This window comes from Hippoglossus stenolepis, chromosome 5 (assembly GCF_022539355.2).
Source record: "Hippoglossus stenolepis isolate QCI-W04-F060 chromosome 5, HSTE1.2, whole genome shotgun sequence".
Taxonomy (NCBI): Eukaryota; Metazoa; Chordata; class Actinopteri; order Pleuronectiformes; family Pleuronectidae; genus Hippoglossus; species Hippoglossus stenolepis.
The window spans coordinates 14,253,077-14,536,550 of record NC_061487.1 but is presented as its reverse complement, the minus strand read 5'-3'; the positions used below and the strand labels follow the sequence as shown (position 1 = coordinate 14,536,550).

Below are 283,474 nucleotides of genomic sequence, written 5' to 3'. Positions count from 1 at the left end.
TTCAGGAAAGTTGAACATATCGTCCAATCATAGACTTGATTAAGGAGATAACCATAGTCTTAAACTCAAAAGACAATACAACAGTTCAACATAGTACACACACATGAAAATCCAAATAGGTTTCAAGCAAACTTCAATAACATATTTTGCAACATTCATTCAAGTAGTGACCATCAATTCCGCCCTTCAGGAATCTGAGTGTCCTTGTTCTTTTCTTTGGACAATAGGTCATTTAAAATGGGAAACGATATGCATCATATTGCTCAAAAATGTTCCACTGTGTATGTGCCAGTGCGTCCTGATTATGTGATAAAACACCTTCTTGGCTAGCATCTTTTCTCAAAGCCATTCTGTGATGCAGGAGTCATTCCTGACTCCTAGATAGTGGGAGAAAGAGTTGGAAACCCAGCCCCCTCTAAAGATGTTGTCTTTCCATCTCCATAGCAAACTCATCTGTTTGTGTGTGTTTCTTCACAGTGCTCCCCCTGGGGCAAGTCCTCAAAACCTTTCATCTGGAACCTTACTCACACTGTGGAACCTCTCATCTATTGATTGCACAATGAGTTGAATCTGTAGAGTGAGCTTGGGTCTCTGATATTTTCCTTGGTCTCAAACCATGCATTCTCCAGGCTTTGTCAGTTCATGGAAGTCGAACATGAGTTCTCCTTTTTGTTCTGACTTTGATGCTCAGGTATATTTCGTGTTTTCTTCCTGCCAGGTTTCACATGCCATATTATTGGTGGCAGGGCGGCCCGATGGCGGTGTTCATGAACAGGAAACCATCTTTTCCTCGAACTGCATCCCAGTCGTCCCAACAGGTGTCGTTGTTTTTATCAGGCAGCTGTGTATCAGCAGTGCCCCTCGCCAACCCCCCTCTTCAAAGTGTTGCCTCTTCTTGAGATTAGAGACTTGTGGCCCCTAATCATTTTCCACACCTCTCCTTGCTTGCAAACACGAAAAACAATTGAAGGCTGAAGGCTCGCACACTGACACAACGCACGCTCCGTCCTGCTGAATCCACTCGTGGCTCAAATCCTCCTTCAATGGCTTGCATGTCTCCAGGTTGACCTTCACTTCCGTCTGTGTGAGTGAGAGGCACTTGGTTTGCACTCGTTCCATCTCGACGTGCTCTCCTGGTTCCTTCTCACGTCCTTCACCACAATCCAGTCTCCTGGTCTCAGATCATCAGTTTCCCTGTCTAGTTCGGTAGAGTCCTTCACCTGCCTGTGGATTTTAAGTACAGGGGACAGAGTTTACACAATATCTACCAGTTCGTTTTTCACTGTGCTGTTGTCTCCTTCCACTGTTTGTTTCTTTCACTGCGCCGCCACTGGCGAGATGATGGGCACGATGTTGCCTCATTAATAGATACCATACTCACCAGCATCCTTAAGCTGTGCTTACAAATGGGGTGCCATTGTCAGTGGACATCTTTTTTTGGGAGATTTCCCAATGTGGAATGAGTTCTCGAGCAGTGTCTGCGCCACTGCTGAAGAATCCTGTTTAGATGTGAAAGCTTCTGCTTGCATAGCATACATGTCAGCAAGAACAAGACAGTATTTATTTATTTATCTAACTTACTCGAATTCAATTTAATCTTTATCAAATCCCTCTATAAATGATCAAACTGTTTGTTTGGTGGTGGATTGTTCACTTTGTGGAATGGGATTTCTTTACCTATTTTGTTTGTAATTCAATTACACATTCAGATAAAAAAGTTTTATTGGTATTGTTTAGAGTGTTGTTTTTGTACACCCAATACATCTATATCTATATTCCTCCCTTTTATTTTTTATTACAGTCATGTGTCAATTCAAACTTAATGAAGAAACATACATAGGTTAAACAATATCATCCATGTGACCCGCATCAAAAGTCTGTCACCAAACAAATTGTTATCCACCAAACAGTTTACTCCTTAAACTTAGTAAAATTAAATCTGTATTCTTTAAGAATTATTTAGTGCGATTGACCCTGGTTTATAGCTCCTATAACCTACATTAAGTTAATCATTAAAAATCTTTAATATGCTCTCCTCATTTGCAGACTGCATACAGTTTGCATGATAACTTACAGCATCTAGCAGCACACAGATGAAAGTGTAGTGAAATAGAGTTCATGAATCTCCTATTCAGTCAACTACGCCAAAATGCATACCACCCCCATGCAAACCTGCTATTAGTGTTGATGTGACACTCTTGTCACTAGCGTATTTGCATTTCAGTCCAGACAACTCACGTTTGAATGTTTATTCAACAGTAAGTGAGTTTAGTGTTTGGCGTCTAGGCTCCGACTTAATCACTCCCCCATATGATACACAGGAATGATGGGAGTGATGAGCTAATACTGTAACCCCTGTCGGGCCTCTTTGGTGGATGCTGGGGTGGTGGAGGGGCTGAGACAATTGTCTGTGATACTGCGTAGTAGTTAGGAAGCAGAGCGGGGATGGGAATTCCCTCTGCTTAAATGAGCCGCCTAATGAGGTGGATGAAATTGCCTGTAGATGGTAGTGGCAGTGAAGTGTCACATGATGTATGTCACATGATGTATGTCACATGAGATCTGTCACATGATGTATGTCACATGAAGTGTGTCACATGATGAGTGTCACGGTTGAAACGCGCAGCTCGAGTTGCCTGCCAGAACTAGCTGCAGCGTCGCTCATTTTCAGTCAGACAACTCACCGTTTGAATGTTTATTCAACAGTAGAACAGGTTTAGTGTTTGGCGTCTAGGCTCCGACTTAATCCTCCCCATATGATACACAGGAATGATGGGAGTGATGAGCTATGCTGTAACCCCCAAACTGCGCAAGTCGGAGCTGACGGTTGGATGGTATCTGCTATGTGTGTGCCATTGCGCATGGCGTGGCCATTCTCGATTGGCGCATTGGCCTGCAGAATACTACCTGCGTGAAAAACTGTTATGTGCGCCATTCACCGCACGGTGTGGCCATTCCTCGTGGCGCATTGGCCTGCGGGAGAATATACTACCTAGTGACAACCCAACTGTTATGTGCGCCATTCACCGCCCGCAGTGTGGCCATTCTCCGTAGGCACGCATTGGCCTGCAGGAGAATATACTACCTAGTGAAAACTGTTATGTGCGCCATTCACCGCGCGGTGTAGCCATTCTCCGTTAGCGCATTGGCCTGCGGGAGAATATACTACCTAGTGACAACTGTGTGTCATGCATTCACCACCGCGGTGTAGCCATTCTCCGTGGCGCATTGGCCTGCGGGAGAATGTACTACCTAGTGAAACTGTTATGTGTAGCCATTCACCGCAGCGGTGTGGCCATTCTCGTAAGCGCATTGACTCTTGGGGAGAATATACTACCTAGTAGAAAACTATTATGTGCGCCATTCACACGCCGCCGTCAGCCCATTCTCCGTGGCGCATTGGCCTGGGAGAATATACTACCTAGTGAAACTGTTATGTGCGCCATTCACCGCCGCGGTGGCCATTCTCCGTTGGCGCATTGGCCTGCGGGAGAATATACTACCTAGTGAAAACTGTTATGTGCCATTCACCGCCGCGGTGTGGCCATTCTCGATTGGCGCATTGTCTGTGGGGAGAATATTCTACCTAGTAGAGACTGATATGTCGCCATTCGCGCCGCCGGCGTGTGTGCATTCCTCCCGTTAGCGCATTGCCCTGCGGAAAGAATATTCTACCTAGTGAACTGATGTGTGCGCCATTCACCACCGCGGTGTGGCTATTCTCCGTGGCGCATTGCCCGGCAGGAGAATATACTACCTAGTGGCTTGTTATGTGCGCCATTCTACCGCGCGGTGTGGCCCATTCTCCGTAGGCACATTGGCCGGCAAGGAGAATATACTAGTGAGACTGATATATGTGCCATTCGCCTTGGCATGGCCATTCTCCTTTGGCGCGTTGGCCTGCGGAATATACTACTTAGTGACACTGCATAAGGTTAGGGAATGTACTACCATGTGAATGTGGATCCTCGGAAGCATGTAACAGTGAATAACCAGCGGATCGAATACTCCTAAACCCCGCAACCACAGATTTGCAATGAATAAATTTTATCGAACAAATACCCACTTCATTCAGGCTCAAGGGGGCGGGAACTCATGATCTTTTGGGCATGCAGAATGTCCTCATATAGAACCTGACGTAGCGTTGGTATGCAGAGGATGACCAGCGGCCCAGGGATTTAAGAGTGGCAGCAGGCAGATGTAGAGCTGCGGTCGTCGCTGCACCAATTCTTAATGAGTGAGGGAGTAATGTTCGAATTGGTAGGCCGCAACTCGGACCAGATCATGAAGCATAGTAGAAAACCAGGATCTGCGTCATGGGTTTTGCGGCCATCGATGGTGAAGAGTGCCAATCGATGGGTTTGGAAGCGGTGATGCAGAAATTTTGTCATGGAAGAAGGGGGCAGAAAGAAGTATTATTTTTGCAATGTAAATTGAGTGCCTTGACTAAATCTATCCGTTTGAGTGTTTTTGGCCCTTATTGATGATTTCTACGTTGCTGCATTGTCACAGAATACGGTAATTTGTTTCCTAGCCCAACTTTTTTCCCCATAGGTACAAGCTACGGACGATGAGTAGAAACTCATAAAAAGGGCTGTGGATTTGGATTCGTCATTGAGGCAATGGATTTCCAGTTGGCCAGACATCTGCGAACCATTCGTTATTATAAAATCCCCCAAAAAACCAACAGAAGGGGCGCATCGGTAAAGAACTGGATGGAATCTGAAGATTCCACAAAGTCATTATAAAGAGATAAATACCATTCCATTCTTCGCATAACGAGACCAGAAGCGCAGATCTGTGACAGCCTTCATCACAGAACCACAGATCATTTAGATTTGGAGCCAGAATAAGCCAATTCTATTAGGCGGGATATGAGCGAGCCATGTGGAATTGTGCGCATCGCGAGAACCGGTGGCCTAACAGAGATAAAAGATCTCTTTTAGTGATAATGGCATTAGTCGGCCGAATTTAATAGCTGCTCTGATCATGAGACAATTTTTTCTTGTGGCAGAGAGATGCCTGCACATGAGTAAACTGTCAAGGGTTATGCCGAGAAAATCAGGTGGGTGGAGCGGGCCTATTGTTTTCTCTTCAGAGAGGAACACCTAACTATTGAAAAGGTTCTAATTGCAGAGATGTTGCGAGCTGGTGGTGATGAGGGAAAGTCTATGACTAGGAAATTGTCGAAAGATGTAGGGCCGAGCGGGAGTTTGTGCGAGTTGTAAAGAATCCAGCATAGTGCTTCTGAGAGAGTGTTAAAAATGGAGAGGCTACTGCGGCAGCAGATATCAATTTGGCGGAATAATAAAAACTTGCCCAGTTACATTTAATACAAAAGGTGCCATTGAGAGGGTGAAGTGGAAGGACTTTGAAGGCATCATTAATGTCGGCCTTTCTAGCCATGCACCGACACCTGCTAACTTAATCATCTGTATTGCGTTGTTGATGAACGTAGAATAAAGAAAGGGTTCTTTGGGAATTAGGCTATTTTATACTGAAATTGTAGGGTGTGAGGGCTGGGGAGGTCGTATTGAGACGTTTTTCTGAAATAATGGCTAAATAGGTATCAAGTTCCTCTCTGCGTATTGGATAAGCCTCGCATATAGTGTCTCTGAAAGGTACCGAAGGCAACGTTGAATTCAGCCAAGGTTAGTGTTTTTGACAGTCTGGGGTCGCTGTCTTTTAAAACAGAAAACTCCATAATCGCATTATCTCTTATCAGCAGTTTCGAACCTAGCTAATATTATCTTCACAAGATTAACATCATGGCCTGCAAAACAAACAACAAAATGGGAGTAGCATCATTTACTCACTAGTGTACCCCTTTTATTTATTTGTTTATTTAATTCTTCCTCTCCTCCTGTTTATAAGTGTATGCAGAATGATGTGAGCAGATTACCTGTTAGAATGTGGTTCCTGAGGGGAATCAGAAATTGCTGCTGCTGGAGGGGAGAAGAGCCTGGTGCCACGGTTGGGGCTGGAACTGCAGTTCCCAATGTCCTTTGAGGTGTGACGTCAGTCGGAAATGCACATACGCTTGCTGCGGCCAGGAAGTAGCGAGGGATGGTCGGGATTATTTGCATTGCCCATGGGGAAAGCGGCGTTTACTTCTAAATTTTGAATTCTTGTATTTATAACGTTTAGAGAGACGATTTCATTTCTCATAGAGTGGACAGGATGGATGCTTGACGGATGGACCGTGTTCTGGTGTCTTCTGCTTTTGATGGTATATTGTCTGCGGTTTAAGAGAGGATGGTGGGCACCGCGCTTCTTTGCTGGAGCTTTGCCTTTACCTTTTGGAGGAGCGTGACTGGATTCTCGGCGTTTGAGCTGCGGTGTCTCGTCATCGGTCGGATTATCCTGAGTCAAGGTAATCGAAGAGTTTCTACGTGGTTGAGCCAGCTGGAACTGAAATCTTACGAACACCAATTCTTCAAAATCGGTGGGAATGAGCCACCAGCGGGGCATTTTCGCAGGTGACGGGAGCTTCAGCGCTGACGTTGGGTGTCAGAATCGTTCTCAGGTTGAACCTTGACGGAGGGAACCTGGGTTTTCCGGTTGAGTCAAACGTCTTCACTCTGAGGACTGAGCCTCAAACTCCAGAATCAGAGATGGCAAAGAGACATAGCGATCGACAGAACCAGGAGGTAGGATAACAATCTCATAAGTAAGTATGCTGGAACGCTGAGACAATTGTCTGTGATACTGCGTAGTAGTTAGGAAACAGAGCGAGGATGGGAATTCCCTCTGCTTAAATAGACCGCCTAATGAGGTGGATGAGTACTGTAGTGGTAGTGGCGAGTGAAGTATGTCACATGATGTATGTCACATGATGTATGTCACATGAAGTGTGTCACATGATGAGTGTCACCTGATTGAAACAGCATAGCTTCGATTGCCTGCCAGAACTTAGCTCGCCGCGTCATCCATTCTTCAGTCAATGCACAATAGTGTGATGGGAGTGGTTTAGGCCTCTATTGTATCACACAGTCGTAAACCCACTTGGTTATCTCAGTTGCTGCATCCTTTGATGCTGAACTTATCGCAAACAACTATCTTCTACATAATCAGCTGTTTATCTTTTAAATCTAATCTAAACTAGGAGAAAAAAACTTTTTTTCTTTAGTTAGAAAACACTACGCAATCATGTGGCTATCCCCTACTGATGTGGGGAAGAGAGTACTTTATAGTTAAAAACATTGCATCTCTAAATAGTGATGTCTATCATCTAAGGCAATACTGTCCCATATCTGAGCCACCTGGTTGTTAAAAGGTGGGAGGTATTTTGCGCAAGCAAAATCATCGTATCAGCATATTGGTACCAAATCAAATCATATATCTGGCGTCACATATCACACATCAAATATCACAGCTCTCTCAACAGTTGTGAAACTCTAAAACATTGTTTGAAGCTCTGCTTCCCTTTGTTTTCCTTACAGGAAAAAAAAGTAGTGTGTTAACAGACGATCTTTGCATATTCCATACGAGGATTCAGATATTCTTTTCTATTTGGGTCTTATCCTTGATCAGACTAGAAACATGTTATGCCAGTCCACAAACATGGCGGTACCTGTTTCAACAGAATATCATTAATGTTCACACCAAAACTAAAATCTTAATACATTTTATCCAAAGATTTACCACATTCAGAATGAGTTCAACACTCTAATTTCATTAATCACTATGGAAAATCGTTTGCGATTAACCTTTAACCCTCTTTTTAAAATATTTTGTGGTATTAAATATCTTTTCCCCTCCAGTAGTATTTTAATCAAAAAGTTGATATTTTAACAAATCTTTAGCCAATGGGTTCATCAAAACTACTAAGACAACACAGTGTTTACTATCTCAATACAACCAACTTACTTTATCCTTCTTTGTAGCATCCTCTATAACAGCTATTGAAACTTGTTAAAACTAGTTTGCTCTTACTTAACAGTTCCTTCTCTGAGTAAATAACATCTATGATTCACATTTGTCCTGATCTCTCTGCCTCTGCCTTCGCAAGAGGTGTTACTTCAGAGGAGTAGAAAAGAGTCTAGACCTCCCATTGATATGCTAGTGTCAAATCCCCTTTCTCTATCTAACAAATGCAGATGTTATTTAGAAGCTCAGACACCTCTAATGCCTGCGGTGTTTAAAATTTAACATACCACCCAATGAACACATCAAATCTTTACCCATAAAATTTATCAGGCAGTGTGGTAACAACAAAAATGAATCTTAAAAATCCCCTTCAACCACATCACTGTTGTACTGGTTGATCCTGCCGACAATGCCAAAATTGTGGTGGCAGTTTCTGTTTAATAATGATACTCTATTGTATAATAATACACCGCAGTAACATTGTCTCTCGGAAAGTTCAACTAAAACACCTGCAGGTGGGCTCACCCCAGCCACCTAGTGTAGCTGTGTATAGGAATGAGCACAGAGCACAGGAGAATCCACTTCACTTATACAATCAGAAGCCCTCCCTGCGAGGAGCCAAAGGTATTCTTCAGTCTCTTGATCTGACCAGGTTGGGCAGGTTCCTGTCTCAGATCTCCGTCCCAGGCCCCTGGTGTAGAGACAATCTGTCTCCGAGATCCTTATCTAGATTTACAACATCAAAGACCCCAGTCTGTATACCACAATGTAGAGTTCCCCTCACCCATCTCTATCAGACACACTATTAACACCCCTGCAGTGAAGCATTTGCTAAGACACACATGTAAGGGGCGCAAACACTTATAGTCCCCTCTGCAACTTTTGTAAGTCACAGAAACACATTTTGTTATCTACTTCTTCCCTAAATACATATCTGTTCTTCTATTAAACATTACACAAATGCAAAATCTGTATTCACAATTCCCCCTTTGAGCCTAAAGGCTCAATATCCTTTATACATCTTTATACCATCTCATCATCCTGGAAGGAAGCATCCAGGATAGATGAGTTTCAGAAGTTGAACATATCATTCCAATCATAGACTTGATTAAGGAAATAACCATAGTCTTAAACTCCAAAGACAATACAACAGTTCAACAACACTAGTACACACATAGAAAATCAAATAAGTTTCAACAAACTTCAATAACATATTTTGCAATCATTCAAAAGTAAACATTGACCATCAATTCCGCCCTTCAGGAATCTAGTGTCCTTGTTCTTTCTCTGGACAATGGGTCATTTAAAATTTGGCTTGATATGCATCATATTGTCAAAAATGTTCACTGTGTATGTGCCACAATTCGTCCTGATTATGTGACAAAACACCTTCTTGGCTAGCATCTTTTCTCAAAGCCATTCTGTGATGCAAGTCATTTCTGACTCTAGATAGTGGGAGAAAGAGTTGGAAACCCAGCCCCCTCTAAGATGTTAATCTTCCATATCTCTGCAAAACTCATCTGTTTGTGTGTGTTCTTCACAGTGCCCCCTGGAACGAGTCCTCAAAACCTTTCATCTGGAGACACTCACACTGTGGAACTCTCATCTGGCTTGATTGCACACAATGAGTTGAATCTATGGAAATGAGCTTGGGTCTCTGATGTTTTCATGGTCTCAAACCATGCATTCTCCAGGCTTTGTCAGTTCATCAAGGAAGTCAGACATGGGTTCTCCTTTTGTTCTGACTTTGATGCTCAGGTTATATTTCGTGTTTTTCTTCCTGCCAAGGTTTCACCAGCCACCATATTATTGGTGGCAGGACGACGATGACGAAGGTGTTCATGAACAGAGAGCCATCTTTTCCCTCGAACTGCACATCAGTCGTCCCAACAGGTGTGAATTGTTTTTGCTCCAGCTATTGTATCAGCAGTGCCCTCGCCAACCCCCTCTTCAAAGTGTTGCCTCTTCTTGAGATTAGAGACATGGCCTAATCATTTCCCACACCTCTCTTGCTTGCAAACACGAAACAATTGAAGGCTGAAGGCTACTTTTACTGACACTTATCACGCTCCGTCCTGTAGAATCCACTCATTGGCTCGGAAATCCTCCTTCAATGACACATGTCTCAGGTTGACCTTCACTTCCCGTCTGTGTAGTGAGAGGCACTTAGTTACACTCGTTCCATCGACGTACTCTCTGGTTTCCTTCTCACGTCCTTCACCACAATCCCAGTCTCCTGGTCTCAGATCATGCAGTTTCCCTGTCTGGATTTGGTGGGGAGTCCTTCACCTGCCTGTGGATTTTTAAGTACAGGGACAGGGATTTACACAATATCTACCAGTTCGTTTTCAATGTGCTGTTGTCTCCTTCCACTGTTTGTTTCTTTCCACTGCGCCCGCCACTGGCGGAGATATTAGGCTCACGATGTTGCCTGATGTCGATACCCATACTCACCAGCATCCTTAAAGCTGTGCTTACAAATAAATTTTCATTATCAGTGGACATCTTTGGAATTTCCCAATGTGGAGTAAGGTTCTCCGAGCAGTGTCTACGCCTGCTGAAAGAAGTCACTGTTTAGATGTGGGGAAAGCTTCTACTTGCATAGCATGCATGTCAACAAGAACAGAACAGTATTTATTTATTTATCTAACTTACTCAATTCAATTTTAATCTTTATCAAATCCCTCTATAAATGATCAAACTGTTTGTTTGGTGGTGGATTGTTCACTTTGTGGAATCAGGATTTCTTTACCTATTTTATTTATCAATTCAATTACACGCTCAGATAAAAAAGTTTTATTGAGTATTGTTTTAGAGTGTTGTTTGTACACCCCAATACATCTATATCTATATTCCTCCTTTTGACACACTGACTACAGTCATGTGTCAATTCCAAACATGGAAACATACATAGGTTAAACAATATCATCCATGTGACCCACATCAAAGTCTGTCAGCCACCAAACAAGTTATTTATCCACCAAACAGTTTACTCCTTAAACTTAGTAAATTAAATCTGTATTCTTTAAAGAATTATTTAATTGCGATTGACCCTGGTTCTGCTCTACTAACCTACATTAAGTTAATCATTCAAAATCTTTAATATGCTCTCCTCATTTTGCAGACTGCATACCCAGTTTGCATGATAACACAACATCTATCAGCACACAGATGAAAGTGTGAAGTGAAATAGGTTCATGAATCTCCTATTCAGTCAACTCGGCCAAAATCACATACCACCCCCATACAAACCACTATTAAGTGTTGATCTTGGCCTCTTGTCACTAAGCGTATTTGCTTCAGTCAATGCACAATAGTGTGATGGGAGTGGTTTAGCCTCTATTGTATCACACAGTCGTAAACCCACTTGGTTATCTCAGTTGCTGCATCCTTTGATGCTGAACTTATCACCAAACAACTATCACTTCTGCATAATCAGCTGTTTATCTTTTAAATCTAATCTAAACTAGGAGAAAAAAAACTTTTTTTTTTCTTTAGTTAAGAAAACTGCTACGCAATCATGTGGCTATCCCTACTGATGTAGGGAAGAGAGTCGCATAGTTAAAAACATTGCATCTCTAAATAGTGATGTCTATCATCTAAGGCAATACTGTCCCATATCTGAGCCACCTGGTTGTTAAAAGGTGGGAGGTATTTTGCGCAAGCAAAATCATCGTATCAGCATATTGGTACCAGTAAAGTCATATATCACAGCGTCACATATCACACATCAAATATCACAGCTCTCTCAACAGTTGTCGAAACTCTAAAACATTGTTTGAAGCTCTGCTTCCTTTGTTTTTCCTTACAGGAAAAAAAAGTAGTGTGTTAACAGACGATCTTTACATATTCCATACGAGGATTCAGATATTCTTTTCTATTTGGGTCTTATCCCTTGATCAGACCCAAAACATATTTGTGCCCGGTCCACAAACATGACGGTACCTGTTTCAACTCAGGAATATCATTAATGTTCACACCAAAACTAAAAATCTTAATACATTTTATCAAAAGATTTACCACATTCAGGAATGAGTTCAACACTCCTAATTTCATTAATCACTATGGAAAATCGTTTGCGATTAACCTTTAACCCTCTTTTAAAATATTTTATTGGTATTAAATGTCTTTTCCCCTCCAGTAGTATTTTAATCAAAAGTTGATATTTTAACAAATCTTTAGCCAATGAGTCTATCAAAACTACTAAGACAACACAGTGTTTACTATCTCAATACAACCAACTTACTTTATCCTTTCTTTACTTAACATCCTCTATAACCTTCTTAAACTTGTTAAACTAGTTTGCTCTTACTTAACAGTTCGCTTCTCTGAGTAAATAACATCTATGTTCACATTTGTCTGAAGTCTCTCTGCCTCTGCCTTTCGCAAGAGGGTGTTACTTCCAGAGAGTAGAAAAGAGTCTAGACCTCCCATTGATATGCTAGTGTCAAATCCCCCTTTCTCTATCTAACAAATGCAGATGTTATTTCGACTCCAGTTACCTCTAATGCCCTGCGGTGTTTAAAATTTAACATACCACCCAATGAACACATCAAATCTTTACCCATAAAATTTATCAGGCAGTGTGGTAACAACAAAAATGAATCTTAAAAAATCCCCTTCAACCACATCACTGTTGTACCTGGTTGATCCTGCCGACAATGCCAAAATTGTGGTGGCAGTTTCTGTTTAATAATGATACTCTATTGTATAATAATACACACGTAACATTGTCTCTCGGAAAGTTCAACTAAAACACCTGCAGGTGGGCTCACCCCACACAGCCACCTAGTGTGACGTGTATAGAATGAGCACAGAGCACAGGAGAATCACTTCACTTATACAATCAGAAGCCCCTCCCTGCGAGGAGCCAAAAGGTATTCTTCAGTCTCTTGATGTCTGACCAGGTTGGGCAGAGTTCCTGTCTCAGATCTCCGTCCCAGGCCCCTGGTGTGAGACAATCTGTCTCCGAGATCCCTTATCTAGATTTACAACATCAAAAGACCCCAGTCCTGTATACAATGTAGAGTTCCCCTCACCCATCTCTATCAGACACACTAAGTAACACCCCTGCAGTGAAGCATTTGCTAAGACACACATGTGGGGGCCATAAACACTTATAGTCCCCTCTGCAACTTTTGTAAGTCACAGAAACACATTTGTTATCTACTTCTTCTAAATACATATCTGTTCTTCTATTAAACATTACACAAATGCAAAATCTGCCATTACAATTCCCCCTTTGAGCCTAAAAGGCTCAATATCCTTTATACATCTTTATACCATCTCATCATCCTGGAAGGGAAGCATCCAGGATAGATGAGTTTCAGGAAGTTGAACATATCGTCCAATCATAGACTTGATTAAGGAAATAACCATAGTCTTAAACTCAAAAGACAATACAACAGTTCAACAACACTAGTACACACATGAAAATCCAAATAGGTTTCAACAAACTTCAATAACATATTTTGCAATCATTCAAAAGTAGGCGTGACCATCAATTCCGCCCTTCAGGAATCTGAGTGTCCTTGTTCTTTCTCTGGACAATAGGTCATTTAAAATTTGAAACGATATGCATCATATTGTCAAAAATGTTCACTGTGTATGTGCCACAATTCGTCCTGATTATGTGACAAAACACCTTCTTGGCTAGCATCTTTTCTCAAAGCCATTCTGTGATGCAGAGTCATTCCTGACTCTAGATAGTGGGAGAAAGAGTTGGAAACCCAGCCCCCCTCTAAAGATGTTAATCTTCCATCTCCAGAGCAAACTCATCTGTTTGTGTGTGTTCTTCACAGTGCTCCCCCCTGGGGCAAGTCCTCCAAAACCTTTCATCTGGAGACACTCACACTGTGGAACTCTCATCTATTGATTGCACACAATGAGTTGAATCTGTAAGTGAGCTTGGGTCTCTGATGTTTTCATGGTCTCAAACCATGCATTCTCCAGGCTTTGTCAGTTCATCAGGGAAGTCGAACATGAGTTCTCCTTTTGTTCTGACTTTGATGCTCAGGTTATATTTCGTGTTTTTCTTCCTGCCAAGGTTTCACATGCCATATTATTGGTGGCAGGACGACGATGACGGTGTTCATGAACAGGGAAACCATCTTTTCCCTCGAACTGCATCCCAGTCGTCCCAACAGGTGTCGTTGTTTTCCCCCTTCGGCGCTATTGTATCAGCAGTGCCCCTCGCCAACCCCCTCTTCAAAGTGTTGCCTCTTCTTGAGATTAGAGACGTGTGGCCCTAATCATTTCCACACCTCTCCTTGCTTGCAAACACGAAACAATTGAAGGCTGAAGGCTCGCACACTGACACAACGCACGCTCCGTCCTGTAGAATCCACTCGTGGCTCCGGAAATCCTCCTTCAATGGCTTGCATGTCTCCAGGTTGACCTTCACTTCCGTCTGTGTGGTGAGAGGCACTTGGTTTGCACTCGTTCCATCGACGTGCTCTCCTGGTTTCCTTCTCACGTCCTTCACCACAATCCAGTCTCCTGGTCTCAGATCATGCAGTTTCCCTGTCTATGGATTTCGGTAGGGAGTCCTTCACCTGCCTGTGGATTTTAAGTACAGGGGACAGGTTTACACAATATCTACCAGTTCGTTTTTCACTGTGCTGTTGTCTCCTTCCACTGTTTGTTTCTTTCCACTGCGCCGCCACTGGCGGGATGATAGGCACGATGTTGCCTCGTGTCGATACCCATACTCACCAGCATCCTTAAAGCTGTGCTTACAAATGGGGTACCATTATCAGTGGACATCTTTTTGGAATTTCCCAATGTGGAATGAGTTCTCCGAGCAGTGTCTGCGCCACTGCTGAAGAATCCTGTTTAGATGTGGGGAAAGCTTCTACTTGCATAGCATACATGTCAACAAGAACAAGACAGTATTTATTTATTTATCTAACTTACTCAATTCAATTTAATCTTTATCAAATCCCTCTATAAATGATCAAACTGTTTGTTTGGTGGTGGATTGTTCACTTTGTGGAATCAGGATTTCTTTACCTATTTTATTTGTAATTCAATTACACGACTCAGATAAAAAAAGTTTTATTGAGTATTGTTTAGAGTGTTGTTTTTGTACACCCAATACATCTATATCTATATTCCTCCCTTTTGACACACTGACTACAGTCATGTGTCAATTCAAACTAATGAAGAAACATACATAGGTTAAACAATATCATCCATGTGACCCACATCAAAAGTCTGTCAGCCACCAAACAAATTGTTATCCACCAAACAGTTTACTCCTTAAACTTAGTAAATTAAATCTGTATTCTTTAAAAAATTATTTAATTGCGATTGACCCTGGTTTATAGCTCCTATAACCTACATTAAGTTAATCATTAAAAATCTTTAATATGCTCTCCTCATTTGCAGACTGCATACAGTTTGCATGATAACACAGCATCTATCAGCACACAGATGAAAGTGTGAAGTGAAATAGGTTCATGAATCTCCTATTCAGTCAACTCGGCCAAAATCACATGCCACCCCCATGCAAACCTGCTATTAGTGTTGATCTTGACACTCTTGTCACTAGCGTATTTGCATTCTTCAGTCAATGCACAGTAGTGTGATGGGAGTGGTTTAGCCTCTATTGTATCACACAGTCGTAAACCCACTTGGTTATCTCAGTTGCTGCATCCTTTGATGCTGAACTTATCACCAAACAACTATCACTTCTGCATAATCAGCTGTTTATCTTTTAAATCTAATCTAAACTAGGAGAAAAAAAACTTTTTTTTTTCTTTAGTTAAGAAAACTGCTACGCAATCATGTGGCTATCCCTACTGATGTAGGGAAGAGAGTCGCATAGTTAAAAACATTGCATCTCTAAATAGTGATGTCTATCATCTAAGGCAATACTGTCCCATATCTGAGCCACCTGGTTGTTAAAAGGTGGGAGGTATTTTGCGCAAGCAAAATCATCGTATCAGCATATTGGTACCAGTAAAGTCATATATCACAGCGTCACATATCACACATCAAATATCACAGCTCTCTCAACAGTTGTCGAAACTCTAAAACATTGTTTGAAGCTCTGCTTCCTTTGTTTTTCCTTACAGGAAAAAAAAGTAGTGTGTTAACAGACGATCTTTACATATTCCATACGAGGATTCAGATATTCTTTTCTATTTGGGTCTTATCCCTTGATCAGACCCAAAACATATTTGTGCCCGGTCCACAAACATGACGGTACCTGTTTCAACTCAGGAATATCATTAATGTTCACACCAAAACTAAAAATCTTAATACATTTTATCAAAAGATTTACCACATTCAGGAATGAGTTCAACACTCCTAATTTCATTAATCACTATGGAAAATCGTTTGCGATTAACCTTTAACCCTCTTTTAAAATATTTTATTGGTATTAAATGTCTTTTCCCCTCCAGTAGTATTTTAATCAAAAGTTGATATTTTAACAAATCTTTAGCCAATGAGTCTATCAAAACTACTAAGACACAACAGTGTTTACTATCTCAATACAACCAACTTACTTTATCCTTTCTTTACTTAACATCCTCTATAACCTTCTTAAACTTGTTAAACTAGTTTGCTCTTACTTAACAGTTCGCTTCTCTGAGTAAATAACATCTATGTTCACATTTGTCTGAAGTCTCTCTGCCTCTGCCTTTCGCAAGAGGGTGTTACTTCCAGAGAGTAGAAAAGAGTCTAGACCTCCCATTGATATGCTAGTGTCAAATCCCCCTTTCTCTATCTAACAAATGCAGATGTTATTTAGGCTCCAGTTACCTCTAATGCCCTGCGGTTAAATTTAACATACCACCCAATGAACACATCAAATCTTTACCCATAAAATTTATCAGGCAGTGTGGTAACAACAAAAATGAATCTTAAAAAATCCCCTTCAACCACATCACTGTTGTACCTGGTTGATCCTGCCGACAACGCCAAAATTGTGGTGGCAGTTTCTGTTTAATAATGATACTCTATTGTATAATAATACACACATAACATTGTCTCTCGGAAAGTTCAACTAAAACACCTGCAGGTGGGCTCACCCCACACAGCCACCTAGTGTGACGTGTATAGAATGAGCACAGAGCACAGGAGAATCACTTCACTTATACAATCAGAAGCCCCTCCCTGCGAGGAGCCAAAAGGTATTCTTCAGTCTCTTGATGTCTGACCAGGTTGGGCAGAGTTCCTGTCTCAGATCTCCGTCCCAGGCCCCTGGTGTGAGACAATCTGTCTCCGAGATCCCTTATCTAGATTTACAACATCAAAAGACCCCAGTCCTGTATACAATGTAGAGTTCCCCTCACCCATCTCTATCAGACACACTAAGTAACACCCCTGCAGTGAAGCATTTGCTAAGACACACATGTGGGGGCCATAAACACTTATAGTCCCCTCTGCAACTTTTGTAAGTCACAGAAACACATTTGTTATCTACTTCTTCTAAATACATATCTGTTCTTCTATTAAACATTACACAAATGCAAAATCTGCCATTACAACATCATAGCACTGAGGACACAGGTGGTGACGTTGGAGACAGAAAACAGTCGGCTCCGCACTGATCTGTCTCTGCACCTGGACCTTGGCCGAGATCTGCTGGATGACGCAGACATCGCCGTCATGACCAAAGCTGAGATTGCTGACCGTATAGGTGAGGCACAACAGAACATGTAGGTAATTACTCAACCATTTTGTTTTCCATCCATTACCATTCCATGCAAAATAAATGATTCTGTTTCTGCTCTTCAATAGTTGAGATCTAATTTATAAAAATGCTCAGATTCAAAAATACCCGCAAAAAAGTTATACAGTTTTCTTCCCAGCCAGCGGATGCTAAAGCGTCCCTCTGTGTTGTTATGGTTTTAAAGGCATTTCATTGGCAGATGAAGTAATGGTGTGGAGGCTGGCCCACTTTGTGTTTGCTAATCCTTGTGAGTGTCTCTGCCCATGCAGAATGTGCCATTTTGTGATAAGGCAGCTCATTTAGGCCACAGACCCTGATAAGCTCCGCGGGTATACATCCCTTATCTCCTGAAGGACATTTTGTGACCCTCAGTGAAAACGACGCTCCTGAAGGTTTCTCTGCTGGCATCCGAGCAAAGGGACAACATTTAAGTCCATTCCAGAAGCGAAATCCTTTAGATTTCAAAGGACTTATCAATCTGTGTTTTGATTATTTATCGTTCAAATGTCCAAGCCTCAAACTTAACATGTTCATCATTCAAAAATATGAAATAGTTCCACTCTTTATACATCTAACGTTAACTCTCATCTTAGATTTGATTCATTGTCAACGTACTTTTCTCAAGTTAACACAATTCCGAAAACCAGTTCATTGAATCGGCACAAATCAGACGTAAGTGTATCTTCACACAGATTCATGCTTCAGAGTACGATTTGTCCTGCTATTCTTTTTGAAGCTTCTCTCAAATTCAAGCTGGCCAGTGAGACCAGTAAAGGGGCGACGCAGAGAGACAGAATCCAACAGCTACAGGATGAGCTGATCAAGGTTAGAAGATACAACAAACACTCATAATACAAATTCAATTAAAACAGTTTGTGTTGATGCATTTGTACTGTTTATGAAGTTTCCTACTTTCCCTTTTTTCCATATGTGTTGTGCAGAAGAACGACAGAGAGAAGGAGCTGATTAAACTCACCAGAGGTCAGCAGCAGCACCAGCACCAGCACCAGCACCAGCAGCAGGAGGATCTGCAGCATCAGAGTTACGCAGCAAAGATGGCCACATTGGAGACAACAGTGAAAAAACAGGAAAAGGTGAATAGTGAGCAACACTGTCTCTTCTGCACTGATTAATACTTATACAGTATTTTTCAATGGGGAACACTTCTGTCTGGATACATGTTTTATTTGTGCTATCCCAATTTTCCAGGTCATTGAGAAGATGGAGAAAGCATTAGAGAGTAAACTCAGAGAGAAGAACAGACCAAGTATTGACAAGGGGCCGGTGATTGAAAAGCACAGAGGTGAGTGTAAAGGTGAAAATATACACTCACAGAGCAGCTCAGTAGAAACACCACACAAATACTGGGTAGTGCCTCCCCTTGCAAACAAAAGAGTTTGTCTTGGTTCCTGGAATCTGCTCCATGTCATCAGGACTGACTCAATGATTTTTCCGCTGCACATAAAGGTTGTGAGTCTCTCGTTCTACGTCATCACGAAGGTGTTCTGTTGGACTCAGGTCTGATGACTGAAGTTCACCAAACACATTGTCATGCTCATGCTTCTTCTACTTTGTGACGTGGAACAATATCATACTGTGGCCGTAAAGGGTGCATATGGTCAGCAGCAATATTCAAGTAGGCTGTGGCATACAAACGTGGATTCATCGGTATACAGGATGCCATCAGACATACCATTACTCCATTACAACCACTTTGGACACAAGGCGGGCTGGTGTTTATCTCTGCCGTTTCAACCTGTGTGCCTCAGCAGAGATTCAGATTCATTAGACCAGGCTTCTCTAGTCTTTAGTCGTGATCTTCTGTTGATTTAGACCATTCGCCTCAAGGTGGATACGTTTATATTCTGTGATACTTTTCTTTTCAATACTGCTGTAAAGAATGGTAATCTGAGCTACTACAGTTGTTCTGTCAGCTCCAACCATTGTTTTTTGTCTGTCTTTCAGCAGGATTATGCAAAAACTAATTAGATTTTATTAAAAACTTAAAGGTTGAGGTTTGGGCCAAGGAAGAACCCATTAACCTTTCACAGATCTGGACAACGGATCAGAGCCAGGAATCTTTTTGAAATAATTTTCTTCAACATTGCGTTTCGTCCTCCCAGTTCTGAGAATATTTCATGGATCACGCTGAAAAAATAACCAGTCATGTTTAGGGGACTGACATTTATGAGTGTGTGCAATTTGATGCAGATCCAAATGAAAATCTGGATCTAGTGAATTTAAATTTTGTTTCATTGGGGGACTGTTGGGCCTTGGTGGAGCTATGCACTTTACTGAATGACTGTTTCAATGTTTTTTGTTTTTTGCACCATTCAGAGAAAGCTTGTGATTGGCTGAAGTGGATAATTCAATGATGAAGCAGGTGTACAGTTGGTGTATATTCACACTTGTCACATCTCTCTGTGCTGTAGGTTCGACTGACTGCAGAACAGAAGAGGTGCAGTCAGCCCTGGCAGCTGAAAACTCTCGTCTACATGAAGAGCTGGACAGGATTCGCAAGCAGCCCTTCCCCGTCATTACAGCACAGGTACAACCACGGAGTCAGAGTTCAAATACAGGCCTGACTTCAGCCCAGCATCAAGACTCCATGTCCTCTAGAATATATGACAATATCTTAATTTTGTCTTATATCTTATATATATGTACATCATGTATCCCTCAGACAAAAGAGGTTCTATCACTCAAGGAGAGACTGAGTTTAATAAATAAACTGGAGATGGCCGATGCAAGAGTCCAAACACTGGAGGCTCAGGTAAAAAGCGAGAAACTGTCAAACTAAATTATTAGTTAATCAATAATCACCTTTTCATTAATGGTTTATTGCGTGTTTCACCTTTTGTTTGCCTCTGTCACAGCTGGAGGAGAACTCTAAAGTGTGGGGGAAACAGAAACAGGAAATGTTGACTAAACTAAATGAGCACAGGCATGGCTTCATCGGAACATCATCCACCAAAATCCTTCATGATGCGTCTTCAGTCAGTTGAGTTTTACACATTGTGCTGAATTTTAAAAGCTATTTAACATGGAATTATTTCCCCCACTGTTTGCTACTGCTTACAGATGACTGTATCAGATTCTTACATCAGCAAAGCACACGGGAACCTGAAAAATGACCAGTAAATGAAATATAGGATGAAGGAATGGGTTAAGAAATTGAAATAATAATCAAATTAACAATAAATAATATTTATAATAAATACGGTTTATGAACTCTTTTATTCATTTGCGAATTTTTTGGGCATTTACACATGAAATAAAGGTGCATGTCATGTCATGTCATTGTACTGACTCTCACAGACTACACATTTCAATCATTACTAAGTAATGTAAGTACAATACATTTAATTGCTTATTCACCAGTTATCAAATTACTGAGGTAATTCGTACATGCACATTTATGCTGTTTTCTTTCCTAATGCTTAATTCTTGCTTTCTGTCAACATATCAGGTTGGAAGATTGTATTTAGTATTTATATTGTATTATATTATCAGGCCTTTACAATCATTTGTGATAAAGATCTACAAAAATGAACCTGACTTTATCACGCTCCAAAAATGTTAAGTAAGTAAGTTAAGTAACAAATACAGTGTTACCGACTCGTTTGCAGCGGTTTCAAAGTCAAAATAATCGGCTTCTCTGGTACGATAATGAGCTCGAAGGTACTCTGCACGTCCACGTGCCGCTGTTTCTCCACTCTGAAGTTCTCCAGCATCTGCAACAAAATAACGCAAACGGTCAATATGATGTGTAAACGTGCAACAAAACAGTGTGAAGCTGCTCTTCGTTCTCTGTGTGTCTCACATGGATGAGGAAGAGTTGCATCTCTGTCTCTGCTATTCTGCGTCCCAAACATTGACGGGAGCCAAAGCCGAAGCTGAGGCTTCTGAAGTAGTGAACCTCCGTCCTCAGCCAGCGGGACGGCTGATACTGCTCCGGACGAAGAAACACCTTGGGATCTCTTCCCATCGCATAAAGTCCCAACTGAACTAAAGTCTAAACACAAACCAAACAAGGACACCAAATATAAAACATGAAATACAGTGAAAACATGAGAAAAACATCAGAAAGATTATTTCTAATTCCCACTGTCTCTTACCCCGGCTGGAATGTGATAGTTTTGAAGGATGACATCTTCTGTGGTGTATCTTTGCAAGCTCACTGCGACTGGGTGTATCCTGAGGTATGAAAGTGAACATTTATTAACTTTGTGGCAGCGGATAACAGATGAAAAGTCAATATCAGAGCAACAACAGTATGTGGAAGTGGAAAATGTATTATTACAAATGTTAAATATTTATCCACTATCTTATTGGTGGGTCTTATATCCAATTATTTGTGACAAATGATGCTGTGATGTATTGTTGAATACATCCAAAACGAAATCAAAGTCTTCTAATGCATCTTAAATCCACTGCCCTCTATCTCTGCAGTATCACTGTTGTGCAACTATGTCAATCACCTCAGTGTTTCCTTCAGAGCTCCTTTAACCAGGGGAATCCGCTTCAGCATCCCCATCAAGTCTCCCTGGCTTTCAGCCCGAGCTGCGACCACCTCCGCCCTCAGCTCCTCCTGGAGGCTGGGGTGCCTGGCCAGTTCGTACAACGTCCACAGCAGCGTTATAGAAGTCTGAAATACACGGAAAGGGTTATGTGGTTTTAAGAAGTCGAAAAGAAGTCGCATTCTGGAAAGCGATGATCTGCTTCTTACCGTATCTACTCCCCCGGCCATCAGCTCAGTGACGCTGGCCTTGATGTCCTCGATGGAGAGCTTGTCCTGCATTAGAAGTCTGGCTAGGACCCCTGGGTATTTCTGCGGATTTCCAGTCTCCTGTTGCGACTGCCTGTAGATGTTTTGGATGCATCGGTCCGCTGAGGCAACAAAGGGATGTAATTGAAATGAAAAAATTGTGGTTTTCAAATGACCTAACTAAAAACACTATGACATCAAAGCTGTCTATATGAATGTTCATCCTGATTGTCCTCTGAGTCTAACCTTGGTTGAAGATCCCATCCCAAGCCTCCACGTGGTCCCGCCACACCTTGGCTCCAACCAGTCTCAGCAGACCGGGGGGCATGTACAGCATGGGTGAGGTAGTCTTGAACATGAGCGTGATGCAGTTAATGAAATGTTGAGCTTCAGGGTCAATGTAGTCCTGCATCAAACCCAGACGCTCGCCGTACAGCACCGAGCTCACCGCTGTGTGTGAGAGTGAGAGATGATGTGAGGAGAAAAATAGTGGCACCAGCCTTCACAACGAGAAAAATATATAAATATCAAGAAAGATTAAAAAATACCAGTCTTACATTCTAGTGCATATTTAAAGAGATCTTGAGAGAGGTCGGTTGTCCATTTGTTTTGGCCACTTCCCTTTATCTTCCTGTGAACTCTGGCCACAAAATCCTGTACCACTTCATCCAGCAAAGGTACAAAGTTTTCCATTATTTTGGGGGAGATCACCTCCTTGTTGAGAACCACTCGGTTTGATCTCCAGTCTTCTCCATTCCTGTGAAAAGACATGGGCGTTAACTAAAAACTAGCTGGGACAGTCTTATTGCATTTAATAAAACATGTGTCAAAATATCACAACAGCTGAAATTATACAGTTAGAAGGGGATAGTGATGATGCAACATACTTGAGTAAAACTCCATATTTGCGATTCCTGTAGTCTCTGTAGGCTGTCCACGCTTCCACTTTCAGCCTCTTTGGATAATGGCCTTCAGCTTTGAAGAGGGTGGCAGCGTCCTCAGGCTTGATGATATTTACACTTTCATAATGACCTATTTTTTCTCTGACATACACAAAGAGAAAAGAAGGGGTGAAAGTGGCATAGCAGCTGGTTGTCTTTAGAAAATGTGACCTTGCAGAGGATTGTTGGTCACAGATAATCTTCATGAATAAAAACTGGTGCATTTGGACTAGGAAAATTGCATACACTCACATTTTGGCCATTTAATATAGTTTCTTACTAATGACAGACAGTATATGAGAGCACTATGCAGTTATTTATACAAACGGCCTTGCTTTCTATACCTGTAGATGGGTCCAAACTTGTTGAAGTTTTGCACCATAATGCGGTGAAGGTTTCTGAAGCCATCTTGTTTCCAGAAATTGTACAAGTTGGCCAGTCCATTCTTCCACAGCCCAGGAATCTCACCGAAAGGCCTGACGACGCTGCCGCTCTCTGGGAACGCCTGTTTGATCACTGGCACACTGCTGCTGCAGCGCAGGCCTAATGTTGCCTGACCTTCTCTGCAGGACAGGGGCAGCGTCACAGTTCTGCGCCACACACTCCATCTGGCCATCTTCCCAACAGAAATGCTCACTCTGCTCTACCTTCAGCAGCTACTCCTGTTCTCCCAGGGACACAGGCTGGACAAGGAGGCTGATCTAAACACTCACACGCCCCCTTGCTGCTCCAATCAAGGGTTTTGTTTTGTTGATCACAAGGCAAGTTAGGGCCGGCCCTGGCAATGTTGGAGCCCTGGGGCGAGAAAATACATTTCAGTCAAACAACCCAGTAGAACAGGTTTAGTGTTTGGCGTCTAGGCTCCGACTTAATCACTCCCCCATATGATACACAGGAATGATGGGAGTGATGAGCTAATACTGTAACCCCCCAAAACTGTGCAAATTCGGAGCCTGACGGTTGGATCGGTATCTGCTATGTGTGTGCCATTCGCCGCTGCGGCGTGGCCATTCTCCGTTGGCGCATTGGCCTGCGGGAGAATATACTACCTAGTGAGACTGATATGTGCGCCATTCACCGCCGCGGTGTGGCCATTCTCCGTAGGCGCATTGGCCAGCAGGAGAATATACTACCTAGTGAAAACTGTTATGTGCGCCATTCACCGCCGCGGTGTGGCCATTCTCCGTAGGCGCATTGGCCGGCAGGAGAATATACTACCTAGTGACAACTGTTATGTGCGCCATTCACCGCCGCGGTGTGGCCATTCTCCGTAGGCGCATTGGCCGGCAGGAGAATATACTACCTAGTGAGACTGATATGTGCGCCATTCGCCGCCGCGGCGTGGCCATTCTCCTTTGGCGCATTGGCCTGCGGGAGAATATACTACTTAGTGACACTGCATAAGGTTAGAGGGGAATGTACTACCATGTGAATGTGGATCCTCGGAAGCATGTAACAGTGAATAACCAGCGGATCGAATGTTCTAAACCCAGCAACCACCAGATTTGCAATGAATAGGATTTTACATCGGAACAGATATACACATTATTCAGGCTCAAGGGGGCAGGAACTCATGATCTTTTGGAACCTGACGTAGCATTGGTATGCAGAGGATGACCAGCGGCCCAGGGATTTAAGAGTGGCGGCAGGCAGATGTAGAGCTGCAGTCGTCGCTGCACCAATTCTTAATGAGTGAGGAGAGTAATGTTCGGGTGGTAGGCCACAGCTCCGGACCAGATCATGAAGCATAGTAGAAAACCAGGATCTCGTCATGGGTTTGCGGCCATCGATGGTGAAGAGAGGTGCCAATCGATGGGTTTGGAAGCGGTGATGCAGAAATTTTGTCATGGAAGAGAAGGGGCAGAAAGAAGTATTATTTTTTGCAATGTAAATTAGAGTGCCTTGACTAAATCTATCCGTTTGAGCGGCCCTTATTGATGATTTCTACCGTTGCTGCATTGTCACAGAATACGGTAATTTGTTTCCTAGCCCAACTTTTTTCCCCATAGAGTGCAAGCCATGACGATGAGGTAGAGCTCATAAAGGGCTGTGGATTTGGATTCGTCATTGAGGCAATGGATTTCAGTTGGCCAGACATCTGCGAACCATTCGTTATTATAAAATCCCCCAAAACCAACAGAATGGGCGGCATCGGTAAAGAACTGGATGGAATCTGAAGATTCCACAAAGTCATTATAAAAGAATGAAATACCATTCCATTCTTCGCATAACAAGGACCAGAAGCGCAGATCTGCTTGACAACCTTCATCTAGAACCACCAGATCATTTAGATTTTGGACGGAATAAGCCAATTCAATTAGGCGGGATATGAACGAGCGACCATGTGGAATTATACGCATCGCGAAATTCGGGTGGCCTAACAGAGATAAAAGATCTCTCTTAGTGATAATGGCATTAGTCGACCGGAATTTAATAGCTGCTCTGATGCGAGACAATTTTTTCTTGTGGCAGAGATGCCTGCATGAATAAGCTGTCAAGGGTTATACCGAGAAAATCCAGGTGGGTGGACGGGCCTATTGTTTTCTCTTCTGAGAGAGGAACACCTAACTCGCTGAAAAGGTTCCTAATTGCAGAGATGTTGCGAGCTGGTGGTGATGAGGGAAAGTCTATGACTAGGAAATTGTCCAAAAGATGTAGGACGAACGGGAGTTTGTACGAGTTGTAAAGAATCCAGCATAGTGCTTCTGAGAGAGTGTTAAAAATGGAGGGCTACTGCGGAACCGAATGTCAATTTGACGGAATAATAAAACTTTGATTTCCATTTAATGCAAAAAAGGTGCCATTGAGAGGGGTGAAGTGGAAGGACTTTGAAGGCATCGGTAATGTCGGCCTTTCCTAGCCATGCACCGACACCTGCTAACTTAATCATCTGTATTGCGTTGTCGATGGAAGCGTAGAATAAAGAAAAGGGTTCTTTGGGAATTAGGCTGTTTATACTGGGAATTGTAGAATTGTGAGGAGCTGAGAGGTCGATGATGAGACGTTTTTCTGAAATAATGGCTAAATAGGTATCGAGTTCCTCTCTGCGTAGTGGATAAACCTCACATATAGTGTCTCTGAAGACACCGAAGGCAACGTTGAATTCAGCCAAGGTTAGTGTTTTTGACAGTCTGGGGTCGCTGTCTTTTAAAACAACGGAAAACTCCCCACAATCCACGTATCTCTTATCAGCAGTTTCCGAACCAGATAATATTATCTTCACAAGATTAACATCATGGCCTGCCAAAACAAACAACAAAATGGGAGTGGCATCATTTACTCACTGAGTGTACCCCTTTTATTTATTTGTTTATTTAATTCTTCTCTCCTCCCTGTTTATAAGTGTATGCAGAATTATGTGACAGATTACCTGTTAGAATGTGGTTCCTGAGGGAATCAGAAATTGCTGCTGCTGGAGGGAAGAACTTGGTGCCCACGGTTGGGGCTGGAACTGAGGTGTGACGTCAGTCGGAAGTACGCACGCTTGCGCCGGCCAGGAAGTAGCCGAGGATGGTCCAGGATTATTTGCATTGCCCATGGGGAAGGCGACGTTTACTTCTAAAGTTTGAATTCTTGTATTTATAACGTTTAGAGACGATTTCATTTCTCGTAGAGTGGACAGGATGGATGCTTCGGCGGATGGACCGTGTTCTGGTGTCTTCTGCTTTTTTGATGGTATATTGTCGGCGGTTTTAAAGGGGACATAGCATGCAAATTCCACTTTGTTAGTGCTTCTACAGGTTAATGTGGGTATCTGGCATGTCTACCAACCCAAAAACTCTGGGGAAAAAACCCTCGCACGTTTTGTTATAGTTCCTCTAAGTCAGAAACGTCATGCTTGAGCGACTCGATTGCGCTTCCTGGGTTTTGTGTCGTAACAAGGAACTGGAAGTCTCCCTACATGGTCTTTAACTCCAGGAGAACAGCGAGGAAATCAAAAGTATGGGACGCATATTTAATCATTTATATAATATATAATATATCACTTATATCATTTAATATCGATGTTAAATAAGCGGGTTGTCGGCCCCCACCACCAGTTAGTGGGCCATTAGGGTACTAATGACTCACAGAATAGCAGGGTGGGTCTACAACTTACAGGAATCAACAACTTTCACACCATGACTTAGAGGACCCCAACAGCCCAATGGTGGGGGTCAAAGACCTGCCTGTTCAAAATAATTCAAAACAACTATTTGTCCCTGGAGGACAATTCTAAGGCACATTGAGCAACATGGAAAACAACGATGACATCAGTGCAATGTGCACAGACAGCTAAAAATCTGTGCCGAATACTAAAATTACAAAGTAAGAGTAGTGTATATGAGTATATAGTGTGTATATAACAACTCTCAACACAGGTACAGACCCACAGAGGTTAATGAACTGAAACCTCCCATTAGTCAGTTAGAACTAAAAACACCTCTGGAAAGAGAGAGGAAAAGTCTTGGTGCAGTTGCCTATGTACATCATCTGAAGTTATCATGACCTGGATGACTGAAATATTTTCAATGATATTCAAAAGGTTATCTTCCTTGGAAAGTAGAAATAGAGATCTACACATGTATATGTTGTCATGTAGATGTGACATAGAAAAGCAGGATCTTCATCAGGATGCACATGGCAAGAAAATATCCAGAGAAAGAATGAAAACTTAAACAATTTACTTCTTCACTCTTCTGTTGATGTTTACCGCCTCACAGAATACACCACAGCACAATACGTCTATGTATCGTTGAGTTGTTATTCTGACCTTAAATTTTGCAACATGCTTAACTCATCTCTCTGTAAAAAGTGTGTTGAGACTATTCCAATAAAATTTTTCCTGAAGACCTTCAAAAATGTGTTGTTTCTGTAAACAAGCATTTGCTTTGATTTGGAAAGGAAGACAAGGCCGTCACAGAAATTCACTTTAAAACAAATATAATCAGTGCACACATGAAAAACATCTATTTTACAGTTAAGTTTTAATAAATACATGCAAGCTTTGCTAAGATCTCTGATTCTTCAGTAGATCAATGAGTTCCTCCAGCTTCATGGCTGTCGTAATGTCTCCCTGGATTTTAAGTCTGCCACTGGTGTATGCAGCATATGGTCGGAGTTCGCCGTGGAACATGGCCAAAAGGTCTCTGTCGCTCATACTCAGCGTCACATCTGGCTCTCGGCACAAGGACCCTGCTCCAACTGCACCACAGCCTACAGAGCACACACACAGAGTAACAAAGATATTTGATAATGTAAATAAAATGTTTGTTTGCTTGATACATTTACTTTACGTGGCTTGCATTCAATGACAGGATTTATCTCAATAAAAATGATTACTACATATTTACTACAACATATGAACCATTACCTTGGCTTAAATCCACAACGTAAGTCCGATGGTGTCCATCTCCCGAGCTGATGTCAAACTGGAAGCAGGCCCCAACTCGGCAAACCAAAGTTTCAGAAAGCAGGAGCTTTACCTGGCTGAGCAGCTCTTCAACACAACTTGGAGTGGACACAGCAGCCTGAGGGACATTGCTGAGCTCATCTGTAAATGTTATGCCGTCTTCTGAGGAGGTAAATTCATAGGTTTATTGTACACCATCATTATATGGGTACATGTTGTATAAAAGCAGTTCATATAAAGGCCAAACCTTGTTGAGGATGTGAACTCCCAGTGCGGCTCAGAAAGTGCATGGCCAACTGCTGGATGGGGCCAGTGAGGCCTTCCAGTCCAGGCACAGATGGAGGAATGATGAGGGATCCAGATCCAGAGGGGTTTTCTTCTGGGGCTTTCAGGAGAGAGCCTATAGTAAGCTCTACCCTGTCCACCTCCAACCCCCAGGGCTGAGTCATCTCATTAATGTCCATCTGCAGACACCAAGACAGGATTAAAGTCTGAGCTGAATCAGTGAAAAGCCAGCGCAGAGTAGCTTCGATGTCGTCTCACCCCAAGATATTCTCCCAGTTTAAGCCTCTGGGTCTGGATCTCCCGCACAGTCTTCTTGGCCAGACTTTGGGTCAGAGCGTTCTGCGCCGTCATCCTGGTCGAGGCATTCAGGTCCTGGACTGATACGACTGACAGGACAGGGTTCCAGATCCTGAACTGGATGTCTGCTCCCACTGACAACAAACCGTCATCTTGAGTGGTAACCTGCAACAGCAGAATCACATTTGTATCAAAATGACAGCAGCGTTTACTTTGACCTAATACTTTTAACATTTGCCACAATTTATGGAAAGAACCGACAAAACATTAATCACTGTTTAATACCAAATAAATTGTTTCAGAAAAATTAGGAACAAAGGGCTCAGAAGGAAAATCTTACCATTATCAAAAAAAGTGACATAAGCTTGACACGATGGGAAGTGAAGTATTTCATTGATGGAGCTGTTCTTGTGATATATTCTTATAAAAAACTAAATGTTGCCTTGATCCTGGCATTTGCATTGACTTGCATTGACAACTGGAAGGCTAAGCAATGTGAACATGAGAAAAAAGACATTGACATGCTGCTGTCATTAAAGCATTGTCACATTAATTACTGGCAGCATGATGATACAACTTGAAGTATCACAGTATCAGAGTTATCTCAGCATCTGTTTACTCTCTTCACCGTCATACTGAACAACATTGTACCCACGCTGCCATCTGTAGGACAAAGTAAAAAATACACAACCAACAGAAATAAACGTGTAAGTTGAATGAACACTAAGCATTTCACCTATTTGGTTTTCAGGAACATAAGTCATTTTGTCTGATTTCAACAAGTTGCTGAATCACAGCAGCTGACTAATGATGAATGGAGTTTGGTGGTTTACCATGCAAGGAGGGATGTTGAAAGCGCGGGTACGCAGGTCAACTTTCTGCCACTGGTCAATGAGAGGCAGCACGAGGACAATCCCAGGGCCCTTCGGAGGACAAACTCGCCCCAGACGAAACACTACCATCCTCTGGTAGTTAGACACCGTCTGCAGACAAAATCAGTCGCAGATGATTGGTTGCTTTTATCCTCAGAGAGCGATTGGACATGCTGTGGTGAGACTGATGATGGGATCATTTCAGCTTACTTTCAGTACAAACCATCCTGTGATAGGGAAGGTCACAAAGGTGCAGATGTAGATGAGAAAGATGACAATCATGTTGCAAGTCCAGGAAATCCATCCTTGGGAGTTATCTTAAAGAGAAGAAACAAACACTCAATCTAAAGTCACTGTTATTAAGGGTATATTCAGAAAACCAGTTGTGGAGAGAAATAAAAAATAGTTGTAAAATGCAATCTGTTGCTTTGAGGGCCTTGAGATAAATGACTCAAATTATATATACTATCTATTTATCAATATATACTTAAGTGATCTTGATTTGGAGAGTATCAAATTTTACTTGGTTTTCCAAGAAGAAAGGGTCTTGTAAAACATTACACTACCTACTCGTCTTCTGAACTGAATTTCAGGATATGACATTTTATTTAACCGTCTCATGTAAACATTCACAATCATATTAAGTACATTTAAATGTAGCTCGTGATGTGAATGTACATATTTGATGTATAACATATTTAATGTATTTTACTTTGTGATCGTGAGTTTTCCTTTAATGAAAGAAATGTGAAACTACAAACAAATACACGTATACAACGTATATACACACAAAAACACAAATATATATATTGGATAAATAATACGATTAATAATTTGATCTGTTTATTTGAGGCTGGGTGTGTTTGACGGTCATTACAGAACAATAACATGTTGTAGTTACCGGTGAAGTTGTTTTCAGACACATTGGGGATGTAGTCGTATGACAGTCCTCTGTGGGAGCTGCGCTGCGTGTCTCTGTGCACGTACAGACCCGGAGTCGTCACTGAGTCTCTCTGAGGCAGCGGCTTGTACTGACTGAACATTGTTCTGTCGAACTCACGCTGTTTCTAATGTTGAGTCTCTTCGTACTGTTGGCCAGCAGTGAATACGTCGTTATGGACGCTTTAGCGCGTAAGGCTAAGCTAAGCTACCGTGACGTTGTTCCGTGTTTTGTTGCAGCTCTTCTTCCCGTTGTTTACTGACTCACCAGTAAATCCGGTCACTACCACCACCTGCTGGTCATGTAGTTAACTGCAGTTTCCAGTTCAGGACCATAGACTGTATATAAAAGAGTTCAGGACGCAGCAGAGTTTAAAGGAATAGTTCACCCAAAAAAACGTCCGCTAGCTTAGCCACTTCTGGTAAACGTTTAGGCCTAAAACACGGTGGAAAGTATGAGTTGGTTTTTTTTACATCTGAATATAGGTCACTTATATCTTCCGTTGTATTCGAAACACCAGAAGTGTACTCAAACACTTCACCCACCCCTCTATGGGCAAAGTGGTGGTATATATAATATAATATATATTATATTATTGGCACTATCCTAATTCCAAATCACTGCACATTAGTACCGCTAAATATCAACTATACCAGTTTACGTTAAATGACCTAAACTATATTTTCTATGTTTTGTATAGTTTATATTCTTTGTTGCAGCTTTTTGTAATATGTGTTCAGTTGTATATTATGTTTTGTTTGTGTTGACCTAATAGATAAAAGAAGGAAAATACCCAAAATGCAACTTTCGAATAAAGCAAATACAAAATTTATTTAGGACAAATACATTGTATATTGTAATTTAAAAGAAAAGCATTTACATACATAAATGATTTGCTAAATCTGTGAATGAAAAATTTAAAAAACATTATGAAATTAAGTTTCTTACATCAGAATTTCAGAAACCTTTACATGTATTTCAAATGATATAAAAAGATGGTTGAGTTCCCAAGTGAGTCAATATGACAATGACAGACATTCTTCCATTTTAATTCATACACACCTGTGCCTTACCTACTGTCTTTTATGTTGAATTTAAAAATAAGTCAAAACCAGGTGTAATTTATACTCTGAGGAAACTTGGTTGAGTTGGTGTGTTGTGTTTTTCTAGTAGAGTTCAGCTTCTCTTGATGCTTGTTCAGTTTTTGAACATGTCACACAGCAGCTTCTCCATGGGCGTGCTGCCGATCGTCTTGTGAAAAAACAGCCGCTCTATTTTCTCTGAGCTCACGAAGCGAAGCGACGGTAGCAGAAGCAACATTTTCCCAAACCTTGATGGACAAAGAGCAAAGTAGCATGAACTTAATGTATCTATATTTCCATTTGCATGACAAAATTCACAGACTCCAGATGTTCTTATGATAGAAAATCTTTGCCTGCTGTCAGAGAACAGAAATACAGCAGGCTCACCTGGTGCTCTGGTCGGGGTAGATTGAATGAATATGCTGACCCAGCAACACCTGAGACTGATCCTGCAGATTCTCCACCTGCTCTGGGTCTTTGAGGCTACGTGTCTCTGCTCCAGGAAGTCAAAAACCACACATTAGTCACAATGTCCATTAAAAAAATGAAAATCTATCACTAGATGAACAACCCCTTACCTGGCTTGAATAGTACAATGGCCTTCAGGCAAGCAAACTCAGTGGGGTCAACAGCCAGGGCCTTGAAACGATTGAAGACCTCCTCCAGGGTGCTGAGGTCAGCGATGGGGAGGCCGATCCTGGTCTGTTGTGTCGGGGACAGATCAGGTAGAGACAGGAGAGGACAGCTGTCCATGGGTAGAGACCACTGGATGGCACACAGGAGGAACATCTCACTCCAAGCTTCTTCAAGAAGAATCACCTGACATGATCACAAAAAATGCCCCCTGTGTGGTAAGTCTTACCCCTTCAGTCACATGTCATTTGTTTCAGTAAACATATGGCAGTCAGTCTCACCTGGTCTCGAAATGGCAATTGAGCGAAAACCGGCAAATTTTTTGCCCACTTGACCGACATGAAGAGGAGTCGTGCCGAGGTCTCATACACACCCTCTGAACAGCTGGCAGTGTACGGGGACATACGGAAGTCAGAGGGAGTCTGATCTCTCTCTGAATCGTTTGTTGTCACATCGATATTCTCCTCCACTGCGCATTAGAAAAAGAGAGTCAATCAAATTTAGAGACAATACTTGTGCTAATACTAAGAGACCATAATGCTTTTTAAGGACTTGTCCCACGTTTGACTCCTTGTTTGACTCGTGTAATCGCTGTACCCGTATGATCTTACCATCCTCGGGTTCCAGTTTTGCACAGGTCTCAGCCGTCAGTAGGCTGACCATGAAGCGGTGGTTGTTGTTGGGGTTGCTGCAGGGCTGTATGGAGCCAGAGGTGGGGACGGACGAGGTGACCAGAGGTCTGCAGACGGCCGACAAGTAGGCAGCAGAGGAGGTGAGTTCACGTGTGGTGGCCAGGTGCTCCTTTTTACTGTCCACGTTTATGGAGTCAAGACTGACATGTGCTGTGCTTCTGGGCTGTCGCTCATTCTGCACAGCTGCCAAGGCGACAGGTAGATAACATGTTAGGATTTACTGTACATATTAAATAATAAATCATGTAAGTCAGCAGTCAAAAGTACAGGATTTATACTTTACAGTCAACTTGTTTTTCTCACCATCTTTGTTCATGCCGGCTTGGAGACATTTCTTTAGTCGACAAGCTTGGCACTGGTTCCGATGAGCCTTGTCAACAGGGCACCTGCCAGTTCCAGCCTGACACCTATGATTTAGACAAAAGTGTGATTTTAAAACACAAAAATGTAGATTTGTTTTTTATTTACACGAGCCCTCCTAAGATATACAGTTGTATGCATTAAGTCCAGCCTGCATCTCGCTCACCTGTATATGAGTCTACGTCTGACACTGCGCTTGAAGAAGCCACTGCAGCCGTTGCAGGCGTAGATGCCGTAGTGTTTACCACTGCTGGAATCTGAACACACTTGACAAAGCAGGCCTTGGCCAATGGCTTTATCTGGGAACGAAATTTCTTCTGTCAAGAACAAATACAAGCAATCAGTATTTTAATTTTCAGACAGAAAATAAAATATTAATTTAGTTCACGTTACTGAATATTTTGTTATGTTTTTTTTCCACCTCTTATGTTGCTGATTATCTATTTTGTGATTATAATTTTTTTATCTTCAAACTATCTAAACTAAAGTTAAGTCTTAATTTTACAGATTTTAAGGAAATCATATATACATTGTTATATCTTCATATTCTCGGTCTTCCTAAACAATACACAGTAAACACAAACATTATGGACAACATCATTCTAACAGAACAATTTGCTGTACAATGATAAACATATTACAACGATTGGCGGCTCACCTGAGTTCTGAGTTCCATCTGTGCAGTCATTGGAGATGTCCGAAGAGAACATGTTAATTCTGGTCATGTGATCCTCCATTTTGAGATGAGTTCTAATATCTGAACTTGATAATTAAAGGTTTAAGTTTCCTCTCCTGTACAAAGTGTATTTCTGTAGTTGCCTGGCTGGATCAAATCATTTTATCAAGTCATGTATTGACCCAATGCAACGCCCTAAAAAACAAACAAAATCTTATAGTTCAGATATAGTCTCTTCACAAGTCATCAGAGAGTAACCCTAAATTTACTCAGACGATCTTGATCTGGTGCTGACGTCCTCTCTCTGTGGTTTCTGATGTAATGTTGGGTCAACGGAGTTCCCAGTTCGTCTTGCTTCGTTCTCTCTTGTTAGAGTGAGTGTGTGAGCCTGAGTCGTATGGGGGCTTTCTGGAGGAAGACAAGGAGATTAGCAACATGCGCTGTGTAAGCAAATGCTGATTTGCCATCCTCTTAATCTTTACTGTCCATAAGGATGAATCAATCAGTCACACCCCTCACAAGTATGACCGTATTCCACAACAGGTGAACAATGGAAAAGCAAAATAATATATAGTTTCTTCTCGCCTTCACTGCCAATAAAAACAACTCCTAATGGAAAAGACTGCTGCACATTGATGGTCACCAGTGTCTCATGATTACAAGTATAGTCAACAAGTAATGTCACAAATTGTGTGTGACACAAAAAATATTTTGTATAAATGATTATTATCATGAACAAACCTGAGGAGAGATGTTTGCCTGTGTATAAATAAAGATGCTTTACATGTTATCTAGCTTATTTAAAATCTGATGATGCTGGTTGAAACCATCAGTGAGTCCACGACTGCATCAACTTATCACCTGTTGCTTAAAAAGCTGTTTATTCAACTATACAGTATTACTGCACAAAAAGATATGTCAATAGACTGCTTATTGATTATTTGTCTTTCTCCTTACACACATATGTTCCACACCATCCTATTAACAGTGTTACTCTACAGTCTGTGCCATATTGGCCCTGTCAATGACACTAATGGCCTCAGGAGCATCCACCCCAAATCAGCAAAGTAGCTTAACCTTCCATGAAACGTGCTCCTCCTCCTGTCGGGGGATCACATAAAGGGGGGGTGATGAGAAGAAAAACAATTAGTGCAGAGATTGAAAGACCAGCAAAGAGTTGACCCTTAATTCCATTCTTCGGCCATATGGTGGCTGCTCTCTGAGGCCTCAGTCGGGCTAATTACTGACCCGAGTACAATTTACTGTTAATAAGGATTTTCTCTCTTTCTTTTCTTACCTTAAGGTATTAAAACAGCAGGTCGCCACAAGGAAATGTCAGAAACATCAGCAGCTGAGCTTGCTCTTTTCTTTCCCCCTCTATCAAGCAACAGTCGTGTCTGAAATCATTACTGGAAGAAGGGGTTCAGCTCTTAAATCAGACTAACAACCAAGACGCTGAAGTGACTGTCTGCTCTGTCCTCTGCAGTTTGATTTCTATCACATCCGTAATCCCTATTAAGTCACACTTGATTTTAGGAGGACTGCTTAGTATGAAAACAGAGCTCTTTCTGTTGACTTAAACTGGTGTATAAAAGGATTACAGATCACAGGGGTGGAGCAGAGCCGCTTGAATTCAGAACATGTTGTCACAATCAAATGTTTTAAATGCGCCTTTAGCAGCTACTTGCAATTTGAATTTGCTTCTCAGCTAATTTTGTCTGTGGGAAACAGTGACAATCTGGAACTATTGCACATACCTCCAACCAAGGCCCAACAGTCTCCTTAAATTCAAGCTGCACCAAATTCCAAACGCTCATAGATATCAGTCCCCTTAATTAAAAAAAAAAAATCAAGATCCATGAATTATTCCCAGTGAAAACTGTGAAAATGTTGAAAAACGCAATGTCAAAGAAAATGAAAACCTGGATCCGTCCCCTGATCCTGATACACACCAAATTTTGATAATTTCTTTATCTGTATTCCTGCTTGCAAAGAAACATACTAACAGACCAATACACACAGACAGGGGTGGAGGTAAAAGGTAAAATGCACTTTTGCATTTGCATTTAGTTACACAGATTGGGATGAGAAATGTGACAGAATAGTGTTGTGAAGTTAATTCTTGACAGACAGCTGTAAGGTAAATTCTTTTACTTTATGACTTGGGTTGATTTGAGAAAGATTTAATGTGAAATGATCTTGCACACTTAATCACTTTCCTGTATCAACGTTTCTTTTTACCCTGTAAGTGTTTTCATTCATTATCACTCGTTATTTTTTATGTGCACTTGTTAATGCTTGTTTGATGGACCATGGGATCAATGGTTCAGCCCAGTATGTTATAGATGTCTGCTTTCTCTGTTTGCGTCTCACTCTGTCACTCAATACTGAGATCCATAACAAGAACAAACCGCAAGCAGGACCAGAGGTGGGTGGTAAAGAGGGGAGAGAAGAGAGAGAGTTTTACCTGAGCATTAAAAAGATTTTCTTCCACAAAACTGTCATTCACAGGAAAACACTTGCTGTTACATTAGACAGTCAATCTATATACCTTCCTGGTTCCTTCTCTCTGATAAGCCTGAAATACATTTTTATACTGACCTAAGCAACCCTGAGTATTGTAATCTGGAGAACCATGTCAGATTACATAACACGTATTACTCACATGTCAGAAGGAGCTGATTATCTTGATCTGCACGTTAGCAGACGAGATATTTACTTTAAGGTGTACGTATACTCACAGGTCAATTCTGAGAAAAACAATTGGATGGTTTCATATAGGGTAATTTGTCACTGATAATAACTTTACACTAATATAATATATGGGCTCTAAGAAAGTCACACATAGTGTAACGTAAGAGGTATCAATAATAGTGAAACCTGATGTAGACCTCCCTGTCTTTTTCTCTGATGTCTGACTGTCCAGGTGTCAGCACAGGTAAGATGCTGTCGCCATCAGAAAAATGCTGCATTAAGGTGGCAGGTGGATTAGTGTCATGTTTCTTTATGCCTCAGCCCTGTGTGTGTCCTACACATGCAGCCAATCTTTAGCAGCCCGCTGCCATCAGCCAACTGGATGATTATGGAATTAGCTGAAACATTTCTGATGACAGAGGCCTGCGGGCGATTGAACACACGTCACCGGTAAAACCCCAGCTCAGTTTCTTGGCAGATCAGAAAGATCTCCCGCTCACTCGTCTGAGAGCCGTTAGCCTTCTCGAGATTTCGCCTATGACAAACTTTTCACTGTAATCAATTGCAGCTCATAGATAGTTCATAGACAGTTTTATTGTCCTTCAGATGGTGTCCTTGAAAGCTAGTTCACATCAGTCTAAGCAGCTTTTTGATATAATCTCTTTGAATGTCAGCTTTTGTCAAAGAGTGAGATTAACTTTTAAAGTTGTCACTGTTCTTTTTAGACACAGGGATGGGTGCCTCAAGTAGCTAGTACATAACATATGTCATAGACAAGACTGTTTATAGTTTTGTACATTTTGGTCTAAAAAATGTAATTATTACTTATGACTTTTCATCACAATAAACTTATTGTTATTTTCTGTTTTTGCACAAAGTTCTAATTTAAAGTTAACCAAAATGAATAAAGGCGGTCAAATGTTTGAGCCGGATAATCTTCTTCCTGCCTTGTTATCAAGTCATGGCATAAGCTTCTATTACACTGCACTCAGCATGTCTATCTGATTCCAGGTCGCTGCAGAGAGTGGTTAACTGAGCTTTGTTAGGTTCACTTCAGCGTTTCCAGTGCCCCCTCCGCCAACCCCCCAAGTTAGATGAAGTAGAAGGATTGAGGTGTCAGCACTATGGCTACCAGGGATCGCCCCGCCTTGCCATCTGTTGCCACTACCCTAATCCACACATGGAGAAAAGCTCATGTCTCAGTCCATATCACAGTCATGTCACATCATTTCAACAGGTAAATTAACATCGCTGAGGCCCGCTGTAAGGAATCGCTGATGAAGGGGTCGGGAAGCTTATTTAGTTATGTCCTAGAAATAACAGCTCTTAATCTTTATAGAGATGATGTTCCAAATCATTTACCAGAAATCTAAAAGTTAACTAGAATTGTAAAAAGTAGAGCACATACTTCCACCAGGGCCTAACAGACTGCTTAAATTCAATCAAGCTGCACCAGGTTGCACGCACTCACAGATATCAGTCTGATTCTTTTCATCAAGATCCCTGAGTTACTCCCATATTGAAGAAAATGTGAAAAAACTAAACTTCCTTTAAAAGAATATTGGATCTTTGTCCAGATCCACCCAAAATATTAACTGAATATGTATTGACCCATGTCCCATCTTTACATTAAGTTTTGTGGTCAACTGTTCAGTACTTTTGTCGCAATCCTGCTGACAAACCAACCTAAAAACCAATGTACATGGGCAAAACACAACACAAAAGGTCAGGAAAGAACCCATTACACTTTGGTGAGGATTTGGAAAACATTTTCACTTCCTTTAACATCGCGAAATGAGGCATTTTTCAACATTTTCAACTATTTTCCCAAGGAATAATTCATTGATATCTTGATGAAAGAGATCAGACATGTTCAGGGGACTGATATCTATGAGTGTGTAAAAATTTGCAGCTTGGTTGAATTTAAGGGGACTGTTGGGCCTTGGCAGAGGTATGCGCTTTTTTCTGAGTGTCCTTCTGGCTTATAGAGGTAAAAGGAGGATGGGCATATATTGCCGATGGCGTACATGAAGCTTAAGGTAACCAGACATAAATTAAGATAAATTAGAATGTCAACTCTCTGGCCTTTGGGGCAATCGGTGGTCGTCTTATTACATCTGCCAGGGAAGCTATGTTTTCATCTGTGTTTCTTTGTCTGTCTGTTAGTTAGCAGGATTACGCAAAAACTACTGAAGGGATTACGATGAAAATTGATGGAAGGATGTGGAATGGATTCGGAAAGAACACATGAAATTTGAGTGCGGGGGCAGATTCTTTAGCATTGCGAGATAACCTGTGTTTTTCTCCGATTTCTCAGAGAATAATTCATTTATCTTGATTTAAAAAATCAGACATGTTCAGGGGACTAGGCTTGAAAATTCAGATCTAGTGAATTTAAATGTGTTTTTTTCCTAAGGGGACCGTTAGGCCTTGGTGGATGTATGGACTCTCCTGAATGCCATTCTAGTTAAAGCTGTTCTTGTGTTCATTAATGTTGTCGTTCCCAGGTTGGCCTCTAGAGAGAGACAGACGCCTTCTGACTGTATCACAACAGTGTGTTTACAGGCTCTTTGCAGCAGCTGCTGAGTCCGACATGCTGTTTGAGCCCGGAACATGTATAGGTTTACATATCACAGTACAATCCCGTAACCACATCTCCTGGGCCACATCCATGCTAATTTAAATCCACTTACATTACACTTGCATTTGCTCGATATATAAGCAGGTCAAAGCAAAATCAACATATCAGTTAAAAAAAAGACGAGAGCTTGAGGAGTTTGGAGAAAAGGAAAAGCTCTGACACATTTCTTGAAATTGATGAGGAAAACCCCTGACCACAGGTTCTTTTTATTTATACAGATAAATTCAAAGTGATTTCCTGTATATACAAAAATACAACCCTGTGAGATGTCAGAAATACTTTTATTTGGTCATTTTCAGTAAAACAGTCATTTAATATAAAATTGGGCCAACAAGAGCAAGCTTTCAGCCAGACAAGGTTGGCAGAATTTGTACACGTCATCAGGTGGATTCCTGAAAGTGATTCTGATGCTGCATAAGCATAAGGTTCAAATAAATTGCAGGCGATGGTGACACCCCTCCAGAAAACCTAAGAAAATATAAATTAAGTAACAAATAATTGAAAAACATGTTGCTGTGACACCGTGAGGTTTGCTTGACATGCATCACATCTACATCTTGCAAACTTGAGTGAATTACATTATTTATACAGTTTGAAAACAACGTGGAATGAGGACACTGAATGTCTGTAAAATGATTGCATTGACAGTCTTCAAGTTTTGCCTGTAAATTAAACTTAGAAATCACAGCAGTTAAACAATAGCCACAGCTCACATGTTTTTCTCTTACTTCTGAAGGACGGGGCCCTCTGATCAAAACCCAGAATTCCTGATTAAAAACACACCGAGGCATTTAAATGATCTGTTATGTTTGAGCCTATACCAGCAGGAAAAATCTGCCTCTTGCACTATTGTGTGGATATAGGAATCAGGAAACACTGATAACACTTCCTTAAATAGTCTCATCTAGTAGTGGATGGAGGCTTACAAGGAATTAGTTTGGCATTAAAGTTCCTGTAGGGGTTTCCCCTCTGTAGCAGAGCGTCAACAGGTCAGATTGCCCTGGTGGATGAATCGAAATCGATACAACTTTCAAAATTTGTAGGGACTGTTCAAAATTGAGTTTCTTGTATTGTGATATTGAGCTCAGAAATTTAATGCAGCTGACGTAGCCCTTTAGATAAGAAAGATCTGTAGATATAGTGCACCTTGTTACCATTTGTAGTTTAAGAAAATCAAAGCAAGAGCATTTTGTTGAAGATCAACCAGAGATTATATGAAAAAAACTGTCATCTTTAGTAAATGTGGTTCATTTGGGTTTTACATTTTTCCTTATCCTTGTGATTGTGCATGACTAGACAAATAAAACTGCAGGCAGGAACCTTATTCCCTTCAACCTGCCAAATGAGATCACCCTTCTCACATCTGACTGAGTAGATGTGAGTCATTGGAAAACCCCTTGAATTACAGCCAGAGGCCTTTGTTCAGGGTGGAAGCAACTTTTCATTGTTTTCCATCCGCATTAAGCCACTTGACGAAAACATTTAGGATATTAGAAAGCTGGGTTTCGTCTCATAAGATGCCGATAAAAATATTTGCAATAGAAATTATAGCACATGTGCAGACAACTCTTATTGTTCCTGATTATTTAACAGCTCACTTCATCTGGAGAGGTGCAGCTCTGACAAGGGCTGATCATCAACAATGTGCCAATGAAACACCTTGATCACTATTGGATGTGTGTGTGTGTGTGTGTGTGTGTGTGTGTGTGTGTGTGTGTGTGTGTGTGTGTGTGTGTGTGTGTGTGTGTGTGTGTGTGTGTGTGTGTGTGTGTGTGAGCTGAACTGAAACCGGGGGAAGACTTTTTTTGTTCACAAAAAAATGAGGAAAAGAAAAGAGAGGGAAAAATATTTGATTTAGTATATCCTGTCCAAACATTAATCAAGCTTTACAGGATGAGATTGTTTAATCAAAAGTAACAACTACAGAGGCCTCCACAGTTTGAGCATTTGGAAAATTCTGACTTACTGAGCCAAAATCATCCTGAGACAAAAGCTGACTGAAGGTTTCCAGACATCTGCTTATTCAATTTTAGAATTAAATCAACAAACCTTTGCATCTGCCTGAATAACAGAGAGATAATTAGGCCAGTTATTAAATACCCAGTAGCATAACAAATCCAGGGAAACTTGCTGAACAAGCTTTGAAAAAAACCGTCATGCAAGACCGACATTTTCCAGCTGATTGTTAACATGTTTATTTCTGGTATTTTTGATTACACGTGTTCTTAATTAGTTTATGCAATTTAAATTATTACACTCACTATAGTTATGATATGATTTGTTTTTTTATTTATAAATGCAGACACATCCTGTCTACTTTAGTTTTGACAATGTTAAGTCAAACTACCATTATGTGTTTCTCTGCTCTAGTGTCATTGTGGGTTTTAGTGAAGGTATAGGCCCACACACACTGACTAACTGACTGGTAAACCATTGTCTCTACAAAGCCCATTGATCCACTGTAAAAGCCAACATAACAAACACACCAGTCAAATCCAAGTGAGCACTTTGTTCTAGAATTGTGTACTTTCATAAAGTACATTCATAAATATCACCAGATGCAAACACTTCTAATGTTCATACTAGAATTTAAAAGATCCGGGTTTACACACACACACGCAGGTTTGTGCACATATCCTTATTAGGACTCAGTATTGACGTCTATTCAAACCTTAACCTTGACCAATTAATACCCAACCTTAACATAACCACAATTCACATCTCACCCTTAACCTTAACCAAGACCTCAGAAATTATGTTTTGCCTCATTAGGGCTGAGCTTTGATCCCCATGAGGTCCTCTGGTCCTGACAGTCAGTGTTTATGCTGGAAAAGGTCCTGAAGAGGTAAAAAAAAATAAAAGTACTGGTACATCATCACATGTTATATTAAGTATCACTGAAACACAAAGGTACCTTTGTAAATATTTACCATTTTGTAAATGACTGGATCTTTAACCTGCATCAAGGTGTACAATTGTAAAATTAGGAGCCTATGAACCAATAACAGTTTCCTTGTTGGTCCTAATTCCACCTCAGTTTATCACCTATACCAGGGTCTGAAATATTAAGAGAAAAATTAGCATCCAGAGCAGATCTAGAGAGCATTCTGAGAATTATGCAGCACTTTGTGCCTTCTTGTGGGCTGAAAAAAATGGATATGAGCATGTACAATAGCAAAACAATTGTGGGCCACCTTTGGCACCTTTGGTTGACATGCAGTGTTGCTATGGCTTACTTGTGGTTCAGATCTGGCCAACAGGGTCAGACCGGCCAGGTGCCATCATTCCACTTGATATGTGGGATGTAGGATGAAAGCCAAATCTGGGCCAAACTGTTTTTTTATGACACTAACTGTTTACCAAAGGAGAAAATCCCTGTGTTCACATCATATACTATCTATGCTATTAATTAATAGGCCTAATAGCAAAATAAACTTTAGTAAAGAGAACTAACTGCAAACGTGACTTGTCTTTTAACTTGATTATCTAATTATAGAGGCGCATTTTATTTTGTTCTTTACTTCCTACTTTATCAGTTTGAGGAATGAGAATATTTAGGAATCATTATATCACATGGGTTTATTCTATCTATCGTTATTCACAACAATCATTCTTCTAATAATTTCCACGACGTTACTTAGCTGTTGTGGACAATAAATATGTTATTATTATTATTGTTATTGTTATTATTAATTGCGTTTGAAATCGTTATGGAGGCGTGTCCGGGTGAAATGAAAAAGTTTTCCATGTAAATGTCCTTCATTTTTTTGGAGTCTGGTCTCGTACAGTCCGGCTGACGTAAGGCCGTCGTCAGCGGGTGACGCTTGTCTCTTTGTTGGCTTAGCAGCGGGGACGTTTTGTTGTTATTTCAGCGACAGCGAGCTCAAATCGTGGCAGCGGCAGCTCGTAGAGGGACTTCCGGTGGCAGCAGAAACTGCCACTGATTTGTAAAGGCAGCTGTCACAGTTACCACTGCTGTTTGGGGGCAGTTGCAACTGCTGCCGCCCTGTTTGAGGGCAACTACCGCTGTTTGTGACTCATTCAGGGAGATTTGGACTAGTTGTGAACTTGCTTGTTATTGTTCCGGGGCATTGATGGTTGAGACGCTGCGCATAGTTATGGTGTCATCCCTTCACATCTGTTTTATTCTTATATTTTCTGTGCTCGTATGTACTGTATTTTAACACGGCCGAATTCCCCCAAAAATATTTTCTCTACTAAATATCCAGATATATTGGTTTTCATCTGAATAAAAAAAATGTTTCAGGGGTTTAGTTAAACTTAAATAAGATTTATTAAGCATTTTATGGGTCCATGCCATGTTAATTCTTTTATTTTTGTCTACTGATCATTTATAAGATGTGCCCGTGCCACACTTCAGACTCCTTATGGCGACACAGAACAAATAAAATAATAATATTTCTTTCAAAGCCAAAGAAATCCAGTCTCCATGGAAAAAGAAGTTTACTAGTCAGCACATACTGTAGATGAGCACTTGGGCTATAGGTTTCCCTAAAGATTAAGGAGAACAAATATGTTCTTTTTTCTCTCTTAAGTATTATGTCCTCATATTGCTTAGTAATTGTTTTTTAACTGTATTCAAGTTATATTACTGTTGGATATGTGTAGGCTATATTACATGTACTGCTGTCAAAAAACTTTTGAGGACATCATTATTACTTTGCCCTGTAACAATGTGCAACAACAAGTGGACACTCACTGCATTACTATCTGTACATTCCGGTATTTACATGTGTATATTTATGTAGCCTATTGTGCATATCTTTATCATATTCAATATCATGTCTTTTTCTGCAGATATCTAAATGGATCGTTTTTTGAATGTATTGTTAGTTTCCATTTATCTCCAAAATTTGTAGAAAATGTCTTTCCTTCACTTGTCTTTAGTCTTGCATCTTTAGGTCGCGTGGTATAGACAATTTCAAGGTGTGTTAGCCTAGAGTGCTTTATATTACAAATACTAAGTCAGTTGTACTTTCCGATCCACACAACAATCTCGGGGCAAATCATGTCAAGGTGATGTAACCAGTTTCCGTTGACAACGGGAATGGTGTGTCTTTCTTTATCCAGGCCTCATTTTTAGATGTTGATAGAGAGTTGAGCTGCTGTTAAAACCATGTTGAACAATCTGGTACACACGAATGTGGTAGGACTTGGCAGTGGAACATGATGCTTCATGACTGAAACTGAAACACTGCTTTCTTTTCAATGAGTTACATGAAAAGACTCAAATTTGCTATGACTTTACTCCTCTGTCTGAATTGATGATGGTGAGAAGCAGTTATTAATGTATCATTAGCCATTTAATGTTTGTGCCTTGGAACTTCAAATATTTTTTAATATTAAAGTCACTTTAACCCAGTCTTTACTACAGTACCTTTGCGATCGTTGACAAATGTAAAACCTGCTGTTTGTGTTATTGCAGCTCTGTAGCCCTTTTTAAGATTCCATTATTAACATTTACCATCACTGACACAATATGTCATTGCAATAGACAATGCTATAATTTAATGATTTAATTTAGTTATTATGATCTGCATTTGCACAAATTACTCAAACATTAAAAAAACAGAAGGCGTTTATTTCCACATTATGAATGTCTATCTGTCATCAAAAGCAACATTTTTTGGATTTTTCAAGTTGTACTTGGTAACCTTGATGATGATGTACTTGAAATTACTGGTTAGCCAGAAAAGTATAAATAACAGTTTGCTTCAATATCAGTACATTTCACTTTATTTGAACAGGATAAGCCAGCCTGTATCAATATTGCTGTCCATGGAGTCATTGTCATTTAACTGAATTCATATAAATACTGAAGACACGAGAATAAAACTTGGTTAAAAAGTAGTAGGTCAGTAGCTGTTTGTTGTGTACAGCTTCATTTGTCATTTGTCTAGTATATGCATACATCTAGCTGATGCTTTTGCACCATAGAAGTTAATAACTCATAAAGAATATTTTGAAGTTGAAGGAGTAACAATAAGTCTATTTTAAATGTTCTTATGGATGTTAGTGTATTTAACTAAGAGTCCTTGGAGAATGCCTATGAGATCCTGTCATAAGGAAAATATTTGGGCCAAAGTCAACTCCTGATAGTAAATAAAACTGTAGACGGTTTATATGCAATTGGAAAGTAACATTGTGTGAGTCTCTCTTTGCTGTCTGGTAACACAAAAACACTGAATACATTTATTCAGCCTAGAGAGAATACATATAAAAAGGAGAGTGTGCCTGGTCCTACCATTCCGTTACCAAAACCTTTTTGGTATTTCCATCTACTTTGGTTCAATTGTAGTCAAATAAATTGCTACATGAGCAGTGGCATCTCTGTGCATCGTTGCTATCATGGAGTTATTCACCATCTTATGTAGAATTTAAGGCAAGGATAAAAATCTGCAGTTTTCCTTTGGTTTATCACAGTTTACACAGGCACAGTATCAGTCACACTGTAACTGGGAATACAGTCTTTGAGTTCTAACCTATCCATAGACACCAAGATCATGCATATGGGTCTGATAGAGGTGGAGCTTTTCTTGGTTTACTTTGAGTCCAACCCCCCGAGAGCTAACTAACTATCTAATAAACTTTCATAAACCATTATATATCTCATCTGCCTTAAAACAGTGTGGCATCCAAAGCAGCTGCCTTCACACAGTGTGGCAAGAAAGACAGCTGCCTTTAAACAGTGCGGGGCCCAAGGCAGCTGCCTTCACAAATCAGTGGCAGTTGGTGTTGACACCGGAAGTGCCTCTCGAGCTACCGCTGCCACGATTTGAGCTTGCCCTTACTGTGTTATTTTCGCTGCAGCTGAAAACAGGCTCGGATAATTTTTGGGTTTCTCGTATTGTTCCTCGGTCGACATCCCACACACCGTAGAGCCTCTGGTGTGCGTGTCGCGGGTTTGATAACCACCCCAGGAATGGACTCAGACGAGGGTTATAACTATGAATACGACGACGAGGAGGAGGAATGTAGCGAGGACAGCGCCGAAGAGGAGCCCGAGGACGACACCCTGGAGCTCGGAGAGGTGGAGTTGGTCGATCCCGTGGTGGCCGGTGGGGATCGAGACGAATGCGGCGAGACCGGCGGAGGCAGCCACGGTCCCGGCGAGGAGGAGGAGGAGGACTACCGCTTTGAGGTTTTGACCGCCGAGCAGATCCTCCAGCATATGGTGGAGTGTATCAAGGAGGTCAACGAGGTCATCCAGGTGGGTATTTTGTTGTGTCAGTGGTAGGAAAGACCGGGGTCCGGGCTTGGCTGAAGCGTAAACAGGCCGTGGACGTTAGCTTAGCCGTTAGCATGGCAGGAGTAGTTTACTTGCTGGAAGTTGGCAGCTTCAGTGACCCGATTTACAAAGGACAAAAATATATATTTTTTCCTAATATATCCCCCCGTTTGTGTGCGTATTCATTGAAACCAAGACGTGGACCACTTTAAATTTGCACATTAAAGCAACCATTTCTAAACGCATAGTGTTCCAGGAAGTAGTCTCATCCCTATTGAGAAGTTGGCAGTAACGGTTGCTAAGCTAATGATGGCTCGCAAGTTAGCTAGCTTGCTAACTAGCCAGCTGTAACGGTTTAAGTAGCACCTGGCTTTAAATGCATTACGTCTCCAATTAGGTCACTGCCAAGTCGTGCCGGATGACAACTGAGGTGTGTTAGTCGAGCAGATTTAAACTTAACCTTAAGAAATGTACAGAATCGAATGTCCGTGGACGTTATTCTAGTGTTGGACGAAAGGCTTGGTCATCGAGTTGGTTAGCAAGTTCCATGCTAGGTGACTTGCGTTTATGTTAACAAACTATTCCATGGCGACTCTTCTAGTAAAACGGCCGGATAGGTGGATCTTACGAACACATTGAAATCTGTTGACCATTAAAGATCAGATTTGAGGAAGGGGGGACTCAATGGAGTCCTTCAGGTTTGCGTTTACTTGATGCCTCCATTTCCTTTCCTTTAGCTTCACTTGGGAACAGAATAAAATGGAAAGTGCTCTTGATAAATCTGTCACTTTTTACCATTGCAAGAAATCACGTTGCCTTCAGCGTGTATTACATATATGTGAGTGTCCCCATTCACTAGGGAGAAGCCCATAGAAGTAGATTATATAAATTGTAAGTTCTGTGGAGACATTGCAGCCACATGGGAGTTATTTCTATAGCAGAAAGAACATACATCGTGATTCTGCTATAAATAGTATTTATGTGTAACTCCTTTTTATTTTCAGGTTTTTGCAACACTAACTAATAACTAAAATCAGATGTCTGTGTTCTAAATTAAAGTTGTGAGTGTGGAATATGTGACAAGATAGTTAACCTCACTTGAATGTTATTTTCTGGTCTCTTGTGACTGTGCATGTGAAGAGGTTTTGCCTTGTCTGAAAACGCTGTCGGGAAAGATAACTCAGTACAGATAAACATCACCACAAACTACAGCCCCTAAAAATGACTATGGAATTAAATCTGCACCTCACCAATTCACTACCAACACAAAATGTACATTATAACATTTATTTCAGTGCTGTCATATTGGATCAGTTTTAGCTTGGCGTTCCTAATAAACAGTCATTTTAGTATGCTGTCACACTGTCATACGTTATGGAGACATAGACACTAATGTCATTATTGTTTTTTTAATATCTTATTTAAACTCTAGATGTTTTTATTTCAGAAAAACTGAAGGCTCTATGAAGTGCTTTGAATTAGTATATTTCCTATTGACAGGTGCATAGTGAGAAAGTATTTGGTCATTTGAATTTATTTGAAGATTAGTTTTGATTATTTACAGGTTTACTGAGCTTCAACGCTAATAATCATTGGCAAATAACAGAAAACATTCAGCTGCAGCCTCACATTTTTAGCTGGCACTGATCATTGCTGTTGCTGCATTGGTTAAAATTAGAAACGTGCTGCTGGTTTGTTTTATCAGTTGTAACTAATCAACTCGATAACGGGCCTGAATTAAACTTGTCTGTTGTCAGTCTGTCTGCTCTCTGCACACAATTGTCTCTGCTTGTCAAAGAAGACACAACCACCAGACTGTTTTGTGGGTTCCAGCTATTCCAACAGAGTGACACATCTTTGCGTTTCACTTCATGTCACTGTCTGAGATGGCACTTTTCAAATATATATCATATCAACAAGTTAAGCTTGCAGACATACTATTTTCTGTGACAACACACAGAAGCTAGAACGTGTAGATGAGCATATGACAGCACTGACTCAGAACAATATAACATTTTTACAGAAATACAACTTGTTTTTCTCCTGATGATAATTTTTCAGCTTGAATGGATGCCACAGCGAAAACCACCAGCTCCACTCTCATCATTAGCCACACATGCAGGTCAAGAGTTAAACATAGAATTGAGTATTTGTGTTGCTCCTGAACTACGAAACTGGTGATAGGAGCACATATCTATTGTATCTCGGCAATATTATATGGACCTATAGAATATATGCTAAGGTACACCAATGCTCTTTTTGTGGTTCTTGTTGGCCAAGCACTTTACTAAGATACTTTATGTTGGGTTTTTCTTTTAATTTAAACTATCAGGAGAGAGTAGGTTTGTACAGTTAATGGTGTGGTCAATAACTAGTGGTGTGCATAGAGAATATGCAAATCCAGCACAAATCCACCAACTTCACTTTAAAATGTGCCACTTGCTAGCTGAAAATTTCCATTAGTGACTTTCAGCTGACTCCGGCTTCAGGTAGTAACTTCATTAATTCAGCAATATTCAGTATTCACTGCCTTCATTAGTGTTCACATAATAGAGCAATATGTTAAGCCACGTATGCACTGAAAATACGCTACGTACAGTGTAATGCAATTGTGTTTGTGACATTATCTTTATTTGCAGCATCACCAATATTTCAGGGCTGTACCGTATGGTGTGCTTCTGTAATGGTGAACCATCATATTAACATTGTAGAAACCATGCTACAAATACAAAATGATAATTCAAATGGAAATTTACTCAGGACTAGTTAATTTCAAACCAGAACTTGGGCAAAAATGGATCCGATGGAACCTTTTACATTAAATGTGTCCATTGACATGGTTCACTTTAGTTTTTTGTTGCACTTAGAGTTCAGAATTGCTTGACTTTCTATTAGGCTAATAGTACACTCCCAAAAAGTTATTTTTATGTATATTTCCAATAGACGCACGTACTAAGGCCTCAGTTTCTCGCTGTACTGTGAACAGAAAAAAGATATCTGAAACTCTACCCTGCAGGGAATACTTTTTGCGGATTCATTTAGAAAATGTCTTCAGATGGTATCAGGCGAGTAGATTGAACGTTATGTCACTTAAGAGGCTGTCGTTTGTGATGGTATAGCAATGTATTTTACTCTAATGAATGATGTTTTAGATGTTTGTTAAAGCCAAACATCATACATGGGTGAATCGTAATTTGAGAACTATTAAATCTACAACTATTATCGGGGATTTCATTGACTTCATTTATTGTAATGTTGGACCAATCTGGTCTAACATTAGTCTTAATCGATATCTGAATTTGAGAGAGAGAGATCATCATCATAGGTTCCTCTTTGGCAGTAGTTGAATGTAAATTTGGGTTTATTTCTGATCAATCATTTGTCTCTCCTTCAGAATCCTGCAACAATAACACGCATCCTTCTCAGTCACTTCAACTGGGATAAAGAAAAGCTTATGGAAAGGTATCAATCTCTGCATTAAAAAAATTTATTTGTTCCCATTGTTCTACTGTCTTAATGCTTTTTTTTAATTCTGGTTTGTTTTTTTCATTTATACAGGTATTTTGATGGTAACCTGGACAAGCTTTTCTCTGAGTGTCATGTCATTAACCCCAGTAAGAAGCCTCGGATCCGTCCTCCAATCAACACTAGATCATCGGCACAGGACATGCCATGTCAGATATGCTATCTGAACTTCCCCAACTCTGTGAGTCCTGTAATGACACTTGTATTACGCTGCAGGAGCTGAACGTGTGCTCAGTTGCAAGTTGTCGTTTTATGAGATTATGTTGAATTATTAGATCATTTATTTGTTTGTTTTTTTGGCACAATAGCACAAAGAGATTTGCTTTTAATTTGTTTAATTTAAAGAGTCCCCTAACTGGCGCATTGTCACAGACCTTTAATCTTATTTGGTTAGTTATGTGTTATTTAACCCATTATCTATTATGAAGAACCAGGATTATTGTCTTCTGACACCTGTGATATACAGATATCATGTAACTTAAAGGTAATTGATTTAACTCAGTATTCAATACTGTGGGTTAGATTTATAAACAGCACTGTGATTGATTTTAGTTTTCATGCTAAAAGTAAAGTATCAAAGTATTTTTTGGGCCTTTTTTTGACCTGCTTTTTCAGTCAGGGTTACAATTGAAAAATGTCAAGGCATGCCAGATGATAAAAATGCTTGAACAGTAAGTTGTTCCAATTGTAAGTAAAGATTGTTAATACAAAAACAATTCGGGAAAAACTGTGTTATAAGTGTTACATAACTGTTGGAAAGTTTAATGCTTCTATTTCCATCTCACTTGGAATTACTTGAACAGCTGTTTAGTAGCAATGCTATATGATTTCAGCAGGAAATAGCAAAGGATTGTGTTTCTACCAATCATAGCAAATGATTGGTAGAAATTATAAACTTTATTGAGCCAGCTCTTCTCCACTCTGTGCCACTCACTGCTACATCTTCCATGTACACTCAAAATTGGTTTAAAAAGTAATACAAGATTTTATGTGGACGTCGTCAAAAGTGCAGGGTGTCCATTATCCATGGGTACATGCAATACTGTAATGTATGAACAGGTGGAGGAAGTATAACTGTTGAAGAGGCATTCTGCTGGAAGTCACAGTTTTCATTAACATATCTATATTCATGTGCATCATGTTTTGAAGCACATGGTTCCCTCCAATGACGCACTCCTCCCTGGGAAACAATATTATTAAATCCTTTATCAGCAGAAGAAGCTTAAAGGTCAAGGTGAAAACAAATGTATGAGTGTATGGTTTCACTCATATAATACAGTGTATTATCTCAACAAATGATTCATTCATGAAGGAGCAGGTTTAGTGTATTAAATATTAAATTGTCAGAGAGAAAGCAGAAAATAATTATCCCACCCTTTATATTTTACTAAAATAGTTTTACATTGGAGTTTGTAGCACATAGAATTATCCATTTTTGTTGTAAAAACAGTTTGTGAAAACAAAGCTGTTTTGTTAACTCAAGATATTTTTTCTTTCAATAGCATCACTCTGACTATCCTGGTCACCAAAGTTCATATGCTTATAATCATGTGTCGCCTTGTTTGTCTTATCTGGAATCTCACTAGATGCTTCTCTCCTTCTCTCTTACAGTATTTCACCGGCCTGGAGTGTGGACACAAGTTCTGCATGCAGTGCTGGGGAGATTACCTGACCACCAAAATCATAGAAGAAGGAATGGGACAGGTACCCACTGAGATTTACTGAGATGTATTCAGTCATTTAAGTAAAAGCTGTCTGACTAATGATTTGCCTCCTTTGTTTTCTTCTCAGACCATTTCTTGCCCCGCTCATAGTTGTGACATTTTGGTTGATGACAACACAGTCATGTGAGTATCTGTTTTGTGCTTGTATTTGTTCCTATGTCTTTTTTTCATTTTGGTCAGCAATAATCAGCACGGGAACATTAATACGATTGTCCTTTAATCCGTCATGCTGTTTTACAGGAATATAAACTGTAAATTGGATTAATTTGAACCTGACATTTCTCTGTCTTCGATCAGGCCACTGCTTAACTGCTTCACAGTACTTATGTTCAGCCTGTTGTCCAAAGAAACGTACCTCCATATTGGAAGCATGGACACTAATCTCATGTACCAGCTTTTAAGCTGACAGTAATTGTCTTAGCCTACATTCTGATCTCACAAGCTAGCAAGAGACCTAAAAGTGTTTTCACTCATCAGTTAAGGGTGCAACATGCACTGACACACATGTTCCCCATGTCAACATATAATGTGCATGTTGTTCCAGAATAAGTAGCCTGCACCCAATCTCTTAGTTTAGTAATAATATAAAATGTGTTGTTGGTGCAATATTAACTCAAGGAAAAACGAAGCCCTAACAAAACTAACCCTAACCCCTTTTTTTTGTTTGTTGCATTGCTGTTAAGAAGGTGCAATGTGCATAAAAGGTTTTGATCAGTTATCCATTTTCTGTAATGAAGACTAATTGTAATTGATTTTACTTTTCTTATAGGCGCCTCATAACAGATTCAAAAGTGAAGTTGAAGTACCAGCATTTAATTACAAATAGTTTTGTAGAGGTAAGCTTTGATTTGTTTTTCCTCCTTGAAATGGATATGAAAACTAAATTTGTTTTTAATTATTTTGAGTCATCAGACTATCTGTATGCACAACTTGTAAAAACATAGCATCCATGAAACAGAGTTTATATACTGTCTCATCACTTCTTTCAAGTGCAATCGACTGTTAAAGTGGTGCCCTGCGCCAGACTGCCATCACGTTGTCAAAGTCCAGTACCCAGATGCCAAACCAGTGAGGTGCAAGTGTGGTCGTCAGTTCTGGTACGAGAGCTTGTTTTAAAACATTGTGTATTAAACTATTGTGAAATGACTAACGGTACTTGACTGTCGACCATTTAACAGTGATTTTTGAATTTGACTTATTTTTCTGATCTGTTGTTGCAGTTTCAACTGTGGAGAGAACTGGCACGATCCTGTTAAGTGTAAGGTAAGTCAGCAGAGATCTTAGCACCTTATCATCAGAAATATCTAAACTATCTCTTCATCTTGAGTTAAAATCAACATTTGCTGTTAACATGATTATTTCCTCTTTTCATTTTATTTATTTTGTAGTGGCTGAGAAAATGGATTAAGAAATGTGATGATGACAGTGAAACTTCAAACTGGATTGCAGCAAATACTAAGGTATGGAATCAACAAGGTCTGTTAGGTTTCCTCAGTTACTGGTTCATGATTGTAGAGAATCCATGCAATGGAATCAGAGAAATTTCAATTGTGGCAATACTGAAATGAACACTAAGGTGTTTTTAAAGGTTTTAAATCATGTATTACAGTCAAATGACTCGTTTGATTGAATAATGTTCCCAGTTCCAAGCTACTAGGCCTTCATTAATGTTTTGGTCAAAACGTCAGACTTAGCGTCTTTAAAAATAAACATCTACCGTCTTTTAAGTAATTTTTAAGCATTTCTCTTAAATTCCTCTTTGCTTTTAGTGTTGTATATGTTTTATTTTTCCAGTTTTTTGTGAAAAAGAAAAAAAAACTTGCTCTCATGCAGCGATTTACAAAAATCATGATCCCCTCTCCTGACAGGAGTGTCCAAAATGCCATGTGACCATTGAGAAAGATGGTGGCTGCAATCATATGGTTTGTCGGAACCAGAACTGCAAAGCTGAGTTCTGCTGGGTGTGCCTTGGTCCATGGGAACCCCACGGCTCAGCCTGGTAAGAACTGAGAGCTTAGAGAGCAAATTAGTAAATGACTCTTCCCATGTTGGATTATACTTCAAGAAAGTCTTGATGGTGGCATTGTCACTTAAATTAAGAGCTTTAACTTTTTTTAAGTATGTGGAAAATAGATGATCGTAGGATATGTATATCCTTCACAGGTATAAATGCAGATGGTCATGCAATTTTATATCTTAATACATAATACATAAATGTAAACCAAGGATATGGTAATCATTTTTTCTTCTCCATCATAATTTGCTGTCAGCCCACTGTGGTTGTGTAAAACATGCCAGGAGACTGCAGGCCTATTTAAGCATTTAAGGAAATATGGTCTGGCTGGACTTAAATGAATAGTCAGCCGCTTGGCCAGCAGCCACTGTTTATGGAAAGCTCTCAACAGTAGCAGTGTGTGTTATCCTGCAAAACATTTTTAATGGTCGTATTGTTTCAGGTACAACTGCAATCGCTACAATGAAGATGATGCCAAGGCAGCCAGGGATGCACAAGAGGTAATTAATGATCCTGAAAATAATATTGAAAACATTAGCATACTGTTTATCTTTGATGTATATTTGCTACATAATCACTTAATATCAGTGTGCAGCATTCAGTCTTATTAAAAACATGTAACTTCCATTTATAAACACAGATGCAGCAGCACGCTGCAAGTATTGTTTCCATCCTTCTGCACTGGCTCACACGTGCACATTCATACAAGAAATCCAGAAGAAATTTATACAATTTGATAAATTCCAAAACAATCTGTTTAAATTCATCAGCTCCTTTTGTACAAAACATTATTACAGTGAATGCTGCTGTGTTGGCCTGAAAATACATTGATGAGCCACAACATTAAATCCACCTGCTAAATATGTAGGTCTCGCCAAAGTACCTCTGAACTGTCAAAGAATTGAATGCACAAAATCTTTGAAGGTGTATCATAGTATCAGATTTGAATCTCGTGAATTTGGAAACCTATCCAATATCCAAGCCAACCATTCCTGAATAGTCTTTGCAGAGTGGCAGTGCAGGTTATCCTTGTTTAAGATGGATTTCCTTGCCATGAAGGGGTTTAATTAGTTTGAAACAATGTCAAGGTGGGTGGTACGTGTCAGGGTAACATCCACATGAATGCCACTACCCAAGGTTTCCCAGGTGAACATTGCTCAGAGCATCACGCCGTCTCCGTCGGCTTGATCTTTTTAGTTTTTTTTTTCCCATGGCGCATCCTGTTGCCATCTCTTCCTCAGGTAAATGATGCACCCCGACGATCCACATGATGTAAAAGAAAATATGACTCATCAGACCAGGCCACTGTCCTCCATTGCTCAATGGTCCAGCTCTGAGCGCAATGTGCCCATTGTGCACAATTTCGGTTGTGGACTGATTTGCGGCTACACAGTGAGCTGTGATGCTGTGTGTGTTCTGACTGCTTTCTATCATAACCAGCATTTCTGCTACAGAAGCATTTATGTGGGATTTGACCACACAGGCCAGCCTTCCCTCCCCATGCACAGCAATGAACCAAAGGCTCCCATGACCTTGTCACCAATTCAGCAGTTGTCCTTTCTTTGTAGTCACTTTTGGGAGGTACTGACTGCTGCGTACCAGAAACCTCACTCTACACCTGACAGTTTGGAGATGCTCTAACTCTCATCTCGTGATCACAATTTGGCCCTTGTCACAAGTTGTTCAGCTCCTTACTTGCCCATGTTAATGCTTCCAACACACTAACTATAAGAAATGACTATTTACTTGCTGCCTAATATGTCCCATAATCAATATTGGTCACTTACTGCTTCAGTGCTTTGTGTGTTGTGGCTGAAAGCATAAATGTATTTTACATCTTCAACAAACATGGTTAACTATCCCACACTGATAAATTATGTATTGCCTGAAATGTTTGCATTATAAAATCTAGATGTTTAATTATATATTGCTGGTTATCCAGTACCTGTGAGCTAGACTGGAGTAAAAGTTAAAATTTCGTTCCATACTGTTTGTGTGTGAGCAGCGATCCAGGGCAGCCTTGCAGAGGTACCTATTCTACTGCAACCGCTACATGAACCACATGCAGAGCCTGCGCTTCGAGCACAAGCTTTATGCTCAGGTCAAGCAGAAGATGGAGGAGATGCAGCAGCACAACATGTCCTGGATTGAGGTGCAGTTTCTGAAGAAGGCTGTGGATGTGCTTTGCCAGTGCCGCTCCACACTCATGTTCACTTACGTCTTTGCCTTCTACCTCAAGAAGAACAACCAGTCCATTATTTTTGAGGTATGAGCAATATAATATTTTTAAATTGATAAGATTTATTTTAAATCTGAACTAAGCCCTGATTTTATACCAAAGAATCTGACTCAAAACTTAACAAGGAAAGCAGAAGCTTACTCATGTACTTTAATGGGCTGGAGGAAGCATACAACGTTTGATGATGTAATCAGTGACATCACCACACAAGGTTTGAAGTTGAGTGGTTGTCGAGTGAATCACTAATTGCTTCCAGAGCTTTCTCTACTTATAGTTGGGCACAGTAATGAAAACTATTATATATATATGACGACACTCTTGCTTCAGTCTTTTGAGATATAATTTTTTCAATTTTGGTCTAGCTCCGATTACATTTTAATATAACAATTGTAAAACCACTTTTCATCACACAAAATGTAGAATTTTGCTACAAAGCACAACACTATTGCAACACATAACAGAAGATATCATCCTACATATTATTAGGTTATCTTGCCAACATTACCTTTCTTCTAGTCTTATTCACACACACACTCTTGACTCATTTGATCCAGTCCCAACATTTCTTTGTACAGTCATCATTTTTAGACGGATTATACCAGGATGTTCTGGTCACATTTCCATTCATGGTTCTGCTCTGGCAGCAGATCTACTCCACTGACAAAGACCAACACAGTCAGATGATTGTTGGGGGGGGGCAAAAGGGAAGAAATGGGCCCACGGTTCCTGTAGTCTAAGCTGGGCCTTATGCAGCACATCATGGATTACTGACATTTCTGGAGTCTGTGTTGGGACATAAACCAATATTGCTTGTCACTTTTTTTGTTTGAACAGAACAACCAGGCAGACCTGGAAAATGCCACTGAGGTGCTGTCTGGCTACCTAGAGCGGGACATATCCCAGGATTCCTTGCAGGATATCAAGCAGAAAGTACAAGATAAGTACAGGTCAGTGAAGGAGGAATGGTAATCCATGTCGTCCACTGTTTGTGCATTCTTGGACTAAAATGAGTGTCTCTTGTGTCTGTAGATACTGTGAGAGCAGGCGAAGAGTGCTGCTACAGCACGTGCATGAAGGCTATGAGAAGGACCTGTGGGAGTACATTGAGGATTGAGGACACATCCCAATGCAACGGACTCTTGAGTATCTTGACAAACTAGAGCGCTGATGCAATTTAACAGGGCAGCACTGGCCTTCTGCCGCCTTCCTTTGGCAAAACAACCACTTTTGCATCATTTTTCCTGGATTTGTTTAACAAAATCTTAAAAGTAAATTATATTTAAATAAAAGGTAGAGTAATAAAAAGAAAGTGTACTACAGTATTGTTAGCAACAGAGTGGAGTCTTGGGAAAGCAGAAAATCCATCTTAAACAAATACATCTTTTTGGCTTGTATTGTAACACCTGCCCTGAACTATCTTATTTTCCTCAGTTTTTTGCTTGTGAATCTTTTCTGTTTTGATTTTGACTTTTGTTTTCCCATTAGTGTGAAAATGTTTTCAACACAGCTTTAATTGTCCTGGCCATGTCTGCTATATGTGGTGAGATCCTTGTCTGGGTGGCTGAATGTTAAGAGGCTGATTGCAAAGGGGCAAAGACATTTCAGGGGGGTGAGGAGAAAAAAAAAATCATCAAAAGAACAAAATAGCAAGTCTGTATTTTTCAATTTGTAAATAGTCCATATGCATGGAAGTTAAAGAGCAAGAGTGGCACGTGTTTGCATAATTTTGAAATTTTGAAATATTTATTCTTTACCAATATTGATGAAGGTGTACTTGCCACGTAGGTTGAGTCTGTGTGATCCCTCCACAGTTTGGTCTTTGGCAATAAGGCATTCGCCCTATCATCCTCAGTCTCTTCAGAGCGGTGCACAAGTAACACCTTATCAGTGGATCTCAATGGGGACTGATGGAAAGGATTTCTCTTAGTTGCCAAGTGATCAGATAAAGGATTCCGTTTTACAGTACAAAGGAAAGGATGTACGCACCGGTTCCGTGCCCCTCTATTCTAACCGTTTGCTGTACCCTCTTAGTTGTTGTTAGAGGTGTTTAACATTTAAGATTACTAATTATTTGCAAGAGCCAAACTGAGTGACATTCACTCTTTTTTTTCTTTTCTTTTTTTCTTTGCTTCTTTCGTTTTCTCTCTTCCCAACATGGCTTGGAGTAGCCCTCTTAAAGCATAGCTTGCACCTTGGGGATTGAAGGAAGGTAATACGAATGTACTGACAGCACAGCTTTGTAGTGCGGCTAATTGGGCTGGATCACTGTCAAACAGGGTCAGGCATTTGCATTACTCTTGCAGGGAAGACTTGGACGGGACGGGGCTGACGATGGCCGCGCCTCTTTGAAGCGATCTCTAGCCTTGCAGTGAGACTGAACATTGCTTTAAACAGAGCTACACAGATGGACTTGCGTGATTCTTTGGCAGATGAGGAATATAGGGCAAACTTTCAAAGGTTGTAGGACTGTTTTATAACGCTGATATGCTTTTGCATTAAAGACTGTATTTTTTTTTTTCGCACATAGATTGAGGATTCAACATTGAAATGTCAGTGCCCCTCCAGATTTTGCATTGTTCTGTGTGGTGGTTGCTCTGGTTGTCAAGCTCTCTGCTTGTGGATGCTCGTCCATGTCTCTGGAATATGGCAGTCTTCACAAGATTGACTGGAGGGGACATGTATACACAGGCACTGATACAAGTCAGGAGATGACACCAAAGTGTCAGCCATCATTCAAACACATCCTTTACCCCAGTTTCCGATCTTTGGGGAATTCTCTCCCAAATGCTTCTTATGTGTTAAAACTCATTATTTTATCCTAGCAAATTATAAACTGTATTGTTTATTTGAATAAATGTCATGAGAAATCTCGTTTTTGGGAGTACTGTGTGAGTCATTAGAGTAGGTTTGGTCTCAATCATATTAAGAACTCAAACATCCATGATGCATTTCTGCGCTATGTATTTTGCGACTTAGTGTTCTACAGAACTAGATAGAGCTGTCTTCCAGAATAGCGTAAAAATTCAATTGGTAACTTATGGAATCATTCAGATTTTTAGGCTAAAATGTTTGCTTGTTTTGCACCACTTTTACTTTGCAGATTGTACCATAAACAATCAAGTGGTTGTTTGTTTGATGTCACTTTTTTGAATTTATTTTGTCTCAAGTCACAAACCAATGACACGAGCTGAATGGATGATATCCAGAAGATGGGCTCTTTTCACTAATCTGTCTTGCAGGTAACACAGCAGCTATCGCACCATCATTAGACTAATACGCTCTCCAGGGCTCGCTCTGTTTTCATTGTGTCTGCTAGTATATAATAAACATGTCATAATGATTGAAGTAACAGAAGAAGCAGCTACTTACATTAATCTGAGACATCCAAAAACTTTTAATACTTTTCTACATATCTTTTCTTTATGCTATCAAAGGTGTTTTATTTCCTATTAGTGTAAAAATGTGGGAGAAATTAGTTGTCTGTTTTGGAGAAAATATTAAAGTGCAAAATGTTGCAAACATTGTTCTGCCACAGGTGGTTGTTTGATGATGGACGCGATGCTTTTTGTTGTGGCAGCAGCCATTTTAATTAAATGAAGGAAAAAAAATCTTTCTCCACAATGAATATTTGAGTTTTTAATCTGTGTCACATGTACAAGCTCTCCCATTCCCTGCAAACGCAGCAGCACTTTTGATGGTTTTAAAAAGGTTTTTTTGCAACTCAAAACTTTGCCACTGGATGGGGACAAAGACACGGTTTCCTTAAACGGTAATGTTTACAGAAGGAACGGCTCTTCTTTAAAGTGCTTCGTCATTTACAGCATGACAGCCACACTGATGTGGCGGAAGAGATAAAATTGACAGTCGTTATCTGTTGCGTGACAAGTTCAATGTTTTTAGCTGTGTAAGACTTAGTAATCACACCACATTAACGGTTTGAGATAAGATCGTACGGTCAGTGGTAACATCTGTTCGCTGTATATTTGATTGAGAACATTTTAGAAATCCTGTGCAACATGGTTTAAAGAACTTATGTATATGAAACTATCAGAAATGTGTATTTGTGAGAAGCCGTTTCAGAGAGAAAACATGGAATCACTCCGTTTATTTATCACAACAGTGAAAGAAATATAACAATTCAGTCTGCACAAGTCTTATAAAATGATACAAAAATTCAAAATAAAATAAAGTGAAGACTTCAGGTTCACAGTGATTAAAAACACTGCGACATAACATCTCAGCAGCCTGCGTGTCGACAAAGACAACTTGAGCAGATCAGTACAGAATATGTGAAAGTCCGTCCAGCCTCAGTAACGCACATAACCACAATCATCAGGGTAAAACAACAAAGGCCCTCTGCTATCACGACATACAACACTGGCACTATTACTGTAAACCCATAAACACATGGCTCGCACTGTCTGACAGTGAATTTGCTGGTGTCTGTCGCACTAGCACAAAAGGGAGATACTATCTCCACTTCTTTTTTTATTTAAAGAGGTGGAGTTGGTATCTATGACTTAAGTCATATGCAAAACTTCACATATGCCTACTTTTTTATATACATTTTTTTTGAATAAGGGATGTATGTTTTTAGTTTTTTTCATTATGGCTGCTGCCATTTCTGTGACAAACTTATTAGTTAATAAACCAGAGACACCGGTCAATGATAAGAGTTTAGGAACATGATGCTACATACGTCTTTAAAGAAGAATGTGCCCTGTGGCTCAAAAGTGACAAAGCTGACATACCAAAAAAAAGAATCCAGTCCAACTTCATTATTCACGAAGCCAATAAGGAAGATAATTTAAGGCCCATCAGCGAACAAACCAATTTCAATCTGCACAATCACCAAAACAAAACTGGCACAGTGACATTTGTATGACAGAACTAGTCAATTTTTAACCAGCCTTTTTTATAGTCTATCAGCAGTTCTAAGTAGTACTTCCACTCTGGCTCGCTGTCATACCTGACCTCAAATATAGTCTTCAGAGGGTTCGTGTTGGCCTCATGGACACGCAGCACCTCTCCTCTATACCACACTTCGGATTTGTCGTCTTCTTCATACAGATGGCGGATTCTCTTTCCCACCAGGTCTGGGTAGTAGGCCCTCTGAGCCCTGTGCACGGCCGAACGCAGCACCCATCGCCTCCTGTGCTCAGCGCTGTGGCAGGCAGACAAGTAGGGACAGTATTTGATCTTCAAGAGGGATCTGTGTTTTCTTTTGGAAGAGCTGCGGAGGGGTCTTAAGGCGTGAGCGAAGCCACCAGTTCTCCTCGACTTGTGGGTCGCTTGGGGCGTCCTCTCGTCTCCCTCCAAACCCTTGTTTTTTGAGAGGGAAGGATTATCCAATGTCCCAGAGTCTGACACCGCTTGGTAGCGGGCCTTTTTTCTGTTGAGACCTTCGCTAAACATCCTTCTCAGTTTGAGAATCACACCTGAGCAAGTCTTAGATCTGACCTGAGCCTTGGCTGGAACTAAAGACTTATGAGCAGGCTGCAGAACGGAGTATTGCTCCGTTTCCGTGTCAGTGGGAGACATAGAAAGCTCGTCCAAGGTTAAAGGACACATCCATGAATTCTCAGACGGTGGACTCAGTGGAATTAGTGAAGAATCCGGCTCTGCAACCACAGCGTCACTTCCTCTGTCCTTACTCTCGTCAGACGGACTGGCTCTCAAGTGTTTCTTGCATTCTTCTATTCTTACATTCTCTACTGAGTCGCCTGCTTCTTCCTCATCTGAAAAGCTGTTGTCCAGAAACCTGCGCCTGGAGCTGCTCTTTACCCTGCTTTTTGCTGTGTTAGTGTTCAAATGTGGTTTCATTTCCACGTCCTTTGGGTTTCTCTGGGGGCGTGACTCTGGGGGTGAGACCGGTGAAGTGCTGATGTCTGAAAACACTGGGGCCTCCTCACTACCGTCGTCTTTCTCCCCGTTAGCAGGATCGTCCATATCTAATCCTGCAACACAGGGAATAAAGAGAAGTCAAAACATTACACAAATGTGCCACATGTTTAAAAAAAAAAAAGAATTTGCTGAGAAAACGGGAAGAGTTAAAGCTTGAATAGAATTTGGTTAGTGCGTATTTGGGCAGCAGGTCAGAGAAGGATGTTCACATGTTATTAATAAAAAAAAAAACATGGAGATAATCCCTAAAAAGCCAAGCTACCAACTACAAAATCCAACACCTCAGCACAGGTTGACAAATCGAGCTTATTCTGCACACGAGAACAAGGAGAAACCTGTTCTATTAATATCAGTAGATATGGTGACTGGATGGCAGAATCCCACACCATGAATCACCCTTTCTGCAGTGCGAGAGAGAGAGAGAGAGAGAGAGAGAGAGAGAGAGTGAGTGAGAGAATAGAAGTCTGCAGTGCGAGAGAGAGAGAGTGAGAGAATAGAAGTCTGCAGTGCGAGAGAGAGAGAGAGAGAATAGAAGTCTGTGGGAGGAAATGTGGAGGCTGGGGGGGGGGGAAACTCAGCTTCTACAAGGGATGCCATCAGTCGAGGATAAAAATAAAACAGCATTGAGTCGGGGGGAATGTTCAGGTACCACGGTCAAGAGCTCCCAAGCATAAAGTCAGCACTGAACAGAAACCTGATTAAACCCAATGCAGTTAGTTGCGATTCGCGTGTGCCAAATAAAATGAAAGCTGACAAAGGACATGAAGTAAAAAGGCTAAAAGATAAAGGACAAGTCTGGCGATGCTCTACATTTCTCCCTGGCGTCAAGGAAAGCACCAAAAGATTGAATTGATCCTTCTCACCAGTTTTGCCTGTGCAACCAAAGACAAACATAACAGAGGCGACTGAATTCTGGTCTGATCTGCCCCTTCCGACGATAGCGTGGGATGTTACTGATCTGAACAGATTATCTGGCTAAAGGATCCTGTACTGTGAGGGTTTAGAATCTTAATGTCAGCAACAGAATCGGCCTGATTCTAAATAGTAAACATGTTTGATATTTGCAAATCGAAAACAGGGAGGCCCAGCGGTAGGGCGAGTGAGCAGAAACCTCCCAATAGCCAATGAGAGTGAGCTGACCGGGAAGCGTCACCAACCACATGTTGCGTACTTGTGTTTAGAACCGAAAACATGGTGGCCAACAGTGTAAATACTTTTGGAATGGAATGATTGGTTTTATTACAGTCCTGCAAGGGCCACAGACAAGTTTTTTTTTTCCAGACGACTTGATTTATTATTGGCTATCAGGACATGAAAAGGACCTCGACAAATAACCAAATAATAATAACCAACCCTGCCTTGGAGATTTGAAATTTGTCTAGTTTGCAACAGGCATTATTTAACTGAGGATACTATACTGAGATAATTATGATCAGCATGGACTGTATTTTTTTTCTCCTGCAGCTTTAAATGCAAACTAACGTACCAAATATTAAACTGAAAATAGTTAAAACTAACTAAAGATTCAGACGTTTCATTTGATTTGACTGTAACGAAACAGAACACCACCAGTCGTGTCCTTTAAACTCAGCGCAGATGGTGAAACCATGAGCACAATCTTCTGAAAACACAAAAGGGCTCAGAAACGTGCCAGTGCTCAGTCCGATCCTCTGTGCTGCAGAATGTCACTTCCTTCCTCTTGGGCTATGACCCAACAGCTGGACCCACACTCTGCACCCCTTCCCTCCACCAATCTATAACAATGTAATCATGCAGCTTCTTGTGATTGGTCATTGGCAGTGAGCAGAAATTGTTTGTGCTTATAAAATCAGGAAAAAAAAAGCAAAGAACAGGAGATTGAGGGACAACATAAACAAAATTAATATACCTGGACTCTCTTTTGGACGTCAGGTGAAGTTGATTCTGTAAAAAATAAATGGATTTTATATTGAATATATATATGTATTGAATGAATATGTTGCTCTGTTCTTTACAAGAAATGGCCAGTAATGCAGAAAATATGACTAAAAGGCAGCTTGAAGGAAAACTAGATACAGCTTGCTGTCAAAATGTTTTATTCTAAAATCCAGGCAAATCTCTAAATCACACCCAAAGGGGATTTCCAAATATGTGCAGGGGAAGGCAGGACGCGCCGTAGTTTTGGCCGTCATGTTACACACAGTGCAACAAATGATCACACTAAAAGAAACACGTGTCAGGAAACAAGGATTTGTACGTGAAACAGCATCATATGAATCATTTCGATGTGTCTTGTGATCCATTATTAGCAACATTGAGAACAACAGACTGAACTTTTCACTCATGACTTCGATTTTTATGACTGCCAGACTAATAAACGGTACTTTACTGACAAAATCAGTTGCAGTCTCAACACTGAAAAGCAGGAGTAGTCAAATTGTAGTTAAAAAAAAGTTATTTGTGTCAGTTAAGTAAATGTTTATTCTCTTTTATTTCCTGGCTCCTTTACCAGCATTTGTTTGCTTCAGTGTGCGTCATTGGTGGTTGGTGTCCAGGACATCCCAGGAGGGGTAATTAACACAACTGTTGCTCGTTGTGTCTCCTGTGTGTGGCTTGACAGTACCAAGAGACTAAATGGCATTTTTACATCCCAGAGTGACATTAATATGGAAAATGGACAAATATATTTTTCAAAAAGACCATTCGAAACTGCCATTCCTTTTTTTTTTTTTTTGTTTAATAGGAAGAAATTCAGTAACTCTGAGATGCACTTACCCAGGTGTTTGCAGACACAAGCGTAATACAAGAGGTTGACCACGTCGGCATAGATGTCGGGCAAGTGTTTGAGGGACATCAGCCTCCTGAGGCGGGAGGAGCAGGCCCGTTTGTGAAGCTGGATGAGGATCTTCTCTTCGGACAGCGTCGTGGGCCGAAGAGCCACTTTGTGCTCGTGCATGACCTGGTCGATGAAGCTGACCTGGACCATCGGGAACAGCAGCTCCTTCATCACCAGCATGGGCAGGAACACCGCCCCCGTCCGCATGACGTGCGGAAAAGGACAGAGCTCCTGGGTGGTGTACTCCTTCAGCCTCTCCAGGACCTCGTGGAGAGCCGACTTCATCTCCTCGTTGAGCCACACCTCTCGGGCTCTCGCACCCAACAGACACGACACTTTCTGGACTTTGGTAGAAGTGGCTGCAGGCTCCGTCAGCGGCAACTGGGACAACCAGGTTCTGAGATCCTGTTCTGAAGAGGCTGACACAGATTTTGATATTAGCTTGCAGAGGGAGTGATGTAACTCAAAGAAACGCTTGCGGACCGGCACTTGGGGATCTTGTTTTGGAATCATTTCAGTTTCTGGCTGTGCAGGTGGTTTCTCAGGTGGTGGAGCAGGGATGGAATGTTTCATATCAGGGAGAATGATTCTGTAGCTGGAAAGTTTTAAACACTGGGGAGGAATGTTTTTGAAATTGAGCTTGCTCTCAGGTGGCTGAGGTGGAGTAGTGGATTTGGATTGAAGAGTGGACACCTGCTCCTTCAGCGTGCTTGCATCACCCTCAGAATACGATCTCGTCGGTCGACTCAACTCAACGGTTTTTGACTCATCTGAAGTCTTGTTTTCATCTGCAATCGAGGCTTCAATTTTGGGTTCACCTGGTTCACATTTCTTTATCACCAACATGTGCCCACAGTCAGAAGAAGAATCAGCCTCTTCAGGCTCTTGTTTGATTGTGAATTTGATGCAGTCCTTCTGACGAACAGGTAACTCTACTGTGTACGATGGATCGACTTGTTCCACTTTAATATCTTTCTGTTCAAAGGTTTCAACTACGGGCTTCCCTGTACGTGTATCTGGACAGATTTTTTTGGGAACGGGACAGACAACAGGCCGCTGTTCGTCTCCATCTGACTTTTTTGCTCTGAAGTCTGGCTTGGGCTCGGAGGACTGGACGCTTCTCACAGGAAATAGCACTTTAGAGACATGCAGGTACGCTTGGTACGGTGCCAGGCTGAAGACATTGTCAATGACAGGCATAGGAGGAGAGAACGTCTTATTTCCTGCTTGTACGTTCTCCATTTCCATCCTTTGTCGTTTCTTCATGAGTCCCACCTCACATAAATCCCTACCCTCTTCTTTTATTTTGACAGGTGGCGATGGATGAGATATGCTTCTCTTCAGGCAACCTTTAAGAACCGAGCTGCCTGAAGTAGACGTGTGGGCGTTGTCCTTATTTCCTGCTGCATTGGCAGGGGAATAAACAATTGTTCTGACATTGGCACTATTGGTTACAGCTGCTTGGATGCGATCAGCGCTGTGACTGGGAGACTGGGGCAGCCATGTCGCCGTGGAAATAGGATGCTGCGTCGCCTGGGCTTCGCACGAGGAATAGTCCATGAGTCTTTTCAAGCCACCAGGTGAAAGGAGGTGTGGGTCCATGTGCCAGCTGGAGAGCGGGGGGAAAGGTCTGTTCACATTTATCATGGGAAGCGAGAGGCCAAGTTGGCTCCGACACCTGGTGGGACTGGTTAGATCCACGCCACGGTACGGTGAGTGGATTTGTGACTGGGCAACATGCAGGCTGCTGTTGGGATTGTCCTTATGTGGGTTGGCTGCAGAGGTTAAGGGGTGATTCATATATTGTCTGGTTGGGGACAGATTTATGCCATTACTGTGAAAACTAGGCGATGCATGTGGCCTTTTTTGGGGCACTCTGATATGGCTTGCGTTTACATTAAATCTAGGGACTGCATAACACGGATATTCGAAGCCCTGCATGAAGGAATGATTTGGTAATGTTTCAGTGCTAGGCAAAGGAATTTCACCATTAAGTGACTGAGCCACGATGTAATGCTCCCTGGGGTTCGAGCTCGTGTGTTTGAGAATAACAGGGACATCTCTCTGCTTACTGCCCATGTTTTTACACCGTGTGCTGTTTTGTACCTCCTCATTTGTGTGGGGGTAGTAAAACACTGGGTGATGTGTTATCTGACCATATTTGGACATGGGAGAGCGTTCCTGATAAACCTCTGAGGTCATATGCTCGTATGGAGGATGGGAGGGGTATTGGCTGGGGTAGCCTCTAGGGGAAGACTGTAACCGTTGGCTCTGCTCGCTTAAAGAACCAAACAGAGTGCGAGTCGGGGTGCAGGGGTAACTGCTGTAGTTGGGGTCAATCACAGCAGGCAATGTCCTCCCTGCACTTGGACTGTACGTCTCCACACTGATCCTCTTCAGTGGTTCAGCACTGGGATCAAACTGTAAGCCTCTCTGCTGCAGCAGCACGTCTTGTGTCTTTCTCTGGACAGCTGGTCTTTCAGCGTAGTGAGCATCACTTTGCATCCAGTCGTGCTTGTATACAGGGTTTGGTATCCTCGGAGAGCCATGCTCCACGCTGTATCGGTGCCCTATCACGCAGCCCAGCTCGTTACAGCAGGGGGTATGTCTGTAAACTGGCTTCGGGATTGCGAGGTAAACAGAGTTTTCGGATGGAGGAGATGAATTCTCACCTCCGCTTTTTGGTTTCCTCACAACAGCTGTGGGGCTGCCCATCTCTGGACTTTTAGTGTATATGGTAAAGCCCTGTTTAACTGGGCTGTGGCACAGGGAGGAAGAATGAGAATGGCGTTCCTCTGGAGAACTGCTGTCTTGCCTGTAAAATATGCGGTTTTGTCCCTCCATGCCAGAGAGGTGACTCATAGGACTTCGGCCATCCAGCAGCGAGGTCTTTGAGCTGCTCCAAGGTGGAGTGAATCCTGCTCCGTCTTTTCCTCTGGGGTCATATGTTAAGTAAGCCCCGCTGTACTGCAGCGTCTGCTTATCCAGGAAGCCAGACATATTTTGCGGCTTTGACAGATCTGTGGCTGCTGTAGTCCCGTCGAATAAAGGCATCTTGCTTTGAAACGCTGGGCCGACGAGGGTATGTATGGCCTGGCTGTTCATCATGTTGCAACTTTGTTGTGATGGTGCACGGATGTGGCTCCAGATCTAAAAAACAGAAGAAAAAAAACAATTACACACGGGCATAATTATTTTTTTGTGTTTTGCTAGATTAGTTCAAGAGATCTGTCTCTTGCATTAGCTGGGATACACCCACGTCATTTCACATGAGGGCAGAATACATAACAGAAAAAAAAACACTCATTATTGAACTACTAGCTTGAGGCCTTTTCGCAACCTTGTGGCTTTGCATGTATCACACGTACGTCCTTATCAGTTCATACACACTGGTGGTGACATCCATCTATGTTCCCTTCATAGACACATACGGTCAGTGATGGTTTAGGGCAGAATGTTACCTAAAGGAAAGGGACGACCCATTGTCCCTTGGAAGACATTGGTTGGATTAAAGAAATACGTGGGTTTTTCCTGGGTTCAATTTACAATAGGTCATTAATGTCAGCTACATTCTTTACGATCAGCACCATATAATAACAAAGGTTATATTCAATACAGTGGATATACATTTTATAAGATATATTCAATTATGTTTGAAATAACTAATAATTCAATAACTAAGTGGAATCGCAACATAACAGAAAGCTTCTTCCTATAGACTCAGCAATTCAATAATGGAGATAGTGAGGCAAAAAATATGTAATCCTGAAATGTATGTTTCTCTGCCATATGTACACAAAACTGTGTCTATGTTATAAAGATATGACAATGACACTTACTTCAAATAGTTCTCATGTACATTTTTATGTTGCTACAATTTTGGTCCTATGAAAATGACTTGGAATTTGATATAAAATTCTTTTGACCAAGGTTCAATTTCACTTTGATCAGAAGCAGAACTTATCACCTGATCAGACATGTACTGGTCATCCTGTGCTGGTCCTGAGACTCAGCTCGACACTTCCTACTCTGCATTTTATTACCAAACAGTTCATTTTTAAACACACACCACTCTGCAAAGAAGTAACTATTGTTTTCTTTTTGAATTAATGTGCTGATTATTTTGTCGCTCAGAATTTTCCAGAACACACTGTGTTGTCTTCTGATGTTGGTTTGTCTGACAAACAGTCTGAAGCCTAAAAGTGGCTGGAACCAGTTAATAGTTGAAAAGGTTTTTGAAATGATGAATAACTGTTCAAAATAGCTGCTGATTAATTATCTACAGAGTTTTTTTTTCCATTGATTTTCTTTGGTACTTTGGTACTTTAAACAAATATCATACAATACCCACTACATTTACTATACAAATATTTTCAATATCTAGAAAGTAAAATAAAAACATAAAAAAGAAATGCAACTTCTCTGAGCTAAGATACAAACGTGAAACTTTTCCACGACTTTCATCTCAAGTTCTCTCTCTTGTTGTGCAGCTGAAGTTATTATTAAAATGACGCATGTGTTAAGTCCTGTTCATAGATGTTTGTGCTGCTGCTGGTCTCATATTAGTCTCTTGAAAAACTTATGGGAAATTAGTATATGTCAGACAGTATTCATTCATTCACAAAACTGATTATTTGTTAAGGGCTGCGTGGGGGCAGGAGTCCATTCGAGCTGACCCATGTGTATACACTGAAGTGGAAATAAATACATCTGTCCCTGACTGTGCCCCTTCTATCTATTGATTTCTGTGATGTTTTGAATGCCCTTGAACTGCACATTGAACCTACCTCTGTGTAGGAAATGTGCTTTATAAATTAAACCGACTTCTCCATGCTTATCTCCCAATTCTGGCTTTTCCCACGGGCACGTGAAGGCAGCGCACGTTATCTGACAGTGTGTCAGCTTGTAGGAGGAGAAAGCAAGATGACCTCATCACGTGATGAACTCATAACTCTGCCACACAAGAATCTGCAAGAACCGGCCAGGCAACCAGACTGCATACTGAATTTATGTATTGTTAATATATTGGCTCCTCTCCCTATCTCTCCCGAAACTAAAATCATGGCCTGTGAGAGGCACATTCAAAAGGATTGGCATGTGCCAATTTTAAATTTAGATCTAATTAACATGTGAGCAAAATACGTATGAACTGAAATAGTGATGATATCTGTGACACCTCTGGAGTTCGCCGCTCTGACAGAAACCCTCGTTAAGAGTGAATCCAGTGTGATGGTGAGAACGCAGCAGTCCTGCCAGATGTTATCAGCTCATCCTGTTGACACCTTTCAGAAGAGAGAGATGGCTCATCTGCGCACAGCGAAGACATCTGCGGCTTTTATGTCTGCGGAGGAAACTGCACGTAAAGGTGTTTGCAACCGACTATGTGTGTGCGCGCATGTGTGTGTGTGTGTGTGTGTGTGTGTGTGTGTGTGTGTGTGTGTGTGTGTGCGCGTGTGCTCCCAGATCTGTGGGGGCACGCTGGGCTGATGGAGACTTCCGAGAGCAAACCGTCCAAACGCACAAACCACGTGGGGGAAAGAGCGAGTGGGAAAAACTTCATTTCCCTGCAGCCTGTCTTTTAAAAACGTCCAAAGCATTAATCTGATTACAAATGAAGACGTCCAGGTCCAAGGAGGATGTCAACACGTTCTCATGAAATGGTGTCAAGATTGACTCAAAATAAAAAACGGAACTTCCAAAAACTTTCTTGTCAGCTTCTTTTGACAGACAGACAGGTTGTAGAAGACTGTATACGTGCTGACCAGGAGTAAAAACACATGACATGTACTTTCCTTAACAGTGTCAAAACAAATAAAAGGAAGACAAAGATATTAATGATTTAAAGTAGAAGAAGTCATTCCCGTACAAGCTGCGAAAGTGCCATTTCCACACGATTAGAACTGAAACCAGGCTGTGCGTAAAAACGCAACCTGGATACAAATGTTTGCCACGGACGCATTGACTTGTATATTGAATAGTTCCACAAGCTTTCCTGTTCGTTGCCCCCTTCTGCTCGTCCCCTCTTTCGCAATCTGCCGCAGGTTATCTGCCTCACATGAGCGGCTCTGAGCGGTAAATCAAACTTTTCTTACCTCGCTGCTGTGACGCCAAAAGGTGCCCTCCACAAAGACTCCATGAACCACAGCTGCTCAGGAGAAGAAGTGAAGGAAACAGTCCTACAGCCTATGGTCCGGTGTCTGTCTCTGCTCGCCACACAGTGGACTTGGGTCAGGCCCGGATGCGCCAGAAGAAGAAAAAAAGAATCGTCCCTGTATGAAGAGAGAGAGAGAGGGAGAGAGGGAGGCCTGGCACGGGGTGTGAGGCTGGAGCGGCGCGTCCTGCGTCCACGCTGCTGCAGGAGAAGTTAACAAACTGAGGAGAAGACAAAAGGGAGGAGGAGGAGGAGGAGGATGGTCTTTGATCAATAGGCGGAGTCACACCCTCTGTCTGTTTTCTACTCATGTGATGTTTTTCCTGCTGCTACACTTTCTCAACTGTATTGGCTCGATCCACTGCTGCTGACGCCAAAACAAAGGGTGACACATTAATGAGTCATGTTTATGATAATTCCTTGACATGTGAAACAAGGTGTGGGCTGTTGTTTTTACAGGATTTTCTGTTCCCAGACAAGAAACAGCCTTTTGCCCTTAAATCTTCAGGGTCATTGTTGTGATACATTTGTAAAACTGGACTTCTTCATAACCACTGATGGGATGTAACAAGGCACATTTATTTCAATCCTGTACTCAAGCACATTTTTCATGTATCCTTACTTCTCTTGAGTAGACTTCTGATGGGGAACGTTTTACTTTTACTCCATTACTTATATCAGCAAATTTCTGTACTTTCTATTCCTCTACATTTTTACAAAGCATTGTGTGAAACACCTAAAATGGATCAGGCCATCACCAAGACTCTTAATATGACAACACAAGTCATCTGCAGCGTTCTTAATACTATGATATGAGTCTTGAATTAAACAATATATAGTAGGCACAGTTAATTATGTAGTAGACCGTTGCATTAGCAAATAGGCTAGTAGTATTTATACTTTTAATACTTTCAATACTTTATATTTTAAAGCAAGTACTTACATATTTTTACTCAAGTAGAAAAGGTAATGTAAATCTTTACAGTTTTACTTGAGTAGATTTGTATCTATTTATTTGTTCTTATACTTAAGTAAAACGTTTGAGTACATGTCTCCGCCGAGGCCCAATAGTCCCTTCATGAAACCACACATAAATCCACTGGATCCAGATTTTACGATTTGAATTATTTACTGATAAATCAAGGAAAGCGTGGAAAAACATTTATGTCGCAATGTTTAAGAGATTGAAAAATAATTCCTGGATCTGCTCCCTGACTTGTATCTGCGCCCAAACTAAATGGGTTCTCTCCGGACCCACACTGCATCCTTCTGTCCAATAGTTTTTTTTACATAATCCAACTAACCAACAAACAAAAGGCCAGGGGTGAAAACATAACCTCCTTGGTGGAGGTAACTTTATATTATTACAACAGGAGGTCAATTAAAACACCATTAAGTATCACAATGTCATCAGTGAGTTCCATTAAGATACCATTAGGACAACAAGATACATGGAAATGCTTAATATAACATCAGTAAAATGACATTCAGAAATATGTGGATAATCATGATACCATTAGTTTGGACAATGAATGGGCAGACGCCATTTTAAAATGACATGATGGAAATGATTTTGAAAGGAGTAGGTGGAGATCTCTCGCAGTATAAAAGCGAATCCTCATTTCAGGTACCAGCTCAAGGTTTATTCGAGGAACCTAACAAACTCCACTGAGACAAACTCTGCAGTGAACTTCTTTGAGTCGTGTGGATACTGAAGGAGCAGGTTTCCGACACGGTGTTGGAGCAGGACTCCACTCTGAGATTCTGTGACCCAGCATCATCACACATATGAAATAATGTGATATCACCCTCATTCTTTCCCTCCATGGAGATGTAGTGGAAAAATAACTAAGTGTGGTTGAAACCTATTTTGTAGTTGAAAAGTAAGTTTTTGCAGACCTGTCTAAATACTTTTATGACCGGAACTGTTTATGATCTGAACTTTTATGACCTGAAACCTTTAGGACCTTTTTTATCACTTATTTATTCTCCAAAGCACTGAATTTATGTCTGCTTTATCTTCAAAGGAAACATGTAAATCAGTTTTCTTTGTTTTGATTCCAAACTGCGCCTACAGAACCAGTCTGAACATGCTCAGACAAACAGCCTTAGTTCTCCTATATAAGATCCTTGCATTTGACTGTTCTGCATCTTCACTCTGAGATCCCTGTGACTCTCTGTGTTGATCCTTTCTGCAGAAAGCCCCTATTCAAATACACAAAGACAAATTTGGTGTTCCAGCCTCTTGTCTTTTCAGATTTCCATCACAGAGATTATCATTGGAAATCAGGGTTTGCAGCAGGTTTTAGATACATCCCTTAATTTCTTCATCACATATCCACTAATTGTTTAGTTTAGGAACCTTGGACCTGAAGCTGCCTCATACTGCACTTACACAATGAGGTGAACTACACAATGAGGCAAGGAGAAAGTCAAGGATTAGTAGTACACACATCTGTTATGACTTCAGAGGGAGAAAATGAAAATGAAACTTTAATTTAAAAAAGGGAAGAAATAACGAATAGAGATAGTTTGTATAAATGTAATGGTGCTGAAGGCTCCACAGCAGCTCTAATAGAGATTCACCATTTGTTGGACCCAGACTAATATAGTTAATAATTGACTTCAGTGACCAAAGTTAAAATCAGGTCAGTCATTACCTCAGTAGGAATGTGTTTTTCCTATTTTCTTTCTTTTTTACCTCATGTCCCACATCTTAGTTAATCCATGAGCACTGACACACACATGTACAACACACTTCATTTTTACATTTTAATAGTACTGGTAAAGTAGTTTGATAAGATCATAAAGATGAGACATATTCAATCCTAAACCTAAATTCTTCCACTTGATTTATTCTCTGAATGAGTTCATCTCCTGTTGCACTTGCATCATTCCAGTCCCTCTTCACCTGTGAGCCGGAGTCTCATTTACGGGTCCCGGGGGGGCTGCAGTAGTTTGGTCTAGACAAGTTGGTGGCTTCCATCAGTCCCCGTGGCCTCGCAGGTAAAGAGATGCTCATCAGGGGGGTTTGACTGAGGAGGGGAGGCAGGGACTTTTCCCCACTGAGCACTCTCACATCTCCCCCATTTCCAGTTACCATGGCATTACAGCTTCAGGCGAACCAACACAGGGCGTCGAGGGGCTAACAATGTGCCATATGGGTACAACAACACAGGTCTTCAAACGTAGAATGGAAAAATCATGCTTTAAACTTGTCCAGTGTTATAGTCAGTTTTAGAATGATGTTTCACAACTGGAGAGGGAAATACACACAGGCAAACAATGCTGCGTTCAAAGACACAAAAGTGAAAAGCTGTAGCCAGGGGCAGAAAACCACAGGTTCTAGATATTTTATAGAAGCATACTGTATGCACAGTTAAATGTCGAGTACATAAGAACTCATAACATCCATTTAGCAGATAAAACAAGGTCAAAAAAATTCATTTAAAAAGGGTTTCCCGATTAGTGGGTTTATATCCTTGCTGTGGATGTGGAATAGCTGTGAATCAAAGATATATGACTTTAAAATAGTTTTGTAGTATCCATAACTAATGCAAATAATATGTAAACAATATGTAAATATGAGTACAATGTGTCATTTGTTCAAGACACAATGCAATTTATTCATTCCCTCTCGTTCCTGAGTTAAGCCACACAATGTTTACCACTTTTACGTCAATAAAGTGCGTGGTGGTCACACAAGGGGAGAAGCGGCCAGTCTCTGAAGAAGGAGTTTCTGATGAAACACTGGGGAACATTCCCAGAGGCCAGAAACTACACATCGAGCCTTGACACTGCTCAAGTTACATCAGTCACATCAGATGCACCTCAATGTGCACATATTGGCACAGAGAACAAGATAGCATACATGTAGTGGTTTGCACAGAAGCTAATGTTTAACCTAGGCCATACAGCAAAACAAATTTAAAAATGCATTATTATGCATTTTGTTTCTTAATCTTAAATTCTTAATCTGGTAAAAAAGTCATATTTTGTCTATATATATATATATATATATATGCGTGTGTGTGTTGTGTGGGTGTGTGTGCCTCAAATCTCTCATTTAAACCTTGTAACTATACAGTACACAATACAATAACCTCTGCTTAAAAGTACCCATATTTATACTGACTAACCCACACTTCCAGGTAACCAGGTGTGTCAGGTGTAATTTTTACTTCCTGCTATTGATTTTATTCATTATATTTCATAACCTGAGATGTGCTACTCTAACATTGTAATTAGAACAGCAATAAATGTCCCTTGTTCTCCGCTCCCCAGATAACCACCAGATGACCTGATGAAATAAAGTTAAAAACATTTGGAGGTAGTGAGTTATGTGTGAAGCATGAAGGCTGCTTTGTGATGAGTGGGCGCTGCAGGGTTAGTCTCTTCTTGTTTTTTTCATGTTGGGTCACATTCGACTTCATCTAGAATTCGAGGAATGCAGAACAACAACAAAAAGGTTTGATGGAGCTGGGTGCGATCATATTATCTGTGACAATGTTCAGAAAGGTCTCGCAATAAATATTGTTTTTTGATAAACAAGAATGGAAGTGGCAGGAGAGAGGAGCAACATGTTTTGTCTTAAAAAGCACAGCCACAGCCATATCTGCGGTTTTGGCGATTTGACTATAGTTGTGAGAACACAGTGTTTATTCCCATCATGCCCACCTTGCAGGCCACACACCCTCCCACAATGCTGTCAAGGCCACGGTGACACTCCCTCCCCTCATCCCCGTGGCTGACGTAACTTGCCTTTCTGGCCTCATTAGCAGAATCACACTTGCGGCAGCCAATCGCAGCAGGACAAATTATGGCTCAGGGTAGGATGCTTTTCGTTTTGCAGAGCCATTCACACGGCTCCATGTGCTGCAAGCTCCACAGCTCAACAATAGCAAAGCCCCACGGGGTTATTTGCAAACCAAATTTCTCCCCTGTTTACCTTGGAATTGGTGGCAACGGAGATACCAAGATAAAATATAAGAGCATAGAGAAAAAAACATAAGCGGAACAAAACTTTCAAGTTTATACTTAAAGCCCCCTTTTAGATTTTAGTGTTTGTGAATGAGACATTTTGCAGCTATGTTCTCGTCAACTGTTTTAGGTTTTATTGAGGATTAATATCTGGAGCTCTAGTCTAAAATGCATGTGATACTCGTCCTTCAAAGTAATAGGAGCATTCCTCCAATATAAGCACTTTCAAGGTTGAGCTCCTTGAAATGACACAGTCGTTACTCTGCTTTTTCTCACTGACACAATATAAACAAACCATTGTCTGGTTTGGTTCAACCTGCTCTCGTCTGTCTTCACGTGACACAGTCCAGACTGGTACGTTTCACTCTGTTAGGAGATGGAGCCTTTTCACATAGATAAACATGTCTAACGCTAATGTGAACCATTGGCTTCATCACTTTTCACCTTTGGTACTTGAAGTCATATTTTACCCAAAAGAAAACCCCTTTTTGAAAATGCACCTTCCTCCTCGTGGTCTCTCTGTGAGATTATTTCTAAAATCAAAAGATGTTTTCCAAAGGTATTACACATCTTGTCGGCACAGAAAAAAAGTGCACGTTTGCTGAACCACGGCTGCAATTAGCACTGCAATGGTCACTGAGGCCTGCGTACCTCAGTTAACAGTTTTGATGTGTCACTGCAGTAAAGCCCCTTCCTGTGAAACTGCCTTAAGGGGCCATCTAACGCTGCTTCCCCTTTTCATAATTAACCCCATAGGCACCATGACAGCTACGAGACGACGTTGTTCCCTATAAAATTACATGCAAATGCTTTTAATCCTTTTTTGTTATTGCATAATGACTAGTTTGCTGAAGCACACCTGCAGTATGCGACGCAGTGAACATTTGTTTCTCTGCACACTACCGGATCTAATCTAATCTCATAATGAAACACAAAAACAGTTTTTGTTTCAATGTGCATTTTGCTATTCAGGATAAACAAAAGAAGATCAAATGTTCACAAACATGGCTGAAACTTCATAAACAGTATTTTTAATCCAATGTTTTGTATTTTACTTTTAATAATGACAACATTTATATTCATCCTCCTGTTATAAAAGACACAATTCCAATGTGAAAAGCTATAACCACAGTGACCATAACTGCATTGATTATTTCTGTATTAATCAAGCTTCTTTAAAAAGGAGCACATTACTACACACTCTTTCAAGGTGAAACAAGGATGACACGCATAGTGAACATTCTTGGAGTTGGAGTGACAAGACAGATCTGTGTGACAGACAGACATTTAGACTGTAAAAACACTGTAAAAGCCTGAACTGCATTTCTCAGCTCATGTGTGTCAGCCTCATGAAGTCAACAATTAAATTCTGCTTTGTAAACAGAAATGGAACATTATACATTTTAGTGTGAATTGGGAATAAACATGTCACTGTCGAAAAGGGGAACAACAAAAGAGTCAACGAGATAGAAACTAATGACCGTCGGCTCACACCAGCCAAGAAGTGAGGTGGTATTTTGAATTGGTCTTTGTCGGCATGTTACTGCAACATGACGTGGCGTTCAAGTTTTCTCAGATGACTCATCTGTTCTCTGAAGATACTGTTTCACAACACCGACAATAGTTGACACCTCTGCCATGCCGCCTTTACCTGAAACAAAGTGAAGAATTACTGGTTCCACCAACAGCTTCTGCAGGGAGGGGACAAATTATTCAAATGATAATGCAAGCCCTCGTGCACGTTCTCCACACTCACAAACACACTTGTAATGAATACATGTACTGTATTATATCCTGTACTTCTGCAGGGTTTGCATATCTCTCGGTGTGTGTGGTGTGTTTTGATAGAATTCACCAGTGAATCAATGAGACAAAGAACTATGAGAAACCTTGCCTGTGCCAAGACTTTCACTGTCACACTTCTAATAATAACTTTACACTCCCTGTTGCTTCAAAGTAAAAGGTTCCCAGTAGTTCCCACTACAGAAAACATATTTGACATTAGAAATTGCTCTAAGTCACCACTTGAATATTTTTGTTGATATATGATTCTTAAATTATTTTTTCAATCTTCATAGGCCTGCTTTTCCATATGATTTTCTTCAGAAGAATAATTGTTTTTCATTACTGTGGTTTGTGCAAGCATTCAAAATTGGGTATGATCCTACATATGCAGGGTGCATTTTTCGTTGCATCACCACAACACATATGACAAAGGAATTTACAAAACTGAGGCAATATTCTTGCCAGCAGTTTCTCTCCTGCGGTCAGTCTATGTACATGTGTCGTTTGACAAATTTGAACACTGGGCCAGAAACTAAGTCTAGACTTCTTTTCCAACACGTGTACTTTGCTATTACTGGAGTCTCAATAGTTGGTTAAACGAATTTACTGGTTGGTTAAACGAATTTACTGGTCAAAGATCAATGCAGTAGAGGTCATTCTCTCACAAGATGTAAACCCGAGCTGGTTCCGGAACCCAACTGAAGACTGAGCTTCAAACCTTCTGCTTATATTGCCCACCCTCGTCTCTGCTCTCGCCCTTTCAGCCAATCAGGAGGTGGGTGTCTCCACCTCCTTTCTGCTTTAAAACATCTGCCTTTTCTCAAACATAATGGAATCATACTTTTCTAAATTGAATTTGTCTCCCCCATACAGTTTCACAATGGGTCGATTCTAATGGCGCAGCGATTGTCTTGGAGCGGCCTCTGTTTCTGACTTTATTAGATTTGGGAGATGTCTAACTGCATTTTATACAAATGATTTAATTTCTTCTATACTGGATATATTATAATATAATAATGATCTATGTATGGGCTTAACCCGTGTGGTGGGTGCTTGTCATCAATTAGTGTAACAAATAATCAATTGAACATGCTTCGCTGAATGAGTGCAATTCCTTTCAAGAGGGACTGTCCCAATGGCCGTTGTTATTTAGACAATTTCAATGGTCATACACAGTATTTAAGATGCTTGTCAAAGGTTTTTCCACAACAAAAACGATTGCACAGTCGAAAGTTACCCTTGAGATTTTTTGCATGTTCTAATAATTTAATCAAATACAAAAGATAACAAAACCAGCTAGTGCTTTGAATGGGTGAACCTGCCAAACTATAAGAGTGATAAACAGATTACTATGACAATATCTAAAGATTAAATTCATGTTGGGGCAGGTTAGACTAAAGGCATGTGTGTCAGGCTGTGTGCCAAAAAGCAGCACAGAACATAATATAGTTCTCAATTCTATAAGAAGACAAAAAGAAAGAGGATGACAACACAAAGTGGTAAAACACCCTCTGCACAAGAATCTATACAGATCACATACCAGGTTAAACACTCTGTCCTCTGTCACACCAAAATTAGGCCATTTATGCTGATTACTTAAATGCAGGCTGAAACCGTTTGAAAGGATAATTGACGTCTTCTCAACTGCCAGTAAATGAGTCGCCATTTAAGCTTGTTTTTCTTGTGTGTAACATTCCTTCATCTCCATGTATGACGTCATGTGGCCGAGGATCGCAGGTGACAGCCCAGCTGCTCTGCCTGCCAAAGGCCCCAACAATGTGGAGAGCACTCCTGTGGTCCAACCAAACACGGGGAAGGGCCAAAAGAATTAGGTCCACTTCCTGCCGAGTAGCAGCGGAAGGCTCTTGGAACACTGAGTCTGGGTTATGAGAACATGGGAGTTTGTTGTGTATCTCGCGTGATAGACAAACCTGAACGAGGCACACCTTACAGGAGACTGAAAAGTTCCCATGTAAACTGGGCGTGCACACAAAAACTGTCTTGAAGCAATTCTCTTAACAGTTGAGCAGCATGAGTGTCGTCTATATTGCACGTGTAACCAGACCCAATGGATGCACCATAATGTACAGTCACCCTAACGATCACACAGAGTACATCACTGCAGCAAAGTGAGAAGTTCAAACACTGTGGAGGAAATATATACGTGGCTTATTTAATCAACAGCAACAGGGGAAATTACCAGTTTTGAAACCTGTTTTTACACAACAAATGCTGCTGTTCCAGAATAACCACTCTTTATACACAAAAAATATTTTTTGTATCTGTATATTTATCTGAGTGCAGTGTGTCTTCTTATACAACTTTTACCTATGCTGCTCTGCCTGTTTTACCACTTTACTCACCATTGAACCATGGATGTCGTGCTTTACCCTTGTACTTCTTATTTTAGGATTATAACTACTTAATACTCTATTTGTACATGATTTGCAGACTTAAAAACTGTTAAAGTAACAATAAAATCTAAAATTAAAAGTTTACAATGCAGTTTATTACCTCCGCCAAGGAGATTATGTTTTCATCAGCATTTGTTTGTTAGCAGCATTACACAAAAACTACAGGACGGTTTACAATGAAACTTGGCAGAAGGATGTGATACGGGTCAGGGAAGAACCCATACAATTTAGAGCCAGGTTTTTGCTTTCTTCAACATAGTGAGATAAGGTGTTATTTTTTTTTTTTACATTTTCACCTCTAGGGAATATTGATGGATCTTGATGAAAAGTTTGATTACATTTTCGGGGGGCTGTTAGGCCTTGGCAGAGGTATTGAGGTATGAAACATTGAGGTACTGAGTGTCATTCGAATTCAAACTGTTGCAGTTAAACTACAGATTGAATATTGTTGGCATTCTAATATCTTTTTTCCTTATTCTTTTTCCTTTGGGTTTCCTTGCATTAAAACTCACCTTCATCTCCACATGCTAACTTCTTAAATATGCAGGGGATTTCCACATATCCAAACTCTTTCAGCCTGGATACCTGCTGGGCTGTAATGGGATGCTGCCACATGGCTGTATTCATCGCAGTGCAGAAGAGGAGAGGTCGAGTGCTATCCCAGGCTCTCACCACACACGTCTGCCAAGAACAAACACCAATCAGAAATCAAATCAAATAAATAAATATTTGCCATTATAATTTGTAGGTAAATACAAAGTTCTCACCAGCAGATTGTCACAAATTCCATTAGCAATCTTTCCAAGAGTGTTGGCATCCAGGGGAGCAATGACAAGAAGGTCTGCCCAGCGCCTGAGCTCAATGTGGAGCACAGGGTCAGATCTCTGTGTCCACAGCTACAACAGAAAAAAAGCTATTACCCACACAGCTGACCAGAAACGGACTTCCTCACTTCTTTCATTGAATGTATAAGCATTTACACTTCAGAGTTTCTCAATACTTCCTGTCCTTTGTGCATGTTTCACAATTATCTGTAGGTTCAGCATCTGGAAAGCTGTCAAGTCACTATACTGGACGACTGATGCCACACTTTAATTCATTCAATGTGGTTTCGAGTGTGGGATTAGATTATAATTTAATTTCACGAGCCTGACGGGAGCTTCAAATAATTTGAAAATGATAGATGATATATATAGCACATCCATTCATTTTGATATTTAATTAAAAATACAAATGAAAAAAATATCAACAATCTGGATAATGGATTACTAGGATATTGAACAAATTTGTTACCTCCCACTCATCCTTGTCGCTGTAGATTTTTACAGAAATGTCTGCAGGGTTGAAGAAGTGCTTGGCATGCTCCGTAGTGACGACTCTTACTTCCACCTAAACCATAAAACAAGACATTCACAGGGTTTTTTTAAAAAAAAAGTATTTGGCTGTTTTTCTACAGGATTGAGGATTTACAATTTAACATACCATATAACAATTCTCACAGAATTGTGGGGTTGGATGTGTGTAATAACACTGGGCACCAAGAGAATCCTTTCCTATGATATCTCTCGTCTGCCTTTAGGGAATATCTTTGAATTTGAACCGTTTTCACATGGACTCACGAACCATAATAACAAGACTGTATTGCTGTAGTGTGGCTGCTGTGGTTGTATTACTGCTCGACAGATGCAACACCTCCATCTTGTGGTTCAGATGCGCCAACGTACTGGACAGGCTGAGAAGCTAAGCAGCAACACCTGCAGACACCTTGAACATCCTATAGTGCATCAGTGAGCTGACAACAATGGCTGATCTTGCAACACTTGCCGTTTTTGTGGTGTACGGTGTGTGCATAATCAATCAAATCTTTAAATATGTAAGAGAATCTGCTTATCTTACTGAGATCTGAAAAAGCGTGGAGTAATCTGCAAATGTGTATTCAGTGTGTGTGTGGGTGTGGTCAGATTTTATGTCAGATTGTAAACGTGTAAATAATAATGCTTTGGCTTCACTTTTGAGGAGTTGTCATGTCGTCCATCTTTTCATACAGTGTGTGGTTGTTCCTTGTGTCATGCCCCACCCCTCCACAAAATCAGATCAGTAGCTTATCCTGCTTAGAGACAGACAGACAGATAGAAACACAGGCAGACAGACAGACAGACGAGACAGAAAGACAAGACGGACAGACAAGACGGACAGACAAGACAGGTAGTCAGACAGGAAGACAGAAACTTAGAAACACAGGCAGAAATACAGGTAGATATAAAACAGGCAGACATAAAACAGGCAGACAGACAGACAGACAGGAAGACAGGACGACAGTCGGGCAGACAGACAGACGGGAATAAAAACATATGTCCTCTTACGGAGGTAACAGATATGGAGCAGCTCACCCCAGAGAGCTGGAGAAGCTGGGAGACCAACAGAGGCAGCTTCAATGCTGCGACGCTTCCGGTCACAGCAACAAGTACACGGAATGTCCCCGGTGATTTCACCAAATCAGTAACTTGCCGACTGCCGTGTTCCTCTGCCTGCATGTTGGACGTGGACTAGAAGAAGCTCCTGGGGCTCGGGCTGTGTGGTGGTCCCGTGAAACCACCTCCACTTCAGTACTTCCGTAAACATTCGCAGCCGGCCAATCAGAGGAGAGCACAACATACAGCTGTGACGCGCGCGGGAGCACGTCGCTACGCTGACGCCCGGTGAGCGCGCTCGTTGACAGAAGCTTCCTGCTAATCAGGAGTTAGCATGGAGCGAGGAGCCTCCATTCACCTTTAACTACACGAACCCACGATGCCGCTCACACCGCTCGTGTACTGGGCCCAGCGACATGAAGACATTTACCTGCGAGTGGAGCTGACTGACGCTGAGGTGAGCGAACCTGCGTTCACTGCTCCCACTGCTCAGCTGACAGGCTTTGATCTACAAGAGCTGTAGATCAAAGCTCTGCCTTATGTCTCTAAGAGTAAATATTATACTGTGTTATAAACAAACACCACCGCTGGTTGTGTGGTTGTGTGCGTGCGTGCGTGTATATATATGTGCTTAGGATCAGTTTGGGCTGGGGATTAGATATTCAGCTGTGATGGGTAAGGGGCTGGGGGAATGCATTATGTCAGTTAATCTCCTCTATATCTAATCTCCAACTTTAAAAAGGTGTGTTTACGTGTGTGTGTGTGTGTGTGTGTGTGTGTGTGTTTACGTGTGTGTGTGTTTACGTGTGTTTACTCGTTTTTCTTACTCCTTTAAGACATTTTCCAGTATAAACACTAACCTTGTCAGGACCAGTGGTCAGTCCTAATGAGGCATCAGGCAGACAAGAAAGTGTTTCCTGTCAGGCACACAGATGGGGTCAAGGTGGTTATCTGTTACTTCACCAAAAGATGTTCTCTCACTTCACACCCCAGGCTGCAAGGAGGAACCCCCTCCAGCGCATATTTGTATACTCTTCTCCTATCTAAAGTCAGGCGTCATAGTGGTAGAGTATATTGCACCATATATTACTGTGCTGTTCCTTATACAGTGATCCTAACAAGAGCCGTTAGGTCGGGTTGACTGAGTTGAGGGAGTTAAGGTAGGAAATTATTCTGGCTGGTAATTGAGTGTCACTGTTATTGCTGCTTAATATGTTGCTGTTGTAACCTTAGTTTAACTTATCCGTCTGTTAAAGGTTTGATTATTATCTATGTTCTTTGGTATCGTGCACAGGAAGTAACATGATTTTTGAATTCTCACACTGCAGGAGGAAGTAAACTCATCATCTGTGTCTGTCTTTGCAGATTATCGATGTCCATGTGCGGGAAAATGTTCTTCTGTTCAGAGGTGAAATATGTTTCCTGTACATCTGACTTTACAAACAATGTATCATTTTTAAGTGTAGTTGTGACTCTGCTCATGTGTGGTATTTTGTGTGTAGCCCAGGGCCATGGTGCAAAAGGACAAAATGAATACGAGTTCAGCCTCGAGTTTCTCTCACCAGTAAAGCCAGAGGTGTGTACCCATTTTTAAAAGTGTTCATAGATATGTAGTGTTCTTTCTTCCTAATGATTTCTAGTTTGGCTGACTGTGCTCATCGTATGACCCTGTGTGCTCAGGTGAAATATAAGTCCACCCAGCGGCAGGTAAATATCACAGTGCTGAAAGAGCAGCGTGGCTGGTGGGAGCGACTCACCGCACAGGAGCGTAAACCTGTCTTCCTGACACCTGACTTTGACCGCTGGCTGGAAGAGTCGGACGCAGAGATGGAGATCCGTGAAAAGGTGAGCTTAAAGTTGTATCTTGGACACACCACCAGTTGCATTTAGCAGCTTTGTTTTTATTAAATAGCAAGAGACTGAAGGTTTGTGTAAATGTGTTCTGTTTATTTATTTTGGAAAGGAGGAGAAAAAGAACAAGCTGAAGGCTGCGAGGCATAAAGAGGAAGGTGAATACAAATATTGACTGAAGGAAATGTCTCTGTTATTACGTACAAAGCCTGATAGCGGTTTTAATGTAAAACTTTTTTTTTTATTATATTTGGTTAAAGTTTGTTTATATTTTCGATGTTTTTATTATTTGCATCAGGCTCCTGTCATATTCAAGTTCCTCTTTTCTAATGTTTCAGGGTTTGTCAGTCTGAAAACAGGATATCTGTTTCTATATAACCTGGTGCAGTTTCTTGGTTTTTCATGGATCTTTGTAAACATGACTGTGCGCCTCTTCATCTTTGGAGAAGGTGAGAAATTGTAACGCTAAAGTCTTTCATTATTTCTCCTCCATTGATCAGTTACTTCACAAAAACCTGGTAAGACCTTTCATTTGTAAGACTCCTCTCATTCCAGAGTCTCTCTACGACACATTCAACTCCATATCGGACGTGATGTTCTTCTGCCAGATTTTGGCATCAGTAGAGGTCCTCAACGCTGCTTTTGGTGTAGTCAAAACAGGCGTTGTTCCAACTCTTATACAGGTATATGAAAATTTCAGCTTCATTCAAATTCAAAACAACCTTATCTGTCCCCGGAGGGAAATTCAAATGGCGTCACAGATGAACTGCAATTCATTTCTAGAGTGAGTACAAATGTATTAATTAGGGCTTTTGTTTTTTTTACAAGGTGGTTGGAAGGAATTTCATCCTCTTCATCATTTTTGGAAGTTTGGAGGAAATGCACCACCAGCCAGTCGTGTTCTTCGTTTTCTACCTGTGGAGCGGCATCGAGATTTTCAGGTAGGTAAGCGCCTGCCTTGTGATTGTTCATGGTGAGCAGTCATGTAGGGTGGACTCCGTAGGAATGACGGTTATTTTCCGGTCAAAGTCTCAACAAACAGAGAATCCAGAAATCCTCTAAATGTTCTGCTACTGAATTGTTTCTCTTTAATGTAATTTGTCGACAGTTACCAACTGCTTGACAACACAAGTCTGTATCTATAAGTATTGTGCTTTTAGCTTTAGAGTCTACCCACTCAGCAACATTTGCCTCTAAACAAAACCAGTTATGCAAATAATCAACTGTTGACACAAGAAGCATTGTCAGTAAAACCGTAATATGTAAATTCAAACTGCAGCTTCACATCACAGCCAAACAAAGACTCCGCTTCACAGAGGAATGGTTAATGTTTACCAACCCACAGATATGAACAGTTGTTTTAAGGATCAACATGTCAGTGATCAACATTTATGCAACATCCTCATGTGGATGGATTCTTGCAACACGACTTGTTTCCTGCCTAAAACTAACGTGATGTTTTAATCTCAGGTATCCATTTTACATGCTGGGCTGCTGTAATACCGAGTGGGAAAACCTCACATGGCTGCGGTACACAATATGGATCCCACTGTACCCACTAGGTGTTCTAGCTGAAGGTGAGTCTCTCCACATCTGTGAGTTTATATAATTCTCCACAAAAATAAACCGTTAAGTTAATCTCCTCTCCCGCTCTCATGCAGCTGTGGCTGTCATACAATCCATTCCCATCTTTTACGAGAGCAAACTCTTCAGCATTCCTCTGCCCAAAGCCATCGGCACCTCCATCAACTTCTCCTACGTCCTGTACGTTTACCTCGTTCTCATGGTGCTGGGTAAGTCGAAACATTGTGTAAATCTCTCGACAAATATTGTGTTCTAATGTCAAGACTTTTTGGTTTGATACCAACCTGTTGGTCCTTCGTCTTCCTCAGGGCTTTTTATCAACTCTCGTCACCTTTACAAGCAGAGGAAGAGGCGTTTCCGTACCAAGAAGAGGAAAGCAAATTGAGACTCGACACCAATAACATTCCTCAAACGCCTCTGCTGCCTGCTTATTTCTGAAGATATCTTTAAATGATCCTAACAAACGATGATCCCGTCCAATCAGTGATGTTGTGAAGATATCTTCTGATTCCCAGCTTGTTTACGATGGATAAAATTACTTCCTTTATAGTTAATGTGAACATCTTAATGATTATTCAATATTTAATTCTCACTTACTGGTTATTGATTTCTAATATCAATTTAGTAGATTAGTGAAAAGCTGTAGTAAGCCATAGACTTTGATGTCCTATATTAATGTTTTTGTATGTTAGTGCCGTGGTATTTTGGGTTTAATACATTGCAACAAGCACTGGTCAGGAAATCGTCCTGTCATCATTTGATTTGTGTATTAATGAAGAAAGCAAAACAATTCGGAAGTATTGTATATGTTATTATTCCAGATTTCTGATCCATCCCACAAACCTCAGGGAAAATTACACTGGTGACTTTAAATACAGAAACAGTCATTTGTGCTAACTTGCTATGAAGAATTTTTATTTGTATCCCTTCCTAATTCTGCTGATCACGTGAAATTTAGAAAGCAAACATTAACGGTCACTTCTCAGGTTTCCTGTAACTGTGGCAGTTATTCCACACTGAATAAAATTGAAATTTGTATCTTGTTAATTTGTGAAAAAGATCCTACAAACTAACATGTAAAAATATTATGTACACGCAAACGTTTTTACAAATACATCATTATCTACATTTTTGCCATGTTCAGAGTTTCTGTAATCCATCAGGACTCGTTTCCATCCTCCAGCGTGCAGCAGGTGTGGTCTCCACCTGGTCCACACAGGCTGAAGCTGCTGTATCTTAGTCCATCGTCACCAAGTCACATGTGGTTTAGCTGGAGAAGTCTGTGTGCATGGGGGCGATATTCTGATCAAAAGCAGCATACTGGGAATCCCCAGTGCTCGCCAGTTTGAGCTGCTGTGCGGCGTGGGAGAGCTGGAAGGCAGCGTCGGGATGGGCCGAGTCGGGCAACATAGTGCACTCTCTCTCCAGCAGATCAGCCACTCCCTTCAGGAGCTCCCAGAAACCGAACGCCAAGGCAGCCTTCCGCAGGCGGTTGAGCTCCTGACAGGTTCAAATAAATAACAGTGATTTAAATTGTGAAGTTCAGCTGTGTTTTCAAGCTTGAGCAGTTTTTAGTCAAACCTACCTTATAGAAGGTCTGAGTTTTATCTGGTAATTTTCTTGCATTCCTCAGAATCTTCTGCACATCAGTCTGTAGAATGACAAGTAACCCACAACATGTGTTTAATAAACAAGAATTATAATTAAGACTCATTACTATATCACATCATATGGGATGTATGGCAGAGATGAGAAATTCCTATGTTAACAACTTGCGAGTGGTCAGGTCATCAGAGCGGTTGTTCAGTAACAGTTAATTACAATGTAGCACCATATTCATTTGTTTTGGGGGTTATTACATTTTACCAGCGACTTTCCTAATGAGGTGTCCGTATTTGATTTATTTATACGAGAACTCAGACATGACTTGTGAGTAACCATTACCCAGGTTCCACTGCAGAGAGGTCATGCCTGTGATGCTACAGACTGTGTTAGACAGCTCGGTATTTTCACACAAGAATCTGCTCATTTGTCGCAAAATAGACGAGATACATTTTAAACTTCTTTGCTTCAGTATCACACAAAGGACCTTCTTTGATTCATTTTGTTGCAGACATTTCTTGTCTGGGCTTAGTCGTTACTGAATCAGAATGACTACAACCAAATCCTACAACCTCAGACTGACCTCCACTACAATCTTCACACCATAAAACCCCCATTTCGGACAACACACAAAAACAAGGGACGCAGTTCATCCAAACAAACTTTTAACCTGACAAAAGAGATATATGACTGACACTGTGTATTATTCAGATGGAACTGGTTGAAGGGGTCATCAGGCAATGCCCTCTTCTCAGAGGGAGGGGGGGGGTTATCAAATAGAGATATCACAGACTAGGCCATGAAACCAAATTCCATTCTGAGCTGAGACCCAAATCATTTTATTGAATGTCTGAAGCAAAGTGACAATGATTTTAAAACTTTCTATAATTTGTTTAATATTGTTTTATAATTGTTTTCAGGGAATTCCTGCACAAAAGTTAGTGTTATACCCATATGTTGGTTAGTTTGACTTGTCCGGGCTCATTTATACATCAAATCTGTGAATATATAAGCTGCAATGCATTATGGGGACCCTTGCTCTTAATAATGGCCTCTACAATGACTCTAATCTTGGATATTATATTTGCATTACCATGTTATGGAAAGGTGTTTTGTCCCAATTCTTATAGAAGAATCAAAAGACACTATTTTTGTCACTTCTCCAAAGACAATAGTGCTGTGATACATCTGTGATTTTAGTTTACCTGTAGTCCACTGGCCTTTATCCACACAGTAACGTTCTGGGCGTAGCTTCTTTTGGCCGACGGCTGCACGGGAAAGGGACTTTTATCATCCTCTCCATAGGGATTTTCAGGAGCCTCTGAAATAGCAGAGAAGTTATGAAACGTGAATTCTCCCGTATCGCAATCAAAGCAGCTCAACTTTGTTCTACAACTGTGTTAATCATTACCTGCTTGATTGTGAGGACAAATAGTCCCTTAGGAATAGGCAGTCGTTTACCTATGCATAGGTAATGTGTTCTAAGTTACATGAAAATACAGTTTCATCATAACCAAAAACGTTATACTACTACATAAAATGATGATGCCTTCAGGAATGATGATGTTTATGAAAAGTGTGCTAATGCGTTTTTTCCCCCCTGTGAATCTGCAGACAACATTCTGTTTGTTTGTCTGTGACAGTTTACCTGAGATTGGTCCCAAATATGAGATCTTGCCCAGCCAAGGCAGGGGCTCTGAACCAGGCTCAAACAGAGACATCATCAGATTGGATTTCTTCTTACTGTCCGCTTGAGAATACAGCATACCATACCACTCTGGCCTTGGGGGGAAAAAAATAGATTTAGGCTATTTATTCATGAAAATGTATCAACTCATGTATCTTTTAAAATTTTAATGGAAACAAATCTTGCGAATATGTTAAATATAATCAGCTTTGTTGATTCTCACCCCAGCTGGACCAGCGCCACCATGCCCTCAACTTTCAGACTGCCGTGTAAAAGGACACAAAAATTGGGGCTTTTTCCTGCCATCTGACTGGCAGAGGGTTCCTCCTCAAGCTCATCTGTGGCTCCTGTTCCGACTTCATCCACTTCTGAAATCAAGCAAAAATAGTACATGTTGCTAATAACATAAGATCTGACATGTAGTATACTGAGCCCTTTGATTTGAGTCTTTGAAATAAAAAAGTATGTGTACATGTTAAGTATGACTGGTAAACATCAGAATATATTCATCTGCTTCGTAAACTATTTTAAAGATTTTTCTTCAAAATGTATTTACTCTAACTTCTCTGGTGCAGTATCAGCAGCTTGTTTACAGTTTCTCCTAGTTCTTCTTTTAAATATTTATTACTGAACAATCTGAGCTAACACTGTGGATAATACCGATTTAGAAACAAGAACATTTAAGTGCGGAGGGTATACAATGCAGGTGAAAAAACAATTAAAAGTGATCTGATGATCCACAGGGCATGACGTACAGCGGTTTACTTAGAGTAACAAAAGTGTTCAGCACTAACCTTTGTTTACAGCAAAAGGCAGAACCAAGTGTCTGGATATAACAGGAGGACTGGCAATATCAGCAATTTCGATGAAGCCCACAATTTCCAAATCTGAAACACACATATGAAAATTACTCTGTAGAATGATAGTTTACATTTAACTCTAAATGAATAAATGTGAAGCTGGCTGGGTACCTGTATTGACTGCTCGTGGCATGGGCTCCACCTCTTCATCCACCACAATAGGCTCAGGTCGAGGGAACACCTGAACATCTGACGACAGGTTCCCACAGTGCAGGACCGCATGGAAAGGAGAGTATGCATAATCAATCAGCCTCCTGGAGATAAACAAAGATGTAAAATGGTATAAAAGATGCTTTAGGAAAGAAAAAAATGAGATACAAGTTAATTTACCCAGTAATAGTCATACCCAAACATGGCCTGTACACTCTTCATGCAAAGTGGTCCCTCCATAGTGAAGATCTGTCCATCCCCCCCACTGAGGCGAAGGAGCTCCTCCAGGTTGTCCATGGAATCAGTCATCTGTAACTGCAGGTGCACAAGACAGGAAGTTGCATTTGTAACAGCAATCAAATGTAACGCAAGATTCCAAAATTATACAGAGATGCATATTTGAAAAACTGATACGCACTGGACACAAACGTGAGACATATAACACTGTAGACATTTTAACATAATGTGTCAATACAGAAGTACTAAAGGAATAAAAAACATCTACAAAATTCTCCCATGGTCACATATTGGCTTCCTTTAATAATCCTAAGAACTTCACCATGCAAACACTGTATTGACACATTGACTCTTGTTTACAATCAACAAACATGTCTCTCAGTGAACTAATAGGATGTTCAGATCTTTTCGCTTTCATCCCAGTTCAGGGAAGGCGACATGTACAACTTCAAAGTGTGTAGTCAGCTAATCAGTAAAACAGATGCCCCATAACCACTACAGTCCCAAGGAGTCACTGACATTTCATAAACACATTCATGAATACTATCATCACTCTTTCTGATTCTCCTGCAAACATGCAGGTTGACAAAACTGACAAACTGCCAAAGACTTCTTTATCAAGATCTATAATATTTAGGATGTAAAGACCCAGTATAGGCCGTCACTTTAAATCCTGTTTATAAGCAGCTGCTTCAGGTTGCATGGTTTCTGATAAAAATTCCCACTTGGTATTAACCTTACTGCATTTGGATAAAGATACAAGTAAACAGAAAAAAACTGTTGAACAGGAAACCTAAACAAGGTTATTAGTACCTCCTCTGCATTAGCGACACACATGATGTACAGTTTGGTGGGGAAAGGGAAAGGAAGTGGGAACTTCTTATCATCCGCACGGTGCTTCAGTGTTTGGAGAGCGTGGCGTAGAGAGCCCTTTCCAATACCAAGAGATCCATCAGTAATCAGCATCAACTAGAGGTCATCAAAAAGAGGAATACAAAGTGAGATTAATATTTGTAGGGTTTCTGCACATTACAAGTTAAAGGTTCAGTGTGTAGAATGTAGTGACATCTAGTGGTGAAGTTTCATGTTGCAGCTGAATACCCCTCACCTCACCCTCCCCTTCCAAACATGAAAGAGAACCTGTGGCAGCCTTCAGTTGTCATAAAAACACAAAAGGTGTTTAGTTTTTCCAGTTTGGATTACTGTAAAAAAAAACATGGTGGCCTCCGTAGAGAGGACCCGCTCCCAAGGTAAATATAACGTGTTTAAATATAAAGGGCTCATTCTGGGGTAAAGAAAACAACAATTTGTACAATTAAGATGAAACGCACAAGTGAAAATATCACTAGGATTATTTTATATTCAATTTCTGCCGTTAGATCCCTTTCATCTAAATCCTACACACTGAACCTTTAATATATTAAGACCATAACAAATTAAATCTATGACAGAAAGTCTAGTAGAGAATAACCCTTGAAACAGCAAGTTATCTCTTAAACTACAGTCAGAGACAGTAGGTATCTATAGTCTTTCCCACAAGCTGAGTGTATTGAGATAAATTCTGACCAGGGTGTTTGTAAACTAACTAATCATTTTAATGTTGATCTTGTTTGAGATTTTATAACAGCCTGCTAACATCTGTATCATTGAGAAAGACCTACAACACATGTAGACACTGAACACCGTGCATGCCACAAACACATTTCTTTAAAAAAAAATGGCATTAATGATGGTTAACATAATTGAGACCTACCTAAATGTATTTAAGACCTACTATGAAATATTTTACATATTTAAGACTTTTTAAGGCCCAAAGTTTAGTTTCAATTTTTTTTTTGTTTCAATGCAGTTTCCCCCCGTGGAAACACTGCATTACTACTCAGAGGAGTGATGAAAGACAGAGAGCTTTCCAAAGTACCTGACAGGGACAGCCACTGCCCCACTCCTGTTGGACGACGTTACTAACGCCTTGAAGAGCTGATTCCACACAGGTCTTGTCATAGTCTTCCAGGCTGCTCAGAGCCTCCTGCACAGAAAAGGACATATTCATTAAATATTCCCTCAAAGCTCAGGTGAGAGAAACCTTCCTTTGGACGTATATGAGGCACACTTTACCTGTAGCGCATTGTAATCTCTGGTGAACGGCACCAGCAGCTCCCAGAGGGAAGAGAAGGCCATCAGAGCCGTGAACTCCAGACGGTAGTTGGAGGCCATGTGTTCAAACAACATGTTGAGTCCGTGCACAGCCAGGTTCTTCCTCTGAAACTCCTCGCTGCCATCCAGTGACACCGGCCGTGTCATGGACAGGGACACGTCCATCAAGACTACGGTAGGCATGGCTCGCTGCTTATACACTCACAACAATGCAGTGGACTTAAAGTGGCCTCCAGTGTGCTCCCACTGAAGGAAAAGACAAGAAGACGACAAATGTGAGAACGCCACAAACACAACACTGACGTTCATAAGCTTCTCATCATGTATCGCGATCGTGTTGGCAGCTGATCGTAAATCATGATGGTGGATCCTGATAGTCGTGGTGGATCATGATGATGGATTGTGGATCATGGTGGCATCTGATCACGGACTATGATTACAACAAGACTACTTGACATACAATACGCCAACTCACATATTCCACCATTACTGACAATAACTCCTCAATTCATTTCTTCTCAAGGATGTTGTAAATAATGATATTTTGCTGATATTCATAGTTACACGCAGCATTTATTGCACTTCCCCTGTTAATAGGGTTTTTTTGCTAGTTTTTCCTGACTCTAAGAGTAAAGCCCAGAGGATATCGCACCTTGTTAAGCACTATGAGACAAACTGTGATCTGTGAATATGGGCTACAGAAATAACATTTGATTGAGTGATTGATAAATGAAATGAGCAGTCGTCCGTTATCTGGCTTATGACGCCACAGTAGCGGTATTAATGTCAGCGACATCACAAAACAACCATTCAATGACGTTCAAAGCTAAAAAAAAAGTGAAGGACACATCACAGCAGAGAGCTGGTGGCTAACAGCTGCTAATTTAAGCTAGCGCCCTGCAACAGAACGCCCAAAAGACCAAAGTAAATAAAGGCCCAGTTTCTATTGAACAAATATAAGAAAATAAACAAACACACGGTTCAAACTTTGTGTGAACTTGAATTAGCAGAGAGTGAAATCAATAAATATATTAAGACATATACATGCCATTCAGTGTTTCGCTCGCCATACACTTCTGTTTTGTGCTGGAGTGAGCAGCGCTATTTCCGTCCGGGTGAAACAAGTGTGCTGTTTATTATAATCCTATGGTTCCTATGTGGGGAAAAGTTCATGTTTGTGCGCTAAGAGATTAACATAAAAACAATCCGGGAGTATCATCAGTGATTTAAACAATACTCGTGTTTACTCGTGCGCATTATAAGTTTGAGTTTAGGGTTTGGACGTTAGCTCATATTTAAATGTGATGAGCTGGAAAAACAACTGGTCGACGAAAGAATAAACATTTTTTCTTTTCAGTTCAGGGAACATCGGACACGAAGGATCGATCCACTCGATTTCAGCTCTGGATATAAAAAACAATATATTGGATTGTTGTGTATAAAATAAAAATTAGTTGAAGTTCGGCCACTTTTTAAAGGTAAGACAGAGCTCACATTGTTTCTGTGTTTACTGCTGTAAATGATAAATAACATAAATAGAGTAAAGGTCTGTCAGGCTGCAGAACCAGTGCTTCAGTGTGATGACAAGACTCTGTCATAATCCCTTAAGATTTAAGACTGTGATGATGCATATGGTGAAGACTTGAAGAGATTTTTGTTTAACTTGGATCTGGGATAAAAGTGCACTCTGTTTTTATTGCTGTTGCTCTCATGTCTGAATAGAAGAAACTTGCTCCATCTGCTGTATAAATTATCTAAATTTCAAGCTGTTTTTTTCTGTCCAGGGATCGAAGGATGTGAAAGATCGGTCGGCTGAAGTTTTGGAGTCTTTCTCTCCACGCCCTGCCTGTGAGGAAGCTGGCCTTGAGCTCATGTGTGTATGTTTGGGAAAATGAATTGTGCAACAGGGAAGAGGCTGAAGCTGAGCTGGGTTGTGTTTCTCCTCTCTGGGGGTTTCCTCTACCAGCTGACCACCAGTGCCAGACTCTACAGGCCTCAGATTGGAGAGGACCACAGTTCAGCAGAGGCACCGGTGCTGGAGGAACCTGCCACTGCAACTCATGAATTAGAGCCCACAGATCAAACGACGAGTGAGGTGCATGTGGTGAAACATCCGGATACAACAACGTCAGATTTGAAAGCATCCACCCCCACTGAATTTCCGCCACTGACAACCACAAACCGGACTTTTGTGCACTGCATCTACCTGGCCCCTGAGCCTCCACCAGAGACCCTTGCACCAGCTCCAGTTCCTCCTGAGGCTCCACATATTAGAGGAGAATACCCTAAAGATGTTTTTACTATAGCAGACCGCAGACGAGGCTGGGTGGTCCTCCACATATTTGGGATGATTTACATGTTTGTGTCACTTGCAATTGTGTGTGATGAGTTTTTTGTTCCTGCTCTGGGGGTAATCACAGACAAGTTAGCCATCTCTGATGATGTGGCAGGAGCCACCTTCATGGCTGCTGGAAGATCTGCCCCAAAGTTGTTTGCCTACGTCGTAGGGGTCTTCTTCGCCCACAGCAACGTGGGCATCGGCACGATAGTTGGCTCAGCGGTTTTCAACATTTTGTTCGTGATTGGAATGTGTGCACTGTTTTCTCGGAGGTTGCTTCATCTCACCTGGTGGCCACTCTTCAGAGACGTGTCCTTCTACATACTCGCCCTCATCTTACTCATCATCTTCTTCCTGGATGATGTCATAATGTGGTGGGAGAGCATGATGCTGGTGGCCAGTTACTCTCTCTATGTGATCTTCATGAAGTTTAATGTGCAATTAGAGCGGGCCTTCAAGAGCCAACTCCACAAACACAAGAACATCGTCAAAATCCTTGCTGTGGAGGAACCTGACAAGGTGAGCACGACTGTGACAAATGTTGGTCTGGTCTAAAATCAGATGGAATGCATTATTTTCTATTTCCCATATTCATTAACTTACAATATCATTGATTGTCATGTACTGGGAGAAATTTGAACAAAGTTGATCTGGATATATTGCATGTTACAACTCTGACTCATCATGAGAACAAAGCTATGGAACTTTTAAAAATAACACAGACTGTGTGTTTGAAAGCAAAATGTCAAAAATATATAACTACTTTATTATTCCTGATCATGATCAACTCACCAAATGTCTATTTCCTAGGTGGACATGTCTGCAAGAGAGGGTGGGTCAAAAGACTCTGACAGTAATGATGAAGACGAAAATGATAAAAACAGTGAAGATTCCAGTGAAAATGATGAGAACGAAGTGACGGTGAAAGAAGAGGAGAATGAGGATAAACCTCTGTCTTTAGAGTGGCCTGACACGCGACGCAAACAAGCCACCTCCCTCTTCCTGCTGCCCATAGTCTTCCCTCTGTGGCTCACAGTTCCTGATGTTCGCAGACAGGTGAGAGGCACAAACATCTCTGGGATCATCTGTGGAAACTCAAATACCTGAACACGGTGTGTTTTTGCTTTGGACCAACAGAAATCCAGAAAGTTCTTTGTGGTCACCTTTCTGGGCTCCATTCTGTGGATTGCTGTCTTCTCCTACCTCATAGTGTGGTGGGCACATCGGGTCAGTGGAGGTTGTAATTCTTATAGCTGACCTTTTAAATGAGTTGCCTTGTTTTTCTGCAACAAAATCTATTTTATTTTATATTATTCTATCATAGTCTGTACTCTATTTTTCTATTTTAAATCATCTGTATTTTCATTGTGTCAAAAATCCTTCAGAAACAGTGTATCCTATAGGTCATATTAAGAGTGTGTCCTGGCTGTAGATTAGATTGAAGACTGAATTTGATAACACTTGCTCTTGTAGATAGGTGAAACCATGGGCGTCTCACATCAGACTCTAATCATCCTGGCTTCAGAGACGTCCGCCCCCGACCTCATTACCAGCGCGATAGTTGCACGTAAAGGTCGTGGTAACATGGCTGTGTCCGGCTCTCTGGGCAGTAACATCTTTGGCATCACTGTGAGGTGAGCTCTCATATTCACGACTAGACTAAAAAAGAAATCCTGATTAACCTACAGCTGACAGGTTTCTTCCTCCCTCTGTCCTTCTCTCTGGGTGTTTCTGTCTGTTCCCCCTGCTCCATCTTATTCCTTTCACAAGTCTGCCAGTCCCATGGCTCCTGCTCTCATCCATCCACAGTTTGGCTCCAGTGGCCGTCAGCAGCAATGGGCTCTTACGTGCCGTGACACTCCTCCTCCTCCTCATGCTCCTCTTTGTCGTCATCATTGCGTCCTGCAAGTGGAGGATGAATAAGATGCTGGGTTTCATCATGCTCCTGCTTTACTTCATCTTCCTGCTGTTTCATTTCAGGGTTCAGTAGCTCAACATTAACTTGCCCCTTACTGTGGTTCAAAGGCCTTAAATCTTCTGTGCATGTTAAATCATATACGCTCATGACACAGACAGATGAAAGTATAACTACTTAAAAGGCAAAATTTACCATAATGTCCAAACATATAATTATCACATTACATCTTGAATCTACTTCTGCTTCTGCACACACACACACCAGCACAGTTTAATTCAGGATTAGCCAATAGGAATGCTAGATATGAGTCAGCTGGTCTCTGCCAACATAACGTGCCTCGAGTGACACTCTCTGCAGCCTGCAGCGTTATAAATAAGACGACTCACAGAACTCTACACAGAACTGTTATTTCTCCTCTCATCTTAGACCTCTCTGCTCTGTGATGTAAACCTATACGAAACATAGTAGCTGTTTAGAGGAGACATGTTTGTTCATCTTATGATTATTATTAAAGATTGTATGTTATATTTTTCCAGTGAATATTTTTATAGTAGAAAAAGATGACCACTTGCTAGATTTTGTTCATTTGATTATTTGTACATGTCCACATGCAAGTTGAGAAACATACACTGCTCACTTGAACATTACTGTATACTGACATATAAAGAAATATATATATTTTGATCAAATACATGTATAATTAAACATATTATCAATATATTCGATTTTTGATCATTCTGTTTATTTTTGCCTTTCATGCTATATTTCTTCTCCTTCTCTACAGTATATATTGTGCCTATATCAATAATTAAATTGTTAACTTTTTCACTCTGTAAACTGCTTTGTTTGTTTTGTTTTTTGTGATTTTTTAAATATTTTTCATTACGTAATGTGATGGAAATCTAAAAATACCAGAGGCTGGAACACCAAATTTGTCTTTGTGTATTCTAATAGGGGCTTTCTGCAGAAAGGATCAACACAGAGAGTCGCAGGGATCTCGGAGTGAAGATGCAGAACAGTCAAATGCAAGGATCTTATATAGGAGAACTAACTAATGATTTATTCCCTTTTCATTTCATCAGCCTTTCACCCTTGAATACATCCAGAAGCGGGAAAGGGAATTCAGAGGTGAGCTGGTCCCAGCAAACACACAATGCTCCCTGTCCCAGCCCCCAATTTATAATATCTTAGAGCACAATGTTAACTTAAATGACATGAAAGATATTTCCCTGTAAATGCTTATAGACCACCAGTGCAAATGATGGTAGAAGTGGGAATATTACACATCTTTTTCTACCCCCATGCTTTTTCTATATAAATAGGCTCTTAATTAAGCCATACTCCTTATCCGACACACTAGTCCTATTGTTCTATCAGCAAGTTAGAATATTAAGAGCTGCAATTGATCATAGTTTCAAATTTGTAAGTCATTTATCAGGGAAGTTATACTACATCAAATAAAGAGTCAATTTCCCATTTCAAGTTGCCATAACCTAGGAAGACATCTTTGTTATCCTTCTTTTGTCTGATCAACAGTTAAACAGTTTGTCTCAGTGTCAGGTTACAGAAAAGGATTTTACTCAATAGTCGTGCCTATGTAATACAACAACATCAAACCAAAGCACCACTTTCATTTTGTGCTCAATGAAATATTACTATGGTAGGCTCACGATAAAGTGAGAGTGAGACAATGCACATAATCCTCTTAGAAGACCTCAGGTATTAGGTATTATGCTGATCCACTGTGAAGACTTGTCCCGTGTCCTACATAACCCGGTGGCCACTGTTTGCAATAGTTTGGACTTTTGCTAGTGCAACAATATCCAGCTGTAGAAATCTGCTTTTTGGAGACTTTTGCAAAATCTTCACTCAGCGGTAAGTCTGCATTTGTGATTAAACTATCATACAACATTTTCTGTTTATTTTAATCATCACACAGGTTTTATTTCTCTTAGCATGTAAACATTGACTTTGCTTGGTGTTGTAGTTTATTTACTGGAAGTTCAGTTGTAGTCTTACACATAAAACCATGAAAAATGTAAATAATATAGTCATAACAGCTTATCTAGGAAGTGCATTGCATGGACAGTTCAGATGTTTGGAAGCATACATTACTTATCTATGATGCTTCTTTTAATTTGTTTATTCTTTTCCAAGGAGCCGAGGATGTGGCATGAATCAGTCCACTGTAGTTTTAAATCCAGTCACCCCATGGTGTGCTGGGGAGCGAGCAGGACTTGTCATCTACCAAAGCCCATTTATGCAGCTTAATTCGACATAGCCAGTAACCACGCTGCTCTGCAGGACCATGCACTATACAAGAAGGAAGAGGCTGCAGCTGAGCCGGGTGGTGTTTCTCCTCTCTGGGGTTTTCCTCTGCACCCTCTACCAGCTGACCATCAGTGCCAGACTGTACGAGCCTCTGCCAAGCCCTCAGATTGTTCAGGACTTTGGAGAAGGTTCAACAGAGGGGGTTGATGAGGTTACAGTGGAGACTCTGGTGCTGGAGGAACCTGCCACTGCAACTCATGAATTAGAGCCCACAGATCAAACGACGACTGAGGTGCATGTAGTGAAACATCCGGATACAACGACGTCAGATTTGAAAGCATCCACCCCCACTGAATTTCCACCACTGACAACCACAAACCGGACTTTCGTGCACTGCATCTACATGGCCCCTGAGCCTCCACCAGAGACCCCTACACCAGAGACCCCCACACCAGAGACCCCCACACCAGCTCCAGCTCCTCCTTTCACCACCATCACTCCAGCTTCTCCTCCTGAGGCTCCACATATTAGAGGAGGATACCCTGAAGATGTTTTTACTATCGCAGACCGCAGACAAGGCTGGGTGGTCCTCCACATATTTGGGATGATTTACATGTTTGTGTCACTTGCCATTGTGTGTGATGAGTTTTTTGTTCCTGCTCTTGGGGTAATCACAGACAAGTTAGCCATCTCTGATGATGTGGCAGGAGCCACCTTCATGGCAGCTGGAGGATCTGCCCCTGAGCTTTTCACCTCTTTGATAGGGGTCTTCATCGCCCACAGCAACGTGGGCATCGGCACGATAGTTGGCTCAGCGGTTTTCAACATTTTGTTTGTGATTGGAATGTGCGCTCTCTTGTCTCGGGAGGTTCTTCATCTCACCTGGTGGCCACTCTTCAGGGACGTGTCCTTCTACATACTCGACCTCATCTTACTCATCATATTCTTCCTGGATAATGTCATAATGTGGTGGGAGAGCATGATGCTGGTGGCCAGTTACTGTCTCTATGTGATCTTCATGAAGTTTAATGTGCAATTAGAGCAGGCCTTCAAGAGCCAACTCCACAAACACAAGAACATCGTGAAAATCATTGCTGTGGAGGAACCTGACAAGGTGAGAACATGATCCGTCGCTATTTGTGATGCTTTATATATATTTACTGGCATAATTTATTTTGGTGTTTAATGTTGTAAACATCAAACATTGCAACAAAAAAGATATACACTCTCAAAAGGGAAACCAACACATGCACTCATGTATAATCAAAAACTGTTTATTACTAGAATAGAAAACCATATTAGTCATCACTACACATCTCTCATCCGACCTGTGGAGTTAGGTGCAATATATGTCAGAAGAGTGAAATGACACGAACAGAGGCCCTGGTGAACCAAAGCTAATCAGCTGCAGGAGACTAATCCGTAGAGGAGCTCCAGCTCTGTACAAACTGTAGCATCAACATTTACTATGTGTGGCCCTGGTAATTGTGATTGAGGCTTAATTTACACAAGGTAAAGCTACAGTATCTACATGTGCCCACTTTGGGCTTTTGTTGAGCTGGATATAGTTTACTGTTGGAGCTGGGTCCCCAATGAACTAATGTTATTATATATAATATAGTAATATTATAGTGTTTTTAATGGTGTAAATGGTAATTTCCCCAAATTGTAATCCATCAACATTATTCACACATCCTTTTTATTGTCAGGTAACACTAACTGAAGTGTGAAATAGCGATGCATCAGATTATAATGTTCAGTTTATACTTAAAGGTCCAGTGTGTAAGATTTAGGTGAAAGGGATCTATTGGCAGAAATTTTATATAAAATAATCCTAGTGATATTCTCACTAGTGTGTAATCATCTAAATTGTAAGGATTGTTGTTTTCTTTACCCTAGAATGAGCCTTTTTTAATGAAAATTCTTTATGTTAACATCGGGAGCGGGCCCTCTCTACGGAGGCCGCCATGTCTTTTTATACATTAGTTCAAACTGGACAAACCAAACACCTTTCCAGTTTTTATGACAAATGAAGGCTGCCCCAGGTTCTCTTCCATGTTTGGAAGGGGAGGTCGAGGTAAGGGGTATTCAGCTGTACCATGCAACTACACCACTAGATGTCACTACATTCTACACACTGAACCTTTAAATGTCTTTGGTCTATCTCAACCAATGAATGATTATCACTGACAAAACATTGTTGCACGCAGACAAATGGGGGTGATGAAGACAATGCTCCTCCTCCTCAAAAGGACAAGAACCGGTTAAAGGTAAGAAATCAATCAACCATTCAATGAACTATTGTTCATTATCTTTAGCTGATGTTTTTAATAGCTTCTTGTTTACCTTTCTGCAGTCCCATTTATCTTAGCATCATGCTAATAAGCAATCATCCATCGCATGTAAATACACTTGTTGAATGAATTGACAGGGCTGACCTCCACTCTGACAGGATTGTCTAACAGTGGTGTGTCCCTGTCTGTTACTGCGAGTAGCTGTACTGACCTCAGGTGTCTCTCTCTCCCCAGTTGAGGCCGTCCTTTCAGCGAGGGAGAAGTTCCGCTTCCTTACACAACAGCACCATGAGAAACACCATCTTCCAACTCATGATTCACACGTTAGACCCTCTAGGAGAGGGTGAGTACCATGTCGCCGTGACAACAAGCCAGATACTTGATAACTATGTGTCTTTTCAACTGTTCTTACGACTGTTGGATTAGCAAAGAGTCCTTAATGAAGGCAGCACTAAGTCCAGATTGATACTAAGCAGATAAATACCTCTGATCGTCTATGGAGGGATCCACGCCAATCATATGTATACATATATATATGATTCATTTTGGTTGTATCAGTTACAATACAGAGAAGTAGGAAGATACTGAAGTTAAATCACTGCACTGTTTTTCTCCCACAGCTTTTTCCGACAGACTTTTAAAGGTTGCTTTACAATGCATTGATCATATTAGAATCATCTTTCAGCAATGGTAGAGAATCCTTTGATTTTTCTACCTGTGACCGTGGCCCCTGGCTTTGTCATCCTTCAGGCCTCTGGGCATCAAACTAGCACACTAGTCTGTACAATCTGTATCGACCCACTCCCCTTTATCTGTTGTGCAGATGCATTAAAGCAACTGTATAAATATTGTGTTGCTCATTTAACATAACCTAAATGTGCTGCCAAACAAAAAGACACTAACACAGTGGTTTCTCATGTTTGGTTAATATGAGCACAATTAAAAGAAAAACAAGCTTTGACTTAAGGTTTAAATGCTGTGAATATCATAATCAAAAAGAATGTTTATAGTTTCCACCTGGCCGACCATGTACTGCACAGTAACTAGCAACCTTGTTTTTTCAGTGGTGAGAAGAAGAAAGATCTCTCGTTCACTTCCTTTGATAAGCAAATTCTTCCTGTCGTGTCATTGTCCTCTGATGAATTATGCTGCTGCTTGTGTTTTACTTTGTGGTTAATTCATGATCGCTGCTGTGACTGATTCTTTGTCCTCCATGTGTCACTGAGTAATTGCCGTCATATGGTTCACCACAGCGCTCTGAGTGTGTTTCTGCTTGTTTGATTGTTCGTAGGGAAATTTAAGGAAAAGGCTGAGACTCTGAATAATGTGGCTTGCCGGAAGGAAGACAGCAAAACTCAAGACAAAAGTGAAGGTGACATGGAAGCATCCGCTGGTCATACGACTCATTAAGCTTTCAGATTCTGTTTCTGTCTGCTGTCTGTGCTGCTCCCTCCATTAATGTAATAAGATAACTTTGTTTTGCCACCCACAGAAAATGTGTCTTTATCATCTTTTCATGTTACTTGGTAGCAGGTGGGTGACCTGTAGTAAAATATGAAATATATCAATTACATCGATCCATCCATTACACAAGGAATGCATCAAGTTCTACACAGATAAAATATACTCTATAACTAATAGCACCCCGTAGAGCACATACCTCCGCCAAGCCTCAACAGTCTCCTTAATTTACATCAAGCGGCACCAAATTTCACACACTTATAGATATCAGTAAATGGTCTGTATTTTTATAGCACTTATCTAGTCTTGATGACAAAGCGTTTTACAGCACAGTTTTGCGGTTCAGTATCTTGCCCAAGGACAGTTTATTTCTCCATAAAGACCAGTCCTGAAGTTAAATGATATGGGAGTTACTTTAGATAGCTGACTGAGAAGCTTGAGGGAAACAGACTGAATGTTTGGAATTTCTTTTGCAGATGGTGGAGGAAAAGCTGAGCAGACCAAGGAGCCAGAGGCTGTCGAGAACAAGGAGCAGCCGGAGGACAAGAAGGTACGCTGCAACCACATCCTGGTGATTATCACAAAGCCCAGAAGTCAGTGATTGGTGCCTGGAGCTGCAACGTATAGCAGAAGGCCTCTTTGGGCTCCTGTGTTCTTTTGGTCTTATTTCTCTTTTTCACCCAACACGTCAGGAGGATGTGCCGGCAGGAGACGATGGGTCAGGGGGATCGGAGGACTCTGACAGTGATGACAATTGCAGCGATGAAGACAGCGATGAGTCCAGTGAAGATGAGGATGATGAGGAAGAGGAAGAGGAAGATGAAGATGAGAACGAGGATGAGCCTCTGTCTTTAGAGTGGCCCGACACGCGACGTAAACAAGCCACCTACCTCTTCCTGCTGCCCATAGTCTTCCCTCTGTGGCTCACAGTTCCTGATGTTCGCAACCAGGTGAGATACACGCACATCTCTGAGATCAGCTGTGGAATCTCAGAGGGCTGTAGACTGACTGGTTTTGCTTTTACAACAGAAATCCAGAAAATTCTTTGCGGGCACCTTTCTGGGCTCCATTCTGTGGATCGCTGTCTTCTCCTATCTCATGGTGTGGTGGGCCCATCAGGTCAGTTACTTAAAAAATATCTAACATTTTAAAAATGAGATTTGAAACACTTTCTGCTGCATTTTTAAATAACAAAGTATCTTCCATATAAATTAGTGTGAACTTTTTTTTGTATTTCTCAACAATAATAAATATTCATGAGACATTTAGATATTTCAGACAACAATCCATACACTACAAAGCTCAGGCAGGGGCTGTGTGTGTGTGTGTGTGTGGCCTGATCAGTTTAGTACAAATCTGGTTGGTGCTGGCAATGGAATAAATAAATCTGTTTTGTGTTAATGAAGAGTTGTAAGAAACTGAAAATACAGTTTAGGTTCCTCTAAAAATCTCAATCCATGACTATGAACTGAAAGCCTGTGTTCTGTTCCTGTAGGTGGGTGAGACCATCGGCATCTCAGAGGAGATCATGGGCCTCACTATCTTGGCTGCAGGGACGTCAATCCCTGACCTTATAACCAGTGTGATCGTGGCACGTAAAGGCCTGGGGGACATGGCCGTGTCCAGCTCTGTGGGCAGTAACATCTTTGACATCACTGTTGGGTGAGAACCAGTAGCCTGGAAAACTGTTTTCTTAGTCATTAGTTTTGACCGTTTCTCTCACTCTGTCACTTTGTTTTCTAAAGGCTTCCGGTCCCGTGGTTCATTTTCTCATCCATCCACGGTTTCGCCCCTGTGGTCGTCAGCAGCAATGGGCTCTTCTGTGCCATCGTGCTCCTCTTCCTCATGCTGCTCTTTGTCATCATCTCCATTGCTTCCTGTAAGTGGAAGATGAATAAGGTGCTGGGTTTCACCATGTTCCTGCTCTACTTTGTCTTCCTGGTGCTCAGCGTGATGCTGGAGGATCGAATCATCACCTGCCCCGTCTCCATCTGAACCGAGGTCCTCCCTTTTTTTTTTAAACAACTGTGAACCTTTACATGCATGGATCACATGAGCATGGGTCTGCATATCTGAAGAAACTCTGCAGAAAGCTGCTGCCAGTGACACTGGTCTCACTTCTCAGCAGCAGTACATATAGTTTACTACATTTTCTAGACCTTGTTACGTTTTCACTTTCAGTAAAAATGGCAGCTTTTACCTTTTCTATTCAAATCAGGAGATGTAGAATGTGCAGTTATAGCAATAAAAAAAAAAAAGTGTAGATCTTAAATGTAGATTTTGTATGAAATTCAAGTTTACACTTGCACCAACGATTGTTTTAAAACATTATAGAGAACCTCACTCTTCTTACATACACATCCATTTTTAAAACAAGAATAATCATAGAACATATGTTGGGGAAAGAAATAACTTTATATCCATTAAAAAACGTGTTTATTCATAAATGAAAGCAAAGTATAGATCCAGACAGATTTATTTCAGGTAAAAATCATACAAATTAGTATCTGTGTTACAAATGATAAATAATACGTCATAGACATCGTGTAAATTGACAAATAGTGTAAACAACATGTAGACATCAATTGATGTTTTGGTCATCGGTATTTTTTTGTTTCTGGTTACGACTTACACGGTGGTTAAAATGCAAATGTGCGTTCTGTGGGACTGGTGTTTATTCCGAACACAGAGCTGCATCTAATCCAGCATCTTATCATTATGAGTAACTGAAGTTCAGTTCTGAGCTGTGCAGCTGCGTCACACTGAGGACAGCAGGGTATTTTCAGTTTATAGTGAGAGACAATATCAACACAGTGAATAAACACACTCATTGTTGAACGTGCTCTTGAATCAGGGCAGGTCAGAGCTGTCGATCACACTTAACACCTTTGACACAGTAACAGTTTTTTAAATGCTCAGTGCAAAGAGTCCAACACTGTCATCTGTTAGATTAAACTTTTTCAACAGTCAATTTTTTATTTTAAGTGGTTAAAATGACCATTAGCTGTGCACTGTTGTCCAAATGTCTAAAACTGACATCTACAACAGAGTAAAGATCAGAAAAACAATACAAAATACTAGAATCAAATACTCTGTACAATTTCATAAATCTGTTACTAGGTCAATACATGAATCTCTATCAAAACGTGTGTTGATTAAATCAACAAAAACCTTTATTTTATTTGTCTGTTATAGTTTGATTGTACCGTTTTTAAGGACATTTATCCTTGATGGTCCCATGTAACACAAATTTAGTCTTCATTTAAAAAAAAGGTATTGCATTAAAATAAAACGTTAAGTATAACACCCCTTTTGGGTTCTTTTGGTACATTGTACAAAAAAATTATACATGAATAAACATTGTGCATATAATTAAAATTAATTGAGTTCTCCCTTTTTTAATTAGAAATTCTGTTTTCAAATGTTTAGATACTTAAGTGTACTCAGGCATACGGACATGACCCTGTCGGCTTTACAAGATGCAGATCAGGAGGAATTTCTTTGCTTTTTGTGAACTGCATGTAATGGAAACATTAGACGGCACAGTGAGTCCTGCAGCTGCCAAACAGAGAAGTCACTTAAGTGTCGGCTGCTTGGCCACAGAGTCACGTTTCTGAAAATGAACAGCGAGAGCTCATCTCGTCAAAGTGCTTTGTAAAAACATGAATGTCTAACAGCTAAGTACATACTGTACACACACACGCACGCACATGCACGCACACGCACAAATTGCACAAACACACGCACAAACACACACGCGCACACTCTCAACAACAGTCTTAACAAGGTCACCAGGACCACTGAGAACTTTAGACGATGTGATCATATACTTTGAAATACTTACTCACAGCTTTAACAGGAATTACAAGTCATAAAATAGACTGTATATTAACTGTATATATAACTGACTGTAGTTATACAGAAAATACAGTGGAATTTCAAGTATTTACAAACACAAGTCCTGTCCCATCATGTCTCTCAGCTCTAACAGTATACGAACCTTGGTGCAGTTGCTTTACATTAAGTGTAATTCAGCAGTTGTGCTTTAAAGAGCTCAGTGCCTCAGTCAGGTGAGATGGTCCTGAGTCTGAAGATCAGTCCAAAATAAAAGAGAGGAAAGAAGAAAGCAGTGACCTCGGTTGAGGAGGAAACATCCTGGGACAGAAGAAGAGACGTAATCTACAGGCTGGGCTCCCTAAATGTTCTCCTGCACTCCATGACCCCTGGTCCAGGGGGCCGGTCGCAGTTGTGCGTCAGTTTAACCAAGTCTGGCGTGAGGCGATCATATGCCAACTTGTACTCCCGGTCAAAAGCATCTTCAAAAAGAGAGATTAGTTAGTAAAAAATCTGGATATAAAATTCACTTGGTTTAGCATATTTGCATTCTAAGAGTTAACTTTTTCTAAACAGCACTAACAACCATGGACTGTATATGAAGGTGGATGACACGTCTCCTCTGACAGTGATAGAGCCAACGTTTTGGTGAAATTAAAATGTTGGCCTGCAGGTGGTGCTAAAGTTTAAGTCAAGCGATCACCAAAGGCATTAAAATTCTCTCACAGGGCACCACTGACATCTGTACCAAATTTATAGGCGATCCATCTGACAATTGTTGAAATGTTTCAATCTGGAACAAAGTCCAACAGACGGACATTGCCATCCCATGTCGCTATAGTAACGCAAGGATACCAGGCTTTTAAACTTACCTATATTAATGTTGTTCTTTCCCAAAGCCACTAGAGCAAGGAACAGTAAATCTCTGTAGAGGCTCCTGTTTGGCGAAAAAAAGAAGAAGCAGTGTTAAACTTTCTTGTCACATCATCCTCACTACTTTACGCTGACATCTCAATTTCCTCACCTCTGTCTCTTGAAACCCAGCTCCGGCCCCAGCAGCTGGAGGATCTGACTCATGGGCTGATAGACATCACTCTTCTTAATGCTCCTCACAAAACCCTGCAGTAGCTCCACAGTGAAGAGCTGGCCCTCCTCACACAGCCCCGACCGAACCAGGGAGTTGGCACCTGCAACGCAGGAGCGATAAAAGTCGCGCTCATCAAAAACTCGTTCCTCTCATTCACTAAGATTCAACTGTGAAGCTGAGTTATGCATGGGTTTCTAGTTACTGCATATGAATGATCTAATTTCCATGTAAATATCTGACCTCGATGAAACTCTACAGTGTTACCATCCCTTTCTGAAAGTAATTATACCCTCTGATACATGATATACACCAGTCTGTTCAAGTCAATGCTGAAACCACTTACAGTGTGTGTTCCACAGGACGTAACAGGGTTGAACTCTGTCTTGGTGCAACTTCAGGTTGTCCCACATAATCCTCACAAGCACCTGCTTACTGTCGTCTGATGAGACGCTCTGAGGAGTCTGAAGAGAGGAAAAGTGCGGAGGATTAATCCCTTGTTCTGGATCTTACAGCCCTGGTGGGCAGAATTTTAATGCTGTTATAGTGTTGAAATTACTTGTTTTTTGTTAGTTTTGGGCTTTTTTAATGACATTTTCAGAGAGGTGTGTGTTTTTTAACAACTTCCGACCACTAGGAGTCGCCAATGTTAGAAATGTTCACATCCCTTACAAAAGTGAAGCCAAAGCATCTTGATTGCCCCCTGGTGGCTTGCTGCTGTATGGATTATAAATCCCATCTCCCCATGTTAATAGATGGGAAATGGACCAAACAAAAAAGTTACGTACTTGTTCGATAACAGTATCTCAAAGATGCTCTCTGTCATTTAACTTAGATGTTAAACAGATCAAATGTTTGCATGCTAACTTTAACATAAGTTATATATATTCAATATCCTATTCCTTATATAGATCCCCATAAGAGCTGTAAAAACTAATTGTGACTAAATGGTGACTTTATATTAAATGGGTCAATCGAGAGACAGATATATGTTAGTGAGCTTAACAGACTTATTTACCTGGTCACCCTGGCGACAGTGCTGGGAGGCCAGGATAAGAGCCGGCAGGATACTTGGCAGCTCGAGCCTTCGGAAGTACCACACGAGGTTCCAGAAGACAATGGGGTGTTGGTCAACAACACTCAGGGAGGAGATGGCCTGGTCGCCCTCATTCACCAGCAGGCTCTCCAGCTCCTTCCACAGAACCAGAGGGCTGAGGTAGGGCACTGACACCGGAGCGGAGGCTGGCGCTGCCGTCCCAGCACTCCCACTGCTCTCCTGTCTCTGCGGGGGAGCTGCAGATGACTGAGCCGCACAGTCAGTCACGGACATTTTGGCCTCGGGATTGAGTGATGCAGACGTGTCCTCCTCTATAACAGGATTACTTTCCTTAGAGGACCTGAAGGAAGACACACCATTTATCTTTTTAAAGAGGCCTCAGGGATAAACGATGTCTGGTCAGTGTGTGAAAGTGCTTTTCAGAAAAGTGCCAGACAGCAAAACAGACACCAGGGGTGGATCCAACGGTGGGGCCAGGGGGGCACTGGTGCCAGCTGAAATCTGTCCTGTCTTTTTAAATAAACTAGTTACTAACAACACTAACAATTAATATAATTTGTGAAGAATTGCTATTTTTAATTGAAGAACACGATGTGGCTGAAAAGGGAACAATTTCAAAATATATTCAGTGAAATGTGGCTTTGCTCAAAGCTATAGAGCTAACAGTAAATAAGGTCTGGAGCACACTGGACGCGGCGCGACCGCTGAACAGCTTTGGGCGTGTTTCCCCCCCATAGAACTTGTCCATACTGTTTTGTTGTGTGTAAAGGGAGGATTTACCTGCTCTGTGGTCTCAGATCTTTTATTTCCACGTTGAGGAAAGGCAGGAAGGCCGTGCCGCAGAAGGGACAAGTGCTGTTGAGGTTTGAGTCGTTTGCTGTCCAGCCAGCCATGATCTCCTCGTCGTACACCAGACAGTCACAGGTCTTACAGAGCGAACAACTGGACATCTGCACCTACAAAGAGAATCATCAGGATGAGGAGGAAATCGGAGGCAGTGCAGAGTCTGAGTCACTCTCAAGACCAGTCTCTAATAAGGGTTTTCCATAAGTGAGTAACTTACCTCTATGGTGTAATTGGGAGTGGGCTGGAAGCGGCTGGTGTCGGGGGAGGAATCTGGAGTGTGAGGAGTTTTAGAGGGAAGTGCCAAACCACCTGGATATGATGGAGGATTATATAATAAGACACGGAAAGGAAAAAGCTAAATGCAAGATTTACCACAAATATCAAAGCTGTACATATCTCAATTAAATAAAGCAAGAGTACAAGAGTGAAACAAAGCAGCACCCCTTTTTCAAAGTATGCAATCAGGTGTAGTGAATCCGTGTCTCACATCTGCGTGCACGTGAGTGTGCATGCACGTGTGTATGCTCACGTGTACGTGTTTAGCATATAGGGCCTGTGGCGGAGGGCAGAAAAGCCCACACACTGCAGCCATCTTGCCTGCTGGCCTAGTTTCCCACATAACAACACCCAACTCTTCCCATCACTGAGTCACACTCTCACTCTAATTTTAGTTTGGTTAGGTTATATGGGTTTGAGTTGTTTTACTGGGAACTAACACAATGTTTTATTTCAACTATATCAGAGAAAGGATAATTTGCCAGTGTTTGGACTTGATTTAGACCTGTCATTAGACTTGTCAGCACTTTTAACTTTTCAATCATTGATTAAAATGTAATTTTTTATAGGAGATACTTTTAATGCCTGATCTTTAACTGGTTTTAATGGATGTTGTTTGTTTTTAATATTTCCTTTTATGATATCTCGTTAATTTAGTTTTGTCTTGTTTTATTCTGTCTTGTTATATTTCCATGTCATTTGTAAAACACTTTGAAACCTTGTTTTGATAAATGCTACAGAAATTAAGTTTTATTATTATACGTTTTATCATGGAAACAGTTTGCATAACATTTCTGTGTACAGGGTATATGTATCTGATCTCAATACATGTAATATATGCAATAAGGTGATTAAGTGGCCAAGAAATGAATGAAATGATGTAAAACCAACCAGAGAAGGAGTTGTGTCTGAACACTCTGTTGGGCGTGCTGGGGCTGCTCAGGGTAGCGTGGCCCACAACAGGGCTCCTCCTGAGTCGGGACATGCTGCCGTGCTGGGGGGAGGTAAAAGCATCCGGGTCCAGGCAGGAGTCATGATCGAGCAGCGAGGAGCAGTCTGCCTCTGCTGACGTCAGCGACGAGACACTGATGCGGTCACAGTTTGAATCCTGCAGGAAAGAAAAAGATTCATTATGGACACAATTTCACAGAACGTCTACAGAAATATTTGTGACAAAAGTTGCACTGCTAACCTGTGTCAATGAAGTCTGGGAAGACAGACGAGAGTAAAGGCGGCTGGCCTTCTCAGCCACGCCCTTCCCTGCCGATATGACGCTGCTTTTGAAGATGTCCAGAGTTGGCGTAAAGAGAGAGTCCATGGAGAACGACGAGGTGGAGGCAGTGGGTGATGAGGGTGACACTAATGAGGAAGGCCTCTCTTTGTCTATGTTACAGACACCCAGAGGAAGAGACGGCGACGGTCTCAGCTTGGATTTGACGGGCAGCGGGAGGTGCGTGTTGGAGCGCAGTAGAGTGGAGGGTCTCGGTGAGGTGTGAGGAGATGAGTTGGCTCGAATCGAGGGGCTGGAGGGTTTCTGATGGTCCATGCTGGGTGTGCGGCTGCTCGGGGGGCTGTTGCAGTTGCTCATGTACGTCTCGATCTCCTTAGCCAGGTTGCGGCGAGTGGTTGGCGTGCTGCAGTCGTCCTGGTCACACTCTTGTACAGTCTCTGTCGCCATCAGTGACAGGGGGTCAAACCCTGTCTCTATACCTGTCCTCCTCACAGTCCCGGCACTGAAGCTGACGCTCCTCTCCATGGAGACGTCTGACCTCTCCACGACTCCGCTGGAGCTCACACTCCTCTCCACCAGAGGTTTGTGTTTATCAGTCTCCAGCTCCTCCTCCTCTACTCCGTGCAGCCTGTCAGCAGCGAGGTGTTGCTGCTTTGCTGAGCCCAGATGAGGCACGCTGAACCTCAGGGTTTCCAGTCCGCCACACAAGTCGAGAGATTTAGGCCTCTCTGTCTTTGGCACAGCTCCACACAGAATGGTGTCACCAGACGGACTCGAAACCAGCCTGCTGCCTTTACCTGTGACATCAAAATGTAGCAACACATTAATCGCTGATACACTGAAAACCTGTGGAACTGTTTTACGCAACCATCATGGCTTTATGTCAATCTGCTCTCTGAATAAAACTCACCTGCATTGGCGTCTGGTGATTTATAACTTTTAGTAGAAGTTGATATGCTGCTGCTGTTTGAAACCTCAACCTCAGGTGCTGGAGAATCAAATCATATCAAATTGTTAATGATATAATTCATACTTCAGTCTTAAGAATACATGCATTCCTGATAAATCGGCATTTAATATAGAAAAACATACATTTTGTCACTGCAAAGGCTTAGTTACTACATTTAATACAGAGCCTTACTGATATGGATTTTTTGGGGTGTCGATGCCACAATTAGGTAGTAAACATTTTCTAGACAGATGTATTAGCTGATATATCTAGAATAAGAAATTAACAATGACTCTTAAGATGCCAGTAACAACACAGAAAAACAAGAAATGTAACTTTAGGCTTGATATTTAACTGTTTAACTATAAACACCTATACATAAAAAGAAAACACAAACACAAATCAATATACAAAACACATCTTTTCTACATTGTTTATTCTGTAAAATAAAAGTTTTCATATCAGCAAACATAAATGCTGACATGTCTGTGAAAAGCTCATATTGACTCATATTATCGGCTAAGCATAGTGATGGGGCACTAAGATATTAATGTAGAAAGTGCTATTGTTTGTGCCAATGAAAAACTATAGCTGTGGGGCAGAGATGGAGAACCTAGCAGCTGTGTGGCTCCTTATGGGATGGGTGTTTATCTTAAAAATCTGACAAAAAAAAAATCAGTCTATTATTTTTTGCCAAACCAGTTTTCTGGTTTGTGATGACTGTTGCTCATGAGGACTGGGACAGAGAGAAAAGCCTGTTGTTATTTAAAACAGGATTTGAAACCAATCCTGTCACGCACCCAATCACCTGCTTATGTAACACATTTATCCATCAGCGGAATCTGTTTCTCAAAAAAACAACTAAATATATCTGCGAAACGACGGGGAGAGAATACATTACACCCACACTGTGACGAGATGCACAGAGAGTAGTTCATTATGCCGACAGTGAGCAGGGATTCATTTCTGCAGACACGGTCACAATAAGTGATGAAGATTAGAGAGAGCAGCTAATCCATAACTCACTGGACTGCCTCGGCCCTTTGTCTTCTCCCAGCGGCGTGCTGTCGCTCTCTCTGCCGCACATCCTCTCTTCCTCTTTCGAAAGGGAATCGTAACCTTGGTCTGACTGTCCACCTGAAAAAAAGATAAGAAGACTTATTCCTCTGAAAACCACAGAGTTGTTTTTTAAAACTTCCTCTCGCTGTTTCAATTTCTCTTTCACAAAGAGCCAAGCACAAAAGAAAAACAGTCTCCGTGGACCGTTTCTAGGAGACAGCTGATCTGAGAGTTTTTTTGGTGACGTCCCCCCCACAGCTCCTAGCACACAACACTCCCAGAATAGAAAAGCAGGAGTAGCAGAAGAGTGAAAGAGGCTTTGAAAACTTGCATCATGTCCACAAGGTCAAACTGCAGGAAGAAGTACAGAGCAGCTCGCAGGTCCATGATAATGTTAGTATCTTAGCCTGCTATCACTGCTGATGTCTGTGTATCTACAGTACACTGGTCATCATGTAAGGCAAAGAGCAAACGAAGAAACGGTGTCACCAAGTTAAAGTATTTTTATCCTGAGTCCATGTACAATAAAAGAATAGGGAACAGGATGCACAGCTTATTGACTCAGTACCTGCAAGAGTAATGCAATGATCAGACAAGGCGTTTTTCTGCCGCTGTACAGTAACAAAAGTGGCAAGAAACCTGTGTAGCTGAGATAATGGGGATTCAGCGGGTAATGGTTAAATGTATCTTTACTAGTTCTAGAACTATGTCCAAAGACGGATATGGATTTGGTGCAGATGTAACATTAGTCACTATGGGACATAATAAAATTACACGATGTTTAAGGCGTTTCTTGGTCCTGGTGTCTTTTGTTTTTTTTTAATTCTGTGGGAGTTGGATGATTGACAGAAAGCAGAATGTGCAGAATACAATGATGTCAGAACAGTTGAGCAGAGTGACATTCAAGCAGCTAAAAAGAGATGATGTGGTTCGGGGACTTTTTAGGTGGTCGATCCAATCAAATTGAACAGAAAGAAGCTGAGACACAAGCAGCAGCGCCGACACAATCAGAGTGACACAGTTGGAGAAAGAACAAAGCCGAGCTGCTGCCTCCTACCTGTACTGAATCCATCATCACTGGAGTCCATTTTGGTGAAGTCGGTGTCGATGGACGTGCGCTCGGCAGAGTCATTAGTACTGTCCAAACTCCCGTGACTGACGGTGTCGAGATCACTGCCGTCTGACAAGAGAGAGGAGGAGGGGTTCAAACAAGTGACAGAGTTCCAGCAGGGTTATGAGACCAGAGCCCAGCTGAAAAAGGAGCACTTTACAATCACTGAACAGAGAAGAAATCATTATCATCCACCACAAAGAAACAGGGATGCTCTGAGACCACATACGAGGCCGTCACCATCACTGCTCCTCATAAAAAAGGATTCAGAGCGCTAAAAGAAAAGCTGTTTTATTATTAACTCAGAGGATCAGAGCGATGAATGACTCACATTGAGTCACATATCATCAGTTCACAAATAACAAATAAGGATCATGCGACTCAACATGATTCTGTTTTTGGAATCCTCTTTTTACATTACAGTATCGTAAGCATTATGTTTTCACTGGAGCCCCTCACACAATACATCATCATGGTCATGACAGGGGCTGTTGTGGGAATTGACATGAAGAGCAACCTGTGTGCTGAGACTGCAGGGGAGGAAACCGTCTTCACACAGTTTAATTAACGTCATTACAGGAATGCAGGATGGGAACAATCTGCTGCAGGAGGTGAGAGTTGGGATGAACCTTGTTATGAGACCAGGAAAGAGATGACTGCTCCCTCAGGATCACACTCATTTACATGTTGATTCACTAAGCACTACAGGAAGTAAGACACGCTCAGTCCATTATGACTGAACTTAATGCAAACCCAAACAACTTAGGAGCTAAAAAGTCTAGGATTTAAAGTAATAAACTGCAGGTGTATGTTTGAATATTTGTAGGTGTGGGGTATTAGGGGAGGATGAGCTATTTAATTCTAAATCAATGATTCTCATTTCAAATTTTCTGTGCATTTCCACGAGCTTCAGAGATAATTGTAAAGCTCCTTTCCTGCTTTTGTCTGCAATGGGAATGGATTCAATCTGCATTCACTCCCTGGTCAAATGACTCGGCAGTAGACAAAGGATTTTAATCGGCTCTGATCGGTAGTGATGAAAACACGACACCCGGGTGGATGGGCTGATTTGGCAAGGTGGCCAGTTCTCAATTGCTGGTCTGCCCGTGACGTCGAACATGACGCACCGGGGAGAGACTTCTGGGAGAGGAGTCTCCTTTTTTTGGCAGGTTTTTCCAATTGTTCAAAAATCCTGCGTATACTCGCTAATTTTATAATGTAAAGGAGGTATAAGAAGCATATTTCAGCTTCTAATAGTCACAAAATCTTGAAGCAACAGTCTGTGAAGGGAAGCCTTGCTAAAGGAAGGATTCACCTGCTAAAAATCTATGTTTTTTAGAAACATATTTATCCAGATGTTTGCGGAAATGATGTGACGAAATAACAAAAATATCAGTACAGTTAGTTGCCAAAACAACCACGGACATCAGGTATCAGTAAAAGTCTAATATAAAGTATATCTGAGCCAGGACATTGGTATTCTCACCTGAAAGCTGAGGATCTCTGTGCGGAGTCTGCTGTTTTCTCCCTGCCTGCTTGAACTGGAGCACGCCGAGTACCACGTTCCTGAGCTTTCCCCACAGAAAGTAGCCTCCTCTGGTGGTGGAGGGCCACGTGCTCTCTAACACCGCCTGGAGCAGGAACAAGCACGTCATGTAAGAATCATGTATTTTTTATTACCCATTATTTGCAGATACAGTTTATATTGAGAGCACACACACCTTGTTGTAGTATCCATAGGTGATGGCATTGGGTTGGACTCCTGCCTTTTTCATCTCAAACAGCACCCTGACGGCCAGGACAGGCTGACTGTACTGACCACACAACTGCAGCAACACACGGTAACACACCTTTGACAGAACACAACAGGGATTTCATGTTAAACACTGTGCACAGTATCTTAATAATCATTCATATCATTAATACGTGCACTGTATATGTGGATTTAGTTTGCTACCTCATCGGGAGCCTGCAGCTTCTTCTCCTGCATCTTCCTCAACACGTCGTAAGCCGTGCGCAGAGCGCGCACTTTAGAGTGACAGGTCCCGACAAATCCCGGCAGGCAGATGAACCACAGGCCGTAGCAATGACGCAGCAGACACTTGGACCACATCTGAGGCATGGATGAGTAGGTCTTGGCCATCCTCTGAGCCGATTTGATCTCCTGAAATTAAAAGGAATTAAATGCACAGATGATTCATCTTCTTCAAGACAATGATTTGCATTTTACATTCAGATTTACACCCCTATTATCCATCACTATGAAAGATGAGTGCATAAGTGACGCTTACTCAAATAATGCATATACAATTTATCTATAATTATATCGTTGCAAAACAGCAGAGGCTGGTTAGAGAGATAAAAGCAGGGGAAGTTAATTCATGTATGGAATGTCTTTTACAATTAATCCCCATTCACCTCTAAGACTGAGTAGAAAGTGATTGTCTACCACTGTATTATCAGTATATGATGCTAATAATACATTATTATTTGTATGTTTTGTAAGAAATCTCGCTTCTAACGCGACTGACCTGTTTGGAGCGTCTGAAGATGGCCGTGGGGCTGGCTGGGCTGCTGTGGCGAGAGGCCACGTGTGCCGATTGAGGATTTTGTCCCTCCAGTGGCTCCAGGAGCTCAGCGTTCAGTACAGGGAACCCGGAGTAGCTGCAGAGAGACATTACGTACGAATACTCATATATCGTGACAGAAACTGAAAGAGACATAATACCACTTTCACAAAAGTCATGCACAGGTATCGCAGTATCACATCCTGGAGGCTCGAGCTCCAACACAAGTGTCCAAAAGCGACTTGTTCCAGCTCAACATAAGCTCTGCAGCGGTGACAAATGCTTTAACAGAAGCAACTTACACTCTCTCTGTAAGCCGTATTGTGTGCAGCCAGAGTCTGTGAAGTGCTATGAAGTGCACAATACTGTTTTGTATCTATTGCTAAAGAGACTGAGCCACAGTGTGGTACCTATAGCACAGGGGATACTCCTCTCCCTGTGGCAGCGGAGGCAGCTCTGGGGGGTTGATATAGACCGTGTGCTCGCTGCGGTGGGATTCATCCAGTTCGATCAGCCGGGTGTCCTCTGGCCGCTCAGTGTCCATCTGCTTTGAAAGAGAAACACACTTTCATCAATGCTTTTCATCTTTGCTCTTAGCTTTGCTTCACACACAAATGCGTTCCAAGCGCACACTGCTTGGAAGATCTCAGGCATCTGATAATGTACGAGCTCTCAGATCAGATCAGACACGAGGGTCAGTGAGGACAAACAGATGTCACTAATGAGTCCATCAGCATCAGAAATATGGCCCGTGTCCCGAGCATGCTGCCAAGACGGGGACTTCGGCCTATGGATCTTCTAAGACTAAATGAATCCAGGCTGCAGTGACCTGGACAAAATGCCATGGAGCTCCCGGGACATCATTAGACTTTACTGCTTTGGCAGCGATGCTCGATACTTAGCCGCCACATTTCCTTCATTTCAAAAGTGACCACTGATTTGCTCTATCGAGACGAGTGTGCAAAGACCCACTACTGTCTGCAAACAGCACCAGCATGAAAGAGGACAGTAAAAGGAAAAGTTTACATGTTGGTTTTTAGGATAATAGAGATACTAAAGCCTTGCTATGCTGATGTGCAGTCACTTGGCTCATCTGATTCGATTACCAGTTCAGACGTGAGCTTTAGAAACAAAAAACCTTAATATTACAGCAGCAGCTGAAAAGCTCCCCAGTGACACCACGTTACAACATTTGTTCCACTCAGCCGAGTACATGATTCAGTCAACTGACTGTCACTGACCCGTTTGCCCTCGATTTCACTCTGCGTCTCTCCGCTCGTTGCCCTTCCTCTTACACCCAAGAGTTCTTTCCCAATCACGCACTTGTTGTCAACCTCAGCATCAGTGACGCTGAGTGAATCAATGCTTCCACTTCTCGATAATAACCGCAGCGGCCATTCATACAGGAGCTCGAAAATGTCCACGCAGGATGTAAATGGGACTTCCTGATTTCACAAGTTTGCAAGCACACAGGTTTTTTTGGAAGGGAGGGGGATGTTTTGTCTTTTTTTGTGTGTGTTACAAAACATGTGTAGGCAGGATGTGTTAATAAAAGCTGTCAAATCCTCAAATGATTCAACCTCTAACTGAGAACTGAGCCACCAACCCACCGAATTTCAACATCTCAACTCCTACCAATTGGACAAATGAGTCTTATTACTGTACATTACAGTTCACAGAGGTCAGGACAGTGCACAGAATATGAAAAGGAGAAATAATGAATATCTCACAGTCCTTAGCTCTAATTCTGGACAACCTCTCTGTGTGGTTCATTCTAATGGCACCTGGTTCAATAACGCAGATCGCTGACACAGACTAAGTCTAATGCACATCCTCACATTTAAGACCTCTACACTTTTAGCTTCACTCCCTTTTAACCTCGCTGTGATTAATCCATAAAGAGTACACACACAAATGTGGAGCTGAGTCATGCTGTGAAGACAATGGAAAATTATACCTGATGATTCCATTACTGAAAATGTGCAAAAACATGTACGCAGTTAGCACGAGCTCTAGCAGCTTACCTTGCCTCCACTGGTGAAGAGCTACCAGGCAGCGATCAGGACAAGCAAAGCATCAAGGGAAACGACAAAGGCAGGAAATCAGAGAAGAAGAAAAGACCAAGAGAAGAAGAAAAACATTTTAAAGAGCTGAAAAGAACAGGGGAAGATTATAGGTGATAAAAAGCTTAGTGCTGATGTTAATAAGAGGCTCAAGGGAGATGTTGGGCTGTTAGTTCCTTTCTATTAGTTCCCACTATTTGCTTATTGGCTCTTTCAAATTAAATGAGGACCTCAATTATAAATCTTAATTAAGAGGACAACAAGTGAATAATCGTTCCTCTACACTCCTCAGCATTTTATCTGCAAATGGGTGGAGGCCACTGCAGCAATTTGGATCAATCAGCACAAAACTGATGATGAATTAGCCTCTGGGCTGAGACATTGTCTTCCGTTTGTTGTACACAGTCCGACTAGCAACATGAGAACATTGCTGCACACAAAATACAAACAGCAATACTTTTTGCAGATGTTTTAAGTCCAGACAAAAGCTCTGTTAGCAGTTATCTGCAGACATAATAAATAGCTGACACAACTGACTTTTGCTCTCCACACGGACTGTTTACCTGCTAGCAACCAGGATGAGCTGTGAGCCTCACCTTATCAACGCACTCATCAAAGAAAGCCAGGCTGGCGTCTTTATCACTGACAAAGGAGCACTCCTCTATGAAACGGCTGAACATTTGAGTCTTGATCATGAGGGAGTAGAACCTCTGGTGGGAGCGGTCTCTGCTCTTCAGGAAACCTATGAAACAAAGCATCTTATGAAATCATACACATGAAAGGTGGACATTTGTCTCACAAAGCTGTTGAGAGCGTTTTCATTTTACAGGACGCAGACCACAGGAAATTAATTCTGTGCTGTGCAACAAGTTGCTCTACGCTGCTCCGCTTGCATAAGAGCCCACAGATGTGTGAGGACATTGTGCTGTTATTCATGGCCGTTCCTCTCACTTGTCATCCAAGCCTATTTTCCACGGAGGCTTAAGATAAATCACCAGAGTCATTACAGCAGTGATTTAGGACAAACCCAACCCCCTGACCGACCGAAACACTAAATCACATGAAGGCAAGGCAACAACAGGTTGTCAGTGTGCTTTATGATTACATAAAATAAAACGTATGACAGACAGAGGTGCCTACCTTGCAGGTCAAAGAGGGAGCTAGCGTCTGTGGTCGTCTCAGAGGGGGCTTGGGTGATGGGCAGCAGGTAGGAGCGGTAGCCTCGTAGGATGGCCGCCATGAAGCGCAGGAAGGCCTCCTGGATTTCCAGCTCCAGAGTGTGGAGGCTCTTCCCCCCGTTTAGCTCGCTGTCAGTCACTGTGTGCTCCGTCTGCACATCATCACGGCTCACCTGACCACCTGGAAGCACACAACCATCGTAGGACATGAACAACATGGGAACACAAGCTAGTACTACAGTTAAATCAAAATCAGTGCTTAAGCTACTTTTTTTGTGCTATGGCCAATGTTAGCACTCTTTCCACAATGGGACATAAGCTGGGCCTGTTAAAGATACAGCCATTCGCTGGAGTTGCTATAATTAGAGCTTAATGCAAATGTCAGCATGCGGAGCTAACATGCTCACATTTAGCAGTTATGTTAAGCATGTAAACTGAGATGAATTTGTAAGCATGCTATGCTAATTAGCACAAAACACAAAGCAGGCCTGCAGTGGTTAGTGGGAATGTCAACAGTTTCGCAGGTATTTGGTCAAAGAAGTGGACCAAACTAAATTATTTTGATGTAAACTTAAATTGACACCCCCGTAGATTTAAAGCCTAAATCGAATCTGCTCCATAAATGAATGGAGCCCAAGCCCCCCCCCTTCAACCTAATTTCAAGTGTTTTTTGCATAATCCTGCTAACAGACAGACAAACAGCAATGAAAACATGACCTCCTTGGTAGAGATAATCTGCTGCAATCAAAGGACTTTCTTTTTCAAGGATATAGATATTTATAACTGTGACCACGACGAGGCAGATAATTCTATTTTCTCTTCAAACAGGCAACATAAGCCCGTAGCCCTGCACTGAAATTTGAGTAAAAAGCCTAAAGCGATTCTGGGAATCACAGTAGTTGACTAATTGAAGTGTTGTGAAAGAGGCAGGTAGAGCAGCAGTGGGTGTACCACAAAGATTCAATTACACGTCTTCCATAATACCTCCTGGGATGTACTAAACATTACAGGTTGTTTTTTTATGTAACAATGTAAGCATCTAATGAGTTTTCCTGGAAGACGACTGTACAGGCTGACTCAACAGACTCAAGTAGCCAGGCTAAATTATTCATGAGAACACATATACAATGACACAGCATCAGACGAGACTCACCCTCAATGAGCTGCTGATAGAGCTTATTCAGAGTGTTCAGAAGATATTTACAAGCTCTCCTGGGCAAGATTTTCCATGTTAAAGCCTTCTTGTCTTCTTTTCTGAAAGCAGAACATGTGGTCTTCATTACATGGGAGGAAAGTAAAGAAACATTAGAAAATGATGTGAGGAGGGAGATTAATTTACTGACATGAGCACTTACAATAAAAATTACAAAATAGCTTTTTAAATGATGTGGGAGACGAGCGCTTACCACATGTGCTTTTGTGTATCGTGAGAATATTTCACATTCCAACTCTTATCGTTAAATAAGAGAGGCTCTTACTCACAGATACTGATAACCTTGTGAGAAACTTTAGTTGTCAGACCAATAAAAAGCTAAACCAGGGGAAGATGATTTTTGTGTGGATGTCTCAATGTTGAAGGTGGCCATCTATCAGGGAGCAGCCACGGTAAGAAAGTCACGTACTGGGAGATTGTGTTGGTGTCCAGATCCACACAGCTGATGTCAGCTGGGGGCACGTAAAGGTCAAAATATCTGGAGTCCAGGCCCACGATGAAAGGACAGGGCGCGCTGAGCACGTCGGCCAGGGCCAGCGGGCACAGAGGGATGTAGGGGCACGGCCAGTGGAAGGGAAAGATCATCTGAAAAGGGAACAGACGTGCATCAGAACAATGCAACAACAAAACTGCAAAAATGAAAAAGATTGAAGTTGGACTTCGGAGAATGTCCACAGAAATGGGCCCCAGCTTTTCTCTGGCGGTTATCCAAAGTTAAGTGCATGTCTCACAGCCGCTTTAAACAGCGAGCTAGTCAGAAACTTTCCTTTTAATGAACATTTCGTTTAAAAAAAACATCTTTCAGAAGTAATTGCTCTTGAACGCCCCTAATACCCTTAGAGGAGGTCTCCTTTGATGTGATTATGGGTGATTCATCGATGACACAGCCCTGCCCTACCTCATCCACCATTGTAACTATAATCACATTAAGTACCACCCACTTTAGTGCTATTATTGTGAGAAATGGAAAGGAAAAAAGAACAAAGCACTTACAGACACGAGGGCCTCAGTAACACTGGTGAGTACAGCCGGACGCAGGGAATGAACCAGGATCTTGTGCTCGGTGACAGCCAGCACCAGCAGGGTGGCGGCATTTTTCGGGCCCAGATTCAGCAGCAATGTGGAGAGGCTTCCACCACTAGCACACAAACACACACGCATAAATAAATTAAATGTTCCAGATAAAAAACAAACAAACAGAGTCTTCATATTATAATTATATATTTCACTGATGTTTCCCCACCTGAGAGGCAGTGGAGAGGAGACAGGTTGGCTCAGTATCAGGCTGTCATGTGGAGACAGCTGCGGAAGAAACAGAAGAATATTACAGAATAAGTGGGAGGAGGATTTTCCCCGTGAGTATAGCGTGTTTACAGATATTAATGTCAAGCCGGGTAAAGCACTGAAGAACTGAAGTCATTACATCACGAGACAAATTTCACATTTTAAACTCACCTGCACGAGGATGCGTGGTCTCTGAATGGAGGGGAATGGCACATTTTGCATGAAGTGCGAGATGTGTCTGGAAGTGAAGAGATAAAAGAATAAATGAAGCCCACCGAGACTAAGAATTCACCAGTTTCTGATAGACTTAAAAACTTGCTTACTTTTCAATAGGCAGAGCGTGGGGTCCAGAGATGGAGTATCGGTAGAGGAAAGTGAGAAAGCTCTTGAAGGACTGGAAGAAGGGCCAATGGGAGAGCAGACAGATGCTCTTGTTGCTGTAAACACTTCTGGTCCCGTCGGGTCCGAGGTCAGAGCTCGGCAGGCTGAGCTGTGAGCGCTGACGCTCAGACAGGTTCTCCTCTGAGAAAGGCTCATAGAACTGGATGGCTGCTCCGTACACCTGCACATAAATGGATTGCGATATAAGTGTTGATTATATGTACAATCTATTCAAGACATGCACATGTATGCACACACACAAAAAGACTTCATTCTAGCTGCTTTCAGATACACACTGAACTCTGGATATTCTCCTCAGATATTCAAGAGCCCCTCTTGAATATCTGAGGAGAATATCTGAGGAGACTTGGACATTTGCAAGAATGCAAATGTCCAAGTCAGTTGCTCTCGACATGATAATGTTAATGTCTGAGGGAGCCCATGTAAGAATACAGCAAGAAATTGTCTGGAGAATTCACAGCGAGCGAGTGAGCGCTTTGATGACAGTTGTAACACGACGGAGGCAGAAATAAAAATACCAAAAAGAATACAAATATCTCAGGATGAAAAAGAGAAGCAATGAACGAAGAAGATGTAGACGAAGAAGTACGAGATTTGAGAGCTTTTGGTGATAAGGTGTCGATGTGCTGGTAACAAAAACACATGCTATCCGCAGCTGTCTCCTTTATGCTCTACCCAGACGCCACCTCTTGAACATTATCATGTTGTGGTGAAAGCCTCTGACCCAGACAATCTCCTGCTGCATTACGCATATGAGAAAGGCAAAGTCAGGACAATGTCCAGACCCAATTTCCTGGACATCATCCAGACTTCATGTCTTCAAAACTCGGCTCGAGACTCAAATCAAAGCGTAGTGAAAGGACCTTTGAAAGAAGTTATTCAGGTAAAATGTCCTTGCGGAACCACTGATGAATTTTCATCACCATAAATCAGTGAAATCATCCTCAGCCCTTTGAAGTCGTTCGTCCCAAATAATTAAACAAGTCACACCAAGCATGAAGCGCCAGGAGACTCGCCTGCAGACTCGAGGATGCAGGAAAGGAGTGGGCACTGAGTCATTCAGCATTTAAAACTTCTGTGCGCCCAAGTGGTGCATGATTTATCCATTATTCAAAAGATGAGCTGCAAAAAAAATATCTTTTATGCTGCATTGCTTTAAAAGCCGACCGGGCGGTAAGTATTCCAAACACATCCTTCAGACAATTTCTGATTCCAGTTCGACTTTAGAAGTTGATTAAAATAGAGTGCTATTAAATACCACTGCAGTTCATCAATACACTACTCCATAAGGGATACTAATGCACAGAGAGAGGCAGAGGCGGCGGTAAAGATGGAGAGACCGGCTGAAATGGAGCAATTAAGGGAGAATCTGTCAGAAAAACAGATGCCAACTGTGTGTAAATGGCTTAATTATTGAAGTTGTAAATGAAACTGAGCAGGACTATGACGTAAGTGGTGGATTTATTTGGCGATATCAGTATTCCAGTTTGTGTCGTTTCTGTGTTTTACAAAACAGCCATAAATAAGTGATGTTGGTGACACCCGTGTAAGTAGGTGGTTTTACCTTTCCTCCAGAGGCCCCCGTCAGCACAAATGTGGAGAAAACAGGCAGGGAGTGCTTGGTGTGTGCCGGCCAGCACTCGATCGTCGCCCCCATGGGGAGGCAGAACATAGGCACTGACTCCGGCAGTGGGAAGGACTCGTAGTCCTCCTCAGGGTACCTACACAGCAGACCTGGACACAAACACACATACAGTATAACATATGAACAGGCAAGATCATATGATAATTACTGACACGTCCACAAGACAGACTCTCTCACACTAGTTTACCTGCTTTGTATGCAATTGTGTTTGCTTTAGCCAGAGATTTCTTATAACAAAGGTAGACTGAGGATCCCCACTGGAAGAGGAGAAAAGACACAGGACATCACACATCAGTAAAATCCTAATGTTTGAACATGAGATATAACTGTCCATGAAGCTGTGTCCCACCATGCTGCTGTTGAGGTTCTTGTCCACCTTGCAGAAGGTGTGAGGGGGTATCTCTCCCTTGCCGGGGACGATGATGCAGACATCAGTGACAGCGAGTGAAGTGTGCGGCTGGCTCTTCGGAGCCCGGCGGTAGGTGATGTAGATGCGTTGGGAGGACGAGTTGCTGATGTTGGCAGGACGACCTGAGGGCGTGGTCTGGACCAGGTGACATCCAGACTTCAGTTTCTCTTTCCACTCGTACAGAACACTGAAACACGAGTTTTGAAACAAGACGTTCTTGAAAATACATATTTTTACTGGAGAGTTTTGATGATGTATTCATTGAGGTGATGTGAGACTGAAGGATGTGTTTAAGAGCAGATTACAGTGACCCAAGGCAGAGAGGTGATTAGTGGTGCTGGGCGAGTAAAGGGTCAGAGACGGAGGATTACTGCTTACCCAAGATCTGTCAGTGGAGGCTTATCTCTGCCTCGCTTGAAGCACAAGAAGATCTGCGGGCCCCTGAGGCTGGCTCCATTGAGCTCCGCAGAAAGGCCTGAGGGGGTGCTTTCCACACAGGTGAAACCCGGGGGTACCTCTTCGCCCAGGGAGCGGATCACCACCGCTACGTCTGTGATGGGGGCTTTGGGTTTAACAGATTTGGGACCGGCATCGTCAAAGTGGAGCTCCTCCTCCAGAGGCTTGCACGAGTCGGTGAGGCCGGCAACCACAAAGTAGTCGGCTACACGAGGACCTTTATCCTCCATTATTTCCCATTCCCACACTGAGGGCTGAGGGTAGAGAGAGAGAGAGAGAGAGAGAGCTTCCATTATGCATTTGAAACATATTCCAGAGGTGGTGCAGCTTGAAAAGAGGAAAATGGCCCTTTGCAATCAGGAATACGGACCTGGCTGAGCAGAATGGGCTGAATACGACACCTTTAAATTCACTCTCTACAAACGCATTGTTTGAATTATCTTGCTGCTATTGAATTAAACATGGGACTATAGCGATATCATGAAACATGTCAAATATAGACATTACATTACATACATATTCTATACTGTGCAAATAACCAGATATAATGGGAGCATCTGGAAGCATTTAACATGCATTCCTGTCTGCAAAAACACCATATTTCACAAAGAAATATGGGCGGGCCTAAGACCGCTGACCTTGCTATATGACCTGACTGATTATGTAAAGTAAAACACATGCCTGCGTGGAAAGGAAAAGTACCAGAATATAATTGAGCGCCGAGAAATGAAGAGAAGGCGGACTAAAAGCTTTTTTAGGGGCTTTAGCGAGGTGATATTCATACCGTGTGTATCATCCTGCATTAACAATGTTGTGGTAAAGAAAGGAGTGGAGCCAGTGCCTGTGAGTCAGCTTGTTACGGCTTTATCACAAAGCATGGAGCCCGGGAAGCCCCCTGAGCGCCCGGGCCAGCTCGTGCTCCAGCTGAAGAGCCTGCTTATCTCACTCAGCAGTTCCTCCACACTCACCAGCAAACTGATAAACAGCTGCCTGTTATTTCCCACACTGGGATATTGAGGGAGTTATAATAAAGTTACCCCCGCTCCTCCCCCTCCTCCTGCGCTATACATGTGTCGCTTCTAGGAACCATGGCACACCAGAAGCGGTGACCATATCTCGTCCACTTAGGACTTTGGCTTTTAACTAAGCTAAGGGATCTGTGCTGCGTTCCTCCTCGGTGGCCGTATGATGTGACAGAAAGCTAAGCACTGCTCACAGGCTTAGAGGGTGACACTGGCGTTTATCATTTGGAGAAAAAAAACGAAAAACCTAAGATAATCTATAGTAGCAAACACACTACAGCTTTTCCAGTGTCATGCTGAGGGGTGAGAAGCTGTAACTGGTACAGTCAGAGAATGATTTACTTGAATATCTGAGCATAGAAACCGTAAGACCAAAGAAAACAAACCACAAACAACTGTCTAATATATTTCCTTTGTTTTTTCGCTCTGTGCTTCAGTGGCAGAGATATTTTCAAATCATGACTCATCATCACTCGTGTTCTCGTTGCAGAGACTTTATTTTCAATGTTCCCTGGTTAGCTCATTGCAGTTTGGATGCACGCTATTTGTACTCTGCACTGTGAGCCTTGTGGGTACATCCACACACGTATACAGTATCTATAGTTCCTTGGCATCTTAGTTCACTCAAAAGTGTTTTGAGGGGTACAAGTGTTTCCTGAAAAACAAGAGTCCAGAATTTGACACATTTAAAGTTGTTTAGTTAGTTAGTTAGTTGGTTTAAGTTAACTAGTCGCTTTACCAGTTGTACTTTTCCAAGACTTTGACAAAGGTTATTTTTACTCAGCAGCCTTTAATTTTTCAACACTGTTTTGTCTATAAAAGAAGATATTTCCCCAATCCCCCTGCAACCCTGAAGGGATAAGCGGTACAGATAATGGATGGATGGATGGATAACTCACACTACTGTCACCACCAATGCAGCTGTTTCATTATCATTTGATGCACTATACTGTACATTTAGACAATTTGTTAAAAGGTTTACAAACTTTTCATCATCACTGTTGAATCACTGTCATCACAGTGTGAATTCTTGTGAAAGCAAGAATTCACACTGCAAGACATTGATTATGATAAAGAGACATATTTCTATTTTATTATGGGACCTAACAACCACACAACATTAAAGGCCCAAACCATCCTGTTCATCCACCTTTCATTTCACGTGACAGAACTCTAAAAAAAGAAATCCCTGCTCTCAGTAGGCACTGCAGGGGTGCAGCTAAATATACAGCTGTTGGAATCGCAGTTGTGTCGTACAATGCTTGGAAGGTTCAGGATTAAATATAGATGTAATCTCCAGCTCCAACTACCACGACAGCCACTGCGTCTCTTCCTCCCCCTCAACAGGAAGCAGAGGCCTGGAATAATATCTAATCCTCACCATAGCAACAACATTAAAATTGAACTGAATATTTCTCACTGCGATGCTGAAATGAGCCGAGAACGTTGCTGTAGTTAAGAGTCGACTAATTTGGGCAGTGTCGTTACCACGGATGTTTTCTGCTCATAATTTCAGAGCCTCGGAGAGAGACAGAGAAGAAAATAATTTAGAAAAATAGCCTTGATATTAACAGATAAACCCTGAATATGACATGATCACCAGTTTCTGTCTGTGTCTGATGTTTTCCATGTTATTAGTCTTTATGTTGTATCGACCTGGAAGCTACTATTCACTTAGTTTCCACAGTTTTTCCCGTTTTAACTAGCAAAGCTTTTTGTGTGTTTTCCATTAGTGTCTGAGGTGGGTACTGATGTAGGCTGCACTAGAGGAAAAGGTTACTGCTGCCACGTGTCTCGTGCTGTTCTGTCTCTACACTGCATCACTGTTATTATTGTGTCCATCAATAGGAAGACTCATCTTCTATCCTCACACTTTTACATCTGCTTTAGTGACCAAAACATTAAAAACAAACCTGATTTGACCAGATTTCTTCATATTTTCTACCTTCCTACTCTCACACTTAATGCATGTAGCTCCATGTTACCACAACACTGGAAGTACTACACTGAAGAACTGCAATAATTTCATTAACCACACTTTTCTTAACGCAAATAAGGACATGGCGGATTTCCTCTTTTGCCAGCTTCCCCCATTCACATCCACTATTGTTGTTATGAGTCACCTCTGACCGGCAGCTTTGCAAGAATTTCTTCAAAACTTGTGCAATATTGTTCCCAACATTTACCCTTGCACGGAGCCACAAAAAAATCCCACACTGTCTTAAAACACAACGCATCATATTCTGTATATTTCCAGTAATTTAACATATTACAAGATGCCTTTGGTCAGAGGACTTATGAGTCAGTTTAAAAACTCCCTTGTAGTTCAGCTGAACATGTTTTATTTCTATAAACACTTTGGGTGTATAAAATAATATTAATTAAATTCCAATGGATTTTAACAGTGCATGGCCACACAGAGTTACTTTGTTGAGATGGAAGCGCCAAAGGGTTTGAGGTTAAATTTGGATGAAAACTACAAATAATGAAAAGCTGTTTGTTTTTTTACTGGGTTGGGATTAAACTCAAGGCAAATGGGAGCTTTTGTAATTTGAAACAAAGTAAGTGCTGACACATCTCCCATGCAAGTGACATGTTTTACTACATTTCCCCCAAAAGAGCAGAAGTTCAACCATAAATCCTTTTGATTTGGTGCTGTGCAATAAAAGCCTTCTGACTTTTGCTGTGAGCATCCCAGCGGCTGCTGGTCAGGCAGACAGCCTGTGCCTGGATTATGGAGGGCTGTGTTAACAGCAGGGGAGGGTGGGCAGTCTGATCGTGGGGAGGGAACCACCACAACATTTCACTCAGCATCTGTTCCCTCTTAGCCATGAAGACAACCCTCACCCACATCAGCCATTTGCATTCCTCACATTTGACAGGGGGGTGGTAGGGGGACCCTGCGGGCTGCCTGATGAGGAAACCACACACGCCCAAGATAAACACAGCAGAAAGATGAAGAGGGTGCACAAAGGTGCGTGTGCTGGATATTAAACACTTGGAGGAAAGCCTGTGTGATGAGCTTGCAAACGGTTTTAAATTGTTTGAATTGGCACAAAGAAAGCGTGCGGCGATAAAAACACAGCTGACCACAGCGAGCACAATAATACAGAGGGGTTCTCTCCCATCACATCACAAGAGGCCATCTTACGAAGCATCTACACGGGATGCAACGGAATAAGCCTCCGTTTGACATGAAGTGACCAATGAGCGCACAGTAATTATAGTCAACCACAAACAGGCAGTAATGATATTAATCATTGAATTATTACTGCAATGCATGCAGCTGTATGGAAAAAACATAATGGTGTTATTTGAATTATAATAACCAACAGCCATCCAGCATTAGAATGAGATTTCACATGATCCCGTTTGTAAAGTGATCAGCCCTCAGATCCAATAAAACCACAGTTTCACAATATTAAAGACACGCAGGGAAACCGCTTCATTATACAGACCGTGTGTGTGTGTGTGTGTGTGTGTGTGTGAGCGTGTTTTTAAATCTACTCACATCTCAGATTCACGACGATCACTCTGTCGAACACGAGCTGCAGACTCCTCTCGATCAGAACGATTCTCTGCGTCGTCTCCTCTTTTATCTCGGTCTCCGTTCTAAATGTGTTCTCGTGGAAAAAAAGGACCGCTCGCAGTGTGATGGACGCGGACGAGCAGCCTGTGTAGTCGCGAGCTGCGTTTGATCCGGACCTGCGCGTTCACGTGACTGATTACAAACGTCACTGACGTCACTGATGACGACGCTGGCAGCTGTGACAGACGAACAACCACCGCACGCGGGATGAATTAAGAAATAGGTTGGGTATGTTTTACCGTAAACTATGGTGAACTTAACCATATGTTTTCTTTTTCTATAAACCACAACTATTATTATTAATATTATTATTATTAGTTGTAGTAGTAGTATTCACATAAAAGTAAGTAATTATACATATTTTCTATTCCACTGTTTTTAGCAAAAGCCCCCAAAAAATGAAGCTAATTAATTTGAAATACTGAAATATTCACATCTGCAGAAAAAACTGCAACAAAAGTCAGATCATTAGTGAGCGTCTATTCTATTATTTTCTTTTCTTATGTCCAGCTTTATTTTCAATGACAGATTAGACCCCGACCCCCCCCCACCCCCTTTAAGTAAAGATGGAACCACTCTCACACACATGCTTTGCAGATTTTCTTTCATTCTTCACAGATGATTCTATTTCGTGAGGGTTTTCAGTTTTTCCTCGTCTAAAAACGAACTTCTGCCGTTCGTTCTGAATCAAATCTTCTCATGACTGAAAGGCATCTTTTTATTCAGTGTTTGGTCATCTCCTCCTCACAGTGTGCAGTCAGGTAGCCCTGTCTCACTCTGCACACACACACACACACACACACACACACACACACACACACACACACACACACACACAGTCCCCCCTTTACCTCCTGACCACTGACTGCCATCTTACATTCAAAAGCCCACAACAGCTTCCTCTCTTCATTGTAAAGTGTTATAATCTGGTTTCCTTGTTTCTTTGTCAACTATGTTCACGTAACTAGGAAATCACAATGTAGACACATTTGCTGCAGTGATCACAGGTATAGTCTCACTTTTGTTGCGTTGAGGTTGTACTTTGTATTTTCACTGTGGTGCCTTTAACCTGCACCACAGATGGTACCATTTTTAATCATTTAAAATGTTTGTGATATTGTACAGTTTTTAGTTCAACTCAAGGGTTATTAGTGAATAGGACAAAGAAAAACAGTTCATAGATGTAGTTGTAGTAAATTGGAAACACTGTGAGTGTCATTATTGGTAAAACTGAACTGTTGCACAAAACTGGTGGTTTCTGAGGTGAGTGACATGGTCTGTTGTCCTACTCTCTACTGCCTTCATGTGGTGATTAACCAGACTCACACAGTTTCCTTACAGTTGATCATACACCAGCTTAGATGTATGAGTTTGCTGTGTCTGGTCTGAATCTGCAATTAGGTTTATATCTTCATCATAAAAGGTATCTGTGCTGCAGCTTAGTGGAATAATTGTTCATGACGATCACTAAATCAAAAGTGTTAGACATGGTCTCACCTTTACAGAGATCGAAGAGGTTGGAAAGTGAGGGATGACTTCAGATGAAAAATAAGAGATATAACTGGTTGAGTGGAAGACATCTATGAATGATGATTACCGCTTGAGTTGAGAAGTTCTGGTTTGCTAAAAAAAGGAAAAATATAAATCCAAAAGACAACCCAGAGTCTGAATGATAACTTCAATGCTACGAATTGATTGTAAAGGCAGCAGCAGCGGACACTGTCTGAGTTTTAATTTGTCTGTGTGAGATTGGAACATGCACAGATTGAAAGCCCCCGACTTTATTCCTCCATGTCCGGGCAGAAATAAAATGAATCATCCTCTGCTTTTTCTTTAAAGGCTGTCTGCTGTTTCAGATGTGAAGGACAAGGTTATAAAAATGTAGACAGATCCAACTACCGAAGACAAAATATGACTTATATGAATTCAAACAATTTTTCTCTGCAGTTTTCATTAGAAATTAGAACTGTTCATTTATTTATAGCCAGTATTTCTAAGCCACCACATTAAATTCAGAGGCCTTTGATTGGGCAAATTAAGAGTTTCACTTTATCACCATCTCATGGATGGTATCAGCACATCCATGATGGTGCCATGTGGAAAATAAAAATATAGAGGGCACCATATATTTATATAACATATATTAATCTTCCAGGCAGCTGTGGCTCAGGCAAATTGCCCCTGGTGATACCTGCAGAGTGTGGATGGCATATAAGTGCTGCATGACTGTGTGTGCGTGAATGGATGAGTGCAACTTGTGCGGTTTTTAAGTGGTTGATAAGACTGGATAAGTGATATCTAAATATAGTCCATAGAGTGTAAGTTCAAGGCCGAACGAGTATGAGTTTCCCCCTCAAAGAGCTAAAAAACATAGATTTTTATATTGCTCCAGACGGCTTGTATTGTTGTTAAATTAAATTAAATGTTATAATATCCTTGGGGCCTAGAGAGGAAACTTCTTTGGGTTTTAATTGTGCATTTAATTGTGAAAATATGAAATTGACTAAAATGCTGCAGGGTTTGGGTGTTTAAGTCTGACTAAACTACAAATAGCAATTCAGCAGATGTCTCCAAATCACCTCTTGAAAATTATGGTTATTTATTATTTATCTGCGTTAGCTGACCATATTTTTTTCACTGTTCCATATATGTCAAGATCACTAAGTAATCATTTTGTGTCCTAAAATAACTTACTACCTAAAAACCCCTGTTGGTGCCATTGAAATAACTTAACCATCAAGCTGCCAAAGCTGGATGTGTGATTTGAAAGTCAAGTATTAAATGTGAAGAGCTGTAATTCACAAGGACTGAGCTTCATCTGGACCTGGTTTTCAGATCCCCAGTGTGAAGTGTCTGCTCTGTTGAAGTGGCCTGATAAAAAGCAAAACTGCCTCCAGGTTGTTTGTCATTATCTGACTATATGATCCCTGAACCTTGCTGCTGAGGGGAGCATGACACACTTTGATCACAGCGTATAGCTCAGCGTGTCGCTATAGATCAAAGACACAACAGACAGATTGTGTGTGTGTTCCACTCACTCACATAACAAGGAGAAAGTCATGATGGCGCCTGGGATGAGGCCTGTCGATAACTACAGCCGCTGTCACACAAATGAAAACAGAGTTAAACAAAACAATGTGAACAGGCACTGTGGCTTTTACTTCACCAGCACGTCGGACAATCATTTGCACTAACACAACAAAAGATTGTATTCGTTAGTCTTGTTGGAGCTGAATGCAAAATTTACATAACAGCATTTATAGACCAAGAAAACACACAATAACCTCCTAACAAACATGTGTATTGTGAAATACGTTAAAAACACGTTTGATATCACCTCTGAAGAATCCAGATGAAACTACTTTCTGATGCAGTCTGAGGTCCGGTTAACGTCCAATGGAAGTGTTACGTTCCCACAGGAAGCGACACAGCAAACATCAACACTAACAATTCAGAGCCATTGGAGCCTCTCAGATTGCTCCTCTCTGCGGTCAATGTCACAAATATTTAAATAACAAAAACACAAAAACATCATTTGGAAACCAAAACATGTTAGTTCGCAGTGAACTTTCTGGTTAAAAGTAACCATCCTTCACATAAGATATGATAAGATAAAACTATATTTTCCCAAAAACTAGGGGAATTCATTTAAATGGAGATAAATAGAAATAGAAAAATGGCTAATAAAAATGTTGAATAAAAACTATAGAATAGATTAAAAAATATATATACAAATAAATAATAAAAACAACAAAATAGAGTTAAACAGAAGTTCAGATAAAAGAGATATAGTGAGAATATAAGCTGAATTTGCCTATGGTAAGATTAGGCTACTTTTTTAATATTGGAGGAGCCATAAAGGGAATTAATATATGAAGATATTTATTTAAATTTACAATAAATAGATAAACAAGGATTCACAGGTTGAATAACGACCAAAACAAAAAATCAGGTCCTACCGAGATTTGAACTCGGATCGCTGGATTCAGAGTCCAGAGTGCTAACCATTACACCATAGAACCACGTGATGACTTAGAGTGTAGCAATTCCTATAAGATCTCAATTTAATGACAATCACGTAACTTTTGAATGATATTTATATGAGCTTTGATGAGTTAATTAAACACCGCGTGTAGCCAGAAAACACAAGTATAAACTATAAATGTCTGCTTTCAATTCTCAAACGGTCGTATCGATCACGCTGCTGTCACGATCTCTGCCCCCTGCTGGAGAACAAGAGGAACGGCAGAGTTTATCCCTGTATGCATGAAGGTTACTTGTTAATAAAAAACAGTTTCAGTGATTCACTTTAATGGACAATGTGGTGAAATGTTTGGGATCTTGAGCTGCTCTACATTCATGTTACTTAACACTGAAACACAAGCTCGTCCATTCATCTCCACTCAAGATGTTTTAGTGTGTTCTCCAGATGACTGAACACCATGTTTGAACTGGGAGTTTTACAAGAAGGCCCAGTGAAGGTTTCTGTGACTGTAACCAAGGGCGACACGGCTCCACAAGTGAGACAAACCCGATAATAACCTCTATCACCAGAAGACTGTAAATTCATGAGAGGACTTGGGGTTGGGTTGATATTGTCCTTCACGGTCATAAGCAGGGTAATAAATCATAACCCCTGTGTGGGCCCCTGTCGTGGAAAATTACTGGTTTACATGTGTGAATCTATCAAAGACATATCTGCATACAATACCTGGTAATAATTAATTATATCCACGTCTTTTCATAAATAACGACGACGCCTCAGTTCATTTATCACCAGCACCTCATCACTAACGTCACCTGAGGAGGTGGGACGACTGCAGTGAGTTTTCTCAAAAATACAGAATACCATTGAAACAGGTGCCTCAGAAACACATCTATATGCACAGCTGCAATATTATTTCACCTATAGTTGTGAAGTTGTTGACCTGAGGGTAACTGAAACAGCAATCTTCTTTCTGTCTCGCACAGAAAAGAATCATCTCTGGAGACCTCAGATTTGAACCAATGTGGAAATAACTGTGAAATAGTGTCACGTGTACAGACCTCTCTAATTTAGACAGAGCTTATGTCTTTATATTTACTGATCCAGGCAGAGGAGTGTACTGTCGAGATTACTGTGCTACCAACAGCACTCCTTATCCAATGTCTTCATGTTTGCCTAATGCTGTACTCTGCTTCAGGTCCATTACATCCTGCTGCTCCAGTTTGCTCCCATAACCCAGATCCTCACCTGCCTTCCTCTCATGTGAGACTTTCTACACATCCTGCTCCAATCGTCCATCCTGGCTCAGTCTCTGAAAACCCTCACCTTTTCACTTTAGCTAAAAATCTACATGTGAACGTCTGAGTCAGAATTACATTCCTGGTCACATACTGTCAGGATTAATTTTATGCCGGAAATATAAATGCGTTCGCTGGAAAAACAAATCACTTCCTCTGAGACAGCTGAATTAGAAATGATGGCACAGATGTAGGCAGATGAGGAATTAAGAATCCAGTATTCCATAAAAGATTAGATTTACATTATTTGATGTTACTCTGCAATGAAATCTGACCAATAATTTTACAGAATGGCTCAACAATTTAAATTCCCAGTGACCCAGGAACGGGAGTATTCATGTCTGAATTTGAACCGGAGTCGGGGTTTTGGTCCCTTTCCAGGGAAATGTCATGCTGCAGGGAAGCATCAGATTTTCACAGCTTGAACACTTTTTACCTTTTCATCTTCTGTCGACATCTCAATCTGACATCTAAGAACTTTAACAAAATCCCTGTTTGATCTCTTTCTCCCTGAGTGGTGAGGAATCACACAGTTTCAGAGGATATTGAACTAACTGCACGTAAATGCAAATCTCTTTGATTGCTCACGCCGCTGATGACCTCGTCTCTCCCTGTTCCTCTCACTCTCTCTGAAGTACTTGCACGTATTCAGTCCATTAGCTCCGTGACTTAGTGGCTGGATTTCCCTTCAGTCGGGCATCAGTCAGGGCTTGTTGGCCGTCAGCTGGGCAGCACGTCCATCATCTGTGGAGCTAAAAGATCCCAATAACCAACCAGAACCAGAACGAGGGAGCTTACCCCACCTCCCAGAATCAGAATATCCTCACTTTCAGTAGAGACAACTTGTTAAATACTCACTAACAAATCTACTGTGTAACTACGCTCAGGCTTCATTACAGTTTTTACTGCAAATGTCAGATCCCTGAACCAATAACTGCAGATAACACTGCAGTTCTGTGACATAGTGTAATATTTAATTTGATCTCCTTTTACACGTGTCATTGCTGCGTGCATGTGATGTCACACGAAGACATATCATTTTCTTTGCTTTGCTTTGCATAGGGCTAAATTCAATTATGAACGATTTTAAACAGTGTTGTTGAATGCAGACCTGATGGACAGGTTCATAGGGAAATAGAAGAATAACCTAACACCTCCTCAAAACCTTTGCTGACCACTGGTGCTTTAATCTGCCGTCATGCAGCAGCGATGAACATGTGTACTCTAGGACCTTGTGACATCACTGTCGGTGTTTGTTATAACGCTGTGCATGAGTCAAGCTGCCGTCTCATTGATTTCTCAAGCAGATAATCCTTGTGTAATGCGAACACTGTATTTCTGTTGTTTATTTAACGATGGCTGTGATTCAAGTTTCCGTTGTGATTAACTTCCCAGAGTTGTACAAATCCTATCTGTTGGAATTACAAACTGCTGCTTAGTGTTTTCTGATAAACACATCTGATACACATCTGATAGGTGATAACACACTACACTACTTCTTCGGCTGAATCCGATTACATTGTCTCAGCAGTACCAACAGCACAGAGTGTAGGGGTGTAGTTTTGGCACAGCACTGTTTTCAGTCTGAATCACTTTGTACAACAACACAGCATCCAGTTCAGGAGAGTATTCCCGCTCTTCATCATTAGGGCTTTATCCACACTTATAGGTTTTCATTTCAAACTGTGCTTCAATGTGAAAACAATCTCAGTCCAGATAAGTGTTTTAGGGAATCTCCTGACAACAGATATATCACAAGAATTCACTGGGCATGCATGTGATGGTGGAAGCACATTGTGTATTTGCAGTTGGTTTTCACATGAGTGAAAATTAAGAGCAGGGATTTATTTAATTGGACTAATGATGAGGAGGAACTGACAGTAAGTGTAACCGCTGGTGGTGGATACGTAGCCGATGAGACCCAAACAGGAAGCAAACGTCAACCAAAATGCAAACCTGGAGTTTTAAAGTGTTTTAGGTGTGTAAGTAGCCCAAGATAATTAGAAATTCAATACTGGTGGGACCAACTCCATGCGGGAAACCTTTCTCTTAAAATAAAGTTTTTCAAAAATGTCCAAACATCTGAAGAAAAAATTCGTAATAGAACTGTGAAAACTAATCTTGTAGTTGTCACCTCTAAAAATGGCTGTTGAAGGCGACTCAAAAATAATGTGATTTTCCATATAGACTCAAAACACTGATACTTTGTAACAAGGGCAGAAGTAGGTCAGAAATTGTAAACACTCCATTATGGACTTGCATAGAATGAGAGTGGACTTCTTCATTCACCAGCATCACTCAGTCTTGTCACCATTCATTGTGTTGACATTTTAATATTCAGAGCCACAGATGAAGAGAGACACGTCCCGTCGAACGCTCGACATGAGCTGTAAATTCATTAAAACTCATCTTCTATCCCTCCAGGGTATTAACCTGACTGAAGCAGATTCTGATGGCAGAGAAGGCTTTTAATTTGAAATGTATGTACCAAAACAACAAGCAGCATTGATATGACAGCAACTGGAAAAACCTTCCTGGGAGGAAAAACAGTCACATAAAGTATGATTCACTGTCACCACACTGGTCAAAGATGGTAAGAGATGATGTCCAGCACTAATGAAACGCTGACTGGACATCGATTGTCAACATGTTATTGCTTCTACAGAGGGTGAAATGGAATTCACATAGTGAATTAGTAAACTCAGTTTAATAAATAAGCTAATTAGCCTGATACAAACATAAAACATTTTTTTTAAATGGACTTTTTACATATGGTTACCCTTTGTAAATACTGCACAGGTATCTGTAGGTCTAGAATTGGTCGGATGAAATCTTATTTTAAATTTACAGTCTGACAGAGAGAGAAAGAACATGATAAGTAACTTCAAAAACGGTTCACAAAATGACACTGATCATCTCACAAGAAGATAAATTGTGTGTTATCTACATCAGTGGGTATCCATTATCTGATCATGCTCATCTTTTTTTTTTTATCCTAGTGTCACATTGATAAAGATTCACCATCACTAATATAAATCAATAAATAAACAATTAGCTTTATAAATATAAAACATAAAAGGTCAAACCAATCCCCGTCTCAACACCCAATATTTCAAAAAACTTAAAGACATTTGCAAGAAAATACTTTCACATAGAAATCAACACAAGATCTGATAACTTCATCAGTGTGGGGTAAAATCCAAACTTTAGACCTAGTGTGTGTGTGTGTGTGTGTGTGTGTGTGTGTGTGTGTGTGTGTGTGTGTGTGTGTGTGTGTGTGTGTGTGTGTGTGTGTGAACTGAAGAACACTGGTGACCTGAATACATCTCCGGATACACTGGGCCTCAGTACCTCCGCCAAGTATGTTATGTTTTCACCCATTTGTTTGTTTGTTTGTAAGTGAGATTACAAAAAAAAAATATTTCTAGCCAGTAAGTATAAATTAAATATCCTGATTTTCATCATTTACCTGATTCTGAAAATATTCTACATTTGGAATGACTTTTAAATCCCAATCTGTGCAATAACAGCTTTTAATTTTGTGTCTTTTTGACATGTATCCTCCTTTATTTTGTTACCTTTGCCACGGAGGTTACGTTTTCACCCCTGTCCCTTTGTTTCTGTCTGTTTATGAGCAAGATTAAATGAAAAGTAATGAATGTATATGGACACGAAACTTGGTGGAAGGATGTGGTGTGGGAGGAACTCATCAAACTTTGGTGTGGATCCGGATCAGGAGGGGATCCAGGATTCTTTTCACCTTTTTTCTGCTTTCTTTAACATTGCAAGATGTTTTTCAACATTTTCGCCTTTTCCTGATGGAATACATAATGGATCTTTATGATAAAAAATCAGGAACATTTAGGGAAACGATCTCTATGACTGTGGAGTTTGGTGCAGCTTGACTGAGTTTAAGGGGACTGTTGGCCCTTGGCGGAGATATGAGCTCTACCGAATGATATTCTAGTTTCCACTGCAACTTAAAAAGAATCTCTGGCGTGACACAGATCACATTAGAATCATCAGTGTGGTCATTACAGAATGAGAACGAATAAAGGACCATTACAATATTTCATTATTTATCCATGCTTCATCACACTCGGTTCACTCTCAGCTAGGTTTCCATGTTTAACATTAAGAACAGTGTTCTCTACTATGTGACTGAATGTTTCTTTACCTCAGAGTAGATGATCATAATCACTGCTGCACACAGTGAAGAACCATAAACTCTGTTGTCTCTATGTGATAAATCCCTGCCTGCTTTGATATGGTCAAGGTTTCTGTACCATCCTTCCAGTGGAGGAAATCACTTTGGGGAATATTATGAACACTTGGCTGCCCTTGAATAGTAAACTTAGAGCATTGGGCCAAAATGAGTCGGAGTATAGCTCTCTCCCTGTAAATAATCTCTCCAAACAATCCATATATGCCGCCCTTGATGCTGTCTGGAACCATTATGTTCCACTTCAGGAGGTCCATAAAGAGGCCGGGCAGCAGTTTGAGCAATCAGTTTCTATAAGAAAATAAAACGGACGGATGGTCGCTGGTGTGTGGGACACTCTTTCCTCCCCCCTCCCTCCTTCAGGGCAGAAAGATAGTGAGTGAGGGAGCCAAAGAGAGCAGGGTCCAAGAGGAGCTGTGGCTGTCCCTTCATCTCAACATCTCAGTATCTAAAATCAAACACACGGAGACAGAGGGAGGGCCGTTGGTTGAAAGTTGGCTGAACGTTGCCTGGATGCTGGCACGCTGTCAGGGCCAGGTGCACGGTGAGCCCTCTACAGCAGGGAGCTGGGGCTCTCTGGGGGTGGAGGAGGTGTGTGTGTCGGGCTGTGACGCATGGGCAGTATGTCGTAGTGGCTTGGGATGTGGCTGCCGCGGGGAAGGTCGTAGGGGCTCTGGGAGAAGCCGGTCGCCATTCCATTGGGTCCCTGCAGGACGCTCACGGTCGGCTCTGTGATAGTGTGGGAAAGAAGAGCGTAAAATAGTCAAAAGTGTGTGACACTTAAGTTGCTTTCAGACATGCACTGAGCTCTGGATAATCTCCTGACATTGTCCGGAGGGGCTGTATTTGAGAACGCAAACCCTAACCCTAACCCTGATAGGAGGCTCCAGGCTTTCTGCAGAGTTTCTCCAACCAGCCCCCTAGAAATAACCCTGGATAATGTCTAAATGACCCGTGCGAGAAAACAGACGGAGATCCTCCAGAGGATTCTCAGCGAGCAAGTGGGCATGTTGATGTCGTTTCTAATAGACGATTGATGTGCAGTAAAAAAACTAAAACATGTGATCTCTGAAGAGGAATTAATATGAATTAATATGCTCCGGAGATTTCTCTGTAGTTAACATTTCTGAGCGGAGAATCTCCCGCTGGATTGCTCACGTGTGAAAGGTAAACTCCAGAGAAAGTTCGGACCTAATGGCGCCGACATTCTCTGGAGTTCATGTCTGAAAACGGCTGAAGAGTGACAGGCACAGGCTAAAGAAAAAGAGAGAAAGTGGAGGTGCATGCAATAGAGAGGCAGCTCACACTTCCTCTTATCAAGGCTTACAAAGTCCGTGCAGGCTCACAGCAGGGGGGGCATGACCAGAGAGGCCATAAGCTGCAGGAGCCTGCAGAGCTCCACACATCACAGCAACAACACACTCACCAACATCATAGACATTCCTGCTCGCACTGCCCAGGAGGGTGGCAGTGCCTCCAAAGGGCACTTCACGGTGGGAGGGGGACTTCATCTCCACATAGCTGCTCTCTGTATGCTTGCAAGCGAGCCCTGGTGGGTCTCTAATGGTGGCATATGGATTCTCACTATTCAGGGAGCAGGAGCTGTTGCTGCACATGGAGCCCTTGATGTAATCTGCAGTAGCCACGACACAAAGACATATTCAGTATCAGCAAAATTGAGGAAGTCACTTAGTTGTAGTTGTGGTATTTAAAGCTAGATGCTGATATTGGAACAAGAATTAAAAAAGATGTCACAGTGCGGCCGGGATAACGGCAATGGAACTCGTCGCCATTCTGAAGAAGTTGTCCTTCTTTTGTTTCTGACAGGTGACTAATGGTGGTATATAGTAATCACAGTACAAAGGGGAGAGAGTGGAAGGCTCATCTCATCCATAACAGTCTCATCAGCCTGATAAGAGGCCTCATTAGAGACCGCAGCAACGCGCCTTTAGACCCCCGGGTCCCTCACATTCACCACCCACTGCAGTGTGGGAGACAAAATGACGTACCAGGCACCGAGCCACAGAGAGCAATTACCCTTGGAACAAAACCTCAGCCCACCATGATCTTTGTCCAGAGTGCAGAGGGTTTTCGCATAAATCATAGACAATATAAGGACATGGGATTTCTGGGTCTCGGAGAGGAAGGGAAACCAAATAGAGAAGCTGACACACGGGCTGTTGAGCATGTATTATTGGTGCTGGTGAGGCTGAACAGGATTCTACACACACACACACACACACACACACACACACACACACACTGAGAACACACACACACACATTGTTGGTCTAATTAATTATTTACCTTTTCTCGACCCTCTCTGCGTCTGTGTCTCCCCCTGTTGAACATCTGTAACAAATGTCAAAGCATGAGAGTCAGGCATCTCACATGAATTCCCTTAATGTGCGAAGGTTGACAGGAAATATCTCATTAAAGCACAGCGGTGTTTTTTCAGGGAGAATATGAGGAATGGGAATGTGAGGCGTTATTGAATGTTTCACTCGCTCATTACCACGTTTTCCCCCCAAGGCGTACAAGCTTATATAACCAATTGTGGTCATGATGGTATATTTCCCAAACAAGAAATCATGAATAGAATACAAGCCTGTTTAAGGCTACAGCAGTGCGTGTCATTGTGATTGATGGGCCTTGTGCTTCCACACCGAAATGGGAAAGAGCAGATCAATGTGCAGTCTGACTTTTAAGTCCAGCATGACAAAGCATTAATTGTAGATATTTAGATTTTTGCATGTGGTGTAGCTGTAATGATTCTTTATTTCAGAACACAAGCACAGTTTTTATATTTTATAATCTCTTCCAGTTTGTTACCACCACAAATCAAGAGACCATATGCAGGATCTGTGGTTTTAAAGGGTAATCTTAGTAAAACTTTACCTGAATACCTTCTACTTACATTTATAAACACTGTATTAACATTAAATTAAAGGTTGCAAAACAAAATGTGGTCATAACAGGACATTTTTATTAAAGTAGTCAACAATAATATCCATCCATTTATCATCTGTTCCAGTGGTTCAAAAAACAGGGTCCATGGTCCGCGAAAAAGTTTCCAGACTCATCCATTAAAATGATCATGATATATGTGTGTTGACCTGTTGAAAATATTTTCAATACATACTAACAGCTCCCTAATACATCTGTCTGTGGAGATGTGAGTTATTAATAAGTAATTTTACGATCACACTTAATGTTCCATAATCCACGGAGCGGGAGTGCACTGTTTGACCCAGTGCAAGTCATCAAAGAGAAACGTGCAACTGGGGGAAGTGAAAGAAGAGTAATGAGCTCACACTGACCCGCTCTCACCTCTGCTCCACTGATTTCTCTGTCCCAACCGCATATCTTATCAAAACCAGAGCAAAGGTCACGTCTAACAAGAAACCCCGGGTTCATCGTCATTCACAGCAGGGTAGCTGTGTCCAGGCTGACGGCAATATAAGGCTTGCGCTAACGACACATTGCCCTTGAAGTCAAACTCCTATATACTGTACAGTCCGAATTCACAGTGTATGTGTGGTGTGTCATGACAAGAGAGAGGAGAACCGACCTAGGTCATTCAGGTTGCAGTAGGCTCTCCACTCGGAGCCGTTTCTGCTTTTCAGGGTGCTTGACTGCGGAAGGAAGAGCACAGTTTTGGTGTTGCTTCATTCTGTAGCACGTTACTGTTACAAATTGTACGGGAACGCTCAGGACTGTCATACTTTGAGGATCAGGGTACCATCCAGGTTGTTGGAAATGGTTGACACAACATTACACTGGGCCACAGTGTGATAACTGGGGTTGGCGAAGCACTGGCCACTGCCGCTGCCGCTGCTCTGGCTCGGATTGACTTCTGCAGCACTGGTCCTCATTGCTACAGTGCTGCCACACTCTGAGGGTTCAAACGGCAGCTTTAGAAGACTGAAAAACTCAACGCGTGTCCTTGTGCGTGAAATATTTTTGTCTACTATCATAAAATGAAAGGAGGATTTAACACATGTTTGTTTTTACCGTACACTGTATATAAAGATGGACTCCATGACAGCTCCCCTGAAGTGAAGCAAAAGATAAAACCCTGCCTCCTCCATGTTAGTGTATGGGACAAACTAAAAAGTCAACGCATCAAATTTTTCTCAAAGAGGGTTTCTGCCATTTTAGGTGGCTAATCAAACTACCAAGTGCTCAATTTTCCAATGAGTTTATTTAGTTATTTGATGCTATAAAAATGGGGTGAAATGTTATAACTGACACTGTATCATCGAGAACTGTCTACCGCAGCTCCATCCCCTGATCGCTGCCCTGCAAACTCTGGCTCTCACTGCACAAGATGACAGCTTTCGTATCCAGGATATTTTAGTTTCATCTCTGGATAGTAGGAGAAATTGGAGTCGGGTGTCCATCTTTATATACAGTCTATGGTTTTAACCTACATAAATTAAATATAATGAATGAAATATATATTTAATTAGAGGATAAATGTTTGTATGCCATTTATTCATAGTAAGTAAGTCTGTAAAAGCATCTTACCGGAAAGGGAATAGTCAGTGCTCGTGATGTGCATAGCCTGTGTGTACGACACGCTGGGCTGGATCTCGTGACCTTTGTCCCTCTGCCTCTGTCTGTACCACACAAACAGACTGAGCATGGCCATGATGATGAGGAGGAGGAAGATGATGCCCATGACGGCCCCCGCCGAATGGCGCTCCGAGCCTCGCGCGGGGCTAATTTTGGTATACGGGTTCAGCTCCTCCATCATCAGAGCTGCTACAGGGAAAACGTAGACAGTGAGTAGTTTAAACAGCACCTACACATCTGCGTTCGAGTGATCATACACTGGAGGGCCTCGATCATCTCGATCCCCCCTCACCTTGATCGCAACGGATGCCTTTATATCCGGGGCTGCAGTAGCACGTTCCAGTCACATAGTCACAGGTAGCATTGTTCAGGCACTCACACAGCTGCTGGCAACCATATCCAAATGTGCCAGCAGGACACTCTGCATGGGAGAGAGGTGCATTACTAAATCCATCAAAATTAAAGCACTTCAAGAGTGAGAGCCAAAGTGTTTATAGAACACAACCACACTGCCCACAGGGTAATTTTGCACAGAACTAAAATGCGCTGGGCCTACTCAACTCTGCTCACAGCTCGTCCCGATGAAACCTGTTCGGCAAGCGCACTGGCCAGTGATGTGGTCACAGTCCGCGCCATTCTGGCAGCGGCAGACCTCAGAGCAATCCCTGCCGTAGAATCCTGAAGGACAGCCTGGGACGGATAAAATGTAAGGGTGGGAGGTTTGGATAAAAAAAAAAAAGGGAGGGGACGACAATGTAAAGAGTCAAGGTCATATTGAGGGAAGAGGAAAATCAATACCATTCTATCTCAGCATGCTCAATAAAGGACATTGAGATGAGTGGAAATGAAACGTTTCCTGCTTCAGCAGAAAATGCATTTATCCTGTTAAGGTAACATAGAGGTGGAGAGAAACAACAAGACAATTGGAAAGAGTAAGATATGAAAGAAAAAAAAACTTTAAACAAATCTTATTTCCCAGCACAATAGCAGGAACATTGCCCCATTAAAAAAGAGAAGTGAATAAACCCTTGGGGTGATAGATAATGGAATTCATATTAGCGGACTGATGTTGATGATCTTCATTATTCTTGGGTGAATGACTGGAATGTATAATAACAAAAATAATGAAGTGACCATTAGTTTTATTGTGATGTTGCTCCCACTAAAATAAACTTGTAAATGAAAACCTAATATCATCCAGTTGTCTCTGCGAAAACCAAACTTGTTTTTCATTTGTCATCCGCAGCAGTTCTGTTGCACCGCCAGTAGATGACAGTGTGTGTCTACTGACTGGATGTAATGAGACTCACGCTGGGTACAGTAGAGTCCGGTCCAGCCGGGGCTACACCTGCACTCCCCGTCGTAGGCACTGCACTGGGCGCTGTTGTGGCAATTACATGAGTTGAGACAATCAGGGCCCCAGTGCCCAGAGGGACAGGCTGCAAATACCAGAGACAAAGTCAAGCTCATGGTCACACACTCCATGGAACATGAACACGTACCTGAAGCAAATAGAGAAAATGCCTAGATATTCTCCATACAATGTTCTATACAATAATCCACAGTATACTTTATACAGGAAAATCCAGTGTTATCATTCTAGACCACAAGCCCATAGAAACTGGTGTCAGGATGAATAACCCAAATTAAAGCAATGGTAATGCATGCATGTATCTGATCACAGTTTTTTTTTTCCTTTGAGCAGTTAACACACACATCAATTTCCCACCGCATGGCTGCTCAAAGTATTGCTCCTGATCTTTGGCCTACAGTGCTGTGAATCAAAGAGCATAATGCCTTACGACAATCATTTAAACAAGCTGTGTTCTACATCTGCCAGGGTAGTTAATTAAATTATTCATGTGTATGAAGGTAAGTGAGAAATTAGGAGTGGAGACAGACAATGAGAGAGGAGAGAACAATAAGAGAGTGAATTCGGATAAAGGAGAGAAGGAGAGAGGCCGTACCCTGAGAACAATCCTCTCCTATCCAGCCGGGGAAGCATTGACAGGAGCCATCGATGGGGTTGCAGGTGCCGTTGTTGGTGCAGAGGCAGATCTCGGCGCAGGCCCTCCCATACCTGCCGCTCGCACACACTACAATACACAAAACACAAATCCCCCCCTTGAGAAACAACTCTCATCTCCATATTATCACTCACATGCGAAGACAACATCAAACTTAGATTATTGCGAACACTTTCATATAATAAAACTCATTCTGCGAGAGGCTGTGTAAACACATCCCTCTAAATGATGCTCTTGTTCTCTGCGAGTGTACATGAAGTGAAGTGGTCTGTAGACAAAACGAGAAGTCGATCACTGCCTCCGGTGGCACAACTGCCCCATTTCCACTCACCATGAGTGATGTGCCACAGAATTAAAATAGACCATGTACACAGACCACTGTATGCATTTTTTATGAAATTAATATTTCAATGCTCCCTGGCACTATTCAATAAAACATGTCATTTCTAATGAAACCTCCATTGTGTTTTCTTGTTGGACCGTGGGACAAATTGAACCAAGGTGTATCTAACCACCAGGATCAGGGAGCTGCAGCGGCAGCACATACATCAAAAGGTCTCATATAAAGAGAATGGCCCGGCGTTAGAAATATCAGATAAGGTAGCTGGCTGTAAAAGAGATGGGTCCAACTCATTTTCATGTGGGGTGATTTTAATGATTACATTTCAACTGGCTTTCCCCGCTTCTTGAGAGCTCTTTCAAGCTCCTTCAAGCAGGTTGTCATTAGGCCACGAGGTTGGCTCCCCCATACTGCTGCTTCTGGAGAATCAAGCCTCCATACACCAGGAGAGCTTCATTAGGCTGGGAGTTTGTGTGCCGGACAGAGGACAAGTGAGGACGCCGATGGGGCTCAACAAGAGAAGAATGTGCGTGTTGTTGGCCACCTTCGTCCCTCGTGGCCTCACGCCCGCTCACCAGTAATTACAATCCAGACAAATTAGGACCGGCTCTCGTTATTTCTCCCCCTTTCCTTGAGCTAACCTATTAAACTTTTATTTGTAAGACATTGCTCAAAGCCATGAAAGAGAATTCAAAAGTCCCCCTGCTGCCTTTCTGTAATTTCTAAAAAAAATAGTAAATTATTAGACATAAAATCTACAGTATATTGTAGGTATCTCTCCTCAGCAGTGATGGAGAGCTGATTATTTATGCACTTTATGGCCAATGATGATCAATATTTGATCAACTCAAATGCTTTAAGTCCCACTATTTAGTATCTGTAAGATTAGTAAAATTATGTAACTTTGAATTTTAAATCCAAAAAAGAAAAGTATTCCATTATTTTTCTGAGCTACACAAAGATACATATAGAGAATGAGCTACATTGTTAGAGAAACACTTGCATTACTTTTGACTCATTATCAGTTATCAAAACATTAGATGATAAAGACAAACCTTCGTAAACGGTAAATTGGTATTCTCATAGCACTTTACTAGTCTTACTGACCACTCAGCATGACACCTCAGCATGTGGACTGGTGAAGCAGGGGATCGAACCACCACCCTTCTGGGTAGAAAACAACCCGTTCAAACTCCTGAGCCCTTGATTGCCGACATATCTTCCATTTAAAATGTATGTTGACTTAGAAGGACACAAATGTGTTTTTAAAAAAGTGTAACAACCAAATCAAACAAGTCTGGAGCTAAAACAAGGAACTGTACAGAAGTAAGTTGCTTTCTGTCAGCAACGTCTTGTTCCCTGGTTAAAACATTACAGAAAGAAATTCACAAAGGAAAGTTGGCTTGGCTGCTTTGAAATTAATCAACTAATGAATGAATTAATGGTGTCTTGTCTTGTGCCGTGTCTTTGTCTCCATTTTTGTGAAAAGCTATTTACACGCACCTCTTTTTGTAGAGTTAGGACGAGGCACAGATACATTACTTCATGTTTCCTTTGTCTCAAAAAGTGGGTCTCAGCAATATTCTGGCTCCTGTTGAAGCTTGATCTTCTTTTAGTGTTTTTCATCTTGGTCGTGCTCGCATTGATAATAGTCATTATTCAAAGTTTCAAGGCTAAGAAGCCAGAGGGAGAGGCTGCAGGTCGTCACTTGATCTTATTAGAGCCAGTAAGCACAGCGAGGAATATAAGACAACCTGCAGACGTCTTCACAAAACACTGGAACAGAAAAGGTTCACTATCCTGCTAATAAACCCCAGAATATTGGGAGATATTGAAGGTAACAGCACATAATAACTTTTAAAACTATACCATCTGTAATGTATGACGCATCATTGCCTTATGTTTTTTTAATACGGGCAATTTTCCTACCATTTCAATAAGATTTTCGTATTTTATGACAAGACAAAATGCCAAGACATTTTCAGATATGAGCTGTGCTTTACCGTTTGCTAGCAGCAAAGACAGAAACTTCACAGTGAATCAATTTTACAGTTAGAGAAACAGCAGGGAAAGGTCAAAGGGACACAGAGGGCTACTTGCCTTGGTTGCACAGAGAGCCGGAGAAGCCGGACAGGCACTCACAGTGGCCCGTGATGTGATGGCAGGGCCCGGTGCTGTGGACGCACTGCGGACACGACTGGCTGCAGCGGTGCCCGTAGAAGCCCGGAGAGCAGACTGTGGCCAGCAGAGCGAGGCAGAAGGGGGGAAAGGGAATCAGTTGACGATGTTGGATAAGACATTATATAAGAGATATATAATAATGAAACAAAGCATGACAAGAGTGATCAAGGGAGTACAGCAAAAAAAAAAATGGCCCAGAAGAATTAAAAGCAGAATAGACGAGCGAGAGAGAGCAAAGGGTGGGAAGAAGCGGAAAAGTCTGTCTGTATTGTAATCGCTTCATTTCATCTGCTGCCAGAGATGGAATAGTAAAAGAGTTAAGAGAATTGTGAAAGTCTGTTTTATATAATATCTTCAGGGTAGCTCTATAAATGTCAGGAAACACACAACTGTGCGTTAATAACATGGATTTTATTGAAAGAATGTGAACCATTAAGGCGTTGCACAGATAATTGTGCCAATAATTTACACCAAGACTGCGCAACCATGATACCAGTTTGCAATTATTATTAAAACATATTTTATTTCAGTACAGCGAGAACCCTAAAAGTCTCTGTTATGTTCATATCCTGCTCCAATATCATTATTCTCAGGAGTTTCAGGTATTTCAGAAATATGAACCTGTTAGGAACTGACAACGACACCCTGGGTTGTTGTTTGACAACCTACGTTTACCCATTTTATTTAAAGCAGCGGGTGTAATACACTTTAATCAGCCAACGGAGAAGCATGTAATCTTTCAATTTAGGTTTCAGCAGCAAAACCAGAAAATCTGCAGATATGAAGTTTTAACCTGAGGAGTCATCATTTCCTCCACACACACACACACAGTTAAAGGATACATCCATAAGACTCTGTTTTAAAATGGTCTCCTTCCATATCATTTTGGCTCCGTATCATGTTTAATCCCCATCCATACTAAATGTGACCACTCGCGTACACTGGGCATGCGCGTGCCGGTGTTAACGGGAATTGCTTGAATAATGGCTCGCCTCTTAAACTACGAATTTAACTACACAACAGCAGTTAGCAAAGACAACAGAGTAGGCAAAACATGTTATTGCTCTTCCATGTTGCGTTCGACACCGGTAGCTGAGGCCTATGTTGCTTGTTGAGCCTGACGATTCAGCAAAGGCTACATCGTGACCAAAAAGACCCAATCAGCAAGTGGTTGCGAGTGTCTATGCCATCGTTTACGAACTTCTTTTGTGCCCGTCCAGACTGAAATGCCGGCCTGGAGTTTTTAAACTAAAACAGATCCACCAGCATTTCCAACCCTATCGTTTATGCATGTTCAAACAAAAAACGTGGTAGTGTGGATCTTGCGTCAGCCTCTCTCTCTAACATTCTTTACATTCTAACTGATGTTTACAGGTTGTGACTGTAAATTTCTCTTCCAATCAGTGAGCTCATCACTCGAGGGTGGCTTCAGACGGCGCTCATTCACAAACCAGAGATGGCTCTCCCAGTGAGCACGCCCTCTGATGAGCCTCGGGTGAAGACTGCGAGTCTCCCACTGAGAGTTGGTTGTTGAGGGCAGGGTAGGGGGTTCAAGTGTGTGTGCGCGTGTGTGTGTGTGTGTGTGTGGTGGGCTTGCTGCAGGAGTAAAGACAGTGTTATTAAGTGATAGCATTGATGAAGGGTTTACACTCAAGTAGTTATGACCGACAACAAAGTGCTTCTCCTCGGGAGGCTTCAATTCTTCAAAGATCAAAACAAGGTCGGTTCTATGATTGGGTTTGTTGCGTCACCGCTCGCAGTCTCGTGCCAGTGTTGCTTGGAAAAAACGGAGCTCGCTAAGGAGAAAGAGATGGAGAAGCTCACTTCGTTTGCAGGAGGTCCCTCTGTATCCAGGTGCACACACACACGCGCCGTCCTCTGGAGAGCAGGAGCCTCCGTTCTGACAGGAGCAGGTGACTGAACAGTTGGGTCCCCAGAAGCCTTGTGGGCACACATTATCACAGTGGATTCCTGCAGGCACATCACAATGACGGATATTCAGTGAAAGCACACTAAGAAGGAAAGACTGGCGTGATGAAATATCCTAGATAGTGTGTGATTTGTAAAAAAAAAAATACACATCATCACAGGAGAGCAATTCACAATGTCTGATCACAGCAGCTCTGTGGAGGGTTATTCACCCAGCATGGATCCTGGATTGATTTTAGTCCTGAATGAAGAAGCTGCAGTTTGGAGTGTGCGTGTGTGTGTGTGTGTGTGTGTGTGTGTGTGTGTGTGTGTGTGTGTGTGTGTGTGTGTGTGTGTGTGTGTGTGTGTGTGTGTGTGTGTGTGTGTGTGTGAGTGTGTGTGTGTGCGTGTGTTTTTTTTTAGTTCAGCCCACCCTTTCAGATTCTGTTTCTCCTTTCCAAATGTATTTTATTTTTGATCTGACTGGGGCTCCCTGCCAGTGCACTGTGTTGATTAACAGGGTTGGGTCTCCGGAGAGGCCAGGCTTGTCTGCCATTCTCTTTCAGCCGAACCAGGGTAGTGTGCAGAGCCGAAGGGAAGTACTCAGGCTGCAAGAGCGCAGTCTGGAAGTGTCACTGTGTGTTTGGGCGCAGCTCCAAACCAACAAACGCAAAACACAGCATCCATACAAGAGCTCTCGCTGTGCACATGGATGCATGAGCACATCCATCGGAGCAGCACTCTCTGCCATCAAAAAAACAACAACTAAAGAGTCAAAATCATGTACTGAGCTGTATATATTTGCAGGGTTATAAAATGAAATAGATCGCTGCACACACAGACAATTACACACATGCACATTGACACAAAGTCACACACGCGCACACAAGTGTTCAAACTCGGCAACCTTTCAAGCATCTGCCTGTAGTTCGCAGCCTCATTTGAAATTTCCTTTGAGTGAGAATATCTGAGAATGGTGTGGCCATTAAAGCAGCATTAGTGCAGTACCTTTGAATTAAACCTGGTCTAAACTCTGGGGACCAATGCTATACAGTAACCAGGGCGCCTCAATTCTCGAGTGAAGGAGTGAACAGAGAGGAAGTGTTGGTGCTGATGAGGAGGGGGCACGGCAGCAGTGATTTAGTCAGAAGCCAAGCCATGGACTTCAAAAGGAGGGCAAGGCTTGTGCAAGTGTGTTTGAGGTTCTGCTGGGCCAGGCAGAAAAAAAACACACACACAGCGACTGCCTTTTACTGTCAGAGAACGAATGCGGACACTGCATCACACTTCTCAGTCTAATGGTGACAAACAGAGGGGCTTTGGATGCATGGTGAGGAAGAAGAAGGAGAAGAAGGAGAAGAAGGAGAAGGAGAAGAAGAAAGAGTGAGAGAAGCCAGAACTGAAGTCTCTTCAAAAGGAGGCTTTTCGCTGAGAAGTGCCAGAGGTCCCATTATCCAGTTTGTGCAGAGTGAACAGAGCAAAGCAAACCTCTCTCTCCCTCTTTAACGCTCTCTCCCTCTATGCATGCAAACACACACACACACACATACATCACCTGCTCTACGAAATGGACCATAGCATCTCTTCAGAAATAGAAGTCCTATTTAACGTGGACTGGTACGAAGCGCCTGCTTCGAGTGTTTACTCTCGGAGCCGTGTTTTAAATCTTTGTTGGCTGATGTCAGGCTTACGACAGTCCAGCAACAACTGTGTGGGTCACAGGCGGCTTAGCCACTTACCCGCACACACTCCTAGAGTCAAGCTTCTTGACAGTTAACACAAACCTCACAACGAAACCAACAGCGAGCTGAAAAGCAAAGAAGAAGGCCTTACCAACTCTGGGGCGAGAGCAGGCTCAGTGATACCATAGTGTTTACAGAAAAAAATATTATAATAGTGTTTCTGTAAATAGCCTTTTTTTAAATAAATTCTATTCCTGATTTAGTCCTGTGACAAATCCCATATTGTCCTCCCCCCAAGGTGCTCTTTCCTTCAGAGAGTCTACCGTCAAGCCTGGAGAATTCAAATATGAATGTGTTTGTTGGGCCCACTGGGCTGCGCGCTGCCCCCAGCCCTGCACCCCGGTGACTCAATTAAGGCTGACAGATGGTCCCGACCTGTGCAGGATTCAGAGCATGAGAGCCCCGTTTTGCCAGAACCGCTCTTGCAGATAATAAAAACCCACATTGTTTCCCAGAATAAATGCCCCGAGCTCAGGAGGCTGAATGGAAGGGGCTCCTGAGAACTCGCAGGTTTGACCTTTCCTACCGAATCTATTCCTTCCCTGGCTGCACCTCTCCGCCCAGGCACAGAGACCTGGTCCTCAGCTAACCCCCTGCATTTGACATTCAGATGCGACGCTTCATTTTTGAGCATAATGATCCTCACCCTCGCTGTGACATTCACTCTTTCCTCCCTCCTGTTCTTTCCCTGTATGCAAATGTTTGATATGACAAGAAACAAAGCGCAGACATATGTTCTCGTAAGAAAAAGTGAGAATATGGGTCTAGAGGGGATCAGAGTTCAAACAGGAGAGCCTGAGAAAGAGCGAATCCTCTAATGAATAAATATGGCAGCAGGTTCAGTGACAATTCACAACAACCTGCAACTTTAAATGAAAAACAGAGCGGAAAATAAAAACATCATAAGGCTGCATTTGAAAGTCTTGAGAGCATTCTGGGCCAATAATTTGATTCCGTCTCCAAATATTAATCTGGTGAATCACATCAGAAGTTGTGTGTAACCAATAATGGATGCAATATGAGCATGACTGCATACCAGCATCCAGTCAAGAGAATTAATTTAATGCTCACTTCTGAACCTCTCTCTTTCACGTGCACCTTCGGCTCAGTGGCAAAATAATTGTAACATTTAACTCACAAAACACTGCTCAGACTTTCTGTAAACACCCTGTAAAACACACACATCAACAACAACTATTGTCAGCAGTTGGGGATAAGAGTTTACATGTAAATACTGCTTTGAAAGTCCACTTTTTTCTTTTGAGAACGCAGTACTGACCTGTCCAGCCGGGGTAGCAGCGGCAGTAGCCACTCACTGGGTCACAGCCGTCAGCATGGGTACAGTCACAGCGCTCACGACACTCCAGACCATAGGTGCCATCCTGACAGTTACATAGATTCACTGTGTTAAAATTGGACAACAGGTTGGACTCGTGCGGCATTCTCTCAGTCAGAAGTCAAACTTACAGGACAGGACTCGTGGCAGTGCTCTCCTCTCCACCCTGGAGAACACGTGCAGATGCCATCCATAGGGTCACACGCCGCCCCGTTGTCACATAAGCATGTTTGATTACAGCCCAGACCCCATGTACCGCTGGAGCAGAGGATGGAGCAGTCCACTCCCTGCCATCCTGGAGACAGAGGAAACACAGACGCAACTTTACACATTGCAGTGAAGTTAATAATTTTACACAGATTGAAATGATTGTCTAGTTTAGTGATTGCAAAGATTCCCAACCTGGAATTCTGAATCCTGAAGATAAATCTGAGTGGTCGATTTAAGAAACATGATTCAAAGGATGTGAAGGAAAGAGATGATCTCATTACCTTCTGGATGGATTAAGATGAAATGTATGTACAGGTCTGGAGAACTACACCTTTCGCCTGGTGCCACCACAAGTTTGATGTCTGTGGTTCTGATTTGTTTGGTTGAACATTGTGTAATAAATGTGGTGATACTTCAAACTTTCCTTCAGCACAGTCATCAGGTTAAAAAAAAAACTGCCCAACACCTTTTGACAAAATACTTTGAAAAAACGACTGACATTTGCAGTCGTTTGTACTTGTAAATGTCAATATTTTCACATGATAAACAAAGATGTGTTAGCACTTAACTCCGTGCACCACCAACCCTAACACTAGGTAAAGCCTGAAAGAGCAGCTAGCATGGCTGAAGACTCTTAGTCTTGTTCTGATACGTTTTTGTTGAAATAATAATTTTGGGGATTTCCTTTCTATCAAAGCATACAAGGGAGAAAGAGATTGTACTTGACCCAGAGATGTTGCAATTCATAGATGATGCTTTTATTTCAGAATCAAGGCTTTGTTTTTCTTCTGAAATACAATAAACTTTCTTCTCTTCATGGCCTCTAAAACCCTTCAGCTAAACCACAGTCGAAGAAGTAAAAATATTCGTATGTTGAGCTCATAACTCACATCTGAACTAAGGTCATCACCAAAGATTAGTATTAGTATTAATATCATATAGAAGTTGACTCATTTTGCACTGCTCACACTGCTTGTTTGGTACTGTATATCGCAAACACATTTATGAATAAAATGACTATTACCAAATGTCCCTTAAAGGTTCAGTGTGTAGAATTTAGTGACATCTAGTGGTGAAGTTGCATGTCACAGCTGAATACCTCTCACCTCACCCTCCCCTCCCAAACTCAAAAGGTGTTTAGTTTGTCCAGTTTGGACGACTGTTAAACACATGGCGGCCTCCACAGAGAGGACCCACTCCAGATGTGAATATAAAGTATTTAGATATAAGGGCCCATTCTAGGGTAAAGAAAACAACAATTGGTACAATTTAGATGAAACACACAGTGAAAACATCATTAGGATTCATTTATATTCAGTTTCTGCCAATAGATCCCTTTCACCAAAATCTTACACACTGGACCTTTAAATAAAATTACTAATTTTAGGAATATACATAATTCATTAAAAAAGAAAACTGAACATAACAAGGAGATAATAGATCATTAGGCATCAGGGGTTATCCAGATGTGTGTGATCTAGAAATGTATAAGAACCAATTCATCTTATATTCAAGTACAGACTGCAGGCTAACTCAGCTCATTAATATGTATGTATGCATAGTGTTCAGGAGATGTTTTAAACTTCCACCACAGGACGGTGATACTGCACCTTCTCTGCAGACGCAGGAGCCATCGACAGGAGAGCAGGATGCATGATTATGGCAGGAGCAGGTGGACATGCAGCTCGGCCCATAAAGACCAGGGGGACACACTGTGGCACAGTCCTCACCCTGTGGTATAAATAATGCAAAGTCATGAGGCATGGAATCAGCATGGCAATAAATGCTGACTCGGGCAGTCCTAAAACAGAAATAATATAGTCTGAGCAGATGCAGACAGAGAGACTGGGACGGTTCACTACACGTAACTATCTATTTTTTTTAGACCCGTCATATCTGTATACAGGAGAAAAGCAGTTGTAAAACTGAATGGATGTATGATGGTAACTGAAGTTCAAGAAGCAGGACGACTCCTGATCACCCCACGCTAACGCCTCCTAGCTTCCAATTATGCAGTCTATATAATCTGACAGCACCTACTGCCAGCCACACTTTGCCTTTAGCAACCCTGCTCCACCCCATCTCTCCACTTCTCCCTCATTCTCTCTTTCGCTCTCTCCGTCTCCCTTTAGGTTACTCGCATGGGGGGGGGAGTTTCCCATTTCAATCAGACAAATTCAAAACCCAGAGAACACACAACTCTTCCCTCATCCATCCCTAAACGAGCTACTTTCAAGTCTCGTTTTATTTAACCACTTTTACGTTACCTCTGCCAAGGATGTTATGTTTTCATCATCACTTGTTTGTTTGTTTGTTAGTTAGCAACAATACACAAAAACTACTGGATGGATTTACACGTAACTTGGTGGCAGGAGGGGATCAGGGGGCAGATCTAGGAGTTTTTTTCACTTTCTTTGACATTAAACATTGTTGTTGATTTCTCAGAGAAATATGTGTGAATCCTATGAAAAAAAATGGACATATTTAGTGGTTGGTTTCTATAAGTGTTCGCATTTTGGCGTAAATCTGGAAAAAGGGGCTAATCCCCCAAAAAATGGAATCACTTGTGGGTATTTTTTGACATTTTTACTGATTTTCCAGAGAATAATTATTGTGTAAAAAAGGCATGGTTAGGGAAGTAATAGTGCTGAGAGTGAGCATTTTGGTGCCTACATAGTGAATTTAAATGTGGTTCTGGGTCTTAGCGGAGGTATGAGCTCTACTGGGTGCCATTCTAGTTCATTAACACAATAATTTCAGCTCTAAATAAACTTCAGCGGTTATTCTATAGATGTAGTTGCAGCGGGATCACCAAGGGCAATTAAATTCTAGGATGGAGCACTCAAAGGTCTCGCTTATCACCTCACAGAGCAGATTTAAAGCCTCCTTATATCCCAAAGGACACAGCTGACGGACTTTAAGTTATGTCATTGTCCCGCGACTGGTTGGTTGAACCTCAAAGTGAAGCTCTTTGTAAAAGCAACTGGTGGTCGCGTTCCATCAGTTACCTGTGGTAGAGCCAAACAACTTCCATGGTAAGGTGGAAGGACAAAGACAGGGAACGCATGGATCCGCAGCCATGCTGGTGCAGCCTTTAGCCTTCGCATTAGAGCGAGCAATCTGTTAGAGTACATGGAGTACTCCTTCCTTGTCCTCTGCAGCCGACTGTAATTAGAATTTCTCTGCTTTAAAGGCTGAGCACAGCCCACCTCCACGATTCTCGTCCTTCCCTAAGCTTGAGATCACAGCCGGTCTATGGATTCCCACATCCTCCTTTCCAAACCCTGCCTTGAGTGACAGGTGACACAATGATTTAGAGTTCCAATTAGTGGCCCAGAGGAGTCCTGAGTGGCTCTCGCTTCACTCACCAGAGCACTGGGGGACTGCCGGCTGCTCACTGCTCTCATTATCATTTTGAACTCAGTTTAAACAGGAGACAGGAGGAGATGTGCCAGTGGACGCCAGGGGCAGAACACACATCTTAAAACATCTCTCCTCCCCGTACATCACATAAAAGTGTCTGTCTGTGGATGAAATTTTTATCAATCGGTTGCAATAACCTTTGTTCTGCTGCAAATGACAGCTTCAAGACTGCTAACAATAGCAGTTCAGTAACAGTTGTTAAGTGCGGGGAGAAGTTCGACCAGCCGGGCGGGGGGCTGGGGCTGGGGGAGGGGGTGAGGGGCTTGGCTTCGGCCTGTCTTCACAGCAGAGGCAATTTACTGGTGACTGGACTCATGGATAAAACGTCATGCAGCCACAAATGACCACATGGATTTTGTTGCATCCATGGCTGCGTCAGATTCCACTTGGTTTAACCCTCAAGGCGCAGAGACCAGCGGTTGGTCTGCTCTCAAGAGGGGAAAGGCAGCGCTCTCATTAGGCGACTGATTCATATTCCTTCTGAGCTGTGAAGGATAGAAGTCTGTATGTGAAGAATCATTATTAATACACGGGCTGTCAGTCCATCGCACGAGAGCAGCAGGACCTTACATAACTATACAGCCGAAGGAGGCAGCAACCAGACCTGCGCCTCTGTGAGACATCCAGGTCATCCTTGGCCAAGGCGTCAGGTTCATACCTATTAGTATCTTAATGTGATAGCAGAGGATTTTTTCCGCCTGAAATCCTCTCACTGACGCAACGTTGATCAGCCTGGTACCTTAGTGAGACTAGATGCAAGTGGCACCGCTAATTACCAATCAGTCTCACTCCTTAACAGTTCGTCTAACTGCTGCATGAGCGACTGCAGTTACAAATTCATGCAAGCGAGACAGAAAATGAACCTCTGAACCTTGCGATGAGGCAAGAAAAAACCCAGAGAGATAGAAAAATTAGTTTTTTCCACCGTCTACAAATGCAGACTGGAAGCCATCGCTAATGTATTCATATTCCAGATACTGCAGTGTCAAGAGAATCTATATAAACTGTAGACATTCGGGGGAGAAATGTGACTGTGAGTACATGCTGCAAATTGCAAGGGACAATGCCTGAATAGGTAACATGTAATCACTTTGTCCCAGTCAAAAAGAGCATGTCCAATTACTAGAGCTAAATCAAGCGTGCAGGAGCTCAGTCTGCTCCAACACTTTGCTTAGTTTACCCCCTGATGGGGCTCCAGAACAAAGATGCAGCGGGAAGGCTTAGTCCTATCAGTTGTCCCCTGCAGAAATTACGTCACCAGTAATCGCGGCCCCCGACACCATCCTCAGCCAAGTTTTAAAAATCCCACAGCGTGATAATGATCGACAGGCGCGCACGTGACAAAAGAAAGTTACACGCCGACAGGTAAAAGAGCTCTGATCACAGCTCCACAGTTCTAACAAGCCATCAGTGTTGCTTGCACAGCAGCTTGGTTGTAAGAGTAAAAAAACTACCAGGAGTTCTCACCTCCTCTCTTTCACACACTACACACACACACACCAATCGTCCATATGAGGTGTGTCTGTTCCCATCTGACTGCCTCCTTTCCTATCCAGCTCCTGCCCTCTAGGTCTGTTTAATGGGTCTGGCAGCCCTTCCAAGCAGCCGCCAAAGAGAACAGGTGGAGCAAATTAAGACACAGTCTGCGGCCGCGCTCCGTAGCTCAATTCACCACAGTGCTCCGCTGTAAGACACAGGCAATTTCCACCGAAATGTAATGTTGGCAGAAATGTACCCTCCCGGTCTCTGTTGCTCTGTAACTCCAGATTGCAAGACAAGAAGTACAATGGAAAAAACTGATTGAAGTCGCCCAACTAATTTGACAGTTGTAAAAGGGACAAAGTGGCTCGAGAAAGAGAAAAACTACTAAAACAGAAACATATATAGTTCAAAGATTCAATTTGCTCCCAATCGTTCCAGGAATATAGATCCAAACACACAATCTCTGCTCGTTTCTCTGATGCTACAATTAAGGCATATCGAGCGTATTTATAAAATAAACACGACTGAATATTAATGTCTGGACGCAGCTGCACCAGAGAATGAATCATTTAGAAAGGAATTTCTTGTGGTGCATCGGAGCACATCCATTATAAGACAGCAATAAAATATCTCACCCTGCTGCTGCCTGCCTATGTACAAAAAAGTAACACTGGGACAACTTCCAGCACATTACGACCACAACGACACAAACAAACGGCCACAAATCACATGAAACATAAATCAATGCTACAACCTTTTAAAGTAAAGCTCACGCTGTGGGAGGATGAAGTGCTTCGTAGCATGTGTGATATGAGACACCCTTACTGGACTCTCCTTACATCATTACCATTATTAAGTAGATCTGCTGAATTGCTTTAGTCTAACAAAGATTGCAAGGAGAAAAAAAAAACAAGGATAATAAAAATCATCACAGAAAACATGAATTAATCAACAATGGCTTAACAAGAACGAAAAAGTTATGTAACCAATAGTATATTTAAAAGTTTAAACACCAGAGATTAAAATAGAGAGTGTCAATTCTTTAAAATGATTTAAACACAAAGGCCTGAATATTTTAAGGACTAATTGTTTATTGAGTGTTTTTTACTTGTTTTGAAACCCCTTTATTTCTCCTCTTTTGTCTTTTGTTTTCCTCCTTTTCCTCTTGTCTCTTGTCGTTCTTCCTTCAGTAAATGTTATCGGCTCTGTGTTTAATTGTGCATCATAACTGCGCTGACATTCAGCACGATGGACTCGGAAAAAATGTTTAGATGTCATGAGACCAGGAGTCCACATAAGGATAAAATAAAAACAAAAGAAATAACTCTAAAACTATTTACTTCTGAAATATCACTATGATGAGACCCACTGACTCATGTACAATTAAATAGCAGCAAAGTAAGATGAGACTCACCATGAAGCCAGGGGCACATATACAGGCACCTGTGACCGTGTGGCAGTCGGCTCCGTTGGTACAGCTGCACGGCAGCATGCATCCCTCGCCGAAGTATCCAGGCGGGCAGGTCTCATTACAGTAAAGCCCCGTCCATCCTGCTGAGCAGCTGCATTCACCAGAAAGTGGGTGGCAGCTACAACATAATGAGAAAGAAAGATGGGACAACAGCGGGGAAGAAAAAGAGATTCAGCTCGGCAGAGAATATCAACACTTGATTCCTGAGCGGGGTCAAAATGTGAGGTCTGCGCCAACAGCAATTCATCCATCTGTGTGGCTACGTGCTTGTTTCTGATGGATGAGATGTCCCTTTTCTCCTTCGTTCTGTAATGACTCCTACGGTCGGTGCGCAACTCCGGCCGGAATCTGAGCATTAACATTGCATTAACTATGAATGTGGCTGAGAAAATTATGGATGAGGCAAAGGTTGTGATTAAAAGCTAACTGGATGACACGGCTAAGAGGTGTCCAGACTTCACAATGAGAGCTGGCTTAGCGCTCAGAGGAGGCAGAAATTGAGTTGGAGGACTCTTTATTCAGTTGGAGCAGCGGGGGGCTTCACATCAGGGCTTGGTCGGAGTGAGGCTGTGTGTGGCCTTGCACTGATGTCTCACTTACCTCACAGTGTTGGTGGAATTGCAGGGGCAGTACTTGTCACAGATGAGGCCGTAGAGGCCCGGGGGACAGAATCTCTCCTGGCAATTAGGCCCTTTGAACCCGGTTTCACAAAGACAGGCTCCGTTGATATGGTGACACTTGGCTCCGTTCTGACACTCACACCTCTGGTTACACTGTGGACCGAAGGTGCCCACAGGACAGTCATCCTGGCACCTGTGGAAATTTACATCCACTGTGTTATAAATTGTCACTCGAACACTGCCAAGTGAAGTATATATATCGAAGTCAGGGCTTGACACATGAAATTCGAGAAGGTAAACATTTTAAAGGAGCTGGAAATTATAAACTGAGGAATTAGAGCTACAAAATTACACGATGAATCAATTAGTTGAGCTATTTGGATTATAAATTAATTGTTTATTTTATTATAAACAATCCCCATCAATCTCTGGCTCCAGCTTTTCAATTATAAAAATGTTCAAATTTTCTCATATCGCCATGAATTTAAAATCAAAAACTAAACTAGAAAAACAACCTTCAATTGTGGGAAACCTTGATGAGTGCTATTTTAGACTAATGACTTAACTGGCAACATTGGAAAATACCCATTTCCATTGGAAGCCTTTTAAAATTCAACACATTTTATATATTTTTACATCACCTATAGTATTTTTAGTGTAGGCCTGACAATATGAAATATTGACAAACTTTCAAACTTTCAAAATTAGTTATGGTGACAAAAATAATAAGTTGAATTGCACATGTAACACACTCAACAATGTCAACAAAGTCAACAAGACTATTATTTGATATTTCATTTTTCAACTTTAATGTAATATAGTAAAAGTTATTACATTATTAACAGTATTTTTATGTTCCTTCATTGAAATAATAAATATTTAATTTGAAAAAATGTTCCTAAATCCCAGGCTGACATAGTCAAATTCCAACAAGAACATGAAAGAGCACAGAGCTCAGCCCCCGGCTGTCTTCATTCAGGACGTCGGTTTCTCTGCAGGAGTAGGATGAGACTTAGTGACCACACAACCACGGAGCCTAAAACTGCAGAGGAGTTTTACAGAGTAAAACTGAAAAGGGATTTTTTTCTTCACTTAAATATACTGACTTAACCATACAATCCTGGTGGACTATCGCTCTCAGGGGTCTAACAAAGCTATTACAAATAGCTCAATTACATTATAAAACGGTCAAGTTATGTTTCATGTTTAAATTACCCTGGCTTTAGTTTTATCAGGGGACAGAGGTATTACTATAGGAGACAGGAGGAGGTGGGGGCTAACACAATCTCAGATTATTCCTGGCAGGTTAATTCACCTGCCACTGACAAAATGTATGAGGGCAATTTCGCAAAAATAATAAAGTAAAGGAAAGGTCTCGTCGAGGAAGTGTTTCCATCCAAGAGACAATTGGTTTAGCTGAACTAATAAACCCAGGCTGCTCTGGGGCGCTCTGGCAGGCATGGGGAACTTAAAAGATCTGTGGATTTCAATGAGGCCTTAGTACAAGCCCATTACTTATAATTAATGAGCAGAATCCAAACAGCATGTAGGCCATGGTGAGATCAATGGACGGGCTGGGAAGGGAGAGGGATGACGGCCGAAGACATGAAACCTTGCTGGCCAGTAAGAAGTATGAGATTAATTAAACATAAACGCTCATATTAAGAGCTTCCCATCCACCCTCAGATGGACTAATGGGCATTTATAAATGCCTGTTTCTGTTGAGTCTGAGATTATTCCAGCATTTACTCTCTTTTAAAAGAACATCCAGGTTTGACTTATTAGGAAGTCAACAAAGAGAATAGGTCAATGAGTGACTGTTTAATGTGTGACAGTCGGCATGAAACCATCCCTTTTCATTAAATACTAATATCAATAAATCATGCCATTGTCTGACCTATTTTAAAAGTTGAAGTTAAAAAAAGTTTGCAGAGAATATTTACAAAGGCTTGCGGTGCATATGAGCAGCGTGCCTGCCAGGGGTGTCAGCTGCGTACCTGCGTCCACTGAAGCCTGCTGCACACTGGCACTGCCCCGTGATGTGGTCGCATATTCCGCCGTTCCGGCACGAGCAGTCTTTGCTGCAGTTGCTGCCGTACTTGCCAAGAGGGCACGGCTGGGCACAAACTGAACCCTGAAATGAAACAGCCAAAAAAGGTATGAAGAGTCTGTGGCTAAACTCATTCACTATCTCAATGTTTGGATAGCCGAAGTTATTTGTTTGTGGCTCGTTTCACTAACAAGGACCACGCCCCAACAATATGTGACTAAAAGGTTTGAATGGAAATTAATATATTGGATGTTGAGGAGAAATAAATGGACAGTGATTGAAGGGGTTGAGGTGAAGATGTGTCTCACAGGTTGGTCTGGTGGCCGGGGGCGGAGGTATGCACCAAACTGAATGAGAAGGGATGAGGGAGGGAGGGGGGAGAGGATGAAGGGATGAGGGAGGGAGGATGAGGGAAGAGAGGATTAGGGCAGGAATGAGGAATAAAGGATGAAGGAATAAGGATAGGGATGAGGTAAGGAGGATGAATGGATGAGGGTGGGGGTTTAGGGAAGGAGGATGAAGTGATGAGTGTATATGGATGAGGGAAGGAGGATGAACGGATGTGGATAGTCTTTTTCCCTTTTTCTTTTCTTCCGTCTACTTTTTCTTCTCTTCTTTTCTCATTTGGGAAGTGAAAGGGTGGGCTGAAGACTTTGAGACAAATGGAGAGTGATGGGCACATGTCGACTGGACGGGCGATGGCAGGTGTGGTTGAGGCGTGGCCCTGCTCCTGAACCTTAGTTAACTAGTTAACTTCATGTCATTTAAGAAATAACCCAAACCTAAACACTGCTCAAAACAACACCGTCCAGGAATAACAGCCTTACACTACAAGCCCACAAGCAATGTTCCTAAAGTAACACTTTCTAATGTAAACTGTGGGTGGCAGTGTTCACTTGACATACCTTTGTGAACTGGGGTTAAAGAAAACATAATCAACCTCTGGAGTCAGAAGTTTTTCTTGCAAGGTGCAGGGAATTTCACTTTCTCATTTATAATTGAACACAGCGTATTGATCTTAAGGTTGGTGTCAACATGCCAGTCTTTGCGTGTCAGTACAAACTACATTACAGACCAACACATTTTTTTCCAGAACAATAACAATATTCAGCCCTTTTCTTCTCTCCCGCCTTTCCTCTTTATTCCTTTCCTAACCTCGCTTATTATGTGACTTACCGTCCACCCGGTCCGGCAGGAACAGTCTCCGGTGATGTGGTGGCAGGTTCCTCCATTCTGACACGGGCAGCGCTGCTCACACTGAGGCCCGTGACTCCCGGAGGGGCAGCGCTCTCCACAGCTGTCACCGCACATGTCAAGAGTTAAATGTCTCAGACACATAGCTTGTGTTCGCCTGCAGTTCTTTGCATCAACAAAAAAACACTCAAAAGGCACATTTTTTTCGCCACAAAGAAAAAGTCAAAGGAGTAAATATGCTTCGGGTACTCACAAAGCCCCCGAGTACCCCGGTGCACAGATGCACTCTCCTGTCTCATGGTTGCAGGTGGCACCGTTGAGACACTGGCAGGGAAGTTGGCACAACTTGCCATAGTATCCGTGCTCACAGGGCTCCTCACAACGCCATCCCTGGTACCCATCAGTGCAGACACAGGCACCTGTGATGGGGTTACACTTAGCCCCATTTTGGCACTGGCAGCGATTACTGCAATGAGGTCCCCAGTAGTCGCTCTCACAACCTGCAGGCACAGAGAGAAGTGGCATCAGACAGGGAAGAGTGACACAGGAGAATTTGGGACAGGAATTACCCTAAAAAATATCGGAAACAAAAAGGGCACTCAGAGAGCGCATACGAATAAATTTAAATTCACTGGATCCACATTTTTATAGGATCTAATAATATCAGTCAATTTGGAAATATCAGTCCCCTCAAGATGGCAGTTTTTTTTTTAATCAAGATCCATTCATTATTCTCAACAAAAATATTGAAAAACCAAGAAAGTAGGAAAAAAAGCCAGGATCCTCAAACTTTCCTGACCCATTCTGCATCTTTCCACAAGGTTTTATGTAATCCTGCTGACTAACAGACAAACAAACAAAGGCAGATGAAAACAAGCAGGTAATAAGATTACAAATAACCCCCAAAAATAATAATCACTGAAATAAATCCTGAATATTACATTGTTTATCATGGGTCGTAAATATGTATAAACTAAAATATATTTTAGTTATGTTGTTATTGTTATCTTTTATAGTTTAATAGTTACTTTCTCACAGTGCTGCGTAAGCTTGATGTTCGTGCCATCATTTTCAGCTCATGTCTATTTTATTCATTTTCTATCAATTCAATGAAATGTCACTGTTTTAAATGTCATTGCGTTGTAATTATTGTTCTGAGTGCCAGAGACAATAAAGTACAGAAGTCCAAAGGATTGACAGATGGAAATGTACAGTCGGTCTTCATCGAAGAGATTTCTTTTTACAATAATAAAAATAAAAAGTGAATCCACTTTCTATACTGCTGAGGGTCATGAGGTGCAAGAGAGAATCTGAGCATGACTTGAGCAAAAAGTGGAGAAACACCCTCCAAAGGCTGATATCCGTCACCGAGCTAACCAATAACGGACAACCACTCATACTGCATTCACAAACACTGGAAGAACATACATGCTGCACACAGCGAGGATCTGAGCCAGAAATCAAATTGAGACTGTGTGTGTGACCACTGAGCCTGTTTCACACCTACAAACACTCTATACAGCATGTGAAAAGCTTCTGCAAGACGAATATAAAGGAGGCAGCACTGCAGAGCAAAATTAACGTCTCCTGCCTATATAAGTCTGCCAAAACATCAATCAAGCTGTACCCAGTTGGTGTTTCAGACAAGAGACCGAAGAAAGCAGAACTATACATCATTGAAAGGTTTTTAGTTTCATAATTTTCTCTTCCAAGAAACTTCTCCTTGTCCTCGTCCACAAAGACTGCTAATGCTAAGAGCATGATTAAATGGTTGCAGCTGTGATGTCTTTGTCACTGGGGGGAAGAAAAATATCAAAACATGTCAACAGATACTCGGTCACCACAACATCTTACTTTCACCACCAGTAGCCTGTAAGAAGACATATGAGATGACATCTCCCCAAATGTGAAGCCAAATCACATGGATTGCCCCCTGGTGGCTGGCTGTAGTATAGCTCATAAACCCTGTCTCCTCAATGTTAGTGGATGATGGACCAAACAAACAACATTGTGAAATATATTTTTCACAAAAAGGTAGTTCGTATTACACTGATGCTTGTCAGGCGTTCATGTTTGCGTTAAGTTTGGTTTTAATTCGTTATTTGATGCTATAAAAACAATGATTGACAGCTGAGGCTGACTCCTAAATGGTTGAATGTATCGGCCGGATGTCGATACTGTGTTTTTATTCCACTATCACTAGGCTTACTGTGCTGACTCTGGCTCCAAACTCGTCACCAGCACAAGATGGCTGCACCATATCCTGGATATTTTAGCTTAATTGAAAGGAAGTAGACACAAGTCATCCATCTTTATATACAGCCTTCAGTTTAGCTCCATTCACTCCAATTCTTTAAGGATGAGCTCGCAACTGCTCTCTATCGCTGACAGTTTTGGTACAACAGCATTAATACAAAGTGGACAGGTACTCCGACAATATCTGCTGTTTTTACAACCATGCAGCTAATGTGTTAGCAGTGACAGTGGCCTTGTTACTTGGAGTTTTTCTGGTCAACTGATGTTCAATATGCACCATCCTTTTAGTTAACTGTGTGTATTTAGGAAGTTATAAAGATAACTTTGATGCTCTCCCATACTCAGCAGCTAATACAAGCTTATTTTGCCTGTCATTGGTGCTTGATGATCAGCTCACAACGGGTTCAGCAGAGGTTGAAGGCTGACAGTAGACTACTATTATTCTGTCAGCTAAGATATGGACTATTTGATTGTTTTGATGGTAAAATGACAGAATGAAGGGAACGTGTCAAATGTAGTGGAAAATGTCCACCATGATTTCCCAGAGCCAAAATCGTCAAACTTCTTTATTTTATTTGACCAACAGCTCAAAACGTGAAGATATTAAGTTAACAATCAAAGAAAGATAAGAAGTGTATGACTTTTTAATCAGCAGTCATTTTACGAGAATTTTGCTTTAAATATACTTTGATTATCAATTGGCTTATTGATTAATCCACAAATAATTTTTCACTTAGCATAAATCATCCAGCAAACTTGTGTGAACTCTGATTTTGGCACTACATGCAGCCTGCACACTGAGTTATTAGATCCAGTGTTAATATCAAAATACTTTTTGCAGGTTAAATGAGTTTTGTTTCAAATTCCCTGTATTTCTCCAACTGGAAAATGACTAAAACTGTGCGTTATCAAAAAATGAAATACAACACCTGAAAAATAAATTAGTTATGTTACTAAGAAACTGGCAGAGAAATATACTGAACCAGAGTGAGTCTATGTGATGTTGACATACAACATCTTAGAGAAAGGTCCTAACAACACCCTGAAATGAATCTGCAAAAGGGAAGCAAATGTGCAAGCTGTTCACACCTCTAGAGGGAATAGCCAGAGAGGAGTTCAAGTTTAAGAACACAACGAACGAGATAGTCTTCATACTGTTTATAACAGTTTGTTTCTTGTACGTCTTTTAACACCTTTTTCAGGTTTCTGCTGTCAGCTGTCGAAATGTCCAGGAGTAAAGTAAATCTATACGTACCGGAGGCAGTGAGATTGCTGTTCATGAACACTCGCTGTTGCAATTTTGCAAAATCAACTTTTAACCTACTAATTGTAGTGAACCAATTCTGTAGAGAGTTTCATTTTGATGGAATAACACCTGGATGAGACAAGGTTCATCCTCGGTAACGACTCTGCAAATACCCCAGAGGTGTCATTGCTCAGTAATGATGAGCAGCAAAATTTGTCTTCCCAGCTTTATATTAGTATTGGCAATGAAGACAATTTGTTAAGTTATATAACCTAGCTGCTTTACATGGGTTAGTATAAATAGCTCAGTGACATTACTAAGTGGGACCTGAGGGGATGAGGTAAAACAAGCAATTTCCACATTCCTCAAGGGATGGGTCTTTTAGAATAACTCAATAGGCCCCATAAACTACAAGAAAATAGCTAATCCTCAAGGTTAAATGAACAACCAGCTTTTATGTGGAGAACAAGGTGCATTGAGCTGGGGCAGTGGGCTGTCTTCACTCTCACCAGGTTCCTGTTCTCTCTGGGATCTAGTGGTGATTTAAGTGATTGGTAAGGTCTTATATGTCTCTCCATCAGCAACAGCTGTACTGCCTCACATAAAAGCACAGCTTGAGGTCCAGACCAGCACAACAACCAGGACGGTGACTATTCCACTATCGATTCTCACATCATCGCAGACCCAGTTGTAAATGTAAAGACGCTACGCCCTCTCCTTGTATGCTCGCTTTGTCAGAGCTCTCATCAGCCAGAGTGAGAGCTTAATGAATCCCGTTTCATTCTTTGCAGTGAAGCCTGTTTTTCCATGTGCGCAGCTGGAAGATGATCAGCCTTTCGCTGGTAGAGACAGGTCTGCCCTGAAGGGGGTCCCGAAACACTGGGCGAGTGCAGTATTACTTCTTACGGCTGGAAAGACTAGAGGCCACATTACAGGGCTCACATTGATTTGATCTAATCTGCTCCCGGCCTCAAGCCTGGCATGAACAAGTTCCCTGAAGGTTGAGCTGCTGCCACGCAAACGACCCAGGAACATTAAATCGGAGGTGTGTGCTGGCGGCGGCACTAATGGATGAGCGGTTTAGCTGCAACTTGGTTTAGCAGTGTGGAAGCACTCATCAGAGCTCCCTCGGCTCAACAGTGGTCCCTCAGCACAGCAGAAAAAAAACAAGTATCATCACCTCTGGTTTTAACCTCAGACTTAACCATATTTAAAGAGGTACATTTGTTACTTTTACATTAATAATTTAAAATATGATGTTTGTAAAAAAAACACACAAAGTGTCAGAAAAAATCTATCCAACACTTAATTTGCAGAGGTTTCTGGTGCTTAGAAGCTCAGGAAATGTTACTATTCGAAGTTTTAAACCTTCTTTAGCTTGCAGTTAGAGGCCTCAGCACATTGAGAGCAAAGCCCATTATCTCGCTGTCTCTCTCCTACACAGAGGTTCTCAAACTTTACCCAGCAGTCTCTCACTTCCCGGCTTTGACAGCATTTAACTGTGATTAAGGAGTCAGAGATCATGATGAGCTGTGGGCAAAGACAGTGAGACACAGCAGGAGAGTGTAACATGTAGCATGAAGGCATCAGCCTCCAGAGAGTACAGTTACATTGTGTGAGGCAATGAGCCCCCCTCTATGGGTTGTGGTGTGTATGCAGCAAATCCCACACAAGTCTGAAACTATAGAGAAGCTGCAGTCCAGCCCATTAACGGGTCTGGTCTGGGTCAGTGAGCCCTAACCAGAGGAAACGTTCACCAGCGAGCCTGGACTCTCACAGCTCATAATACATAACAGATAGAATGTGCATAACCTCACACACGAGGAAAGGTCCAATCCCAAGGTGCTAATTCCCTCGGCTGGAACAAAACAGATCACGTACCGACAGACGGCAAACTTCTCAAGGTGATGTCCAAAGTCTGGGCTGAGAGAGCCATCATCGTGGTGGCGCCGAGCTTTGAAGTGTGCTCAAGAGTCGGCATGATCAGGGGCTGGCTGCAACAGGATTAAAACCAAACAGCTTTCAGCAGCCCACTGCATTCTGAAAACTCTCCTGAACTTGGCCTCTTCAGCAAAATGTTTGTCACTGTTCTGTATGAGAGGGGAGAGTCTGGTGCCACAGAAAGCTGCCGTAAGCTTCTCAGAGCTAAATTTAAAATGAGGTGCCCGAGTCAAGCTCTTTAAACACGTAACGTCTCACACCATTCAAATGGCATTCTAGTTTTCTTCTTCATTTATTCATCTGGGGCAAAGGAAAACTTCAATTAGAATCAGGGCTGCACTGGTATGAACCACTCGATTTAGCTGCCGCAGACAAGTCACTCGCTGCTTTGCCATCTCTTAACTGGGAAAACCATTACTGCGATTGGAATATTTGGCTCGCAGCCCGACTTCACTCCCCCGCCGCCTGAGCAACTCACTGTCACATAACTATTATTAACAGACACTGTCGACATTTGAGGAATAACTTAACTGGCACCAGACATTATAGACAAATTGCCCCGGCTGCGGCTGCCGAGAGTCTTTTACTCATTGCTTACGGTGGCTGAGACGTCTCATAGAAGCGTATTCACGGAAAACATAAATGCAAAAGCCACAACACAAATGAAAAAGCCACACATCGGAAACACAACCACAACAGAAGTGAGTGACAACGGATATTGACCATGAAATGTGCAAAATTACTCACTGCTGTCAAGTGAACCATCGTTTGTGAAACCCGGACAAGTCAGTCGACGCCTAAAATGAAATATTTGTCTGAGGTGTTATGGTGCAGGTGCACTCTTCCTTTTTGGATGCTTCAAGCACCTGTACTGTAACAGTTCAAATAGAGAAGCGTCTCATTATAAATGGTCATGATGACATTACATTACATTTAGCGGACGCTTTTAGCCAAAGCGACTTCCAATTAGTGCATTCGACCATGAGGGAACAAACCCAAAACAGCAAGAATCATGTGAGTCCGTTAGCTTCAAAAAAGCCAAACTACAAAGTGCTACATGTAAGTGTAACATATAAGTGCAACTTGACTTAGATCATCTTCTTAACCAAGGTGTAGTCGAAAGAGATGTGTTTTTAGCCTGCGGCGGAAGATGTGTAGACTTTCTGCTGCCCTGGTGTCACTGGGGAGCTCGTTCCACCATTTGAGAGTGGAAAGGCTGGGGTGTGAGGTTTAACCGTGTCCTGGATGTAGGCTGGGCCCAATCCGTTCACAGCACGGTACACAAGTACTAGTGTCTTTAAGTGAATACGGGCAGCTACTGGTAACCAGTGAAGGGGGCGGGGGAGAGGTGTAGTGTGAGAGAGTAGTCACCCGTTCCATTGTCGGCATTCATTGTCACTGACTTCCCCAGTGGTTGTATTTATGTTGTGTGGCTTTTATATGCGGGTTGTGGCTTTAGCTTTCATGTTGGGGCTGTTCTCTCATCAAAGTGTTGTCACTTTTGCATTTGTGTTTTGTTCGCTCGTGTGAGTTTGTCTCGGCCACCGTACAAACCAGTGTGACACATCGTTTTGAGGAGTTGGAGGAGGAGTTGAGTAGCAGCTCTTCATGAGAAGTGTTGTATTGTCTCATTCATGAATTGTGCAACTCACTTTGTTCTCTTTTTTTTTTTTTTCTTTCCTTGAAAGATCAGTTGTCAAATTACAATTCATGACCAGAATTAATACAGACAAGTCACTCTTTCAAAACGGCACGAGGAGACATGCGTTCTTTAAAGCTTTTAAATGTTAAATTATCATTTCTAAAGAACAATGAAACATTTCGGCCTGCAATTTAACTGACACGGGAATATGTAATATTCTGCTCTTCAGTCACTATGAGCTATTTGTTACAGGAAGTATTTATTAGAAGAAGCTATTAATCACATCTCTCTGCCTCAATGAAGCAGACGAATAGAGTGAAAACAGAAAGAAACTGGTACCAGGGTCTTGAAAGAAAGTGATGATTGTTGTGCAGAACAGTAGCTGCATTTGCATTTGAGTGACAAATGTCTCTCAGCGTCGTTAAACCTGCGGATGTAAAAGCTGCCAATACGCTACAGGACGGCCCCCAAGCACTGTCCCCTCTATCTGCTGCTGACACCTATTTCACTGTTATTTATTAGTCCTCAGCAAAGCATGACAACAGCTTACATACATCCCTGTGAGCTTGAGAAATGAATTTATAAATATACAGGAAAAAAAAAACTGCCAATAGTCATGGGGGCAGGACTGCTGAATGGGAATAACAGTGTGCGGCTGGTTTCTGCTTCAGGGCGTGTCGTTTGTCCTGCCCTAATTCATCTTAGCCGAGCCCCATGTGTTCACATCCCCCTCGGGAATAAAGCAGCACAGGACCAAGCCCACAACGTTACATAGATACTCTCTCAACAGAGTTTTTTTATTCCCCCAAGAGAAGGCTCACTGAAAATAAGAAGTAACACAAACTAAACGTTGCCCATTTGGAACCACAAAACTAATGAGTGAATAACTTAATTCTTTTAAGACTGTGCATGACTGATTAAAAAGCCTGACCTGGTTGTTTATCCTGAGGAGGAGGATCTGATCATTTGTCCAACTTCTCTTCAGGATGTGAACCTGGATCAATACGAGTGCTGCAGGTGCCAGGCGTCTCCTCGGCAGCACCGCTCTAAGGGGGTCAGAGGGGCTGCCGGTCGCCCAAAGACAGGTCATTTTGCATTTGATGCTCAACAAGCACTTGAAGGAGATGCTACTTAAAAGAGAAGCGTCTCTTTCTAATAATATTTTTGTGTGTGTTGAGCCGTGCAAGCAGACTGTGAAAGATGCCTTCGCTTCAGCGCAGTAAACCAGTCACTTGTTCAACTCAACCTGACATGACTTCTGGAAGAGCAAATTGTTACACAGCCCACTGTTCCATCCAATTAATAATTTATCCCTCACCCTGTCCTGCAGAAAACAAATCATTTGCTCTCTTGCCACAAGACAACAACAAAAAAGCAATCACAGCCGAGGTAGACATTTATCTACAGTACACACCGACACACAGCGGCTGGGGTAGAAACTATAATAGAGCCACGACTGTAGTGCATCACAGACGTAACACACGGCAGTAGTAGATCAGTCATGGGCACTGACATGGCTGCTCAAAAAACAATGTCAAGCAGATAAAAACAACTGTTACCACACTTAATTTGCAGACATTGATTTCCTATTTTCAATTATTAATTCTAATTAGGATGAAGCAGAATGTGCCAGAGGGCAACATTAGTCGATGCGAAGGGGTGCGGCCAAAGACTACAAACTGATGGACGCTCCTGTAATGTCAGATGGGGCGTCCTCATCAGCTTCATGAGGAATACTCCTTGGGGGACTATTTCCTGTTTCCTGTTTTTTCTTGTGTGAGAGAGTTTCCCTCAAATATGTACAGGTAAGAAATGGTGAAAAGTAACCAAGTACATGCAACTTTGAGGTATTTTTATCCTAAACTTCCATTTAAAGTTACTTTATACATTATACATATATAACATATAGTCACCTAATAAAATGTGATGCATTATAAACATATTATTGTGTCAGTAATTATTATCCAATAATATCAGACACAGACAGGAGCCAATTCTGCATTATGTCTACTTTTACATTTGAAACACATTTTTTTAAATACATTTATGCTTTTACTGCTCGGTAAAATTTTGAATGGAAGACTATTAATAGCAATTGGTATTTATATATAGCGTGACATTACAACATTAACTAAAGTAAATCCAGCACTGCAGGAAAATGGAATAACACCATCATAAGTACAACACATTTAAAGAAGGTGCATCCTCGGATCTTGAGAGGCTTGTCTTATTATTTGTTCATATACATGCTTCAATAAAAACCTACATGAGCAATATAAAAACATATTTTAAATAATAACTAATACTAAATTAATTAAAACGTCAAATCAAGATGTGATTAATAAGACTAAGTGAGACGTCAGTCCTTCATCTCATGGCCTCTTGGTAAAATCAAACTGGTGAAATCACAGTGTGCTCTCTCATCAGTCTTTCATTTTGAGTGCAAGGCTGCAGAGTGAGGGTCTATTGTCCAATTAGAAAAAAGTGGCTAACTGTATTTGCACGAGTGGTCTTAACAAATGAGGCGCTAACCCAGACAAAGCTGTTAAATTAGTACACATGGTTCTAATTAGTGCACCTCTATGTGCATCGCATGACTTTGTCCTGTACCATACACACACACACACACACACACACACACACACACACACACACACACACACACAGTTTCACTCAGTCCACTAACAGGTTCAGACTTATTGTAAACAAAACTGTATGAGGAGCCTTTTATTTATTGTGTTTATCTCCACGAACCACAGGCAGACGCAGCCATAGGTGAATCTAGGGCTTGCTATCACGGGGGTGTGAGCTTGAAAGAGATTTTTTAAACCGGGTTTGTTTTAACATCTAGGTGGTGACATCAATTATCTATGTACATGCCAGGCTGCTGCACTGGAAATATGAGGTTTTAAAAGCAGGTTTGTTTTGGGCATCATCAAACATATCCACAAAAAATCAGCAGCAGCTCAGCATGCCACACTGTACAGAAAACATAACATCCTGCAGCCTGCAGCGGACACACAAAGACACTCACACTCACACACTGCACATTACAGTACACACAACAGAAAAGCAGAACCTTAGCATGACCGTTAGGCATAAATGACAAACACCATCATGCAGTCAAATTCCCAGCTCAGAATATACAAATAACTTTCGAAAATTGTTTGATTAGTTACGTTTATTTTAAGATTTTTGTATTTCAAATCGTTTCCCTCTGACAACACGATATAATCACCAGAGGATTATGTTGTTATTTATGTGAACTAACAATAATACACAGTAAAACTAATGTGAGATAGAAAATGTGATCTTGAAAGTTACAAGGCTAAAACAAAACCAGATTAAACGCATTCTGTTTTGTCTTCCGACGTAATGAAGGCTAAAACTAATGATTATTTTCATCATCAATTATTCTCTAGATTATTATTAATTCATTATTAATTTGGTCTGTCCAAATATACGTGATAGTTTCCAATGTGATGTTTGTATTCCACAATTGAAATTATTTCACAATGTAAAAGTCTGTTTACTATCAAAATCAAGTTACTGGAACAAAATGATGTCGACATTTTGCTTGAGAATATTTAAACAATCAAACAATATAAACTATATGAATTATCAAATTGTTTCCAATTAAGTATTGATCAGTCATTGATCAGTCAAGGATGTAATTGATTGCTCTTTACAGGAGGAACTGAGACAGTCCAACTTGTATGTTAATGACTGCACTAACAGTATAGTGCAGTTAGTGCCATAACTTTCTTTAGCAGAAATTTTCCACAGTATTAATTCACCAAAGTTCAGTAACAGTAGTTCAGTGCCATTTGGTTCGATGGTAAACGGAAAAGAACCAAATCCTCAACTCTTGGTTTGCTTGAAAAGCAGCTGTGTGAGCGTCAGACATATTCCAGATGTGGAAGTGGCACCTAACAGTCATGTATATGGGTCGGACTTAGGCTGAAGAACCTGGCGTACATAAGAAAGTAAAATAATTTTGCTATCTCGAATTTTACTGTCAATTTAATTTAGTTCTTTTGCTTGGTCCATCCATTGTCTATACCGCTGATCCTGTAAGGACTGCAGGGGTAAACACTAAACTACCAGGCCGCTGTATTTTTGGTTCCTTGAACGTAATCATCAATAATGTGTAGTCACAGTAAAACAATGCAAGAAAGAACACACCTGAACTTTTGTTAACCATTTCAAACTTGACAGAACTGGAAAAGACTTTGAAGAAAATAAAAGCTGAAGACCTGCACATACACATAGAACTTAAGTTGAAATCTAAGCTCCAACAGTAAATGAAATAAGAATTTTACGATTTTTATAATGGAGTTGAAAAATAGCTAGAAAAACCTTGTCTCTTTTTAATTGCTGCTGTTACAAACAGGCCTCCAGGTTATATGTTTTGCTTCAGAACCTATCGACCAACACAGCGAGTTGTATGAATGCAAATGCAATGGAAGTTGTTTTCGAAGTTATTATGTTTTCTGTTTGTACGCCTCTGACCGTTTCCCACCGCTGAGTGTTGTGTGAGCAAACAGCACTTGTCAGTTGTTGACTCAAACCAATGAAGTTATGCATCTAACATGTCGCGGCGTATGGATCCGTCCCTCACTGTAAACACAAACATGATTTAGCTTAAATACGGACAATCAGCGCGCCTACCCACCTTCTAAATTAATCCCAACAACACCGACTCGCATACGCACACACACAACAAATAACGATAATTGCTTTTTAATGATCTCACATTATGCTAATTCTAATCAAGGAGCCATAAATCTTACAGGGAGTTTCTACCTGTCTGACCAGCAGTCATGCCAAAAGACTGACACACTGGATTATATTCTGTGAGGGAAGTTGAGGCAAAGACTTTTACTGGCATCCGTCTACCTATTATAAACTGCACTCCTGTGCATTTGAATTATCTGAACCATCAACAAAGAAGCAGGAAAGAACACCGGGAAGATATCATTGTAACTTCCAGAAAACTATTTTTGAGCAGAGTTCTGATATTTATTTAAAAACAGGCTAAATGTGGTACAGCAGTGTGTTTAATAACCTCCTAAATTAGCACAGGATCTTGTGAAATATTCAAATACCTGAAAAATAGAAGTTGGAAAGCCACAGCAGAGCGTTCTGCTCAATTAGGTATGAAGAGCTGCGGCGCTGGATGGATAGATGGCTGGTGCAATATGAAAGGACAGAAAGAGGAAAACATCCAGCCTTTGATTTGCATAGAAAACTGTAGATTAAGGGTTTTTCTTTTATGCCATCATCTCTCCAGGATAATGCAGACACTTTGGAGACTTCTCACCCCCCGAAAAAGGAAATTCCCGGAGTTTGTTTCAAATGAACTGCTGGCTCTGAAAGCAGTGTTGTTCTTCCAGTCTCTGAAACTCTCTAGGCCGATGAAGTATTCTCCCACGATTCTCAAAGTCAAAGCGAAGTGAAAAGTATACAACAGCAACTTAGGGATTACTGTGTGTGTATGTAAGAGAGAGAGAGATGGAGAGGAGATACTGTAGTTATATAAATTGGACAGTTTAGAAATGAATGGAGCCTTCTGGAAAGAGCAGGAGGTGCCAGCCCTTGTCACTGTGAAGCATAAATCCTGATTCTACAGCCGACATGACATTTACTATGAGCGAAGGAACAGCGTTTAAAATGTTTAAAACAAGCACAACAATAGATTTAATCACTGGTCACTTTTGATTAAACTGAAGTTGTCTCGTTTGAGGACAAACAGAAGATACGAGAGAGAAAATTTCCATTCAAAACCTTATTTCAGAGTCAAGGCAAGGACCGGTGATATTGATCCATGGACCTTAACCCTCTTTTTGTTCTGTGGCGGAGGGCGATTTTGTCATTCATACTACAGTATGCCTGCGCCTGGAATGGAAGTGAGTCCCAGAATCATAATACAAGCTAATGTTTAAAGTGTGAGGCTGAGAGAATCACACTGTGTCAAGTTTCTTTGCAAATCTAATTTCTCAGGGAAGATTCATCACTTTGAGGATACGGGTGCCTGAATCTGTAAGTCAGCATTTTTCTCACTTTTATCCATCTTAACTCAATCGAGAGGTCTTAATGAAGTGCACACAACAGGACATGATGTACTTCTATAGCTCTGCTTTTTCAAGACAGACTTAACATTGCAATGGTCTCCGACACGAGCTCAGCTGCTCCGCACAAAAAGACGACTACATTGGCATTGGTTTTCTTTCTTTTTGGCTTTACAACTAATTTTGGATCAGTTTCTGCACTACACAGATTGGATGCTTAAGAATGCATCCTTGTGTCTGGTAATGATTACATTTCCTCTAAAATTTCCTTTGATCCTTATCATCCAGATGCCCTTTTGTCAATGTTTAAATCCCAGGCTACATCTCTTTGTTCCACTTAGTACGCCCTAGCTATGTGATAGCGTCTTTTTTCATCCTTTTCCTTTTTCCTCTGTGGCAAAAGCCACCAATTTAATTGAATTTCTGGGCTTTTAATGTCTGCATTACTCTAATCAGAGACGAGGAGAGTAGAGTTGTTTATCTCGACCTTGGTAGAATTAGCAGAGGGTATTTGTGGAGACGTTAATGCTTTGAAAAAAAAAGAAAAAACCCAATGTATTCTGCAAGATCGCAACCTAAGCTTTTATTGATCAACTAGTCAAAGGTGCTTATAGATATTCAAGACACTGACGTGCACTCAGGCGTCAGGGAGAAAGTATGTTCTGGTATCTAAATGTAGTAAACTCACTAAAGACACACAACACAGTGAGTCAGTTCCACAGATCAAAGCTCTGTGCTTAATATAAAACAATGACAATGTGAGCGAATACATTTTATATGAGTTGACCTGGTTTCCAGACTTTTGTCATTCTGCTTTGTGGCTATATAATAATAAGATATTGGAGATAGATGATTCATCAGTCCATTCATCAGTGGAAAGATAGGGCTGCCATTAAAGGAAGGTGCAGGGCATTCTGCTATCACACAAACAACATACAATATAACCTTCTGAGAGGGTGGCACAACTGCAGGCGAGGCAGAACACAGTGGAATGCAAAATACAACCCCAAATACCCTAGGGCCCAGAGGCAAATTTGATTAAAAGTTTGTTTTTCTTCACTCTCAACAAACGGAGGAGCTCGTCGATGCGGCACTGACAGTTAATTGGACTTGGCAGGGCCACGAGTTCATTCGTCAGCATTGTGTGGGGCTTGCCTAGGAGGAGCAGGACAATCGATGTCCCTCAGGACGGCCTGTAATCACTGCAACACTCCAATGAAGTCCAGGGTTAAACATCAGGAGATTGCAGGTGCACCAGAGGATCTGAGAAAGACTGCTAATATGCTCCCACTCCCAAAGCAAAACCAAGGACACTGCAACACAGCACCCAGAAGGCTGTGATTATCCCTAAGAACAATGGTACAGCCCGGGATGTTATTCTGACTAAATTTACCACGAGCACAATGTCCTGAGAGATGATATTTGTATCAGTTACAAATATTTGTAAAGAATATACTATGATGACTTTCACGTGCTGAACCAGTTGTTTCCAGTCTGAGGTTTGGGAACCCAACAAAGGGTCCCCCACTCACGCTGAAGGTTTGAGAATGCATTGACAGGATATTAAAGGTGAAAATAGAAAAATATCTTCAAAATAATATTCTATCATTCATTTTTCTGTCTTGTGAATTCTTGGGCATCTTTTGGCTTTTCTAATTTAAAAATTGCTCAAACAAAACTAGAAAAAACAATATGATTGAACTTATCATAAGTGGTTGGTAAATGAAAGTGATTATAGGGTTCACAACATTGATTTGTTTGTGTTGAGAAAACCAGTAGGCAATTTGTAGGGGGATGCAGGGGAATATCATCCCCTTTAAACCAGAAACCCATCCCCCTTAAACAATCTGTCAATACAGCCATCGCATCTCATCCATGTACTGTGAGAGAGAGAGGGCTGCATGTGCACATAAGAACTTGTGTGTGCAGGTAAACATCCTATTGTTAGTGCTCATAACTACATCACGGGATCTGCAGTTTATTTTCAAAAGATGAAACCAAATGGTAATCCTGCCCTTTGATTCGCTCGCCCTCTCTCTCCCACTCTAACACACTGACTGTTTGTCACAGTCAGACGGACCATCAGCAGCACGGGGAGAAATCCTACACGCGTCGGTGGCCAGTGGTCGTTGCCATCCATAAAGATTTGACTATTTTTGCCAGGCGGATAGAATAAATATTTTTTTTTTTAAACTGGCCGATCAGCTCCAAAAGTTAATTATCAGGAAAAAATATTACCAAGTAAAAAACACTCCTTTGTAAAAATGAACAAAAAAACTCCTGGAGAAACCCATATTTTCTGCAACTCTGATTACTTTTCTTTAATATTTGTATTTTCATCATGTTTAAGAGAGTCGATTTACCTCTTCAAGCCTCCACAGCTTTGCTTTAAAAGGTCACATATTTTAAAGCATGTGCCACTGGTCAAAACAGACACAAACAAACATTCGACATTGACAGAGAAATTTAGTCGGAGGAATTTAGAGGGACTTAAACTGAGCTGTGTTTAAACAGCACGAATCCGATGTGCGGGATTGTGTCTACCACACACTGAACTGTTAAAAAAAAACCTCATCAAAGCCAATGGTCAGTAAAAATCAATTAAATCTCAGGAGAAACAAACTTCATAAACACAACAATGTCCCAACAAAATCAAGAGTGACTTATAGACTGTGAAAGGAGCCTAAAACATCTTTGTTCTGCATTAGTATTCAGGAGCTATCTTATCTCTCTAAACTGTTATCATAGCATTTCAGTTATTTTAGACACACTGACCTTCTCTTAAGGACAGGAGATAAGGCGTTTTAATGTCCTTATTAAATCAAGCCATCTATGCAGAGTCTCAGAGATGGGTGGTGTGTTCCAGGAGCTCCTCACTCCCTCTCTCCCTCACTGACTAATGACAAGCATCACAGTGATAATGACAAGTGGGACTGAATGTTGTATTGTACTAACCATCACCACAATGTGTCATGAAATGCACCAGCTTTTTGGGCTCAGGTTGTGTGTGTGGAACGGAAAGCACACAGACACACACACACTCTCTCTCTCTCTCTCTCTCTCTCTCTCTCTCTCTCTCTCTCTCTCTCTCTCTCTCTCTCTCTCTTTTAGGCATCCTACCAAATGTAATGGAGCAGTGAGCTCTTGGGGTACAATAAATCCTGCTTAATGGGATGGTGCAAAATATCTTCAGCGCCGACAAAGTCAATCTGTATACTGAGTGAGTGAGGCTAATATGTACAGAAAATGTTAGATGTATGCACATATAGACTCACATCAGATGGATGTGAGTCTATACAGTATGTGCATGTGTGTGTGTGCGTATCAAACCAGCTTATGCATTGGTGTGTGTGTGTGTGTGTGTGTGTGTGTGTGTGTGTGTGTGTGTGTGTGTGTGTGTGTGTGTGTGTGTGTGTGTGTGTGTGTGTGTGTGTGTCAGCGGAGATTGGGCTCCCAGCTTCAATGTGTGCACCACAATTCATTGGGTGGACTCACCATAGGTCAGTCTGCACGGTGATTTATGCCACATATAAGTCACTGAAGAGATATACAGGGAACGATCTGAAAAGGATGTTGTCCAAGACACATCCTGTAGCATCTCTGTCAAAGTGACAGCAGTGACGTCCACATTCACATGTTTCAGTCTGTTCTGTTTAACAGCCAACAGCTGTCTGTAAATCAATGTTATGTGATCAATTAATCTAATAGTCTGGGCGTAATGTTTGAGGTATGTGTTTATTGAGAAATACAATCTACCCACTTTACAATATCAAACTGCATTTTACTCTTCCACCTGAAATTATTACACTAACTAAGGATGCACGATATATATCGATCAGATATATTATCGGCTCAATAATGGGAATTTTATATTATTATTTATTTATCGGAATCAGAAATTATAGCCGATAAAAGGTCCAATAAACACAGCGCGCCTGGTCGCGTACACGACGTCATACATCTGTGCCTGTCCATACCAGCGTGATGTGTTTACGTCGGAGCTGAAAACTGCGTTGCCGTTGTGGACGTTTTTCACACTTTCTGAGAGCAATTTGCAACAAATGAGCAAAGGTTTCGAGAGGGAGAGAAAGTAACACTACCAATCTCATTAGTCACCTTTAGATTCTGTCATCGCGCCGACGTTGTATGGCGAGAATACGAAGTGCTTGCAGCCAGAGTTAGTGAGGGGGGGAGGCCAAAGCGAGGGTCAGTGCAGCTGTGCCTATCCAGCAGGCATTTGAGAACAGCAGGAAGTTTGCTAGAGACAGCCCACAGGCTAAAGCAATTAATGACAGAATCACGGAATTTATCGCTCTTGATGACCAGCCGTTTTTCGTGTTAGAAGACAAAGGACTTCGCCGGCTAATGGCACACTTCGATCCCCGCTACACTCTTCCAAGTCATCGCTACTTTTCAGATGTGTCCCTGCCTGCCCTATATGATGTGGTCACCGCACACATTCAAAGTCTGATTGATGCCAACGTAAGCGACGCAAGTTTTACCACTGACATATGGACCTCAGACATCAGTGGCTGGATGATGATTTCAGTATGAAAGGGACTTTGTTGCAAGCGCTGGAGTGTTCCGACTCGCATACATCCGCCTGTCAGTTCTACAAGAGCCCTTTTTTTAATGAAAGATCCACTTTATATATATTTTTAACTAATTGTGTTTAATAATTGACATTTTCGTTCAAAGATACTGTCAGTGCATTTAATTTATTTTGAATTTTTATGCAAAACATTTGATAAGATTTATGTTGCATGAAGGACAAAGTATAGAGAAACCTTTCTTACTCTCATGCAATAAAAGTACATAAGCTATCCTCAACTTTTTTCCTTTTCTTTATTGAGCATAATATTCAATGCGCTTTTGTCAGTTTTCATCAGCCTTTCAGTTCTATAATAACCTTTATTTTTGAATGCACATTATTTGATCTGAATTAATCCATTGACATGTCTTATTTGAGATGTCAAAGTATTTAATTAAAATTATTTTGAAGGACAAATTTTCCTCCTCCACCTGAAGTTGTTTGAAGTTTTCTGAAAAGAGTCAGAACTGTTTTTGTTGCGTTAACAATGGAATATTTATTCATCCATATTTGCTTACTATATTTTGCTATTTTAGCCTCAGGTGTGCATAACCTACAGGCTATGAGTTTCTTTTTAAGAAACGTGAAATTATTATCCGTATGGGCCATCATGTGAAGCACGTAATTATCGGTTATCGTATCAGCGGGAAAAATCCATATCGTGCATCCCTAATACTAACAACAAATGTTTTGCTTCGTCGTTTATTCAGTCAGTATATAATGTAATACACAATACACATTTCTATGTGTAAATATTTAAAAGCACATCATTTGTTTGTAGAAATTAGTTTGTGTAGACCAACAATAGACCGGCAGAAAAATGCAGTCCCCTCTTTAACTTGAACTAGTGCAGTGCCCTTTCTGAACATGCCTGTTTGTTTGGCCTGTGGTGATGCTGGTTGACGTTTTCTATCTGAAACTGTAAAAGTGTCCTGCTGCAGATGAAAGACCAGCTGCAGGCCGTCTGCCGTCTGCAGAACCCTGAAGCTGCGCCACCACTGCTGCACAAAGAGCTGTTCACCTGTTTAGTCAAAGTTCAGTGAAGATTGACTCAGCATGCACAACCCCGAGGATTTAGCTGTCGCTGTCATGAACGCGCTGTTGCCGTCATCGACAACAACACTTAGGTTGATGAGTCCCAGCCGCTGCTGCTACAGAGAGCTGGTCAACTGTGGATTTAGATTGTTTTAATATTGAATGAATTGCTTAACCAAATTCAACACTGCACTTCCATGGGCCATAAAAAATTCAAAGCAGTGGGAAGCCGATAAGATGAACACTTCTTGACATATGCAAGACACACAGATAAAGATCTCTGGAAGTCGTAAATGGATTCAGCCAATCCAAAGATGCACAGCAGCAGGTTGTCATTACAGGGGACTTTGGCAAATAAGAAAAATGCAGGGTAATAACACAAACCCCAAACCACAGCACCTTGCCAAATGAGGCTGTGCTGCTGTCCAGCTGAAGTTCAGCCCGGCTCCACTTTGGATAAACCAATAAAATAAGTGCTAGTAATTACTTTGTAACATGAATGGTTTACCTCACAAAGTTTGAAACTGAAGTTAAAATTGTGTTTTGGTGGATTTCGTGGATCCTAATGTATGCCTCATCAATACCTGATGAAAGATATCCACACGACAGCCGCTCATGTGGTTTTAATGCAGGGCTGTTCTTGTTATGAACACACACATGTTATAGGTAAAGTTTGAACTTCCACTATCTCCAGTTCATCCATATGATATGGGGTCAGAAAAGAGTTGGTATCTCAATGGATGCACTTTGGAGAAGAAAAAAAAAACACTGTCACACACTTCTTGGTAAATAAACTGGCTGCACCGCTCCCCAGGAGCCCAGTGTACTACACAAAAACAAAGTTCTGTCAACGCAGGAGGGCTCCATGGATACACACGAACATACAGAGTATTAAGTGTGCTCCATGAGGCTATATAGATTAGACCATCTTCTGTCCCCTGGAGAAATACCATCCTGGACTCTTTGATCTGTCAAAACGAATGAGGCAGTCAGCATCGACTGTTACAAGCAGCAAGGATCCCCCTTCAGAATGATGCAGTTAGAATATTTATAGTTCTCCCAAAATGTCTCCCTCTACAAGCTTGTATAATGAGGAACCCAATCGATTTCGACTTCTTGTTCAAAAGCTGATGTGGGGAGCAAATCCCACTTTTCCTGTTTTTGTTTTGTTTATGGGGCCATAATCTCCAAAGAGTGAGCTTTTACACTGATGTAGACATTCAGACACACACACACCCACACAAATATTAAATTATGTTTATTAATGGGGAGAGTACTAAGACATTTGGAGTGATGAATCAACATCTGTGTTAGCATCTCTGTCCCTTCCAGTGAAATTCACACTCTCTTAGTCTTTGACAGCGATGCATGTCAATGTCCTGCTGCTGTGGGATTGAGGAGGAACCATCTGGCTCACACGCACGTCTGAGACTAATGTGTAAGTACTGTCGACAGGTGCCAGAGGGAGTCCTGTTTTCTTTTTTTTTTCTTCATGCCCAAATGAAGTTAAACTGCTCAGATTTGGTCTGGTTCCTCTTTCACATTACATCTACGCCTGTTGGGGCAAGGAAATGAGCTAATGAAGCTAAAGGAAATATCTGCCATCTCTGCTTGACCCCGACCAAATTATTCAACACAGCGAGTTAAAAAAGCCTAATGAAACCAATCACTGATGTAAAAACCTTAATAATGAATAATCTTACTGTTCTATTTGAGAATTAACATGAAATAAGTAGATTTTAGACCGCGTGTCTCAAGCAATACCCCAGAAACAGGCGTTCACTGGCCACATTCATCAATTAAGCATGTGTATGTACAGCACCCGCAGCGGAGGCTGGCCTCCCATTTGAATACATTAGGGAGGAATATGTTACCTCATGGACCACGGCTGACCGACCACATTAGATTTGGCTATTAAGTGTGATAGATTTCCTCTTGGAACACAAAGGATGCTCAGTGGTTAACAAAGCTAAACTACTCCTTGGACTTTTCAGATGCGTTATCTCGGTAGCATTGATTTGCAGCATCTTGGAACAAGTGGGCGAACATTTCCTCCACAATGAGGAGAAGCACACTCTGAGAAGGCACAGGGAAGAAATAAAAAAATAAAAATAAAATCAAACCTCCATATTTATGCACAGCTCTCTGCACAGGGGGACATGTCATTATCCAACTGAAGCACATGAAATCAATGATAGTGCTTCAATGCACATAATATCTACCAAGTGACGGCAGTCATAACTAAATATACCTTGTTCATACAACTATCTTTATCGTTGTCTGCATTTGAAAGCTGTTATTACTGTAGTATATAGTGACCCCGTGTGCCTGGCTCATCAAGGCGGATTCAATCACAAGTGCTAGACAGTATACGTAGATGGCGGCAGAGGGGCGAGGTCATTCCTCTGCAACCTTAGAAAAGCAAAGTCTACTTTTACACCAAAGAAACTCATAAGACCCTGAAAACACAGCTTTCATTCAATAAACTCAATATTCTACAATGATTTCATTGCACACATATATCTCACAATGTGGGCTTTTACAGCAATGTGTACCACAACCAATAAATTCAGTACTTTGGTAAAACACAATACTTCAGTAGAACAAAACTGTATTGTTCAGACACATAAGCAGAGCTCCATCGATCTGAACTGCCTTGGCAAAGATTGCTGCTTTCTCTATTATATTGAGCCTATGGTTTTACATCATATATTTCAGGGTGTCTCCAGGTTTCAAAAAGTTTAAGACTTTTTAAGACACTATTAATTAACTTAAGACCAATGTCAAGTACAAAGACTGTATAGAAAGGTGGATGACTCGTCTCCACTTTCTCCCACTATCCAGAAATGAAAGAAAAATATCCTCGATATCTCGAGTTTGCACAGTAGCAATCAGGGGATGGGGCCACAGTATAAAGATACACGCACTTGACCAACTGTGAGTCAGTTTCAGCTGTCAATCAAAACATTTAACCCAGTTTTTATAGCATTAAATAACTAATTAAAATCAAACTAATCTGTAAAATGAACACTTGAACAAACATCAGCGTGATAAGAACTACCTAAAATAACAAAAATTGACTTTGACCTTTTAGTTTGGTCCATGTCCCATCCATTAACATGGAGGAGATGAGATTTATGACCTTTACTTCAACCAGCCACCAGGTGAGACCAATACGCTTCTGCTTCACTTATGGGGAGCTGCCATGTCGACCATTTTTATATACATACTATATGCTCAAGTACGACAGATGTGACGGAATATCAGAGTCCCAGAATTACTAACACTTCCCCATGATTAAAGATGAGATGTAGTAGCCAAGTAGTGAATAACCCTTAATACACCATGATATCTTGCAAACTAGTGGCAGAGACAGTATGTATATAAAGTATTTTCCACAGCCAAGCCGAGTGTACTGGGATAAAATCTGAGTGTTTGAAGACTCAGTTCCATGTTATTCTTGGTATTGGTTTTATTACAGTGTGACAATATCTGTATCATTAACAACGAACTAAAACACACGAGACATTACAAACTATGCATACCACCAAAACAGTTGTTGTAAAAAGAGGTTACGACCTACCTAAATATATTAGAGACAAAATATGTAATATTTTAATGTATTCAATAATTATTTTCAGGGATTAAAGATTTTAGACTTTTAATCTAAGACCCTGTGTAAAACCTGTAGTATTTTATAGGATTAGAATTCTACTGACACACAAGACAAACAGTACATTTCATTATAATAATAAAAAAAAAGCAGAAGGGAAAGCAACAGAAAATACAAGCACAGCAGAGAAAACATAAAAACATTAACAGGTACATGTCACCACACTCTCCCATTGTCCTCATGAGCTGTACTCATTTCATAACATGAGATCAGAGAAGCATGTTAAAGGGCACGATTCGCAACCACGAAACACAGGCATTAGGGCAATCCCACCAACCGACAGCAGCAATTAATCATTCATCACTCTACTGAGAGAACACAACCTCCACACAGACTGCTCCAAATCCACATGCGATAGATGTCGAACGAGACGACATTTGAAAACAACAGTCAACAACAGACAGCATCCTGTAGTGCTGTTTTATCTTTGGTTCATATCCCACAGTGTGTCCTTGAGATGAGTCTAAGACACCCCAGGACTCCATGCAGGTCACAGGGCAGGTCTGATCTCAGTGGGACGGTTGCCTCAGGCCGAGAAAGAGGATGAAATGTTTTTCTGTCTACAGCAGGTGGACACCAGCGGGTGAAAAACAGGTGATATCTTAGCCTTCACCAGCAGCTCTCCCGACACAACACACTGAATCCCTCCTACCTATATCTCCTTCTCTTTTCTGGCCACAAACAGTCCAACTCCTTTATTTTCACCACCTGACCCATATACAAAACTGCTTTCTGGTGGGTGCTGCTCCAGAAACATGGTCCAAGCCTTTGATGCAGCTCCAGATCACAGGCTGAAAGGCTGTCACTTCAGCTTTCGGCCGCTCAGCATCCCACGGCTGCGCTTCATCTCCGAGCCTTGGTGACACACTTTTTATTTTATCACACATCCTTTGTCATGCGAGCAGCCATCTCTGCCCTCTCACCAGCTATCATATCAAGGAGCTGGCTCTTATGATGCAAAATCAGATACTATAACACAAAATCTACCACAGGATTGTTTGTATTGGAACCACATAAATGGTATTATGTACTTTTCAGCCCATGTGAGCCATAACATGACAGTCACATACACTTACATGAATTCCATTAAAGCTCACATCACCCGTCAGTGCTGGGTGAGAGTACGATTCACAATGAAGACAACATGCAGAACCATTTACACTAAGGAAAAAGAGTGCAGATTTAATTTAAAAATTGGCACACATTGCCCATTTCTACAGATGAAAGCTCGTAAATGAAAAAGCCTGGAATCCTGCCTGGTATGGAAATCTAAAGTTATGAATAATGCCTCTGTCTCAATCATCAAGTCTATTTTAATAAGGCGGATTAGCCCTGCACCTGAAGGCTGAAAGGCACACGCCGCTGCACCCCTAACCAACCGAGAGCGGGACAAGCATCTCAGGGGGGCTCTGCACTCCGCATCCTCCCTGTTGGACCCTCACCACGTCTGCAGGGAGCGAGCAGAGGCAAACAGCTCAGGCTTGTCACTTACGCCCATGAATCCACCTCCAATGGACCGGCACTGCAGCGAGAGCAGCTGATTTACACACAGTTGCTAATCAGTTGAATTGCTCTCTTGCTAATGAAAACTCATAGATCTATACAATAACACTACTGATTTCATTTTAGCTCCCATTACTCATTCCTAAATATGCAATAGGCAATGAGAGTTAAATGCTACTGGAACAAGTCAGGTGGAGAATTTGGGGGTCAGGAGGGTCGACTCCGTACATGGTGGCCTGGATCATTGCTATCTCTGTCCTGACCTGAGAAGAAGGGCCTCCTGTTTGCACGTTCAATATTTCACTGTAGACATAAATATCAAAAGGTATAAATGGATTATTTCCTCCTGTCTGGCCCCAGTGACGCTCCAGCATTTAGCTGATTGCAGGGTGGATACATTTAACTCCATCCTCCCATCCTGCTCTGGAAGCTGAGGTAAACCCAGTCAACATAAAGGCCACCGCCACGGTTAGTTTCAGCTTGGCAGTCTGCGGCACCAGTCTAATCATGATTAAGACCATAACAGAGAACTGTGTAGACACAGGGGGAAGCAACCATCCATCCATCCGCTATATTCATCAAGCAAATCACTTCCAGCAAATGAGAATGAATTCATTGTGACTTACCTGTTCCGTTGGCTATGTTTGCTAAGAAGAGAGGATACAAAGCTGAGCAGCTTTGAGGTACACGTACATTGAGGCAACAGAGATTCACAGCAAAGTCTTATGGACTACCTGTGAACACCTTTAGAAATAATATAACTCTAAATGCATTGTAGGGTTAGAAGCAAAGTGAACTCACCACTGGAGCAGTCCAGCCCGCCCCATCCGGGCTCACACTGGCATGTATCCGGAGACACGCAGCGCCCGTGGACACACTCCTCTGTGCACAGAGCTGAGACACACAGAGACATTGCCTCATCAGAGCAGTGCATAACAAGTGTAAAACATCATTACACCCCCGATAAACAGCATAATAAAAACCACCAAGATAACAGTTCAAAGATAATGGCCCTTAAGGTTCAACACTCAATATCTTAGTTGTGGCTCTCATATTCAACATCCATCTTCTCTACTTGACACCGGGCTCAATGATTTCTGAGGAGATTGAGTCCTTGGTCAACATCTTGGTTTATCACAGAGCTTTACTTTGCACAATGAGCTGTTATCAGCAGGCTGAGCTGTGAGGGAACAAGCTGTAAATCCCCTCTAATTTGATCAGCCAGTACTTTGTCATACGGTGATGCTTTAATGTAGCTGGTCCGGGCACCGCAGTGTTTACTAAGTGTGCAGTTTTCTTGATCCATTCATATCGAGCAACACGGCACCCGATTGATTGGGTCGACATTAGTATTCATGGGAGCGTGTTCGCGTGAGTTGGGAGTTTGGTTCAGCTGGATAATAAAGTGACCTACAAGGAGTTTTCTTTTGTTTTTTTCCTACAGTGCTAGTTTTGTGTGTGAAGGAAAAGTATCACAAAAGCACTTAGCATGAATAAATCTGTGGCAAGGGCATCTGGCCAGCAGAGTTAAGACATACAGGTTCTTATCTGAGGAAGGAGACAGTCAGGTCCATACAATGAGAGAGAGACCCCGCCTGATGGGAATCAGGAGTCCACTTGGCCTTAAGAGGAATGGTACACAACCCAAGGGCAGTGGGAGAGACAATCCGTCCTCTTAACTGATCAGACCTCATCCAGCACTTCATCCAAATTGTGCGTCTCTTGTTTACCCGGTGCACCTGCATAGAGGTGCAAGAATTTGTTTTTTGCCCCTGTCAGCGTGTGTCTACAAAACGACTCAACAATAGATGACTGGATTTTTACCACCATTTCACAATTACACTTCTCAGGAACATTACTTGGGATGGTATTGACAGATGATATGTTTTGAAAAGCAAATTTTTCAAGATAGACACAAAAAATAGAGTAAATGTATAATGTATATTGATCCGAAAATTATACCCTATCATATGATATCAAATGACTATAAGAGGTCACAAAGAACTCATAAAATGACATCATTTTCAAGGTATCCCTGCATCCTTGTAGTGACGACGTACATTTATATAGATTGAAAAATGATTTTTTATCATATTGTAGGAATTATGTCATCATGATGTCACAGAAAATGTAATCATGTAGTGTAGCAATGCATTAAGTTTTGTAACCAACAACATCAGCAACAGAATCTACAGCTTCTTTAGATCAACCAATAATCTGTTCTCTTTTGGTATAATTGACGTCATGACGATGTTATTATGAAATGGCATTATTACAATACAACCTGATTGAGGTGTATATCGAACACATGCAGAGTATCCATTGCTCCTCTGATGCTTTTAAAATGTTTTGTTTTATAATAGAGCGTGAAAAAATGGGAACAAGGACACCATCTATTACGGTTTTTTTTGTTTTTTTTAAACACCATAAGCCCCTAGGTGATGTTGCAGCTCTGTGTGCAACACTATGGAGCTCATTCTGCAGGCAGAGAGAGAGGTCAGCAGAAGCTGGCTGCAGGCCTGGACAGTGCTGCTATAGATTATCACTCAATCAGGCTTCGATTAGGATCCACCGCCAGAAGAGAGATGTAGCGGGGAAAGGAGAAAGAGGAGTGAATCCCAAACACTCGCAAGCCGGTGATAATCGCAAAAATGCTCCAGAGGCAAAAATGGTAAACCAGAGATTGAAAGATAATTCAAGGCAGATTTCTAGGCATCAGTTCTCTGACAGGAAAACTGTCTAATTTCAGTAAGACAGCGGAAAGAAAAGGGGGAAGAGCTCGAACATTTGTGCTGACGAAGGTGTGACATCGACTACCTGTAATCAATGAGTCCACAGTATGCAGAGTATTCAAAGGGAAGAGGAGACGAATTCAATGTCACCATGATGAGATGATTCGTTTGGTTTCAATCAGCGAATTCTGATCAGCGAGAACAGGGAAATGCAAATGTGTCACATCCTTTAGGAAAAAAAGAAATATGGAAATGAAGTTTTGAATATGGGAGAAAGGATAAAGCGCACCCTTCTCCTGAGATCTGAACCGGTGTACTAAAGGGATGGCATAATAAAGTAGGAGGTAGGTCTTTCATTTTAATTGAAATTCATGAATCACTCTGCTTAACTCACGTCTAAGGAATCTGTCGGAAAATTGAGTCTTTCATCTAGATAAAAAGCTCATCTAACTCATTATGCAGAGGTGTTATCAGAGCGGGGAACAATGGAGCTAATTGGTGATTGTCATGCAGTGTTAATAAATTTCATATTCTTACACAGTCAAACGACAATCTTTTAAAATGTCAGATAAAACAGATCTTCATGGAGAAAAGACTTACCAGTACAATGCTGTTTATTTATGGTTTTGGTAACAGTGGTGTTTAGTGGTACAAAATGAAGTGAAAAACCTGGAACATTACTGTGATGATGGCTAAATCATTTTAAGAGCGCTGTCTACAGAACATATCAAACAACTCCCTCCAAAGCTTCTTCCACATGTCTCCATCGTCTGGCACCGAGAAGATTTATTTTAAAACTGTGTCTTTGAAGCATTAAAAAAAAACGCAACAAAGCCGAAAATGAAAAAGAAATCAAAAGCACAGACTCCCTTTCTGAAGAAAAAAAAAAATCTCATCATCTTCGCGATCATCAAAACCCAAAATGTGAAATGTGCTCACGTATCTCCGCCTGGAACTTTATCAAACCCCAACTAATTCTGCCGCCGAACGTCATTTCAGAATTAAATTGCGGCGATGGACAGGCGAGAGTCATGCGGGAGTCATCTGGAGTAAATGCTCTGCTGGAAAGAGAGGACTCACAGCCCTGCAGAGACCGGCAGCCTCGGAAGATATTACAAGCTGTTGTCATTAGCGAGCTCCTCTCACTTCCTCAAGCACAACCGTAACAATCATGCTTATTAGGAGGGAAACGAGTTCTTCATATCCTCGACATAGGCTAGTTACAGATTAAGGTAATAATTCACGACGTATCATAGGTCGCAGAATTAATAAAGACCTCATGTCGGAAACTTCAAGCGCTACTTAACACGAAACAGTTTTTTACGTATAGAGGATTGCTCCGGAAATTTGACACCTCGCATATGAAGATGGGATTAAATAAAACAACAAACAAAAGTAGAATGGCACACCCCCGCCAAGGCCCAGCAGTCCCCGTAGTGTGAACTATGCTTAAAGCCCTGTCTGCAACAACCAGCCTGATGAGGGTGGTGAAGGCACATGTAGTGGTAACATGTCTTTAATCGGCTTGGTTAGTGTCTCTCGGATGGGTTTGGACAAAACAATGCGGTCTTTACAACTGATGTCCACTGAAGTGTTTCACCTCCTCCAGCTTGATGTGTCATTCTGTAGCAGGATGACACAGAAGAGCCGGAGGATTATACCCACAGTGTCTCTTCTTGCATGTGATTTTGTGATTAAACATAGTTTGGGGACCAGTCCTGGTGACCCCCCCCCCATCGTCAGAGAACTCGGCTTTATGAAACCACTTATAAAATCACTATATCAAAATTTGTATTTGGATCTACACAATAAAATGTCAGTCTCTAAACATAGCTGATTTTTTTTATTCCAGATCCACACCAAAATTTAATTGATTCTTTCTTGGCCCCTGTCCCATACCTCCACCAAGATTCATGGAAATCCGTTCAGTTGTTTTAATATAATCATGCTTACAATCCAACCAACCAACACACAAACGGACAGGGGTGAAAACATAACCTCCATGTTGGGAGTAAAAACATCCGTAAAGATTATGTCGGTGATTTAGCGTCTCCCTCTGTTTATCTGTGTGATAATTTGGGTTCATTCAAGGTCTGCACGTCCCCAGCTTCATTAGCCACTCTAGCTCTCAGTAGAGCTACAGTAAGGGTTGATGATGATAATAAATAAAAAAAAGCAGAAGCAGGATTAAAAGGCAAACACTCTTCAAACATTTCTGACTTTTAATGAAACAGAATTTATGGAGGAAGCTACAGTAAACTAACAATACACAAGGGGGAGGGATATTTTGCATTCAGTGCACAACAAAGTGTCCGGAAATAGACGACTTGAGTAAAATTTGGGATCAATTTACTTCTCACAGAAGGGGGCGTCCTTTGGTCGCTACATGCAAAACAGCTTTGGGAGTACAAATCTCTTAATCCTGGTAGTGAGAGTGCTAGGATTAAAAGGGGTGGAACAGTTTGCAGAGACAGCAGAAAGCAAACACTGCCCTCTCGGCCCCGATCAACGCAGTCTCACCACTTAAAGGGGGGGCCGGCTGTTCTGTCACCCTCAGCCCAACATTATATCAAAATAAAACCTACTGTTCCCACAACGGGGGAGGCCACATGTGAGAGGCACCTCCATTTTCACAGATTCACCTGGTTAACACCCTGGAAAGACTATCAATGAACAAATACCTCCGCTGTCAGCCAAATGGTTAATGAATACATTATTGATCAATCTGCGCCTCCCTCCTCAAGACCCCCTGATAATCACACCAGCTCTTATTCTTGGCTGGCTGGTTTCCCGGTGCTCTGCTGCCCGCAGGCGAGTGTGAAGCCATATAGACAAGGACACGCACAGCTGTGGTCAAAAAGGAAAAAAAACCACATGGCTGCAGTCAACGTAGCAGTCACTCCCTCGTGCTGCAAAAAGATCTAGGAAAATATTAAAATGTGAGTCTATTCTTATTTAAAAGAGAATAAAACATTAGTTAAGGCGAGAATATCAAAAACACAGCTCTCAGAAGCTATGTGTTCTGTCTTTATTTGGCCAACATGCAGAAATATGCAGTTTGATGTGTGCGAGTAAAAATAGAATGACCGTTAACGAAGCCATATAAAATGACAGTGAATGATTGCAATCAGCATATTGCTGTGGTCCAATTTCCATGGCTTCTGCTTCTTTTATGTTATTGAATTTCCAGTGTAGTTTTATGGCGGATGCTATAACTACTCAGTCTGTAACTAGGGCCCTCTTGGCTCGTTAATTTTTCTCATTGTTATATAACTTCAGTTAAATGACTCTTGTGGGAAGAGTAAAGCTGGGAGCAGGGTATGGTGTAAAACGCTGTTCCTTTATGTTAAATCACGCTCAATCGCCTTAAAAGTGAATAAATTCTCATGGATTCTAAAGGAGGAGTTTGTGGTGGAATGCCATCGGACGTTTGTGATAAAGCGGCCTGGCAGGGAGTTGTAAAGCCGCTGCGCTGAAGGATCAATCATAATATTTACTCCTTTTCTCTAAGACATAACCTGAAATGTCATCAGCGACAAAGGAGCTACTTACGAACACACAAGTCTCCGCTCTCAAAGTAACCAGGGCAACACTGTGAGCGGCGTCTATACATGGTCCTCACCCCCCGCCGGTAAGCCGTCTTATAGCTGATCCTGGAGAAACAGACACAAAGAGACGGCGACATAATGCAAAGAGCCACCCTTTCTAAAGGGTAGGGAAATGTAACTTGTACCATGATATTTTTGTTTTCATGGGCAAGTGTATAAAGTACGACAGAGGAAGAAGAATTAACACCAGGGAAATTTTGTGTAAAATACCCACAAAATAAAAGCCAGTATTTGAGCTCAATTCAATTAGAGTAATTTCAACATTTATAGTAAAAAGATTACAGTCCGATTCTGGCTCAGACTCCTTCACAAGAGCATTAACGAGTATGTTTATTGTGACCTTCGTGGACTTGGACGTGGTTTTTGGGGGACAGTAAAGGTCGAGGCCACTGATGTAATAAATGTGGGGACAAGACTCTTGTAAACTTACCTGTGCCTGGTGCATTTAAACCAGTTGAGGATGTCCGTGCACCGGGTGTAATAGATCTGATCAAACGGGTGAGCGTAGGATTCCTGTACAGTCACAGCGTAGCTGAAAGACAGAGTAGTAAATATACAAGTGGTAGAAGGAAGAATTGACTCCATTAATATACTTTTTCCATTTTGTGCTGCTTTATACTTCAGCTCCACAATTCAGAGGGAAATAGCATACTCAAGTTTACACAATAAATCCTCTGACTTATTTCACTTCATCCATCTGTCACCCACAGCTTCTAGTAACTCTTCAGATTAAGATTTTACATATATGAAATAAAATTCAAAGCAATGTGAAAAATTAGTGCTTCCTGACCTTAATGGCCTGTGAGTCCTTATAAAACTGTGGTGTTAACTTGGGACCACTTGTCATGTTAGTTGTTAGCTGTCGCTCACAGTTCCAAAAGTGTATCGTAAAATTATGTCAATTAAATCTGGACCAGTTCATAATTTTGACCCCATCTGGCACATTCATCTTTTTCTTCTTCTATTATTCATTGATGTCTCGACTTCATGCAATTGGTCAGAAATTCCAAATTATTGAATCTGTAGTTTTTGGGATCTGAATATACAGGTGAAAGACTCTATTATAATCATAGTGAAATTTTAGTGAGTAATATAGATTTCCATGGTCCTTGGAGATATTTGAAATAAAAAAACAGCACACGGGTCCTGTCATTAGATACTGTTCATATAAAGCTATAGAATAACTTTGATATGCAAAGGAAAGACTTGAAAGGGCATCAGGTGATTCATGTTATTGATATATGCAGCCAGCAGCAGTCTGAGGACCTCAAAGCCATGAACACTTAGGGAATTTATTTTGATGCCAGCAAAGTAGAACCATGATACCTAAGTACCTTCACCTTGGTCAGGCAATAATCCAGATCATATATCTTCACAGCTTTCTTTCCACCCCTTTGCATCGAGGAGAGAAATTATTCCTCCTTATTTCTCAAAAGTGACACTGGCCAGCACAACTAATAATTATTCAGGCTCTATGGCTGTCATGATTGATTGGAACGAGAGTACACTGATCAATTTGCCTGCGTATTTCATTTGAAGCTGCAACTCCTACAATCTCTCAGTGCTTGGCGACTTGAGCCGTGTGAGATCGATACTGCTGTTTGGACTTTGAGAATAGGTCTGGAACTTTGGTTAACACCGTGCTTGTTGCAGGTAGAAAAAGTTTGAGGATCGACAATGTCAGTCCGGGGAGCCAGTGTTCTCAAACAACTGCAGATTCTCTTTCAAATCAAAAATTCAATGTCCTGGGGTAAACACAAGAGGATACACGCTCACCTCTCCCAGTGGCTGCAGACATTGGGGTCATCTGGGTTCAGACTCCATACACCAGGGGCACAGCCCAGGACGAGGACCAGGGCCAGCGGGGCAACAGATGACCCCATCCTTCACAGTGAGAGGGTGACAGGAAATAAAGATAAATAGCTGAATGGATACATGGAGCCTCTCTCATATTGACCTTTTCAATAAGGACTCAATTGTGCGTGGAAGAAGTGCACGTATGGTAATTCAATAATATTTAGAGACATAGTTCATCATTTTGGGAAATACACTTTTTCCCATTCAACTTTTCCCCATGACATAGAGAGAGGTTAGACATCATTCTTATATATCTGTGCAGTATGAAACAACAGTCAGCAGCTGGTCCGACTGTTTAAGAAGATGGAAGACACATCTCACAGAAATGAGGCCAAACTATCTTGGATACAAATGCTGCCGTCTTGGGCTTATATGGCGTCATTTGGAGCCAGATACTTTGCAGGAGTGATGGAGGGATAAAGCCAAAATATCAAGGTCACACTTTTACATGCGTTCAAACAATCACAAGTCAGTCTCAGCTGTCAAACATGATAATTCACACATTTTTATAGCATCAAAACTTAATTTAACTTAAGTAACAAACCAACCTCCACAGATCAGATATTGAATTAGTGAGCTTTACAGTGTGTTCAGCCAAAACACAACTGCTGACATACACATAGTAAGTTTTAACTATGGGCATGTGAGGTCAAAAAGCTTCACTTGAGCAAAAAAACGTATCTTGTCATTTCATGAAATCTGCTTCATACATGTACAGTGATGAGAGGAAACAGAAACACAAGGACATGGACCAGAATTCATAAAGACTTCAGATATCAGTCAGAAGTTGAGGAGTACACAAGTGACACACACACAGTGAGTGTAAACTTTGCTTGCTAGCTTACAGCTAACTGTGCAGTTGGTTAATTGGATGTTTGGGACAAATAAACTGCACAATTGGTTCAGGTCAAATTCACACAAATGATGCAAGGTGGACATTTTCTTTGGCTTTCTCTCTGAACTCATTGAGGCAGACTTTGTTTTCCAAAATATCAAGCCGTTTTCTTAAGGGAGGTATAAGCTTGTGTGGATTTGAGCTGTCCCAGATGAAAGATGACCATTGTGAAAGAAAAGTGGCAATATCTTCGCTCATGGATCCAAAATGGTGGCCCTGTGAGAGAGGATTAAAGTTGGCTGGTGTCATAGTCTTGAGATCAAAGATAGCCCGGTACAAAATTCTGACATTGTCACAAATGAAATGAAATGGCACATGCTTCTTTTCCCTATAGCCCACAGATAACAGGGACCCTATTATCCTCCTCTCTGTCCAACCTCCATGCAGGTTAGGTTAATTGAAGACTCTAAATTGCCCATTTGAATGTGAGTGTGAATGGCTTGTTTCTGCATGTCAGCCCTATGATGGAAAGGCGACCTGTCCAGGGTGTAACCACCTCTTGCTCAATGTCAACTTGAATTGGCTCCAGCCTCACGGCAACCCTTAAAGGATAAGAGGTATAGATAATAGAGGGATGGAGGGATAAGTGCATCTATTGCAAGGACTCAGTCGTTGCTTAGCTCTATTGTTTATAGCAGCGCAGATGGATGACGCACGCTGAAGACGTTTTATTAGTGTAAATTTACTTGTGTTGTTGCCTACGATTCGAAAGGGGTTATCATCAGACAGTCTTCATGCATCAGAGTTAATGTCTTACCCAAGTTTATTAGATCCATATCACAAAGTGTGGTTTGCAATAAACGTGTATGATTGCTGACCTCTCACTGTCTGTAGGCGACTTTAAAGTGCTTTTTTTATGCAGCCTAGGATTATCTAAATATATACCCGTGCTTGTTTAACATTTGCTCCTGTGTCCATCTCCTTCAGTGAGACCTTCAAAGCCACATGTGTGCTCTAGGTGAGCAGCCGCAGGATTGAGACCTCCGTGTGACAGTGACATAGATGCTGATTTGCTCAGAGGTTATTTCATTAGATGCACAGGCAGAGCAAGAGCACGTATAATGATGGATTCGCCGCATGTTCAGGTCATACCTGAGTAAGCCGCTGGCCAAGATAAAGAATGTATGGATGATTCATGTATGGCTGACACACAGCGTATCGCATACCCTAGGTTTTATGCCTGGACGCCATTAACTGTATCTTATTTATAGTGCTCGGTCTCTGGACCCTGAGCATGATGTGGCCTCTGGAGAAAACTTACACAGTGTTGTATCATTAGTGTTGTATTATTACAACAAACACAGGAGAATGAATACAAAATAACTGACCCCTGAGTTGTCTTTGCAACTGTGCACGGCTCAGTGTGTTGTGATTGTGCGTTTGCGTGTGTACATTAGCTTGTTTGTGCTCTGCATGGGCTTCGGGGGGGGGTGTTACAGTGGATGGGTTCAATATTTCGGAGTGACTGTATCCAATAACACCGGCATTCACATGTTCAGCTAATCTTCTGCATTGATAGCTGCATGTAGTTCACTCACATGTGAAAGAAAATCAATCAGGCCTCCACTTCGTCTAAGTAGCAGTTCATCTGAGCAGGTCGAGGTTAAAGTCACGTTCATTTCCTTAACAGGATGGTTAATCAAGATGCACACATGCTACAGGCAACAGCCGCTTTCATATAAAGGCCCTTCTTTAAAATGATGCTGGTAAAATACTACAGGGGGCCCTGCTTGATTGACTAGAACGATTTTATTGCCCCTGGGATAATATCACCACTCTCTGTCATTTCTCTGAACAAGCTGAATAATTTGTCACATGCATCGTGTCACATCGCTCAGAATACATTCATAAGTTATAGTCTGAAAATGGTGTTTTCCATACCAACACCTGAAAATGCATATCACATGACCACTCATCTCCAACACATGTAAGCATTTGTATCATTGTAAAATCTAGAATTTAACTGCACAACCGCTGTTAGCAAAGACAACAGGGTCAGCAACACTTGTAATTAATTATCCATGTTGTGTTTTACACTGGTAGCCGAGGCTAATGCTGGTTGTTCTCTTCCAGAAGGGGGTCATGTGATACGAGCCTGACGAATCAGCAAAGGCTACGTCAGGACCATAAAGATCCAATCAGCAAGCTGTCAAGAGTGTCTACACCATCAATTTCAAACATGTTCATTTCTGCCCGTCCTGACTAAAACGCAGCCCCGGAGTTTTCAAACTAAAACGGGGCCAGCAGCGTTTCCAAACTTCTCACTCTTAGCGGCTCTAAAACTGCGGAGTAGTGTGGACGGCAGGCGTATCCAAAGCAGAGTTGATGCATTTCAAATGATAACGTAGTAGTGTGGATGTAGCCTCGGTCACAACTCTGCACCAAGAGACCAGCAGGTAATAAAATGAAGATTATCCTGAATATGTGGCAAGATGAGGTGAATCAAGGGGTTTTAGTTGTTGGGAGTGATGGCTGTGAGGAAAGTTAGTGCTACAGAGCCCTTGAAAAGAGACACAGTGATGGATCTAATAGCCGCAGGCACGTGGCCTTAAACTCACCTAATCCTACAGCCTGTGGTACCTGGGTGTTTTGTGGATGCTGAGGAGGCTCTGGAAGCACAAAGTGACAGAAGTGCCGCTGTGTTCAGACGCACACACTCGCTGCGAAAGGTGATGACAGGTCGCGGATCTATGGGAGAGAGGAAAAATAATGAGCTTATGATGACACATAGAAGACACGTTTCCTTCCTTGCCCTCGCACGCATGCGTGCACACAAACTCATAAATTTCTTATGGGATCAAGAATCTCAACAGGGGTATAGTTCCCAAAACATGCTCTTGAAAGGCCAATTTACAGCCTCCACATCCGACCACACAGTTTTTATTCCATTTTCCAGTGTTGCCTCCTACCTCGTATCGACAGACACACTAAAGTTACCCACATGAATAAACGCCTACATTAACTCAAGAGGGGTTCATACAATGAACTCTGTTCACACTTCAAACACTACAAGTGGCTTGTCCACAATGTGACAAGATCGTGTTATCTGTACTCATTAACAAAGCCTACACAAGGGTTAGTGCAATGATAATGCAGGCGTGAAAAGAACATTGATGTGTTTATCATCACTCTCACGACACTGCTCTTAATGATTCCCCCAGAAGGTCAGAGGGCGGGTTTGAGATTCTTCTGACCCTCATTTGCTGTGAATGATGAATTAAGATGTAAACACAAGCACAACAAAATAATGCGCCTGTTTTTGTTCCTGGCCAAATAAATTATTCAACTTTTTTTTGTTGCATGTAAACTGTTGCTAAGGCCCAGCTCAATGGACAGAGACAATACTGGAGAATTATTGAAGGTGGAATCATTATGTCTAATAGGGGGCTCAGATCAATCAGCTACAGATTGTTATCCGCCAATCTTCTGTCTAAATAGGACAAATAGTCTAAATAGGTCAAGGAGGTTATGTTTTCACCCTTGTTCTTCTGTTGGTCTATTTGTCAGCAGGAATACGCAAAAAACGACTGAACAGCTCTTGCAGTCTACGTCGCCTCGATGCGTAGTTCAATTTTTGGGGAGGTGCACATCAGGGTATGGCATAGGGTTCTGCGTAGGGTACACGTCTATGTGTAGAGTACGGCGTAGCTTCGACAGAGAAGCATGAATTGACCTTAAGGGGAGAAGGAGAGCTGAGTTTAACAACCCAGTCACTCAGGTAACAAAGACAACATAGCAACAACAGCAACAACAGCAACACTGCAGCGAGGATGGAAAAAATCCAACACAAATATCAGCCAAAATAATGGAATTCATATTCCCCGATCACAAGACGCAGGGTTCAGACAACTCATGTCCTACTTGGATCAATGCTACACTCTGCCAGGTCATTAATATTTCACTGATGTATGCCTGCTGCAATTATAACTGTGTATATACATGTCAACAGCTTTATTATGAAGGACAACATCAGAGCTTTACTCATCTTCTGAAGAAAACTGAAGAGACTGACCATGGTGTAAAAATTTCACAAGCCACTGGAAGAAGTCCAGTACAGATTTTCTGAAATTGAATCCAAGCACCTCTATACCATCAGACGACAGTACACGATCAGAAGGGAGTAAACTGATTCTGATTTCTGAAAATAAATATGGGGATCAGGATCAGCCGATACTGTTTCTAGCTATCTGTGATTCATAAATCCTGAGTGTATCACCCTTAATGTCTATTGCACTCATACGTTCTGTTTGATATGAACAACTGGACTTAAATTGACCAGTCTCCAGAGATGTGATCAAACAGCAAGCAAATACACTACACTGCACTATCACTACAACAAGCATGGCTTTATTAATAGAGAATAATTAATATTTGGATTAGTGGTTTAGATTCAGCAGATTGGGTAAAAAGCCTCTCCATTGTGACCCATTTTCACTCAACACCACCCACAGTAAAAGTTTGCTTTTGCATTTCGCCCATGCTCAACTAAAGTAATAATGAAGTTCCTAAAAGATGCAACAAAGCATTTTTGCTTAATTTACAACCCTTCAGATTTGTGAATTTGGCTTTGACATGTGGGTTTTTAGTTTTATGTTTTTAACAGAAGCTCCAAGAGACAAGTGAACATTTTTTCCCGGGATAAATCAGGATTCAAACTATAGTGTCCTGGGTACAAGTCCTGTCTTTGACCCATTCATGCAACACAACCTGCCCAAGACAAAAAAAATGTCCACTTGCCTCTCAGGGCTTCCATACTCTATTTGTAATAAATAGAAAATAATTTGCATACTGTGTTTACTTCTAGAACCATCGTAATCTATATACCCCGTGGAGGCAACATTCATTTATCGTCTAATGACATCAAAAGTGCAACAAAACTGCTACTGTTACAAAACTGTGAAATCAAATCTTCTGTCCAGGTTGTCACTGATGTGTCATCAGGTGTAAATCATGTTCACGTATGAGGTAATGTATTCAAGTATTTTTTAATTTATGCAGCAAACACAATACATAATCATGATCTATTACCAGTGCACAATACAAGCAGTGGAAGGTAAAAATGGCCAACTGACTAAAAAGTGAGTTTGAATATCATTGGAAACATTTTGGATAAAGCAAGTACACAAGTCAACAAAATATATAACACAGGTCTGTTAGCCCCGTTAGATCTGGTCACAATCTATGTCCACTGAGAGATTTGTATTGAGCCTTTATAAACCTGATATAGTTATTTTTTTCCCTGACAGAACAGATTTCCTGCAATGTGGATTTCATTTGATATTTTTATAGACAAAAATAATCCATTTGGTGGACTGGGTGAACTTCTGTTCATTGTTGATTCTGCATACAACATGCATGAACAAAAGAGCCCTGCATAAGACAGATAAGTCAGATCGATATGACACTCCTCACTTGGGGCTCTCCTGTATGCCTCCTCCCTGCATCTGCTGACATCCGAGAAAACAGTTTGTTTCTGTTTCCACTTCAAACATGTTCACTTTGCACCGAGCGAAAAATCCTCCAGAGATCGTATTCCCCCTAAATGAATTTCTCTCCTGGTCCTTTGATTACTGCAACTACGAAACCCTCTCAATAGATGTGCTGCTGTATCTGATCGTGCCGACAAACTGCTGAAATAGCAACATCTTTTAGGCCACTGATGGAGACACAACTGAAAAGTACAAGAAGCACCCTGCAGAGTTCAGGTGTGTGATGTAGCACATGCGAGGATAAGGACTTCTGACTCTTGACATGAGCGCAGCCTGGTTAACATCGGACAACTGCCTGCAGAAACATTGACACTGATGAGACAGAGCCACCTATGTCCCCTGTGCTGCCTATCAGCAGAGACATCTGCATGATTAAAGCCACAAGGCTTTAGTGTGTGACTTATTAAAGCGCGATGCAATTAACCACCCCGTCCCCTGGCTGAACAGCTCATGCACTCTCCCGTGAATGATGCTCAGCAGGCATGACTGACTGGCACAAGTCAGAAGCTCACCTCCCATCGATATATCCCTGCTGCTTCTTGGGCTCATTTTATCCTTCTTTGTGCTCATTCATCACAATGCGTAGTTTTAAGTCTTGCTCGTGTTCATTTACATGTACATAATGGGAAGCAGTCAACAGAAACGTTGCTTGGTATTGCAATCTTGTCTGGAGCAGCAGAGAGAATGCCTGATCAGTTGTGGGCTTCTGCGTGTAACATGCCTTTGCGCAATCAGCCCATTACCCCTCTTCTAAATTCAAGCTGAGGGCTCATATACAATTTTTATGAGAAGTCTTCCGGCCACTCAATCTACTTTGTAATCACTACTGAAGGATTCCTGGAGCAACCTAATTTGGAGTGATCTAAAGGTTACAGGTGTAACCACGCAGCACAGAGTGCCAATGAGATAAGCCCTACCACTGGCCATCCCTGTCTGCTGCTGGAGGCTATGAGTCATTAAGAGTCAGGCCTCATTAGAGAGGTCATGATGTGCTGCATCATAGACACCATCTCCGCTGGTTTCAGCCAAATGCCTTAGTATCAGATGTGTTAGAGCCCAGGAGGGGAAGACATGCTGTGGGGGGGCGTGCAGGGCAACAAAACAGCACCATAGTAAAAGCTAAATCCTGATTCATTGAATTCTCGGCCAAATGTTTCAACCATGAATAGTGAAGTACTATACTTCAGTAAAATCAAGATTTACTGATATACTATAGTTCCAGTATAGTTTCAGAAGTATCTGAATATTTATATCCCTGCTGACTGTGCTGAAAACGCCCATTAAGTTTTTAAAGTCCTGTGCTATTTTTACCTTGCCAATATTTGGTACCTTTTTTTATCCAGCACAAAATATGATCCGAAAATAAATTCTTCACATTTCACATAGTATATCAACTAATTGGACCCAAAACCCACAAGACCAATCACATGATTTCATCACACCGGTGTGATTTCAGACTCTTTACAGCAACATTGTCCCTCATCAGTGTTTATGTCTTTATTTCCTCTGATTTCTTGTTTTATTCCTCTCTTCACACACATGACTTTTAAAGGGACCCCACACTCGAGTCGGCATCAAGTGGATTGAAGTCGTAAAGCCCGAGAGGGTATTTGACGTGCATTATGGGAATTGCAGTAATAATGACAGCATGAAGTGCAGCCAAGGCAGCGATGTCTTACACCTGATCTCAGTAAAACTCTACTGGTGGGTACTTTACTTTTTATTACACCTCAGTGTTTAGGAATACTGTTTTCACAGGACACTGCTGAGGATGAACTTCACTCCCAGACTGGACACTCTGTGACCATAATTCTACTTAGGTACAGTTATGGACTTGAGTAGCTGAACTCATTTGTGAGCTGAACTCATTTGTGGGTTGAACTGCAGGATACAGGACGGCCAGGGTTCAGATTATTTTATAGAGGACAGGAGGAATATTCCATCCTGCTAGAGCCAAGGGCTATTTTTTCTTTTGCATATGATTTTCCGAGCTGAGAGGGAAAACGGACAGGAAAGACAGAAGACAGATCTGCAATATTCATATTATTAACATGTACCTGTACAACGTCCATACGTATGCAGTTCATCACTTTCCCAAGAAAAAGTGCTGAACTATTAAACCACCTCACCACAGAGTGTAACTGATACTGTGCTGTGTTACAGAATAAAAGACCAACAAGTGTGAGTATTGTAGGTGTGAACTTTATCAAAACAGATTCTAATTTGATTGATTGAACATTCACTTTATCAGTCTTAGTCAGATCAACCTGATTTGTGCCTTTAATTGACTCTTGGCCGTCTTTCTGATTAAGGTGGAGATACTGATTGTAAAAATAACACATTTATCATCACAAGGAAATTAAATCAATGGGCAGAAAATTAACTGGGTATTACTTTTTAAATTGACTGTTGCATGAATGTGCAATATATAACTTTGGCTGCTTGGGCTCTCAATCACAACAATAAAAAAAGAACTCGTTTGATGATGTTGTGAAGCAGAGTGGGAGTAGTTGTCTTCATCACCTTTGCTGACGAAAATCTACCTGACACTACTCAGGCATAAATCATGTTCACGGATGAGGTAATGTGTTTTATTCACGTTATGCAGCAAACCTCAATGAAATATCATGATCAATTACAAGTGAGTAATTTTACGTGTGTTTTATACATTGTTAGCCCACAAAGTTATCGCAGAGATGAACAACGTCTAAAGCAGGTAAAGCAGATTTTACGCAATTAAAAGGCGACACAAATTAAAATTCCCATTACATTGAATAAAGCTGTCGATTTCCCTGGGTTTGAATATTGTTGGAAACATTTAAAGTCAATACAATATATTACATTGGTAGATAAAAAGTCATTTTTAAACATTTTAATAAAGAGTATAATACATCTTCTCAAGTGAGAAATTGAACAACCTGAAAACATCTTAGGCTTCAGGAAATAATTTACTGATAGTTAAAATAATCATGATTACAAGCATTTGAAATTGACCAGCAATGCTACTCTAAAATTATTTAGCGAAGTAAAATTCTCATGTGTTCCGTCTTCAAACCTCATCATCTTGTTTGCAGTGTATTTTGGGTAACCATCATAACCATGGTGTTTCAAGTCACTCTTCCAACCACTGATTAACTTATAACCATCCGACCCTCGGGCGACGGCTCTGCTGAAGTGATCAGACATCACAGATTTAAAACCTGTTGTTCTGCAGCTGCTGCACTGGACCATCCAAGAAGTTTTCTCATGAAACTATAAACACACCAGCAACTATGCCTATGATTTCCACCTGGAGACCGAGGCACCTGGGAAAATGCTTTGCGTCGTTTAACAGGAGCTTAATTCTGGCCACATGGTTTATTCATGTGGCGACTGCTGATATCACGACTCTCATAAATCACGCAGTGCGGCATGCTGGACGTCCATGCGCTCGGGCAGGGCTCACTAATCTCAACACCATCTTTCATCTGAATAACCTTGCCTTACCGCGGGGCAGGCCAACACCAGACACAGGCCATTGGAGGGAGACTCTCCTTGTACTTTTATTTCTTTCATTCTGGGCACAAAGACTTTTCTGCAGCCTCCGTCAGGGCAGACAAACACTGTCCCGCACGCTACCAGTCAGGAGTCTGCCCACTCGCAACCGAAGGCAATAATGAGAAAATGCTTCACGGACATCAGAGGAACTAATCTAGTCTAACATTAGCTTTATGAATGTAGAATCAGACACACGAGGGAGCAGAGCAGCAGAGCCAGGCGAGCCATCTGTTCAGAAGTGGTTCAAAGAAACAGCAGAACATTTGATTCAATGTGAGTAAGCATGATCATCAAATATAGATAATGGAATAGAGCATATAGGAACTTTGCCCTGAATTTAAATGTGTTTTCTTTCCCAATTGTCATGCATAATCATTGTTTCTGTAATTAATTGGATTTGGGTTCTGATTCACAAAGCAGCCACAGAATGTACAATCAAAAGCATGTCACCAATTACCAGCTTCAGGCCTGCATTTACTGTAGGGAAACTAATTAGAGAAACAACACCACTTAATGAACCAAAATAATAATGTGCCTGATGTCACAGCGCTCTGCCTGCTGCTTAGAATAGCCACCATGTTTCACCCCATGGTTCTAATAACAAACCCTGGGCATCATATCGACAGCCAAATGTGTTGCGGTGCCCTCTGAGCTACGTCTGTCCTCTCAGCCCCGGCCCCCTGCCGCCGCCAGTCGGAAGCGCCGCTCAGGCTCCTTCCTCGCACCACTAAGGATCTCCCTCCCAGCACAGACAATTAACTGCCCTGTGACTGATTGCGAGTAATGAGAGCTGCTGGAGAACAGTTGGACATCTTAGGACAAATTAATGTGCGAATATTAGCCTGTTGAACCTTCTGCTCTCTCCCACCAGGATCATTTTTAGAGGAGAACAGAACTGAACCACTCTATATTTATACGCAGCTCTCTGGTCAAGGAAGAGCAATCACAATTATTATGCATAATAAGCAGGTAGGATGGTTATCACTGCAGTTCATAAAGTTACAGCTTCTGCAGAGCTATAGGGCCGGACTCGGCGGAGGGGAAGGCGTGGACAGAAAAACAAATGGAAAAAAAGGTGGAGGGAAGAAGGCACTGAGAAGGCGAGTAGGAGCGCTATAGCGGAGCAGCTCACCATGAAATGCTGAAACAACAGCACGGCTGCCAGGGCAATTTTACACCCCAATAGTTTCACACCTCAGCCACCAACCGCTTCCAACTCTGAACCTTGTGTCTTCTTTGTGTCTTAATTTATTTTGTGTCAATGTCCAAGATGTGAGAAGCCAAGCAGTGAGAAACCCGTCCCAAATGTCGCCGAGTAAGCGGCGTGTGAAGCAGACGAGGAGCAAGCAAAGAAGAGAGAAGCCCACCGCGCCTGGATACACCTCGCTCTCCGTGCAGACAATCTCTGAGGTCTGAACCACACATTCACCTGACACCGCACGGGAAAACTGATACGTCTTCCTGTATCAATACATTCGTGTAAAAATACTCCATTACTAGTGTAATTAATAGAAAATCATAGCCAACTTATGTAAAAGTAAAAGTAAATAGACACATAAAAATGTACTGAAGTAAAAACAGTTTATGTGGTAAAATGTCTCCATGTGACTGATTACATTATTACATTGATTATTGTAGATGGCATAATTAGAGCAGCATTTTACTGTTGTAGCTGATCGAAGTGTCGTTAATGTTAATTACCTTTTATGCGCAGTTTAGTTATAGGGGTCAAGGCGACTTCCAAAGGGTTTAAAGATTTGATGAGCAATGGCAAAGAAATTTTAAACCTTTTTTCCAATCTTTGTTGTTTTGTAAATAAGATAATTCAAACAACTATTGAAATTTAAACCCATATGACACGGACGCTGGAAGTCAGTCAGAGTTGGGGATCCTGAGAGAGTCTTGACATCAAAGTAAATGAGGTACAACATTTGTGATTTTTGTATTAATTGAAAGGCCAACAACATTTTACCTTACAACACCTGCCGACGTTGGAAACATGATAAGGATTCATATTATTCACAGCAGACAATGTTTTATGGGATCACAGACCAAAAAGGTATAGGAACCAACTGTTTCGTCTTTAACGTGTTGCATTTTCTAACCTCATCATGTATTTTATTTATTTGGAATTTTCACATTGGGCTGTCAGATACGGTAAAAAAGATGATGGAGTCAAAAGTATAATATTTACCTCTGAATCTGCTAATTCATAGAAAGAAGAAGCTGTGGGATGTCTCACGCGAACAATGTGTGTGATTTGTATATTTCTCTTAAACTAACCCATTCAAATAAAGTATAAAGTCTACACCAGCAGCTACAATATCTCTAACATCCCTCTGCAGATCAGTGGTGTAGCCCCTCTGCTAGCATGGCACATTAACCTTGTGGATCGCTAGTCAATGACTGAGAGAGGAATGATGTACCACCATGATTATTAAATCTGAAAATATGCTCCCGCCGCATGTTAAGCCCGGCTGTCGTGCAACCAGGTGATCTCAATTTGGTGAAATGAGAGCTCCATCAGCCGGATTTGCATTAAAGATGTATGCCCAACTTTTGCCACCATGACCTTTTAAACGTCCTTGAATCCACTTGAGCGAAATATGCCTACTTCGACTGAATGCATTAAAAAAATGAACAAAAGAGTGGAGTGTTCGTGTGTGTGTGTGTGTGTGTGTGTGTGTGTGTGTGTGTGTGTGTGTGTGTGTGTGTGTGTGTGTGTGTGTGTGTGTGTGTGTGTGTGTGTGTGTGTGTGTGTGTGTGTGTGTGTGCGTGTGTGTGCGTGTGGCTCTGTCCGACCTGCCCGATTAATACAAAAAAGAAAATGATGTGACAGACTGAAATGAAGCCAAATTATAAAACCCAACATGCATTTTGAAACATAGGAGAAGTCATTATGTGTTTGTTTGTACCATCATTAGGACACAGAATATATCAGCTGCAGGGCGACAGCAACAATGTGCTGAAGTGAATTCTTTATAAATCATCTGCTTCATTAGAGGTTCACATTGTTAAAAGTCGTCTGCAATTCTCTGTAGTTTGTAAAACTAGCATTTAATTGTGTCATATATCAAAATAGGGTAAATATCACAATGCAATCCAACATGAATTGCAAAATAAATAAAATATACAGTGGAATTATGAGCCAACAAACAACATGTACTTTAAACCTGTTGAGAGTTCATGTTGTTTGAGTTCAACTGAAACTAGAGTGGCACTCGAGTTCATTCCTCTGCCAAGGCCCAACAGTCTGTTTATGAAGAAACACTTCAATTCACTAGATCTGGATTTTTTACCAAATTAAACACACTCACTAAACATGCCTGATTTTCATTAAGTTCCATTAACTGAGAAATAACAGAAAATGTGGTTAAATGTTCAAGAAAGTGAAGGACAAAAAATCCACCCCCTGATGCGGATGCTGACAGACATGTAATGGCTTTTTCCCTGACCTCTACGATATCCTCCCATCAAGTTTCATGGTAACCTCTCCAGTAGTCTCTGCATAATCTTGCACACTAACAGACAAACAAGTGGTAGGGATAAAAAGATAACCTCCTTCGTGGAGGTGCAGGATATCCGTCATGTCAGTCCTGCTTTCTTTCTATGGCTTGAATAACATCGCAGTTATCTCTGCCATCTCAGCATATATATACTGTGTTGTGCTCTGTATAAATGTACTGCAAACAAACCTTATCAAAATAAGAATTGCTTTAAAATAAAAGCTATATCTTCTCAACTTGCTCTCAACCTTCACTTGCTACTCTTTCAGCCTCAACTCCATTATTCTCTGCATCCTCCCATCCCTGTGCCAGGTAGCACAGCCTCATGCTGGAGCTGGGGGTGCCAACTATTTGTGCCTTGACCTTCTGCTCTCTGGACAGGTCTTAGTGTGAGAGCATCGGCTGCGAGGGGCCAAAGGATATGGGACTCTCGGCTGGCTGGTGCATTATGCATGAGTCGCCCCTGTTGAGTGGGCAGTTATTCAGCATCCAAATCCCAGATGTGGTTCAATCTGTGCTCCATTCACTGTCCTGACTGCTGCCTATTGATCACAATGTGCACGGGTGCTGAATAAGCGCATGGGGCTTTATGTTATAGGGCTCGAAGCACCTCACTGATAACACAAAGATCCATCACCCAGACGCTGGAAACGGTCCAGAGGTTTGCTCGCCAGAACTGATCGGACGTGCTGACAGGAGATGCATCTACAACATTTACAACAGGCGCAGCGCAGCGTGTGACGGAGATGTGGCAGTAATGTGTGATGTGTCAGGTATAGCCATGCAACGCAGCAGCAGAGATTGTGTGTGTGCACGTAAGCATTTCTGTGTGCGAATCAAATTACACTTCCGCAGAAATCTGCTGAAATGTGATTATATTTATACTCGCCCATGTACACACACAATGAGCCCGACGCATACACACACATATCGGGAAACAGACAGTGAAAGAAATACTACGATGAGGTCCCTCTCTGAAAAAGGTGCCAGAGGCGAGGTATCACATTAACAGCCATCATACTATTAACAGACAGTTGAACACAGTGAATCGTTTGTCCACTTTAATCATCGGTCACATAAATAGGCAGCTGAGGGTGGCACGCCCGCGACTTCCATCCCATCTGCATTTGTCAGGAGGATCATCCTTCGACATCGGTCATGTTGCAGAGGAAATGTGAATAATAATTAACATGTCAGCTAAACCTTGTGTGATATACAGGACTCACGGTTCTAACACCAACGTACCAATCTCAAGGGGGATCATGTTCAGGTCAGCATTTCATATAAAGATCAGTGTTGAAGTTTTCCAGGTTAATTTGACCTTTCAACGCTCACACAAGAGGTCTCTCTTGTTAGCAGATCACACTTCTGATTGGATATGGTTTCAAACTGAGGAAACAATCTGAGGAGTAGGACCCATGCAAAGTTCACACCATTGGAAGCAGTTTAAATAGAAAAAAGGGATTTGTTGGGATTTTGATATATCAATTATTAAAATTGGCCTCATTCTTTGATCAATGAATTATCTTTGACGTAACATTTCATGGGACTCTTATGAAATAAATCACGTTGGCTTGAGCAGATTTTCTCCAACATTTTGAAAGACTTTAAGAGCTTCCAAGTACCTTTTCAAGCTGTCAAATTAACATTAAATATTAAATTTCTGCATGTTTCTCAGATGACCGTATTTCAGCCTCAGTCCTCAGAAGAAAAGGTTCGTCAAGATTTAAGATGCTCACTGAATGTCTTTGGTTTCGCTACAGTGCAAATAAGTGGTTAAATCCTTTTCAAAATCCACTGGAACAAAAGTCAGTTCAACTCCCCGGCAGACGGCAGTGAGTAAACTGTGCGTACAAAAGCCTCTACCTGAGATGGAGAGCGGATTTTTGCTGTCTAAGGCATAATGATGAGTAATAGCCTTATCAACAAAGCACAACACATCCCAACACGCTGATACCTTATCACCGCTCATCTCTACGGCTCATGTGTTTCCTGTATCTCCGCTGGAAAAATGTGTCCTGTGGTTCCCTGCGCTGTAACCGACAGCCTAGTCATGTCAAAAGAATCAGGCTTTACGTCCTTTCACGAGAGACAAGGAAGGGGGGAGAAAAGTGTCAGGTGAAAGCAGATGCATCAGCGGTATTTGCAAAAAGTCACCAGTTTCCCACAAGGGACATGCTTGTCATTAAAACAAACAAGAAAAGAACTGATGAGTGCATTAATCAGAGCGCGGCGGAGCATTGGTGGTGGTGAGCTGGTCTGCGGCGTTTCTCCCCAGGAGTGGTTACACCTGAGGAAGGGGAGGGGATGGGATGGGATGGAGGGGATGGGATTAACGCAGCTCCACGCCAGAGCCCCTGTATCTGAAATCTGCCTGAGCTCATCGTTTCTGCTCCTTCGCTAAGAGGCTGTGGCTGGAGGCTCAGGCAATCTATTCCCCCCGCAGACTGTTGGCTGACCAACGTCAATGCCGTGCATTGTCGAATTATTAATTAAATGCACGCAAGCATAATCAGGTGCAGACATTTCCGGACCTTTGGGACAGCTGACGTAGAATTAAAGCTGAATCTAAATTGCAGATTCCCTCTTACTTTTCCAATGTCAGCTAGCCGTGCTGTTTTTGGAGTAAAATCTTGCACCGTTAAAAAATTTAGCTTTATCACTTTGCAGTTGTCTTGTTGTGATTCAAAACACGCACGGCCACGACTTTTCTCAACAATCCAGACACAAAAAGGGCTGAAACAGATGTCTGCAGGTTAACGTCAGATTATACAGTAAAGACTGCAGCATAAATATTCTAACATAGACAGGCAGGAGAAAAGGTGTGTGTGGTGCTGGGTTACATTGTTTTCATTCCCTCTCCATAGCCCTGCAAAATGTAAATGCCATAGCTTTAAAAAGTAAAGCAAAGTCCAGGTCCCGCCGCCGTATATTTCATTAACTTTTGTTAATGTAGCTGCTGTGGCTCCAGGGTATTTGCTCAATGCTGAATGCACTTTTGCTGAAATAATAAGATCTATCAGTCAGCGCGAAGCAAAAACAGCTTAATTTGCAGAATAAAGGTCATTGGAGCCGTTACTTTTGTTGGGTTTAAATGGAGAATAGCGTAAAAACGAAAAACTCCAGGAGAAACTCTGCCTCGGAATATTACAGTAGACATGACGGCTTCACTTGTACTTCTCAAAATTAGTGTCAAGCTTATAATGCTGAGCTGACGATTAAGATTTGCCCTTGTGATCTGGATCCAACCCACTTATTATCCTACAACACACTGACAGTAGTGTATATACCAGTCCCCTGCTGCATGGAGACTATACTCACACACACAGCCAACAACATGCCTGACATGTGGAGAAAACCACCTTGTGCAGCTGAAAAGTGTTTTGAAATGTTTTAATTCACATGTGATTAAGAGAGTATTGAGCCTGCATGGGTCAAAACCAGGAACTGATCAAGAGTTAATTACATTTATTGAATAATTAAAGAATGAATTAGTGCCTCGTCTGAATCAAACAGATATGTAAATCATACGTACCATTTTCTCTCATTAGGTCTAATTTACACAGTGAATGGTTTTGTAAAATCAAATTCATGCCATGGAAAGCAATTTCTCCTTGCTTGCCGATAGAATGTGTCCTTGCGAAGTGAGAAACCCGTCAGCCTTCCACAGCCACACACTTTCATTAATCAGCACTAATTAAACGTATTGATTGGGCCAAACATCAGGATTTCCAGTTGAAAGGGTTTACTAGACTGTAAAGTGCAAACACACACAAAAAAAGCCTTGAATACATGAGCCACTTATGTGTCCTTGAAGGATCGGGAAAACGAGACAAAGATGTGTCTGCTCACTTCTCATTATACAATGTCTGATTTCATGGCGTCTCAGTGTCTCAATGGAAATGTCGTCCTCGTCTTTACCGAGAGCTGAAGCCACTGAAGCTAAACCCATCGAGCGTCAGACTGTTTTCTGGGAGCTTGACCTCTCACAAAGATTTTATGAAACCGCTTGAACCATCCTAAGCCCCGGAGGAACATAACAACAACAGCCTATAGATCATATGTTTTAATGAACAGCCACGTTACTAGAAGGGGGAATAGCTTTAAAGCTCACTGAACATGTTACAGTACTTCTAAGTGCATAATATATTATATCCCAACAGACTAAAACTACTCTAACTGCAACTTCTATACAAATTTATGTCTGTTCATTTTTTGCATTATAGTAAATAAACCTTGTGTGCATAATATCAGGACGAGATTTCTTCCTGAGCTCGGATGCTGTTCAAAGAACACTATGGAAATACAAACTTAATGATATAGAGTTCATCAGACAGAGAAGAATACGAAAATTCTCTTATTTCTTACGCTTTATAAAACATTAAAAAAAAAACTCACTGGATTGGCTGAAAAAAATGCAAAAAACAAGGTGGATATTTGGATTTTGTAAACGTGGAAGTCACACGCAAAAGGAAAATGAATATTTGAAAGACTACTCTGAGGGGCCATAAGGGTCCGGAGTCACAGCTGGCTTTGTTTATCACTTCATTGCATTTAAACTGCTCTCATTGTGCAACTGCTCATCCTCCTTCTTAATATGAAGCACCCTGTAATTGTGAGTTAAATGCGAGTTTGCATGATGAGCATAATTTATCTATTAATTCAAACAGGCTGGCATTTGTGTCGCTGTCTAAAGGAGAAAAGAATATAGGATGTCAACGCCGGGAAGTTATTGAGCGCAGTAAATATGTAGCCGTTATATACAGAGAAATAAAGTCATCAAATGGAAACACAAAGCAGATCGTAATGTTTGCAAACATGATGTCTCAGCACACTCTAAGTGTCAGTCTCAGGGTCAGAATTAAAGCTGCGCCGCTGTAGTGCCAAGGTGCATTTATAATAAATGACTCTATGACAAATTGCTATAATGCAGGGAACCCATGCAGCGCATCGGGCTACAATGTATGCAGCTCCAACACGGCCAAACAAGTAGTGTGTGTGTGTGTGTGTGTGTGTGTGTGTGTGTGTGTGTGTGTGTGTGTGTGTGTGTGTGTGTGTGTGTGTGTGTGTGTGTGTGTGTGTGTGTGTGTGTGTGTTCACTCCTAATGTTTCTGCCATTGATTTGATAAAAATCATTGATTTTACAAAAAGGGCCTCCTGGTCTGTTTATTATTCCACAAAGGAAATCAACAGCAGTAATGATTTCATTATAAAACCGTGGTGCAGATCTGCTCATTGACTAATAGACTAATTCAAGTTTTATCAGCTGCTGTAGCTTGCACTCTGTTGTCATCTAGTGGCACAGAGATGACACAACGACACAGGCAATGTGAATCCGTACTCCGGACTGAAGCAGAACTGTTCACCCCTGCTGCTGGATTCACTCATCACCCTCGACTTTGGAGGATAAAAAAAATATATTATAAATCCTTGGGGAATAAAATCATCTTTCACAGGGGAAGACATCTGGACAGTGGGGTTGTGCAGGTGACAGTTCAACTGATGTTAAATTCAGTCATGTTTAAAATTGAGACTAGATATTAAAGATGGTGATCGGGGGTACAGCCATCAAAGTTATCGGAAGCGAGGAAACAATATCAGAAATGTGAGATGATGACAGTTAATTTGTATTTTAAACTTAAAGCCCACTGAAGCAGTTCGAACCAGCTCGTGCATCCTGCAACATCCCTCCGGATCATTATCATTCACAGCAAAACAAGGCTTGCGAATCACGTTTTCAGTAACTAATGGGCTAGTTTTCCAGGTGGAAAATGCAGCCTATGTAAAAAAAACACACACACACACACAGACACACAAAGGTAGCAGCAGTAGATTATAGAACTCTCCGGCGTGATAGAGCCCTTTTCTTTTGGCACAGCGCGCACATTTCCCTGGGATAGACTCGCCAATAGCCTAATTAAATAGAAAGCACAATTTGTCACATCAGCCAGCAAACAGCAGCAGCTTCACACGAGCCACGAGACTGCGTCCTCCTCCGGACCCCGACATCCAACTTGTACTGCGGCCAGCACCACACAACAACAACACAACAACAACAACAACAACAACAACACAAAACACCCTGCACAGAGCTGTTTATCACCACACACACACACAGACACACACACACACACAGTGTCCGTGGCCGCTGCGGGTCTGAACTCACCAGTGAGGAGAGAAGAGGTGTAAAGTTGTCGCCGAGAAAACAGAGACCCCAGCGGCTCCGGTTCGGTCCTCCATCGTTTCACCAGAACTCACACAGGTCACAGCAGCTGGAGTTTGTGCGCGAGTTCACACCGACATCATCTCTACTGACACACAGCGACGCACAGGGCAGTCAGGTGTGTGTGTGTGTGAGAGAGAGGGGGAGAGAGAGAGAGAGAGAGAGAGGGACCAGCCGCTGCTTCCTCCCTCTCCTCTCTTCCTCTTACTCCTCCTCCTCCTCCTCTTCCTCCTCTTCCTCCTCTTCTTCTTCTTCTTCTTCTTCTCTGGCTGAAGCGCGGCCCACTTTAAACTCTGATGACGTCAAGGGCGCTGATGTTGATGCTGCCCCCAATCACCCCCCACATCCCTGGACCGTGCACCCCTATACACACACACACAGATGTTTGTACTTCTATCTTAGTGAGGACACTCATTGACATAATGCATCCCCTAGCCCCTTACCCTAAACTTAACCATCCAAACTAAATGCCTTACCCTTACCCTAACCCTAACCTAACCCTCATTTTAACCCTAACCCTAAAAAAATGTCTTTACCCTCAATCTGCCCATTGAAAAAGTGAGGATTGGTCAAAATGTACTCACTCTGTAGGGTCTATGCTTGAAATGGTCCTCACAAAGATATAAGTACAGGAACACACACACAGGTTTGCACAGCTATCCTTATAAGAACTTTACATGTGCTTCCATTCAATGTGGACAGCCTAACCAAAACCTTATCCCTCACCTGTAACCATGATCAATTCATATCTAACTTTAAACTTAACCAATAACCACAATTCACATCTTACCAATAACATTATCCAGGACCTCAGAAATCATGTTTTTTCCAGATAAGGACTGGTCTTCGGTCCCCATAAAGTCCTGGGTCGTGTATTTTTGGACAGACTTGTCACAGTAACCTGAATTCAATATTTTGGACAAAAAACTTGCAAAGAAAAGAGATTTTGTTTTGTGTCATTAGGACCAGGTTTTGGTCCCCATGAGGTCTACTGGGGAAGGGCAGACAAAATGTCCTCACTTTGCCAAAATGTCCTCACTTTGCCAAAATGTCCTCACTTTGCCAAAATGTCCTCACTTTGCCAAAATGTCCTCACTTCATAAGGTCTATGCTTAAAATGGTCCTCACAAAGTTAAAAGTACAAGTTCACACACTCACACTGTCATCTTATTTAAAGCATAACTTGACAACATTCCAACAGACCTTCACAGGTGCACAACCTGTCGATAACTTGTTCTGATTAGTGGTGATCCCGCTCTACCTCCTGATCCAAAGCCACATCAATAAAAGATATAGATCTTTCTTTTTTCCATTTCCATTACAGATGTTCTGTCTGCTTCCCATACCTGGCTGCAACATTTGAAATTATATGATTGGAAAGTGGGTAAATTGCCTGGAGTAATTATCATAATTACATCCTATATTTTTTCTGTCAGGGTGAACACATCAACACATCAGTTCTCTTCTGAACCAGAAATACATATATATATATATATATATACATATACAGGCTGATCAGGTAGAATAAGGTTTTGCCTCAGCTTTCAGGTGATTTTTCAAAAATCCACCTGTACTGACATTTCGTCATCTGCCTATGACGGATTTATGCCCCAGTTTAGATAGGAAGTTGATTGATGGCAGAAGGGCTTTTCATTTGTGAACCTGAACAAGGTTTCTAATCTTGGCCTCGCTTCGGAAAAAACACCTTTTGCAACCCTGTTGTTTTCAAGGACAGACAAGATTTGCCTTTTGATTTTTTTCCACATGGAAGATTTGGAAGCTGCAGTTTCTTACAGTGACATTTAACAGAGGTGTGTTTCTCAGTGGGGGGTCAGAGGGTCTCGATTGTAGTGGACAGACCTTTTACACTAAAGGTTCCTTCTTTTATTGAATGATTGTTACCTGAAAAATAATAGATTTCAGCGATAAGTCTGGTGCTACGTGTTGTTCTTGTCCAGCAAAAAGGTTAAAATGACAAATTGACACCACTAACATGTATCATCTTTGTCTTATTTATCTTAATTCATCTCTCCTCATTTACAATATTAAAAACACATCAGCAAGCCACAATTTTGCTTTGTGTGACATATTCCTTCTTTGAAGAGCATGGGCACTGTAGTCCATCCCACACACACAGTCCTGCTATAGAGCTAACAAGCTATAGAGAACCAGATGCATATTAATCCATGGCTGAAAATAGTCCCCAAACAAACGTATAGATGCCTCCAGTGATATTTTCTGAAAAACAGACCCACCTGTTTTAGAGGAGTTCAGAGTATTTCATTAAAAACAGAACTATATATATATTTGTGAGCCATTTGTAAGATTTACATTTTGCCCCAGACTGAAAGAACTGAATGATGGACCAAAACAGACTGTGTGTGTCTACGCGTTTGTGTGTGTGTGTGTGTGTGTGTGCCCCAACTCTCTCCACTCAAAGAACCTTGGGATTGATGAACTGCTGTTTATTGGATTCTTTATACCCCTCAAGATTCAAGATTCACTTAATTCAGACCAAATACAACAAAAGTGCACAGTACAACGAAAGTACATTTCATTCAGCTCTCGGATATCATTTAGAATGACATGGTTGCCTGAGTAACTATAAAAACTATCTACGTTTTTTTTTAAATAGTAAAAAAGAAATAAATTACACAAGTTGAATGAATATGTGTAACTTCATTGTTGTCTGGATTTATGATGAAAAAGCCTTGGGATCCAGCCGTTAATTGACTTCACCTGAAATACAGTTTAAAGTCAGGGGGAAATATACTGATCTTAAACTGCATTGACCATATCTGTACCTTACAGTCATTGATTTGAAAAAAATACAGTCAGGCTCTGAGATTGAGCATATTCATTTTGAAATTAAATATTGGAAGTGCCAAGTACCAGCTTTAATTTGAGTAGTTTTACATCACTTTAGTAAGAACTATGAGGGAGAGATAGCCATTTAAACTTTTTGAGGTTGAAAAGTTGGACACTCATGTAACAGTTTTTCTTGGGAAGCTTTGTGTCATTCCAACGATATTTCACACAAATAAAAAGCTCACGCGTGACTCAGGATTGACTGAGAGTTGCCGTTTAGATTGAATTGAAGTCGAACATGCCGCAGCCTGACTGAGAGTGTGTTGGGAGTCTGGGGACGTACAAAATCTTTAGCCACACGGAGAAGACACCTCAGCATGGTTGTTCTCTGAAGGGACTTGCTTTATTTGCCAGATGAGGAAAAGAACGACAGCTGCTGATTCATGACATGGTTGATTCAATCAGTCATACGTTCAGGTGTCTATCATTTACATTCCTCAGTACCATGGCCCTTTTAAGTCAACTCATATGGAACAACATGACCCATTTTCTCCAGCATCTATCTACCAGTCTGTCTTTTATCTTCTGTTTCATTATTTTATATCATACTGTGGTCGGGGCCATGAAGTGTAAAGCCTTGTTTATACACGTGATGCACAGAGGTATTAATGGTCAAAGCGTTGCGCCTTGCATAATGGTCCAAACTCCCAGTGGGCGTACAAAGAAAATAGTCTGTGCATGAAGACACAAGAAAAGAAAGACAGCACACGAAACTACAAGGGCACTCAGAGAGCACCAAGGTCCAACAGTCCCCTATGAAACCACATTTAAATTCATTAAATCTGGATATTTATTTGGATCTTCACCAGATTTCACACACTCATAAATATCTGGCCCCTTAATATGCCTGATGTTTGTTGTTTTTTTTATCAAGATCCATGAATTATTCTCTAAGAGATAAAAAAATTGAAAACACATTTCTGGACCATCCGCATCTGCACCTAAATTGAATGGGTTCTTCCCTGACCTATCTCACATCCTTTAACCAAGTTTTGTGGTTATCAGTCAGTTTTTTTTTATCCTGCTAAATAACAGATAGAAAATTATGTCTGTGTGCAATTTGGTGCAGATCCAAATATCTAGTCGATTTAAACGCGGTTTTATTAGGAGACTGATTGGCCTTGGTCAAGCAATGAACTCTACTGAGCACCCTTCTAGTATGAGTGAAAACATTTTACCCGTACATTTTCCTTTTCTTTGTTATTTTAATCATTGAGGAGAAGGATGCTGATTGCTGTTGAAATACTTCAAGTCTGTGGACTAAATTCCTTGTTTATCAGAGTCTCAGGTCCTAATTTAAAATGGATTTCTTTGTCTTTGTTATTAAACGTCTAACTGTAGCTTTGAGTTTCAATAGCAGCTCGTGTTCAGTCGTGTTATTCCTGGCTCGTGAAACCACGAAATAAACATTAATTCTGTTGTTCTGGAGATCTAATCATTTGCACTGCAGTTATCTTTGTTAAACTCATTTTATTATCTTAATCTACAAAAATAATAATCTACCTGCATGATGATTTAAAGATAAAAGCAGTAAGTCTTTATGATATATTTATTATTTTTAAATTGAGAGTAGATGATTCTGATAACAAATGTTGGTTTTGCATTAATGAGTTTGATTGTGATCAGGAAGATCCCACCTATCCTGTGTTGCCCTCTCCTGTTGTTCAGTATAGCAGATAACCTGATACCCAGGCTGTGACGACGCCTGGTGGGATTCACATAAACTAGGATACTGAGGCGTGTAAAGACCATCCTGTCTACTGATGGATTTTGGAGCCATGCTGGCCCCATAAAGGACTCATGTTCAGGGGAACCAACATTCTGGCCATTCCTGCATTTATACATCTTATTATTAAAAGTATTTTCTATGTATTTGACAGTGATATATATCCACAACAAAGAATAATGTTTGTGAAATTACAAACCAATGCTGTAGCTTTTGTCATTAAAGGGTTTTATCATTCTAAATAGGCCAGTTGTTTGCAGTATAGTTATATTTACATTAAAGTTTATGGGCATTTATTCTGGATTCATTTACCAACTACGGTGAATCAATATTTATTAACTTCTACTGAACTACAATGCTTACCTAAACCACAACATAATGTTTAATATTAGAAGATTTGATTTCTTACTTTGACAAGGATCACAATCTGCCATATAATAGTCATCTGACTGATGACAAGACAATGAGAAAATATGGACACTACGGCAGTGTTACTGTAACCTGTTCTTATTATAAAAGAATGAGTTGAAACGTGATGGTTTCGTGAACTATTATTCTACCATTTGATCATGTGGTCTCTATGTAAACTTGCTGTGGTAAGAAGAATGGTTATAACCAAGGAAAAATATTTAAGGTGTGTTCCAGTACTTGAACAAATACACCCCTGCTCAAAATGACACGTTCAAATAGATTCTCTAGTCAAACACTATGGTCCAAAACCACAACTTATCCACTTTACTTAAATTTAAGATGAGAAAAAGCAGCAAGACCTCACAAAATTACCTAAATTATTAATGAGTTATCATAAGAGCTGCACATTAATTTTTCATCAATTCACTAAGTAATACACTCATCATTTGAGTTCTGTTTTAACGTATTTTTGTGTGGTTGAATCTAAAACAATCATATCGGGTTTTGAATATATACAATCTAAATTTGAGAAGTTAGTTATAACTACATGAGTAACTGGAGTAAAAAAAGCCGTATTTTCCTTGTGAATTGTGGAATAGAACTCAAACATGGCATGGATTTTGAAATATTCAATGGAGGTACAATATACTCAACTCTCCTTTGAAATACAGTGAATGTACTCAGTTACGTTTTACTATTGCAAACAGGTAATCCCAGGGGGATGCTGTCAGTGTGTGTTCATCATAAACTTGTGCAGCTAGTCCATCTATTTATTAACCTTACCCTTAATCAAAGCTGCAGTATTCCTGACGGCGTATCTCACTCTGTGTGTGTGTGTGTGTGTGTGTGTGTGTGTGTGTGTGTGTGTGTGTGTGTGCGTGTGCGTGTGCGTGTGTGTGTTGATGTCTCGGTCATTCACAGGAACCTTTTCTGCCTCAACAGTCACATTCAGTGCATGACGTCCTCTGTGTGCTCCTGATCAACCACATGTGCCCAAGTGTAACACAAGAAACAGTTGCCTTTAGCTCAGTTTTATCTCTATCACAGCTCCACCTTCTCATCACCAATGGCTGCTGTAGATTATGGTGTGTAACAAATACAAAAATCCATAACAGTACGTTCTATTTTTTTGTAAAAAAAAACAACCAAAAACAAATCCTCTCCTGAAGCATATTTTTTTTCTCTCCTTGGTTTCTCTTTGTTTTCTGTTGATCCTTTCAAATAAGAGCTTTTAAAGACTGGCTGCTCATATACTGACAATAGATGATTGGTTGATGAGTAGATGTGAAACAGTTACAAAGAGCAAACACACATACACACACACAGGGCTTTACACTGACTTACATTGATTTCCTTTTTAGTTTTTTCTTGCCAAATCCTAACCTGAAAATGTAATGATTTACCTTACGGGGACCTCATTTTTGTCCCCATAAGGAACACAAGTCCCCATAATGTGTAAACAGATTTAGGTCCCCACAACACCAGAAATACCTGGACCACACACACACATGCACGCAGGCTTGCAATGAGGGGACTAACAGCAAAAAGGGGACAAACAGGAAAATACATTTATATTGTGCGTTAACATACACAGAAATAAAAGAAGCATCAAAAACAATAAAAGGGATAAAATATTAAAAACATTAAAAAGACTGCATGCAAACAGTATTCAAGCACAAAAACAGGGCATGTCAACTCAAGTGCAAGATAAAGTGAGCAGTTTTGAGCTTCTTATTAGAGCCAGTTATGGTTGAAACTGATTTTATATCTATTAAGTGCTCATTCCAGCAGGGGGCAGCATAGTAACCACCTACAAGGCCGACATCAGGGTTAGGGTAAGATCAAAAACAGGTTTTGTGAGGTCACAGTGACCTTGATCTTTGACCTTTGACCACCGAATTGAAAACAGTTCATCTGTGAGTCCAACTGAACACTTGGACCAAATTTAAAGAAATTCTCTCAAGGCATTCTTGAGATATCGTGTTTACAAGGTTGGGACAAATGAACAGACCCTGAACATAACACAGCTAAACATAACAGCTGTCAGTGTGCAGAAGTGTGAAGTCCATGGACAAAACCAATAGAAAAGAGTTAGAAAATATTCAGTATCATCATTTCATCAAATGTAATAATGTCTGTTACATTACTACAACACTATCCCCACAGGTGCAATGTATTGAAATATATAGCAAATAATATATAAAGTGTATTGTACTCCTCTCACAGCATTCCCTGCCTTTAAATCCCTAAGACAAACCAATATCCACTGTACTTGCAGCCCTTCATCACAGGCTCATAAGTTGTGAGCTGCTATTTTTTTGTTTTTCTCTTATTTTCTTGCCCTTTAATAATCATCTTGCAACAAGCTGTGGCAGTCGAGACCCCCAGGGAGAGAAACCAGCGGTGTAGATGTTTTATGGTCCATGTGGGAGACCAGGATTGTAGTCAGGTCTGATATGCTTGAGCGGCCACAAGCCAATTTGTCAAAAGCAACTTAGAATTCACACGGTTCCTGTCCATGGGCCCCAGATAGGACACGACCAATCTTTCCTCTCTGTCAGTCCTGGTTTATGAAGAAAAAGATGATTTTGGCAGCAGGATGCTTTTGGTAAACTGGGCACGGCTCAGTGGCCTTGTGTCTGTCAGGACAATGTGTGGAGACTTCAGAGCAGAATGTAAAAATGGCAGCCAGTTTTAAGTTCCACTTTATATCTAATCTACGTTGTGCTGCTACACTGACAGCTGACACATCATTCATTAGAGAGGGTGATGAGCTCCTGTCTCATAGCTATTTTTTGTTTCCATAGAGGTCAAACAACCAGATACTGTATGACCCTAAAAAAGAAGAGAATAGATTTTTTTTATTAAAAAAATGAATACATCAGACATTTTTATGGGCAATTTCTTTATTTTGATATTCATTCATTTGATTGCTACAGTCTCTACAGTCTAAAGACATTTAAATGCTGAGCGGGACATTGGCGGGGAAAGAAAAAATGCAGGGCGTCGGAGCACATAAGTCTTGAGTTCAGGACTCTAGTACAATATGAAAAGAATCATCGAAAGCTTATTTTAATCCTCTGAACAACCACAGCGCGCGTCAACAATAATGATAGATACCAAATGTGTAAGGGGACATATAGAGAGGGGAGGATATTGCTGTGAATGAAATCAGATACTGAAGCCCTGGTGATTCTGGACTGAAATAAATAAAAGAGAGGCAGAGCATGTACAGGATGTCAGAGAGGGTGATGATAGCCTGAAATGTTAGGATCCTTTTACAGGGCTGTCTTCAAAATCGGATTTTTCTGAGTAACTGAGTAAGAAAGGAAAACGCTGGAGGTTTGGATTCATGTTGAGCAGTGGATGAAATTGTGGAAAAGCTTTAAATGAACGTTCTTAAGATTTGGCCTCTTTTAGAATAGAATAGAATAGATTAGAAAGCCTTTATTGTCGTTGTATTATGATACAACAGTGTTGATAGTGCTACTCCACTTGATGCATAGCAACATGTCATATAAAGGAAAATACACATTTGACACACATTGCATACAATACACGCAGACATAAAAAACTGGAAGAACCGGTGATATAAAGTGCCATTGATTATAAGATGTATTCCGTCCTGATCATATATGAATGATAATGAATCAATCGCATGAAAAATGTTTTCAAATCAGCAATAGAAGCATTTACTCCAACAGAAAACAGTCAACATGAAACAAACTCATTCTTTTTTTAATGTTTCCAGTCGTTAATTTTGTACCTTTTGATTTGAATATATCATGTACTGACGTCCAGGAAGAATGTGAACTACCTGAAACACTGTTACATTTAAATAATACATTTCAGGATGGAGATGAACAGAAATGTATTATTGTTATATTGAATACTTTCAATATTTCTGAGAACATAATGGTTGGAAAAGAGATCTGGAATAAAGCGTATTATTATTCAGCTTTATTCTTTTTTTGGGGCTCTCGCAATAAGTATGTAGTTAACTCAACTTTTACAGTGCATTCATTATTTAATTTATATTCAACATTGTATAGAGATATACTGTTGGTTGTATAGTCTAGGACTTTTCATAAAAAGGGAGTTTGTGTATTGGAAGATGTTAGGGTCAGAGACGTCACCACCTTTGTGCAGGTGAACTTTTCCACAAAGCTGGATTCCTCCCTGTAAAAGAGTCGGATTCAAGATATGAGATAAATATGGACAGATTAAAGGGAAATTAGATGACGACGATAACTGTCAAGATTATCTGCAGTGTGTTTTAAATGTCAACTGAGCTTTGTAAACTTCACTGCTCACAAAATTAAAGGGAAATTTTGAAGTCAGGGGAAGCTCGTGTATTGAGGACTCCCTCTTCTGGACAGATGTGGTAACTGACTACAGTTTAATCTGCAGACAGATCATATAAAGGCCATTAGAATAGAAATGGTGATTAAAAGCTTCAACCACAGATGATCTTGGTCAGTAATGTGATTTTTATGGAGCTGTCAGTTGATTGATGATAATTTGATTTAGATTTCCCAATCAAGCCGATGCAGATGTTTCTTTGTTGCCTAAAGGTTCACAAGTCATAAGTGGTAGCTTTGAATTTGGTCCAGGTTTTGTCAGCAATAGAGAAAATGTTATCAGGAGATTAACAAATGATTTTATAAATTCTGATGATCACATTTCTTATAATTGTGCTGTTTAAGATTAAGAGAGATTTTACTGCCTCTGACACAAGCAACAGGACAATGATAAGGCAAATGTATTTATAAAGGCTGTTAGTAAGTTTGATATCAATTACTGTTTGGTTAGGAGCACCAGAACCTACGTGACTCTAATAATGAATGCATGACCTTTATGTGTATAAGAGTATTTTCACATCGCTATATTGGTCCTTTTACTTTAGTTAATTCAATCTAATATATTTAGTTGGACTTAGTTCAATTAATAATTGAATTTATGTTTAAAATGATTTAAATTAAATTAAGTTAGTTTAATTTGATCTATTTTGTTGAATTTTTGAATAATATTACAATATATATATATATAATACTGTATATTATAAAATATATATTTTGTATATTTTTTTGTTTCACATGTTTTGCATATGTAGGAAGAAGTTATATGGTTTTGTAAATTAGCGTAAATTGGTATTTCAATTCCAAAAAGCGATGGGACACCAGTACGTAAACACCACGTCCTAATACCAGGCTGCATATTCAGTGGCTAAACTCAGACAGTACATATTTTAAATTACATCTTTTGAATAATAAATGTTTATTTATTATCTAATTATTGTCTTCTATGGTTATTTATTTTACCTCCTTAATCTTAATCCTGATGTCCTTCACTGACCTCTGTTTGTTTGTTGACCTGTGCTCATATTGGATGTTGTTTGTGTGATCGTGAACGGGGATAAGCTGCAAATGAATTGTCCTCCTATTGGATCAGTAAAGTCATCTGAATCTGAAACATGCAGGAAGTAAACGTCTCCAGGAAATGAACATGAGCTATATAATGATCTGTTGAATAGAAAATCGTTCTGGTCGAACTGGTTCCTCCATCCCTGCGCCCACCTGTGCTCTGTTGTTGTGGTTTCTACATTGTAATACCACCCATGACCAGCAGAGGGAAGGAGTGTGAATGTTGTGACGTCTCATCATTCACATCCACCATCCGCCCATTAATAAGAAGAAGGTGTGTGTACCCTCAGAGCTGCTCACTTCCTCCCTCACAGCCCTGACCTCCCTGTGTGCGTGTGTGTGTACGTGTGTGTGTGTGTGGGTGCGTGTGTGTGTCTGTGTGTGTCTGTGTGTGTGTGTGTGTTGGTGCTCCTCGGCTCATCCGTCCACTCCGCTGCTGTAGTGTGTGTGTGTGTCTTCGGTGTGGAACATGCAGAAAAGAAGGAAGCCGGAGCCGATCCAACTCAACCCGATCCCGGATGGAAACACTATCAACGGCACCGGAGCCACGGAGTGAGTGACAGCGTTCATCTTCCACCCACACACTGATCGATCATCGATAGCGGATCGACGTCCGATTGATGCTGTTTGTGCTGCTAAGGCCAAACACAGCTGGCAGCAACATACAGACTGAACAGTGTGTGTGTGAACTTCTGTCTCACGTTTGTGTGTGTGTGTGTGTGTGTGCGTGTGTGTGTATACCAAGGTTTGCAATAGGGCTGCAACTGATGATTTTCATCTATTGAATAATTGATTATCCAATTATCATTGGATGTCAGAGCCAAGGGTGAAAATCTTCAAATATACAGCATAGACTAGAGAAGCAACAATTATATTATTGTGGATTTATTAGTTTATTCGATTTATTTCAATAAATCTAGTAATCACCTCTACCTATACGACAACAATCTCTGAAAAATAATGAAAGATATTCATAACCTCAAGTCAACATCTTCAAACAGTAAATTGTCCAAAACAAATATATTATAAAAATTGTTGGTGATTGATTTTCTTTCAATCAACTGAACAATAAAGAAATCCTTGTTTTCCGGCATTAACAGCAAAAGTTGTTTTTGTATGAGGTGAAGCAGAGAAATCCAGCAAATCCTCATATACAAACAGCTGAGACCAGTAAATTGTTGGCATTTTGTCTTATGTCAAATGACTGCAAACGGTTAATTTATTATCAGATTTTCTATCAATCAATTATTCATTTCAAGCACTAAAGATATTTGGCTGCTGAAATCATTATGACTGCACTCGATCTTACAGCTTCTCGAAGCCAAACCCTCATAAATGCACCTTGTTACAACATTAATGCTCCAACATGGTCCTCAGGTTGTCTCTCCATTGTGTCACTGCTGTGTGGGACGCTCCATCACTCTAACTGGACAGTGACTAGTCAGACATTGACCTCAGCAGGGAGGCAGCATGTAGAGGGGATGTTTCTATGTGTTGTAGAAGTTTTGTGTACTGGCCTGTTCCCACCACCCTTTGACCAAACACGGTAATGGAGACGTTAAACTGTTGGGACACGGTGCTCTAGTTGTCAGCTCACAGAGAAGAGCTCAGTCAGTCCAGCAACAAGCTGCACCAGATGAGATGAGCATTACATAACCTGTCATCCCCGTGATGGCTGCTTTTCTAATGTGTTGTAGAGGCGGAATACTTCATTGTTTCATCATCAGATCGAAGCCATTTTGTGTCATTTGCACTTAACTGTACAAAATCTAATAAATGTAAATCCATTTGTTACTTTCTACTGTTACAGATATTTCAAGTTCATTGGGCTGCAGCCAGGAAATATTTCGATTTCTCTTTTTAAGGACTGAAAACATTTTACTTATTATTTTGGACAAACACATTCACACATTTCATCAGAATCAGGGGATCAATGAATCCAAGAAAATGAATTGATTCATTCAGTGACAGAAATTAGTCGACACAAGCCGACTCACTTAGGTTTATGTGGACACGTGAAGTATCATACAAATACATATTAGCTAATGTGTAATAGTGTTGAACAATGGAATGGTGCCTTTGCCTTTGACATGAGTGCACATTGCTGCTGCTGCTGCTGTGTGTGTGTGCGTGTGTGTGTGTGTGCGTGTGTGTGTGTGTGTGTGTGTGTGTGTGTGTGTGTGTGTGTGTGTGTGTGTGTGTGTGCACCGTGGCATTCAGACTGACGTCCTGCTGACAGTAAAGTCATGCAGTCTGGTGTTGCTCAGTCCTCTTTACCATAAAAAGTCAGTTTTCTGTGGCTCCATACTTTAGGCTGTGAGGATAAAGTCCAGTGATGGTAGACGACCGGTCTGCCGCTCTTGTTCCCGTACATGGTATAAATCTAAACTTTAACACGCCCACATGAAAAAGCAAAAAAGGTAAAATGTGCTGTAGTTACAAAGCAGTTTCAAGTATTTGAAGTAAAATATAATTTGTCTTATAATGATCTTATTGTATGTTAGATGGTATCTTCATTGTCTAAATCCACAAACCAAATATCAATATATTGCAACATATATGCAGTGAGTGAGTGAGTGCGTGTGCATGTCCGTGTGTGTATGTGTATGTGTAATATATCATTTCAGCTTTAAAAGTCCTGTGTTTTTAAGAACTATATCTATGTCTGACCTTCAGTATAGACTACAACTATTGCAGCTTATTTAAGACCCAAATGAAAAATCAATCAGTCATATTTTATTCGTACAGTCCATATTCACAAATCAAAGTTTGCCTCAAAGGGCCTCTCATGATGCAACGTCCTCTGTTCTTAGCTCTCGACAAGAGTGAGAAAAAAGGGGGAAGTCGCAAGTGAGTGAATGTCGCAGGTCAGGTGTAACAGAGCACATCAACAAAATAACAGTATTTAAAACATTCATGAGAAAAGGCAGCGTCCAACATAAATGGAGAGGTAATATAAATGATATTAATGTCGGCTGCATTGAGGTGATGAAAGGGTATCTGAACCTATTGGACCAATACATGGTAATCTCCTTGTGCCCAGTGTCAGAGTCTGAGAGGTCATCATCACAGAAATATCTAGTGTTTCTTCATTTCTGTTTTGGACTTTAAGGAGCCTGAAGTGGAAGAATGCATTTGTTTCTGGAGCGCAAGGATCTTTGTCAAGCCTTTTCAGGTTTAGGAAGGAGATGAATCATTGCTGTGCTGGTGTCTGTGGGCTCAAAGATGCAGTTTGTATATCTGCTGAATCACTGACCACAGCATTCCACTAGTATTGACTTGCCAGCATCATGGCCAGTATCAATAATACAATATTTTGTGAACAGCTCTCATTCACGGTGGGTGCTCTCCTACAGTTTTCCTCTGCAAAACAATTGTATATATCGTGATATTCTGTATAAAGATGTATATATAAACCCAAAATTTAAATTTGGTATACAAAATCAATATTATAGCTTAATCTAACAAAAAAAACTACAAGTTGTTTTGAATGCAGGGCAGAGAAACAGCTCATGTTTCAAAACAGGCACTTAGAAATGAACTGGACCAGCACACAGGAGGTTGCATAATGTGTGTGGATGAGCTCAGTGCGATGGACGAGCCTCCTACTGAAACCAGTCCACTCCACACTGCCGAGGAGGATTTGCCAGTCCAGTCCGCCAAATGCTTCCTCAGTGGGAAATGGCTGGAAGCCTCAGGAGAACAGTTGAGTGGCCCACATAATGTCATGTGACACTATGAGAGGACATCTGCGGACAAATAAAAACAACAAGTTCTGGAGAGACTTGTTCAAGCCATTTGCTACTACTACTACTAATAATCATAACAATGTAGATTTCTATAGTGACTTTCAAGGGACCCAAGGACACTTTACATATTTAGGGGGAAAGGACATATTTAAGGTAAAAAGACACCTGGACAAATATCTTGGATAACATCCTACTATCACATACATCCAGACTGAAGTATCTCTGTCTCTAATCTGTAGGGAATTAAATAATCTAACCATCAGAGTTTATTATTTAAAAAGTATTGTTATAATTTCTTTGTATAGGCTGTAGAGGCTTAATACAAATCCACGAATAAAGAAACCACAGCTTGTGATGCTGAGTTTTCAAACTAAAAATAAATCATGCTTTCCTTGTGAAACATAAAACTATGCTATTTATGTGCATTTTGTCAGATTTTCTCATCTCAGATTTTATAAGGGGAGAAGCAAGAATGATACAGCAATCTTTTTTCCTTGGGCCCCTAATGACTGATGCTCAGCACCAGAAGAAAAGCTCATTCTGCCACGCTCCTGTCTTCTGATACTAAATCCATCCTTCATGATCCATATTGTTAGGTCTGGTGGTACAGCAGAGGTCTTAACTGCAGCCTCTCAAGCTGATCTAGTTTCATTTATTTAGATTCAATCTTAAAAGGTGTCACAGAATTTTAGTTTTATGTAACTATAATTTGCTTTTCTTGGGCAAAAATTGTTGGAAAAAGCTTTTATAGTGTAAGAAATATTGATTTTGATAAATGTAACTTATAACACGTAGCAGTGATGTCACCTTCTTTCTCGCGCTCAATGGCGAAGATGCAGAAATATTTCATCGCTTGTATTTAACTTCTGCTCGTTGTGTGGATGAAGGCAGAAAGGGCCAGTGCTGCACCCTGCTCTTTTCCTCTTACACCTAAAGGATGGAGGTGTGTGTGTGTGTGGTTTGCAGTGTGCAGCAGCCGTACAGTCCCTCCCACACATAGTGTGGAGTGTGTTTCAGGCCCCGCTCCTCTCCTCAGCATCTCCATCCTCCTCCACCTCCAGCTCTTCAGTCGACAAAACGCCCACGCCACCCACAGCCAACTCAAACTCAGCACCTTGTCTCCATGGATATGCAGGCCTGTTGTCAGGAACACAACCACTTAACCCTCTCTTTGCTGTGTGCTGGAGCCGCAGAGAGGCGAGCGTACTATGCTCTGCTGCCATGGCTACTCTCTGCTGAGTCGTGACAAAAAGAAGAAAAGGAAAAAAAAACTCCTTATTATCACCAGATGATTGTTATACAATTTAATCCAAACATGGAAGCATAGCAAGTGGCTGCAGATGACTGACCTTACATAAGATTAGTGTTCTGTCTGAATAAGAACACATGTGCAGACACGATGTGCTCAAATCATGCACACTTATGTTTGATTCATTAGTCATTTTCAGGATGAAATATTTTGTAATGTGATGCTTATTTGGGGGCATTTTTGATTATTTTAAAGGTTCAGTGTGTAGAATTCAGTGACATCTAGTGGTGAAGTTGCATGTTGCAGCTAAATACCCCTCACCTCACCCTCTCCTGCCAAACATGAATGAGAACCTGTGGCAGTCTTCAGTTGTCATAAAAACTCAAAAGGTGTTTATTTTTACCAGCCTGGACGACTGTCAATAACATGGCAGCTTCCGCAGAGAGGACCCGCTCCCTAGGTAAATATAAAGTATCTAAATATAAAGGGCTCATTCTAGGGTAAAGAAAACAACAATTCATACAATTTAGATGAAACACACTAGTGAAAACATCATTATTTTATATTCAATTTCCCTTTCACCTAAACCTTACATACTGAACCTTTCACAATGCACAAAAATCTGTATCTTTTAAACAGCAAAAAACTAACAAAAAGTTTCCCAATCTAATCAGTTAAAATAACCTAACCACTCATTATATCCTCACAAACTTCATGATAAACACTGACTTTGCTGCAGTGCGTCGTGTTTTTGATACAAAGGGGGAGGAGGAGAAGGAGGAGGAGGAGGAGAGGTCAAAGAGCGGCAGGTGAGCAGAGTATACGCTACAATTGAGTAGTCAAGGAAATCCATCTCCATGACAACAGTGCCAGGAGAGCAGCGTCAGTGCTCAGAGGAAGTGTGAGCTCCCTCGCACTGGGATCTGGCTGAGAACGAACGCTGAAACACTCCCTGCGACACGGCTCTGTCGTCCAGCTGTGGTTTCGGTTGTTGCCAGCAGCATGTGCAGCAGTAGCTGACACACACTCAGCTCAGTGTTCCCTCTGAGGAAGCACTATAACATGTACATAGACACACCGTGGGTTACTGCACGTCTCCTGAGGGAACAGACACAGAGCACCTGCAGAAACGCTTTGTGAATGAACTCAAGCACCTTTCATTTAGGAAAGAACACAAGTGACTCATCCCTCTCCCTGGCTTCTCTTTATCTCTTTGTAAGAACAAACTTGGAGGCTCTGCAGAAGAAACTCGAGGAGCTTGAGTTGGACGAGCAGCAGCGGAAACGCCTGGAGGCCTTTCTGACACAGAAGCAGAAGGTGGGAGAGCTGAAGGACGATGACTTCGAGAAGATCTGTGAGCTGGGTGCAGGCAACGGAGGAGTCGTCTTCAAGGTCTCACACCGACCCTCCGGTCTGATAATGGCGAGGAAGGTACGCTGTGGCCCTGATGGTTGGTCATAGGTTTTGGTTCAGTGAAAACTCCGGGAGCGTTTTTTGCTTTCAGAAAGAAGTAGAGATGTGTACTGTGGTATTACATAACTACATATGGAGTTTGTTTTCCCTCCCAGCATGTTGGACAGACATCGTGTTTTATAGAAATCACTGTTCTACGAGCACAGTATGGAATACAGGTGTGAAATGGGCTGTTTAGCCTCTCTTTTTTCGAGAGCAAGTTATTTCAGTTTGAGGGCAGGACTTATTGATTTGTTTTTTGGGAGTTTTGACAGACACGGTGCATAAAACAATGCAAGCACAGATTTTTTTTTAAATCCAAGAGCTGAAGGAGCGCACGAAATCTGAGTACATTTGAGTGCGAGCGCCGACCACGCTCTTGAATAAAAACAGAGGGAAAAAAACCTTACGGTGACAAGTGTGTCCAAAAATACAAGCACTACAGTCTCTTAAGTGCAATTTAAGTTCACATATTAAAACATTTTCCTTCTAGCTGATCCACCTGGAGATCAAACCAGCCATCAGGAACCAGATCATCAGGGAGCTGCAGGTGCTGCACGAGTGTAACTCCCCCTACATCGTGGGCTTCTATGGAGCTTTCTACAGTGATGGAGAGATCAGCATCTGCATGGAGAACATGGTACAGCTCTATGATTAATATTAATATGGCTGCCAGTACCTGTTTCTTCAACATGGGCACTGAAAGAGAGTAATTAGACTTTACATTTTTAATGATTAGAGGCTGAGGATCCATATCCATATTTTTCTCTCTTGTTGGTTGTAGGACGGCGGCTCCTTGGACCAGTCGCTGAAGAAAGCAGGAAATATACCAGAGCAGATCCTCGGCAAAGTCAGCATCGCTGTGAGCAGCTTCTTATACCTCCTCCTCTCTAGTGTTGTGCTCTGGTTGTCACATTACAGCTATTTTTGTGTTGTTCTGGATATAAAACTGGGATCATAATGATGCATATGTAGCCCTTTGCCAACGAATCTATGTATTTACTCTGCTGATATGCAATATTTGTCTTTCCAGGTCATTAAAGGCCTTGCCTACCTGAGGGAGAAACACAAGATCATGCACAGAGGTCAGTCAGTAATGTACTGAAATATGTTGGAAATAAAATACGGTTTGGCCCCTTTTACATCACCTTTAAACACTGTAAACACAATACTGAAGGGACGGAAACCTGGCTTGTGTGTAAAAGCATATATTTAAAAGTTAAGTTAATCTGAAGCTTTGGCAGGATGAGTTAGTCGAGTGGATTTCCTCCAAAGTTACAGCCCCTTTCTCCACCAAAATCCATGTTGTGCTTCCCTGTGGAGCTGCAGTGCGAGGACAATAAAAGAGGCCATTTTGTACTAACAAGGCTGTAACTTTGGAAGATATCCTTTGGATTTATCTACGGCAAACTGCTGATGACTCATACAAGCTTCAGATTTTTTTTTTTGCCCAGAACAGATTGGATGTTGTTTGCCATCAGTTACATTGAAAGCACACTAGGGGACGATATTTTAATGGTCAGTGTAAGCAGGAGAAATAATTACAGTGGGCATAGTCCTGAACATTGTTTTTTCTTCTAAGTTACTTGAGGCAAAGTGTGCAGTGTCACTTCATAGTCATTCCCTGTTTCAGGTCCATGGACAAGCTGTTGGACGCTGCCTGTTGCTCCCTGCTGAACACTTACCCACTGTGTTCTCCTAAATGCTGCATGTGCCTCTTTCAGATGTCAAGCCTTCCAACATCCTGGTGAATTCCCGCGGTGAGATCAAGCTGTGTGACTTTGGAGTGAGCGGACAGCTCATAGACTCCATGGCCAACTCCTTTGTGGGCACTCGCTCTTACATGTCTGTGAGTTTACACGGACGCACTCATCTTTCCCTGCTGTATTCAGGCACACGTTAGCTTTTGAGGATTTTTGGACACAGACCTGATCAACTGGTCTTTCTTAAAACAAAGGCTCCATGTCGAGGTTATTTCTCCTTTCATGTTACAAGTGGGTAAAGTGGATATAAGCTCTGCGATTATATAAATTATGTGATATGCCATGTGGCGCCTTAGATTTATTTATCTTCTGTGTCAAAGTACTAACCAGCTTTTTTGATTCTGTGATTTATTTCTCTACGACTCTACGGTGGGACTTGACCCAAGGAAGAACTCATTAAATTATGTCAGATTCCGGATTTTTTTTCCACTTACTTAAACATTGTGAGGGTGTTTTTCTATATTTCTCTTTATTTGTAATAATAAATAAAGTAGTTTGGAGGACTGATATTTTTGAGTGTTCACAATTTGTAGCTCCGAGTAAAATCCAGATTTGTGGTTGGACCTTACTATTTATATATTTTATCCATAAAATATGAATTGCAGTACTAATTATATTCCCGTTTGTGTGCAGCCTGAGCGTTTACAGGGCACCCACTACTCTGTTCAGTCGGACATCTGGAGTATGGGTCTGTCCCTGGTGGAAATGGCCATCGGACGCTTCCCCATCCCACCACCTGATGCTAGAGAACTGGAGCAGATTTTTGGCCTCCTGATGGAAGGAGAGCCAGCCTCCGGCGAGTCCTCACCAAAGCCACAGCCTCCTGGGAGACCAGGCAGCTGTAAGTCTGATGTAACACTGGGGGAAACTATCAATAAATGAAAGAAAATTATTTGATGACCTTGAGTAACGTGAAGTGCAGTCAACACATTCAATTCTTTTTTTCTCCGGTGCAGCATACGGACCTGAGAGCAGGCCACCGATGGCTATATTTGAGCTGCTTGATTATATAGTCAATGAGGTGAGTGTTTCTCACTACATCACCACATCTTGACTTGATTAACTTGCCTGTATGTGGTGCTAATTATGTGCTGCATCCTTCGCCTGCAGTTTGTTATTGCCATATTTTACATATTCAGTGCTGATCATTTACTCTACAATTTTCAGCCTCCACCAAAGCTACCTGGGATATTCAGCTCTGAATTTCAGGACTTTGTGAACAAATGGTAAGAAGAAGTGTTTCACTGCTATCAAACACCAGTGGATCGTCTACATATAAAACGTCTTGCCATCTGGTGGTGAGAAAATGCATTACATTTACAGGTTTATCATCTTTCCATTTCAGTTTGATCAAAAACCCTTCAGAGAGGGCCGACATCAAACAGTTGACGGTGAGTGTGCATTAACATTCTAATGACTTGTTTTCTACTCTTTGACAAGCTGACACTTTAACACTCCCTCCTCCAGGTGCATCCCTTTATCAAGCAGTCAGAGGCAGAGCAGGTGGACTTCGCCGGCTGGTTGTGCAGCACCATCGGACTCAACCAGCCTGTGACTCCCACCCACGGCACTGCAATGTGATCAGCTCCGCCATTTTCCAAAGTCCTCTATTGACTGGATTTGTATTATGGGTAAATTGTATGTTTATATTGAGTATTCAATTGGTTTAAGTTGTGTGATCAATAGTTCTATATTACGTGTACAAACCTACATGCCAAGTGAAATTAACTAATGTGGGCAATATGGCAGGCCTGCCTGAAAAGCCATCTTTTTATCAAATATTTAACTATAAACGCTGCTCAACCGTTGTGCTTGATATTCCTCTTTGCCTCAATGTCCTTTCAGCACCAACAGATTCAAATCTTTTGTGTTAAGTGTTGTGAAATAAAATTTTGAACGACATGACTCAAATTTGAAATCCTTGTTTTATTATCACAATATTATCATTCTTTCCAGGCATCTTCTTGGGTTTCAGCATCTTGGCCTTGATCTAAAGGAAGAAACAATGTTTTAGTTACATCGATGACATCTAAGATTTTTGCTTCCACCTTGAACTGATGCACTTCTTACCGAAGGGTCGTGCTTGAGGATGGCATTACGTCTTGCTGTCTTGGCGTAAGGGTTCAGTTTGAGCATTATCCTCAAGTTCTTCAGAGGATTCTTCTTCAGAACTCTGCGGTTGATCTTCTTGCTGTAATGACAATAAAACCAATTCTTAACTGTGACCTACTAAACAACAAAGTTTGTAATTAGCCCAGAGTCGCTCAGAACTTCTTTTGTTATCAGGGTTCAGAAACACGGACCTGAAGTAGTAACTCATCATGTTGGACCAGCCATGAAACATTTAAAACTTATAAACTGAGTAGTGCTTACTTGGGTGCACAAAGTGCTTTCTGGATCTCCTCACTCTTAAGAATCCTGCTTAGGTCTGTGTTGGTCATCTTGTGCATTGGGAGGCTGAAAGAAGGGACATTGACAGCATGTTAATGTATGGAAACAACATATTAAGGAAATGGACCAGTCTTAAGTTAACAGAACTCAGACCTTCTATAATATCACAGAGATTCAAAAACACGGACCATGAAGTGGAAGCTCATCACTGAAATATGTTAAACACCAGTTTGATTTGTGCCACAGGGTGAAAACACTACTTCAACACTCACTTGTAGCCCAGTTTAAGGGTGGCGGGTTTACGCCAGGTGCCATACAGCTCATCCAGCTTGCGGAAAGCGCTCTCAGTCCAGATGCAGAAGCGTCCAACGTGACCACCAGGGGCGAGCCTCAGGAGGTTCAGTTTGTTCACGTTCTGCAGAGTGATGCCTGCAGATTACAGCACAAGCAATGATTTAACACTGAGGCTGATGGGGCTTCATCTTGAATCTTTTCTTAAGAGTTTCACGTTTATCCATTTAAAGCTATAGTTAATGCCAATTGACATGATTGAAATGACAGTTCAGTTAAAACACAAATGATTAGTTCTATAATTTAAACTTTGTTTGAAGGACAGCAGTGTGATGACATCTAAGATTTTTGCTTCCATCTTGAACCGATGCACTTCTTACCGAAGGGTCGTGCTTGAGGATGGCATTACGTCTTGCTGTCTTGGCGTAAGGGTTCAGTTTGAGCATTATCCTCAAGTTCTTCAGAGGATTCTTCTTCAGAACTCTGCGGTTGATCTTCTTGCTGTAATGACAATAAAACCAATTCTTAACTGTGACCTACTAAACAACAAAGTTTGTAATTAGCCCAGAGCGTCGCTCAGAACTTCTTTTGTTATCAGGGTTCAGAAACACGGACCTGAAGTAGTAACTCATCATGTTGGACCAGCCATGAAACATTTAAAACTTATAAACTGAGTAGTGCTTACTTGGGTCTGGATCTCCTCACTCTTAAGAATCCTGCTTAGGTCTGTGTTGGTCATCTTGTGCATTGGGAGGCTGAAAGAAGGGACATTGACAGCATGTTAATGTATGGAAACAACAACAGGAAATGGACCAGTCTTAAGTTAACAGAACTCAGACCTTCTTTAATATCACAGAGATTAAAAAACACGGACCATGAAGTGGAAGCTCATCACTGCAATATGTTTAACACCAGTTTGATTTGTGCCACAGGGTGAAAACACTACTTCAACACTCACTTGTAGCCGAGTTTAAGGGTGGCGGGTTTACGCCAGGTGCCATACAGCTCATCCAGCTTGCGGAAAGCGCTCAGTCCAGATGCAGAAGCGCCCAACGTGACCACCAGGGGCGAGCCTCAGGAGGTTCAGTTTGTTCACGTTCTGCAGAGTGATGCCTGCAGATTACAGCACAAGCAATGATTTAACACTGAGGCTGATGGGGCATCATGTTGAATCTTTTCTCAGATGAGTTTCATGTTTATCCATTTAAAGCTATAGTTAATGATGCCAATTGACATGATTGCAAGGACAGTTCAGTTAACACACAACTGATTAGTTCCATAATGTAAACATCGTTTGAAGGACAGCAGTGTGATGACATCTAAGATTTTTGCTTCCACCTTGAACTGATGCACTTCTTACCGAAGGGTCGTGCTTGAGGATGGCATTACGTCTTGCTGTCTTGGCGTAAGGGTTCAGTTTGAGCATTATCCTCAAGTTCTTCAGAGGATTCTTCTTCAGAACTCTGCGGTTGATCTTCTTGCTGTAATGACAATAAAAAACAATTCTTAACTATGACCTACTAAACGACAAAGTTTGTAATTAGCCCAGAGTCGCTCAGAACTTCTTTTGTTATCAGGGTTCAGAAACACGGACCTGAAGTAGTAACTCATCATGTTGGACCAGCCATGAAAAATTTAAAACTTATAAACTGAGTAGTGCTTACTTGGGTCTGGATCTCCTCACTCTTAAGAATCCTGCTTAGGTCTGTGTTGGTCATCTTGTGCATTGGGAGGCTGAAAGAAGGGACATTGACAGCATGTTAATGTGTGGAAACAACATATTAAGGAAATGGACCAGTCTTAAGTTAACAGAACTCAGACCTTCTATAATATCACAGAGATTCAAAAACACGGACCATGAAGTGGAAGCTCATCACTGAAATATGTTCAAAACCAGTTTGATTTGTGCCACAGGGTGAAAACACTACTTCAACACTCACTTGTAGCCCAGTTTAAGGGTGGCGGGTTTACGCCAGGTGCCATACAGCTCATCCAGCTTGCGGAAAGCGCTCTCAGTCCAGATGCAGAAGCGTCCAACGTGACCACCAGGGGCGAGCCTCAGGAGGTTCAGTTTGTTCACGTTCTGCAGAGTGATGCCTGCAGATTACAGCACAAGCAATGATTTAACACTGAGGCTGATGGGGCTTCATATTGAATCTTTTCTTAAGAGTTTCACGTTTATCCATTTAAAGCTATAGTTAGTGATGCCAATTGAAATGATTGAAATGACAGTTCAGTTAACACAAAATTGAATAATTCTATAATTTAAACTTGGACCACTACATAAATACAGCAGTATATTTTGTGTTTGAAGACAGTACAGTGCCACTGGCTATACCACTAACAAGCATCTCTCATTTCATATCAGTGAATATCAAACATACTGTTCCTGTGATAAGTCAATATTCAAAAAAGACATAAAAGCCAAGTGATTATAAATTGTTTAAGCAAAACTTAATGCAGAGAATATTGACAATAATCAGATACAAAAGTCAATCACACCTGGGATATTTCTGAAGGCTTTGGTGACACCAGCATCTTGGTTGTAGATGATGCACGGCCCTTTGCGTTGGATCCTTCGACGGTTCCTCATCTTACCCTTACCGGCACGCATGCGCTGAGAGGAGTAGACCTAAAACAGTACATGTACAATGTTATTTCCTGTTTGAGAAAAAGACTATATAGTCCCTATATTGATCATACAATATGTTAATGATCACAAATCATTAACGCTAAAACTTTGAGTATAGTAAGTACATTTTTTCCCCAATTCTAGACATGGTTTGGGTACAAAAACAATTATAAATCTGACTTATCACCCTTCTGAAGATCACACAATAGTTGAAACCTTAAATCCTTTCACTTATGATCCAAGTAAAATTACCTTCTTGATATCATTCCAGGCTTTAAGCTTCTTCAGCAGGAGCACAGCCTCCTTGGTCTTCTTGTAGCCCTCAACCACCAGTGGGACCTCTGGGATTTCCTCAATGCGATGTCCTAACAGACAAGAAAAATCAATATCAACTAAAGATGCACACACACATATCGGTTGTAATTTTCAGATACAGGTTTTACCAGCGCTTGCTCAGAATTTAAGGCACATCAATACCAAGTGACAGCTTAAAGACAGCAGGCTACCGTCACTGTTCACTGGATCAGACGCAAATTACACCATCATGGCAAGTTAAGCGTTTATATCTACCCAAAATATATTTGCAGCATTATTTCTATGGCTCTCTATGCACTACTTTGGCGAATCTACAAAAAACGTTTACTGGATGTTACCTTTGGACATCACAAGTGCAGGAAGAGCAGAAGCTGCCAGGGCAGAGCAGATGGCATAACGCTTCTGGGTTGTGTTGATCCTGCGGTGCCAGCGACGCCAAGTCTTAGTGGGGGCAAACATGCGACCTCCACGACACATCTTAACCATAGTCAAGGAGGTTTGACAACTGCCGGAGTTTAATATGTCATTAATGTACATTATAAGTACATTCATAAGTATTGAATACCTGCTCAGACTCAATGTTCGTCAGCCATCTGTGCCAGCATATGACAGTAGGCATCTGTCACTGATCACAGAGTAAGTCGCAAATTACACCATCATAGCAAGTCTAACAATTTCGTCTCAAGTGGCACATTCAGTGATACCAAAGAGAGTTAAAACAGCAATGGTTCTATTGTGGCCAAAAGGATACATTTCCAAAAGCACCCTGGCCAGATCGGTGAGTACCACCACCTCTCACACGGGGGATACGGGCCACAGCTCTTCCTGTACCCCAGGACTCGGCGCTGGTCTGGTGACCTGTAATACACAATTACACATCTAAATCACTAACACATTTTATCCAAGAACACCAACAAGCTACTCATTGTCAAAAACAAGTTGGTCCAACATGCCAGGTCAGTGTAATGCAGTGAAATACTCACCGTATTGAATCTTTTCTTAAGAGTTTCATGTTTATCCATTTAAAGCTATAGTTAATGATGCCAATTGGTATGATTGAAATGACAGTTCAGTTAACACACAACTGATTAATTCTATAATTTAAACTTTGTTTGAAGGACAACAGTGTGATGACATCTAAGATTTTTGCTTCCATCTTGAACCGATGCACTTCTTACCGAAGGGTCGTGCTTGAGGATGGCATTACGTCTTGCTGTCTTGGCGTAAGGGTTCAGTTTGAGCATTATCCTCAAGTTCTTCAGAGGATTCTTCTTCAGAACTCTGCGGTTGATCTTCTTGCTGTAATGACAATAAAACCAATTCTTAACTGTGACCTACTAAACGACAAAGTTTGTAATTAGCCCAGAGCGTCGCTCAGAACTTCTTTTGTTATCAGGGTTCAGAAACACGGACCTGAAGTAGTAAATCATCATGTTGGACCAGCCATGAAACATTTAAAACTTATAAACTGAGTAGTGCTTACTTGGGTCTGGATCTCCTCACTCTTAAGAATCCTGCTTAGGTCTGTGTTGGTCATCTTGTGCATTGGGAGGCTGAAAGAAGGGACATTGACAGCATGTTAATGTGTGGAAACAACATATTAACAGGAAATGGACCAGTCTTAAGTTAACAGAACTCAGACCTTCTTTAATATCACAGAGATTCAAAAACACGGACCATGAAGTGGAAGCTCATCACTGAAATATGTTCAAAACCAGTTTGATTTGTGCCACAGGGTGAAAACACTACTTCAACACTCACTTGTAGCCCAGTTTAAGGGTGGCGGGTTTACGCCAGGTGCCATACAGCTCATCCAGCTTGCGGAAAGCGCTCTCAGTCCAGATGCAGAAGCGCCCAACGTGACCACCAGGGGCGAGCCTCAGGAGGTTCAGTTTGTTCACGATCTGCAGAGTGATGCCTGCAGATTACAGCACAAGCAATGATTTAACACAGAGGCTGATGGGGCTTCATCTTGAATCTTTTCTCACATGAGTTTCACGTTTATCCATTTAAAGCTAGTTAGTGATGTCAATTGACATGATTGAAATGACAGTTCAGTTGACACACAACTGATTAATTCTATAATTTAGACTTTGTTTGAAGGACAGCAGTGCCACTGGCTATTCCACCGACATGCATCATTCTCATATCAGTGAATATCAGAGACAAGATTGTTCCTGTAATAAGTCATTAGAAAAAGAGATAAAAGCCAAGTGATTATATATTGTTTAAGCAAAACTAAATGCAAAGAATATTGAGACAATGCTCAGTCTTAACAGTCAATCACACCTGGGATATTTCTGAAGGCTTTGGTGACACCAGCGTCTTGGTTGTAGATGATGCACGTCACTTTGCGTTGGATCCTTGGACGGTTCCTCATCTTACACTTACCAGTAAGACGAATGCTGCTTGACTTGATGAACATACCTGTACATTGGTGTGTTGTGCAAATGCCTTGGTCTGCAGTGTGATGGCATATTTTACTTATTCAGTGCTGATTATACATTTACTCTACAATTTTCAGCCTCCACCAAAGCTACCTGGGATTTTCAACTCTGAATTTCAGGACTTTGTGAACAAATGGTAAGTGTTTCACTGCTATCAAACACCAGTGGATTGTTCACATTAAACGTATCGCCATCTGGTGGTGAGAAAATGCATTACATTTACAGGTTTATCATCGTAACATTTCAGTTTGATCAAAAACCCTTCAGAGAGGGCCGACATCAAACAGTTGACGGTGAGTGTGCATTAACATTCTGATGATTTGTTTTCTACTCTTTGACAAGCTGACACTGTTTAACACTCCCTCCTCCAGGTGCATCCCTTTATCAAGCAGTCAGAGGCAGAGCAGGTGGACTTCGTCGGCTGGTTGTGCAGCACCATCGGACTCCATCAGCCTGCGACTCCCACCCACGGCACTGCAATGTGATCAGCTCCGCCATTTTCCAAGTTCCTCTATTGACTGGATTTGTATTATGGGTAAATTGTATGTTTATATTGAGTATTCAATTGGTTTAAAAAGGTGTGATCAATAGTTCGATATTACTTGTATAAACCTACATGCCTAGTGAAATTATCTGTATGGAACACTTACATGGGCAATATGGCAGGCCTGCCTGAAAAGCCATCTTTTTTTCAAATATTTAACTATAAACGCTGCTCAACCTTTGTGCTTGATATTCCTCTTTGCCTCAATGTCCTTTCAGCACCAACAGATTCAAATCTTTTGTGTTAAGTGTTGTGAAATAAAATTTTGAATGACTCATAAATTTGAAATCCTTGTTTTATTATCACTGAACTCAAGTCTGTTTAGTATAAATTTATGCCTTGACTTTTTTAGGTGCTCCCTTCCTGCCAGGCTTCTTCTTGGGTTTCAGCATCTTGGCCTTGATCTAAAGGAAGAAACAATGTTTTAGTTACATCGATGACATCTAAGATTTTTGCTTCCACCTTGAACTGATGCACTTCTTACCGAAGGGTCGTGCTTGAGGATGGCATTACGTCTTGCTGTCTTGGCGTAAGGGTTCAGTTTGAGCATTATCCTCAAGTTCTTCAGAGGATTCTTCTTCAGAACTCTGCGGTTGATCTTCTTGCTGTAATGACAATAAAACCAATTCTTAACTGTGACCTACTAAACAACAAAGTTTGTAATTAGCCCAGAGCGTCGCTCAGAACTTCTTTTGTTATCAGGGTTCAGAAACACGGACCTGAAGTAGTAACTCATCATGTTGGACCAGCCATGAAACATTTAAAACTTATAAACTGAGTAGTGCTTACTTGGGTGCACAAAGTGCTTTCTGGATCTCCTCACTCTTAAGAATCCTGCTTAGGTCTGTGTTGGTCATCTTGTGCATTGGGAGGCTGAAAGAAGGGACATTGACAGCATGTTAATGTATGGAAACAACATATTAAGGAAATGGACCAGTCTTAAGTTAACAGAACTCAGACCTTCTATAATATCACAGAGATTCAAAAACACGGACCATGAAGTGGAAGCTCATCACTGAAATATGTTCAAAACCAGTTTGATTTGTGCCACAGGGTGAAAACACTACTTCAACACTCACTTGTAGCCCAGTTTAAGGGTGGCGGGTTTACGCCAGGTGCCATACAGCTCATCCAGCTTGCGGAAAGCGCTCTCAGTCCAGATGCAGAAGCGTCCAACGTGACCACCAGGGGCGAGCCTCAGGAGGTTCAGTTTGTTCACGTTCTGCAGAGTGATGCCTGCAGATTACAGCACAAGCAATGATTTAACACTGAGGCTGATGGGGCTTCATCTTGAATCTTTTCTTAAGAGTTTCATGTTTTTTCCCCATTTAAAGCTATAGTTAATGATGCCAATTGACATGATTGAAATGACAGTTCAGTTAACACAAAATTGACTAATTCTATAATTTAAACTTGGACCACTACATAAATACAGCAGTATATTTTGTGTTTGAAGACAGTACAGTGCCACTGGCTATACCACTAACAAGCATCACTCTCATTTCATATCAGTGAATATCAAACATACTGTTCCTGTGATAAGTCAATACTCAAAAAAGACATAAAAGCCAAGTGATTATAAATTGTTTAAGCAAACCTTAATGCAAAGAATATTGACAATAATCAGATACAAAAGTCAATCACACCTGGGATATTTCTGAAGGCTTTGGTGACACCAGCATCTTGGTTGTAGATGATGCACGGCCCTTTGCGTTGGATCCTTCGACGGTTCCTCATCTTACCCTTACCGGCACGCATGCGCTGAGAGGAGTAGACCTAAAACAGTACATGTACAACGTTATTTCCTGTTTGAGAAAAAGACTATATAGTCCCTATATTGATCATACAATATGTTAATGATCACAAATCATTAAAGCTAAAACTTTGAGTATAGTAAGTACATTTTTCCACAATTCTAGACATGGTTTGGGTACAAAAACAATTATAAATCTGACTTATCACCCTTCTGAAGATCACACAATAGTTGAAACCTTAAATCCTTTCACTTATGATCCAAGTAAAATTACCTTCTTGATATCATTCCAGGCTTTAAGCTTCTTCAGCAGGAGCACAGCCTCCTTGGTCTTCTTGTAGCCCTCAACTTTGTCTTCAACCACCAGTGGGACCTCTGGGATTTCCTCAATGCGATGTCCTAACAGACAAAAGAAAAATCAATATCAACTAAAGATGCACACATATATCGGTTGTAATTTTCAGATACAGGTTTTACCAGCGCTTGCTCAGAATTTAAGGCACATCAATACCAAGTGACAGCTTAAAGACAGCAGGCTACCGTCACTGTTCACTGGATCAGACGCAAATTACACCATCATGGCAAGTTAAGCGTTTATATCTACCCAAAAAATATTTGCAGCAATATTTTTATGGCTCTATGCACTACTTTGGCAAATCTACAAAAAACGTTTACTTGATGTTACCTTTGGACATCACAAGTGCAGGAAGAGCAGAAGCTGCCAGGGCAGAGCAGATGGCATAACGCTTCTGGGTTGTGTTGATCCTGCGGTGCCAGCGACGCCAAGTCTTAGTGGGGGCAAACATGCGACCTCCACGACACATCTTAACCATAGTCAAGGAGGTTTGACAACTGCCGGAGTTTAATAAGTCATTAATGTACATTATAAGTACATTCATAAGTATTGAATACCTGCTCAGACTCAATGTTCGTCAGCCATCTGTGCCAGCATATGACAGTAGGCATCTGTCACTGATCACAGAGTAAGTCGCAAATTACACCATCATAGCAAGTCTAACAATTTCGTCTCAAGTGGCACATTCAGTGATACCAAAGAGAGTTAAAACAGCAATGGTTCTATTGTGGCCAAAAGGATACATTTCCAAAAGCACCCTGGCCAGATCGGTGAGTACCACCACCTCTCACACGGGGGATACGGGCCACAGCTCTTCCTGTACCCCAGGACTCTGCGCTGGTCTGGTGACCTGTAATACACAATTACACATCTAAATCACTAACACATTTTATCCAAGAACACCAACAAGCTACTCATTGTCAAAAACAAGTTGGTCCAACATGCCAGGTCAGTGTAATGAAGTGAAATACTCACCGGCCAGTTCACTGACGGCATAAGGCTGGCGGCTGTTTTTGCGCATGTTGGTGTGAACAAAGTTCACAACATCAGGGCGAATTGGAGCCTTGAACACGGCAGGCATGACAACATTTTTGCCGGAAGATTCTCCTTTCTCGGTATACACCGATATCAGGGGTCGGGCACAGGCCTAGGAAGCAGAACGGAAACGAGTGTTAAACTTCAGACAGCTACATGATTGCCCCCCTGGGATCAATAAAGTATTTCTGATTCTGATGAATTTACGGTGAACACAGTAATATCATGTTGCGATTGATCTTAATGAATGAGGTATTGCAGAAAACGTATTGTGGTTGCAGGCCATCAGGACAGATAGCACGTGAAAACGAATTTATCTACAAAACACGGGTTTAAAAAGTCATTATGCTGTTATATTAAACCCCCTTCCTACCTTACGTTAACAAATATGGCCACATGTTACAAGTCAGGCTCATTGATGCCACGTATTACTACAAATGGCCGGAGAATGAGGTTTCCTTAGCTTAGCGCAAGTATGCTAATGTGACATAGCAAGGTAATCTTAACATAAACCTTTTCATTGTTAATAACAGTGACTGCTTAGGGCACGAAGAGACAAGCACCAGACACCGGTTAGTTTACTTAAATAGAAACACAGCCGCAGTGAACATGTGTGGTAACTTCTGGCTGCTTGTGCTCGCGCTGCCACTGAAGCCACACGTGTAACTGCGAAACTGAAGCGACTCATCCAAAATGGCTCCTCGTGTTAGCTTAGCTAGCCGGGAGCTTTCTACGTTCACTGCTCAATTAAATCTGAACTTAAGCCTAAACAAGGACAGACCGTGCGGCCATTTTCGCTGAGCACAAACACCGACATGACACATACGTATAGTGAAGTAGGTTGAAGGCAAAATGAGCCTAATTCTCACCATTTTCGTTAGATAGTTTTCGGCTCGCCGGGGAACACACTCCTCTTGCTATGGCGGCCACAGTGAAAAGGAAGTGGGTGAAGCTCCTTGAATGCTTTATGCCTCCGCCTCGGAGCATACTACTTCCGTCAAGCGCGTTATCGCGACTATACTTTTCTTGACCCTAGAGAAAGACAAGTGATACAACTCAAATCAGTGCATAAAATAATAAAGATGCCATTTATTATTATTCAAGCGCTCAGGTTTTAACAAAACTTCCAAAGTTTGCTGCTGCACCTGGGACTACTTCTTTACTCCATGTTGGCGAAGGCGAGGCGTAAAGACCGAACTACTTTCTTAACCAATTTCTTTTTTTGGCAGAACGTTTTTAAATTTGCTTACATTTAATTTTTATATATCCCAGAGTGTGTGTGCCCTTTTAAATACGTATTTATACATTTATTTTCTGTATATTTAAAAAAGACAGGGTGATTACCTCTGACCCCATGACGTCACAGTTTGAGAGCGAGCGCGCGAGACTCAAAACATCAACATTAGCAGGAGAAAGTTTTCGTCAGTTTGAGTTTAAGTGTTTTGATCTCGTTCCTCTGCTCTGTCCGCAGTTCGCGCGGTGACAGGAGCTCTGCTGTGTTACTCAGCGATGAGCTCGAAGGTGATATCCAGCGCAAAGGAGTTCTTTAATATCCTCCGGTGAGTTTGATCATCTAAAACGTTATTAAATTAGCTATACTTTAGCTAACGTTGACGTCAAGTTGATACTAGACAGTTGGTGAAGCACTAAAACGCTGAAGTGAATTGGTTTCTGTTTTCAGATCTCTTCAAGATGAGGGGAGCGACCATCCATTTACACACGAGGTAATTTCATTTTATTTAATGTAAAATCTGTCACAGATCGGTGTTTCCCGGAAGCCCCTGAAGTCCCAGAAGATTATATTATTTATCTTGTTAAGTTATTATCTTGTGGGAACAAGTTATTATGCTGTAGTGCACAAGATATTTATCTTGTGGGAACATCATCTATTTATTCATAGAAGATGTTTGTGTTTTAATCACTGAGTTTCACACAGTCACCACATTTGTACCATAACATGGAGAAAACTCAGTTTATCAAGTTTTATTTTCACCTGGAAATGTCACACTATGAAGTTGTCCTGCACAGAGACACAGGATCGTCAGGAATCATCTGCTGCGCATACTGAAGGAAAACAGGCTCGATCACAATACTTAAATTAACAAAGTCTTAAAAGCTATAAAGGCAACTTAGTGTCTTTACTACGCAGATATTAACTCTGTGTGCACAACTTATTTATCTTGTGCAGTGTGCACACAAGATCAAAATATATATTATCTTTTGGGACTTCAGGGGCTCCGTTGTATGTCTATGTTACAGCATGTTTATGATTAGAGCTGCAAAGAAGAGTCGATTGCTCATTTAGTAGCTTAAAAGGAAATGAATTGCAAACTATTTTGATAATCAATTTGTAGTTTAGGTAATTTCTAATACAAAATGCAATATTTCAATGGTCCCATATTCTCAAATTTGAGATTAGGCTGATTCTCGAAGTCTTATAATGTTAATCATGTAAGTCAGATGCTTGTTATTACGTTTAGTGTTTGGTCTGACAAAATACGATGTTTAGTGACAATACCTTGAGCTCAAGGATGTTGCAATTGGCTTTCTTCACTAGTGGTGTTTCATTTCATAGATGAAACGATACATCGAGAAAATAATGTGTCGATTTATTGATGATGAAAATGATTGGTTGCTGCATCACTGATGTTGATGCCGAATCTGTTTCAGGAGGACGTCGAAATATTAAAGATGAATGGAGACAGAGTTGCTGTGGTGAATATGTACTGTGGTAACCAGCCAGTCTTCATTTGTCAAAAAGCTGTGAGTAACGTTAATGCACTAAACAAACTGTGTGTCTGCAAGCCACAGAAAAGTGTAACAATGTAACATGTAAATCAAATGCTCAGTTTAACAGCCATTCAGTTAACTCTACTTTACACATTAATGTGTGTCACAAATGCAACATTGTATTGCTACATGATTAATTGTATCAAAATCCTGATCTTGACTGTCACGTACATGTGATCTCATTTCTGACAACACGTATGATGCATTTTTATTTTCGGAGATCAGCTACATCAAAACACTCGTTCCCAATCTCTCCCAAAGAAGCTAAAGCACCCGTTAATGCTGCATTACTTTTGCTCACTCCGTATGACAACCAATGACAAGGCAGCAGGAAACCAGCAGTGAAACAGCATGTGAGAGAAAAGCAAATAAAACATTTTGTTGCAGAGAAAAAAATTTTTAAACAAAAAGGGAAATTGAACCCAGAAGAAAACACTGCTAATAACGGGAGAAAATCATGATCTTAATTCTAAGCAAGACAATCATGGTTAAAACATTTTCAAACATCGTTCAGCCGTTGTAAAAGCATTGGATGTAACTCAAGATGCAGGTATCTACTGGTGCGTTTTTTTCCATACACCCTTCTCAATCCTCTCACCAGTTCTCACGTTTTTATTTCTTTCTTCACAAGGTCCCCAAAACAAGTGAAGCTGATGAAGATCAAATAACTGAGAATTCAAACTGCGCTGGTGATGATGCTGATGATGCTAATGATGCTAGTGTACTTAATACAGACCTGGGACCACAGCCGCTCACAATCATGAAAGCAAGGTAATCAATACAAAGAAACTTCACATGAAGCAAGTTCAAATAGGTTAATCTAACCTTTGTGTCTACTACACTGTAACTGACATGCCAAAATGTTTTTTTACAGGCAGTTACTGTCTTGGTACACATTAGCTCAAAATGCTAATGTGTCAGCTGTGGACAACAACCCTGCGTTAAACCCTCTGTGGGTGCGATGCGACATGTCTGATCCTGCTAAAACAACCTGGTTTGGGGCGGAGACAGTCTGCATCGGCAGCAAAGTATCTGGTGTAAAACTGTACTCCGTTACCTGCAAAGGTATAACTCAATTGCTCCATACCTCTTTCATTAAAACACCCATGAAACATTATCAGTATTAGTGAATATTTGTTTATAATTAATTCCGGTGTGGTTTTGATGCTTCTTAGATTTAGTTTCATTCCGACTTGAATGTTTTTAGGTGCAGCGATAGATAAAAGAACTTTCATTACCTTGGATGAGCTTAAACAAGAGCACAAGAAAAGGCATCACCCCTCCTCGGTAAGTGTGCAGTGTACGTCCTCTCTTTTCAGTCAGTGTGAGTGAACATTTCTTCACTTACATCTGTCTCTACCTCTAGATGGGAATTAAAGGCAGTGCCAGGTTCCACTTGTTCGGCTCCACTGTTGTTGAGAACACCGTGATTGAGTCACAGAGCAGCGTGACAGTGGATTTCAAATGGAGTCATGTGGAGAGTGTCCTCGAGACCCCCCCCCTCTCTTCTACAGCTACACTGGTAAGCTGCTTTTACACTGAGAATATAATGCTCCTCTTACATAAAATACTTTTCATACATGTGAATTTTTCATCATATTTCAAAATAAAGTTTAGTGTTTTTACCAAAATATGATTTCCGCTGAATATTTGTTCTCATGCAGAATATCAAAGTAACCAGTGGGGACATGAGAAGCCCGATGTTCGAGATGTACAGGGAGCTGGAGTTTCTTCAGGTTTGAGTCCTTCAGTGACCTGAGATGAGTGACTGAGCATCAATACACAAAGAAACAACTGAATAAATCCGAGTCCTGTTATTTCAGACTCTTGCTGATGGTTTGAGAACTGGTGAGACTGAATGGATGGAACCTTTGGAAAGCACATCAGCTGTAAATCTTACCAAGGCCTACCTAGCAGGTTTCTATTTTCTTATATGAATGCACCCTTAGTGTGATTCACCACTATTAACAGTCTATTAAGAGGATGTTTTTCTTTTTACTTTATTCTCTCAGAGCTACAGAATACTGCAAAGACTCTAGAGGATCAGGCTCCAAACACAACTGAGGTATGATAATATCAAAACCAATAGACCTTCCCATAATGTATTCATTTCAGAATATAGTAGCTTTCCGTCTTCTTCATAATTTCTTAAAGAGCACAAAGATAAAGTGTGGGACAGACACTCCCATCTTCAACATTTTCTTGGAACGAGGAGATTTAGATTTTGTGGAACAGTTGTGGGTTCACATGAGAAAGAGTGAGTCATTTTTCTAATCCAAAAATAATTTGATGTAACATTATAATCAGGCAACAACAATCATTTTCTCATGTTTTCTTTTCCATCTCAGGTGTGACTTCATATCAAGACATTGGAGACTGTCTGAAACTCGTCATCGAAGCCCTGAGATGCGGAGACATCAAACCATGGGTATGGGAGGATGCAGCTTCTAGAAACTGCTTTCCAACGAGAAAATACTGGAGGTTGTTGTCTGTGAACATTTCTGCTTTATCTTGTGTCACTTCTCTCAGATTCACAGAGACAGCAACAGCTCCCTCAGCAAGCTCATCCTGCAGTCCTACCACCAGCAGATCGACCACGTGTCTCTCACAGGAGTCACACCCGTCCACATGCTGCTGGAGATGGGTTTGGACAAGATGAGAAAGGATTACATTAACTACCTCATTGGTAACTTCTGACTTATCTTGATTATCGGTCTAAATCTGTCCGTCTTTATTTCTACCTCTGCCAAGGAGGAGGTTTTCACCCCTGTCTGTTTGTTTTTTGTTTTTGTTTGCAAGTTTGGTTGTAAGCAATGTCACACAAAAACAACTGAACAGGTTTCCAAGAAACTTGGTGGAAGGATGTGGTATGGGTCTGGGAAGAACCCATTAACTTTTGGTGGATCAGGGGGTGGATCCAGGAAAATCTTTTCCACCATTTTCACAATTTTCCCAGAGAAAACTCCAGGGATCTTGATGAATATAAAATCAGGCACATCTCGGGGACTGATATCTATGAGTGTTTGAAATTTGGTGCAGCTTGATTGAATATAAGGGGACAGTTGGGCCTTGGTGGAGGTATATGCTTCACTGTAATTGTAGTCTTTATAGTGATAATTATATAACTGCATTATAATCAACAAGCTCAACTTTTGCTTTGTCATTCAACTATTGTTTTTATTCTCTCAGGTGAAGAATTGGCAACTCTAAACCACTTGGTGAGCTCAACTTTTACTTTGTATTGCTATTTTAAAATGACTCTTAATGAAATACTGACTTTGAGTATTTGACTCTGCAGTGTTACTACCTGAGCACCGAGGTTGATCTACAGGAGCAAGTGATCAGACTCAGAAAACTGCACCACCTGCTGGAAATAATTGTGACCTGCAGCACATTTCTGAGTCTGCCCTTCGACCGTCTGTTCCTTCTCACTCAGTAAATAGAGTTAATAGTTTTTCTCTTGTAGGAGAATCCAAAGTATCTGTTTGTATTGGTGACATCCAGATGAGATAATTGAACATCTTGTGTCCTCTCCTCTTGCACAGGTCGTGTTTGCAGCACTATAAAACAATCCCATATGACGAGGAACATGAATTCAAACTCCAAATCAAACCAGCTCTGATCAGCCATTTTTACCAGAAGTAAGACGCGGAACCTTTCGCACACTAACTGCGTCCTTTTGATTTTATCTCACCACTTAGATTTGGTTTGAATTACAACCACTGTTATTCATTACAGTGTATTCAGGTGTGCTCATGACTCCGGTGGTGCCTCTGCATTCACAGAAGCTCCTCTAACTCCAGTTTGAGGTGTCCTCTTGTTATCACATCACCCAATATGCATTTTGTCAACTTCCACCATTGTCTTTAATGATCCACAGAGAGCAACCGGTTTTGTGGGGAGCCGAGGTTTTCAGTGGCCAGGGTCCTCGTGAGGTCAGGACGTCGTTACAGCTCAGCGACAGACCACTGGTTGATCATGTCATGCTTGAAACAGGTGATTTTCATGCTTTGCACCAAATATGTTTTGCTATTCATTTGCGAGTAGTAACCCCCAGATAAAGCAATGCTAACTATTTTATCTCTGTTGTGTCTTTAGATTACCCAAATGAAACGGTGAATGGGGACAGTGAGGATCCCGCCTTCTTCTCCACCATGGTGTGCTGCAGTCTTGTCAACTTTGCATGAACTTACACAACAAAACGACAAAGGAGATGTTTATTTTCATATTTGATATTCTCATTGGTGAAATATCAGACTCAATTTAAAACCTATATTGGGCACTATAGGTTTTTCTGTTAATATGATGTACTTTCTTGTTAACTTTTTTCAATGAACAACTTTCAGTCCTTTGTATATATGTTCTTTGACCCTGTCGTGGCTTTTCTAACTTTATTATTATCACATCGGAGGATTTTTTCGTATTCAATAGAGCGGTTTGTGGAGATTGCTTTTTCGCTGAACAACTCCCAGTTTCAACCAAATGAAAACACAAGAAAATCTGTAGTTTCATCAGGTCTGTTTGCAATGGTCTTATTCCACAGCAGTTTTAATAAGAGAATCCAACTTGTTACAGGGCTATTCAGTGTCTGGAACTAAATGAATTATCAGCTCAACCAATGGTTTTACAGCAAACACTGTTTACACGTCAAATAAATGAAGTCTGTCATTCGCTTCTCTTCAGTTCAAATAATGCATTTATGTTCACACACGTCCATTAAAGAGATGATGCATTTACAACAGGAGTGTTTGTGTGTTCATATGTGTGTCGATGTCATTGTCAACATGCACACTTTCTAGTTCCGCCGCCGCAGCAGGAACATGAGGAAGATGGCACTGAGCAGAATAGAGAGGGTGCACACGGTGGGAACAACAATCTCAGTGACCATCTCCATGTGGCTGGTCAGAGGGTCTGCAAAGCACAAAGCACACAAATGCACACACATTAACTCACTAGCATTTTTATAATGTTCAGACACTTATGAAGCGAGTCAACAGGCTCAAGCACAGCACTCAAAGGGTTAATATTGTTTCCCCCTAAATCCAATCACCCTCTATGTAATTTGCAGTTGGAATGAGTGATTCCTTACCATGTATAAGTCTTAGAATATTGGCAGCAGTACTCCGCTGTTCCTCTAATAAAAAGAGAGAAATGACTCAGAGTTGATTAACGGCACTTTAACCCTTTGAGAACTGCATGCAGCTACTGGGGAATATTTCAGGAGGCAGCGTTAGTACCACAGCAAAATATCTCTAAATCCAATCTTTTCTCTTAAATGTTGTTTTTTGTGAGCAGTCATCAGCAAACGTGGCTGAATCCTGTTCCTAAAACTCATGTTGACGTCATATTTTCTAAATTTATTTCACACATATCAGACCGTTTCACTGGTAGGATTTCATTTGATTAAATTTACAGTTCTGCTTCATGGAGGTCCACTGATCAGCTTTATGTTTACTAAGTTTTTGTCAAAGCTGTTGTAAAATCAGGGCTGTTATTGGTTCCAAATTTGATTTAATCACATCAGTAAAACTGAGGACCAATAAAGAGGTAGTTCCACTGTGTTTACGAGGAGCAAAGGCTTGTTTGAAAGGCAGGTGTTAAACTGCAGAGGCACAACTCTGTTAGTCACATTTTAAAACACAATCACAAAGCAAGAGGAAAAAATAAATTAAATCAACAGAAGACAAATACCAAAGTTCTAAACTTCATCATGCACTGGCCAAACCTTTGGCATTTCTGCATGTTCCTTGGATTTTCTTCTAGCTGGAGGGGCAAACAAAGAAGATATCTCAGATATTCTGTGGGGAATTCTCTTAATCTTGTTTTATATTTCCAGAATAAACTGATAAATTTGTTTTCTGAGGTGCTCCAAGACCAGCGACACACATTCAAGTCAAATTATAGTCAAATTATAATTATACTTTACTATATTCTGTAGTTTTTTATATATTTAGGGCAGAATCTTTATTTGTTTACCCCAGCTAGTTGTTCACCTCTGATAAGTGATAAGGTCGGGGATGTTAGAGATGAACTTACCTGCTGCTAGGAGCTGGTTGCTAGAAGAACAGGTCTCGACTGCCTTCCTCCTCCAGTTCTCCACCTGTGAAGGGTTAGCATGCAATTACACATCATCACTGACTTATATTTGTGACATACATAGATTGTTAACCACTTCATCAATTAGTTAATGTGTATGTGTAATATTAATTGTGAAAAAAGGATTAGAAGTAGGTTTGCATCCTTTTCTCTCACCTCTCTCTGATTGGGAAATCCATTGGAGCTGATGATGCGTTTGTAAAACTGAACAGAAGCTTTGGGATAGCGAGGCTTGTTTTTATTCCTGAAGTCCACATAGTACAAGCCAAACCGCTCGGAGTAGCCCTCGTCCCACTCAAACTTGTCCAGCAGGGACCACGCCGTGTAGCCCTTCACGTTGACCCCGTCCTTTATAGCTGAGTGACACCACGGGGAGCAGACAGGTTGGATTAGACACGGAATTAAAGACCTAAAGAAATAGGCTTTCATTTAATCGTGTCGTAAAATATGCATGAGTTCACTCACCTTTCAGCATCTCGTTGATGTAGTCTTTAAAATACTGTATCCTCCAGTCGTCACACAGCTCCGTGCACAACATCTTCTCAGAGACTCCATTCTCTGTCACATAGATCGCTGGGTTTCCATACTGAGTCTAAACAGGAAATAAATAAGGATGATGTACAGACAGTTTGATATAACTGGGGTTGTGGGGTCAACAATCCTGCTGTGCTTCCTTTACTCTACATTATACACCAGTTGTCACCTTGACAAAATTGAGCAGGCGCCTGAAACCCCAGGGCACAGAGTAGAGCCACTCTGACCCGGGGTCAGGCCAACGTGGATCGACCAGCTCAGCCAGGTCGCGGTCGGTGAAGTAGCTGCTGCTGCCGCGGCCTGACGGGTTGTTCTTCTGGGTGATGTAGCGGGTGGTGAAGTGGCCGATGCCGAGGAAGTCGCAGGTCCCCTTGATGTAGCTCTTCTCTTGGGGGGAGAAGGTGGGCAGTCGAGACGTCCCGAGGCCCTGCTGCACACTCTTCCTTCCTGCATCACAACCAGCGATCACTTCATTAAACTAGCGACGCACATTATTTCAGGATTCACTGCTCACAATTCAACTCACCGATAAAGTCTTTCATCACTTGGGGGTAGTCTCCGTGAAAGACTGGCGTGGCGAACCAGCCCAGGTAGAACTGGACGTATCTCTCAGCTGCTTCGATGTCTTTCTGGTTGCTGATGTCCACGGGCTCTCCCCAGTCCCCGGACAGAGAGATGCCGACCTGACCTGCAGAGGTGAAGAGCAGCTCGCAGCACTCACACATACTGAATCAAGACAATGTGTTTTACTCTCAAAGCTCTTGTTTACCTTTTTGCTTCGCCCTCCATTGTGTATCATAAGTGTGCCAGACTTTGGCATGTGCCTGTGAAAAAGATTTTTACCTTTCAGTCAAAAGTAATCATGGGTTGCTTATTGTTTAATTGAATATTGTTTCTGCATTCATATACCTTGATTATGTGGTGGGCAGCTTTGTATGCACCAGTTCCTCTCAGCCTCAGTCCTGGAGCGTGCTCGCCTGTCTCATAGCCTTCGACTGCTACTGACTGTGGTCCAGAACAGTGTTAGTGCAACAACGATGCATGCAATAGAGTAACCAGTAATGCTTTGAGGTGGGTGTTTATTTCGAACCTACCCACGGATTGTTGAAAGTGATCCAATACTTGACTCGGTTACCAAATCTTTCAAAGCACAAGTTGGCAAATTCATTGAAATGGTTGACCATGCTGATATTCTGCCATCCGCCGTATTTCTCATGTAAGACCTAGAAAAGCAGTGTTTAGAGAGTTTAGTGTTTCAGTAAAATAAAGTTCTGCAGCAAAATATGAGGCTCATCAGTATTTTGCATCCAAACCTGGGGAAGATCCCAGTGATACAGAGTGACGATGGGAGTGATGTTGTTTTCCAGCAGATGGTCAATCAGGTCACTGTAGTACTGTATTCCTCTTTCGTTGATATGGTCGGCTGCAGATTATGATTAAAATCAAGATAAATGTTCAGATTCAGCTGTTGTCAAATAAAAACCTCCTGAGTTTTAAAGGGGCTGCAGTGACTCACACTTTATGCCGGTGGGGAAGAGTCGAGGCCACGAGATGGAGAAGCGATAGTGGTTCAGCTTCAGCTCCTTTATCAGAGAAACATCGTCCTGGGCAACACACAAGCACAATGCAGTGAGACGTTTGTTTTACATTCCTCTCCTTCTGTTCTCTCCATCTCTCTCAGACACACCACCCATGATCCCCCCCCCCCACCTTGACTCTGTAGTAGCCCTCACAGGAGGAGTCCCCTGTGTCATTCTGCTGGATTTTGCCTTTCTTGTGACTGAACACGTCCCAGATGCTCAGTCCTTTTCCATCTTTGTCCCAGGCTCCTTCTGTTTGATAGGCTGAACTGCCGGCACCCCACGAAAATCCTACAAAATACAACATCAGCTGTTCAACTTTGACTCTTGGGAGGAACAATATCACCAGTTACTGAATAATTCAAATGAACAGTATCTATAACTGCAAAAGGTAAAAAAGAAAGAAAGAAACAACTTGGGCGTACCAGCCGGAAAAGTGCCATAATAGAAGGAGCCGTGGTCGTTCTTTGTCCAGTCGAAGTCCTCAGCCGCAGACAGACACAGCACCAACATAAACACATGGCACACAGCGAATGCACAGCGGGGCCGCATGGTACTTCTGAACCTGCAGCGCTGTCACTGTCTGATTCTCCTCCAGTCCCTCAAAAGCCGTCTGCACACACACAAGAGCCATTCAGCAGCAACTCATGGAACGTGTTGCAGGATATCCAGATCACAAATACACAATGCTTACAAACCTCTGTCCTGAAATGATCTAAAATATACAATCTCTCAATCTCACTGAACGCTCTGGAAGGGTCCGACCTGATGCACTACGAGGGTTCCGCGTCCCTCAGTGCCGAGCCAAATGCCCCCTATTCAAACTCAATGGAGTGTGAGCTCAACTTGCTGAGGCAGACAGATCCCATACAAACTATGGTTTCACCTCTGTAAGCAAAGTTGATGTTGGAGAGGTTGATATATTTACGCTGCACCATCACAAGACAAAGGATGGACTTTACCACACAAAGGGACCACATGCAATACACCAAACCTGCGTTATTTGACAGTTAGAAGGAAATGTGCAATTCATTTTTGCAGAGTGAAGATTCATGTCCATATTTAAATGCTGACAACTTGGAGAGAATAAACAGAATTAACTTTGATTTCCACTTCACGTGTCTACACATACAATGTTTATCTTAGAATCTAATCATCCTGAAATGGTCGTGATGCATAAGATTTGAACTGATACTGCACAATGATCAAATATCAATTTATATAAAACCATTGAAAAAATTGCTTTTTTCAATGGTTTTATATAAATTGATTCTCCTGCAATTTTAAGTCTTTCAAATTACCAGCACAAATACTATTTAATAATAATCTCTAATCATATTTCCATAGAATCACAATATCAAATGTACAGAATACGATGTAAACCAGCCCGTGTACCTTATGAAGAATTCATTCGCAGAGGGTGTGCTGATCCTGTGTGGTGGGTGTGTGGGAGCCCTCCTGGAAGAGCAGAGCGCGTGTAGAAAGCTGAATATATCTGTTGGTGCACTCTCTATTGTATGTTGCACCACGCTTCTCCAGAGCTGTCCCTGCTGTCAGTGTGAAAGCTGGCCTCATTGTGGGGCCCGCTGCATTGTTTCACATGTTTAGAAAAATGCTGAATGGTTGGCGAGTGGAAAGTGTTGGCACTGCATTACCCATTGGCCTGGGTCAGGTTGGGACAGTTTAATGTACAGGTGTTACCTTAACAGAGTATCTGAGAGGGAATCTGAAAACAATATGTCCGGGACAAGAAGTCGACAAAAAGTACTGTTGTGTAAGTGAGATCAAAATAAATAACTTTGCATTGTCGACACACTTCCCAGGATTGTGCAAAAAAAATTGATGGTCCAGTTACATTCACAATTACTGGTTAACAGATTTATCCGGTTTTCATCAGTGTTGTGGGTCAGAAGTCAGGTTTTAGGTCTGTACTCTGAGAAAAGGATGGTGTTGGAATTCTTTCAGAGATCAGGAACAATTAACCCAAGTCTAAGTGGTAGAATAGAGTTTGAAAAGCATGGCTCAGTTTATCAGCACAGTATCTTAACGTCCTGACTGTCCTTCCACATATTTCATCTGGGCCCGAAGGTGTATTCACTTTAAAATGGACACCAAGTTCCCAAAATGAAGAAATGATTTCTTTTGCATGGCTGATTATCATCTGTGATATTCTCTGTATGGATGGATTTAGGAACTAAGTTGGCGTTTGTCCCCGAGGTTATTTGGATTCCTGCATGTCACAATGATTCCATTCATCTGTTTTATTCTTAAGGCCTAATCCAGTCTGCCTCACTATTCTCTTGACCTCTTAATTAACCTCTTTGCTTTCTTTAAGTGTCTCAGAAGAGAAAATGTCTTTACATTTCAGGATATGTTTTAAGTCCTTTGTTAACCACAGTTTATAAGGGAAACCTGTAATTTGTGGATGGTATCTCTTTATCCACGCAGAAGTATTCATTGTAAGATCAGTCCAGTGAACCCTATTCAAAACATTTTATTTTGTGCTTACAATGATCATTTCTTCCATAATACATACACACTATATTCTTATATGGCCCAGCCATACATTTCATGCTAACAGACACATCTCGACATCTGATTCTCAAGTGAACTAGTTCAGTTTCTTATCTTTAGCACAACATATTCACTAAGCTATTAAGCATCTAATAACACTGTCCGACTGCATTTCAGTGAGACAGTTCTCAAGGTTTTTCACAAAGTTTGACACATGAATTCGGACATGGTTTGAAATAAAGGAAATGAAATCAGGCAAAGGAGAGGATACTGTTACGGCACGTCATTACACTGTAACTCACTTCATCCAAATAAATTAAACTTACCAAGTGATCATACAAAACAGGTGAACAAAGAAACTGCTGTATTCAGAGGTGCAAACATAGAAGCCCCATAAAACGCTGAGGATCTCAGTAATCGTCTTCGTTCTCGTCCTCATCCTCCTCAGGCACAAATCTGAGCTCATTGTCATCATCTAATTCATCTTCCTCATCCCCCTCATCATCATCGTCGTCTTCTTCCTCCTCCTCCTCCATGTCATAATCTACAGCGGCGTTCAGTAGCAGTTTGGTTTGATTGATTTCGCTCTCATCATCAAGGTTAATTTGAACCTGAAATATAAAACAAGTCATTAGAGACAATGTAAGTCTACAACTGTTAGACAATAGATATAGACATGTTTGAAATAAAGTTCTATCATCATAATGTATTTTACTTTATTTGAGGAAAAGCTCAATTATGGTATGTTAGTAGCAGAATTCAGAGACGTTTCTAATTCAGAGGGAAAAATGTCCGACACCCTTCAAAGTGATCACAAGATGTTTAGTTTAGAAAATGAATTCCATCATTTATGTAATTTGGTCTCTGCATTGCTAGAATGCACTGGAAGAATCGGATTATTCCCCTGAATTAAAAAATAATCTATAGCTCAGCAACTCCAAATTGAGAATGATGTGGACAACATTTTACCATTGGTGTATTTATATATATATTTTAAGCGTGAACTACTGGACACTGGAATTTCTCCAAGGGTACGAATCAAGTATCTTCTTATCTTATCTTAGACAGTAATGATTACTAGGAAAAAGCTACTTGTAATCACTCTTTGGCACAACACTGATCATACTGTGCAGGTGCATGAAGTGGCGTTCACAGAGGGCGACGGCAAGGGCATTACAAAAGGTGTTTACAAATGATCAATAACAAATGGTAACTGCCACAACGGCCTTTATAAATGCTGCCTGGCAATATTAAAACATCAAAGAGCAGGGAGAATTAGATGAATAATGAGCTCTGTGGCTCTGTGCACTAGTTATTTAAAGTTTAAAAAAATCTCAAAATATAGAAATTTTATACTGGCTCCAAATAGAAATACCTCAACACTTCTACCAGATGGCCTTTCCTGATTTTATCAGGGCTGTTTGTGTATTTTTATTGGTTTGTTGTTTTGCTTATTGTGTAGCACTTTGTGAGTGTTTCTAAAAGTGCTACATAAATAAAGCTGACTTTTTATCAATAATTAACATGTTACCTGTTTTAGTATTCACCATTTCAATTTTAGTTTTTGCATGAATGTAAATGTAATCAATGAGGTTATCCAAACTGTAAAACATCTCTAGCAAGATGGTACAAAAGCATAGTGTACTAATCATGCAAATATCAACCAATACCAAACTCAAATGATCAATACTCAACAAACATGAGAAAAGCTGTTGGTGAGAATATACAGACTGATCTATGAGCATGTAGCAGGGTTGTTCCTGGTGTAGGCGTTTACCTCAGGCTCTGGGGACAGGCGTTGAGAGGCTCCATCCTCTTCTGATTGAGCGTTAATGATAGATTTCAAGGCCCCTTCTTCAAACTGAAACACATAGTGAACACAGGATACATAAACACCGGGTATAACAAACATTGACCCACTCTATCCTGAACACCCACTCACCTTCAGTCTGTTCAGCTGGTCTTGTAGCATCACTTTGATTTTGAGGAGAGTCTCCTCTTCCTTCTTCAGCTCCTGCAGACGGCTGTGCATCTTTGTTGGTGCTGCAGCAGTCAGACCATTCCCTCAGCACTGAAGAAGGAAGACATCAGCGATCAACGACACAGTAACATGCCATTTTATTATTTAAACTTGGTTTTCCATATAAACTAATCTGTTCGCAAAGTGGATCGGGGTGGAAACCTGTCAAACCTACCTGTACTGCAGGTTGTGCAATACTGCCTTGTGCATATCTAGCATTATTTATACTTATTTGTATATAATATTTTTACTCACATTTTTATTTTTACTAAACGTTATATTTACATATCTTATCTTAAGCAAGTATCTTTACTAAACACATCACGTGTTTAGTATGCTAGTCCAAACTGTGTGGAATAAAACGAGATTTCCTTCACTATTTCACCTACTGGATTATATAATGTACATTACTTTACTTTGACTTTTATACTTTATAGATTTAGTGGAGTGAGTCCTTTAGGGAGTGATATGTGCCTGACAGCTTGCTGCTGTAACACAAGAATTCCCATCCATCCATCCATTACTGTTTACATCTCCAGAATTACATTTTTCAATTTGATAAGGCGACATATCTGCTTATCAGCTACAAACAATGTTAAGTATTTAAAAGTGCTGTACAGCAGTGAAGTTAACAAAGTTAAGAACAGATCGGTGATAATCATCACAGTAGCACTGCGTCCATTAAATAAAGGTAAACACTATGTGTTGTTGCTAGCTGCTAGCTGCTAGCTTGCTGCTATGGAAAAACTATTTGGCTGAGTAGCGGTCCCGAGAAATGAATCGTTTTCCACAGTTAAACATAAAGTGAGATTATTACCTGTAATTATAAATCCAGCGTAAACTCCATATCAATGTCGAGGGCGGTAAAACATAAAAAAGAAGGAGCTTCCGACTGCTTTTAATTAGCTGCTGTGCTACAAGCTAAAGTTTGGGTCCTGCGCTTATGATGTCATATCCGGGTCAATGTCTTCTTCTTCTTCTTCTTTTACGGCAGCTGGCATCCAGAATGTTGCATGACTGCCACCTTTAGGTTTCATGCTCTCATTATGCCGTTATCTTATATCCAGTGAAGTCATAATTAAAAACTTAAAAATACCTTTCCTCCCTTGTGCACAATCACAATTCTAAACTACTCCTTACACTGGCCCCAGCCCGTCCCATTCCCCGAAGATAATCCATCATTATTTGTCTTTCCTGTACGAATTTCCCACATGACATAAGTATGTGTTTTACTGTTTCCTCCTCCTGATAATATTCACACAATCCAATTGGGTGTCGTTCAAATTACTGTACCCTTTCCTTAGTCTGCTTATTGATACTTGCTCCTTCCTTTTGTTTCCCCTGCTTCTTTACTTATTTGCTCTGCTCTGTACTGAATGTAGATGCCTTCCTGTTTTTTGCTTCTCCTGTTTTGATACTTGTAAGGGCTGATGCAGAGTCACTGCACATTACTATATTATTGCAGCTACTATGCTCAACCCACTCTAATGCCATCACCATGGCAAACATCTCAACAGCATACACATTCATGATCTGGTGTTCGCCTACTGTGTCCAAACTGAACACTTGGTACTGCAATTGCAGCTCCTGTTGCATCTGTGTGTGGGTCATTTGATCCATCTGTAAATATCTGCATCCATTCCTTATATCTACCCTCCATATGGAAATATAATTCACTTATTAGATCTGCATTCTTATTACTGCGCTTATGCAATACCTCAAAATCTATGCCTCGCTTTTCACACAGCCAGACAGGTCTAACAGGCCACAGCACAGTCTGCCCAAGCTCTTTATCAGACACCCCATGCTTTTAGCTATTTCATTCAATGTTGCCTTACAGTGCTGTCGGACATTTCGTATTGAGTTCTCCAGCATCAAACCATGTGGTTAAATAGGACGGTCAGAGGTTTTACTGGCCTCAGGGACTAACTTCAGTAAGAACCACAAATGACAACGTCTGACTGTAGAAGTCATTTGCTGTTACTTCGGCACTTCAACTGAAATAACTTTATATGAAGAATGATAAACAGACCAAACTAACTAATGGCCACCAACTAAACTAAAATGTCTAAATTGGATGAAGAAATAAGAGCATTCAGTATAAAACACTTATTAGAGAGGGACCTTACATTGAGGAGGGCCCTCTTTATACACAGTCTATGGGAGGGCCAGTCGCACAGGTACACTCTGGCCAACAGAGGGGGATACGTGGACAGAGATTAGGTGATTGGACCTGCGAGCTGTATTTATGTATGTTTTTTGTTTGGCCTATTGTTAATAACAGCGATGTAATAATCACCCGGTGTATGGGAGTGGGACAACATTTTAAAACCCAAGGCGATTTGTGGCTGACTGGGAATATGGATGGGATTTGTGATGGTTGACAATACATTTTTTGGTCTTTCATTGTTCAAGACATATAGGGGAAGGATGCTGAACACCGATTCAGGAATGTGTTTGGGGAAGTAAGTGGGAGTGGTTAAATCCAGGACCACCTACATTGGAAGATTGGTACGGCATAATTTTGGAGATAATTAAATTGGAAAAACTAACCTACTCTTTGAGGGTCCAAAAACACAAATCCTACCAAATTTGTTTGGTAGGATTTGTGATAAATGGATTGAATTTAAAACCCCAATGCAAGCAGACTTTGTGTAACTCCAGTTTTCATTTTCCTTTTCTCTTCCTGAAGCGAATAGTAGAAATGTAAGCTCCCTTGGTTCATTTGTTTCAAATCTTTTTTAGGGCGTTGCATTGGGTCAATACATGACTTGATAAAATGATTTGATCCAGCCAGGCAACTACAGAAATACACTTTGTACAGGAGAGGAAACTTAAACCTTTAATTATCAAGTTCAGATATTAGAACTCATCTCAAAATGGAGGATCACATGACCAGAATTAACATGTTTTCTTCGGACATCTCCAATGACTGCAGAGATGTCACTCAGAACTCAGGTGAGCCACCAATCATTGAAATATGTTTATCATTGTACAGCAAATTGTTTTGTTCGAATGATGTTGTCCATAATGTTTGTGTTGTGACAACAAACGATTCAGAGAGAGATCAGACTCCCTCTGACTTCCGTATGTCCCCGTACACTGCCAGCTGTTCAGAGGGTGTGTATGAGACCTCGCACGACTGGACCAGGTGAGACTGACTGCCATATGTTTAGTGAAACAAATGACATAGGAATGAATGGGCAAGACTTACCAGGATCAGTCTCAGGTGTTGCTGGGTCAGCATATTCATTCAATCTACCCCGACCAGAGCACCAGGTGAGCCTGCTGTATTTCTGTTCTCTGACAGCAGGCAAAGATTTTCAATCATAAGAACATCTGGAGTCTGTGAATTTTGTCACACAAATGGAAATATAGATACATTAAGTTCACGCTACTTTGCTCTTTGTCCATCAAGGTTTGGGGAAATGTTGCTTCTGCTGCCGTCGCTTCGCTTCGTGAGCTCAGAGAAAATAGAGCGGCTGTTTTATCACAAGACGATCGGCAGCCCATGGAGAAGCTGCTGTGTGACATGTTCAAAAATTTAAATTAAAGCATGTCTGTCATTTTGTATATTTATCCTAAATACATTTTGTATTTGCTTTATTTGAAATACATGTAAAGGTTTCTGAAATTCCGATGTAAGAAACTTAATTTCCTAATGTTTTTTCATTTTTCATTCACAGATTTAGCAAATAATTTTGTGTAGGTAAATGTTTTACTTTAAATTACAATATACAATGTATTTGTCCTAAATACATTTTGTAGTTTTTTTGGTATTTTCCTTCTTTTATCTATTAGGTCAACAGAAACAAAACATAATATACAACTGAAGACATATTACAAAAAGCTGCAACTGAGAATATAAACTATATAAAATATAGTTCAGGGCATTTAACATATGACTAGTAAACTGGTATAGTTGATATTTTGGGCAAATTTATCCCCATTACAGAGTTATCAGTGTTGTTGTATTTCCAGTCTGTAAGTGTAGCGCTTCCTTGGCCTCAATCACCATGAGATCCTAAGCACTGGGTTCTTTTGTTTCTTTACTAATCCCTGTAATACAACTACTATGACTCGGCTATGATATGTACTAGGGCTGTGCCATATCATACCTTCCGCGATAATACCGGTATAAATTTTTACGTGATAAAAAAGTGTCATATCGCAATATTATTGACATAGCGACACAATGACGTGTGACACATTTACCTTCCCTATAGCGCGCACAACAACACAAGCCCAGACATGTCTGAGAGCGGGAGCAGCGTGTTAGTCTCTGATGGCGATTTAGTACCTAAAAAAGGTTCTTCAGTAGTGTGGAAATGGTTTGGATACAAGAGGTCAGACCTCCAACAAAGCACAATAATTTGTAAAGTATGCAAAAAAACGGTGACTTTTAAAGATGGAAACACAACCAGTTGTTTCACCACCTGAAGCAAAAACACACCGTGGAGCACAGCCAGGCTATGAAGGCACGCGAGGAGGAGATACGAGCATCTGGTGATGGGGGGGCGAAAAGTAAACAAATCACTCAACCGTGCTGGAGCACTCGCTAGTTGCGCTGGAGCAAGTGGTGGAACGAAATTATGGATGCGGTTACGTATTGTTTGGCCAAGGATATGATGCCAATCCAAACGGTGGAAAAGGAGGGCTTTAAACTGGTTAAAAAGCTCGACCCAAGATACAACATCCCAGGTAGAAAATACTTTTCAAAGACATCCTTGCCTGCAAGGACATGAAGCATGCCGGGGCAAATTAGCAGCTACACTGTCGTTTGTGGAGTTTTTTGCCTCAACCACGGACTTGTGGTCGAGCTGAAGCGCTAAACCATACATCAGCCTGACCGTGCACTACATCGACTGGAAGCTGCACAACTCCTGCCTCGAGACAAGTTTCTTTCCCGATGATCACAAGGGTGAAAACATTGCGAGTGGTTTGAGGGTGTTTCTTAACTCATGGAATCTCGAAGAGGACAGACAGGTGTGTGTGACAACAGACAGAGGTGCCAATGTTGTCAAACCGTTGGCCACCGTCTACACATAGCTATTGGTCAGTGTTATTTACCATTAAAAAAATCTAAACTTTTAATTTATTTTTATGAGAAATGTCTTTTCCCCAAAAATCAAGTAAGAACAAATTCCAAAATCATAATCCTCTCTAATATAACCCCCACACTCATGCCTATTCATAATTGCAGGCAATCCAAAAACAATTATTGTCATCGGTCATATTGCTATAGTTAATCAAAATGTCATTTCATTTTCATTTGTCTATTGCACAGATTAGACTATTATAAATAATTGATTGTTGATTCAATCTGTTTTAAAGCTGATGATGGAAAGTGCAGCCACCACTGTGGGAGGAATCTGTGATACAAATATCTTTAAAATGTGTTTGTAAGCACCTAGAGCTTTAAGACAATCTGATCTGCTAAAAAGACATTTGAACTGACTCTGACACACCTGTGATCTGTGCGGACCGGCTCATCCAGGGCTGCTCCCATGTCATTAGCTGCATGCTAACTAGTGGCTACACAGCCGGCTAAATGGCGGGAGTGAGCTTAAAGTGACATACCCTATATTGTGGCTACTGCATTACATTATTATTATTATTATTATTATTATTATTATTATTATTATTATTATTATTATTATTATTATTATTATTATTATTATGTACACTCATTGCTCTGCGGAGTGAACCCGTAGCTACATAATAATTAAATGTAATTAAAGAACTTGCAAAGATATGTTTGCAGTATTAGAAACTTCATCAAAGATGCATAGTTTGTCCAGCAATGAGATCACAGTTGTTCTGACTGTCTCACATATAATTATTTGATGCAATCAAATGTTTTCTCTACAAAAAAGGCTCCTGGATACTGTGCAGCAGCCCTGGATGATTTAGAATCTCCTCAGATGGTAAAAAAATGACATTGGAAGTAAATACAGTGACATTTGACAGAAAAACGCCTGAAATTGGAAACTTTAAAGGGATGGTTCACAGAAAAATGAAAATTCAATCATTATCTACTCACTTTTTGATTTATTTTTTTACGTTTGAAGAAGTGGTCACCAGTTACTTGACTTGTATTGGATTTGGGAACCATACCTTTAAGCTCTGCTCTGGTAAACAGTATGAGGTGACTCAACATTAGAGTTCAACATAACAATGTTCAGTCAGTACGAGCCGCTGCCTCAGAGAGACTCGCTGAGGACTCCGGGTCTGTACGTGCACAGAGACACGCAGTGCAGCTCCCACAGAGGACTGTCATACGACTACATCCCCAATGTGTCTGAAAACGACTTCACCGGTAACTACAACATGTTATTGTTCGGTAATGACCATCAAACACACCCAGCCTCAAATAACCAGATCAAAGTAATTAAGAGCGTTCCCTTTACTCTTTAAATAACCGTGTTTAACCATTTATCATGAACAGTAGATGTTGTGTTTCCACTCTTTTTGTTTCAAACTCACCATTTACACTTGGTTTTGCAACCACGTGATAGTGACACACGATTAGACTATTTATACAATTTATTATAATAACATACCTTGGATATTATTTATACAATATATGTATATGTTTATATACAATATATATTTATAGATTTAATCTAATATATTTTGTATTTTTTTCCATTTATTGTAAGAAATATTAAAAAAACAAAATGTTCACCACAAAACAAAATAAGACAATGTCATGTCCCCTTAATCCCTACAGGGGGACCTCACACTCTTCTGAAAGGGAACAATTCCCTCCGTGTTGCGGAGATGACATTATCACTATGCAACTTCAACAGTCCACTGTCTGCCAGTGCACACCAGTGGCATGCATATGCAGTTAACCCGTGGGGGTTATCAACTACTTCTCTGGGGTACAGACTACAGTTTGCTATGGGTGTCACACCATGACGGCCGATGTGCCCTGTTGGGGTGGGGTGCAAACATGTCGGGCAGGGTTGTGAATGGCACCTGGGACTAGAGGCTGGCTCATTCTTAAATATATGTGTTAGATCTTTGGGCAGTATTCTGGCTCCAAAATATTTCATGCATCTTATTCAGGGTCATCATGTTTTGGTGAAAAAAGACAACTCCACTGTAGGAGCGTACATCAACCTTCAAGGCAGCACTCGATTGCTGCAGTTGCAGAAGATAGCTCGGAGGATAATAATGTGGAGCAGTACCAGGGTGCAGACCTTCTGTCCAGAGGAAACCCCCTCTAAAGAGAGTGGGCTCTACACCCCCAAGTGTTGGAGCAGATCCGGCAGAGATACGGCCGGGCAGTGGTAGATCTCTTCGCCTCGCAAGAAAACACTCAGTGTCTTCTTTTTATCCCCCTGTCGGACATGAAGGCACCCTTGGGGGTGGATGCTCTGGTGCATCCGTGGCTAAACGTGCTGCTCTATGCATTCCCCCCTTTTAGCCTAATCTCCCTCACCCTAGCCAGGGTGAGGGAGCAGAGTTTGATGTTAATCCTGATAACGCCGTGATGGCCGTTTAAACATTGGGTGGCAGAAATAATACAGATGCTGGCAGGCGAGCCATGGCCCATCTCCATACACAGAGATCTTCTGTCCCAGGCACACGGAGAGATTTACCAACCTCACCCAGACAATCCAGCGCGCTGGGCTTGGCCCGTGAACCTGTTTGCTGCAGGACTACCGATGCAGGTCATTGACACCATCCAGAGAGCAAGAGCCTCCACCGCCACCCGTGCTCTTTACGGTGCCAAATGGCAGGTATTTGAGGAGTGGTGTGACGCACACGGCACACAATTCCTTATCAGTGCTCAGTGGTGGTTGTGTTGTGTTTCCTGCAGGAACTGGTAGAGAAAAGGAAGGCCTTTTCGACATTCAAAGTGTACCTAGCTGCCATCTCAGTTTGTTATGTGGGTTTTGGAGATAAGCCCGCGGAGGAACATCCCTTTGTTGGCTGCTTCATGAAGGGGACACTCCGCAAGCTCCCAGTTTCCAGGCCCCTGGTTCCTTTGTGCGATCCGTCAGTGGTGCTGGATGCCTTCTCTAGGCACCAATTTGAGCCTATAGAGGTGGTGGAAATGGAGTTTATGTCACTAAAGACTGTGTTGGTCTTGGCTTTGACTACTGCAAAACAGGTGAGTGATCTACAGGCTTTGTCCGTACACCCCACCTACTTGCAGTTCAGCCCGGGACTCTCCAAGATCTGCTTACGGCCCAACCGTGCCTACAGTGGTGGTGTCAGCCTACAGATGTCCCACAGTAGAGCTGTTGGCGTTCCACCCGCCTCCATTCTCCTCAGGGGAGGAGAGGAAACTTAATAGACTGTGCCCTGTGCAGGCTCTGCATGTATACATGAGTAGAACATCAGGGTTCAGGAAAGGTGATGAGCTGTTTGTATACTGTACTACTCACCATAAGGGAAAGCCATTGTCCCGCCACAGGCTGTCTCACTGGATTGTGGCAGCTATATCTCTGGCCTACATTTGCACAGGTATGCAGCCTCTAAAGGCTTGAGGGGTGGCTTCGCCCCTTGTGGGCTCTGTTCAGGGGAGTCTCCATACAGGATATATGTGCTGCGGCGAGCAGCACTGTTGTCCTATTTACAATTGAGGTAGTTTCTATTCAGGTGCATGCCTGTGTGTATTTCTTTGTGCATGTATTTATTTGCCTTTCTTTCAATTATTTTTTGCAACTTCCACACATATATTACATTTCCCCCTCCTATCTTTGTTTGTACAGTGAAAGAAAGATTGTAAGGATATAATAAGAATGGGCCTTTTTTGAAAAAAGTATTCTGCAGATTGACAATACCATTAGGGATTTTAGAGGGCTTTTACTTTGATATTCTGAATCAGAATGTCCTGCTATTGTCAGAATGACATTTTGAGGTGACATCCTGTCATTATGAATTGAATATGTCTGTGTAAACAGGTAGTTTATTTTTAATATCAGTCTGAATTTAGCAGGGAAAAAATTATATTTCCTGGGGCTTTTACTTTGAAATTTTGCATCAGACTGTTCTGATATTGTCAGAGTGAGACTCTGAGGTGATGAACTGTCATTATGAGGTGAAATAAGTCTTTGGAAACAGGAAGTTTCTCAACGACAGTCTCTTGTTTTGTTGCTTGAAATTCAGTTTAAATTTCTTCATTATAAGGTATAACTTATTATTCACAGAGTGATAATGAAAAATGATAATTAAGAAAAAAGTCTCAATTAATAGTTTAATGGGCAGTTTTAATTGTTCTTTTAAATCATTAATTGTAGTTATTATTTATCATTACTTCATATAGTTCAAATGTTTTTTTTGTATTTTTCTTTATCAATTAGTTGATTATTTTGTAACCTCATTATTTCCTACCTGCACAAACTGTGTAGTGTCATGTCCCATTTACAGGACGGTCACCTTTTATTTTGAAATCACTCTGACATGCTTGTAATATAATGCTTCTGACGCCATTAACGTAATGTTTGGAGAAAATGCGCACCGCGGAATGAGCGGGAGCTAGTTTGACTGTGTCTTTCGGAGTGGAGGCTGGCTTGACCACAGTGCAGCAGCCTATAGCAATTTGACCAGGTGAACACGAGTTAGCTCATTTAGCTAATAAACGTCTTTCTACCAGTTAGCAAAGGCCCCAGTGGCCCTTCTCCTCTCCAAAGTGAGGTTTGAAGTGGCAGGTGTCAACTTTACTGCACCAGGAAGCCTAATTTGTAACAAATGTAGTTCATGGTGTTAGTCTTTCTCATAAAAACACAAGGGTCACACTACTGGAAAACCAGTAGTGGGCCTTAAAACCTGCCCGTGTTTGCCGTCTCATCAAACTGTGCGCAGGCAGCTAATGTGCTAAGTATAAATTCATGCTGGCGTGATTGAAGGAATGGGTTTTATTTTATGTACAACAGGAGTAAAAGGTTTGCAAACATGTTTTGAGAAGAGTTTTTTATTTATTTATCCAGATTTATGACAGCCTCTGTGGGAGTTTGAAGCGTTTGCATGCATGTTACAGAAGCTGGGATCATATACACGCCACAGAAACACCCAGGGTTTCCATGCATGCTCAGTTTGTCTGTGACTGAGCGGCCCTCTTTGTTTATCCAGGTATCCGACCTGCCCCATAAGCAAATATTCTGCAGCCTTGCACATTACCTCCAAAGCATGCAAGTCCCTCCTTTAGTCCCCCCAAACCCTCCCATTACACCGAGAGGGAACGAGCAACACAGATAACAAATTCGGTGAAAAGTTAAATAAATCACAGATGGAACTGATTGATGTGATTAAGATCTAAAACTGCTCGTAATCAGGCTTCTTAAAAAATGTTAGAAGAGCCCATTAGGTTCTTTATAGAATTCCTCGACTAAGTCTATCCAGATGTGTGCATTGATAATCACAGCACCCAGGCACAACTGGAGACCAACAATGGAGGCCAGCCAACAGGAGAAATACCTGTCTCACACACACACAAACACACACTACCACACACACTACCACACGCACACACACACACACACACACACACACACACACACACACACACACACACACACACACACACACACACACACACACACACACACACACACACACACACACACACACACACGTAAAGCATGAGGTTCCTCAAATTTTTAAACAGATTCTCTCTGTTATTGTGCTATAGCATATGTCATTAATCTATGGTGAAATTATTGACCTGAACCATTAAACTGTGATGGTGCATCTTATCCAACAAGCAACAGATCTTTAAAAAATTGTTGCTCATGGCTGCTTAATGGGTTATAGACTGGGTGCTGTCTAACAATCCTGAAACCAAAATATACTTAAATTGTTTTACAAACATCGACTCACAGTATAGTCATGTCCTGATTAAGATTTTAATAGGATTTAATCAGGAATATATTGTAGCACATTTACCCTCATGGCACAAGTGTAAATGTTCTTCATGGCCACCCAATCTGTGAATCTGCATGGATTCTTATTTAATATAAGAGACACTGCCCACAACAACAAAACAAGCAGACAAAACTTAATGTGCAGCAACATACATTTACTCTTCTCATCCAACATACAAGCTCAACCTGTGTCTTCATATCTGACTGACTTAAATGGAATATGTTAGATATAAATAAACATACATACATATCATATATAATCACAATACTATACCAGCACTTTTCATCTAGCACCTCCATATTTTAACACTCACCAACTGAAACTTAAATCAAAATACTATTGTTAATATTCTGACCACTTATACATTTTACATACAGTTTTAAGTAGTTGATGTTAGTGTCCATCTAGAACTAAGACAACAAAAAAAGAAAAAAACAGCAATCTCGAACCAGGTTTTAATATAAGAGCTGCATTTTATATACCTTTTATTAGTATTTATTATTGTTATTATTATTAGTGATCTTTTTTTGGTGCTTTTAAATTCACTTTGTGAAAATACTGTATGTTTGTCATGATTCTGTCAGGCTCTGAACTCTTGGATACATTGTTTTAGATTTTTGTTGGACTGTATGGACTCTTTTGGTTATTTTACTTTTACCTGTGTTTCCTTTTTTTCAGATTTCTGTTTCATTGTATGTTTAGATTTGTGTTTCATTTTGTGTTTCCTGTTTTATTTTGAAATTCTGATCTCCCTCGTGTTTCTGTTCTGTTTACTTCCTGCATTTGTGTATTTCCCTCCAGTTTTGTTGCCTTGATTTGTTTCACCTGTTTGTCCTGTGCCAGCTGCTCTAGTTTGTTATCAGTATTTAAGTCCTCAGTTCTGTCATTGGTCGAGTCGTCTGTTTAGTCTCAGTCTCTGTCAGTTTTGTCTCCTGCCTAGTTTTCTTTTTGGACAGTTTTCTTCCTGGGCCTCCATGCTCCTTGTTTTGTGCAATTTTGTTTTTATTGGATCTGCCTCCTGCCTCGCTCCTACTATTTGGATCCACCTGCTCTCTTCACAAACCCTGACAGTGTTCTCTGCTCTTCAGGTGAGAAACAGCAGTTCAACGCACTGCGACCACTGAAGATCCAGCCCTAGATTACACACAGCAGAGCAGAGGCCTGTACTACAAAGAAGGATTTTCGGATATCGGGGTAACTCCAGGTTTACTTCAGGGTTTTCAGTCCTACGAGGCTCATTCACTTCTTATTGGGGTAAATCCCCATGGTAACTTATGCTGAATGGCTAACCTGCTCTGGAGAAGGTTAAATTGGAGATGAGAGATCAAGCAGTATAGAAGCCCCACCCACTGATCAATCAATTCCTTTGAAACACGTCATCACCGTTGTTAAAGGATCCCGTCTTCAGAGACCCTTGTTTGTTCTCCTATTTTTTTCTAATGTAACAGTTTGCTCCTCATTTGTGAAATATGAGGCTCTGCTGTCAGTTCACTTTCCCATGTCTGTGATTGGTCATATGCAGTAAACAACGCCCCTTCTTATTTGCACGCGCTCAGATCGTGATGAGGAAAACCTGGGTCGACTTACCGAGTTGATAACCAGCTTCGTGTGGATGCTTAGCCTGACTGTGTTTGTTAGGTTAAGTTCAGCTGGATCTCAGAAAGATATCCTGGGTATGTTGTACTTGCTTGTAGTACAGGCCCCAGGTATCTGATACTGGTTTGATACCAAGTATTACAGCTGGGGTGGAAGGTGCTTTTTTGATTTTAACCAAGAAATGTATATACTATGGTAGTATACTACTACTATAGTACCATAGCGCAACCTTTATGTCAAATGTATTGCCATATACTCTGACATGTTATGTCTGAATTATTTCATTTGTACTAAATGTACTATAAACATTCAGTTACTCAGTGACAAATTTATATGAAAAAAATATCTTGTTTTACTGTAAACCATATTGTGTGACAAGATGAGGTCATTTGCTTCCAGTAAGTTTGTAACATTATTCTTATCCGTATGTTTTTCAAAAAAATGCTTCATGTTCATTACGATAAAATAAGGGATGCTGTGATATTCTGATATCTCTGCTTTTCTTGTTAAGATAATACCTAAGGAAACCTGCTAAGGAAATGGTTAAGAATGGGAATCCATTAAATTTGTGCCAGTTGATTTATGGATTAACTGACTTTTCATTACAGCACTGTGCATTTGCTGTGTTGTGGAATTTGACCATGTACAAGAACATTATTGTTTTGAGGGCCAAGCACGTAGGGAGTCTTGGGAGGCTGAAACTTGAGCTGTGTGTCAGTGTAGTAGAGACCTCAAGGATTTGGGGGTCAGACGAAAAGGTGCTCTGAGGCCTGCGCCCCACTATCACAGCTGCCAGCCTCCCGGCACAGACGTGCGAGGCCCCCGCTGTGGCACGAGGGTTTTACTTGGAGCTGGTTTCAGCAGCTTGGAGGTGGCTAATACTGCACAGTTATCACTCTCCTCCTCGAGCTGCACAGTTGCTTCCTCCTTGTCATCACACAGACTTGGTTGCTTCTACATTGCAATTTCTCCCCAGTCAAAGCTCTCCATGGCAAGGCTTTGAGCCTGGTGCTGAGGCCCGGTGGCAGCTGAGGCCGCAGCTCAGCCGCCCTGCGTGCCGCTGCGAGTGGTGGTCTGCAGTGCTTCTGCAGTGTTTGAAAATGCTCCCACCGTCTGTGGAATGCAGCACAAGGCGTGTTGGATGAGGGGCCTCGGAAAAGGCAGAGGAGGAAAGGGGGTGGGGTACACAGAGAGAAAGAGGGAGGAGGGGGAGACCTTTGAACAGTGCCGTCAGGAAGTTATGACTCAATTTTCAATTGGAGCAGTAAAACAGAGAGCAAGAGCATGGAAACAGAGGAGAGATGAAAGATAGAGAAAAAGAGAAGGATGGTGATACAGGTAGTATGTTTGGGCCCAGAATTAGCAAGAAAGCAGAGGTTTGTGAAATCAATGGCAGGGTTTTCCTTTAGTTTCAAACTGTTTTTTTCACACTCTGCATCATCCAAAACAACATCTATAAAACAAGACTTATGGTGAATTCATTTTAAATGCAATTTTCTTATCAATCTATTCTGTCTGAGTTTGTCACAGCTCACTTCCCACTGGCTCATCCAGTTTCTGTATTGAATTGATTCTTCCCTCTCTCTCATTCTTCTCTCCCCTGTCATATAATTGTTTTCTCTGACAGTAAACATTTTACATTTTTTGGGGCTCATCATCTGTGGCAGATCTTTCTCCTCCTGGTGGACCATAAGAAAAATCTGTAAGGTTTTTACTGGCCAGCTCAGTCTCTTTACCAGCCCTCTCTTTGTGCCTGTCAACGGAGTTGTGCATGCTTGTTTTCACTAATCATTCATTTATTTCCCGTGTAGCAGCAGTAAGTAAAAATACAGATCTGGGGAATTTAAATGTGGTTTCATAAGGGGACTGTTGGACCTTGGTGGATTTATGCACTTTACTGAGTGTCATTCTAGTTTCAAACCCAAGTTTCAGGTAAAACCAATAAATTGTCATGTGTTAAGGCCAATACAGTCTCCTTTTTCTTCAGAGTAGTAGAGATGTTTTACCAAAGTTTTGTTCATTTGTTTTAGGTTCTAAGCAAAGGGCTTTGGTGCTGTGTCTTTGTGTAATAATGAGAGGGAAAACCCTGGTCAATGGGGTCATGAGTGACTGTGGGATTGTGGGTTCTCTTGCAGTGACAGTTGATGAAAACCAGCAGTGACGATCATTTGTCACTGGTTCAGAGCACACAGTCGGAAAAGAGTTTTAATCTGAAAGATGATTCTGGGGCACAGAGTTGCACCTTTTTTAAAGCTCACGTTCTGCACGACCGTGATGCACTACAGGTCAGTTCATTTGTAGAAGGTGATGGGAAAGGTGGGGGTGGCCGTTCCAGGATGTTCCCTCTTAAGCGGTACAGTGAGGTAGACAGGAGCCTTGGGCGCCTATGAAAGGAAAGGACTCATGAGGAGATGCTGGAGCCTTTGTTTCCAAGGAAGTACCTCAACCTTTACATTTCCCGTCCTGTACTCCCACACACACACACACACACACACACACACACACACACACACACACACACACACACACACACACACACACACACACACACACACACACACACACACACACACAGTGGGACAGATGTATTGGAGTTCATTCATTGTAATCAGCACAATGTTCTGCACGTACACGGAGACAGACAGATATGGATGCATACTTTGTTGATTACATTATGTGGTTAAAAATAATCCTATAGACAATCGCACCCTTGCATGCTGTATACAGTGTCGGCAGTGTGTGTAAATCCTCGACATGTAACTGAGGATGTAGAGTAATGGTCCAATGTGCATTAGTTCTTGACGCATCGAAACCTTTCACAATAATCAGTCAGATGCTTAATCCCATCGGACACACTGTCACCGGATCACAGAGGATGATTGATAATATTGTTAATCACCAGATTACCCACAGCAGTATGGTATGATCCACAGTGTGGTTTTTGTCTATCAACACTTGCGTGTATGTGTGTAAGCGTATAGCTCGGTGCCCGCTGCAGCTTTGATGCCATCCTCATTCGTCAAGCGAGCGTAGTAAAAGCATTACTCCCTTGCCCAACTGGAAAACCTGATCATCGTTGCCGTCAGCAGTTTATTATCCGAAAGCGTTGGCATTCCAGGACACACACTTGATTGAGTGTCCTATCCCTGACAAGCTCCGGAAAGCATATTTGTCCCGTGTTCAGATTTAATTTCAGGCTGCTCATGTGGCTTTTGTTTGGCTTTTGTTTGGCTTTTGTTAAAATGATCTGCCCAGAGAGAAGGTACATTCACTTCAATCGGAGTGGATGTACAACATTTGTGTCATCCCATGGAAGTGAAAAAGCAGAGTGACAGTGTCGTGGAGGTCTGGCTCTCAGAAGTACGTCAGGACGCATTGGAAAACTGAAGAGGCTAAAAGCTCTGGCAGATCCTGGTTGTCAGGCAATCCAATGAAACCACAGTAAAAGCCTGTTGATTTAGGTTGGACTAAATGGAGTGAGCTTCTTTATGTCGCAGCCCAGGGAATGCCTCAGATCACGGCATGAGGTTTGGGCCCTGATATGATGTGGTTTGGTCAGGGACGGCGGGGGCGAGTTTGGGGCCAGGGCTGAGGAGAATACTTCTGTCACAGCTGAAATTTGTAAACTAATTGACCACCCATACACAGCATTCCTCTTACACTGGCTTTTTCTCTCGAGGCCCACAAACAAACCCAGAACTCGAGAACACCTCCACCCGACCAGGCCATCTGACTGTAGTGTGATTAATTACATTTTCCCTTTTCCTCTTTCTCCCCCCTTCTTTCTTTCTTGCTCAGTCTCCCGCTCGCCGGAGCCTGGCGTATTGGTCCGTGTTGTTCGCCTCCCCCTGTGCCCTAAGTTAAACATCCTTGTAATGTCGGAGCAGCCAGAAGGAAATCCACCGTGTTTACCTTTTCTGCTGTCGTTTCTTCTTTCCATAATGATTCATTATTAGTAAGTCCACAGGCTGGTTTTCCTGTCTTGCTGAGCCTTTTCAATGTCAAATATCCAAATGCCTACAAGATGTGGTGAAAGTGTTTTGGAGTAGGTCAGATTACTCCCATAGGAGCTGGTTGTGTGATCATGACATAGCTGCGGCTAGAGTGTAATCAGTGTTTGTGCGTGTGTCATATTCTAAATGTAATGTGTGAGACCGATGTTTTGCTTGTTTATTTGCAGGTTGATGTTGTTTGTTGCAGTTAGTTTTGCAGGTACATGTTTGTTGGCTGACATTGCAGTTGTTGCCTGTGAGACTGAGCTGTCCCTGTCATTTCATCTAAAACCAATATTGACCACAGTGGTTTGGCCATTCCTTGAATTCCTTATGGAAAGACCATAGAACAGGCACTGCACTCCTGACTTTCTCCTTTATATCCTGACTGTCAAAAACTGTCAACGCTCTTCTCCTGTTTTGATACCTCAGCCAAAGCCTTATTGAGGTGTATCACCTTTGCCAAGGTTATAGTGACATTGAAAGAAGTAGTTCCATATTTTTGGAAATAAACTTATCCACGTTTGTTCTGAGCGTTATATTGCTCTTATATCTGATTGTTAAATATGAAGTTACAGTGAGAAGACAGTTGGCTAAGTAAGTTTAGCTTAGCATTAAGACTTGAAAAGGGGGGGAAACAGTTATTCTGCCTGACTAAAAATAACACAATTCCCACACAATTTTTTTTTTAAAGCTTTCTCATGAACACTTAATGGCTTATTTGTTTAATCTGCATAAAAACATGAACGTGAAGAAGCACATGAAGTGCAAAAACTAAATCCCAGAGAAAATATAATTTTCATTCAAATATCAGCCAGTATGTCACTTTTCTCTTTTAAAAAGTATTTCAGCAATCAAAAATCCTCAGTTGGTCGAGCTCGTGTAAACACAGCAAGTTGTGGATTTAGGAGGTATTGGATGATTTCTTGGCTGTGAACGATGGCTTCATAGCTGTAGTTTCTGGTGATTCTTCTCATCTACCTCTTGAAAGAAATTGAATGATAGTTATTATTTCCCAAAATGTTAAAAAAAAAATGCTTTTATAAATGATTTCAAAGACTGTAGCACATTAGCTCCAGCAGAGATTAGTGGAGTCCCTTTCCATGCCATCCTAATGATCGTGTTATATTTTGAGTATCATTTCGTTCCTCTCTGTGAGGTCCATGTGTATATGAGGAGGTGATGTCACCAGTCAGCTGTGAGGATGGCAGCCTGATGGAGGTATAAGGCAGAGCAGGCCCATTGGTTGGAGGAATGTGTGAACACAGTGACAAAACCGTTTATTTTCAGGCACTTCCACAGTGAGATCTAGCACCCACAGCCCAAGTGCAACCCAAGGGAAGACACAGCTGCGTGCGAATGTTGTAGCTCCAGCCGCACTCACTTTGTTCGTTCGACATGAGAGCGGCCATGATCTCAAGGAACACCGCCCATCTTGTTAGATATTCTGAGTGCACAAACTGAGACATTCCAGACATGCAAACTGCATGTGACAAGTGATCGCCCTTTGGGTTTTTAACTTTCGCGTGCTGCGGCCTTCTTGGCACGGCGAAGAGGGTTTAGAGCCGAGAGTTTGTCCCTCACTCTTGCTGTGCACAAGTCCTGCTGTGGACTGTTATGTTCGAGAGAGCCCCCAGGGTGGGGCGATGATTTAATATTGACCTTTTTCACCAGCGGACAGAGTGCACTGACAGTACCATAAGGACTCTGTGTCACTTACTGGACTGTTTACTGGATTAAATCAGCAAAATAATTCATATCCAAGGCACTGCACAAAACAAAGTTGGCTTCGTTTTAGTTTCAAGAAGAGAGGGGTGAAAATAACATCTACCACTGCCAGATTAGTCACTGCATGTGAGGGGGTGATGTTGGTTTTGATTGGACTCCAACTCTACTCCAATTTCTTCAGTGGTCGCATGAAATATGTTCTTTTTCAATTCACAACTGGAGTCTCGAGGTGCGCTACATGTTTTAAAAGGCATCATAGAAGCCCACTGATTTCTCCATTTCATTAAACAGGCCTTGCAGTGTGCCATAGCTGATGTCATTCTACAGTTTCCTGTCATTTTCCAGCTCGGGCACAGATCCACATGCCCTTCTCCTGGGTCCATCCAGTCAAAGCCTGACATGATTGATTCTTTTACACTTCATTTGGAGCGTTCATCAAAATCTCACTGAATCATGAAACTTGGGCTGACTACTGTCCAAAGTAATCTAACCGCAGCAAAAGAAATACTCAGCCCTCGTGGGACATGGATTTCCCCAGTGATCTGAGGACATTTGTTAATACAAAGACAACAAATCTGCCGCATTGAAAATTTCTAGTTTTTTGCCCAAGGCAGTTGAGTGCTGTCACTCAAAACTTTTGAGGATTCTCATTTTGCTCACAAGTCTTATTTTGGCACCAGGACTGTAGAAGGAGGAAAAAGTGTACGTCTGTGTTTTTCAGACTGCTACATTTCTTTCTCCACAGTCATGTATTAGGTTGCTTGATTGCAGTTGAAGTCACAAGCAGTTAACTTGCCCCCCACCCCCACTCCTGCTTTCGCTACACTCTGGTGCAAATGGAGATTACTGCCAGAAAAAGACGGCAGCAGATTTAGCAAGAATGCTTCCAAGATCTTAACTATACTCCTGTGTGTGTGTGTGTGTGCGTCGAAGCTTGCACATGTTCCTCTCTGCATTTGTGCGCTTGTGTGTTTGAAGTCGTGTTAGCACGAAGATCGTAATCGCAAATGTCGTGAATGACCAGCTGCGGCGTGTCTGAGACGTTGCCTGATTAAAATCCAGACATGTACCAGTTGAGGAAAGGGAGTGGATTCTGAATCTCTTAAGTCCTCAATGTCATTTTTCTGTTGTAGCAGCTTATTCAATATATTTAAAGAGGCTTTCTCATAAATAATGATCAGGGTGGTTCTGCAGCTTAAATTTCCATGGGTACCGTCATACTATTTACTCTACATTGTTGGTTGCAACAGGAAAAGTTAATGAATTATGGCTCGTATGTACGACATAGGAGTGTTTTCATCTTATTTTCCCATAGCTTGGAAGTAGTCCTGCACGACTGCGGGTTACATTGTGGGACGAGGGAGGAAGTGTTGTGGAGGGGCTATGAGGCCGTTGCTAGGCAACGGGGTGGGCAACTTGACGTAATGAGCGTGAGGCTCAGGAGCTGTCTGCTCAGTGTTCCAGGTCCTGACGAGAACAGACAGGCTGGCCTTGGACGGCCTGCATGTAGCTGCCACCACGGCCACCTGCTCACAGCAATCATCACCAGTGCTCCGGCCAGCCACCGATACAGCATACAGACCCAATTAAGAGCTCTGCATGTCCCCCTCCAGCCAGCCATCACTAACACTCCTGCAAGTCTGACAAGGCTGCCTTTTTTCCCTTTAGCCAATCTCTAATTAACAACACTGGTAGTGGTGAGGCCGGGCTGTGCAGAACTGCTGAAAGGGGCCTGGGACACAGCTCGGGTAATCAGCTTAAATACAGGTTTATTTCCTGCCCCCTATGCCTTGTTACTTCCAGCAGAGATTGCATTCTTTTATCTGTTTATCTCCAATTTCCTCTGACTTGTAACGTGTCTCCCGGACACACCGTCACCCTCTCTTGAAGCCAGATTGGCTGCTCCTGGGAGATGGTTTCAGAGCAGTGATCAGAGTTAGTTTTGGCAGCACAGCTCTCAACAACATCTCCGTCTGTTCGATTACTGCCACACCACCTCCTCTTCCTTCACTCCCTCCTCACCAAAGGCTCTGAAAGCCTACTTAACATCTAGAGGATCAAAGATTGTTACATTGACGTATGACTTTAATGAGATAATTTAATCGGTTGTAGTTTTGTAAGGAAAGCATCATATTAAAGGTAAAGATCAGTCATAAAGTTTTGGTCCTGCAACCGGACAACTTCAGATTTTAATTTGTTAAAAAGAAGGGAGAAAATTATATTGTGAAATGACCTCATTACCAGCGCAGGATTAAGAGAGTGTGTTCCAGCCGAGAGCAGAGGAGGCGGAGGAATTTCCTTTCACTGGGGAGGTGTTATTGTTGGAGCCCTGTGCAGAGTCGCTGGATGAAATATCCTCTTCCCCCAGTTTGGGATTGACTCTTAATACAAGAGCGCCACTATTGATTGCAGGGAATCACGCCAAATCATGTTGAGCAATTCAGACTAAAGTAAGACAGACTGACACATGTCTCTCATGTCTGTTGTGGCTTTTAATGAGAGAAAATTGACAATCATACAGATTTTCTCTGGCCCAGAGATTTCTGCTCTTGGACTTGGATGTCATAAGTAACAGGATTTGCTCATAATGATAAAGTTTTGTACTCTATATGACTCCTTGCAAACTTTATAAGTTGGCTTGTTGGCTTTATTTTCTGGGTGTTTGTCCTGCTCTGTTCCCAGAATTGAGATTGAAGGTGTTCCGAAGGGAGGACAAAATGTGAAGCGCGTTTTTGTTTGTCACGAGAGGC

The 283,474-nt window shown here is 41.4% G+C and overlaps 20 protein-coding genes, 15 non-coding genes and 2 pseudogenes across 50 annotated transcripts; 8 read left to right on the top strand and 29 right to left on the bottom strand.

The window, feature by feature from the left end:
• The first annotated feature begins 18,546 nt into the window (after positions 1-18,546).
• On the top strand, positions 18,547-20,712 carry LOC118109746 (coiled-coil domain-containing protein 33-like). The gene is made up of 5 exons (XM_035157104.2): positions 18,547-18,645; positions 18,761-18,854; positions 19,984-20,099; positions 20,235-20,324; positions 20,428-20,712. The coding sequence occupies exons 1-5, from the start codon at positions 18,607-18,609 to the stop codon at positions 20,554-20,556; spliced, it is 468 nt and encodes a 155-aa protein (XP_035012995.1). The 5' UTR covers positions 18,547-18,606; the 3' UTR covers positions 20,557-20,712.
• A 57-nt stretch (positions 20,713-20,769) lies between these two features.
• Positions 20,770-23,928, bottom strand: LOC118109743 (cholesterol side-chain cleavage enzyme, mitochondrial). Its single transcript, XM_035157101.2, has 9 exons — positions 23,605-23,928; positions 23,207-23,362; positions 22,877-23,076; positions 22,566-22,769; positions 22,281-22,441; positions 22,033-22,199; positions 21,670-21,748; positions 21,375-21,566; positions 20,770-21,285 (listed from the first exon to the last, which is right to left on the bottom strand). The coding sequence occupies exons 1-9, from the start codon at positions 23,874-23,876 to the stop codon at positions 21,163-21,165; spliced, it is 1,554 nt and encodes a 517-aa protein (XP_035012992.2). The 5' UTR covers positions 23,877-23,928; the 3' UTR covers positions 20,770-21,162.
• A 4,229-nt stretch (positions 23,929-28,157) lies between these two features.
• Positions 28,158-31,327, bottom strand: stoml1 (stomatin (EPB72)-like 1). The gene is made up of 7 exons (XM_035157103.2): positions 31,008-31,327; positions 30,317-30,423; positions 30,068-30,217; positions 29,196-29,399; positions 28,900-29,116; positions 28,614-28,814; positions 28,158-28,456 (listed from the first exon to the last, which is right to left on the bottom strand). Exons 1-7 carry the CDS (start codon positions 31,147-31,149, stop codon positions 28,251-28,253), a joined length of 1,227 nt encoding a protein of 408 aa, XP_035012994.2. The 5' UTR covers positions 31,150-31,327; the 3' UTR covers positions 28,158-28,250.
• Positions 31,328-31,851: 524 nt separating this feature from the next.
• On the bottom strand, positions 31,852-35,044 carry LOC118109804 (photoreceptor-specific nuclear receptor). 3 transcript variants are annotated; one of them, XM_035157198.2, is made up of 8 exons: positions 34,472-35,044; positions 33,980-34,127; positions 33,757-33,860; positions 33,373-33,636; positions 33,043-33,230; positions 32,707-32,947; positions 32,516-32,621; positions 31,852-32,376 (listed from the first exon to the last, which is right to left on the bottom strand). In XM_035157198.2, the coding sequence occupies exons 1-8, from the start codon at positions 34,548-34,550 to the stop codon at positions 32,244-32,246; spliced, it is 1,263 nt and encodes a 420-aa protein (XP_035013089.1). In that variant the 5' UTR covers positions 34,551-35,044; the 3' UTR covers positions 31,852-32,243. The 3 variants fall into 3 exon arrangements, with proteins under 3 accessions (XP_035013089.1, XP_035013090.1, XP_035013088.1); XM_035157199.2 differs by having other exon boundaries at positions 33,980-34,112; positions 34,472-35,043; XM_035157197.2 differs by having other exon boundaries at positions 33,980-34,130; positions 34,472-35,039.
• An 11,543-nt stretch (positions 35,045-46,587) lies between these two features.
• On the top strand, positions 46,588-59,446 carry arih1 (ariadne ubiquitin-conjugating enzyme E2 binding protein homolog 1 (Drosophila)). 3 transcript variants are annotated; one of them, XM_035157794.2, is made up of 15 exons: positions 46,588-47,055; positions 50,468-50,535; positions 50,632-50,779; positions 52,210-52,302; positions 52,390-52,445; positions 53,092-53,158; positions 53,313-53,419; positions 53,543-53,585; positions 53,711-53,782; positions 54,191-54,321; positions 54,779-54,836; positions 54,977-54,991; positions 56,342-56,602; positions 57,410-57,522; positions 57,605-59,446. In XM_035157794.2, the coding sequence occupies exons 1-15, from the start codon at positions 46,768-46,770 to the stop codon at positions 57,687-57,689; spliced, it is 1,605 nt and encodes a 534-aa protein (XP_035013685.1). In that variant the 5' UTR covers positions 46,588-46,767; the 3' UTR covers positions 57,690-59,446. The 3 variants fall into 3 exon arrangements, with proteins under 3 accessions (XP_035013685.1, XP_035013686.1, XP_035013687.1); XM_035157795.2 differs by lacking the exon at positions 54,977-54,991 and having other exon boundaries at positions 56,339-56,602; XM_035157796.2 differs by lacking the exon at positions 54,977-54,991 and having other exon boundaries at positions 46,589-47,055.
• A 1,219-nt stretch (positions 59,447-60,665) lies between these two features.
• Positions 60,666-71,742, bottom strand: c5h15orf39 (chromosome 5 C15orf39 homolog). 3 transcript variants are annotated; one of them, XM_035157793.2, is made up of 4 exons: positions 71,387-71,735; positions 65,234-68,444; positions 64,368-64,402; positions 60,666-62,532 (listed from the first exon to the last, which is right to left on the bottom strand). In XM_035157793.2, exons 2-4 carry the CDS (start codon positions 68,400-68,402, stop codon positions 62,527-62,529), a joined length of 3,210 nt encoding a protein of 1,069 aa, XP_035013684.2. In that variant the 5' UTR covers positions 68,403-68,444; positions 71,387-71,735; the 3' UTR covers positions 60,666-62,526. The 3 variants fall into 3 exon arrangements, 1 of the variants encoding a protein (XP_035013684.2); XR_004696893.2 differs by having other exon boundaries at positions 64,368-68,444; positions 71,387-71,742; XR_007032733.1 differs by lacking the exon at positions 71,387-71,735 and having other exon boundaries at positions 64,368-69,557.
• Positions 71,743-77,434: 5,692 nt separating this feature from the next.
• ppcdc (phosphopantothenoylcysteine decarboxylase) lies at positions 77,435-83,278 on the bottom strand. 2 transcript variants are annotated; one of them, XM_035156372.2, is made up of 5 exons: positions 82,988-83,278; positions 81,918-82,013; positions 81,392-81,520; positions 81,137-81,305; positions 77,435-78,076 (listed from the first exon to the last, which is right to left on the bottom strand). In XM_035156372.2, the coding sequence occupies exons 1-5, from the start codon at positions 83,156-83,158 to the stop codon at positions 77,988-77,990; spliced, it is 654 nt and encodes a 217-aa protein (XP_035012263.1). In that variant the 5' UTR covers positions 83,159-83,278; the 3' UTR covers positions 77,435-77,987. The 2 variants fall into 2 exon arrangements, with proteins under 2 accessions (XP_035012263.1, XP_035012264.1); XM_035156373.2 differs by having other exon boundaries at positions 83,015-83,273.
• hacd3 (3-hydroxyacyl-CoA dehydratase 3) lies at positions 83,260-87,506 on the top strand. The gene is made up of 11 exons (XM_035156371.1): positions 83,260-83,492; positions 84,401-84,443; positions 84,538-84,611; positions 84,716-84,880; positions 84,999-85,044; positions 85,225-85,335; positions 85,442-85,569; positions 85,715-85,827; positions 86,357-86,463; positions 86,548-86,679; positions 86,779-87,506. Exons 1-11 carry the CDS (start codon positions 83,415-83,417, stop codon positions 86,853-86,855), a joined length of 1,074 nt encoding a protein of 357 aa, XP_035012262.1. The 5' UTR covers positions 83,260-83,414; the 3' UTR covers positions 86,856-87,506.
• On the bottom strand, positions 87,266-94,293 carry ints14 (integrator complex subunit 14). Its single transcript, XM_035156370.2, has 12 exons — positions 94,209-94,293; positions 93,122-93,406; positions 92,925-93,032; positions 91,820-91,975; positions 90,966-91,084; positions 90,731-90,873; positions 90,554-90,646; positions 89,983-90,127; positions 89,721-89,854; positions 89,278-89,393; positions 88,056-88,121; positions 87,266-87,970 (listed from the first exon to the last, which is right to left on the bottom strand). Exons 2-12 carry the CDS (start codon positions 93,341-93,343, stop codon positions 87,737-87,739), a joined length of 1,536 nt encoding a protein of 511 aa, XP_035012261.1. The 5' UTR covers positions 93,344-93,406; positions 94,209-94,293; the 3' UTR covers positions 87,266-87,736.
• A 15-nt stretch (positions 94,294-94,308) lies between these two features.
• Positions 94,309-98,134, top strand: LOC118109323 (sodium/potassium/calcium exchanger 1). The gene is made up of 6 exons (XM_035156369.2): positions 94,309-94,638; positions 94,945-96,017; positions 96,309-96,554; positions 96,636-96,725; positions 96,972-97,132; positions 97,269-98,134. The coding sequence occupies exons 2-6, from the start codon at positions 95,040-95,042 to the stop codon at positions 97,486-97,488; spliced, it is 1,695 nt and encodes a 564-aa protein (XP_035012260.1). The 5' UTR covers positions 94,309-94,638; positions 94,945-95,039; the 3' UTR covers positions 97,489-98,134.
• A 995-nt stretch (positions 98,135-99,129) lies between these two features.
• LOC118109975 (sodium/potassium/calcium exchanger 1) lies at positions 99,130-106,820 on the top strand. The gene is made up of 10 exons (XM_035157475.2): positions 99,130-99,291; positions 99,574-100,801; positions 101,898-101,957; positions 102,216-102,324; positions 103,273-103,353; positions 103,919-103,992; positions 104,135-104,392; positions 104,472-104,561; positions 104,938-105,104; positions 105,188-106,820. Exons 2-10 carry the CDS (start codon positions 99,725-99,727, stop codon positions 105,435-105,437), a joined length of 2,166 nt encoding a protein of 721 aa, XP_035013366.1. The 5' UTR covers positions 99,130-99,291; positions 99,574-99,724; the 3' UTR covers positions 105,438-106,820.
• Positions 105,862-130,844, bottom strand: dennd4a (DENN/MADD domain containing 4A). Of its 5 annotated transcripts, XR_004696883.2 has the most exons (32): positions 130,640-130,844; positions 126,029-126,360; positions 125,591-125,837; positions 125,429-125,498; positions 125,161-125,330; positions 123,518-123,756; positions 123,366-123,432; positions 123,154-123,212; positions 122,904-123,048; positions 122,320-122,495; positions 121,851-121,951; positions 120,660-120,878; positions 120,116-120,261; positions 119,481-119,501; positions 117,867-118,003; positions 117,421-117,553; positions 116,847-117,053; positions 116,611-116,739; positions 116,376-116,520; positions 114,836-114,958; positions 113,746-113,856; positions 112,681-112,758; positions 111,732-112,567; positions 111,431-111,647; positions 110,481-110,572; positions 110,198-110,373; positions 109,379-109,757; positions 108,707-108,824; positions 108,301-108,463; positions 108,149-108,213; positions 107,443-107,758; positions 105,862-107,055 (listed from the first exon to the last, which is right to left on the bottom strand). XR_004696883.2 is itself a non-coding variant. In XM_035157471.2 (31 exons), exons 2-31 carry the CDS (start codon positions 126,334-126,336, stop codon positions 107,622-107,624), a joined length of 5,214 nt encoding a protein of 1,737 aa, XP_035013362.1. In that variant the 5' UTR covers positions 126,337-126,360; positions 130,640-130,844; the 3' UTR covers positions 105,862-107,621. The 5 variants fall into 5 exon arrangements, 4 of the variants coding, with proteins under 4 accessions (XP_035013362.1, XP_035013363.1, XP_035013364.1 ...); XM_035157471.2 differs by having other exon boundaries at positions 105,862-107,758; XM_035157472.2 differs by having other exon boundaries at positions 105,862-107,758; positions 117,867-118,000.
• A 3,823-nt stretch (positions 130,845-134,667) lies between these two features.
• Positions 134,668-134,739, bottom strand: trnaq-cug. Its single transcript has one exon. It is a non-coding gene; the product is annotated as a tRNA-Gln (tRNA).
• Positions 134,740-138,447: 3,708 nt separating this feature from the next.
• Positions 138,448-216,807, bottom strand: megf11 (multiple EGF-like-domains 11). The gene is made up of 27 exons (XM_047339787.1): positions 216,533-216,807; positions 200,393-200,522; positions 196,859-196,966; positions 195,513-195,614; positions 195,027-195,127; positions 189,544-189,636; positions 189,369-189,389; positions 165,038-165,284; positions 164,767-164,887; positions 163,538-163,674; positions 161,521-161,733; positions 160,864-161,038; positions 156,155-156,275; positions 154,466-154,629; positions 154,278-154,380; positions 151,173-151,319; positions 149,268-149,402; positions 146,768-146,896; positions 146,111-146,239; positions 145,362-145,490; positions 145,093-145,221; positions 144,753-144,989; positions 143,948-144,117; positions 143,794-143,857; positions 142,530-142,574; positions 141,649-141,855; positions 138,448-140,951 (listed from the first exon to the last, which is right to left on the bottom strand). The coding sequence occupies exons 3-27, from the start codon at positions 196,963-196,965 to the stop codon at positions 140,776-140,778; spliced, it is 3,402 nt and encodes a 1,133-aa protein (XP_047195743.1). The 5' UTR covers position 196,966; positions 200,393-200,522; positions 216,533-216,807; the 3' UTR covers positions 138,448-140,775.
• Positions 216,808-227,252: 10,445 nt separating this feature from the next.
• Positions 227,253-237,132, top strand: map2k1 (mitogen-activated protein kinase kinase 1). The gene is made up of 11 exons (XM_035156664.2): positions 227,253-227,569; positions 233,236-233,446; positions 233,961-234,107; positions 234,252-234,329; positions 234,501-234,552; positions 235,192-235,316; positions 235,864-236,071; positions 236,187-236,251; positions 236,398-236,456; positions 236,576-236,621; positions 236,698-237,132. Exons 1-11 carry the CDS (start codon positions 227,487-227,489, stop codon positions 236,809-236,811), a joined length of 1,188 nt encoding a protein of 395 aa, XP_035012555.1. The 5' UTR covers positions 227,253-227,486; the 3' UTR covers positions 236,812-237,132.
• Positions 237,005-238,270, bottom strand: LOC118109444 (60S ribosomal protein L4-like). Its single transcript, XM_035156556.2, has 5 exons — positions 238,222-238,270; positions 237,894-238,050; positions 237,604-237,687; positions 237,301-237,421; positions 237,005-237,220 (listed from the first exon to the last, which is right to left on the bottom strand). Exons 1-5 carry the CDS (start codon positions 238,268-238,270, stop codon positions 237,137-237,139), a joined length of 495 nt encoding a protein of 164 aa, XP_035012447.1. The 3' UTR covers positions 237,005-237,136.
• Positions 237,491-237,558, bottom strand: LOC118110329. Its single transcript, XR_004696949.1, has one exon. It is a non-coding gene; the product is annotated as a small nucleolar RNA SNORD18 (small nucleolar RNA).
• Positions 237,765-237,835, bottom strand: LOC118110323. Its single transcript, XR_004696943.1, has one exon. It is a non-coding gene; the product is annotated as a small nucleolar RNA SNORD18 (small nucleolar RNA).
• On the bottom strand, positions 237,909-239,298 carry LOC118109443 (annotated as a pseudogene).
• Positions 238,485-238,552, bottom strand: LOC118110328. The gene has a single exon (XR_004696948.1). It is a non-coding gene; the product is annotated as a small nucleolar RNA SNORD18 (small nucleolar RNA).
• On the bottom strand, positions 238,742-238,812 carry LOC118110330. Its single transcript, XR_004696950.1, has one exon. It is a non-coding gene; the product is annotated as a small nucleolar RNA SNORD18 (small nucleolar RNA).
• LOC118109513 (60S ribosomal protein L4-B) lies at positions 238,884-247,996 on the bottom strand. 2 transcript variants are annotated; one of them, XM_047339835.1, is made up of 10 exons: positions 247,863-247,996; positions 246,934-247,105; positions 241,611-241,717; positions 241,198-241,336; positions 240,797-240,909; positions 240,415-240,544; positions 239,853-240,009; positions 239,577-239,646; positions 239,273-239,393; positions 238,884-239,025 (listed from the first exon to the last, which is right to left on the bottom strand). In XM_047339835.1, exons 1-9 carry the CDS (start codon positions 247,863-247,865, stop codon positions 239,298-239,300), a joined length of 987 nt encoding a protein of 328 aa, XP_047195791.1. In that variant the 5' UTR covers positions 247,866-247,996; the 3' UTR covers positions 238,884-239,025; positions 239,273-239,297. The 2 variants fall into 2 exon arrangements, with proteins under 2 accessions (XP_047195791.1, XP_035012558.1); XM_035156667.2 differs by lacking the exons at positions 238,884-239,025; positions 239,273-239,393; positions 239,577-239,646; ... (3 more) ...; positions 241,198-241,336; positions 241,611-241,717 and adding exons at positions 244,128-244,254; positions 244,335-244,455; positions 244,640-244,723; ... (3 more) ...; positions 246,289-246,427; positions 246,702-246,808.
• Positions 239,464-239,531, bottom strand: LOC118110327. Its single transcript, XR_004696947.1, has one exon. It is a non-coding gene; the product is annotated as a small nucleolar RNA SNORD18 (small nucleolar RNA).
• Positions 239,724-239,794, bottom strand: LOC118110322. The gene has a single exon (XR_004696942.1). It is a non-coding gene; the product is annotated as a small nucleolar RNA SNORD18 (small nucleolar RNA).
• LOC118110337 lies at positions 240,995-241,094 on the bottom strand. Its single transcript, XR_004696956.1, has one exon. It is a non-coding gene; the product is annotated as a small nucleolar RNA SNORD16 (small nucleolar RNA).
• On the bottom strand, positions 241,426-241,523 carry LOC118110334. The gene has a single exon (XR_004696954.1). It is a non-coding gene; the product is annotated as a small nucleolar RNA SNORD16 (small nucleolar RNA).
• LOC118109514 (60S ribosomal protein L4-B-like) lies at positions 242,008-243,305 on the bottom strand. The gene is made up of 4 exons (XM_035156668.2): positions 243,149-243,305; positions 242,621-242,777; positions 242,343-242,412; positions 242,008-242,158 (listed from the first exon to the last, which is right to left on the bottom strand). The coding sequence occupies exons 1-4, from the start codon at positions 243,282-243,284 to the stop codon at positions 242,063-242,065; spliced, it is 459 nt and encodes a 152-aa protein (XP_035012559.2). The 5' UTR covers positions 243,285-243,305; the 3' UTR covers positions 242,008-242,062.
• Positions 242,230-242,297, bottom strand: LOC118110331. Its single transcript, XR_004696951.2, has one exon. It is a non-coding gene; the product is annotated as a small nucleolar RNA SNORD18 (small nucleolar RNA).
• On the bottom strand, positions 242,492-242,562 carry LOC118110325. Its single transcript, XR_004696945.1, has one exon. It is a non-coding gene; the product is annotated as a small nucleolar RNA SNORD18 (small nucleolar RNA).
• LOC118110326 lies at positions 244,527-244,594 on the bottom strand. Its single transcript, XR_004696946.1, has one exon. It is a non-coding gene; the product is annotated as a small nucleolar RNA SNORD18 (small nucleolar RNA).
• LOC118110324 lies at positions 244,801-244,871 on the bottom strand. The gene has a single exon (XR_004696944.2). It is a non-coding gene; the product is annotated as a small nucleolar RNA SNORD18 (small nucleolar RNA).
• Positions 246,088-246,187, bottom strand: LOC118110335. Its single transcript, XR_004696955.1, has one exon. It is a non-coding gene; the product is annotated as a small nucleolar RNA SNORD16 (small nucleolar RNA).
• LOC118110333 lies at positions 246,517-246,614 on the bottom strand. The gene has a single exon (XR_004696953.1). It is a non-coding gene; the product is annotated as a small nucleolar RNA SNORD16 (small nucleolar RNA).
• A 329-nt stretch (positions 247,997-248,325) lies between the features above and the next one.
• zwilch (zwilch kinetochore protein) lies at positions 248,326-254,522 on the top strand. The gene is made up of 18 exons (XM_035156751.2): positions 248,326-248,552; positions 248,675-248,717; positions 249,664-249,756; positions 250,415-250,554; positions 250,658-250,848; positions 250,991-251,070; positions 251,150-251,305; positions 251,448-251,519; positions 251,607-251,700; positions 251,796-251,848; positions 251,938-252,040; positions 252,132-252,211; positions 252,313-252,469; positions 252,973-253,001; positions 253,082-253,218; positions 253,329-253,424; positions 253,664-253,779; positions 253,882-254,522. The coding sequence occupies exons 1-18, from the start codon at positions 248,503-248,505 to the stop codon at positions 253,968-253,970; spliced, it is 1,779 nt and encodes a 592-aa protein (XP_035012642.1). The 5' UTR covers positions 248,326-248,502; the 3' UTR covers positions 253,971-254,522.
• lctlb (lactase-like b) lies at positions 254,516-258,619 on the bottom strand. Of its 4 annotated transcripts, none has more exons than XM_035156752.2 (13): positions 258,419-258,619; positions 258,124-258,284; positions 257,930-258,017; positions 257,727-257,836; positions 257,508-257,636; positions 257,323-257,418; positions 257,183-257,237; positions 256,940-257,101; positions 256,583-256,860; positions 256,345-256,471; positions 256,036-256,235; positions 255,820-255,883; positions 254,516-254,694 (listed from the first exon to the last, which is right to left on the bottom strand). In XM_035156752.2, the coding sequence occupies exons 1-13, from the start codon at positions 258,543-258,545 to the stop codon at positions 254,579-254,581; spliced, it is 1,713 nt and encodes a 570-aa protein (XP_035012643.1). In that variant the 5' UTR covers positions 258,546-258,619; the 3' UTR covers positions 254,516-254,578. The 4 variants fall into 4 exon arrangements, with proteins under 4 accessions (XP_035012643.1, XP_035012644.1, XP_047195816.1 ...); XM_035156753.2 differs by having other exon boundaries at positions 257,727-257,817; positions 257,932-258,017; XM_047339860.1 differs by lacking the exons at positions 255,820-255,883; positions 256,036-256,235; positions 257,727-257,836; ... (1 more) ...; positions 258,124-258,284; positions 258,419-258,619 and having other exon boundaries at positions 257,508-257,597.
• Positions 258,620-260,471: 1,852 nt separating this feature from the next.
• snapc5 (small nuclear RNA activating complex, polypeptide 5) lies at positions 260,472-263,503 on the bottom strand. The gene is made up of 4 exons (XM_035156757.2): positions 263,345-263,503; positions 262,450-262,578; positions 262,285-262,368; positions 260,472-261,118 (listed from the first exon to the last, which is right to left on the bottom strand). The coding sequence occupies exons 2-4, from the start codon at positions 262,537-262,539 to the stop codon at positions 260,918-260,920; spliced, it is 375 nt and encodes a 124-aa protein (XP_035012648.1). The 5' UTR covers positions 262,540-262,578; positions 263,345-263,503; the 3' UTR covers positions 260,472-260,917.
• A 5,201-nt stretch (positions 263,504-268,704) lies between these two features.
• Positions 268,705-274,546, top strand: LOC118109442 (annotated as a pseudogene).
• The last annotated feature ends 8,928 nt before the right edge of the window (positions 274,547-283,474 follow it).

Coding starts and splice junctions, on each gene's coding strand:
- dennd4a (XM_035157471.2), bottom strand. CDS start 126,336: ATGGAGGATAAAGGTCCTCGTGTAGCCGACTACTTTGTGGTTGCCGGC. Junction 113,857..114,835: donor TGATGATGGATTCAGTACAG/GTAGGAGGCAGC, acceptor TCTTTTTTTCAG/GTGGACAGTCAGACCAAGGT. Junction 112,568..112,680: donor ATCACCAGACGCCAATGCAG/GTGAGTTTTATT, acceptor TTGATGTCACAG/GTAAAGGCAGCAGGCTGGTT.
- megf11 (XM_047339787.1), bottom strand. CDS start 196,965: ATGGGGTCATCTGTTGCCCCGCTGGCCCTGGTCCTCGTCCTGGGCTGT. Junction 151,320..154,277: donor CTGCTACCCCGGCTGGACAG/GTCAGTACTGCG, acceptor ATGTGCCTGCAG/GAATCCACTGTGATAATGTG. Junction 146,897..149,267: donor CGGCTCTCTGTGCAACCAAG/GCAAGTAGCCCT, acceptor TGTGTATTGTAG/TGTGTGCGAGCGGCAGGTAT.
- LOC118109804 (XM_035157197.2), bottom strand. CDS start 34,550: ATGGAGGATCACATGACCAGAATTAACATGTTCTCTTCGGACATCTCC. Junction 33,861..33,979: donor AGACGTAGACTCATATACAG/GTGAGCGAGATG, acceptor TCTAAATCATAG/GTGTCAGGCTGGAACTGGCA. Junction 32,377..32,515: donor TACCCCGACCAGAGCACCAG/GTGAGCCTGCTG, acceptor TTGTCCATCAAG/GTTTGGGAAAATGTTGCTTC.
- LOC118109513 (XM_035156667.2), bottom strand. Junction 246,428..246,701: donor GCCAGGGTGCTTTTGGAAAT/GTATCCTTTTGG, acceptor ACTATGGTTAAG/ATGTGTCGTGGAGGTCGCAT. Junction 245,627..245,877: donor CCTGGAATGATATCAAGAAG/GTAATTTTACTT, acceptor GTACTGTTTTAG/GTCTACTCCTCTCAGCGCAT.
- arih1 (XM_035157794.2), top strand. CDS start 46,768: ATGGACTCAGACGAGGGTTATAACTATGAATACGACGACGAGGAGGAG. Junction 52,446..53,091: donor GTTGATGACAACACAGTCAT/GTGAGTATCTGT, acceptor CTTTTCTTATAG/GCGCCTCATAACAGATTCAA. Junction 53,420..53,542: donor AAGTGTGGTCGTCAGTTCTG/GTACGAGAGCTT, acceptor CTGTTGTTGCAG/TTTCAACTGTGGAGAGAACT.
- zwilch (XM_035156751.2), top strand. CDS start 248,503: ATGAGCTCGAAGGTGATATCCAGCGCAAAGGAGTTCTTTAATATCCTC. Junction 251,520..251,606: donor GGGAGCTGGAGTTTCTTCAG/GTTTGAGTCCTT, acceptor CTGTTATTTCAG/ACTCTTGCTGATGGTTTGAG. Junction 252,212..252,312: donor GCGGAGACATCAAACCATGG/GTATGGGAGGAT, acceptor CACTTCTCTCAG/ATTCACAGAGACAGCAACAG.
- LOC118109514 (XM_035156668.2), bottom strand. CDS start 243,284: ATGTTCATCAAGTCAAGCAGCATTCGTCTTACTGGTAAGTGTAAGATG. Junction 242,413..242,620: donor ACCCTTAAACTGGGCTACAA/GTGAGTGTTGAA, acceptor CCCTTCTTTCAG/CCTCCCAATGCACAAGATGA. Junction 242,159..242,342: donor GTGAGGAGATCCAGACCCAA/GTAAGCACTACT, acceptor TTGTCATTACAG/CAAGAAGATCAACCGCAGAG.
- LOC118109975 (XM_035157475.2), top strand. CDS start 99,725: ATGCACTATACAAGAAGGAAGAGGCTGCAGCTGAGCCGGGTGGTGTTT. Junction 101,958..102,215: donor AGGACAAGAACCGGTTAAAG/GTAAGAAATCAA, acceptor CTCTCTCCCCAG/TTGAGGCCGTCCTTTCAGCG. Junction 102,325..103,272: donor GTTAGACCCTCTAGGAGAGG/GTGAGTACCATG, acceptor GATTGTTCGTAG/GGAAATTTAAGGAAAAGGCT.
- stoml1 (XM_035157103.2), bottom strand. CDS start 31,149: ATGTTCAGTCAGTACAAGCCGCTGCCTCAGAGAGACTCAGTGACGACT. Junction 30,424..31,007: donor GTCTGAAAACAACTTCACCG/GTAACTACAACA, acceptor CTTCTCTTTAAG/ATAACTCCCAAGGATGGATT. Junction 28,457..28,613: donor CGTTGTGGATTTAAGCCAAG/GTAATGGTTCAT, acceptor TGTGCTCTGTAG/GCTGTGGTGCAGTTGGAGCA.
- LOC118109444 (XM_035156556.2), bottom strand. CDS start 238,270: ATGGAAGCAAAAATCTTAGATGTCATCACACTGCTGTCCTTCAAACAA. Junction 238,051..238,221: donor ACTGCTGTCCTTCAAACAAA/GTTTAAATTATA, acceptor TGTAATCTGCAG/GCATCACTCTGCAGAACGTG. Junction 237,688..237,893: donor ACCCTTAAACTGGGCTACAA/GTGAGTGTTGAA, acceptor CCCTTCTTTCAG/CCTCCCAATGCACAAGATGA.
- LOC118109746 (XM_035157104.2), top strand. CDS start 18,607: ATGGCCACATTGGAGACAACAGTGAAAAAACAGGAAAAG. Junction 18,855..19,983: donor GGTGATTGAAAAGCACAGAG/GTGAGTGTAAAG, acceptor TCTGTGCTGTAG/GTTCGACTGACTGCAGAACA. Junction 20,325..20,427: donor TCCAAACACTGGAGGCTCAG/GTAAAAAGCGAG, acceptor CCTCTGTCACAG/CTGGAGGAGAACTCTAAAGT.
- LOC118109743 (XM_035157101.2), bottom strand. CDS start 23,876: ATGGCCAGATGGAGTGTGTGGCGCAGAACTGTGACGCTGCCCCTGTCC. Junction 23,077..23,206: donor AAATATGGAGTTTTACTCAA/GTATGTTGCATC, acceptor GTCTTTTCACAG/GAATGGAGAAGACTGGAGAT. Junction 21,286..21,374: donor TGCAACTCTTCCTCATCCAT/GTGAGACACACA, acceptor ATTTTGTTGCAG/ATGCTGGAGAACTTCAGAGT.
- lctlb (XM_035156752.2), bottom strand. CDS start 258,545: ATGCGGCCCCGCTGTGCATTCGCTGTGTGCCATGTGTTTATGTTGGTG. Junction 257,837..257,929: donor CTTCCCCACCGGCATAAAGT/GTGAGTCACTGC, acceptor CATAATCTGCAG/CCGACCATATCAACGAAAGA. Junction 257,102..257,182: donor ATGGAGGGCGAAGCAAAAAG/GTAAACAAGAGC, acceptor TCACCTCTGCAG/GTCAGGTCGGCATCTCTCTG.
- map2k1 (XM_035156664.2), top strand. CDS start 227,487: ATGCAGAAAAGAAGGAAGCCGGAGCCGATCCAACTCAACCCGATCCCG. Junction 233,447..233,960: donor GTCTGATAATGGCGAGGAAG/GTACGCTGTGGC, acceptor TTTTCCTTCTAG/CTGATCCACCTGGAGATCAA. Junction 236,252..236,397: donor TTGATTATATAGTCAATGAG/GTGAGTGTTTCT, acceptor TACAATTTTCAG/CCTCCACCAAAGCTACCTGG.
- hacd3 (XM_035156371.1), top strand. CDS start 83,415: ATGCCGCTCACACCGCTCGTGTACTGGGCCCAGCGACATGAAGACATT. Junction 83,493..84,400: donor TGGAGCTGACTGACGCTGAG/GTGAGCGAACCT, acceptor CTGTCTTTGCAG/ATTATCGATGTCCATGTGCG. Junction 85,045..85,224: donor TGCGAGGCATAAAGAGGAAG/GTGAATACAAAT, acceptor CTAATGTTTCAG/GGTTTGTCAGTCTGAAAACA.
- c5h15orf39 (XM_035157793.2), bottom strand. CDS start 68,402: ATGATGAACAGCCAGGCCATACATACCCTCGTCGGCCCAGCGTTTCAA. Junction 64,403..65,233: donor TTGTGTCTGCAAACACCTGG/GTAAGTGCATCT, acceptor TATTTTTTACAG/AATCAACTTCACCTGACGTC.
- ppcdc (XM_035156372.2), bottom strand. CDS start 83,158: ATGCAGGCAGAGGAACACGGCAGTCGGCAAGTTACTGATTTGGTGAAA. Junction 82,014..82,987: donor GCTCCATATCTGTTACCTCC/GTAAGAGGACAT, acceptor TTTATGGTTTAG/GTGGAAGTAAGAGTCGTCAC. Junction 81,306..81,391: donor GAATTTGTGACAATCTGCTG/GTGAGAACTTTG, acceptor TGTTCTTGGCAG/ACGTGTGTGGTGAGAGCCTG.
- snapc5 (XM_035156757.2), bottom strand. CDS start 262,539: ATGCACAGCCGTCTGCAGGAGCTGAAGAAGGAAGAGGAGACTCTCCTC. Junction 262,369..262,449: donor ACCAGCTGAACAGACTGAAG/GTGAGTGGGTGT, acceptor TATGTGTTTCAG/TTTGAAGAAGGGGCCTTGAA. Junction 261,119..262,284: donor GCCTGTCCCCAGAGCCTGAG/GTAAACGCCTAC, acceptor TTTATATTTCAG/GTTCAAATTAACCTTGATGA.
- LOC118109323 (XM_035156369.2), top strand. CDS start 95,040: ATGTTTGGGAAAATGAATTGTGCAACAGGGAAGAGGCTGAAGCTGAGC. Junction 96,726..96,971: donor TAGTGTGGTGGGCACATCGG/GTCAGTGGAGGT, acceptor TTGCTCTTGTAG/ATAGGTGAAACCATGGGCGT. Junction 97,133..97,268: donor ATCTTTGGCATCACTGTGAG/GTGAGCTCTCAT, acceptor TCCTTTCACAAG/TCTGCCAGTCCCATGGCTCC.
- ints14 (XM_035156370.2), bottom strand. CDS start 93,343: ATGCCTACCGTAGTCTTGATGGACGTGTCCCTGTCCATGACACGGCCG. Junction 90,874..90,965: donor AGTGTACAGGCCATGTTTGG/GTATGACTATTA, acceptor GTTTATCTCCAG/GAGGCTGATTGATTATGCAT. Junction 89,855..89,982: donor GTGGCGCTGGTCCAGCTGGG/GTGAGAATCAAC, acceptor TTTCCCCCCAAG/GCCAGAGTGGTATGGTATGC.